This window comes from Athene noctua, chromosome 2 (genome assembly GCF_965140245.1).
Source record: "Athene noctua chromosome 2, bAthNoc1.hap1.1, whole genome shotgun sequence".
NCBI lineage: Eukaryota > Metazoa > Chordata > Aves > Strigiformes > Strigidae > Athene > Athene noctua.
The window spans coordinates 35,555,824-35,777,811 of NC_134038.1; the positions used below are offsets into that span (position 1 = coordinate 35,555,824).

The following is a 221,988-nucleotide window of genomic DNA, read 5'->3' on the forward strand; positions in this document are numbered from 1 at the left end:
CTGTTACTTTGATAGCGTATAGTAAGGACTATTAAATGAAACTTCTACTGCCTCATATCAATAATTGCTTTCAGTTTTGTACAATTCTTTATTCAAGAGGTGGTGGCTTCAGTTTTGGAAAAAGTAGCTGTGGAAAAGGCACTTTCTACATACCTAAAATCTTTTTTTGGTGAAAAATTAAGTTTTTAAATTTAAAATTTGAAGTATTATAAATACTGTTCTGGATGTTTGAGTTTTAATTATTGTTTATTTGAAAGTCTGACAAAATATAGTTGCCATCTCAGGTTTTAAAGTTACTGTCTAAGGAGACCATAAAATTCCCATGTCAGTAATTAAATTTTAAAGAACAGATTAAACAAATGTCTGTCAGGAAAGGTTTAAATATAATTGATAATAAGACTTTCCAGTCCTGTTCTTGGTGAGTGTTTTTTTGTTTGTTTAAATACATATTGAAAAGTGATGTTTTACAAACGTATGGGGAAAAAACCCCACCTGTGGCACTCGCATTTCTTACAACATGTCCTGTTGATACTAAAAGCTTTGCACTAGTGCAGGTACATAACTTCTAGCTTTGTTGGGGGAAGCCGGTATAGTTTTTGCCTCTGGTAAAGCAATTCAGCATTATGTTATGCTTGCACACTCACAAATTCTGATTGTTCTAAAAAAATAGGTTTGAATGAACTTTCATTTAAAACCAGTTACTTTTAATCCACTTAATACAGCTTTGGATTTCGTCTCAGGATTGGTACCTGAACAGTTGAGTGTTGAACTGGGTAAGGGGAATTAAACTGCCTTAGTGATACTCCATCTTCAGCTGCAGCTACACAGCAGGGTAGAAAGAGAGACTTGGGGTTTGGGTTGTGTGCCAGGTGCTTGCTGGCCTGTTGTTTCCAGGACTTCTATGAACTTTCCAAACCGTCAGGTTTTAAAATACCTTAATAACATTGAAAGAGTAGAAATATGATGAGCCTTCTTTTACTATATTAAAATATAATTCAGAAATACAAATTTGAAAATAGTTAGCCACTGCTTTTATTTCATTTTACTGATAGTAGCAGTACAGGATATTCTGTTCACTTACCATAATTTTTTTCTTCCAGATTTTAAGTACTTTTGTAAGTAGTCTTTGAGGGGGTTTGAGCCATTGAATCAACTTAAGAAATTCTCTCTGGAGCTACTTGAAGCAAGAGGTTTTTACATTACAAAGTAAGCACATTTTCAGCAACTTCGCAGTTCCATGAAGTGGCTTCCTTAGAAACCTGTATGGGTTTCATTCAGATAATTTTGTATTTAAACCACAAAAACTAAATACAAAATCAATTGATCATACAGTGTATGATATCAGCATAGAGATCAGATTTATAAGCCTCTGTCCACAATCTAATTAGTGTAATACTCCACTGGAGCTCTTGAGGTGTGTGTCAGTGTTAGTAGGTTAGATTGTATTTAACACACTTCAGTTTACATACATGCTATCTGCAAATGCAACTTTATCTTTTGAAGTGTCCTGTTTCTCTTGATTTTTGGTGAAAGAGCTGCTTACAAGAGACTCTACTTTTCTGGAATAGGAATCCAGTGAAGAACTGAAAACCATAATGATAACCTTGCAGAAAGATGTTACAATCTGAAATCCTGTAACAATGACCACAGTTGCTTCCCTCATGCTGGTCTGTCTTTTGGTATTTAAAGTCTTCATGATAAGACCTTAAAAGTTGACTCTTGTGTTCAGGTGGGAACCTATTCTCTTGGAGCCTTTTGGAGTGCTTTCAGCCAAATAGGTCGGGGTTAAATCTGTTCAGATGGATGTTCTGGGCCCTTTCTCTGGACAATTATCTGGATGGTGATAATGCAGTTCTCCAGGGCATTTTTATCCTTAAAGACAAAATCAAGTAGGGTTCCTGCTATTCAGTGTCTTCTCTTGGTTTACAGCCTATGAAAAGGAAGAATTTATGCTCCTCCTTCCTTTCCAGCTCCATGATTTACATTCCTACCTTTCGGCTAGCTGTATTTGTCCGAGTCTGCACTGAGATGATTTAGCATGTTAAACCGGTAGGAAACTGACTTGAGAAGAAAAAATGAAAATCTTTTTAATTAGCAAATTGAATCAGCTTGCTGCATAATCTATAGAGTTTCAGAGCTAGTGCAAGAAATGGAAAGGATTGCGCAGCTGGGGCTTGGGAGGTGATGGCTGAAACCTGATTTGTATCTTTAGACTTTTCAGCATAAAGTACTAGAAACCTTGTTTTATGCAGAAGCTGAGTTATGAGAAGCCTGAGAGCTGGAGGTCTCGTCTGCCTATGACAATTTATGGCAAGGGTTCTCCTATTTGTAGTAACTGTTTGCCATTAAAAATTCTGAAGTTGTTCCAAAGCCTCTGAGTAATCTGACCTCTCCATTTAAATGCCTTGAGTTTCTGCACCCCAGATTTTTTTTGATTAGTTTCTCATTTGTTCATTGGTGGTTTTGAAATAGCAAGCCTGCTAGCATTGCTCTGGGTATTTTTGGTTAAGTTTTTATCAGACCGACCTTGTCAAACCTTAATTCAGTACAGAGTTACAGATTCAGTGAAGCTGCTCAGAAAATGCACAGTTATTTTCTGAAAGGAAGGCAATCATTATACTACAAATCAAATGTTCTTGAGATTAGATAGCAAGCCAAATGTGGTACAGTCATCTTCTAATACAGAAAACACTTGAGATTGATGTCTCAGATACAGATCTCATTTGTCTATTGTGTGCTTAAAGAACAGAACTCTTGCACTGTGGTAGGAGGTTTTCAAGACAAAACCTTGCTGTTCCTCATCTCACCCATTCCTCTGAAGGTTGTTCAAAACATGGATGAAATTTGATGGTTTGGTCTCAATTTATGGTTTGCACTGGGTCAGTAAAGTGTGTAACAGCTGTCATTCTGACTGGTGATGAAGGATGAATAGCTCTTGGCTATTTCTCTCTTACTCTCTAAACTGTTCATACGTCTGCAGAAAACATTGATAGCTATATTGCACATGCACAAAATAAAGTACGCCTTTATTTGGTGTAGACAATTTGTTGAAGATTAGTACTGTGAAAGCAGCAGTATAGGAAGTATACATCACAAAGTAATGAAGTCACAAAGACTGATAAAGCACCCAATCTCCCGGTGGTTTACAGTATATTGAATCTGAAGTCTTGATTCGCATAAGGATTTGAGTTTATGGGGGGGAAAAGTAAATTGGGGCATCACCTTGCACTAATACATGTTTTATCACACTGAGTTTTGTACTAAACTCTTTTAATCCCTCGTGTATCTGTGCGCTGTCGTGTGCCCCAAGCAGTTACTTCTGTCTTAAGCATCATGCTGGAGTAACAGGTGACTTTGGCTTCCTTAAGCAAGTAACAGTCCAGACAATACTGTGTGGGGAATGATCTTCCAAATTTTACTCCTGCAGATTGTTTTGACTAACAATGAGGATGTCATACAGACATAAACTATCCTCACAATCCTGGGGAGGATGTCATACAGACATAAACTATCCTGGGGTGGGAGGGAGAAATGGGGCAACAACCAGTTCTTGAAGGTTAAATTTGGTATATTTCTGAAGATTCTGGTAGAATTGGTGGCTGGTGGTGTGCTGTGTTAGTTATTTTGGGTTTATTTTAAGAGGACATTAGTAATTGCACCAAGCTGTAATTCTTAAATGACAGAGTTCTTCAAAAGTGGAAGAGGGCAAAGGCAATGCAGCTATGGTCATGATGCAGCTGGAAGATCAAAGTCTTGTATGAAAAAACAGTATCAGAGTTTGTTGGGATATGCTATACTAAGAAAAACTGCTGGTCCAATCAAACTTTACAACTCAGAGGATTGATAATCCACCTCATGAACGGAGGTAATAGGTTTCTTTTGGCCTTTGCAATAATTTTTCCAGAAACCCTAGTAAACTAAGCAAAGTAGACCTCATACAGCACCTGACAAGAGATTCTGAAGTCTTGCAGGTGAAGAATACACCTGGTATGGTACTTCACTATGTGTGTTTGTAATTCTGAAAGTTCCTTCTGTTAGCTTCCTTTCTTTAGGAACAGACTAAATAATATGTGGACATTACTAATGTATTCCAGTATCCCAGGTACTACTAGTGAATGCTGTATAGAAAAGTTTGTGATTCTTTTCCATAAAAACTGCTTTGAATAGTTTGTATGCTCATCTAAACATGTCATCTGCTTCTGTACTTTCCTCATCAGCTACTTTTTTTTACGTTGGGGTTTTTTTAAAACTCATTTCTGTGCAACACTTTTTGAAAGTGAACATTAAAAGGCTTACCATTTGGATGTTGATATGAATTCTCATTTCATCCAGAAGTGTCCTTACTTTAGTGACTGTAGCATGCAACATAGTAAGCTTAGGTCTCCCTGAATGGTTTCTGAAATGTGAATCCATCTGAAGTTTTTATCCAGTGTTGGATGTACCTGTGTGAATATGGCAAGAGTTGTCATGCCAGCCCAGTCTGGAGCATCCCTCCCTGCACCTCATGTTTAATATCTCAGAGCTTTCTTTGGAGTAAACCCCAAATTTTCCAGTTAGATCTTTGGTGATGTTTGCATAAGCCAATTCCATACTGGTTTTGTGGTCAGATGGCTTTCTGTATGTTTCAGGGCAGCTATTAATTCACCTCGCTTGATTTTGAGTAAAAGGTCCTGTCACTGTTAGGAGTTTGTCACAAGATAAAGCATTTACTTAATTCTTATATTTACAAAGTATTATTGCAAGATTTGGTCTCTGGAAAGGAGTCCTGCTGAATGGTCAGCTTATTTTTGTCATAGAGCTTTATTTCTTGGTTTTGGTCACCACAGTACTCTTACATGTAGAGACATACTAAAGATGGTTAATGAATCTTTCTTAGATCATGCATTAATCTGTCTTGATATGTATGCTATATTTTACCTATCTTGATAGAGTATCAAGGATCTTATATAGCTATAAGATCCTTATAGCTTGTATGTAGCTTTTCATTTAAAAGTGCAGGTTTACATCAGCTTCTACATTTTCATTCTTTGTTTTCTTAAAAGTAAAGATAATGCATTAAAATTAATCTGGAGAAACATGAGAATTTGCTAGCTTGTGTCTTGAAATACAAACTTACAGGCTGCCTCCCTCCAAATTTGGATTTTTTAATCTGATTTTTTTGTGTTTTTTTCTTTTATCAAATATATATATAAAACAATATACTGAGTTCCATAGTGAACTGTAGGTGTAGTGAGAAAACTGATATAAAAATATTGGGATGGTTTTAATCTGTCTCTGACGATGCAGTGCCTTGTAGATTGCTTATGTTTGGTCTTAATATGTCTTTGAAGGATCAAAACATTTTCAGACATGGGGATGTTTTGCTAACTTCTGTGAAGACATGTAGATACTGTACTTGTTTAAACTTTAAGAGAAATTGAAAAAGTTACATATCTGTCCTAGATATTCCCTTTTAAAGCATTTTTAATTGCAGTTCAGGTAGTAGACTGGTACTATTCTCTCATTAAATGGTCACTGAACTTCTCAAATTATGTGGGGGTTTACACATGCTTAAATTGTCAAATTCAGCAACATTCAACCATCACAAAACTAATGCTTTTAGTAGATTATTGGATGGGCAAGAAAGGTCTGGTTCAATGAAGTGCTCTATAACAACATTTTAATAGAAACAACCAGTTAGTGTCAATTCTCAGAATATCCTATGACTCCTATAACCCCCAACTCCCATTGCTCTGGCATAGCTAGAACATAATTGCAAAACTGGTGATTTGGTGACTGTACAGGATAAGGTTATTTTGGGGGTTGTTTTCTATTAATGGGAGAATATTGTGCTGACCATTTAAACAAAATTATAAAGTTTGAACTGCTCCAAAGTTTACTGTCAATTGTATTACACCTTCATACAGTAACACAAGGTAGTCCAGTGATTTTTTTGTCAGGTTACATGCATGACAATATTTGCGCTTCATTACGGCCCATAATTTTTAAATTCTATTAGCAGTCCCCCCAAAAAACTTTACTAAGGGTTGGAGACTTAATTCTGAAAGGATTGTGAAATGATCTGAAGCCAAACAACTTTAACTTCATCTAACATAAATATGATTTGTCTCCCAGAATACTGTTATACTATTAATTCACTATTGTCTGGTGAAAAAGTTACAGTGCTAGTTGCTGCAACATGTATAATATACAGCAAACTTCTTGTGTGGTAAACTGACTTAGAAATGGCTACTTTGTAGGTGAAACTGAGTAGTTAAATTGCACTTGATGTAGGTGTAAAACGCCTAGATTCTGTATTTTCAACTGATGTAATACCTACTGTTTATTCCATAACACTTCATATGTTTTGAAGCTGTATTTTGCTGCCATCCCTAGAAGTAGCGTGCATCTAGTTACTTGAAGAGCTGTCACTTAAAAAATTGGGCAAACTGAAACTGAAGCTAGTGATAGTACTAGCAGCAAATTAGAGGTTTCGGTAACCCTCTAAAAACAAACATAATTTGAGTGACAATGCTGCTGTGTTTCCATCTGCTTTTAGTGTTTCCATTCATGAGATTCTATGCTTATGAACACGTGCAGGCAATGCTTTAGTGTTGTTCCTATTGACTACAATAAGCCCTTTATGTCCTTTACTGATTCAGGTTTACAATTCTAGTAACTTCTGAAGCTTGTTTTTCCCTGGTGGGGGCAGAAACCCTTTTTCTGTATGAAGTCTTCATAATGCTGTCTACAGATAATTTCTTTCTCTTTTCTGCTTGTTGTTTGACTCCATGTATGTCTAAAATAGTCCTTGTTCCAAAAGAATAATAATTTAAAAACTTACTAATTTAATTTACTGTATAACTTTATAATCTTGCCCGATTGCCTTAGTTTTTTTTTTTACTTCTACACAATGGTAAAAATACAAGTCCTTTTCAACTTGTTGCAGAGTTTTTTCACAGTCCTTCAATAAAAGTACTCAAGAAGGGTTAGGCTTTCTTTGCCTTAACTACCCTGGTGTGGTAGAGAATATAAGGTTGTTAGTGAAGTACACAAAGTGTTTTGTAGCAGTGTAACTTACATAGCTGGGTGGGAAAGCAAATGAACTGTGCAAAATAGAAAGCACCTTTCTACTGATTCAGTTCTCTCCAGACTAGTTGTATCCTTTTACATCTACTTAACTGTATTGGGTAAATTTAATGCCAGTACGAGAAAGTGTTTGGAAAAGAGTGAAATATTTCATTTTCATGTCTAACACTGGCCTTAACTTCAAGACTTAAAGGGCCTGATCCCCGCTTTCTCTGTGACCTAGTTTATTAGAGTCTGCTACTTGTCAAGTTGTCAGTAGTTATGATTAGGTACAGACAGACAGGTGCTGTTACTGGTTTAGCTTCGGTTGTGTTTGAAGTGTGCTGCTGTAATCTGTGTCTGCGGTGAGAGACGCTAATTGGAATCCAGAGCACTTCAAGATGAGTGCGATGCTCTTGTACAACACTGACAATTGAAATTGCGTCATGTCTGGACTTGCTTGAAGGCCTCTCTGTAGTTAGAATGCTATCAGTAAAGCAAACCCCAAACAACAACAAAAAGCCCTACCAGGCTTGTAAACAGGAATTTAATTTTATAGATTCTGTTTCTGCTTTGGCCTGTAATTACACTTTGGCTTTCCCATACTTGTCTCCTGAGCAAAGCCCAGTGATGCAGAAGTGGGCCATTCCTAAATGTCTGACTGTGTGCTTTGTAGTGGCAAACTGATATGCCATGATCTTCAGGTCGGTAGTTCTGGTATTATTCTTGCTAATTCATCAAACTGTAGTTGTATTTGTCTTCACTGCCTGTAGTCATGAGATGTGACCTGAATTATCTGTGATCTCTGTTTTACAGGAACAATCCAAACCTAGGTTTTTCTAAATCTGGAAAACACATAGGAAAATTGAGAAGTTCCCTGCATTCAACATAGATGGTGAACTTGCATGTGTTAACTAATTGTGCACATACACACACACACAAGTTTGTAGTTACCATGCGTGCTAGCTAGATAGGCATAAATATGCATAATAACATTTTCTTTAGTTGCAAGAAGGCAGGATGACTGTACTGAAAGTGCTTGCAGTTCCTTGTGATGAAAATTGATGGAAAACGATGGAAATGTCTGAGACAAAACCAGTCATGTCATTATAACCCAAATTAGAAATTTTGGCTTAGCTTTCATGCAGCTTTGCATACATGAACAAAGGTACTGAATAATGTGAAGTTTTCTGAATAATATAACCCCTCCTATGTACTGTGAAATAATTTGCCAGCATTTTTTTAAATTTCACTATCATTATGAAAAGGGTAAAGCTTTTATTTGGGTAAGGCTTTACTTCAAGCACTGATGTATGAGAGCAAATAATGACAAGCAAATACAATTCTACCTGCAGAGCAATCTGAATTTGGGTCACTGGGCCAACGGATGAAGAACTGGATTTGATACCTTGATGACAAGAGACCTAGATGTAAGCTGGTAGTTGCAAAATCAGCACATCATTTTTCTTGGATTCACTTTGGTGTGTGCTAAAAAAAGGATACTTGCTAAAGGAGATAAGGACCATGAGGCTGCACAATGTCCTTAGTACTAACAGTAATTTGAAGTGATGGGAAAAGTTGAATATATGCTGATAAGCACAAGTTCTAGTTCATTTCGATTATTTAAGTGACTGTGTGATTCATCTGATCTAGGGAACTCTCATTTTAGATGTGAATCATGAAGGATGATGTGTTATGAGTTAAAAGTTTGGTGCTCATGAGCCTTCACTGGAGCATAAAGAATAAACCACTTCCATTAGCTGAGAAATACTCTGTATAGTACTTACTTGTAAGTTTGTCGTATCTTGATTTGTTTGTGCCTCTTATTCTATGTACTACATAAGATGATAAATAACTTTAGTCACTTGTATGACATATACTGTAGTCAACAATCTACTTAGTCACAGTTCTGCACCTGTAATGGGGGAGAACAGTGGTCTGATTAGACAGATATATTAGTAATACTGGGTTTTAATCAAACTCCTGGCTTTTGCTTTTCTAGTAGCCTTTAGTTGTCAAAAATATTATTAAAAAAAATTGTGACCCATTCTTCTAGTATTAGGCTATTAGAGGCATTCATTTAGCTGAATGACTATGACTAATATAAGTAATGCATTATCCACTTCCTGTTGGTATGAGCACTCTGTATTAGCTTAATTACTTTGTCAACTTTAATATCAAAATATCATATAAGTTCTTTAATGTACATTTTAAAATTACAGCTAAAAAGAAACTTTATCAAACCCTGGGACAGATTGCTGGAAGAGGTTGTAAAATCTCCATCCTTGGAGATTTTCAAAACTGAACTGAGGAACCTGCTAACTCCAAAGTCAGATCCAGCCTTAAATTTGGTCCTACTTTGAGGCGCAGGGAGGGTAGTGGAGCACATGACCATCTTCAGAGGTCCTTTCCAAGAGAGTTTTATGTTTCTAATATATCGATTAGAAGAAGGCTGCTTCTTCTTTGGTTCCATCAATCTCTTCCTTGTTAAATACATCACTGTGCATTTTCTTTGGGGATTTTTTTCTTTTGTTTGTTTTGTTGCACCAGTGTGTACTGAGCGGTGGAAACTCATTTCTTGATGACTTTTTTTCTAAAATTATAATTCCAATAATAAAATTTATCAGTAAAAATGTTTTGATTTTTTTATTTTTATTTTTTGCAAGCCAGCTCGAAAGTGCTTTTTATAAATCCGAGGTTAAAAATTACAAGGCCATGTGTATTTGAGTGTTCTGCACTCATGTATACAGACCAAATGGAATTACTTTGTACCCTTTTCCCCAGTTAGGCATTTGTGCAGGCATTTAGGCATTAGTGTGGCTTTTTTTTTCTTCCTCTTGTTTTCAAACTGCATACTGAATTAATCACCCCTATTAACAACTTACCTACTGAAATTAAATGGTTGGGCAAGTCATGACACTCCCATTGTGTACTAATGCAGTGGAGTGAATGGATATATACAAACTGTGCATCTCATTTTCAAAAATGAAGTTTTTAGGTTCTGCTTTTTTTGGAGGTACTGAGTTGCCTTTATCCCATATCTCAACAGCAGGAAGGAAAAAAAAGCCCATAAAGGTACAGTAAATCTAAAGAGAGTCTAGTAATGCAACTTAGTTGTCCATACATGTAAAGTCACATAGGAAACAGTAAAAAGCAAAACACCCTCATGGACTTAAAATGATTATAAAATATTTGCTCCTTTGTTTTACACCTGGACAATTATATCCAGAAGTCATCAGTGTATTTAAAATAACAGAGAAAGTTTTCAGATAAAATTTGCTATTTTATATTCAGTTTTTCTTTCAGCTGTATGTCATTTGTGGCACAGGATGTATATTAAGATATGAGACTTCTGAGCTGATACATCTATTTCAAGGTATGTTTTTAAACTAAGCTTTTAGCTGTGTAGTAATAGCAACATTGAAATGTTAACTATTGAAATAAGAGCATAGACTAGAGATTTCAGAGGCTTGTTGGAATTTCATCTATCTGTTGCAGAAAGTTCAGAAAACCTCCCTTGTAACCTGATGCTGACATTCATTGAATACATCTTTCTGCTGGGTACACTGATACTAAGTATATGCTATACTATAGGGTGGTTCTTCAAACTGCTAGCAGTAAGATTAAAAAGTAAAATTGGACATGAATTTTAAAAAATCAACAAACTTAAAAAGCCTACAAACTTTCATAGACATCATCATGATTCAGCATCTGAATGAACTTTACTTATGCAAAAACTTGTAGTAGCCTTATGAAAGGTACTTGTGTTATTTTTCCATTGCTAAATTATATCAGAAGAATACATGAGAAATTGTATTATACTGTGTACTTCTGTGCTCAGTTCTTAAATGAAATGAAACAAGGGGTAAGGAATCGCAGAAACAGAAAACCAAATGGCGGAGGAATGAGAACGGGAGGATGGATGACAAGCTACCACAGCTGAATACAGGGTATGTATAAAACTGTCTTAGTAAATGCTGAGTTCCCAAAGTGTGTTTAAACAAGTTGTAAATGCCATTAGTGTTCTGTTAATATGAATAAAAGCTGGCCATCACCTAGGTACTTGTAATACAGCCCTGCCACCGTCATTACATGCATTTGGTGTGTAGATTGTCTACAATATACAAGTTCACTACCAAAATTCACCTGGGCTATTAGTGTGTCTATACCATGAGTACTTGGACATCCTGTCAGGCTACATCTTTCTCTTTTTTGCTCAGTTTTCATATTGATCCACCACTTGGTTTCAAGTCATGATTAAAAAAAAATAAAAATAACTCATGGAATAATGAGGAAATAGGAACTCTGGATTAATTCTGATCCTGACTCTTAAGTATCTGTGGTTTTTTAAATTACATTTGCCACATCTAATGTTCTAACTCCCATAGCTATCATTAAAATCCAGGTGCCTAATGAAAAAGATCTAAGAATCTTTCCCCTCCAAAAAAATCTGGTTTTGTTTCTAAGCATGAAGAGTTTTGTTACTGCAGTCTTGCAAATCAGGTAGGAAAGCCATTGCTTCAAGTTTTGATGCTTCTACCTGGCTTTGTTGTGAATTTAAAAATTCTGTGTTTGTCTTGGCAAATAATTACTTGAGCCAATCACGAAAGCAAATTTTTAGGTGGATTGTGGATTAAACTTGGAAGCCTTTTTTTAAAAATGAATAAACTTTTGATTACTTTGAGATAAAGAATTTGATACCTTTTTAGTGCTAAAGGAGGCCAGAAGTTAATTTCTTTGATTTCCCCACCCCCTGTAACTCTACTATTAATTTCTAATATAAAGGAAGGCTTCAAGAAAGTAGTTAATCTCACTTCTGCATATCCCCAAATCTGACGGCGAGGTGCTTGACGTTTTATATTTCTTCTGCCCCGCTTTGCCTTCTGTAGGGGACATGCAAAAACCTGAAAGATGGCAACAAGATGAATATTTCATGAGGGCAACACCCTAGGACTGGTGTTAGTTGGAAGGGCACGCGAAGAGGGCTGTCCAAAAAAAAAAAAAAAAAAAAAAAGGCACTGAGCGAGTCATGGCTTTCTCTAGCTGAGCCTTGGCAACGTGTGAGGAGGGAGGTTTTGCAGCCACCCTGGGACCCTGCGCTACTGCCGCCTCCAGCGCCGACAGCGGCTTTCAGGAAGCAGCCCGAAACCTGACAGAGAGGTAAAAACCTTGCAAGGCTATTTACAAAATTAAATACCCGCCCCCACCCCCTTCCCCTCCACCTCGTAGCACCCAGCTACCACCAGCGCCCAGGCCCGGGGAGCGGGGCCGCTCCGCTCCGCCTGGCCTACGCGGTGCCCGCCGGGTGGGGAAGCTGCGGCCCGGCGCGGCGGGGGAAGGGGAGCGCGGGTAGCCGCGGGCCCCGCCGGGGCTGAGGGCGCGCGGTCGCCGCCTCGCCGAGGGGAGCGCAGCCCCGCGCGGCCGCCAGGGGCGCTGCGCGGCGCCGGGCCGGGGAAGGGACGCGGACGGGGCCATTCGTGCCGCGGGAGCGGGGGGGGAGCGAGGCCCGGGCGCGGCGCGGGGAGCCCCCCGCGGGCGGCGGGACGCGGAGGGGGCAGCGGCGGGAGGGCGGTGGGGAGGGCGGCGCGGGGGGGCGGGCGGCGCTGGGGCGGCGAGGCGGGGAGGCGGCGGCGGGAGGGCGAGGGGGGGGGGGGGCGGAGTGGTTGGAGCCGGCGGCGGCCGCCGCGGCGGCGGGGTCAGTTCTCTTTAGTGTTTGCCGATGTTGGAGGCGTCTCCAAAGTGTCCCCGGGAAGCAGGTAACCGGGCCCGCGGCGGCGGCCCCGCGCCCCGCCGGCGGGCGGGGAGGCCGGGGGCGCGCCGCGCCGGGGCAGGCCGGAGGGGAGGGGGCTGCTTCAGCCATGATGTCCGAGTCTCCGTCCCGTCTCCCCCCTCCTCCCGCCGGCGCAGCGGCTCCCGGGGCGAGGGCTTGCCCGGCCCCTCGGCGCCCCCCATCTCCCCGGGGCCGGGCGGGCGCCTCTGCGCCACGGCGCTGCCGGCCCGCTCCTCTCCGGCGGGGGGCGGCGGCGGCACCAACCCCGCCATCCGCCCCGGGGCCCCCGCCCGCCTCCAGCCACCCGCGGAGGGGCGGGGGAAGCGGGCGGGGGGCACAGGTGGGCCGCCCGGGCGCCGCCGCCTCCGGGGGCCGCGGAGCAGCCCCCGCCGCAGCTCCCCCGCCGCCCGCCTCCCCCCGCCGCCTCCAGCCGCGTCCGGCTGCTGGCGACGGCCGTTGCGCCAAGGCCGGGCCGCGGCCGGCGGGGCCGGGCCGGGCCGTGCGGTGGGGCTGGGCTCGGCGGGCACCGCGCCGGGCCCGGCCTGCCCTGCCCCAAACCTCGGGAAGTAGTTGGGTGCCACCTGAACTCGCCCCTGATCCTCTGGCCCGCCCCGGCCCGGCGTGCCCTCTTCGGGCCCGGCGGCGGCGGGCGGAGGTGCGCGGCCTCGGGGGCGCTGGGTGGCGGCTTGGCCGCCGGCGGGGCGAGGGGCGCCGGGCACGCCTCGCCCGGTCAGCGGCGCGGACCCGGCAGCTCGGCCGCCGTGTTTCTCTACGCCCTCGCTTTGCACCTCTTGCGCTGCCCCCGAACTTCGGACACGGCCCGAAACTTTGCCGGTGGGACTGGGCTCTCCCACTCCCAAAATGGATGTCGGCGTGTCTGCCCACGAAGCGATGGGCAGCCGGGCGGCTTCACCAGGGCTTCAGGGCTGTCGTGGAGGTGGGGCTGGGACCCGGGGAGACGCTGCTATTAAACGGCCTAGCCCAGGCCGCTCAGGCGGCATTTTCCTGGTGTTCAGGTCTCTCTGGTGGGAGAAAGTTCATTTCGATCGCAGGCAGGCCTGGAAGTCCCCGCCGTGCCCTCCTGGGGAAGCGTGGGCTGCTCGGGGTCGCGCTGGGAGGGCGCATCCCGCAGCAGAGCTGTTTGCCTTGTAGTGCTCTGGGTCCCACCCGCCATGCCAGTGATACCCAAGTGAAAAATTTCCCCACAGTGCATCTGCCGGTGTTGCCTTACGGCCAGCAAGCTGTTTCTGTGGATACCAAGACGTAAGCTGCTCAGGCCGTGCTTGGAATGCTCCCTGTGCAACTATCATGGTACTAAAAAAAAGTTTATGTTATATAAAGGAGTAGATGAAGTGTTGCCGTTGTAGCTCCTCTCTTTGCATGAAATACTGTCTTGAACAGCACTGAGGAACATGCATGAATAACCACGACGTTCCAAGACGCAAGCAAGACTGATTGCTTAGGTGTAGTTGCATGGTGCTTCTGTGAAGCGAGTGAGCCTACGTTGCTGTATCTCACTAACGTTACTGGAGGTATCAGGCTGCACAGGGGTAAGGTCTTCCTGAGCCGTGTGGCAATTCCAGGTCAGCAGTCTACACCAGTGTAGTAATATTAATGTGTTTAAGCCGTTTGCTAAATACAGGGAGGTTCTGTACAGGCTTTGTTGTGACATTGCTGCCTATATAAACAGTGCCAGGCTGACAGATTTCTGAATGAAATCTTTTTTCTAGAAAGCCAGCAGCACTGTAAGATTTCCAGTACTGATTTCCAGCCACTGAGCCTTAGCTTTGCCCTAGTAAAACTCCTGGAGAGAGAGATTTCTGTTCTTGCCCATTTTTGCTAAGGTTCCTATCACTGACAACAAGAACAGGATTAGAGACCACCTGCTTGTATTTTTTGAGGGGAAGGGGCAATTCAGATTTTCTTTGCTTTGTGAAGAGCTTTTCAGCAGTATTGCTCAGCTTTAGCAGAAGTCATCCAGTTTGAGTTCAGTTCAGGCTGTAGTGTGGAGGCCAAAGTCTTTATATATCTTGCCAGTTTAAGCTACCTCATCCCCCAAGAATTATGTCAACATAATAATAAATTTGAATAATCTCACATCTTGAATTATTAAAGTAGATAGTAAAGGAACTTCCTTATTTTATTTGCAGGCGAACCTCATCAGAGGTGTTTTAATGACTTGACCAAGTTTAAATAAGCACTAAGCTTAATCAGCCCCTTCCTTGGGGGCACGTATCAGGCTTGATTTTTCCTGCACAGGTTTATAAACATAACTCCATTGTAATCCTGATTTACATTGGTGTGGATGTGGGAAGTGAATAAAATACTATGCATTTTATTTGTAAAGTGTCATGAAACGTGACCTTGGGAAGGTTAGGCAACAGGCTGTAGTGAAGCAGATCGTCTGATTCCAAGACTGCTTCTCCAACCATTAGGAAAGCTGCACCTGTCATGCTCTATCTAGACAGTTTGTTCTGACCTGCCTGAAATACGCGGTTATTGATTTGTCAGTCTTTGAAAAGACTGGAAAAAATTCTCATCAATTATGTCCAGTCCTTCAGCCCAAAATATATCTACTTATACCACTGGAGGGTGGGCCTTATAAAGTGTGCAGGTTTTAGTGCCAATGTTTTCTAGTGTATACATAAATACATGCATACACATGCACAGATTTTCTCCCATTGGGGAGTCAAGTATCTGCTTCCTCATATGGGTCACACTGGTGTGGGGGAAGGATGTAACTCTGCATGTTTTCAGGATAACAGTAACAGTTGTAACTTCTGTTAATAAGCCACCAAAGCTTCACTTTTCTTTCCCTGCTTATATTGATTTCCTATCAGCAAGAGCAAGATCTATAAGATAAGAGTTAGTTAGGCCTGTCTTTTGCCAGAGCCGATTATTTTGCATTTCTAATCTTCAGGTCATGCAGAGCCTGTGTTTTTCACAATAGTTCTTGAGTTTTCTCTCTTTCCGAAAAAGAGGAAGAGAAACAGAGGCTGAGGATGGCTCTCTTAAAGTTGTTGTGGGTACTCTTGTCAAGATCCATGTGGGAAACCAGGAATCTGTGTTACCCCTTTCTGCCTTCACACTTCTCAGCCGTTCCTATTGCTGGTTTCACCACGTTAAGGCTTGCAAATACACCCATGTAATGGTCTGTGCTGCTGGAGGCTCTGCCAGTGGCTCTAACCCCACCACCCCTCTTTCGTTTGCTTGCTCTTTGCTGAGGGCTACCGAATACGTGGTCTCTGAAACCAGCAGGTCAGAAGAATAAGGCATTAGGTTGAGGGACATATAAAGCACAAGGCTGGAGTCCTGTGAAGGCAGATCAGGGAACGGGGCTGACAGTTTTGCTTAGGGAGGAGAGGATATATGGCGCGAGGCGGGGAATAGAGTTGGTGGGAGCACATGGCAAACTCTGCAAAGAGAGGAAGTGGAACCTGTGTATAACACTATCTATCTATCTATCTATCTATCTATCTATCTATCTATCTATCTATCTATCTAGTGAAGGGCTCTGCATTTAGGGGGTCTGCTCATTGTCAGCGACCAGTCATGATCAACATTATCCAAAGTATGTTTGCATTAAGAGATCAAGAGTTCAGTAAAAATCTGAGAGATGTCTTGTCAGGCGTTGTTCTGAAAACTATTTAGAATAAAAAAATTGCTTGTCACAACTCCTAATCTAAAAATGAATTTTGAAAAACCATCTGTGGTAGTGTAATACTGAAGTCACATGCATGTCTATAGCTGCTAAAGTTTGTTCATACTTCATCTCAACAGCAACTGTTTTGTGTTTTGGGTTTTTTTTTGTTTGTTTGTTTTATTTTAAAGCTGGTAGTATTTGGAAAGTTTCCCAGTAGTGAAATCTATACTCCAGGGTCACAGTGTGCTTACCTGTGTTGTACCACATCTTTTCTTTTGCTTTAGTTAAGTTTGCTTCTGTACAGTACATCACTAGTATGTTACAAATTTATTGATACTTAAGCAAATAAAATCGATTTATGATTTTTTTCCTAATAAATAACACCTTTTTTTACATACTAAATTATTTAATTTTGTGACTCCAGTATATTTTTGTATCCTCACAATCTTCTAAGTTAGTCACCATTAGAATAATTAGGGCAGGCGCTCTTTTTATACTAATTAGAAATCGGTGTTTGAGCACAGATTCTTGTTGGTGTGGGGGGAGTACCCGGTGATAGCCAGTGGCTAAGTATTATGGTGAGTATGGGTTAACCTGCTATCCTTAGTTTCTGGGAAAAGATGGCTTGCTAAGATGTTTTTCATAGTATCACGCACTTAAAGGGTTTGTTTACAGTCTCATCTTCTCCTGAAAACTTGTGAAGGATTGTACCGGCAGTGGTCACACTTCCAGTTTTGCCTCTTGCCAGCTTTGAGGAGGCTGTTTGCTGGAGGCTGAAGGAAACATTTTTGAGTGTAGGAGACCAGATTTTCTGGGGAATTTTCTTGCAATGGAAATGGTCACCTACTGGAACAAGAAAAGTTCTTGAAGAGTCAGGGAACCTAATTTTTATTGCTATTCTTAGTTTCTCCTTTTTGGCAGCTGTTATGTATTTGTAGCTTCCAGTTTCTCATACAGTAACCCCAGTTAAAAAAAGTAGTGTTATACGAATGTGAGGACACTTCAGTATACTAAATGTGCAGATTGATATCAGTAACTCAAGTTGTAACTGGCTGTAAGTGACAGAGGACTTCCATCTCACCCAGACTACACATCCATACAACTGATACATTTTGAAGAGTAGAAATCAAGACAAACTGTTGCCAAGGTGAAAGTGCAGTTTTGGGTCAATTTGTAGCATATCCAGTTGTATTGATACAAATAACAAAATGAAATTGTAAAAAGTGTGTAGGAGCTTTGACTTTGTTAGACAAGATAAAAAACCGTAAAATTTCCAGTTAAGAAGTAATGTGTTCTCTTTTTGTTTGTTTTATATTTCCCCCCACCCCTTCTGGGCCTTCTGTCCTGGACACTAGGTTGCAGGGCTTTTTCCTTTCCACGGTTCTAGACTGTGGAAAACATTTTCTCTGCTTTTCATTCCAGTCTTGTATATCTGATAGTGCTTAAACCTGCCTGCTTTGAACTGTGTTCCGTCTGTGGTGGCAAGGTCCCTCGCATGGACATTGCCAGTGGGTATTTTGTTTAAGAGTGTACACCCAAGAGACATTTCTTTTGTACCTGTGTAAGGCCTGGGAATCTTAATGAATGACATCTTGTTTGTTGGAGTCCAGTGTTAGTGGTCCGAGGTCACCACTGTCTACATATAATCTGTCCACTTCCTTAATTTTTGGACTCTTTGTTTTTTACTGTTGTGAAGCCATGCTTGTGTCATCAATTTTGCAACAGTTCATGACCTTGCCCCCAAACATAGCATCTCTGAACTGTTAATTTTCTCCAGTTGAAATCTTAGATTTTGTGCTTTTCTTCAGTCAGAGAACTAGGTATGCCCAGTCCAGTGCTCAGTAATTGTTTTGTGTTTATTCATTAACTGAGGGAGGAGGCTCTTTGAACTCACTGCAGAACTCCTCATCTGACAGGGTACTCTATGGTAGGAGCAGAGGTCCCCTGTGTCCCCCAGTGAGCAGGGAGCTAGTCTTGTGAGCTGTATGTTGATCTTATGTCCAAGCATTACAAAATGTGTCTATGGGATAGCTGAGAGAAGGGGGAACTCCAGGAGTGATTTGTGAACAGGAGATGGCACTTTGACCCCAGCTGTGTCTGGGAGCTGCAGCTTCTTGGAAGCTGTATGAGTCTTCAAGGTGGGCATTCATCAGTCTAGCTGTGGAATACTGTTCTTGTTTAAATATGGTCATAGAGAACCAAAAATTCACACAAACCAGAATTTTATCTATTTTCAACAATAGAGCACAACACCTGCCACTTTGTCCACTGAAACCACCTTCTCTGAGAATCCTGGAGCAGTTCGTGATAGGGGAGTGATTACAGTATTAGGAGGGCTGGTAGCTGGAGCTGTAACTTTTTACAAAGAAAAAGGCATGTTTCTGCTGCTTCACTAGAAATTATATGAGAAGGCAGTCAAGGAAAAACCAAGATAATTTTCTGAATTCCATTAATAGTATGAAATTTCTGGTTTGGGAATGAACTTTCAGTCAGAAAGTAATTTTTTGCCTGCTTTAGAACAAAATAACAATTGGAGGGATGTTTTACTCAGAATAAGAGTATTTTGTAATTTAAAATCAGTCAAAGCTTATTTGAGATCTTAGGAATATAACTACTAGTTGCTAGCACAATGTGAAAAAAATATAACTTTTAGAAATATATATGAGAGAAATTTAAAAATATTAATTAAATAAGAAACTGGACTCTTGGAAGGAGCTCTGATTAGACTTCAGTATCACAAATAAAGAACCAATTATAGCTTTGAGGCAGACAGGTCTGTTAGCGACTGTGTCAAGTCTGAGTCATGGTTTTTTCATTTACTTACTTAAAAGTGCAGAAGGGGATTAAGCTGATGATCAATTGTTAAACTAGTGGTTTAGGCTCCCCTTCTTTTCCGTTATTTTCCTTCATGAAAACGCTTAGTAACTCATTTCTGTTTAACCTAAGGCAAATGTGGTTTACCTGCCCATCATCTGCAGTAAGATGTTATGATGACTGTTGTATATGATGGCAACCAATAACTCTTTCAGTATAACACGGAGTCTCAGTGGAATATTTAAATGGTTGCACTTAAATTACTTATCCCAGAAAGTAAAAAATTAAAAAAAAAAAAATTAATCCAGTAATCCATTCTGTATTTTTCTAACTTCAGCTTCTGTGTTCACAGTTTCTGGAGTCACTAAATTAATTAGTTTTCTCCTTGAACCTTTTTGTTATGTTTTGCATGGGTAGATTTTGAGGTAGCCCTGGAAATTCAGCTTAATTTGTGTCAGTGTTGCCTAGTGTCTTTCCTGATTGTTCTGTTCTCCCTTCTCCAGGGACTCTGGGGCCAGGTGAGGTACTATTTTCAAAAATGTTGCAGATGTGACTATGTATCAGAGGGTGTCTGGGGAGATACAAGTTTTCAGTTTTCAAGAAGTCATAGGTGGTTTACAGTCATGGCAAGGAATAGATCTAAAGAGTTACAATACTGGACAGCCAGCTTTTGTCCTTCGGATTAATGGTTGCTCCCCATTGCAGCAGAGGAATACAAAGAAGGATGTTATCCTCTAGTGTTGGGGGGTGTGTGTGATGTTCTGCCTCTAATCTGTAAGACTGTATAGGCATCTATAAGGTTGTTTTTTGTATATACCTCAAACAGTAATGGGTTTTGGATGTGGAAGGCCTTCCACAAATAGGCTCTGATGGCCACCTTGCTGTTTCACAGAGGAGTTTCACATTTTCTTCTCTGTAATAATTCATGGTATTCTCACTGGGTCAAACTGATGGCTGTGTCTGAACCAATGATATGGCTGGATGGTTCAGCATCTTTTCTGGGCATAAAATTTGTGGTGACATGAGAACTGGGTTAGCTCATACTGGCTGTTGGAAATTTCCATGGCTTTTTTACAATCTCTGTTTTCTGGACAGCAACAGTAAATCAAGACTAACTTTCTGATGAGTTTATCTTTGTAAGGTAGCAAACATTTATATAAACCAGCCTGATTTTTCTCCCTTGGGCTTTGGGTTATAAACAGATTGAAAAGTGTGAGGTGGACGACTGTCTCAGTTTCTGATGCAACAGATTGGCTTTCCTTATCATTTAGTTTTCTTCTGGCGTTGAAAACTTCGAGTTGATAATCTGATTGATCTCCCTTGTCATTTCAAGTGGGAGGTTTGTAGTTAAGCTCCTGAACTGCCCTGGTGCCAAGCAGCTGTCTCCATGAAGTGTTTGCTCTGATTGCAGACTGTCTTCTCTAAGGGATTTCTGAATGTTTGGGGTTTTTTGTTTTGTTTCAGCTTTTGCTTCGGTGATCTTTGGTATCGGTGAGGTTGTTTTGTGGGAACAGCAATCCTTTTTCTCCATCATGGTTCAAAATGAATATTAATAAAGTTTCTCTACTTAGGAGCTCTGTTTTGTATCTGCCTGTAGAGTCTCCACTTGAGACTTTGAGTGGCTGTCCGGTATACACAGGACTTGGCTGTAGTTTCTCTGTTAGAAAAGAAAATTAGCCTTGTGTACAGACTGGGATCGTTCAGGTTTGTTGTATGCAGCAAGATACGCCATGGCCTGAGTTGCTCCTTTCTCAGCTTTTTTATGTCAGCCTCACTGTTGCCAGGGAAGCAAGGGAAGGGTTGCATTCCTGCCTGTCAAACGCTCCACTTTCGGTTAAGTTTCTCTTGTTACAAGATTTTAGGCTTTTGCACATGCAGATATGCACAGTGCCCTAATCCCTGCGTTTTCCATCATTTCTTACAAAAAGACTCATTTTGGGCAAATATGTTAGGTGGGGAACCTCTCTGCAAGGGAGCTTATTTGCTTCTGTAATTGTGTCTGTTAGTTTTCATAAGGTCCATGATTGCTTATTCATCGAAGACAGAATTGGCAGTAGACTTTGTATGGGCTTCAGTTGCCTGTTTTTTGGCATCTAGTGCCATCTGAGACACTAAGTTATCCTGTCTAGTCTTCAGCTGCCAGTCAGCTGCATGGGTTAGCTAATCCTAAATTAGAAGCTTACTTGTTGATCACTGAATAACTCCCTGGGTCTGCTGGCTGTATTGACTAGTGGCGTAATACATTTGTTTAAACACATATTGCCATTTCATTGACATTTCATGTTGGGGTTTATCTGAACCATCTGGCACATGCAGTGTCAGATGTGTCATGGGTCTTCTGAGAGAGGACTTCTGCTTGTTGAAGCAGCAGTTGCTGGAGTACACAGGTATCTATATAGACGTGAAATCTTAGGACATATCAAATGGCACTGGTAAACCATGGGTGGACTACTGAGTTACATACTGTATTTCCTTTGACTCCAGTAGGAGCTGAGACACCTTGTTTATATTTGGAAACCTAAATTATACATGTCTTTAATCCTTAACTGAATCCTCATATCTTGCTGTACAACAGCACCATATGGTATGGGTAACTGTTCTGGTGTGAGATACACTGTGCATGTAGATGGCCTTGTAGATCACACACACTTTTCTTATTAAATACTTGTCTTTTGCTATAGTGGTTTAAGCAATTTACTTGATCCAAAATATTTGCTTACTATATTTGCTCTGTGACACATACTGTGTATTCGAAGTTGTATGAATCTTATCTTGATTGCAGGGTAAGCCTTTTCTGTTCTAGCCCTCTTGCTAATACATTTCAATTAAATGGCAACAAAAATCCCCACCTTTGGCAATTTTGATTGAGAAAAATCTTAATTTTTAGTCTTTGATACTGTAATTATTTACCTTATTTGTCTGGTTTGGTTTTGTTTGGAAAATTTCCTTTCTTTTCAAAATTACACAAAGCTATTGTAAAGATAGTTGTTAGAGAAGATTGAATCAGTGACAGATGTAAATAATATGTAATTCCCAGTAACAGTAATCTGGTCATTGAGATTTAGACTCATGCTTCATGTAGCATATTGGATCAAAATACTATTGGACATTAGGGAACCAATATTGTTTCATGATGAAAGAAGTCTGTGAGGTGGAGCAGTTTCTGTCTCAGCCTTCTGTGTCTTAAGCCTTTTTTTTTGGTTTGTTTTAATGTGCTTGTCCTGTGTAGTAATTCAAAAGCGAATTTAAGCTGACTGCTGTTTGAAAAAGTGGCTGAAAAGTATTGCAGGTGCAGATTTTTAATCTGTTCAATTTCCTACTTGATTTTTCTTTTTTCAAAAATACCTTCCTGCCTCTCCTCAGAAAGCTTCTTACTGATCATATATAGGACACTGCAAAGGATATTCCTCTGTGGATGATAATACCCTTACAAAACTTTTGTTTTCTGAAAGCGCAATGGGATTTAATGTTCTGACCTGGAGTTCACTGCAGCCGCCTGGCCCTGCCTTGCCTTCCCAAGGGTTTATCTGCAATACTCTTCTGCTCCAGTCCAAGAGCACAGGAAGCTGCTTGTAAGGAACTGTAGTAGTTAGTCAGTCCTCAGGGACTGGGTTTAGTGCTGAGCAAGTAGGGGAACTTTCCCGTAAGCCTTGCAGCTCCTTGGATTTTGAGTATTAGTCCCTAATATTCTGTGTCAATTCGTTTTTCTTTCTGTGTGCATTTTTTTCTCTTTGGTTGTAAATTATTTTATCAAAATAACAAAAATAAGAGAGTTAGTGATTTCCCTGTCCCTTACACTTCTGGAAAGTAAAATGCTTTTAAGGCCTAACTTAACTTGCTGTCATGTATTACTTAGTTGTTAACTAGCTGGTGACTATGTCTAGATTTCCACTGAAATTAAGATTCTTTAGTGTAAGGCACTGTAAAAAAAAAAAAAAAAAAAAAACCACAAAAAAACCCAGCAAAAAACAGGTCACAGGTTTATGAAGATGAAGTCATTGGGGATGAGATTGTAGGTTTTGTGTGGAACAGTGTGAAGGAGCTGAACTTTAGTATATGGTTTGACAGCAAAGCTAAGCTGATTAGCAGGAGCTTAAAGGGCTAATTCCTTGTACCCACTCCAGGTCAGGAGTTTATGGCCCTCTCTGTACAGACATGGACACTCCTCTCTTCCTCCTCACCCACATATGAGCTGGTTCAGTGAGGTAAACGGACAGAAAAGTAAATATTAGCTTTTTGCTCTAGGGGAGAGAGGACACAGGATTGTCCCCTGCTGTGATAGCAAGTCATTAGATCAGTTTGGCTGTTGACAAACCCACCCCTAGTAAAGGAAAAAGCAACAAATTGATGGAGGAGCAAATGGGGAGGAAAACCAGTGGGGACCAGCAGTAATATAGAATACATATATATAGAGACCCTGTCCAATTTCATGCATAGTTTGTCAATTTTGCCTATTTAAAATGCATAAATAAGATAAATTATATTAGTAATTATAGATAGCCATCTGCTGACTGTTGCTTTAAGTCATGCTCTTGCTAAACTGCGACTGTGTGGCTCATTATTTGATTTTATAGAATGGACAAGATTGAATTAACAACTGCTCTGAAGGTAATGCAGAGCTGTGTGTTTTCTGTCATCCTCAAATAAGCTGCTAGATATAACACAGTAAAAAGAAATTACATAAACCTTAGGACTTCAGTAGTACTTTTTGCATTAATGTACATATATGTATAAATATTTACTGTAAATGTGAGAAATGGCACACAAGAAATACATTTTACCTTTTCACAGTTTTGTATACCTTTGTGTAACTGAGTGAAGTAATACCAGGAGACTGGAAGGAGAATAGGGAGTTTAATGGAATTTTAAGGTTAAAACCAAAGCCAAACCCTCCTTAGTTAAGAAGCTGTTAACTCTGTTAGTGTTCTGTGACTTGGGACTTTTACAGAAGAATTGCATTAACAAGCTGCTGACCAAAGCAGGGGTTGGTCTGGAAAAAAAGCTTTGAGATACTGCCTGCTTAGACACTGCCCCCAGTCTGTTGTAATGCTGTTCCTGTACCTTTCAGTGTTTTCATTAATGATGTGGATGAAACAGTGCACTTATTATTTTTGTAGATGCTATAAAGCAGGCTTAGAGAAGACTGCAGACATTTTAGAACTAGAATTAGAATTCAGTGTGACTTTGAAAAATTGAAATAATTGTCTTTTTTGCTTGCTTTTCTTTTATAGTGTAATTCAAGGAAGCAAAGAGCAAAGTCTCATTAGCTGCAGAACAGTCATATTCACAAACTGAGCACGGGTTAGAACTTGCTGGGTAGCAGTTCTGAAGAAAAGGACCTGGGATCATTAATGTGACACTGTTGTGAAAAATAGGCACCAATTAGAATGTATAAGCAGAAGTATTTGGTATATGAGATACAAGATACGTTAAGTAATTCTTACTCAGCAGTGGCTGGCCCTCAGTTGTTACCTTTGTAAAGCACTTTGCAGATACATAGTATGTGGTGTGTGCTACATACTTGTACACAGATCAGATTTGGTATGTTGGGTTGTATGACAGAGCAGTGTGAAAGTGTGGTAACACCCTACTGCATATATTGCATTTTCATTTTCTGTATAGATGAAGTCCAGTCTTCTGTTTTGACTCTTCAGGTCATTGGTTTCTCTGACTGCTGTTTTTTTATATGACAACTTGTATTTCAAGTCAAGTATTGCTTTTTCATTTTTTCCACATTGTGAAAGAGCATTTAACTTGGAAGTTTACTGTTTGTCTTTTCCACCTTCTGTGCTGTCTTATCTCCTTTGTCTTTATTCAATTAGTGTGATATATTCTAAGAATCTTTTCACCTGAGCATTTAATTCCTATCTTATGTCATAAAATCTAAGGATATAGTCATTCATGTTTCAGAAAAGTACAAGAAGTTCTAATAATCAAAAAAAAATGTAAGTAATTTATGTTGTGTGGTGCTTTTTAGAATGGCAGAAGTGTATTCACAGTTGTTAAAAATATTCTGTATCTCTGAATATAACCAAATTACTTGTGTTTCCTAGCTTACAAGAAAAATTAATGGAATATTTGATAGCAATATTTTAATTTTAAAAGGTGAGGCAGTTTTGTTGTTTTAATGTGAGTTTGTTTTGTTTTGGTTATTTTTAGCTAGAGCAGAAAATTCACAGTTTAATGAGAAAGTTAATAACAACTGTTTAATGAAACCTCTGTAACTGCCTGTGTACAAAGTGATTTCAAAAGCAGAAGTGAAGTAAAACAAAGTTATTGTATTTTTACATCCCTTTAAATGCCCGCTGTAGCATTTCTAGTACAGCTGTGCAGGTTAGAGTAAAAGAGGGAAAACCATTGCAGCATTTCAGAAGGCACCATAACCTCTGGAATTTAATTTTATAAAAATGGCAACACTGCAACTTACGGACTTCAACTGTGTAGACATGTATGTGATTGAGACTGCAAGGAATATCATTGCTGTGGAGTCTCAGTGTGGCAGGTGGTGGCTCAATAAAGACACAAAGCTGGCAGTCACAGCTGCTCAGTCCAGCTTTCTCAGAGAGATCCAAGCGTCTGTAACCACTGCCTAGCATCGAGGGAAACTCCTCTGCAGACACTTGGGTGTAGCAGTTTCCTAGTTGTGAGTTGAGTTAGCCACCTGAAATGAGGTGTGGGGGCTTTTCTAGTCATATTCATAATATCCTAAGTAAACTATCCCTTATGTATATGCCAGATTTTTCAAAAATATCCACCTAGAAGATTTTAAAATATTTTGATTATGTAACTGCATTTCTTCTCTGACCAGCTTAGTGAAATCTCTTTCCTCCAAATCCTACATTTTGTTGTGTAGTAGCAAACCAGTTTGTGCTTGTGACTTGAACTTGAAGGCCCTGAAATGTTTTTGCTTCAACTGTTTATGAAATATTACAGCACTGTAAATGTAATGTAAATATAAAAGTATTTGTAGTACAACAATATAAGGAAAAGATGGAGCATATAGGTTTTATCCCCTTTTTTGTCATGACATCAAAGATTATTTGCCTGGTAGCGTGTAAATTATATGACAACACTATATCGAATATATTCTCTGTTGTCTCTCTCTACTAGTGGATTTTTAGAACTGATTGCAAATTTATTATCTCCATATCTCACGTACTTAAGAGTTAGTCCTATAATTATATTTACCTCCTGGGCATCTTTGTTTATACAGATCAATTTACAAAATAGTTACAGTTTCTTGTAGGAGTTCTGCAGCTTTAGATATACAAGGAAACCCCAGTACCCAACGTGTTACGTTTTTATTCTGATTTCACAGTTTAATTTCCTATGTACTTTACTGTAGGACAAAGAGTGTCTTTTTTCTCCTAAACTTTATCTTGTTCTTTTTTTGACAGTCCCTTGATACTATTACCCAACTGATTTTTTTATCCTTAATAGGAAAGGATCAATCCTACAATTTCCTCCCTTTAGAACAGCAATACCATAGAACACATTATTTTATTTGGTTATTAGTAAGTTCTGCTTTCTTAAAAAGTAGAATAAACTTTCAAAATACTGAGCTGAAAGGATAATTCACAACTGGTAAGGCCCGAGAATAAGTGTTCAGTAGTATCTCATATAGTACTATATGAGTGATGGCTTTCTTATACCCACATTTATAAGCTAAAATGCTGTAAATACTCTAAGGAGTTTCTTAAACTTGAATTATTGTCATTATCTTTCATATTATGTTGGTTTCATTTGAAAGATGTTTAAAAATATGGCCTGATTCTGCCATCATTGACTTTGATGTTTACAATTAAGAAAGTTTTTTAATTCATTCTGATCTATAGTAATATATTTAAAATCAGAATTAAACACATAGTATACCAAATAATTCTACAGTTATATACATTCTCAGTCTTTAAGTTAGGCCTTTCTAACACTGATGCTGTATTGTATGACATTTGCTGTTAAGTGACAGTAGGATTTTTGCAGTCTGAATTTATTCCATGTTTTTGAACACATGAAGTGTTTGAATACATCTCAGCTGTGACTGCATATGTATTTTTTAAATCTGTCACTGTTAGCATTTTATTTACAATATTTATGAAAAGGACAAGTGATTGCATCAGTTTAATTTTTAATTTTTTTGCTTTTGCCTTTCCAGAGATTTACATCAGTTGTCTGTCTTTCCTCAGGAATAAAAATGGCATTCCAGTCTGAACCTCTTCTCCAAAGCACAGAGTCATAGCAGTAGGATTTATTATTTTCATTATACTAGTGCAACTGTGTAAAGTAGTTTCACTCTATGGTGTATCGAGTGATTTGGGATCTTAATCCAACTACACTGTCCCTCTGAGTAGAGATACTTGAATATTTTTTAATGGATTGGGGGAGGGTGGAAGTGCTGATGCAATCAGAATTTTTATATAGTTGTACTTGTTTCAATAAGACTGTCTTTTTAGTTAGAAAGTTTTTCAGGTGTTGGATAGGATTTTTGCTTAGGAAGAGACAATTACCCCAGCAGAAGTAACAGATAGCTTAGTGGTGTGATGGAGGAGAGCTGGGCTCCTGTCCTTCTCTGCCTCAGCAAGAGGGACCAGAGCTGCAGTCAGAGGAGGTCTTAGGTCCATAGGCTTTTTGTTAGCTGTTACTAGTTTCATCTCTCTGTCTGCTCTGTAAAGGTCGTATCACGTGTACGAACCCTAAAAAAATACAGTCTATGTCCATGCTACTGAATGAATTACATCATCGTGTTTGCTCCTGATGCCAAAAGGAGAAGCCCAAGATTTTTCCCTGGAGGACTGAGAATGGTTGCCTCCTTGCTTATTTGAGTGGACTGCCTGGGGTGCCTGCTCACCTCTGAACTGCTCCAGTGTGGTTTTTGCAAGTTTTTTGTCAGTAGTCAGAATTTTGCCAAGGAGGGTACTCAGTGAATAGTAGGAAGGAACTGTGCCCTGACCCTGGTTTGTTGACAGGTGTAGACTTAGCCAGGTAACAGGTATTGGTAATAAACTAATTTGTGCAGATGGAGAGAGATAATTAGTGCTTGGCATATTCCAGGTAAATGCTTTAGGCACTGGATTAAAGGTGAGTTTAGGAAATCCTGGTACCTGCGCTGTTAATTTATACAAGAATTGAAGTGCTTCTTCACCCCTTGACTGAATAAGCAGCAGTTTTTCAGAACTTGCTGCTTTGGTGGTTGATTGTTTTCTTATTTTTTCTCTTTTCTAGTTTGGTAACAGGCAGAAAAAATAGGGAGTTTTCTCTTGTTGTCTTATTTTGTATTTCGTGTGCATTTTACTGGAAAAAGTATGGCAAAAGATTGCTATGGCAAGTTTGTTGCAAAGACATCCTCTCTTGGAGAAATTGTCAGGTGCTAATCTCATGCACAGAATAATTGTATGGATTTTTATTCTAGAATAATTGTTCTTCCTGCTGTCTTTCAGGCAGGGTCACCCCACAGCTGTGCAACAGAACCTGGAGTCAGGGCGTGTGGGTTCTGCTCTGGTGATTTTCTTTGGCTGTGAGCTTCGTGTTCATCAGTTTGAAATTCATGTGTGCAGAGGCATGACTTTTGTGGATAGTTTTGTGACCCAGATCCAGAACAAAAAAGAAGTGTTAATATCACTACTGTCATTAGAGATTCAAAATACAAAGTGCCCTGCTCATAATAATTTATTTATTGCAGTGATAGGCAATGGCACAAGTTAAGATGCAGACTACAGCAAACCTGTCCGGACCTACCATGACCCCTATGGTGCTACCCCTACCAGTTACAACTACAAATACACTGGGTCTGCCATCTTCAATGAATGGATCCATTTCTGAATCAGCTGCCAGCTGTAGCAGTCCTACTGCCAGCCTTGTGGATCCTGCGCCTTCTAGCAACTCACCAGGTAAGTTGGTCCAGGTATATATTTTTTGATATTCAAATTAATCTTTTTGATGACTTGTTACTTTAAAAAAAAAAAAAAAAGCATCTAAGTCTTAAAGAGGTTTAAAATAAAGAAAAAAATCCTGTAGCAAAATATTTTGGCTAAATAGACTGTTTACTGTTAAGTTTCTTTAACTGAGCTCAGACTTACAGTGAAGTGTTGACCAGTCATATAAAAGTTCAGAAAAGAACATGTCTATTTTGTCAAATTGGGAGCGTATCTTTTATAGAGAAGTTTTAGTGGTGCAGGAACATCTCCAAGTGTATTTCTCTTCCCTAGAACAGAATGTCTTCAGGCTGCTTGGCAGTATTCAGTGTTTCCTTTGTAGCCTAATAAATGCTGTAGTTCCTATGCTGAACTGATTATAAAACCCAGAAATATTATCCTAAAAAATTAAGCAAGAAATGACAGTGTGTCTTAGGGATAAATATAAGTAAGTTGAAAATGAAGTAGGAGAAAGTTAAAAAATAATAAGGCAGTGTATGTGAAGTAAGTAGTCTAAGAAAAGCAGAACAAAGTCCTTAGAGGTGGAGAAAAGGTGTTCTTTGGGATTGCTCTGAGAGTGAATTCATTATTGTGAGAAAAGTCTAAAACTCTTGGAAGAAGCAAGAAACAAGTGGGGACCACAGTGTTTCATCTGCTGTATTTATTTTGCAACTCTTATGCTATCTACTTCTGCTCAAAGAAACTGTTCTGAAAGAGTAGTCAGTTCCTTGACAATAAACTTTGGTGACGTAGAAAATGTAGCATATGTATATGTCCTCCTACACTGTCATCATTTATAAAGACATTTGGGAAAGAAATACTTGTACGTTTTTAAATAGCATGTAATCAAACCAGTTATTGTAAAATGCATATTCTCATATGATTAATATGTAAATGGTATTTAAACATTTTGTTTAGCATATGTGAAAAAATTTTTAGCCACAGCTTGCTGCTGCTTTTGCAAAGCTTTGCGAAGTTGTGAAGAATACATTTCTCCACAAAAACTTTACAGACTCTTTAATTTACAGCTCCTCTCCAAGATAACATGGCAAACCCCAAAGAGAAAACTCCAATGTGTCTGGTAAATGAGTTAGCCCGTTTCAATAGAATTCAACCCCAGTATAAGCTTCTGAATGAAAGAGGGCCTGCTCATGCCAAGGTAAGGTCACAGTTCCAGGTGATGAGCCATACCTTAAATGCTGAACAGATAATGTCATGGTCTGGATGAGTGCACTTGTCAAACACAGCCATGCTTCTAGTGTAAGGGGTTTCTTACTGTTCTTTACTTTGCTTTTTTTTTTTTTTTTTACGCTTTCAGAAAGTATGTCTGTATTTTTGTTGAAGTCCTGTAGATTGTTTTGTACTTTACTTGGACTTTCACCTTTGAATTTATATTTGTTGGTCTCTGTAAAGATCTTGTGAAGGTCTTTCCAGGGTATCACAACCCTTTCTTAATCATTATGGAACATTTGCTTTTCAAGCTGCATGAATCTTTCTCCCCAGTTGGTGTGCCTCTGATAACTGCCTCTACATTTGTTCCATGGTAGTTGAGATGACACAAACTAGTTTTGTCATAATTTTTTACAGTGTTTATTGATATGATTCTGTGGTCATAAAGTTGATTGCATTGATACTGTATCTTTGGATCTTGCATTATTGGGCACAAATTTTATTACTGTTCTTTCCCTTAAATTCTGTGCAACTTTAAGATTTACACTGGTATTAAGACTCTTAATATGATTGTAACATTAAAGTTTCTAGTGAACTGACAGTTAATTCTGGTCAGTTCTCTTATCAATTTGGATATCCAGCTTCATTTCATAAGTACAAATTAGGATGCTTTCAGATGATGGGGAACACAGAAAGACATTCTCATGATAATAATGTTCAGATGTAATTTTGCATTTCCTCCCTAGTTAGGAGCAATCTCAGTGAGGACAAAAAAAGCCTGAAAAACTCTTGAGAGTGACAGTGGCATAATTAGTAGTGGCTTTGTACTCCATATTTCTAGAGTGGCAAAACTGCATAGTGGAGTCACACTGCAGATCAGTAACAGTTTCAGCTAGCCGTGGGCTCTCTCTCTGCTGTGGCCCCTTGTTTCTCAGTTGCACGGTATGTTGTCAGCTAGCGCACAGTTGATGCAAATCACTAACCTTCTGGTCTGGCTGGTGTTCATGCAGCTTTTATGCTGCTGGAAATGATGTCAGCAGGTGCAGGGCTGCAAGGAATCAGCAAGCTTTTAGGGTCCCTCATTGTGACTGGAAATTGATGTGCTTTTCCGCTTCCTGGAGGTGTTTGGCACCACAGGATACGCTGGTTCATTGGTTTGGGGTTGTGACATGTTAAAACTGTTGCACTTTCTGTAACTTTTCACTGTTGTGCTGTATTATTTATTTTGTTAGATTTTGTCAATTATCGTGAAATAAGAAGTGCTTTGGTAATACCAAAAGGTATGGTTCTGATTGTTCATATTCCTCAGCAGTAAAGAGATTTGTTACATTACATTCATACTATACTTTAAATTTTAGCAGGTTAAGAAATAGTTCACATATATTTGTTATTAATTTTAAAGGAACTAATATCATTGAAATGACTTGTGCCTGCATTAGCCGCATTTTTGAAAGCCCGATTTTCAATGGATTTCTTTATTTTTCAGTTTTTCAATTTACCTCTTACTATTTTTAATTACACTCATAGTGGTCAAAAAAAAGATACATGCTCTGTAGACTCAAGAGAATATTAAGTCTGATTTTGACCTGTGCAGCAAATGAGAAAAACAAAGGAAGGAAGGTGATGAAGCACAAGGATGATATTAATAAGATTGTGCAGGCTTGTGTACCTTTGACATACGAAAAGCAGAGACATAGAAATTATTATGACTGTGTTAGTAGTTTAGTATAATGTCTGGCTAGTAATGTGATGATATACTTGATAGAATATGTGAAACGGAGCTGAGTTTGTCCTAGAAGGCATGACCTGAAGGATGTCATGCTGCTGCTGCTGTTTGCCATTTAAGGAGCGTCTAACGTTGCTTTCCTCCTGCACATATTCTGTTCCTGTCCACTAGTGGTTTTTGTGATTTTTCAGAGACACGCTCTACAAGACAGCTGTCTTTGTTGTGACCACAAATGCTAGTAAATTTTTATATCCTTTTTTCTAGTTGTCTCTGGAAAGTAGGTTGTCACAATTGGGGTGAAAGGGGAAACTAGAAACAGTGAAAGGTGGGAGAGAAGTGGTGATTCCTGACAGTGCAGTTAGGGTTTGTAGGAGTCTGCCTCCCAGGCGGATTCTTCATCATAAGAAAAATCAGAAAATCTTGATTGGCATAAACAATATTTTTGAGCACATCAGTCAGATTGATAATTTCTTCTGTGCTGTCAATGGCATCTCAGGAGACAAATTTAAAAGAAACATTGACAAAAGAAAGTGGATGGTGGAACAGGGAAGTGGGAAAGTGGTAAGGGACGTGGCACTTGAGCAGGCCTGGAAGGAGGGGAGAAAGTTCTACATGCAGAAAAAGGGAGGAGAAAAGAATTGCCAGAGCTATGGGAGATTGACCTTACAAACACAGCAGAGTGAAAACAAAGCGTGGTGGCCTTTGCATATCTGCTCTCTGGCCATCAGGTAAATTAGGTTGGATGCAAGGAATACAAACTTCCTCAGAAAACTGGTGAGAAATGCCTCTCAATCCATAGCAGAATTGTCATGTCAGATCTTGCAGAACTTGAGTATTTCATTGGCTGCTCCAGATTTTGGTTTTAGACAGTTTTATTCCTTTAATTAAATTCCCACCTACTATTGGGTGTGGTGTTTTGCCGTAGCTTTTTTGTCAGATGGGTTAAGTGAGAAGGCTAGAGCTCTGGCTATAGAAATTTACTGAGCAAGCCCTTTATTATCTTGAGTTCCTGTTTATTACTCTAAGCACTAAGAGGAGAGTTGTAAGTAGATAAGTAGCCATTATTCATCATATTTTTATTGAAATTCAAGATTATTCTCCTCCTATAAAAATATTACATTGATACTTGCAAAATATAAAATATCTAAACTCCAGATCCAGAAATCAAATTTCAGTTCTTTTAGTAATAAGGATGTGTGTTTATAGATAATTTATATAAATATTTAGTTCTAATACCCGTCTTAGCTTTCAGGTGGGAGTAGTGTTTGACCGAGTTCAAAATTAAGAGACTATTTCTCTCTTCCTCCTTGTCTGTGAGGAAATTGTCAAGACTGCTGTGGAAAAAAACAACATGGCAATAGGAACTATGATACGGGGACTTGCAGTGTGCTTTTGAAAATTACAGTAGGCCAAAACTCAAGCCTGTAATTAAGTCACAGTTATGTATTTATAGGACTCAGTTCATATGCACTGTGTGCATGTCTATAGGATATAGTTGTGAGGCACATACGTACTCGTGTTCAAATGCTTGTTTGCAAGTAAATCCTAAATGAAAATATATGTAAAGGCAAATTTAAAGGTTGCCCATCATGCCTATCTCTAGATTCCTGGTCCTGGATCTAGCAAGTTTAAATAAATTTTAAAATTATAGAGCAAATAACTATCAAAATGAAAATTTTACTTTATATATACTGCTCACACTAATATGTAGATTTCTTGATGTTGCCTCAAGTAAGTTAGTCTGTTCTCTGAGGTAGGTATATCTGAGTTTACTGTGTGTATTTGACTGTTAAATCATGCCTTATATGTATGGAATTGATATGGAAAAGACATTGAATTCTTACCCTTTCTCCTCTTGTTCTTAGATGCTCAAATTTGAACAGAACATGTACATATCGTACAGAAGATAGACTCTTAATATATTAAATATCCATTGAGTTTTATCTTTGCAACTTGCATGGCATAGATACTGCTTGAAATAATCCTTTATTACAGATTTTGAAATATATATGTTTTTTTATCAGTAGTCCATTTCTGAACTCTGAATTTTTACAGTTCCTGTCTTCACTATAGAGTCCACATTAAAGAACTGCATTTTCACGCAAAAAGATAATACTTCTTTTCTTACTTTATATTTTTGAACATATTTGAGTTGTGACTCTGCCCTAACAATTCACGTTATTTTCAGAAATCAGAATGTGTGAGAAATTCTTTCACTGGGTAAAAATATTCAGGCCAGATTCTCCACTGCAGTCATTTATATCCTTTCAGAATTATTACAAAATTACTTTTTTTTTTTTTTTGTATCATTCTTTACCTGTTTTCTACAGGTAAAGTAACTAAATGCATTCAGATGTGTGAAGAAATGTGGTCTAAACTGACTTGTATATAGTCTTCCAAGAACAGAGGATCAGTTTGCAGTTGTTATTACTTGGTTTAAATATTATTATGTTCTTTGATAGTTGACATTAACATTACATTATTTTAGTTCGTAATTTGAAAGGCCAGATGTTGCCCACTGATATGGACTCACTGATCTTTGTAAGAATCAGATGTGTTATCTGGGAGTTCAGCTCTGGAAGTTTTTATACAGATTGGTCTAATCCACAGTGATAATCTTGCCAGTCTTTAACTGTTCTTTGTCTTTGAAGATGTTCACAGTGCAGCTGACTCTCGGAGAACAGACATGGGAAGCTGAAGGAAGCAGTATTAAAAAGGCCCAACATGCTGCTGCTAGCAAAGCATTGAATGAAACTACCCTTCCCAAACCAACGCCTAGACCACCCAAAAATAATGTTAACAATAACCCAGGTATGATGTCTTCCACTGTGTGTTAAATCTTGTTGAAGTGTTGGAATATTATACCACTATTAAGTAGGTTTAACAAGATATAAATTAAGCAGTAGGATGAGAATCAACATAGCTGTCTCGTAGGTACAATAGTGTAATAAAGAACCTCTAGTGAGGTTGCAAATGAGAATTTTTAATGCACATACCTAAATGGTTGAACTGTAAGTGAATTTATTATTTAGATAAGGCTCAGATGTATACAAAGTTATTGTATATGATCAACAGTAGACAGACAGATCAGAACCAGATTGAGCTGACCATTATTACCATAGTAAAACATTTTTCCCAAAGGGTTGGAAATTTTATCCATCCAGCCCTGTGAAATTGCACCTGTGGTGTAAATAAAAGGACAGGCTTTGGCATGTGAACTTTGGGTAGTTTCCTGCATTGTGAGTTTTCCTTCATAACAACCCGTGCTTTTGAAAAGTTTTCAGATGGCTTTAGGAACTGTTGTCTGAATAATAGAAAGAATGTATATTGGTGTCTTGCATCCTTCGTTTCAAGGTGTTACCTGTGAGTTGCCTTCTATGCATGCAACACCTCTCGAGGTACACATCTCAGCCACATGCTCAGTGACCTGTTCAGTCTTGTTCGATAAAATAAATAAAAAAAATATTCCTAACTTCTTTTCAAACTAATATAAAAGAAAGCAAATGGTGAGAAAATGTAATGTTTTCCCTTTTTTTTTCTTTTTTACACTCCTTTTCCTCCCTTTTTCTCCATTTCCCTTCTTCCCATTTTACTTCTCTTTGCCCCTCCCCTCCTTTTAAAAAAAAGTCTTCTTCAGCCACTTTCTTAAAATGGAATAATTTTGAAGTTTATCTTCTGTATGTTGGAAAAAAAGCAGGAGTAAGTTTCCTTTACAGCTTGTGAGTATTATCCTGAGCATTAGCCATTATGGATTGTTTGAGAGGGGTGTGACAGGATTCTCTTGCTCCTTTAGTGGTCAGTTCATTGCATCTCCAGACCCAGGGCACTGGTTTTGCCCCATGTCCTTCACAGTCACTGGGACTTTGGCTGTTTAGAAAGCAGGAGGCTCAGACCTCTATAGAAAAGGTTCCTGGGTTTTATTCTTGACATTGCAGAGTATTACTCAGCTTCTAGGATTTTTTGGCTTTGAGCATATTCTTAAAGGGAAAAGATGATAACAAAAGAAATAGGCTTTAAGAGAACTCATTAAAAATTGCATCACTTAACACTGTACTTTTGCTCTAAGAGAGGAGTATTGTATATGCATGCTCAGGTATCTTCTCATCAAAATGACATTTTGCATTTTTATGATATAGTTGAATTAATTGTATAAAAATTTTCATAATTTGACATATAATACTTCAGTGGCAAACTGGCAAATTCATCATAGCTGTTAGCTCAACTTAGCTCAGTTAAGTTTTTCTTACAACAGTGCAAGTGGGGAATACTGTAGCTGAACATTTTATTAAAAAAAAATAAATGAAGTCACAATGTAGCTTTTTATTTGGCATTTTGGAGACCATGCAACTGGACAAGTGCTGGCTGCTTTCTATGTTTGTATTCTGTCACCAGTAGATGGCTCTAGTGACACTGATTTCCACTAGATGTATTTTTAGTTTGCTAGATCATTAGTTTTTAGTCATAGTCTTATGTTTTCAAGTTTTGCAAATAAATCATTTTTTCTAACTTGTAAGATTACCAAATGTCTGCAGTAATGCCTATTACTGCTTGCTTGTTTCAGTGCTTCTTTGCTCTAGTTGTGGTTTTATTTAATGGTATTCAGTGGAAAGAGGCGTTATTCTTTTACCTTTATAGTTTCAGAAAGTGTCATAATGTATTATAAGCACTCTGGAAAGATGAATAACTAGCTTGATTATAGCACTGACTTTCTCATCCAGATGTGAAGGTTAGTCTACTGAAACTGCATAGAGAATGCACTGAGATAAATGTTTAAATGTTCTTTTTCGTTGCCCATGATTAAGTTGGCATCTGTATTCCTATCTTTTAGAGAAACTGAAATGTCATTGTAGTTGCTTCTTTTTTTAATTTAAGAGAAAAAAAAATCATGCACCTCTCTCTTTGCTGCTCACCTCAGTCCTGCCCTGTATATTTTGCAGTATTTGTGGTTTAAGCACCTTAAATGTATTATTTGTTTTTTTCAGGCAGTATAACTCCAACAGTGGAGCTGAATGGTCTGGCCATGAAAAGAGGAGAGCCTGCCATCTACAGGCCATTAGATCCCAAGCCAATTCCCAATTATAGAGCAAATTATAATTTCCGGGGCATGTACAATCAGAGGTTTGTATTTTTTCTATTATTTGATGTTTTTTATCCTTTACTTATCAATGTGTTCTAAATCTTTATGAACTTCTTAGGTTATTTCAGAGGAAAATAAACCTGAGATTTTTACTTAGAAGAGTCTCTGCAGCCTTATTTAGAAACACGCATAATCTCTTTCTGAAAGACAGGTGCCTTAAGCATGTCACAAGGAATAAAGTACATGTAAACCAACTGTTTCTATTTTTTTAATGTGCATACTGGAGTTACAGTCTACAGCCATGGTAGTGAGGAGACAGAGCATTAATTCAGAGAGAGATTTTGCTTTTCTTTGCTGTTGTCATGTGATTACAATCTGTATAATTTAAATGAAGCACTCTTTTCTTAGAAATTGAATATAAAATTAGGAGGTCTGCATTTTGAAAATAAGCTTGAAACCATTCTCACGTTTCCATTTTTTTTAACCATTCTGCCTGGTCAACTATCTCACTTCCTTAATCCTCAGTGTTTGGTTAGGAAAAATCCTTTATTTCACAGTTTAGAAACCTATATTTAGAGTCCTCCATCAATGCTGTCATTAGTGTAGCAAGTTGGAGTAATTGTTGAGAAGGCAGTATTCAAAATTTGATTTTTAAGCTATGAAATTCTTAAAGATTTGAATAATTTGAAATTGCAGTTTTCTTAACTAACCATCCAAATATTTCATTCTTCACTTGTTCTAAATTTTAGAAGCATCTTCGTCTTTGGTATTTATACAGTTTTAGTACAGATCAAAAAACTGGTCTATTTCATCCTGACTGAAATGTAATTTGTATCTAATGTAACAGTCTGAGGGAAACTTAAGGTAATGTATGTATTAATTTGCAATCTCAAGAACTTCTTTCTTTTTTTTTTCTCTGAGATAGGTTTTTTCCCATTTTTCTTATTTTTCCACAGAGGAACTATATTAGATCAGGTGTTTTGGACCTTCAAAAGTGATACCAAGTCTAATCTGTAAAATAAGAAAAAAACCAAAACAAAGCAGGTCAGGAATTTCTAACAGCATGTTTTATCAGTGAAAAATGTGGCCTTTCTTATGAAGGTTCGCTTAATGGATTTCCTGTTAATTTTTATGCATGTCATAATTATTAAAACGAATGAGGTTATGAACTCTGAAAAAATGTTTTGGTTCAAAATTACTCCTATTAGAAATGGAATTTATGGCAGTGTTTAAAAATTAAGGAGTTTGAAAAGAAAATGCAGCATTTCAGAATTTTCTAAAGAAAATACTTCAGTTGACTTAATATTGTTTTACTTTTCCCCAGATTTTTAAATCATGATAACTTTAGGGTTTTAACATTTCAGTCTGACTTTTTTTTTTTTTTTTTAATAGCAACAATACCTAGAACTGAACAAACAAAAATAACCTGGAAGAAAACTCTTTCATTACTCTACAGAACAGTGCCTGATTATTGCATTACTTGTGTTGTATTTCTAGTCATTGCTGACCTGAGTCTCTGCTTACATATGTCATGGTTTAAAAAGCTAACTATGGTAACTGAGATGGGTTTTGTTAATATTTAGAAATTCTACATTTATTTGAATTGCTTTTATAATGAGATTACTTTGACTAACAGATAAAAACTTTAGGCTGGAAAAAATGCAAGCTAGTAAAAAACATAAAATGGGGAATTCTGAAATCTGAACTTAGAGAAACATATTTGTAGAAGCAGAACCCCAAAACGCATAGCAGTTGCTAACTTTTAAGATATTTTTTTTTTCATAGGAAATGATTAGTATGTGTAGTGCAAAGTTTGCTTCTTTGGGAACTTTTTTAATGGGAACTGTGTTCCCATGTTAGGCTAAAATGGTACATGAACTTTATTTCTCTGGGTGGTTAGGTAGCCGAGGGCATTTGATTTTTCTGATAACAACAGGCAAGGTGGGAGAGAAGGCCAGGATCTATGCTTGCCTGCTTCATCATGCTTATTTTGCGTGCAGTTGCCCACGCAGGATGGCTAATAATACTGTGGCTAGTAAACTGATAAATAACTAAAGCTCAGTAGTAAATAACTAGATATGCCTGTCAGTCTGCATAAACACATACCTCCTGTACATACACGAGCTCACACATGAATACCAGAGTAAAGAGGAAACAGAAGAATGATGCCATATAGTACTGATTTGGGACTACTTCTGTGTTAGAAATTGTTGTTCATTGCCTTGTTTTGCATTGGGAGTTGCTGGTCTGTTATGATCCCAGTAAGAAAGGCACTTAGACTCCATAAGGTATAATTTAAAATGCTATTTATTAGAGCTGGCAGTATAAGAAGTGAATAGTGCAGATAATCTTGCGCCCCTTCAGATGCTAGGAGTGCTGAGCAGTGTAACATCGAGCAGGACTGCAACCCACGTGCAGTGTGCCATGCAGACCTCGGCCACAGCACAGGTTGTCCCCTTCATGGTCATTCACATGCTTACAGGATTTTCTTATGAGCTGATAACTGTCATTGCTCTAGTCAAAACAGGAATGATGTTTTTACATGAGAACTTCTTGCTGCATTGTTAATAGATAAAGGCAAGGCCACGCAGGTGGTACCGAGGGGGAGCTGCCTGCAGGCCCCTCTCTTGCAGCAAGTCTGTCCAGCGGCCGAGGGCCTTGTGCAGCGCAGCCCCATCCCGCAGGCCGTGCTGGTGTGGGTTCTGCAGCACGGCGCAGCCCGCGCCCGCTCAGGCTGGCTGTGGCGTGGGTCCCTGGCTCCTCAGTGCTCAGGATCACCGTGCACCTCCTACCCACCCTCACCAGAGGGAAGTCTGGGGACAGATTCTGGATCTATTATAATAGCAAGAGAAGTCCCAAATATGAAGCACATGCTGTAGTACTGTATTATGTTCCGGTGATATGATATATCCTGCATTTATTGTCCTGTACTGCCATGTTGTATTTAGCATTTGTTTGGTGATTTTTAGCAGTTGGGTAGTAGAATATAAGTGTTGTTGGAGTTCCCAAGTAAATGCAGACCATATAGACTGTTTAACAGTAAGATTTGAAAAATAAGGTAGATAATATGCTGAAATCAGTATTTTTAATTTTCATTAGTTTCTGACTGTAGATTATTATCTGTTATTAAAACAGATAGAAAATACATTAAGTTAATTGGAAGCTGGTTTTGTTTTTTACTGTGACCAAATTCCCTTTACTGATCTCTGTTTAAAAAAAAAAGTGCTTTTCAAATAGGTGAAGATACAGATTAAGATTAAGAGATTGTGTTAGGGAACTTGGATTCTGGCAAAATGAATGGCTTGAGGGAAAAATAAAGTATTAAATTAATCTCAGGGCATATCTTTAGACCAGTTAGGTCTAGTGTTTCAAGTGACACAAAAGATCCTTTTTAGTAACTCATGGAAACGTGGTCTAAGAGTTGCTATTTGTATGCTTAGTTGGAGGCTAGCTTCCATGTTAGGTTTAAATGATTTATGTTGAGGTAGCAGTGATTCTTCCTTGGTCCTTTGTCCCCAGCCTTTGTGTCCCAGCAAGTTTTCTGGCTCCAGCACTGAGAGTTGAGCTCCTTGGTAATGAATCGGTTTTGGTGGGGACAGGAGGGGAGAAGTTACTCCTAGATTTACAACTGTACTTAAACACCTCCTCACCTAGTCACACAAGATCTTGTGCCCTCACTGGAGAGGGGGAAGGAATGTGTGTTTGGAAGTTAAGGGCAGCTCAGGTTGATTTAAGCATGTGAAGAACTACACTCTCACGTGCTGTAGAGCATATTTATATGGGCAGTGTGGTGCACAGAGGATGTTGAAACAGGTGCAAGTAAAGATCCATTTGCAAGGTCTGCAGCTGATGGTGTAAATTGATACTGAAGGTGAAAGTTACTTTCACAGAAAAAAGTAAAGCAAGTAAGTGAGAGAAAAAAAAAGGAAAGGGGAAATTTTCCCCAGTAGCCAGCTTGGAAGGGAAGTGGTGGAGTCTCCCAGATGAGCATCATCCTCTGGGCGTCCTTTCTTATGCAGCAAGTGTTCCCCCAGGACACTTTCTCATAGTAATTCTGTGGTTTTCATCAGGACTTGCTCAAGATCCCTGTTGCTTGTTCCTGCTTACAATGCTGGTAGTGCTCCATCAGGGCAGGTGTTGAACACTGACTGCTTATTGAGCTTTGTGCATGCATGTTATTGGGCTCTGTAATGTACACCAAAAGCTACTGCTGGGGGATAGGAAAAAAGCAGAGGAAAGAAGGGCTACGTACAGTATAGATACAACACTGTCAACATGTTGGTATTTGTGGGTGAATGGCCTTGAGGATAACAGCATGGGGAAAACAACAAGGGAAAAATATAGCTAGAAAAATTCTGGAAAACACTGGCCAGGCAGCTTAGGGTGAAGTCTTACAGAGCTGCAACTGGAAGGCTGGCTACAGAACTGCAAATGCAAAACTCAGCACAGCAGAGGGTAAGGCATTTAAGGCAGTGTGTGATCTCTTCCTCTGCTAAGTTAAAAGTGCAGGGCAAGTCTGCTCCCCTCTTAGGGGTAGTTAAGTAGATAAAATACAGTCCATCCTGGGATTGGATGAAGTATGACTGTGTTAACCTGGCTCTTCACTCTAGCTAGTGAATGCAATACTCACCAGATTGTTAACAGCACTGGGTCATTGCTATTACATTGCATCTGGGCCCAAGTGTGTGTGGTGCTGAGCTGAATCACGTGATGTTACCAGCCTAGATCTTTGGTAGGTTGGGTATCTGTATACTGCAGTTCCTTCCACAATATAGATAAGAACTTAAAACTTTTTTCATCTGATTCTGATGAGACAGCTTGGGAATCCTCTCTGTTAGGTTAATGGTTGAACTAGATGATCATCAAGGTCTTTTCCAACCTGGATGATTCTGTGATCTTGAATTTTCTTTCTTCAAGTAAAATCCATGTAAGTTTGGTGCTAGGAAGGTTGATGGCCTCTGATAAGGCAGAGCTTTTAAAAAAGTTGTCAGCCCTGAATCCAGCCATGTTAGACAACTTTTTATTTAACAAAGGTTTCTAGATTACTAACAGAGATTATAATAAAGGAAAAAACTGTTTTGTCACTCAAAATTTACTAGTTGTATACTATCTGTTTTAAATTGTCACAAGTTGGAGTTTTGAGCAATTTTGCCACAAAGGAACATAAGAACCATTCAGTTCATACATTACAGAAAAGCTAAAAACGGTGAACACTGCATTTTGTATGGCTTCTTTTATCTAAGAGCTTTACAGACTGACTGTAGGAGAGGAGGTGCTGGTGCTGTCAGGGGCTGTTTGCTAACTGATTTAGGTTGAGTGTTCGTCAGCACGCTATTTGGCATGATTCAGTAGAACTGACATGCTACTCAGAAGAGGCCAAGCCTTGAAACGGCAGGTCAGGTTTGAGAAATATTGGCAGATCTGAGGATGAAACTTGTGCATACTACTCATATCTGTAGACAGTGTTAGAACCCGTACTCTCTCGCATCCCTGAGTATGCAGTTGGCTTAAATCCTGTAAAAATAATTAAAACAATGGCTGTTCAAATTAGAACAATTAAAACAATAAAATGAGATATTGATTCTGACTACAAGGTCATCCAGCTTGCTTTGTCACCATTGAATGCTGCTTTGTTTTATTCTAAGTTATTTTTTATTCAATTAGCATTGAAGAGAGTCATTCCTGAAGTGCAATTGTCCTGCAGTATTTTCAATTATAGAATGTCTGTAAGTGATAAAACAGAAATGATATCTTACAGACTTAACTAAACTAAGTGTTTGCAGCCAAGAAATAAAGCCCCTAGAAACTGAACAGCAGCTTTTGATGTTTTAGCGTGGAAAGTAGTGTTAGAGATCACAAAACTCAGACCTCGTTTTTTGTGAGAATTCAGAAGTTATTTGCTTATTATATAAAATTCTTTAAAATGTGTCTTGCAACAGTCTAGAGAGCTTGAAAACCTTTATTTTAAAAAAAGCTTTCAAAATTAAAACCACTTGTGAAGTATAGGAACAAAGAAAATACAAAACAATGACAATTACTTTATTTCCATTCTTTAGCTTAAAGCAGTTTCTTGCTTGGTTTTGAGGAATTTGCATGGTGTGATAGTTCTAGAAGCATGTCACGCAAAGTGGTAGTGTCCCTGGGATAAACTACAGCTTCTGTGAACTTTGACAGTTTCTGCTGCACTGAGCCTTCAGGATAATTTTTTATATTGTTGCTTCTTCCTGCATAAATATTGTACTACTGACTAAGGAGAAGACTATCACCTTTCTCCTTAGTGTATGGCGGAGAGTGCACAACCATTCCTCCTTTTCTTTTTCTTCACAGCCCTGTCATTCTGAGCACATACTTTTTTGATTTATTGAATGCTTCTTTATAGTGATGTTTGCAAGACCAAACTCAGAGAACAATCATATTCTCGCCTCTTCTGGAGCCAGCCAAGCTGCCTGGGCACAGAGGACAGGGCATCACCCTATGTGGGCATGTAGTTCCTCCCTACTGGATAGGTAGCTCCCCTGCTTGGTACTGAGTTGCTGCATGGAACTTGTTTGTTTAGGTTTAGTGACTCCTGAAATTAGCCCAGTGGACCAGCACCCTAAATACTGAATTGGCTTTTTAAAAATAAGATATAGTACAAAGCAAGTTTGAGGACCAGTCTTTGGCCAACTACATCTGCAACTGCTAGCTTCATAGTTATCCATACATAACATGTTCTCCAATCTAATGATGAAAAAGAAAATAGACTCTATGATTATTGGATAAGTTACTAAAATTGTCAGATCAGATTAATAAAAGGTTACATGGTGGAAGAATGGAATAGATTGAAAAGTTTGTTTCTTCTATGAATGCTGAGTTAAAGATTAAATGCATGCATCAAAGGGAACAGGTTTGAGGCTTGTGTTACTTGACAGGAGTGCTTAACAATGCAGTCTAAATCCTCACCCAACTTCATTTGTTTCACAAAAGTTTCATAAACCTATGGGGGAAAAAACGGAAAATCTAGCCAGAACAGCTGTGAAAACCAAATTTCTAAGTGTGTTGCACTGCAGGAGACAGAGCAAAATCTGTTGAGACTCTCTCCAGAAGTACACCTACAATTATACAATCGAGTTATCTATTTTACAGAAAGAGAATGAAATCTGTCATTCTCCTGGCCTTTAGAAGTCCTTCTGTGCTGCCTGAGCACCCTGTTTACCTTCTAGCAGGAAACCTCTCTCTGCATGGAGAGCCTCATCCATTTGAGGCACAAATAGTCTACTGCATAATGTAAAGGGTTGTTGGATCTGAAAATCTTTTACTAGTATTGATTAGATCAGCCAGTAACCTGGAAAAGGTAAAGTTCAGATTACTCCGTGGAGTCTTTTAATGACTCTGGGCACACAATTAGCCTATTATCTGTTGCTGAATTCCAGTTATTGAGGCTTTCTGTTGAGGCCTTCTGCAACAGAGGAGGATTTTATGGACAGCTGTGTACAAAGCAGGGTTTTTTTCCAAAGCATATGTACTGTGGCAGATGTGAGGACACTAAGTTGCCTAAACATAGGCCTCTAGTGCCGCTTGAGACACTGTAGGGTGTTTGAGTCATTCACATGGGACCAGTGGATTTGACAGAAAACCTAGAGGAGACCTTGACTAAAGTGTCAGCTGAAGACCATCAAGATACACATTTTCAAATGGCCCTGTGTAGCTAAGTTTAGGCAATTGAAGGCACCCCTAAAAGAGGGGTTCAGTCATCATACCACTTCATATAATTCACCAGGAGTCCAGCTGTTTGTGGGAAACTTGTGCTTTTCATGGATCAGTCCTGTGTCACATCATGCAGATGTCTTAGGTACACAACTGTATCTCAAGTGGTACTGTGTGCTTGTGTTTAGGCAGCTAGATGTTGTTCTTTACAGTGCTGGTGGGATTCAGATCCAAGGTTAGATGCCTCTCAAATAGCCTTTGCCTGCGCACTAGAAACCTAGTCTCCCGTTATAACGAGTGGAAGGTCTAGTCAGAGCAGTCACGATGCTAGAATGCTGTTTGTCTTGCCATAAACTAGGATGTCTACATTTCGTATGGACCTCTCCAGAGCTTCACTGTAATAGTTTCTACAGATCAACTAAATACCTAAATTTAGGCATCTGAATCTAGAGCTGAATCCTACTCTGATAAATAATCCTAAGAATGTTGATTTGTAACAATTTTATGAGTGCTATAGTGGAGTCATCTGGCTGTCACAGTGGAAGGACTGGAAAAAAAAAAATCTCTGCAGAGAGAAGAGGGAAAGAAAAGTGTCAGAAGAACAAACTCTTTAGAAACATATCTGGGTAATAACGTTCTGAGGAGAGGCAGGCATGCAAGTACTGAAATGCTTTCGGTTGAACAAAGTAGTATTTTGCTGCAAAAAGCTGTTAGGCTGTGGACACCAATGCTCTTGCTCTCCAGGTGAAGTGGACACTTGGTTTTGAAGCATGTTGTGTTAAGATGAGTTAGTCACAGGAGAATAAACCCCTTGGTCAGGAGCAGTGTGGGGTGGCACTGGGACCTTTACCTTGCTACACTTTTTGGCTTCAGACTTCAGCCATAGCATACAACATCCCTCTCCTAAAAAGGCCTGACAGAATTGGAGGTCCTTTGCCTGCACTTCCAGACAGTGTTTCAAAGATTTGCCCTTTGCATTTGCATTTTATGGATTAAGAGGTGTGATTATAAAGATGTTTACTGACTGACTTTGTGAAAACTCCTTTCTACGTTCTTTGCTCTTCTCCCAACCTTTCAGACAAATGGACAAAAGACCTTTTGGAAGAAATATTAAAAACTACTTGGAAATATAAACTAAGAGTTTGGTCAGAATAGTTTGCATCTCCTTAAATACACTGTAATTTCATTCTGAAGAATAGATACGGATTTCAAAGAGTTAAAATTTAGCGAAAGAAAGAATAGTCCTAAGAGTAACGCAAGTGATCAGATAAGCGATTTAATTGTTCAGGTGGAAACAGCTGATTTAGACCATTAGATGGCAGCACAAGTTTGTGTTTTGGTTCAAGAATTTCACAGCAGAAGCACTCTTTCAAAAGTTGCCTTTTCCTTTTCTGAAGCTTTTCATTACTTTAAAATGTCGTAATTCCAGCATAAATCAATTAAAACCAGGTTTGCTGCAATGTTTTGTCTCATCATTTTCTTCAAGTTTTCTTCTCCTGTGATGATTTAGGCTAGAATGTAATGACTTCAATGGCATTTTTCCTTTTTTATGTGAATTTAGTGCAAGTAAAAGGTGCCAGTTTGTCAGCAGTGAAAATTGAACTGTTTGGTTTATCCATACAAAGACAGCAAGAATTGTGCATTTCACCATATTATTTCATTTCTCAGGCTTGACCTAAAGACATTTTCTTAAAGATAAAGCTGCAACTCAGCCATCAAACCTGCAGTCTGTTCATATAATGAAGCTTTCTGATGATTTGAACATTTATTTACTTGGAAGGGTTTGAGACTGCCAACAGATAATTGATTCTGTTTTGTACATTACTGGTTGAGATAGGATTCAGATCATACCTTAAAGCAGAGTCTTGTACATCACACTGTTATTACCCTGCTAGCATATCAACATTATGGTGTAATAATCTGCTCACAGACTTTTAAATGAATTCTTTGTGTTCATCTTCTTGCATGCTACATTTCCCTTCCCCTGGCCTGTTTGTTCCCACTCATTGCCTGCCTCCCACACAGACATATTGTTATAAGGAAAGTGTTGACTACAGCTGTGCTAGGATTTTTCTTTGCTAGTATTTGTTTCTAGGAAAGGAAAAGAGAGAAAGTCCATTTCCTGTTGGTTTAAAACAGCAGAAACATCTGTTTGTCTTAAGATAGTTTTCCCAAAAGAACAGTGGCAAGGGAGCTTGCAGGTGATGAGCTTTGCCATTGCCAGTAGCTATCAGTTTAGACAATAGTGATCAGTATGATTGTCTTTAAAAAAAATAAAATTCCTTAAACAACAGAGTATATTTATTCCTGCAATAAAATTGTTGACAGCTAATGTTTAATTCTACAGTGCTTTAAATCATAAAAGTACGTAGAGTATCTGGGATCAGAAAATCCAGATTCTGCTGTGGAATCTATAGACTCCATTAAATTCTGCCTGAAAGCAATTTTTTCTGAAGTCACCTTGTTACGGTGAATTTCCACAGTGTTCACAAAATGGTGTTAGGTGACATGTCCTGGCACAGTCTGCATGTAATCATTCCGACAAATGCATCCTTTCACTACCATCCACTGCATTAGTGGGCACAGTTAACCTATCAGGGATCAATAAAATATATACTCTTAAGTGTATTTACAGTATTAAATTGACAGCTGTTAAAAGAATGTAATGTAGACTAAAAATCAAGCTGACAGAACAGAGAGCAAACTTTCTGGGTGTTCTTCCCAGTACAGTGTCTCTTCGTTCTCCAAGTCAATGCACTTACCTGGTATCATTAAAAACTTTTTAACTTTAGCTGCAGAGTGTCTAGATGCATCATCACCGTTCATGCCTAAAATGTGGTACGTATGGCATGACGTTTTACACTGTTGCAGCATTCTAAACTGTCTTCACTCAAGATTAAGTAGTTTTGTCACTGACCTCTTGCCCTTATTTATAGAGGAGCTCCTAAGCTATAATACTTTATTCTTCTCTTAATATTTTCTTCATTTTCTTTTAGGATATAGTGACTTGCTCTATCTGCTTAGAGGACTGCCCTTTCCTTTTGTGGTCCTTGGATCATGTTTTGGCTATTTCTCCTGAAGTTTCCTTCAGTGGACAGGGTTCTTTCCTTAGGGTTTTCACCTTCCTCAGATCTTTCTCTGCTCTGGAGAAGGTACATCTGGCTCCAGATCTGTCTCTCCAAGTTTCAGCCATTACTTTACTTCTTTTCACTAGGGCTGAAAGCATAAAGAGGTGAAATACAGATCCTTCTCATCTTTAGTTTCTTAGTGTCTGTCTTTCAACTCTGCTCTTCCACTTGGAAGAGTTCCTGTATATTTCTGAAATACCTTTCTGATTTAAAGATCGTCAGAGCCATCAGCCTGCCCTAGTACCTTGTGAATATCTTCAGTCTGTTGGCTTTGCAACTCACTGGGTGTCCTTTCTTTAAGACCTGATTGTTTTAAGGCAGCTTTACTTTCAGGATATGGACAGAAGACTAGCATTATTGGTGTGTATAAAAATAAGCACTGATTCAGAATGCTCTTCCAGGAGCAGAAATGTTTTGGGTGTGTTTGTTTCTTTCCACGGTTAGCTTTTTATTCACCTGTATCTTTTTCCTTTTTCTGCTGAACTGTGGATATTGCAGTTGAGAGACCTATGAGATAGTGGGTTCAATGGAAACAAGCTTAGGTGACCTCCTTTCCTGTTATGGCCTTTCTGCTGTGTCCAGAACCTGAACATTGGTTACTAGTAAATACATTTTCTTTCCTTTGCCTGCTTTTTTGGTAATGACACAGATAAACTGCTGTTAGAGCTCAAATGTTAGTTTGAGAGGCTGTCATAATTTTCCTGAGGGAAACAAGCAGAAAGAAGGTTAGTGGGTAATTTTTAACAGATCATAAGTCAGTAAGATCTGACTGGAATTGTACTCTCTCCTAGTCCAAGGTCTTTGTCCCTTTTGAACTGAAAGATTGAGGAGGTATTAAATTTTCTCAAAAAAGGTTTTCAAGATTCTTTTAGTACAGAATATATGGTGTTTGAACACGGAACTTTTCACCAGCAGCCACTGTGTTACAGTTTCTTTTCAGGTCTTGTCTACAAGTGGTGATTTTGGTGGCTGCTTGTGTTCTGTGAAAAGTACAGTTAGTATCTTTTCTGAAATACTAATTCCCAGGATCTTCTGAAGATCTGCTTGTCTTTTTTAGGATATTTTAAAGAGAAATGCCAGTTTAAGTTGTTCACAGAAAGGATAGCTGCACTCAGAGCATCAGGTACTTTGGCACCATGATTTGTTTGGATGATTTGTTTCACTGAAATGGGGCTGAATCTCCCAGTGTTGTGATCAAAAGGAAATAATCTCTGGAAAAAAAAACAACTCAAAACTCTCTTAGCTTTGAGGCTCTTTTCCATGACAAAAGAGGAGGAAGTGGAGCCTAATCACCTTACTGATTTAGGTTCAAGTGTCAGTGAAACAAATGTGAATTCTTAAGAAGGTGGACATCAATTAACAGCTGAGCCTTAGTTCCGTTCAGTAAAGATAATCTCTATACTGACCTTGTTTACTAATTCAAGGTATAATAACCATTTCAGATACACATATGATCAACAGAAGGACATTAAACTCTTCAGAAGGGATAGACAAGAAAGTAGAAGTGGTGGGGTAGCCCTGTGTGTTAGGGAGTGTTTTGACTGTGTAGAACTTAATGATGGTGATGATAGGGTTGAGTATGGGTAAGAATTAGGGGGAAGGTGAACATGGCAGATAGCATGGTGGGAGTCTGTTACAGACCACCCAACCGGGACGAAAAGGCAGACAAAATAGTCTGTAAGCAGCTGGGAGAAGTCTTACAATCGCTAGTCCTTGTTCTCATGGGGAACTTCAACTTACCAGATGTCTGCTGGAAATACAATACAGCAGAGAGGAAACAGTTTAGGAGGTTCCTGGAGTGTGTGGAAGATAACTTCCTGACACAGCTGGTGAGTGAGCCAGCTAGGGAAGACACCCCATTAGACCTGTTGTTTACGAACAGATAAAGAATTGTGGGTGATGTGATGGAGGCCATGTTGAGCATACCAGTCATGAAATGATAGTGGTTTTGATTATTGGAGAGGTAAGGAGGGGGGTTAGCAGAACTGCCACCTTGGACTTCCAGAGGACAGACTTTGACCTGTTTAGGAAACCGGTTGACAGAGTCCCTTGTGAGGCAGTCCTGAAGGGCAAAGTAGTCCAGGAAGGCTGGACACTCTTCAAGAAAGAAATCCTAAAGGTGCAGGAGCAGACTGTCCCCGTGTGCTGAAAGATGAGCTGATGGGGAAGAAGTCTGGCCTGGCTGAACAGAGAGCTTTGGCTGGAACTCAGGGGAAAAAAGGAGAGTTTATGACCTTTGGAAGAAGGGGCAGGCAACTCAGGAGGACTACAAGGATGTCGTGAGTTTATGCAGGGAAGAAATTAGAAGGGCCAAAGCCCAGCTAGAACTTAATCTGTCTACTGACATGAAAGACAGTAAAAAATGTTTCTATAAACACATTAGTAACATAAGGAGAGCTAAGGGGAATCTCCATCCTTTTTTGTGTATGGAGGGAAGCATAGTGACAAAGGATGAGGAAAGGGCTGAGGTACTTCATGCCATCTTTGCCTCAGTTTTTAATAGTAAGATCTGTTGTTCCTGGTGTATCTGGTACCTTGAGGTGGACAGGGATGGGAAGCAGAATGAAGCCCTCATAATAAAGGGGGAATGGTCAGCAACCTGCTACACCACAAGTCTATGAGGCTGGATGGGATCTACCCAAGGGTCCTGAGAGAGCTGGTGGAAGTGCTCATCAAGCCACTTTCCATCATTTATCAGCAGTCCTGGCTAACTGGGGAGGTCCCAGTTGACTGGAAGTTAGCAAATGTGACACCTGTCTACAAGAAGGGCCAGAAGTAGGGTCCAGAGAACTAAAGACCTGTCAACCTGACCTCAGTGCTGGGAAACTTTATGGAGCAGATCATCTTGAGTGCCATCATGTGGCACATACAGGACAGCCAGTGATCAGGCCCAGTCAGCATGGGTTTACAAAAGGCAGGTCCTGCTTGACTAATCTGATCTCATTCTATGACAAGGTGACCTGCTTAGTGGGTGAGGGAAAGGCTGTGGATGTTGTCTACCTAGGCTTTAGTAAAGCCTTTAACACCATTGCCCACAGCATTCTCCTGGAGAAACCGGCTACCCATGGCTTGGACAGGCGTACTTTTCACTGGGTAAAAACTGGCTGGATGGTCAAATCCAAAGAGTTGTGGTGAATGGAATTAAATTCAGTTGGTGGCTGGTCACAAGTGGTGTCCCCCAAGGCTCGGTGTTGGGGCCACTCCTGTTTGACATCTTTATTGATGATCTAGACAAGGGGATCGAGTGCACCCTCAGTCAGTTTGCAAATGACACCAAATTGGGTGGGAGTGTTGATCTGCTCAAGGGTCGGGAGGCTCTGCAGAGAGACCTGGACAGGCTGGAGCCATGGGCTGAGGCCAATTGTATGAGATTGAACACAGCTGAGTGCCAGGTGCTGCACTTGGGCCACAACAATCCCATGCAATGCTACAGTCTTGGGGAAGAGTGTCTGGGAAGCTGCCCAGTGGAAAAAGACCTGGGAGTGTTGGTTAATGGCTGGCTGAACAGGAGCCAGCAGTGTGCCCAGGGGGCCAAGAAGGCCAATGGCATCCTGGCTTGTGTCAGCACTAGCGTGGCCAGCAGGGACAGGGAAGGGATCTCACCCCTGTACTCGGCACTGGTGAGGCTGCCCCTCGATTCCTGTGTTCAGTTTTGGGCCCCTCACTACCAAAAGGACATTGAATGACTCGAGCGTGTCCAGAGAAGGGCAACGAAGCTGGTGCAGGCTCTGGAGCACAGGTCGTACGGGGAGCGGCTGAGGGAACTGGGGGTGTTTAGTCTGGAGAAGAGGAGGCTGAGAGGAGACCTTATAACTCTCTACAACTACATGGTAGTGAGCTGGGTGTCAGTCTCTTTTCCCAAGTAACAAGTGATAGGACAAGAGGAAATAGCCTCAGGTTGTGCCAGAGGAGGTTTGGCTTGGATATTAGGAAAAATTTCTTCACCAAAAGTGTTCTCAAGCTCTGGAATAGACTGCCCAGGGAAGTGATTGAGTCACCATCCCTGGAGGCATTTAAAAGACATATGGATGTGGTGCTTAAGGACATGGTTTAGTGGTGGACTTGGCCGGGTTAGGTTTATGGTTTGACTCAATGATCTTAAAGGTCTTTTCCAACATAATTCCATTCTAACAGTCCTTGGTATCTCTATCTTCCAAGTCTTTTTGGAGTCCCTGCTTTCTAGAATATTGTAACAACTTAAAAACATTTTCTACATTTCCTACCTATTTGCAAGTCTGCAACCTTTTATTTTAGTATGTTGTTGTAACATGATGTAGCTTTTTTTGTGTATTAGTATTCAGTACTTAAGTGTATGCTGTGGATGAACTGAGGCAAGTCACTGTGCACTGGTGACCACTACTACTGCACCTTCATTGCATCACTTATACATTTTTATTAGCAATGAATTTATATTTACTTCTTAGTCATTGATGTAAATTATACCCATTAAAGTTTAGAAAATGAAAGACTATTATGTCTGCTATTCATGAATAAGCTTCCTTAGGACATGTGTTCTTTTTATGCCTTTAAGTAGAAAGGAATCAAAGCACTGAAAGACTTCATCACTCATCTTTTTGGTTTCTGACCTTTTTTGCCCCTTCCAAACTTCACCATGATGGATTAACAGACCCCTTCCCTTCCCAGGTGTAGACAAAGCTTCCTTCATAAGGCTATCCACCTTGTTTTCCGTATCCTGAATAGGATCAGTGCAAGGCAACACAAAATGCATTACCTTTCCAATTGACCAAGCTCTCTCTCACATTTCATTTCTTTGCAAGTCTGATGGCACAGGAAGGATTGTTTCTGGACAGAAACTATAGCTAGCCATGGTAGTACGTTTTCAGAGATGATAGCTTACAAGGTAGGAGGTGTACATCCTTAGTTAACTGCACTCAGCTGCTGAGAGGTGGCTCATTAAGCCAGAATTGTGTGGGTTTTCAGTTTTTTCTTATTTTCAATCCTTTAATTGCCAAGTTTAAAATGATAGGTTAAATTTTTTTCTCTGGATAATGCCATTTAATGTTTGAATGTTTACATTCCTCTAAGTGGGAACAGAATGTAGCCCAATATATACTGGTTATTTCAATTAAGTTAATCTGGATGGTGAGAATCTCTCTGTGAGCTTTCTTGGGCCTTCTTCCTTTGCAGAATTTTAGTTTAATTAATTCCTATGAATTCCGAGGCCTGAGATGATTTTGTTAGTAACGTTTTCGTTAGTAACGTTTTCATTAGTATTATATTACCAGCATAAATATATGATAAAATTAAATGAATGAGGTACTTCATTCCCTCATTTGCTTAGTCTCTAGCCTGGCAAGTGACATGAAATTTTTTTTTTTTACATGAGTTTCTTTTGTAGAAAGAAAATGATATTGTAGTCAGATATGCAACATTGTTTATGTTCTTTTACTGTAATGGGTATTTGGACAGCATTCTCAGTAACCACTCTGCATGCTTGTAAAGATTAGTGAGTAATACAGTTCATGGGAAATTTTATGAGCTGAAGTAGATAAGAGTTTGAGATGTTTGTCTTCTGGATGTCTGCTTTAACCTCTAAGTATACAGTGTACATCACAGCTTCATTATGTTTTTCCTTTTATTCTTATTGTACTTGTTTTTATGTCACGGAAAGAACATTTTATTTTCCTTGTATTTATCTTTTCCTTCTCCCAGCCCCCATCTCCATTTCAACGTTGCCCACTTGACATTTTCCAATGCCTTAAACTCTGGAGGCAGTATTCTTATTATGTTCTTATATTATTTATGCTATTTTTGCTGTTAAGAATAAGTTGAAGTTGTGTTGACCATTTTCATTACTTAGTTATTCAGCTGGTAGAGAAAAATACTTCTTCAGAGGCACATAACATTTTGTTCTGTGCTCTCTTCTTGATTTTAATTGTTGTTTTTCCCTTGTTTTTTCTACCTTAGTCTCCAGTGTATGGTACTTTGGAAGGTTCATTTCATGATCCTGTTTTCCCCTAGCTTTTTTTCTTTTACTTCTTCTTAGCCTTTTTCTTTTTTTTCCTCTCATAACTCTTGCACTAGTTGCTCGTTGTTATAAGAAAATGGTATACAGGCTGGTTTTGGGACCCTTCTAGCACTCTGAAAAGTGCTTCTTCTAGACTTTTAGGCTTTAGACTGAAGGAGAAAGAAGTAAAAGTGGAAACAGAGATCTGAACTTGTTGTGCATGGAAGCATCTCTCTATAACTAGTGCTACATAGCTGGCTCAACATGTTTGCTGTTACCTTAATCTGTGACTCTTAGAGTATTTAATTTATGTCTGTAGCTTTCCGCTGGTTTCTTTTAATTACTTTTGATAAGCAACTGTTTTTTACTTGTTGATGTACATATTTACTGCAAATGGTAAACGAAGTCGTGGTAGGTGCAGAGAGTAAATATTGAAATACTTATTTCAGTCAAATGTCTGTATTGAGCAACTTGGAATTCAGAAATACAGTGATGTGGCAATATTATTGTGTTGTCATCACAAATTCTCCTGGGAAGATTCCACATTAGATAATGTTATGTTAAACTGAATCCCCCTCCCTTTTGTTTTTTACTCAGGAATGTTTCGATATTGTGATCATGAAAATATGAGTGATTTTTTAAATTAAGTTAGTCATACTGCTTGAAGGAACTGCATAGTCTCTAGCTCAGGAAAAGGTAAAAAAAAAAAGAAAATGGAATTGTCGTTATGAAAAATTTGTAGACTTAACACAAAGTTTAAAAGAAAGTATACAGAAAGACATGGAAGTAAAAAAGAATAAAACACAAATTTGCTGTATACTAAAGGTAGATTGTGTCTGACTAAAGTGCTAAAGTGTTAACTTTGCATGTTATGTGTCAACTCATTTTTTTAGATAAAGTAAACCTTACTTTTGTGGGATTCACTTAAGCATTTTATATCATTAGATAAGGATACTGTTTTCATTAAACTAAAGGAGATGGGGATTTGTATAAGAAATGAAAGATGGGAAAGGAGAAGAAAAATAATCAGCAGTATTAAAAGACAGACTTGGAGGAAAATTAAGTGCAGTTCTCCCAGTTTTGGAATCAACCTTTTAAATTATTTTTGTTAAAGGTGTTTGCACAAAAAGTAGGAAAATGTTCATGAGATGTAGAAGTCATCACTGCACAAGAGGATCAAGATATGCAAGAAGAGTTGGATGATTGTGCGGACTGACATATTAGAAATGGGATGAGACTAGACATTCCAGTATCGAATGTAAGATTAAGACCACAGTAGTACTAACTCTGTTGTTACCTGAGGGTTATTCAGTTGGAAATCATGGAACAGGAGTGTTATCCACTATTACTAATTATTTGCAAGATAAACTAAGAACAACGTATGTGGTTGAACCAGAGGAGAGGCAAATGTGATATTTAAGATGTGTTGAGCAAGGTATTTCTGGTAAAGCTAAATAAATGTTGCTCTTACACAGAACACTGTTAGCCTTTTATATGGTATGTTGTCTACTGTTCTGACTTGTATATTCAAGAACAGGAACAAGTATAGGGAAGGGCTGTGAAGAATTATCAGGATAGTGGGTAGCCTTTTATACAGAAGACTTCTAAAATACCTTGTCTTGTTCCCTTGCAAAACAAAGGCTGTGAGTGAATGGGAAAGCTCACCTTGGAGGGTGAACATTACAAAAAAGTAAATGAGCTATATAAGTTAAAGGATAGTATTGACACAAAACGAAAAGTAAAAGTATAGCCAAGCTGAACCCTAGGAGATTCCTAAGTATCAACTCACCTTCTAGATCGTCCTCCCAGCACTGGAAACAAGTAACCTAATTTGTTTTCTAATAGACCTTAACAGTTAAAACCCACTACATTACACAGTTGCCTGCAACTCATGAGTCTTGTCTGTTTAATGCAGGATTTTCTTACATTCTTCCATTTGAAATAGAGAAGGTTTGAGGTCTCTGTGTCTTAAAATGGGAAGCATCTTTGTTATGTTTTCTGATTAAAAAAAATACATTAACGAATGTTTTTGAATCTCTTTCTGTTAATATATTTCCATCACATAGTTATTCTTTACAGTTCTTGCTTAGTCAATTAAACATTCTATTGCTTAGGGGTTTTCTACAACTAGGTCAAAATTGGTTTCGTGAACTGACTACACCAAATATTATATAGAGGAAAAAATAGTGAATCATTCAGAATTAATTAGAGTTTTAAAGATTTGGATTATAGTTTAAAACCATCTTTCGAATCAAGGATAAGCTGGGACAAGTATACGTGTTTTTCTGTTTTGCTTTTTTTTAATCTTATATGTAACCGAGGAGAGGTCAACAGAAAGGTGAAACCAGTAATAGGCTGTATAAATTAATCAGCTGAATAGAAATTTCAGAAAAATATATTTTCATCTCATAAGGGATGTCTGTGGCTGAAACCGACACATAGTGCCTTGTCTTGTTTGCTTTACGTTAAGAATGTTTTTGGAGTATGTGGAAGTAATCTAGAAGAGGAGAGCCAGACTGATTCAGGGATAACAGACTGCAGTTCTTAAAAGGAGTACTTGGAAAGAGAGCCTCTTTGTTCCCAGGTGTTGTTGTGGACCTGCTGAAAGAACCAGAAGGTGGACTGTATGAAGACAAAAGTGGCTGTACTGGATGTTTCCTTCTTCAAAACATAGAACTCACATCTGTAAGAAATGCACGTGGCTAATGGACTGCTTAGAAAAATAGGGCATGGCCAAGGAACAGCTGCACTAAGCAACTTGCTCCCCTAGAGAAATTTCAGATGTTATGGAGAAAAAGTTGTTCACAGCAAATGCTGTTTCCTACTCCCCTGCATGGTCTGTGGCTCTCTATCCCTCCACTCACAAAGCTCACAGCATTTTCCTGGTTAAGCAGTGCCAGCAGGGCTGCCAGCTTGATTGAGTTGGTATGGAAAAGAAGCCAGAGGGATAAAGTGCAGAGAATGACCCTTTCAGCATGGAGCTGGCATCTGAAGAATTACTTTCCCGTACCATGATATGTCTTGTATTTTAGTGGTACTCATCTTGGACAAAATGGTCCCTTTTCCTCTTCACTTTGCAGTATGAAATGGGAATAGGCTAATACTTCCTATAACACTTGCAGGAAGTAATTGGGTTTATTTGTTCTTTTTTACATAGGTGAAGAATACTTTGGCCATTAGAATTTAGACACTCATTGGAATTTTTAACAGTGAAAAGGATGCTAAATCCAAATAAACTTCCTGGTTTCTGTGCACTGGAGCTTGCACTTGTTTTTTTTTCCCCTTCTAAGGATAAAGTAACTATATTTATCAGAAACATTTATGCCATTGAGGAATCCAGAGAAATGCAGGAAATGCAGTATGAACACATAACGTATGTACTAATACTTTATTTGTCTTTGTGTGTGTGGATTTGATGGCCAAAAAGGAAGAGGCCCCAAGGGCTCCTTAGTATGCAATTAATATTTTGGCTAGAAAAGCAGCAGATTGTTTCAGTATGCTTACATATTATGACATCATATTCCAGTAAAATTATAATGAACAGAATTTTTGTTTGTCTCTGTGGCAAACCAAAATGAGTTTTCTAATTGTCAACAGACCTTGGTGATTTATTTAATTACAGTGGCGCCCGCTCACACCAACTTAGTTAAGGTCTGTCAGCATTTCTGTTATGAACCCCTATTTTTAGGGGTTTATAACTAGTTGTAAATATTTGCTCATTGCTGAAACTTGGCATTCAAGGTCACAGTCATAGAGCAAATACCCTTTTTCAGGTTGACTATTCTAAAGTGATACCAATGGCATTCTGATGCTATGAAACTTAGAGGGAATAAAGAGAACCTGCTTTCCGGACCTCTTATTTGAGGGATCATCTGAAGAATCTCAAATGTCCAGAAGAGCCAGATGAAAACTCACTTGTTTTAATAGGTTGTATGTGACTGGTTGTTAAAGTATTATTCTTTATCACATCTTTTTTTTTTTTTTTTTCTTCCAATTGAATGCATCATTTCACATATCCTTTTGTTGTTTTCTAGTCTTGTAATCTTCTGTCATTTGGCTGTGTCTGTCAGCTTATGTTCTGAGGAGTGTGTCAGTATCACCTGGGAATCTTTTACAGGAAGAATTTTCTCTAAAGTGAATTCCTAGTCTTTGTAGCTGCCATGTAGAATACAAGGAGATGCATATTCTTTAAATGTAGGTAGTTTTAAAACTTTGAGAAACCTAATGAATCTGTATGTGAAGCATTGCATTTGCAAATTCTGACTTTTATTTCTGTGGATGAACAGAGCTACAGAGGGCTATGGAGTGTAGGACTGATGTGTAGGTGTTCTTGTGATGGAAAATATCATGCCAATATGTTATTGCATAATAATCAGCAAATTCCATATAAATATTCCCTAGACTGTTAATGTTTTCAGTCTTTTTTAGTAACTCAGATTGGGAAGGTTTGTTAATGATCAGTGGCACATATGTGATCTTAACTTTGCATGGAGTTGTTCCTTACATGAGTGTGCATCTTCAGGATGCAGAATCATTATGTGTTAAAATTCAGTTTAATCATTGCACTGTACTTTCAGACTGTAATATTATGATTACTCTTAAGACTTTTGTTAATACTATCTCTGTCATCACCACTGAAAAGAGGATGTTTTGTCTCCATTTGACACGCTCCATGTTGTAGCGAAGCCAATATCCTCACAGATTTAGTCCCTTTTCTAAGGATTTCAGGTGCTCCTTTTCACTTTCCTGGCAATGTTTGTCTTATCAGTCCTCTGTTAACTCTGCTTGAGGCCAAACAGAGCAAGAAAAGTTTAATCAAAACCACGTAAAAGCCTAATCATTCTGCCAGTGCCAAAGAGCTGCATGAGGCTTTAGAGCCACAGGCTGAATATCATTTTTCCATATTATCACATAAATAGCTCCCTAAACACTCTTTAAAAGAAAAGGTGGGGAGAGGGGAGGGAAAAAGAGAGGGCCTGTTGTGGGATCTGAGTTTATAAAGTGGATTAAGGTTCATGTGCTTTCCTCCTTTGCATATAAGTGAGAGAAAAGTAGGTCTAGTAACTAAAACAAGAAACAGAAACTTCTGATGGATCTTGGATTTCCCTAAGTCTAGGCAGTTGCTAACAGCACTACTACATTTCTTTTTTTATTTTTATTTAAAGATGATTGTGAAGTAATGAGATGGGATGTGCTATCAAGATGTCTACTGCTTTTGTGTGACAAGCTTATACTATGCTAAGCTGCAGCTAACAGAGGCAGTCAACGGATGCAGTGGTTTCCAGGCTCTAGTTCTAGATCCTCCAAGAACAACTACTGGGACAGTGGGAGTATTCCTGGGAACTCTGAGGAACTTGAGGGTGCCTGTTGCTGCAGAGAAAGGATAGCTACAGGAGGCTGTGACTTCTAGCAAGCTCTAGCAGCTGCCAGCAAGCTGTCAGATATTCCTGATCAAAAGCTGCATTGAGCTTTTATTCCAGCTGTCTCCTGATTAGAGAGGGTCAAGCACCCTTTCAGCAGGTACCTGGGAGAAACAGGGCCTAGAGCACTGCTCCCAGAGTCAGCCAGCAGATGCAGCAGTTTTCACAACAATTCACACAGAAGGGAGCCAGAAACTCTGCTGAGGACGGTGTGTGTGTGCTAAGCAATGGTGGTGATGTGCCACATGACAGTTCCTAGCACCATCTGGAGCAGCTATTCTTGGTACGTCAGAGTCAGAGACTTTGAGTCAGCTCTAGCTCCAGAGCTCTAGCTGGGATGGAGAGAGAGTAGTCTTGTCTGCAGGAGGTGTGCACTGTCAAAGGATCTGCGTTACCAAGTAAAGAAGATGCAGGAGGATGTCAGCAAGCTGCTGACATCACTAGAGCTGATGAGTAAGAGATCACAGAATCATCTAGGTTGGAAAAAGATCACCTAGTCCAACCATTAACACTGACAGTTCCCAACTACACCATATCGCTAAGCACTATGTTGACCCAACTCTTAACCACCTCCAGGGATGGGGACTCCACCACCTCCCTGGGCAGCCCATTCCAATGCCTAACAACCCATTCTGTAAATAAATGCTTCCTAATATCCAGTCTAAACCTTCCCTGGAGCAACTTGAGGCCATTCCCTCTAACCAAGTAACAAGTGATAGGACAAAAGAGACTCATCCTCAGCTCTCTGCACCCTCCTTTCAGGGAGCTGTAGAGGGTGATGAGGTCTCCCCTCAGCCTCCTCTTCTCCAGACTAAACACCCCCAGTACCCTCAGCCGCTCCTTGTATGACCTGTGCTCCAGAGCCTGCACCAGCTTCGTTGCCCTTCTCTGGACACGCTCGAGTCATTCAATGTCCTTTTTGTAGTGAGGAGCCCAAAACTGAACACAGGAATCGAGGTGCGGCCTCACCAGTGCCGAGTACAGGGGTGAGATCCCTTCCCTGTCCCTGCTGGCCACGCTATTGCTGACACAAGCCAGGATGCCATTGGCCGCCTTGGCCACCTGGGCACACTGCTGGCTCCTGTTCAGCCGGCTGTCAATCAACACCCCCAGGTCCCTCTCTGACTGGCAGCTCTCCAGCCACTCCTCCCCAAGCCTGTAGCGCTGCTGGGGGTTGTTGTGGCCCAAGGGCAGCCCCCGGCATTTGCCCTTAGTGAAACTCCTCCAGTTGGCCTCAGCCCATGGCTCCAGCCTGTCCAGGTCTCTCTGCAGAGCCTCCCTACCCTCGAGCAGATCAACACTCCCACCCAACAGGGTGTCATCTGCAAACTGACTGAGGGTGCACTCGATCCCCTCGTCTAGATCATCAATAAAGATGTTAAACAAGAGTGGCCCCAACACCGAGCCCTGGGGGACACCACTTGTGACTGGCCGCCAACTGGATTTAATTCCATTCACCACAACTCTTTGGATTTGACCATTTAGCCAGTTTTTCACCCAGAGAAGCATGTGCCCATCCAAGCCATGAACAAACAGTTTCACCAGGAGAATGCTGTGAGAAACGGTGTCAAAGGCCTTGCTAAAGTCAAGGTAAACAACATCCACAGCCTTTCCCTCATCCAATAAGCAGGTCGTCCTGTCATAGAAGGAGATCAGGTTTGTCAAGCAGATCAATTGGATCTTCTCTGAGGCCCTGCAGGTGCAAGAGCCTGAATCCCCCAACCATACAAAAGAAAGAGTGGGGAGAATAAGTACTTATTGGGCTGGGAAATGGGGAGTTCTGTAATTGTGAAGGCTGGAAGCTTGTAATTTTTGGCACCTGGAGGAAGGCTTCTGCTCCACCTGCATGTCTGTAACTACAATTTCTATACCGTGGCATCAGATGAGGGCCTGGGATCTCTCCAAGCATCCGATCCAGGCAAATTTGAGCTTTTCAGCAGCAGCAGAAGGAAGAGATAATAGTGGTCATCTGCCTAGTGCGGGGAATGGAGATCACCATCTGTGAACCTGACCTGCTGTGCAAGGAGGTTTGCGTCTCACCGAGGGCTTGGATTGGGACATTGTGGATAGACTGCCAAGGGTTGTCTGTTTCTCAAACTATTACCCACCTCTACTCTTCATTGTGGGCACCAGTGACACTGTAAGGGGACACGTGAAGCATAGCAAGCATGACTATAGAGATTTGATTTTTACAACTTTAGCACCCTCTTCAAGCATCAATGCTTGGAAGAGACAGGATCCACCTGACCAAGTGGAGCAAGCATCTTTATCAACAGGTTGGCCAGTCTGGTCAAGAGAGCTTTAAAGTGACAGATACTGATGGGACTATAACCAAGTGAGGGTTGATCAAGTTAGTAGGCAAAGACTTAAGGGCAATGTTGACGAGAGAGACTCTAAAACCAACAAAACAGGGCCGAAGGGGTCTCACCCCAAGTGTATGCACACAAATAAGGACAAGCCCACAGAACAGCATGATGGGGGAAGCCCTTATACTCTTTCTGGGAAACCAGTACACTTGGGTTCATATCTGAAGTGCTGGCACACTAACACACTTAGCACAGAGAATAAACTGGAGGAGTGAGAGGTCTGTGTGCAGCTGCTGCAGGGCTACAACCTCACTGGAATCACAGAGGTGTGGTGGTACAGCTCGCACAAATGGAATGCTGCCAATAATGCGTGCAGGGTCTTTAGGAATGATGGCCCAGGATGGCAAGGACCGAGTGTTGTCCTTTATGCGAGAGGGCAGTGGGAATGCGTGGAGCTCTGTTTCAAGTGAGCGATGAGACAGCTGGTAGGACTGGAGGGCATGCCAATGCAGATGATATTGTGGTGGGTGTCTCCTACAGACTGAATGATCAAGAAGTAGATGAGGTCTTTTTCAGATAACTGGAAGAAGGTTCATGGCCACAGCCCTGGTCCTAACTGGGGGGCTTTAACCACTCCATTATGTGCTGGAGGGACATCATAGCAGGGCACAAGCAATCCAGGAGGTTTCTGCAGTGCATCAATGACAACCATCCGACATAAGCGATTGAGGAATCAGTGAGGATGGGCACTCCTGCCAGAGCTCACACTTTCAAACAAAGGACTGGTCAGAGATGTGAAGGATGGAGTCAGTGCAGTGATCATGAGATAGTGGCAGGATTTTGAGAGGAGATAACAAAGCAAGTAACATAGATCACAAATTGGATTTCAGGAAAGCAAACTTCAATCTCTTCAGAAACCTGTTTCAAAGAATCTCAGGGGATACAGTCCTGAAGAGAGGAGGAGTACAGGAGAACTTGTCAAGGTTCATTTCCTCTGGACTCAAGAATGGTGTAACTGTCCATCCTGACATGCAGGTAGTCAAGCAAAGGCAGCAGGAAGCCTGCAGGGAAGAACAAGGAACTTCTGACTAAACTCAAACAGTGTTTGTTTTCCAGATTGACAAGACCCAAGGATGAATGTAGACACTGTACAAGTGTGCAGGTATGGGGCTAGGAAAACTGAAGTCCATCTGGAGTTGAATCTGGAAAGGGATGTGAAGGACAACAAGGTGGGCTTCTACAGCAGCAAAAGGAAGACTAGGGACCCTCTGTTGAGTGGGGCAGGGGACCCTGATATCATGGAAAAGATGGAGGTACTCAAAATACCCTCATCTCAGTCTTTACCAATAAGACTGGCTTTCAGAAGTCCCAGGTCCCTGAGATCAGCGGGAAAGTCTGGAGCAGTTAAGACTTACCCTCGATGGAGGAGGATCAGGTTGGGGAACATTTAAACAGATAGGATAGGTCCATGAGGCCTGATGGGATGCATCCATGAGTGCTGAGGGAGCTGAATAATGTCATAGTGATGCCAATCTTGATTATTTTTGAAAGATGGCTCTGATTGGGGAGGTTTGTGAGGACTGGAAGAAGGCAAAGTTCACTCCTATTTTCTTGAAGGGCAAGAAGAATGATCTGGGAAGATAGTAAGTCAGTCAGCCTCACTTCAATCTCTGGGAAGATGATGGGGGAAATAATCTTGAAAACTATTTCTGATTATATTTAGAATGACAGGTGACTGTAAGTAGTCAGCATGGATTTAAGATGGTAAGATTGTGCCTGACCAATCTGATAATCTTATACAATGAGGTGACTAGCTCAGTGGATGAGAGCAGAGGAGCAGATGTTATTTACCTTGACTTTATCAAGGCTTCTGACACTGTCTCTTACAACATAATTGACAAACTTGTGAAGGATGGCTTGGATAAATGGACAGTGAGGCAGTTTGAAAACTGTCTGAAGTACCAGGATCAAAGGATTGTGATCAGTGGCACAAAGTGTAGCTTCAGGCCACTTACTAGTGGTGTACACCGGTGGTCAATACTGGGGCCAGTACTGTTTGATATCTTCATTAATGATCTGGATGATGTGGCAGAGTGTACCCTCAGCAAGTTTGCAGATGATACAAACCTGGGAGGAGTGGCTGATGCGCCAGAGGGTTCCTCTGCCATCCAGAGGGACCTTGACAGGCAGGAGAAGTGAGCAGACAGAAGCTTCATGAAGTTCAACAAAGGGAAATGCAAATCCCTGCACCTGGGCAGGAATGACCCCATACATCACTACACAGTGGAGGCCAACTGGTTGGAAAGCAGCTTTGAAGAAAAGGACCTGGGGGTCCTGGTGGACACCAAGTTAAACATGAGATACTAATGCAACAGCATCCTGGGCTGCGTTTAGAAGAGCGTTGTCAACAGATTGAGGAATGTCATCCTTCCTCTCTGCTCATCCCTGATGAGGGGTTACATCAGGAGTTCTGGATCCAATTTTTGGGTCCCCAGTACAACAGAGGCAGGGACATACTAGCACAAATTTGGTGAAGGGCCACTAGGGTGTTTAAGGGACTGGAGCATCTCTCATCTGAGGAGAGAGTGAGGGAGCTGGAACTGGCTAGCCAGGAGATAAGAGGGCTCAGGGTGATCTTATCAATGTGTATAAAATATGTGAAGGGAATTATTAAAGAAGGTGGTATCCTGTGAAAAAGAGGCACAAACTGAAATACAGGAAATTCTATTTAATCATAAGAAAAGACATTTTTACTGTGAGGGAAGTCAAACACCAGAGCAGATTGCCAGACAGGTTACTGAATCAACTACCCTTGGAGGTACTCAAAACCCAACGTGAAGTGGCCCTGAGCAGTCTGTTCTGCTTGGAGCAGGGCAGATTGGACTAGGGGTTCTCCAGAGGTCACTTGCTACCTCAGCTCTTCTGTGTTACTGTGATAAACTCAGGAAAGACTTTCAGAGGAATCATGTTAGCAGTGTAGAGGAGACAGTGACAGACAACTCTAAGTCAGCCGTGGAAGAAGTGGAGTTGATGGTGACTGTACTGATGAATCTTTTAATTATTTTTCCCTTGATTTTAAATGTGTGATATTTTTCACTTTGGAAATACAGTTTGACCTATGTTCGGCATCAAAGGCCTGTTCCTGATTCTTAGATTTAAATTCTTTCAAGGTATTATTTACATCTGTTGCCTGCATATTCACTAAATTTATTTTTAATATTCCCTAAAACAATATTGCAAACCAAATAAAACTAATAAATCAAAGGAAAACCTTGATATGGGAAGCATTTTATGTGAACTCATTAAGTGAAGGGAAAGGGTGAAATTCTGCTTTCCACTTGAAAAAATACCATTCTTCTTGAGGTAGATCTCAATCTGAAGCCGCTGCACTTTTTTAGTGTAGATTTTGTCACGTTGATAGTGTCTTGGTATTGCACTTGTACCTTTTAGAAGTAGAGGGAGGCAGAAGTTGAATGCTGTATGTCAGAAGTGGAGTGGGATAGAAGCTAACATTCTTGAACTGTTTCTTTGTTTTGACAGCTGCTTTGTTAACAAATGGTACTGTGGTGTTTGATTGTCATTATGCATGTAGGACCTTTGCAATGTTCTTCCTGAAGGAGTGGTCAGACACTAAAATGGGTTCCCTGTAGATGTTGTGGAATCCTCCTCCTTGAGGATATCCACAGTACCCTGACCAATGCCTGAACAAGACAGCGTGCCTTCGGAGCCTGACCCTGGTTTGGGTGCTGCATTGGACCAGATAACCTCCAGCAGCCTTCCAACTGAGTTATTCTATAATTTTATGAAAATGTTACATAAGCAAATGCATTTCCAGGCCTTAATAATTCCCTGTTAAACTGCAAACAGGAAAGCAAATACCCACTTCTTGCATGTCATAAAGGCAACTTAGCTCACCCCTCCAAGGCCCTATAGCCAGAGGCTTGTTGGAGCCAGTGTTACGGTTTTGCTCTTTCCACATAAACGTGTTTTTAGAATTAGGCACAAAGTTCAGGGACACTGTGACTGGAGTGCTTGTTCACACTTATTTGGGTTTCAAGTGTTCTGCTATTGAAAAACTTTCTATTTTGTTTTATAGCTGAAACAAGTCAGTTAAAGTTATTAATGAAAAGTCAGAAAGTCTTCATACAAAAAAATCACCATCCATGTCAACAGATGAACACTGCGAGAGCATGCTTTAATAAGGATCCTTTAAGAGGAAGAAGGAAAATGTAGTACTTTGTTGTGGTTTTGAGTGTATTAGTTTTGTTGTGATGGACCTAGCTTTTGGCCACACTTTTGGAATCCTGGGGGTTTTTTACATTGCCGTAAAATATGTACAAGTTATTTGTCATAAATGAGAAACCATTTCTGATACATATGTGTTTTTCCAAGGAACTAAATCTCCAGTGTGTTAGAAAAGCCTTTGAGGTGGGAGCACCACCAGACTAGACCCCAGAGTGAAGAATATGAAGCAAACTCCCTCACCTGTGTAGAATATAATTAGAGGACTTTTTGCAAATGTTCTCTTAAAAGATTATTATTTTAACAGTGATTAGAACTAATTATTTGTGCTGAATTGCTTTTTCTGAGTCTGGGGGTGAGGTGTATGTGGAATGCTTCTTTTCTGTAGAAATTGCTTATGTGGACAAGCTTTTACGATTTTCTTTTAGTTGTCACAGTGCTGTGACAGGACCTCCCAAAGCCAAGAATGGCATTACATCCCTTTCTCCATTCGCTGCTAAGTGAGAGAGCTTTCAAAGTAGAGAGTATGGACTGAGTTAGCTGTTTTTACTGCTGAAAATAGAGATGTGGAGTTGATATGAATGAAGATACTGCTTTCTTTGAGGAATAATACCGGTGCCACTTCATAGGAAAACATTCAAATTTTTGCTTTATCTTTCTTTCAGTGCCTTTCAGACATACTCGGGAAAACAAACCCTACCATTATATTTGGAAATTTTTCTGTAGAAGGAAAAAAAAGGAAGGCAATGTGGTGGTGATTGCTGTTTTTCTTTCAGTGCTTGGAAAATGTTTCGTTATTACAGTGTTGGAGGAGAGCTTCTCTCTACCCTCTGTTATGCTTTTGGAAGAAAACTCCTTATCCTCTACAACAATTTCAATACTTGAGCTTTAAAAAGAGGCTAGAAGTACATTGTCCAGGTCCCTCACTCTCTGTTGTCTGAGTTTTTTGTTGTCCCCAAGAACGGCGCTATGCTGGCAGGTTTCAGATGAGAGACCTCACAACCTTTTTTCCTCTGTGCCCCTTTCCTGTGGGACAGGAGTTGTCTCCCAGGCGTAGCTTCCACTGGAGCGTCTCAGACTCAAACCAAGAAGAGAGCAGAGCTGGGCTGTTGGGCTGAAGTACAGTAGAGCTTGTTGCAGAGCCCTGCAAATGTGGGTGAAGAGTTGGTTTGCACGTAGGAGCTTCTATCAGAGTTACTGATGACCTTGCTGAGGAACAGTCCATGTAATTGAGTGTTAGGGCTTACTCTGTGACAAAAGATAATGTTCTGTCCCTATCTACTGCTTGATATTACATAAAACTGATGGTTAAAATTCATAACTTGTAGTGTTGTTTTCTCTTCATGACTTTGCAGGTATCACTGCCCAGTGCCTAAAATTTTCTATGTCCAGTTAACTGTTGGCAACAGTGAGTTTTTTGGTGAAGGAAAGACTCGTCAAGCTGCTAGACATAATGCTGCAATGAAGGCCCTTCAAGCTCTCCAGAATGAGCCTATTCCAGAAAAATTACCTCAGGTTTGTGTTTCAGAAAACTATTCCTAACCTTCATGTTAAGATACCAAACTGAACAATTTAACTGCCAGTTTTTCAATGTTTAATTTTTAGTGGGTTTTTTCATATTAGCCTCAGTAATTAGAGAAGTAATATTAACAAATTGTTGCTGTTATTTCTTTATAACACCACACCTAACTAGAACTAGACTGGAACTAGACTTAAATAACAAAAATAAGTAGGAATTTTAAAGATGGGTTTGGCAAAAGTCATTAAATAAAAAATAAAATCAAAATAAAATACTTGAGATTATATCAGAAGTGAAGAAAATGCCCATTTAATCAGTGGCTTCATGGAGAATGAATTATTAGCTTAAATGTGTGTTGTGCCATGAATGTGATCTTTACAGTTGAAATGACTTGTCCCCAGCATACCTAAGAACCTGAGGGAGCTCACTGACAGCTACTGATCACCTGTTTAATGGTTTTAGGCTTTTAGTCACCTATTACCTTTTTAAAGAACTAGCTTTCTCACTGCTGTGTTTGTAAGTAAGTAGTGTATATTGCTACTTACAAATGAAAATGTGTCATATTTTAAAAAATATTTAACAGAAATTTTTTTCTCAGAATAATATTTTCAAATTGAAAGGACAAATATAATAAGAATGCCTAGTCAAATAAGCCAAAATAAATGCATGAGGAGACAATCTCTTTAATTTGTACACTCTTTCTGATGATTCTTGTTGGACTCCTGTGTACAGTACAAAACATCACTTAATAGTACCTTCAGTTTCTTGTGTGGTAGTTTTGAGCTGCTTTTTAAGAATGGAAATAATTTTCTGTATTAAAAAAAATCTTTGTTCTTTCTGCCTCACCCTGTGTCTACATCTTCCTTTTGATCCAAAGAGAGTTTGACTCACCCTTTTGTTTTGCTGTATTATTTTTCTGCATCAGGAAATTACATTCAAATCAATTAATATTAATTTTTTTAAAAACAGGAACACTATTAGAAAAGAATATGTAAAGTCTTAGGAGAAATCCCTGTTTCCTTTCCCATTGTTAATTCCCTTTTATCTTTGGGTTTCCGGTCAAATGTATCGTTTGATAATGAATCCTTAACACAAACCTGAGTGGGAATTTCATATTACTGAAACCATATTTTTAAGTCAGCATATTCTTAGTTTTTGAAAATTATATGTTTAATATTATTGAAAGAAGCTTTGAATTCAAGATATCCATTAATCAAAATGGAAATTAAACCACTAAGTGCCTAGGATAATAAGTAGTAGACAGAAATAAATAATATATATAAGTAACATTGATATGTACCTGGTTTATATACTGAGTTTTCATAGCCCATGTACATATGTAATTTACCTAGCAAACGTGATAAAATCTGTAATTAACGTTCTTGCCTAATAAGGTCTATTTAGTGCCTATTTGTGCCAGTGTCTGTTAGGATGTGCAGGTTTTTAGAAGATGTAGTCATGGCAAATAGAGTTTCCTAAATTCTTGTGGCATGCTGTAGTGTTGCCTCTCATGAGCTAACGAGATAACTTCATTCTTGTCTTCACCACCGTAAGTTATATATGTAAACTGAATCAAATCCACAGTTCGCTATGAGAGAAATAGAGAGGACATGTCAAGAGACAGTACCATAGATTAGCTGAGACATTCACAAAGTACTTGCAAGACCTGTGGGAGCACTGTGAGTTTCTGGTGCAGCAGTTGAAGACCCTTTGGGATACTGTAGGATCTCAGTATCAAGTGTCTGTGGGTAGGAGACTAAATTGAATCCTCAGTTAGGAAAAACTCTGTGTCTTGGTTATGCTGAGGGTAAAAGGAGCTGGTTGTGGGCTAGTCATGAAAAAACACCTCTGTCGCTTCATGGGTTAGAGTTGTAGGTGTCTGGAGAAGACTGGAGGTAACACTATGCCTAGGTCATGGTGGAGTACAAAGAGCTGCATTTTCTGGAGCTGAGTGTAGCACTTCAGAGAACTGGAGGTTGGTTGAAGTAGAGTTTGAGGGCTTCATGGTGCCAGGGTTCAGGTTCTCTCTGCTGCTGGTCATCTAAAGTTGCACGCAGGGCTGCTGCACAGGGGTGGGATGTGCCCTCACCATAGGACATGGTCCAGCTCAGTACAACTCTGATTCTTTCAGCAGAACTGACCTGCCTGGGTCAGCCATGGAAGATGATTGATTCATCATTCCTCAAACATCGTACATGGATCAGAGCCAGTGCACATTAGAGTTTGGCTGGCCTCAACTGCATAACTAGTTTGAGCTTCTTTCTTCCCCAGTCATTGCCACTGTACTTCCAAGGAGAGCAGAGAGGAGAGCAAAGACAGAGCTGCTGGTACCGATCTAGCCCTGCATCCCTTTAGTAACTCAGTGAATTTCACTGCAGTGGGATCCACGGAATATAGCACAGTAAATACATGAGTTTACCTTTTGGCCTTCATAACCATGGTTGTTTAATGCAGCCTTCTATATATTGTTCTTTCATTTTGAGATACCCTTTGTTTTGTTTTTTTGTTTAAGTATAAAATTTTTATTCATATTAAATCACTGAAGAGGAGTATTGCCATCTTAATACTTCACTGCGCAAACATGTAGGAGAGCATAAGGTGAGCAGAAACAAGAAGCAATCAGCAAACAGGGCAGGGTTACAGGTGAATGTGAACCTGCTTTCATAAAAGAGCTATTGTGTGTCTGCCAAAGCACCTCTGCTGTCTCATAGATGTGAGGCTAAGAAAGGCATTACAATTAAAGCGTCAGTTGTGGAATGAGGATCAAATTTAAACCCAAAGTACTCGAGACACTCCTGAACATATTTTTTCTTCCTTAGGGAAGTCATATGACTAAGGCTTGAAATTATTGTTCAGTACTAAGGTCTAAACCTTGAAGTCTATGATCCTCCCTGTTCTCCACTCTTGATTAGGCTCTCTACTGTGTTTGGTGGAAAAATATGCAAGGAATTAAATTTTAAGGGCAGAAGGGACAAGCAGGGTTTTTCTGGACCGATGTGTTTGTTTTAATCATGAAATTTTGAACAGTAATTTCTACATTAGACTATGTATCTGGTTAAGCTAGAGTATAGCTAGAAAACCTAAACTCTTGATTTAAAGGCTTGGTGGCAATCCAGTAGGATACATATTATTTTATGTAAATTATGCCAGTGAGTGATTATTCCCCATTTCAAAGATAATCTGTGAGGTATTTATTCTGAAGTCATTTAGCTTCATTTTCTATCTAATTTGTATTTTCTTATCTTTGCTAAATGTGACAAACATATAAAAAATCTCTCCCCCATATACAATTACAGATTATGCTTAAGTAATTTTGAATCTTTTTATAGAACTAATTATTTCCATAGTGTCTCAGTGTAAAGTTGTTTTTTCTAATCAGTAGTTCATACTTGTGGGTTTTTTTGTAAGATTTTCAGCTTATGTCCTTTATTAAACACGAACTTAATTGAATACCATACTAAGTCAGATTCTCACTAAGGTTTTTTACAGAATAGTAGTACCCCACTCTTTATGTATGATACTCTTTATATCCCCAGAATGTATTTTTACTTTTCAGTATTGTCCTTTTAACTCTGTTCAGCTGATATTTCTCGGTGAACCGAATGCTTTGCCTGTCCTGTGAATAACGAACTACATTCTTGATTTCAGTGGTACTTTACATTTCATTATATGAAATGAGCTAGAGGTCCTGCATAATTTCATTCTAAGTACTCTTGTTACTGTTTTGTACTGCACCCTTTTTTTTCAGCAAGTTCTATAAACTTTATAAATGTTTGTTTTGTATTTAGTTCCAGATCAATATCAGGGATGTAAATTGCTTTTTCGGACTCCAACTTTTGCAACCATTTTTAATGATACAGAAAGTGCTCCAAGTCTGTATGCTGTCGCTGACTGCTGGATTTTTAGTCCTGCATTATTATATTAAGAGTTAACAAGTGGTAGATAAAAGATTAATAAATTTAATTGTTAATGTGAAGAACCTAATGCTTTTTTAGTGTTATTTTATAACTTTGGTATCTGCATTTTTTAGCTATGCTGGTGACTGAAGATTTAGATCAGACTTTGTTATGTAAGATGGGAACTCTGCAGGAATCCACCTAATTCAGCCCAAATTTCTTTGATGTTTACCTCCACTAATAAAAAATTAGGAGCCTGGCCAAGGTTACATGGTTGTTGAGAGATCCCAGTTTGAAACATTCAGAGCGTTGCACTTTGAAAGTAGCTGACAGTGAAACCTCTGAGAACTAAGGAAGATGTGGCCTGGGGGACAAACAGTGAAAAGTAGCCGTTGCAGAAGGTGATAACTCTTTGATCCCCATGCTGATGGTTGTCTGAGAAAAAGAAGACTTACCTAAAGTGTAAAGCAAAGCTGAATTTTAGGCAGGATAATGTCTGCATGTGCTTTTTGTTGTTTTATCTCTTAGACTCTCTGTTTGTTATGTTCCTATGGATAAATAAATAATGTTCTGTGTTAGTCAAGCTGTTCTCTGTCACTACCTTTTCATACTGGTCGTAACTCCCAGAGGGAAGTCGATGGAGGGGCCATTAGCCAGCTGGACCTGCTGAGGACACCTGTAACCTGGTGACCCAGTCAAAGTGTGGGGGTGATTCACTGAATTTCTTCTGAGAGAAGTACAGTCTTATGTATTTTCTAAGTAGTACAGAAGACTTCTTCCTCGCTTGGAAGGGGTGCCCACAGAGAGACTGAGAAGCAGGTCAAAGGATCTGTTTGATTCTTATGTTTGACACAAGAAGTGTGTATTCAGATAATTATTATCCATGTCATTAGTAAGACTAAAATTTGTAGAAATTATTTTGTCATCAATCATTAATTTATAAATCAATGTGTATATGTTCCTTTATTATGAAGCATAAGTACATTATATATGGTTTCATGGTTGGCGGGTGTCTGATAATATTGATTATCAGAATCAATATTATCTCATCAGAAGTGATGAGATAGATGTAGAAATGCTGATGTACAGCAAGACATGAGAACTCAAAAGTCTTTGAGAAATCGAGGGAGAAGCATATGGGATTTTATCTTCTAAAAATTGTAATATGACTATGTATTCTTCATTTTCAGAATGGAGAAACAGGAAAAGAATCGGAAGAAGATAAAGATGCAAACAAGTCTGAAATCAGTGTAGTGTTTGAAATTGCTTTGAAGCGCAATATACCTGTCAGTTTTGAGGTATGTGTTACATATTCATCTGTTTGATAAGGAAGTATTTTTAAGAAGTGCCACTAAAGCTCAACACAGTTAATGATTTTAATACATTTTTAATATGATATTTAAATTCATGCAAATTATAAATAAAAAAGTGTTAGTGTATCAGAGTCTAAGACACTGAGTTTTTACTCTTAAATTAGATGATCTTTCAGAAGTATTAGAGACCTAATATTTTATTGCAGACAGGTGGATGGCAGATAACTTCTGCATGGTTCTGTGGGACTCAGATCAGTAGCCACAGCCAATCTGATTTGAAATAATCTTCAAAACAGTCAGCCAAAGTCTTTGCTTTAACTGTAGACATTCATACTCTAGTAAAGTCCCCACTGAGACATTTTGCATCTGATGTGCTGTTTTCAGGAAGTCATGAGTATCTTTTTATCTTCCACACTGTTTGACTCCTTATTATCTCCACTTAAGCCTTCATGGTTTTTGTTTTCCTCATTTCATATGATTTTATCTATGAACCTGCTTCTGACATTTTTGTTTACCTTAAGTAATAAAGAATACTTGGAATAACTCCAATGCTATCAGTGAACTAACTACAGGAGAATGAGTGATAGTAACAGGAAAATTTTTCCGATGAGAAATTTCTTACACAAACGAGTTGTAAAAATCTAGTCTTGTTGTGGTAGGAACCACCAGACCGTCAAGCTGGTTTTTTGGTTTGGTTTGGTTTTGGTTTGGTTTGGGTTTTTTTTTATGCAGAAAATGCTAATGTAAGTGGCTCTTTAAAGTTTTATTTTTCTGCTTTTTATTTTACATTTAAACTGAGTATATATGAAGGATGTGGATAGTGTCTATACTGGTGATGGTTATTTTCTCCATTGCTTTTTCCTTTTGAAGTATAGGCACATATTTGTATGCCAAAACCCCAAATTATTCTGTGGTATGCCTTACAGTGTGCTGTATGCAGTTTACTGACATGTTTGGCCCATATTAATTAATTGACCAATGTCAAATGAGCTGTTGGGACCAGAAAATGGGTAAGAGAGACAAAGACAAAGAATATTGTTTTTGACTAAGGAATTCATCAGTATAGCAAATGCTTATGTGCCTTGTATATATGGTCTGGAAAGTTAAGAGAATGTAAATCTCGAGGATAAAACTGGGGTGTCTGAGGGTGTTGTTATATCGATTTGCAACTACATGGAAAGACCATAACTCTTATGGAAGATCAGACATAATGGAAACACATGCCTGTGTTTCAAAGAGGAAGTTCATAATTAATGTTTCAGTTTTCACACATCATTTTCTACTTGTAAGTATTTTAAAGTATTTGGAATTGTTCCATACAAATTAATACACTAAGATACAAGGAGATGTATGGTCACAATTCACAAAATAGCTTGCCATTTGGAAAGAAAAGAAGGATAGTGCTTTGAATGCCTTCTTAACATCATTCTTGTGTTTCGGCTTATTTAAGGGAGAGCATTTGGTAAGGAGAGAATGAAGGCAGAGATATATAGTACAGGAAAAGTCTTATGTGTCAGTTGCCAAAGAATGTTAACAACATTGAAAAAAAGACAGTTTCTTGCTCTTCTGACAGGTTTTGTGTTATTTCCTGCCTTTAAGTATAGGTGACATTCTTAAATAGATTTTTGAGTGTACTTAGTACTGGCTTGTATTTCAGTAAAACTGCTAAGCAATTATGGGTAATCCCCGGGATCTGATGTTTCTAATAAGGTTTTATTTACAAATGGTTTTGTGTTATTCCAGGCAGGCATCAAAGCTTTATCTAGCTTTTTTTTGTGTGCGATAGCTATAAAATGACCTGCCTTTTCTTCATCTGACGAATCTTTAGCCAATGTTCCAACAGTGCTGTGTTATGCAACGAAGTAATGGTCATAAAGATACGTAAAGTTCTATGTAAACATGGCCTCAGGATTGCACGAGGGGTGGGAAATAAGAGCGGCGCACAGAACCCCATGGGGTTCTTCTGTCTATACTGTTTCATGTAATATGGCTAGTTTTAATTGCATAGGAATTTTAGGACAAGCTTTAAGGAATTTATTAAATTGTTAACTGAAATAAAAGCATGCAATTCTAACAAAGAAGAAGCTTTAGTCCGTACTTATCACTGGTGCATCCTTAGCTAACCTTTATTGATCAACTTTTAAGTCAAAATGCAACTCCTCTAAGGCATTTGCGGGACTGTCAATGAACAATTTTTAAGGAGAGATACAAAACTGATTGCTGTAGGAATTGTTAGAATAGCTGTAAAATGATCATTTTGCTTCTCATTCCCTCCTTGACAGCAGGCTAAAATCTTGCTTTTTTTGGTTCTTTTGCAACTTAAAAGTTTTTTATTTCCAACTTGTCAGTTAGGAGTTGGGTGAGCCTCGAAGATGTAACTGGTGTCAACAGCTTCAGGTATTAGAACATGTTGGGATGTTTCAGATTGTAATTTCATTTTCAGTATTCTTTTTTTTGGATTGAAATATTCTTTCTTTAGAATACAATAAATACAATAAAATATTTTTTTGATTCTCATATCAGGAGTTAGGGGATAAAGTGCCTGAACAGGCAAATTTTCTGCCCCTTCATCCCTGTCCAGGGTTCTACTGGGAAAAAGAGTTGTAGTTTCTTGTTTCCCAGTCTTTCCCAGTTTTATCAGAGTGAGGCAGAGATTCTGTATTTTGAACGAGGAACAAACCAAATTGCTGACTCTGGGAGACTGAGCAAGTTGTCAGCAGGAGGTTTCACACCTGTCTGGCTCCTGCTGTCCTGGGGATTAAGGCTTCAGATTGGATGATTGACATACTGAGTAGCTCTCATTTGGGTGTTGCATGATGGTCACTCTTCCTCACTCCAGTTTTAATAAAAAAGCCAGATTTTATATATATATATATATATATTTTTTTTTTTTTTTTTCTTTTTAACTGGGAAAATCTGGTATGTCTGCCTGCACAAACTCATGGAAATATATTGGTATTTTAAAGCTTAAAAATAATCACGGATGTAGGTGAGATGTTTTTGTTGACCTGCTTTTTGTCTCTTTTTTTTTTTTTTAACGTCCATTTAATCTTGTCATAATCTTTTTAATTTTCTACCTGGAGTCTCATTAATAATTAAAGCAGTGTTGCTCTTTCATTGTAATCGTACTGCTGTTTTTCATTTGTCAGCATGATTCATTAAGTTGAGCCAAATTCACTCTTGATGTAATTTGACCTTAGATGTGTTTTGGCCCCATGTGTTTTCTCTTGCTGGAGTTATTCTTTAAATCAGTGGAACAGAAAAAGAAAAGTGTATTGAACTGTCACCCTTAATCAAATTCTCAGCTTTAAATTAGCCATGATTTGGTCCACGGGTCGTATCTTTCAACTGAGGAAATAGTTTAATGTACTAATGCGTATAGTGTTCTTGGATAGCAAAGGCTGAATTTCTTTGTAGTGTTTCTGTCCCTAGGCTTATTGCACAACTGTTTGAAATCATGTGGAGTAAAAAGATATAAAATCTGGGGTTAACCAAAAATGTTGTTAGGTAAATATTTTTTTTTTGCTAAATTACCAAATTTGGATGTTTAGCTTGATCCGGATCCCATCTGAATCCTATGGGGTTCATTCCATTGACAACACAGACTTTTTTTCATTTACACACTAACAAAGTAACAGTTTTGAATGTTTTCCAGGCAATTATTTACCTTGTGTCTCATACTTAAAAGTTTAAAAGATCTAAAACACCCTGGAATACATTAGTTTTATATTAAGAAATATAATATTCATGTATATGAAAATATAATCTGGTTTTGTATTAACATTCTTTTTCATATATATATATATTTGTGTGCACTTACATATATGTGAGAGAACTTATATAAAACTAGTATTTTAGGAACTCAGCAATTATATTGCTTAAGCCAGTTATTTTGTCCTTTTTCATCTGGTCAGTATAGACATTCTTGTATATTTTATTATTAAATTATATTGCTTGTAAGTAGAAACACCTATATAATGGTATTAGTAAGACCACAAAAACATTAAGGACCTTAGTAAGGTTAATTTAGCCATCTTTTATGGCCAACATGTTGTAATACATGGATAGCAATGTACAGGGATGGATTAAGATGTGCCTTTGAAAGCGGGAAACACTGCAGCACGATGAAGGTGTTCAGCACTGATACGAAGCCTAACTGTGTCTGAGAGCAGGGGATTCTGGCGCTGAGCTCGTCCCAGTGGGCCCTCGTGGGCAGTGCGGCTTCCCATGGTTCAGCGAGGGTCACTGCCTCGAAAGCACCGCTGCCTTTTCACGTGGTGAAGCACTAGTGGGCAACTTTCAAGTGAGGCAACCTTGAAAACACTCCTGAAATTATTACCTGGAATCTTAGAGTGGGAACACTCCTGAACCACAACAGAAAAATCCCATGCTGGCACAGATGTTGTCTTATTCTGGGAAAATGCAGACAAAATTGTCTGTTAATTCTCATTTTGTGTCTTTTTATCGATATATGCTGTGATAATTGTATTTGCTGGGTGAAGTTGCCACGAAAGAGAGCTTAAAAAAGATATACAAGCCTAAGGAGACCTCATTACAGTGTAACAGCAAAACTAAATAATGCAAGGGACGTGACCTTGATAAAAAGAACTTTAATACAAAACATGTTGTAATAATATTAAGGTTGAAGTTTTCAGCCCATTAAAAATATAGTTATTACACCAAGAAGGCCCTAGCACCTTTACCGTGGTTCCCTTGCACTCAGGCATTACACTTCTTCAAAAAATGTTTTGATGTAATTGCACCTACTGAAAAAATATGTATTTTTATTGATTTTAAAGATAACACAAAGAGATGCCTGTCAGATGCTCTAATGTCTCCTTATACACATTAAATGTAACAAAGATTAAATTAGGTAACTGCTTCCGCCCATCAAACAAAATAACTGAGCCTTTTCCCAGATGAGGTCTCTAATTCCTGATAGACATTGTCCAGACCAGTAAATGGTGCATACATGAAGAGATGTTATCTTAGCACTTGTAGTGCTCTGATTTGCTGATGAATGCCTCCTAAAAGGAGATGTGTGTGTGTGTGTGTGTAAAAATGAAGACAAAAAAAGACCTAAAGGAAGGTACAGCATTCAGAACTTCTTTTTTTTCCATATTATTTTAAGTTTTAATAGTAGAGAAGTACTTCAAATGGATTTTCTCATTGTCATCTTGAATATATTTGGAAGGGAATGAATGAATAAATGAAACATTTCAGAACTAATTGACTTTTGCGTGAGTTATAGTGGCTGTTTTGCTAATTCCTTTTGGTATTGTTGGGAGGGACAGCTGAGAATGGTGGGGGCAAGACTGAGGCAGCCTTTTGAATACATGGGATATCGCTCTGAGTTGTCTACTCTGGCAAGGTGAGAGTTGAGATCAGGCATATTGCCTGCAGCTAGAACATCATAAAAATACAGACCTTTAAGACTAAAGTTTCGGAACATGCGTGAACGTGCTACGATTTAATGACAACAGAAAAAAATTACGAACAGCTCGAAGTGATGCCGTTTAAATATAGTTTGAATATGTTTTATGTAAAGAAATAGACAAAGCCTGATGGACTGTCCTGAATTGAGTTTCTTTTAGTACGTGAAGCACCTTGTAATAAAAAACTAGCAGTCTTGGTTTAATTACACATTGTTCTTATTTACTGTGTTATTGTATAAATCTTTTTAAAAATATGGTTATACTGTGTTTTCTGTGAAACGCTGAATATGATTATTAGATTTGCTTTATATAATCAGCTGTAATTTTCTGTCCTCAAACTGGAACTGTCATTAATACTTGTCCAGATTTTATGAAAACTCATCTAATGCCTTCAGTTAGCAGGAAAACTGTGTTTGTAGTAAGCATGTTGCTGAGATAAAAACGTTAAGTTATATTCTTGTAGGGTGGTTTTACTCAATGTTACTTTCTCTTAAAAGGTGATTAAAGAAAGTGGACCTCCTCACATGAAGAGTTTTGTTACACGAGTCACGGTAGGAGAATTCACTGCAGAAGGAGAAGGCAACAGTAAGAAACTCTCAAAGAAACGTGCTGCAATGGCTGTCCTACAAGAACTTAAGAAACTTCCTCCTCTTCCTGTGATTGAAAAGCCAAAACTTTACTTTAAAAAGCGTCCAAAAACAATATTGAAGGTATGTGTCCACCCTGGACAGAATAAAGAATGTTTGTTCAAAATGTCAGAGAATTACTCAGATTTAAAATCAGTAAATGCTTATTTATCACTTTCTGTCAATATTGTTACTTGTTTGCCTGTGCTAATATGCCTGTGCTTTTTTAAATTCTGAGAATGCTGTGAAATTCTCAAGCATAAAGGCTTAAGAACTGAGCTCACATCACTGAATTCTTCAGGGGTTTGGTTCAAGTCTAGTGGAGGATTGCACTCTCCAAGCAGCTCTGTACAGCCATGTGAATTTTTAGCATCATCTCTTCTGGGAGGCCCTATTAGCTTATGTGGGGGTTTTCTTCCTGATCTTTTCCCCACTTCCCAGTTTGAAGAGGGAAAGAGATATATGAAATAGTAGGTATGAGGGGAAATGGTGCACAGTCCAGCTTCCTCCCCATGTGGAGCTAGGTTTTGGGAGTTTTGTGGCTTCAGCTTCAATGTGATTTTTGAAAAATTTGAAAGAAGGCCAGGAGTATGTTGAAATCTCAGCCTAGTGTGTCACTTGTCAGGCGCCAAAGGTCTACACTTTTTTTGTTTCATGTGCCTGTGTTAGGTTTAGTGTGTGTTTGATAATGCTCTTTAGCTCTCAAATACAGATAGAAAATTGACTGAACAGCCTGTGAAGCACTTGCAGACTTTGAACCATCCTTCCATTAAAACATGCCCTGTCTCAGAGGATATTAATAGGCTTCTTGCTACACTGATGAGGCTTCCTTTAGAGGTTCTAGATTCTTGTGAGCTCAAGCTTTGTAAATGATGCTTTTCTTCTTGGTGGCAGTAGATTCATTGCTACTTCTGCAATTCAGTCTGTGGTGACTAGCCCTGGTTTGTCTAATCCTAAATTCATACAAAACCAAAGGGTCATCTGAAGTAATTAGTCTTCCAAATGTTCTAAGAAAAGCAGCCACATAGTGTCCATATACTTATTACTTGTCATCTGTTCAGTGCAGAAGACAGGCTTTGGAAGTAGACAAAATCTGCTACATTTTATTTTATTTTAGGAAGTATTATTTTGTGATGAAGTGGTTCAACTCTTTGTATATGATTTTCTATATTCTGGCATGTTGAATAGTCATTTAGGTATACGTAAGGGCACATTAATAGCCCTTTCATGCTCATTTTAGGTTGGTGTTAATAATGTTGGAGAGTTGCTGACTTTCTCTCCGATGTTAAGAGTCTATGCAGGTCAGGACCTTTGAGACTAGAATTGCAGGAAAATACAGGAAACCTCCACATCCAAACCATCAGAATATAGTTTTAGGACCTAAATTTAATTTAATTTTCTGTATTTGCCTCTTGTTATTTAAAAAAATATCCTCAATTTTTCTGGATTATTTTATGTCCACAGCTTGCATTATGTTATGCTGAACAGCATTATACCATTATGGCTTGAACTCAGTCCTCATCTAGTGTTACACTGATAAACTATAAAACTAAGTAAATCGTACTTACTTTACTAAAAGTATGGCCATTAGAAATCTCTACACTCAGTACACCAAGTGCAGAGTTCTGTAGGAGCAACCAAGAGAAAAGCCATTTAAACTAAGAAAATACTTTGGAGAGTGCAAAACTGAGTTTGGAAAATGTACAAAGGACTGACTTCATCATCTTTCTCTTTTCATTTGCCTTCAAAACAGAATGAATGATTTAAAAAAAAAACCCTAGGTTAATTAGATACCTATCTCCTACTGAAATTCTAGGGATCAAACTCTCAAAAACTTCTAGGAAAAAATTAATGTTAAAAAAGTATTTAATGGAAAACCATCAGCATCAATGCAGCTTTAAAGCTGCAAGATCTGAAAAAGATACTGACTCTGACCATCTCATTTTGGAAAGTTTTTCTCAGGAAAGATGCTAAAGGGTATAATAATGTAAAAATCTGTTATAATACCATATACCATTACAGTCTTACGTTGAATTATCCAAAGTTGGCCATGTTAGAAAGAGACGTTAATAGTAAAAATAACCTGGATATGTTTTTATTTTTAATTTTTTTAATATCTAAACTTCTGAAATGCTTTCAGTGTGCCCATTTCTTTCAATTTAACCCGCATGTTTTGAGCATCAAAAAAGTGACAACAATAACTTCTTTTTATTTGTATATATATTTATGGGGCTATATCTTATGGCCTGCACTTCATTTAGCCTGCTCTGCATTTTGTCTCTGCCTGGCTTCTTGCCCACACAGGTGCCTTCGTGCATGACATTGTCTTTAATTCTTTCACCTACATCTTCTCTAACAACTTAAGCAGTTACACTATATAGGATTCACTGCACAGCTTTCTTAATACAGTATCACTCTCTGGTCTTTGCCTTCAGTTGCTGATCATCTCTTTATGTTCTGGACCACTTGTTCTTATTTGAGGAGGTCAAATGAGCATGAGTGCTCATCTTCTCCTATCCTGCAAGTGGCTGCATGAAAAGGAAATAGCTCAATAACATAAAAAAATTCTACATTCAAATGCCATTTACATTTGCACGTTCATTCTTTGTGCTGTGGTATATAAATCAGTTAAACGTGACTTCAGATTAATTTTTTTTTGGTCTTAATTTCTTCTCCTTAAGATCTGCAAACAAGTGTTTTCATAGCTATTTGCTTTGAGAGAGCATTTGCCATATGAGTAATACCATATTAAAGTATTTCAGAACTAGATAGTTTGTAAGGACTGTAGTTTTTCACTTGTCTTTGTAATCTTGGACAGACCAGTCTCTCAGTCCTTTTGTTTTCCCCCCATCAGATCAATTCCCCCACCAACCATAAATTTTGACATTTTATTGTGAGGATTATTGTCTGCAAAGCATTTGAAATACTTTGTGGATGGCTTACAATATACAACATTTGTAGCCATTGGAGATATTCCTCTCTAGCTTCACTACATAAAAGTATTTTGAGGGTGTACTCCCATGACACACGGAGTAAACCTAGACCCTTAGTTGCATTGTAGGATGAAAGGCAGGAGTGAGAAGGAAGGCAGGAAGGCTGAGAGAGGCAGCTTCCTTGTTATATGGCAAATCTGGTTTGTCCTATGTAAATCCCACTTCTTCTTAGCATACTGCAATTCTATCATTGTAGCAACCTATTTTAAGGGGTTAGGGGGAAGCGTCATAGAAATAGGGCAATGAGATATAATTGACTGATGGATCTGCTAATTTTCATCCATCCCCATAGGACCTTCATAGATAGATGAGGGTGCTATTAGTAGCTTACAGATACTACGTATCCACCCTACCTGCAACAAGTGGCAGACAATAGATGTATATTTTGTGTGACAGTTTTGAGCTTGAGGATTCTTATCTTCTGTCTCAGGATCGGAAGATGTGAAGAAATTTGCTTCTTACTCTCTCAAAGGGAGTATTAAAGAAGGGGTAACCCTAGTAAATTATTTATTGAAGCAGCATAATAGATGTTGTATGGATGTATGCTGAAAAATTTTTTTTTTTTCTTTTAAACGTTTTTTAGACTGGACCAGAATATGGTCAAGGAATGAATCCCATCAGTCGACTGGCTCAGATCCAACAGGCCAAGAAGGAGAAGGAGCCAGAGTATGTTCTTCTGTCAGAGAGAGGAATGCCTCGCCGTCGAGAGTTTGTTATGCAGGTATCATCTGCTGTCACGTTAGAGATAATGCCCTTGCTATATTATGTTCAAACTCAAGCAAAATGGTGGCATAATATGAAGTGGATCCCTCTGTGTTTAGCTCTTTGCTTTACAGTCTGTTATGAAAGAAGGGTATGAAATAAATTATCAGAAAGCCTATTTGAACTTTCTTCTTTCTCTTGATGAAACAATTGGCAATCGGGTTATGTACCTTCTGGATGCTTTTCTTGTATTGATTTTGCGCTTTTTTAACCTATTCTTATTTTTATTTCACCCGATGGTTTCTGTCTTTATCCCTGATGGTTCATGATTTGTTTTTTTAAAAAAAATTTTTGTGTGTGTTGTTGATCAGAGGATTGCAATACAAACAAGTATTCTGAAATACGGATATGAATATCTCCATATTACCAAGCATTTTGATTTTTTAAAAATGTAAATATTTTCAGATTATTAGTTTCTTTGTGTCTTTATTCATATCTGAAATACCACAAAAAAAGCATTCCATCACATATTTTAGCCTGTCCGGTTAAAGCCTCTGTACCTAATACAGACACAGTAGATCATTAATGTTTCTTTAATTTTTAAATTAAAAACTTTTACAAAGATTTGATATATCCATGATATTTTGTTAGGTAGCACAACAGCAGTTTGAGAAAGATTAGGAACAGGAAAGAATTATTTTCTCTCGTGTTTTCACTCAGAGGTAATTTTGTCGCCGGACAGTTCAGAATGGCATAGCTCAACATGTTTTGACTTGTTATCTACAAACCACACCAAAATGTCACTTCTGATCACAAGCAGAATTTATGATGTTCTAGCACCTCCTTCTCCAGAAAATTGATTATGTTTTCACTTAAACCTTTAAGTCCCTCCTTCATGTCTATCAAGATAGGTAGGCAATCTTAATTTCCTTGGACCTCAGTGGTCTTTCTTGATGATTTATTATTTTTCTCTCTGAAGCAGAAGAAGATATTGGGTTCTTTTAGTTGCAGAATCTGATTTATAAATATAAACTTGGATTTCCAGCTTTTTATGGTGCCTGAAAGTATCTGAAGAAGAGTGATGGTATCACAGACAATCCCTTTTCCCATGCTCAGACCCCCATGGGAGTGTCCACAGTTAGAGATGGTTGTGTAAGGTGTCAGAAGAGGACTGCGTAATGCAGTCCAGTATTAGAAAGATGGACTGAGAATCTGGTTTTCCATTGGAGGAATCTCAATAATAACAAAATATTTGGTTTGAATTAAAAAAAGAATCTTATAGCAGTAAATACATAGAAGAGTCCCTTATCTAAGAAGACTTGTAAAAGAAAGAGTCAAAGAAATTCCATAGAACAGTTGCTTTGTTTTGAATACTTTTAAACACTGTAGCTCCATTTTCCCCCTTTTGTAATATTTTCACACTAAAATCGTATTGCTGTTTCTCCTGCTTTTTGGAAGTCTTAGTGGATTCATTATGACATACAAAAACCTTATCAGAATAAAAAGCCTTTGTATAAACAACTTAAACAATGTTTTCATTTAATTTAATTGAATGTGGAAGTAAAATATCCAGAGATAATATGTTCATTTTTATCTGTCACACAAAGAGCAAGTTTAGATGTGATGAAATGGATCCAATTACTTGTCCTGACTACTAGATAAACAGAAGAAAACCTCTGATGACATTAGTTGGTGTTCTGTTCCCAAAGTTAATTTCAGAAAGCTCTTTCTCTTTGTAGTCAGACCTTTAATCCTTGATAGAGGTTATAATAATAGCTAAACCAGTTTTACAGGTCTGAGAAATAGCAGCACATTGATTTATTGTGAGCTATGTTATAAATTATCATTTTGTCTTGTCCCATTAAAGTCCCTCAATTTTATTGCTTATAAACTTGTAGCAGATTGGCTATTTTCTAATTGTGATTGTAGCACTGCACAGAAGATAAGGTTTATATTTCAAGATTATGAATATTTCTGGTTTAGGTAGCTGAATCTTTTTCCTTAATTTTATATATATATATATATATATATATATACACATACTTTGCAGGGATATTCATCATCATTATTATTTATATACATCCACTTCTTTGTATTTAGAATTAATAAGTATTTGAGTAAAGAAAAATTAAAACTTTTAAGAAAATATATACATGATATTTCAAGGAAGGTAGATAAATATTGACAACATAAATTACTAAATAACATTTGTTACTTATTTAACAATTGTATGCCTGTTTTTACAATTTTTTTTAGAGCTTCTTCCAGACTGTTTCAGGTCTTTCACCTCTAAGGTTTCTCTTATTCAGATCACCTTGGCTAATTTTTTTTGTTTCCCTTTTTTAAGACACTTTTGAAACTATACACTATTTTAAGAGAAAAATTTTGGCAAATAAAATGGCTTAATGGACAGAGTGAAATATACCTATCAAAGAGCTATGAATATTGCATAAGTGAATATCAATGACAGTGCTAATATCACAAACCAGACACATACAGCTTCAGGAGTTTAAGAATGGTACCAAAGCCAAGGAACAAGTTAGAGCCTCACTCTTTGTGGATATCCATTGTCTATAATTTGTCGTTATTTTGAGGTCTTAATTTTTCCTAGTTTTCTGAAAGGCATCTTGTTTGTCAGAAATCCCTTGTGCAGTACAGACCACAGGTCCAACAAGGAGCCTTCTTTCCAAAGACTATTTTGATAAAAGCTTCTCAGGTGTAAGTGCAGAAAAAGAAAGCAGCCCCAGCCCTCATGTTCCTTGCAGTGCAACAAAGTGGGAGGAATGTAAATGTGGTTTTCTTCTTTCTTTAGAAACCGCTCTCATTTAAATCTCCTGGTCATTATTTCTTCATTGTTCTGGATACTGTCCTGATGATGCTGGGGAAGCTGCTGCAGGCAACACTCCTACAAGAAAGAGGAAGTTCAGATCCTGTAGCACTCCCCGCATTAAGAAGGAGTGAGGGAGATGTTCAGCAAGGAAAGTGGTGTTGACACAGTGGCAGGTGGAAGAAAGAGACAACTGTGTGTGCACTGAGATAGAAAAAAATGTAGCTCTTTAGTTCGAATTTGGGGACTTTCTGTAAAATCTAAACAAGCTCCTCTGTGTGAAGCAGTATTGTAGTGCCCTTTTGCACTATTCTTACTTTTTTAGGTTGCATCTTCATCAAAAGAGCTGACAGTTGTTGGTAGGGCAGCAAGATTATTACATGGGGATATCAGAGAGTCTTGTATTTATTGTGTTTATGATCGATTTTTTCTTTTTAAGGTAAAAGTAGGCAATGAGATTACTACTGGGACAGGCCCAAACAAGAAAATAGCTAAAAGAAATGCAGCAGAAGCAATGTTGCTACAGTTGGGTTACAAAGCCTCTACTCCTCTTCAAGACCAGCCAGAAAAGGTGAGAATTAATTTTTATGATGCCCAGATTTTACCCTTGTCTAGATTTTTATCTGTATCAGCTAATTACTTAGTAAGAACAGAAGCTTAAACTTGTGCACCCCCTGTTTTAGGGGGTTGCTTGTCAGATGTTAGACTTCGTTTAGCTACAGTTCCATAGCTACAGATAGTAGTAAGTGCAGCCTCTCATTCTGTAAAAGTAATTAAGAACAGAAATGTAGTTCCACAGGATAGCGTGTGTGCAAAAGTGTACATGTGATGTGTGCCCCTATTTCTCCTTACAAATGAAGGTGAACATGCCTATTGCTTTTATTCCATTTTGGGCATCCCTCAGAGCTCCGAGAGGAATATGTTAGTAATTTTCACACATGAAGTAGCCGTAGTAGTCAATGTTTGTCTTCCTGTTGCATATGCACTAAAAGCATTCCAGAAAAATAATGGCCTTTTCAGGTTTGATGACTGAGAAAGAAAATGTGTGTTGTTTTCGTTTGTGGAGAAGGAATTACATTTTAAATTCATACGTGTTGCAGGTATGTATTTCTATGTTAGTGATGTGAAACTTAGCACCCCTCTCCTGTCTTGAGTATATTGATGGGAGGTTTTGTAACCAAAATTAGGTGTTAAGACTTTGCTTTTTGTATCCTGAAAAGATATTTGGTAAAGTATTTAGCTAAGCTGTGAACTCTGAACAGCTTCTCTCATATGCAGAGTCAGTGCATATATTTTTTTAGATATATATATATATTTTTTTTTTAGCATGGCTTAAATATTTGCTGTGGTCAACAGAATGTTCTGCTGGGCTTTTCTAGGGACATGATAAATCTGAAGATAGTATATATATGTGTATATATATAATCTGAAACACCCTCTCTTTTTCTGTAAAGAAACCCCAAACCACCATATATGGGAAGATACTCTGTTCTGTATGTTCTATACTCCTAGCCAGAAAAATGCCATACTTGGCTTCACCTCCTTCTGTTTCCCTCTCCTTTGAGAGGAGCAGCAATATGTATGCTATTCACACTCACCTTCACTATGTTCTTCACTATATATCTTAGTCATATACAAGTTTGCAATACTCTGAACAAGTTCCTAGTGATAACACACTGTGCAGTCATAGCCATTTTAAAAAAAGCTTATGACAGAATCAAATTATAATTAATTTTTATCAGAATGCTGAGACTTTTCTTCTGTGGAAGATACTTTTTACCAGTTACAACTTTTTCTTGACTGCCAGTTTGGCCATAGGGTTTTCTGAAAAACAAAGCAAAATGGAAAAGTCAACTTTTTTTTCTAATAGGAAAACATAGGTTTTCATTCTTGGATTTCAAATTGGTTGAACTATTTTTGCTCAGTAATTTTCAGAGACAAAGCCTGAAAAAATTTAGCCCACAACATAGCTGCTTTAGAGAGCTTTACACAGTGGAAACTTGTGGCTACATTGAAATCCTTAAAAAAACTGAGTGGCTAAAAAGGGGAGCTGCTGCTTCATTTCCCTACTTTAAACTATTGATTACAAGTGCATTGTCTAAGAAAACAGGTTCAATTACATACTTGCAGACATAGATATCTTAGAATTGATAGAGTACCATACAGTGGTCTGATATTATTCTGAACACAATGAGTAAACATGGCACTGTATCCCAAAAATGTGAACTGCTCAAATTTTATGTAGTGGCAGTATTCAAGATCATAGAACAAATTTTTATAGCTTAGTTGGGGTTAAGGACATAAAATATCTAGAACATCTGGCTTTATCTTCTGTATATAACTGACTGAACATATTTTCAGATACGGAGTTAGTTTGTGTAGATGAAAGCATTTTAATTCTTAAAATAAACTGTGCTGGAGAAGGCGGAAAATAACCCTTAGATCTCTACCAATTTGAGCATTGCAAAATTCCTTCCATATAAATTGCACAATAAAAGTGTACCATTAGAAGATACTCGTTTCTGTCTTTGAATCCAAAATGGGGCCCAATGTAGGTTAGCTGATGTATCAGTCTGGCATCTAAATGGACAATTTTCACTTGTGTTGTTATTGATTCTTTTTTTAAAAAGGCAACTTCTCTTTCCCCTGCTCCCAATTTCCCCAAGTCCTTTCATTCCCTTCCTCCTCCCTTAAAAAAACCATAAAACCGAAGTCAGTATTTTTTTCCTTAACCCTGGTGCATAAAATGTGACTGTATTCATTGTTCTAATGAAGACCTAAGAGTGTTTCAAGAGCCATGCATGGTGCTGATGGCAGCACAGGTAAACAGGTAATTCAGGTAATGTAAAAAAGTAAGGGCTCTGCTCTTGTCTGAGGTATTCCAATTCCGGGAAGAAATCAGTAATGGTTGTGCAGAGCCCTGAGAAGAGCAATTTAAAAGTGCCCTGGGAGAATTCTTATGGCTATCAGAATTTTAGCTCTATGGATGAGAATGGAGAGTTGTAATGCCTTCATTTTTTCATGTTTCCATCTTTTTGTTTCTTCTTGCCATTTTTATTCTCCTAGAGAGAAGAAAACCAGACTAGATTGCGTTCATGTGTGACAGCAGCACCAAGGATAACTTACTGATAACTTACTGATTCTTGTTAAATTCCTCATCATCATCGAGTTAATAAACAGTAAAAAGAGAGAAATGAGGAGAGTTGGAAATGTTCTTCTCATATTGTAGCATGCTCGTGCTGATCTTTCTGTGATGTTACAGATGCATATTATGGATTCATGACAAAACCATGCTGTTGTAACAGACAGCAGTAAATAAAAACTTATTTATAGTGGAGGTGGGTGACCAGTTGGAGAGCCAGCTCTAATACCTATCCTCCCATTCTACTAAATATCTCCAATTTTTGTTACACATTGCCTAGGCTGTAAGCCCATTGGGGTGTACATGATGAGGAAAGGCAGAGAAACCATCAATGGATCAGCTGCTTTGCATAGTGTGCTCTTCCCTCCTCTTTCTCAAGGAAAACATATCATCTAGTAGTCCGAATTACAACATGATAGTAATCCAAGGAGCCTCAATGCAACCTCTGAGATGGAGAGGCAGATTTCAGTTGACTGATCCTCCTTCGCATGCCTTCTGCTTTCCGATCGACCCCATCTTCCAGAGCAATTGATTACAGCTTTGTTATGTTACATAGACTGTTTTGCTGTGAGGTCTTCTGTTTGCATATAAAATCTCAGTGAAATCTGAAAAGGATCATTTGTTTCGTAGAGCTGGTTGTCAATAGCTCCTAGTTCATGAGGAAGCTTGGACTTGTTCATCCACATTTTCACGTAAATCTAGAACAGTGCCATCCTATTTATTGTGTAGACTTCAGGAATGGCCTCATTTTGAACTTCTGTGTTAATTGCTCCCCTTTTCTGTGTCAGAGTAATACCTGGTGTTAAACATAATAAAATTAATTTGAAGATAATTAGCTCCCTCAAAAAAGACTATATATTACATTAATAGAAAATTGCAATCTTGTTTTGCTTCCACTTCAGTATCTAAATGGATTCCTAGCAAGTAAATATTTTAAAATTACACCCAAAGTACTTTGTAGTGTTTATGCATTCTTTCATAGGCAGATATTACAATCCTCTTGTTTTAGAATGTAATTTCTCTGTTGTCTGTGTATGTTTTCAGTTGAGAGCTACTTAAAACATTTGATTTTAAGTCTGATTTGGTAACACACTGAGTTGAGCCTAATCCTTGGGGAAACATTTATATTTCAGTGTTAGGCAATAGTTGTTAATGTTTATTCATGAAGGGTACATTCCTCAAATAACCTATTTGAGACAAAAATTAAGATGTGTTAGCAAAGTTTTGTGAGCAGATGTGGCAATCCCAAGTCATGCTTTTTAGACTCTTTCTACTAAATTTATAAACATGGATGTTCTGTTTAAGGAGTAGTTTGCTCTTTACTTATTTGTCTTTTTCTACCTGTTTCAGCTTGGAGAAAACAAGAGTTGGAACAGCCAGAATGTTGGGTTTCCTGAGCCAACAAGTAACAGTAAGTATTGCTTTCTAAATTTATATTTATACTTACTTCTCTTTGTCTCTGTCGGATTTGGATTATTTGAGACCCTTGAAATGCTTTTGGTAAATATTTTAGGGGATTTATTGCAATTAGATCAATTAACTTTTGAGTGTCCTCTGTGTAAGTGTAGATGTGAATGAATGCAAGAACAAGGAGATTTTTATTTACTTATTGATTCATTGAATCCTTCAGGTTGTAAGGGATTTTAGGAGATCATCTAAACTGTCTGTTCAAACAGGGTCAGTACAGAGTTCAGACAAGGTTGCTTATGACTTTTTTCTAGTTCTCCAAGAGAGATACCTTCCATAGCTTTTCTGGACAGCCTGTTCCAATTCTGAATTATCTTCATATTGATTTTTTTTTCCTTTTATCCCAGACAGAACATCTCCTGTTTGTTTATGACTATCATCTCCTGTTCTTCTGCTACATAGCTCAGTAGTGTGCCTGGTTCCGTCTTTTTGGCAAACTCTTCTTATGTATTGGAAGGCTGCTATTAGGTCCCCAAAGCATACCACTGTCCTCTAAGTCTCATCATCCAAACAGATTTTCATCATCTGGTAATCCATCTACCCAGACTCTAATGTCACAGCTTGGATACAAAGCTGCTGTGGGAGACATGATGTCGAAAGCCTTGCTAAAGCCAAGGTGAATGACATCCACTGCTCTCCATTCATAAATCTAGTCATTTTATCATAAAAGGCAATCAGGTTATTGAGGCTGGTTATTATCCTTTGTAAATTCAGGCTGATTGTTCCCAATGTCTTTTTTCTCTTTTGTGTGCCCACAAATGGCTTTAAGAGGACTTAATCCATGATTTTCCCAGGGACTAAAGGGAGACTGACCAGCCTGCCTTTTATGATGATGATGATGCCTTTCTCCAGGCATTGGTGATCTTTCCTGATCTCCGCGACTTTTTGAAGATAATAGAGAATGACCTCACAGTGACATAAGCCAGCTGACTTAGACTATATCCCATTTGGTCCAATGGACTTGTATGGGCTGAAAATTTGTGAAGAGCTCCCTGGCTCTGATCAGGTTCTACTACTGGTAGTTTCTCTCTTCTTTGAACTCTTCCTTGAACACAAAGGCCTAAGAGATCTTGGCCGTGAAAACCGACTTCAGTTTCACTGCAACCTGTAACGAATAAGACAGCCCTTTGTGACTTTAACTAGATTTTTGATGTTTAGAGTGGTAAAGATAATGTAAATATTACTTGCTTCCCTTTTTCATGAGTCCTGGATTCTTCTCTAGAACTATGTTGAGTTTTGAACTTCTTAGGAGTCCCAAATACTATCTCCTTCAACTAAGAACTGTACTACAACAGACACACATGAGCTACATTCTGTTTTTTGCATATGTACATCTGAAGGACGTGGTCCTTAAAAGCAGCTTTTAAGGGGGTTCAGGAGTGTTTCAGGTTATATATGGTCTTCCCAGTCGTTAGACCTGGGGAATAATTTGTGCTTCAACTTACACAAAAGTTTGCTAGTATTTAAAGTGATCTTGGATTCAGCGCACACCACTGTGTTTCCCTGAAAGGAAGGATTCTACAGGATCTAAAACTTCTTGTTAATTGCTTCATTCCAGGCCTATCATCAGTCCCCATCAATACTTCTAGAATTATTTCTGTTTGCATTGTCAAAATCTCTAACATCATTATTAAATATTAACATATTGGAGTTTGGGACAGCAGAATAAGACCTCCAGTTTTTCTCCCCTATCCTTGTAGTGTCTTGTAGCAAAGGTATTTATAGATGGCATCACAACCATCTATCTGCTACACCAATAAGAAAAAAAAGTTTCACCTGGCAAGAAAACTTTGGCAGTTACACATGTAAATCCAAATCTAGGAGGAGAGCACAAAGGCAAACTCACTTGTCAAAGGAGACAAGATCAACAAAATTGTATTTTAAACCTGTGCTGACCAAATAACTTGTTTTTCACAGATTGACCTGCTCACAGACCTTTTTGCAGCCACCACAGGCCACAGTACAGAAACAGATCTTCATTCTGGGATGGTTTTCTAGTGAAAGACATTTCTAGTTGACTTCATTTCCATTCTTCTGATCTCCATGTAAACTGGAAATCAGAGACGTAGCTATCATGTCAATAGACACAGAGCATTTATTTCTGACAGTGCTGTTCAGAGACCACTGTGCATAATCCCTTTTTTGAGGGTTCCAATCCAGAGACAACATTAATAATAATCAGTTGATTAAAGTATCATGTTTTATTTCAGAGGGACTGTGCTATCCTTTTTCTAAACAGGAAGGGTTTGAACCCAAAATGTTATTAGCAGGCATATATTTTTTTACTGATTTTCTAACTCTTCCCTCAGAAAGAGCCTTTTGGGCTATTTTCTCTAAAATTTACAGCTGAACTGTTATTTCCATATAAAGGCATAAGAGGGAAGTGAACATGTTGCAGTTATATAGAGGAGAAAGCAGTCCTACTTCACTTTACAGTCTTATCCAGGATTCATGGAAGACCTAGAAATGCATTTTTCTTCTATAAATGTGTTAATGTGATATCACCCCTGGCTGAATAAATTGATAATAGGTCTTCTTTTTGAGTTTCTCATTGAAACTTCTCTTGGTATTTCTAAACTAAATGACCATTCTGATAGAATTATTAATCTGCTATATCGATTAGCAGTCTATTAAAGTACATTTTTTATACAGAAAATGGCTGTAGTAATTTCTATACTGTGGATCTTTCACACCATTTTTTTTGTAATGTATAGGAAGGAGCCACAGATTCTGGATAGAAAATATACAGAACATTTTTGTACGTTATTTAGGTAACCAGTAAGTTCAGTTGATACCTTCCTACTGAATGGCTCTATGAAGAGGCCTGTTTTTCAGGACATGACTGTGGTCAGGGGATTGCCGCATTTGGAGAAGATCTGTGCAGCATCACATGATATTTCTCACCAGTTCTCCATATGCCTGATTACTTGTTGAAATGCTGTGCTGATATTTAGTAGGGGGATGGTCTGCCAGTACGTGTTTACCTATGAGCACGTTGCCTGCTCTGCTTCTCGTAGAATACTGTGTCTTAGTTTCCCACACAGAGAATGCATAAAAAATCCCGAAGATCTAGTATTATTAAGAGTTTCTGCTGCACACACTCGTTGCATCTTCCCCTAAGCCCCAGAGTCCAAGATAACTTCAGAGCTTTGTAGTCAAGGAGAACTGAGGAAATTTTCCTTCTGAATAAAAGAAATCACTTGCATGCATGATCTCTCATGCACCTGTGAAGTGCAGAGCTTTTTAAGACAGCTCCAAACAAGTTCCACTGTTTGAGATCAAAAATGTCCCATCCTTTCATGTATGAATATGCTAGTTTATATTTAAGAGCAACAGTTGTTGCTAGGTGAATCTACTCTTGCAGTGTCATCATTATTGTAGGAGGTTTTAGAGGGGACAAATGAACAGCTTCCTCCCTTCTATATCCTTGCTTATAAGAGAAATGTAGAGTTTGCATTTGTTGTTATCCTAAAACCTAACTTTCAGAGGTCTTGAAAATCCAGTGTTTTGAGATTGCTACATCTACCATTTGGCAGCTCTTAGTCAGATTTCCAGTAATTTTATTTTGGGAAAACAAGTATATCCTGCTAGGACAATGTATTGTGCATCAGTTTCCTTTTGAAGGCAGATACACTTTCTTTCTGTGCATAATGCAGTGTGTTTCCATCTGAAACTGTGTGAAATAAAACTGGAATAGCAAAGTGAAGTTGTATATGTCAGTACAGCAAAACCAAAAATCATAACAGTTATATATTTTAGTACAGTTAAAGAACCGATTTTGTTATACCCTTATTATTTAGTATAGTTTTGTTGAGAAATACCCTACAGTCCATATCCTCCTACATACTCATTCAATGCATTTTTAGTATTCCCTATTAAATATCCGTGAAAATTAACTTCTCCTGTTCTGCTCTATCATGTTACTTTTGCAGCTATCCTTGTGGCAAACTTCACTGCTGTTCCTCCTGCTTACTGGCAGAGCTCCTTCCCACAGGTTTATTTCTTTACCTTTCCTCTTCATTTCACAATCTTAATTAAACAAGAAGCTATAGACATTTTTCACACGTGAAATAACAAGAATGTTGAGTGAGGTTTTTTTCCCTGATGCTTCTGGAAGAGATTTTGAGACACTGTGGGCAGACCACGAGCATTTACAGCCCATACAGGAGATGATTACTGTCAACAGAATGCTTATTTATCTCTCTGGATTTAACTTTAGTGATTATCAACAAAATCAAAGCTTGAAACAAATAACCAATCCTAATGCAAAGTGCATTTTCTTGGGAACATGTTTTGATTTTATATTTCTGGATGGGGTAATCACAAACATCATACAATACATGTTCTAGGGGAAACTGTAGATGAGTTACAAAGAACGAAGTAACAGTGAAGTAACAGTGTTTTTATATATTATAATTCTAACAAGGAAAAAATGACCCTAACTAGTTTTCTACGTTCCCCACCCTCAGTTTTCCATAGTATAGTTTTCCTTTATCGTGTTTCCAGCAATTTTGGGAGTCACTAAGTAGGTATTGAAAAAAAATACATTCAGAGCAATTCTACCTCTCTGTAAAGGACAGGCTCTTTGTTTTTCTTGCCTAACATTTTATTACTAGGGATTCGTGCATGACGTTACAGTCTTTGTTCTTCAGAGTACATCTGCTCCTGCTGTTTGTTCACCACCTGAAATCATAATCATTTGTTTGTGACATCACAATTAGTTACTGTGAAGATGATTAGATTGTCACCAACAGATGATTATGATTTCAGATGGTAGATGAGCAGCAGGAGCAGATGATCTCCTAAGGAACAAAGATACTTGATCTCATGCAATTGTTCTCAGTAAAAAAAAAAAAAAGGAGGCAGTGAGAAAAAAGCAAATAGATACTCAGGAGAGTTTCTTAAATCTGTGATGAAGAAATTTGAGCATTTTTCGTAATACATTATTATTAATTATACATTATTAATATTATATACTATTAATTATTTTCATAAATGTATTTTAGTATTTTAAAAAGCTACTTAAATAAAAGAGATTAAGAATATAAGAAATATAAAAAAATATGAAAATATTTGGTGTTACTGTAATCCCTAACTGAATGGTTACATTCAAATTCTTACTTAGATGTTTCTTTAACAGGGTTTTTTTTTAACAAAATAAATGCAAAATAAATCATGTATTTATGAATTTTGCATTCTAATACATCTTCACTTTGTAGGAAACAAAATTGATGTGAACTTTATAGTTCTGACCCTCACCGGTTTTATAAAGACTTTTTTGTAGTCCTCTACATGTTTATTCTACAGCTGGGAATTTTGGTGAAGACTTTCAGTAGATAATTTAATACCCTTATATTTCCATGAGTAGTAACTGAAATCTACAGTTTGAGAATAAAGTTTTTTGTTTTGTATTTCAGACATTTTTCATTGGAATTTTTTGGGGTGCATTTGAAAGGTGATTTGCAGGGGATTGTATGCCTTGTTGCTCACTAAGTACTGCTGTTTCATTGGACTTCACTTATGAATTGCTTCCAAACTTACTAAACTTCGTCAATTATAATACACTCTTGCTAGGAGCTAGAGTGATACATCACTAAACATTTGTGAAATATTTGTCATTCTGAATAGAAACCACAGTAAGGAGGTTTGACAACACCACTTATTTGATGAAGCACAGGCTTCAGAACAGTAGTTTTCCATCTGTTTGGTTTGGGGCTTTTTGTTTTGTTTTGTGGATTTTTTTAGCAAACATACTGTCAGGTGAACATTATACTATCACTGTGTGTTTCAGGGAGCAGTTCCACACTCTTTATGTCTCACTCCCTTAGCCAGAGTAATTTATAGCAGTTGTTTATGTTTAAATAACACCTTGCCTCTGTAGCTGCTGAGTTGATATGTATACTAATTTCAAAAAAGAAAAGGATTCATTCCATCTTCTAGCAACGGTCTGAGATAACTAGTTTTCTTTGTAATCGAAGACATAGGAAAATTAAATTTAGAAGCAGAGGAGATTTGTCCAATTTTCTTTCTTCCTTGAGTTAGTGAAGCTTGGAAATATATGCTATATTTGGCATTATTAATAATTGTATTATTTTTCAGTTTCATCTAGCAATGAGGAGATAATAATTTATCCAGAATAATGCCAATTAAATTTGCATATATTTTTTGAAATAGTTGGAAAAAAACCTTCTAAAACACCTAATGTGCAAAAACACCTCTTATTAACAAAACAGGGAAGGGAGTGTGATTATTTTTCCTTGCTGTTTTGAGAACTAGTGGCAAGATGCAAATTAGAATTTTTGTGTGTAGGTGGGGTTTGGGCACAACTCAGGTGTGTTAAGACCACAACTGCAATTGGTCCTTCTCCTTTCCTTTTGAGGTGCTCAGTTAAGTGCTTAATGTACTGCAGGTTTCACATCTTCAGATGCAATGCTTTCTTTGCTGAGTTTAAAGTACAGTGTGTATCTAAAGTAACTAGTGTTTTAAAGACATGCCCAGAAAATTACTTAGATTTAGTTTCCTTCTTTACCAGGAGACTGACTACTCATGGGGTACAGAGTAATCTGGGTAATGACAGTTGCCTTTTGGAGATAATGTATCTAATATCATTATGATTAGCAGATAGAAAATACAAAATCAGATGCTGTCAAAATGCAGGAAATCCACAGAGGAGTGATCTAAAGGAATTGTGACATTGTAGTCTGTCAAGCTTTGTAGCTTCTTGATTAAAGTACTTGTGAGTGAAGGTGCAGATATGTATTCTGATGTTCCCTGGCTGGTTTACAGACATTATATTCTGCATATTTTAGATACAGTTTTTTTTTTAAAAAAAAAAAAAAGTTGCAAACAACCTGCTGCCTGGTTTTTGAGTAGTATTTATTGTGCATATGTAAGAAATATACACTTAGACTGTGAGGCCTGTGGTTTGGATGCCCTCAGGCTGAGAAGGACCCCAAGTCAGCTTTCTAGGAGACTGCTTAACCATTAAGCTCTTGATGTGCAAAATGTATAAAGAGGGAACAGCCATCATAACAGTAGATAGCCAGCTCTGTGGATAGAGATATTTTCAGAGAAATTATCCTCTTGCTTTTCCCAGTCTCCTAAAATTCCTATGTGAATTACATTTGTTCAAGGTTGCTAGTCTGTTCCTTTGTAAAAATCTCATGTGAAATAGCAATGCAGAGCTCTTTTTTGATGTTAACACTCAAATTCAGATTTAATAATGTAATAAAATTATCTGCATTTGGATTTCTGTCTTGAGCCATGCAAACAGAGCAGTATCACACAATTAACCTCAATACTGTCTTTCTCTAAATACTACCACTTTTCTGAAGTATTTTCTAGGTTTCCTACTCCCTTCCCCCCAACCTGGAACCCACCATGTACCTCACCCTTAGTCTAGGATAACAATGTCCTTGAAGAATTGTATCGCTTGAACTGAGGCTTTTTTGCTGCCAGAACCAAGACTTAATTCTCATTCTCTCTTCCATCCCCTTTCCTTTACATCAAACATCTTATCCCTATGACTTCCACTCCCCCACCGCTTTCTCCTCCTCTGATTTCATCTTCACTCATACCTATGCTGTGGTTGTTGATGTCCCCCTTGACCTTCTTAGCTTCAGCAACCTCTCTGTCCTTGTCTAGTAGACTTGCTCATTCTTTCATCTCTTCTATGTGTGGGTCATGCCTTTGTTTTCATCATCACAATTCTCATTCCCCTCTTAATCTGTTAATGAATAGTCTCGCCTGCACAGGTCACCTCCGGTTGCACTTAGGCACTCTCCTAATTGCTGTACCCCCTCAAAAATCACTTTCTTGCAGCTTTTACGAGCACCTTGATCTGCCAGCTCACTAGCTTGATTTGCTCCTGCTCCAATTTGCTGATCTTCTTTATTGATAAGAATACTGTTCGTTCTTCTGCACTTAGGTTGGTTCTTTTCAGACCCTGCTTCATCTTAATCTTAGGTTATCTAGTACACTGATATATTTTTGGAAATTTATGATGCAGAAATTATAATGTCAAAATAATGGTGTAGGTGTTTCATTTGTCTATTGTAATATACCGTAGAATATCCAGTAGGAACTCCCCACTGCAAACACAGTCTTATTTTTAACAAAATCTTATGTTCCCAAGTAGCAGTAAAGCTGCAGAAGATTTCAAAGGACTTTCTTGACATGAGTTAAACACCAAATGTTACAGAAGTGTATACAATTTAAGTCTCCTGTGATAATGTAATTCCTTTTTTGGTGGTACAGAAAATGTTCCAGTGAAATTAAGAATATCAAGACCTGACTTTGTGAAAAACTAAATAGTATTTACTTCAGCATCTTGGTTATTTTAAGGTTAAATAAGCTAGTATTTTAATGAGTGACTTTATATAACATCAGTTTGTTTAAGGTCATGTAGATGAGATCTTTTGATTGAAGGACATTGTGTAATGACAAAACATTTTTTAATGTCTGAATATTGCAGTAGCTGGTGACTTAGAAATACCACAGATAGCTGTGTTAAGTAGGTAATGGTTGCATCTTGGTATTTCAAGCCAAGATTGTGTGTGTAGACAATTACTGAGAATGTAATGGCTATACTATTTGCCTATTGAATTGTTTGACTGACGTTTTCTGAGTTCCTACTGAGGTAATAAAACAAAATTTGAAAATATTCTAGTATATAAATAGGCTTTTACATTGAGTGAAGTATAAAATTATAATTTCTTTTTATTATAATATTTACATTTTTAGTCTTGTTACTGAAATAGTTATTTGGTTTTGTAAATTCACTTTTTTTGCTTTCAGTGGATTTGTAATGGTCCATATTCTAGGGCATGTTGAGAACTTGCCAGTACTATGGAGGAATTATGAGGAATTATCACGTGTGAAAGTCCTCTATGCCTCTTAAGGTTTTGTCCATTTTAACTACAAAATAGTGAAGTCAGGACTGGATCTGGCTCTAACTTTTCCTGCTTAATGCCTTACTACAAGATTTTGCCACATACTTTAAGCAGCACAATATAAGAATTTATTCAATGTGAATATAGGCAGCATAATCTGAAAGAAAGCTTTTTGATGATTATCTGTCAATTACTTTATTCAGTTCAGAAAATACTGATTATCTCTTTATGGACAATCTTCATTCAGTGATGGATTATTTCAAATATTAGGATGATAATATTAAATTATATGTCATATACAGAATTATATCATGGCTTACTTTGCATCATTACACAAGACATGAAAGCACTCCTTCATGCTGGTGCCCCATATCACAGCTTGTAGTGCAGGGAAGAGCATGTGCTTTTCAGGGGTGTTGAGGGAAGTCATACACCAGCTGACACTGCTTCCAACACACCGACAGGTATAGCTTTCCTGTAAGACAGGTGAGAGCCTAGGGAGAAAATTGTAGTTCTCTGGGATAGAATAAAGCTGTCATTTAGACCAAGTATACTGAGTGTCCATAAAAATGACAAGTCAGTGAGTGACCTCAAACCAGAAGAAGTCATTGAGTGAAGGCAGAGGAAGAGTATCTCTACAGTGTTGATCAAGGAGAAAAGAGATAAAATTAGCATTGATATATATATGCAGATTGACAATAAAAGCCTGATTCTGTAGGTCATCTTCTGCAGTTGAATGATAAAATCGAAATTTCAGCTTTTCATGTTTTGTGATCTTCCTGACAGAAATAGAAAATTGAAAATGGGACACCAGTGGTACTAGTGTAGACACTAATACCTGTGAGTGTGCAGGCAATACTGTCATCACTCTGAACTTAACTTAGTATCCCACTGCTGTGGGGTAACTTGTCACTGTCCCTGTATGAGCAAATTCCATTTTTGTGGAGTCTTACTACACTGAGGCTCATTTGGTGATATTGCCAGTTTTCCTTCCTCACCCCATTTCCCTATGCAGAAAGTCCCTTCGATGCTTAGTTCTGTTTTCCACGCACTCCAGAAGGGAGTGAAGGTCCAAACAGAAGTTCCCAGCCAAGGGGACCCTAAAGAGAAATAGGTAGGTATAAAAATAACACCACTCCAACAGGTCTATTGGAGATTGCTTCTGCTACTACTGCTATGAAAAGAATCAGAATCAAATCACTGAGATTGCACTTCAAGGGGAAGGCTTGTGAAGGATAGCTGGGCCATTTTGTATCTTAATAGTACACTTGCCTTGGAGTCCAAACTGTTTCACAGTTGTCTAGTACATGACAGCAAAAGTAGACAATGACAGATCAAGAAATTTCTTCTTAGGTAAGAGAGGTTTTTGGTGTAGAGTTTTCGGAGACTTCAGAAGATTGTGAGAGACTGCTAACAATTACTGCCAAGGATGAATAAGACATGTTTTTCAAATGTTAGTGATTACATTGCATAGCTAGCCTGCATATTTTCATAGCACATTTACCCACAGGTTTAAATAATATAAATGGAAATTATTTTAACATGTTTCATGAATGTACCTTTAAGTTAATGTCCAGCAGAAGGTGCAATGTTATAGGGGTAAAAGGTAGTATTATAGGTCCTGTGACTCCTAACAATTACAGTGCTACCTTTGGAGTATGGTGAAGTTAGTATGGAATAAATATTTACTGGACACGTAAATCCACATTTTTTTAGCTGAAAGACTAACAAAAATATGAACATATTCACCTAGAGATGTTCTCCTGCAATACATAAAGGTGTTAGAGGGATAGTAGTATTTCTTTCTCCCATGTTTTTAATTGAAGTGCTTGTTTGAAGACTAAAGATAATCTCTGAAGAGTTCTTTTGTTCTTACACTTACTCCTCTGTTGATGTCATACTCCTTGTGATAGCAGCTTTATTCTGTAACTAAACTGTTATATATATATATACATTCTTCTGCAGTTCAACAGAGTTGAAGTAAGCAGACAACAGTGAGGAATTATATTTAAAAAATCCTCAATAATGTATTAAAATAATTAATTACAATTAATATATGCTTGGAAGTTTTTGACGGCACCAAGTTTTTATTGGCTTTTTAAAACAAACTTGTAAGAAGCTTCATGAAACATAGGCCCTGAATATAAAAAGTTAATAGCTTGCAACTATATTAATGTAATGTCTTAAATATTACATTACTTTGTTTCCAGAGATAATCAATGATGGTAATATAATATCTGCCTCTCAGAGCCAATGTGTGATTTAAATTAATTATTGCTTATAAAGCACTTTGAAGTCTTTATCAGAAAGGTGTTGCATAAGTGTAAAAGTACTATTATTAATTTAACATCACCATTAGAGTAAAGTCGGTACTTTAGGAGCATTTGCTATGCTTTGCTCAATATCTTTTTATTCATCATATGCTGCATATTAGTTATTTTAACATTTAGAAAGCCTAGTAATCTGGAAGTATTCCAAACCATTGTTCCAGACAGCAGTTAGATATTTGGGTGGATCATGTAAAAACAGTGAAATGGCTGAGAAAGCATGTAAAATGTTTGTTTTAAGTAATATTACATCAATGGAAGAGACATCTGCAGCACTGGACTTGATTTTAAACTTCTTTAAACTTTTTTAATTTAACGTTGTACTATGTTTTTCTAAAATTTATTGGGGGGGCAATGTATTATTTATAAACAAGTATACTGTTTTGCCTTTTGTTCAATTTTCATTTCTGTTTTTCAAATATTTATAGGAAATCAAATTTACAGTGGTCAGGTTTTCAGAGATGGTGGACACTGCCACTCAATATGATTGTTGCTGTTTGGTTTTGTAACCTAACGTCAGCTATCAATATCTGTATTATCTATTTTAATTTTCATTCACGTTATCTTTTGTATAAGTTTATTTAAAAATATGAGCAGTGGTAGGCCTTGGAGTTTATAGCCTCAGAAAAAGGGTATAAAATCACCCTATCATGTAGTGATTATGCACTGTAAAATAATGCTGCATGTTTACACAGTTGTTATCTATAAGGTTATATTCTAAATTGTCCCAAATGGAGAAAAAGAAATTTTAGGGACCCTGTTCTCCATCCTTGCCGGTAGCATTGTCCTGAATTTGTGCTTATCTTTAGAGTTCAGTGCAGGGTCCATGGGCTTTGGAGCCAGTTGTAAGACTGGGTAAAACACCTTTAAATTTCAGGGCCCAACCAGGCTCCCCAGCCCCATGAAGGTAGGTGGGGAGAGCAATCAGATGAATAACATACATCTTTGTGAATGGTATACGGTGATATTCCAGCTTTCTTAAAGCAATATTAATTTAAAAGCCAGAAGTAAATCAATTAAAAGATTCACCTGTAAGCAGTTCGCTGAGTCAGCAGTGAGGAAGTTCAATTTTCACCATGTAGTTGAAAATGAGGACATTAATTACTGGTAATATTTTTTGAGTCTTCTCCATGTGGTAGACATTTTATTTAAAAATACTACTTGCACTACTAGGATTAGAGGAATTCTTTCTAGAAATTAATTTTCTTCTCTTCTTTGAATTTATTTTACATTCTGAGATGAATTCAATATGTACTGCAAATGAATTAAGCATTGAACTCTTTGATTTGTCTTGGGATTACTAAATCAGTTAACAAACAGGTTTGTCATCCCTAGAATGAAATGCCATATGGCTAGGTTCACCCATGTTATTTTCAAATATATGCTAGAAGATTAAAGTATGTTATTAATATGAAATTACACATTTAGAGCTCATTTTTCAATTTATTTATAATAAGAAAGAGGTTTTCCTCTTGTATCAGCAAACTGGATACTCATGTTTCCCATAAATGCTTCATTGTATATGAAAACTTAAACTCATATGCAAATTTAAACATACTTTAAATTATTTGTGAAATAACAGCCTAAATTATTGTATCAGGTAGGAGTCAGAAGATTCTAGTCAAATAACAATTGTGCTACTATTTTGAAGTAGCAACTGTTCCTCGTGGTTTGTAGATCTCCAAATGTTATTTATTCATGTTGCATATTCTTGCTACCCACAGTTTTAAAGTCCAGGTTTATACCCTCTTAAAAAGAGTGGGGGAAGAGGAAGAAGAGGGGCCCTTCAAATCTGCTTTGTGTCTAAACAAATTATGCAATTTCATTTACAGTTACTATAGAAAAAAAGATACTGCTTCAAAGTGCTTACTTTGTTTTCCACTGCAAAATCTGTTAATGAAAATTGTCTACACATCAAACCCATTCTAGAATAATGAGAATGATCTTTGGTTTTATTTTCAGCACCAAAGGGAATACTCCATCTCTCTCCTGATGTTTATCAAGAGATGGAAGCAAGCCGCAACAAATCAGCCCCTGGTACCACTGTAAGCTATTTGTCATCTAAAGAAATGAGCCAGACTTCCAGCTCTTTCTTCAGCATATCTCCTACAACAAATAGCACAGCTACGATTGCCAGGGAACTTCTCATGAATGGAACATCCCCAACTGCTGAAGCCATAGGTCTAAAAGGAATATCTCCTGCTTCCCCCTGTTCTGCAGTGCAGCCTTCAAAACAGCTGGAGTATTTGGCAAGGATTCAAGGCTTTCAGGTATGGGAGGGGGAAAATGAAGCTCTTCAGCCAGAATCATAGCATTGCCATCAAGGTTTCACTCTTGCCCTCTTGAATGTGGGCATGCATGTAACTTATCTTGTAAAATTAGCTGGTGTCCAAGGCAGTTTCTGGGTCCAGGAGATACAACCCTGCACCAATACACATGTCTCTCCTCCTCTTCTTTGTTCCTTTCTTCCATTCACCTTACTGCAGGCCATCTTTTTCTCCTTTGTTTATTCTCCTTAAATAATTACAGGCTTAAATTATGCTTCTTACTTGCACTTCTTTGAGAGTCTTCACCTCTTGGCATTAGAAGCTTTACATACTGCTCTGGCATTGGTTTCTCTCTTCGACTCTGATCCAGAAAGTACTGACGCACCACCTTAACTTTGCGTTTGTCTTCTGGGCCTGGTCATTAAAGCTGTTACTCTGCTTCCCACCTTGCACCTCTTAGTTGTAACCTGTATAAAAACGTTTTGATCAGAAGGTGCAGCCTAGGAGCAGACCTGGTGTCAGAGCAATGCAGAATGTTTTTGACATTGCAGTCAGTACCAGAGAATGTAAGATGAACCGCGCTGGGTCAGCACATGAGTCCTTCAGCACTGATAACCTGTATCCAGCAATGGCAAATATCCTACATTTCATAGGACAGTGGCAGCCTCTGTAGTACATCCAGTCATTTCTGCAGTGTGGAAGATGGGAAAAGGAAGCCTCTTCCTGATCACCATTACATGCAAAATTACACACATATATGGATAGTAGTTCATTTTACTGTGTTGCATCATCAGAGAATAGGACCAGCTATGTAGAAATATTCTTTTTCTTTGTCATAGGTTTTTGTTTGGGTTCGGTTTTGGGTTTTTTTCCTTTCAAAGTTGTGAATTTGTTTCATTTGAAAAGTTGGTTTCATATGTTCTAGCATATGTGATTTGATCATGTAACCAAATTCTGGAAATTGGAGGTTTCTGTTAGAATTTTTGCATGCCTGATAATGATTTTTTTCATCAAAGCCCGTGTAATTTATGAAGTATGCAGTTGTTGGAAGTGATTTAAAAGAGGCTGCTAGAATCCAAGAAATAGTGTTGGATGTTCTGTTGGCATAAGCATCATAGTTCAATTACATTTGGGTACATCAGATATCACCAGTTGTGGATTTGACTTAACGCTGTTTCTGTCTAAAATGTACATTCAGCTTTCTTTTGGCCTTCATTTTTAAAATGTCATTTTTGATTCATTAGTTTGATTGTCTCTTAATATAAGAAACGGTAAAAGCCTAAGCCTCACCATAGTAGAGTTAAGCTGCTAATAGGAATCCAGTTTTCCTGAGTTCCATTTGTTACCTGCCTGCAGTAGAAACAGATTAATTCTGATGAAAAGAAATTCAATCCATGAAGTTTTCACTGCTCACTTTCACATCTTGTCAGATTGCTTGTGTCTACTAGTAACACTTTATTTTCATAAAACCGATGCACAATTTATGTTACTGTTTTGATTCCTACTTGCCTACAGTATGTGCTTACTGTAAAATGATTAGTTGTGTTTGTCCTTTTTTTTTTCATGCTTTGATTCTAGATGCTTATGTAGAAATTGTTTTTAAAGGGTCTTACCTTGAGCCAAAAAATATAATCCGTTTCATCCATAAACTAGACTACTACTTTTTACTTGGCCCTGATACAAACCAAGGAGTTTGGTAGAGAATCTCAATTATTAACATCTATCCGCTGTGTATGTAACCGACGGTTTTACAGCATCTTAGCATGCTTTTTAACACCTCGCTTGAATAAGCCTGGTATTGATGTGAAACTCTGCCACTGCTGGGTGGCTGAGCCAAGGTGGAGCAGTGAACAGAATCTCTGTGGGAAATGGCTCAGTGGCCTGTCAGGTGCATATCACAGGTCTCTTCACCATTTCAGCCTAGAAAGCTCTTTGTGTTTAAGAGTTTAAAAGCTGATTTCTTTACAGGTTAACTTTCTCAGGCATATTTACTAAGTAGAAAACTACTGCATTTGCAAACAGCTAGCTTGTTTCATGTTTCCTGAATGACCCAAAATGATTTTAAATTGTTAGCATGTATTTGTATTCTGGTCCAGATGATAACCATAGTTTTGTCTTTCATTGAAGAACGTATACATTCTGTTCTGTTACAATGTATTTTTGAATTTTTAAAAAAATCAATAAATACTCATATGATGTTTCATTTGTAAATGTAAAAAAATGTTATTTGCTTATTTGAATGGTTTTTTCGAACTTCTTTAGCTTCAGGGGACACGTCTTTAAAATGTGGTTATTTAATTTAAATTCTTCTAAACTGTTTGTGTATGATCTCAGCCATGTTCTATTGTAAGCCCTTAATATTAAGAATTTTTGGGACCAATGTATGGAAAAGTACTAAAAAATTACATTTTAATGTTTTATGGCTTATTATTCTAAAGATACATGTAATTGATAAGCAGCAGCTTGGTGTCACTGAAAAACAGGTGTTCAGTTTGGACGCTTTCAAGACTCAGGCTTCAAATTACCAGCAATAATTAAACACAAATACTTGAAGCAAGCCTTTACAAACTCTGAATAAAGCATTTTTAGTGCTTGCTTCATATTTATGAATACGATCTACCAATTAATTCTTTTGCAGACTTTGCCCGGGGATTGTTTAAAGGAAAATTCAGCTTTGGTAAAATTGTTATTTTTAAGTGACTGTGTGGTATTTTGGTCATTGTTTTGTAACTAGATTAGGAAAGTTACAGTTATTTTTGCTGACCATGTAAGCGCAGTAAATTATTCAGAGGGTTTATTTAAATGGAAACATTTAGAGAAGCTGTTTACACATGAATAATCTGAGCCTCCAGTTTTTACTGGGGTAAAACATAAGTTGCAGGTAGTCCAGTAGGAAATTCCCCTGGGAGTTTCAATGAAGCAAAAATCGTAAAATGTAAAAAGCCATGATTGAGTGCCCACAGTCAGTCCCAGTGCGTGGCTGCTGCCATACTTGGCTTGCTGCATTGGCAGCATTTAGCAATCTTAACTTCTTCTCCGTAGTGGCTACATAATAAAAGCTCACACAGGATATAGTTTCTCTGTGATGTATTCCTTTGATTGCAATGGTTACACAATTTATATCTGCCCCCCCCGCCCCCCCCCCTCTGCATTTGTTTAGTGGTTAACCATTCCATTTTATACATTGAAGGATTTAAGTGTTGTTGGGCATTTCTAAATGTTTCTCATTTCTCCAAACAGTAGCAAAATCATACATTTCTGAGTGGCTGCACACACAGAAAAGTCCTGCTGGACACTCTTGTGTCAGGTTTACATATATTTCAGTGCATGGTTTTTAATTTTGGCAGAGGTGAGCCTAAACTAAATTTTGACACTTGTGTTAGTGTTGACACTGAGCTCAAATCTGTCCTTGCGGTGTCTTTAAACAAAACAAACACTCGTATTGCTTTGTTGGAGGTTGGATTTGGAACTCAGTCTAGGATTGCTTGAATCTCACTACTGAGATAGGCATGTGCGGAAAATTTCAGGGAAATTCAACCCTCAGTGAATGTCAAGGAAAGAGCCATAGTTTTGGTCCGATCTGTATGTAATTGCAAATGTCTTGGAGCAGGTAAAATTTTAAAGACCTCCTAAATACCATTTTCACAATTGACATAGGCACTATGGATGCTTATAGCAAGTAATTTAAAGTTGTAAAATCATCTAAAAAGGTAGATGCTTCTTGGGATTTTCATGAACACCTCTGCAGATTAGATACCTGTCTTCCGGTTCAGTTGTAAACCTGGGCAACCTCCATAGTTCTGTGAATTTGGGCTCCTGCCCCACACTGTGAACTCATTGCCTGAAGTCAGTCATACCTTTGAGACCTGTGCCCTGTACTGTGTTGTCTGATGCAGACATGTCCTCCCATGCTGCAGGTTGTCATTCTGGTGTGATTGATAATGGTACTTTCCTCTGTGTCTGCTCAAAGCTTTCACTGAAGGATGTAGCCACTGACAAGAAAGAACAAAAAGGGACAAGTCTGGCTTCTGCAGACTCAGTATAATATGTGAAACTCGGTCATAGCTTAGGCCATGTTGTGACCATTTCATGGTCTCTCTCAGGTTTAGCTGTGGCTGCTGGAGAATGTAGCGCCACAGAACTGGCACCTGGCTTCCCAAGTAAAAGGTGATGGGTGACCTTCGCATCTATCCTGTTTTTACCCAAGATCTCTTTCTCTTTGACCAATATTAAATTTGCTGCCAGAACTTGTTAATAATCTTCATGGTTCCTGGTCTTTTTGATAATGAAGGGTTTGGACCTGAAACTCTTTCTCAAGCGAATATAGACACATTCATGAAAATCAAGTTTGAGTTCAGTGGGAATTTCTGATACAAAAGGAATGAACAAGGAATTCAGGATTAAGCCTGAAGGAAATAATTGGGATATAAATTATCATCCCATCACAACTTTTGTATCAAAATTTTATACAATTGCTTTTAGCTTCCTTCATTAACATTTTGTGTGCAAGTACACTGATTCATTGATGATGGCTGAAATAACAATTTCAATTCAGAAGTTCTTTTCCAAAGCAGGTCACAATTAGTAAATGTTGCTTTCATAGTTAAATGAAAATTCATTGAACTTCACTAGATGGAAACAGCTTTCCTTGCATTAGTTCTTGTTCATTACGTGACCCAACAAATTATGCATATTTAATTTGCAAGAGCTCCCTGAGTGTCTTGACATTAGCTTCTTTCTTACCTCTGAAGCTGTTTTTTACCTCAGTAAAAACAACATCTTATCCCTTTTCAGTCTTTTTCTCTCCCCACAGCAAGCAGGATTTTTTTCCATTGAAGTTTCATCAGTCTTTGCCAGCACATCAGGATATTTCTTTTTTATGATCTTCAGTATAACTTTGGACTGGAAAACTAAGGCCAGATCATTTACTTGTACAAGTTGTTATATCTCTGAAGGCAACAGATTAACATACCAGTTGTGGCAACAGGACTGCACTTTGAAATTTTCCATAAACTTGTCATATTCACAAAAAAAAAGTCAAATAAGAAGGAGAAGTCTACAGGAAGACGTTTACCAGTCTCTTGAGCTCTTGAAGAACACAGATCTCTGAATTAACTTTGAAAACTGCAAGAACTCATTGGTATGGATTACAAGGCTAAGGAGAAAAACAAACATGAAAAAACCCCATGCGTTCTCCATTGGTTCAAGTAGCTACATTAAAGGGGATTATGAGACCTTTTTTTATTGTTTGGTGAATAGAAGTAAAGTGGAAGCATTCTGGGAAATGCTCAGTATCACATCTCATTCTAAGCAGAATCTTCCTGCTAAAGAGGCCAATGGGAAGAAATTAAAACAGGCTAAGAAGAATGCTGCGATGGAGGTGAAAGCTTCAATAGAGGGCTTTGAAACAGAATGTTAAAATGAAGCTTCTGTGTTTTCCCAGAAAATCAGTGGGCATTTCCTGCCTCTGGGTCTCTGATGGGCTATAGACTACCTTCCCATCCCGAATGTCCACAATAGACAATCTTATTTTTTTTTCTTCTTGTTTTCATTTCCATTCTTCTTTCAGGATAAAAAGCAGCAACTTCTCTTTGCCTTTTTCAGCCGTTCTCATGGCTTACTGCTTTACATAAAGTGGCTTCTCACTATGCCATTCACCTCCAGTCTTCCTCAGTAGTTATCTACTGAACTTATGCTACAAAAGTTGTAGTTCAAAGTTTAATAATTTTTGTGGTGATTGTATTCAAGTGGTCATTTATTTAGGGGTAAAATGGTTCTGCAGTGTCCTAAACTGAACAAAACCCAAATTATGAGTCATGAATAGTTGATAGGATTTTCCTCAGATTCCCCCAAATCACTTTTGAGAAGAAAAAAAAAAAAAAAAAAGTGTTTTGGGGGGAAGGGTTCTACGTACTGAATCTATTATAATGAATATAGTTGTAATTAACAATATTAGTTGTCAGAGAGAGTGTATTTTCAAAGTTCCCCACAGATGAATGAATCAAAGGTGTGTTTTAGCAAGTCTCCAGCCAAAGCCAATGAGGGAGAGTGTAGCAAGCGCTAAAAACTATAATGTGAATCCAGACAATAGTGTTCTGTCCTCAAATGTGTAGGCTGTGGAAAGGTTTGTGGCAATTGTCAGTTTGGGACTGGAATCCCAGCAAGTGGGCTAGTTCTGTGGAGTACAAAAGTTTCATCACTCATTCAAATTAGAAAAATTGAACAACAATTAAAGGAAGTTTTTGAAATTACAACATCAGGCTTCCTGGTACCATTTATGTAGAATGGATTTGAAGGCTATGTCAGCAAGCTGTGTTTATATAAATGCTTCTTTGAAGAAGATCTTATCTCCAAAAATCAGGGGAAATTAGGAGATTAAAAAATTATAATGTTTGTAGATTAACATTAGAGAATACGTTTGAAATAAGGCTGTTAAATCAAATATTGCTTCATCCACATTTTGGGTCAACTCCCTCTATAATTCTATGTATGTAACTGTGCCTCTAGCCACCCCACCCACCCTGCCCAAGGCACTGGAGAATTCTTTCCCAGCAGCATTGACCAGACTGTGAATATTAGTGAAATTGTTCTAAAATAATAGTGTACAGTCAGGACCAGAGGGAACTGTGATCAACTGATTCACCTTAATGTTAGAACTCAAAGAGCAGTGGGAATTTATATTTTAAAATATTCATGAAACCTCTTGAGGTAGCTCAAGAGTGACTGTGTTGCCATGTATTATCAATACCTGCTTCTGCAAAACAACCTGTGGAGTAGGGCTTTTGGCTCCTGTCCTGGTGCCTTGGGTCATAGTCCAGTTCACTCATACTGTACCTGCTCATTGGTTACATTGGTTTCTGTAAAATGATGTGTGGAATGATGTGCTCTGTCATCACTGAAAGTATTGAAATCTGGCCTTTTGCATCATCTTCCTGTGCGTTTGTACTGTGACAGGCTCAGTGGCCAGTACAATAATTTCAACAACAATATTTGTCTTTTACCCACAGGGAGTATTCACACCTGTAGAAATGGTTGACAAAGTCCTCGTTATCTCAGTTTATGTCTCTTCTGAATCCTTTTTTTTTTTTTTCCCTAATGTGAAGTTTGCACTTTCACCCATTACCAAAATATTGCTTGATGTTCAAATTACTACAGACTTTTGTCGTGGTTTAACCCCAGCAGGCAGCATAAACCCCACACAACTGCTCGCTCACTTGACTCCAGTGGGATGAGAGAAAGAATCAGAAGAGCAAGAGTGAGAAAACTCATGGATTGAGATAAAGACAAAAGCTGCATGTGCAGGCAAGGAAAAACAAGGGATTCATTTACTGCTTCCCATCGGCAGGCAGGTGTTCATCCATCTTCAGGAAAGCGAGGCTTCATCACACATAATGGTTACTTGGGAAGACAGACACTATCACTCTGAACATCCCCCCTTCTTCCTTCTTTTCCCCTGCTTTTACAGATGAGCAGGATGTCATATGGTGTGGGATGTCCCTTTGGTCCATTGGGGTCAGCTGTCCCTGCTGTGTCCCCTCCCAACTTCTTGCCCACCCCCAGCCTGCTTGCTGGCAGGGCAGCCTGGGAAGCAGAAAAGGCCTTGATGCTGTGTGGGCACTGCTCAGCAATAGCTAAAACATGGATGTGCTAACAGTGCTGTCTTGGTCACAAATCCAAAACATATCACCATACAAGCTGCTCTGAAGAAAATTAACTCCCAGCCAAAACCAGTATATTCTCCACCCCTTATTCCATCACATTTACATCACGCGCAGGTCCCACACTATTCAGTAGGTCCACCCTACCCTTGCCATCCTTTGATATATACACAGATATCATTCCCTATGGCCATATGGGTGGTCTATGGGCCACCCCTTTAAAAAGTCCACAAATGTCCATTGAGTTCATTTAGTCCATGACTTTGGCTCCATCTGTTATGGTAGTTGCTCAGGACATGAGAGGTGGTGTGCTGTGTGGGGTTATTTAGCACCAAAGTCAGCTCAGATTGGGTCACTCCTGCGCTTTCATTACTTCGTCTGAGGCTTGTCCTCGGTTGGTTTAGGTGGTTCCTGCCTATAAAATGCAACTCGAATCATGAGTTACATTAAGAGGTATATCCATTACAATCTCCCTTCCTTGTCCTTTTGAACTAGGCCATAGGGTTTAACATTACCATGAACTCCTTCCCTTGCACCTTCTTAAGAATGGGCTTATCCACAGACCACTGTCCCTTAGGAGAGTACCTGTTCCAGTGTGACCTTACCCATGGGCCACAGTTCCTTCGGGGGTGTACCTGCTCCAGCATGGCCTACTCCATGGCCACATATGTTTCAGGATGTGCTTGCTCCAGCGTGGTTTTATCCATAGTCACAGTCCCCTGGACTTGGGTTCTAGCCTGCCCAGTACAGCAGCACAGGAGTAGCAGCAGTGCCCTGGCCATCTGCCAGCCTATTGCTGTTATCAGTATGTTCCAAGGCAAAACAGAATAGCATGATAAGGAGTACAGGAAACTGCAGAAGCAAAAATGCAGCCACTAACAAGTACTAGACTTTTATATATAGCATTGGAGGCAAGGTCCATGGTGAGCACGGGAGCCTGACAATTAGCACCTAAACAGCTATAGATTGGGTCTTGCATACTCTGATCAAATTTGTCGTTATTTTGAACCTCTCGTGTCCCATATTGGGTGCCAGAAAGGACTGTTATGGGTTATCCCCAGCAGGCAGCTCAGCCCCACCCAGCTGCCTGCTCACCCTGCGTGGTGGGATGGGGGAAAAGACAGGAAGGGTAAAAGTAAGAAAACTCACGGGTTGAGATAAAGACAGTTTAATAGCTAAAGCAAAGCTGTACCCACAAGCAAAGCAAAATAAGGAATTCACTCACCACTTCCCATTGGCAGGCAGGTGTTCAGCCATTTGCAGGAAAGCAGGGCTTCGTCATGTGTAATGGTTACCTGGGAAGACAAAAGCCGTAACTCCAAACCTCCCCCTTCCTCCAGCTTTTATTGCCGAGCATGGTGTCATATGGTGTGGGATATCCTTTTGGTCAGCTGGGATCAGCTGTCCTGGCTGTGTTCCCTCCTAGCTTCTGCTTACCCCCAGCTTACTTGCTGGTAGAGCAGTTTAAGAAGCAGAAAAGACCTTGACTTTGTGTGAGCATTGCTAACAACACTGTTTTGATCAAAAATCCAAAACATAGCATCATAAAGCTGCTATGAAGAAAATTAGTTCTATCCCAGCCAAAACCAGTACAGCTTTCTACGCTTCACTGGCATATTTACAGTTGTGTACCACTGGGCAGAAGTCAGGAAATAGGAGAACTTTTATCTGTGTGAACTCACTTTGTGCTCTGAAGAAAACTTACACTTTTTTATCAGGTTATTTGCTACAAGACTTCCCCATTTATTCAAGACAGTTGCTATTTTTGTTGTAAAGGTAACACAGATTAACAGGGAAAGAAGTTTCCTCCAAGCAAGGCAGCATGTCAGTCAGGATTTTATTGATAATTTTAGTGGCATCTATGATTTGCACAGCATCAGGCAACCTGTTAACTGAGAGTCCTTGTCTGTCTTTCAGAAACTTGCAGGTGTCAAGGTGAAAATCAACTTGAAATCAGATGGCTATGTTATGTAGGTAAGGGCTTTCAGGGCCTCCAAACCCTGATTTATACATGGCTAGCCAAAAAAACCATGTTGGGAATGTGAAATAGAGGGAGAGATAAAACAGAACAAGCTGATAGCAAGAATTGTTTTTGAGAGCACTTCATATAAAAATCAAATCACCTGGACTTCATTGCATTCTGTTTTATAAGGGTTTCTAACTCAACTAACTTCAGAGACAAAGTAGGCAGTACCACAACTGATGGCAGTGACCCAGTGTAAATATACGAGAAGTGGTTTTATTAGTTTCCATTTATTTCAGAAATGTTTCTGCTAACTGTAAACCATCTAGTACATATTACCCCATTTTTGATCTTGAAGGAAGTCAAAATAATGGTAGTCATTCTACAGAACAATAACCATAAGAATTATATCAGTTTCTATAACAAAAGATATGTAAGTTTGGAACCTAGCATATTCATTCACAGAGAATACTGCAGGAGGTAATATTTGCTGCATAATTTCAGAATTAATTTAAGAATATGCAGAATTAGGAAAAAATACAAATCTAGTTTGATGGGCAGTAAATTTTCTGACATGAGGTCTCCAACTATGTGGATTGTGGCCAGAAATCTGTCTAAACTAGCTTTCTTCTGTTCTGGCCTTTGTTACCTCTCTCCCTCTTACAGGGAAGAAGGCCCTTTATTCAAGTGCTGCTAAAGTTTTGCTCTTCTTGCCTCCAGAAACATCCAGGTGCTTCTTTTTTGTTTCAGTTTCTAAAAGGAAAGAAGGTAAATGGAGAATAACTGTCTAATGGCGTGGCATGTGTCCCCAGGTGTGGTGTGGATGTCACCTTGGTAACATTTTAGCTTTTATCCTCAGCATCTTGCAAATAACCATTAAAATCCTCCCACATATCCCTGCACATAACTTGGTTCATGGAAAAAATGTGAATTATATTTGCATAACCAATTTTATAATTTAGGGGGTTTACATATGAGAAAGTTTAAAAGCTGTCAGGATCTCTCCAAGCACTGCAGCCAGCACTAAATGCACCAGGCTCTGTTCCCTGCCAGAATCTTTCTAAGTAAATCCTAACGTGACTTGATAACTTAGCTATGGACCTTGGCTTGGAATACAGCCAAAACTTTGAAAGACTGGAAGTTTCAGCTGGCAAAAATGTGAAGGTGCAATGGTGAATTCATAGCAGACTGGAGTTTAGCTTTAATTATAATAAGGGAACTCAACTCTCAAGCAAAAACCCTTAAAAAGAGAAGCAGCAAGAAAAGGTGAAGAAGGAAAAAAGAGACGAGTTACAGTTTATTCCTCTCACTGTGACTTGAAGCTGAGGCTTTCGGAGGTTTTTTTGGCTGCTGTCTCCTTCAGTCTCATTCAGAATTGGGAGCACAGTGAAGCAGGATAATTTTCAGAAGTGAAATGATTGTTTTTTGTTTTAGTTAGAGTGGTTCTTTTTGTATACTGCCCTATATCTAGGTTAGTTCACAAAACCACTGCTTCAGACTTTTGAGCAAACTCAGGCAGCCAGTTTTGTACTCTCAGCTTCACAGCCATCCTGTTCCCTCTTCATTAATGCAGTATTTGGGGCTTTCACATGCAGTTTGTAAACAGAGAATAGAATGCTTGCTTCACTCTTCACTCCAGTGACAACCTTCATAATGAAAAAGAGGGTATATGAAAATGTATTTTCACTGATGCTTCTTATAGAAAGTGATTTTAAACCTGAACTATTTTCTCTCTTCCAACTAAACAAGTTTCCCTTTAGTCAGTTTTTCAGGATGATGCCCGAGACACAGGCTCCTCCATGAATGCTCCATACTGTGTTCATCCTCTGTGTACTTTATTAGCAGAACACAAAATCCCTCACCTCCCTTCTTTTTTTAGGCTACGTGATGAAAATGAGAGATCTCAGAGTTGCCAGTTTTTTAGATTTCCTTTGACTGTGAATTATAAAACTAATTTCAACTCCTTTCCCTGAAAATATAGTATTTACCTGAATAATTATGTGTGAATGGATCAGAGACAGACAAGTTTTTTCTGCAAAAAGCATGTCAGGTATAACTTACATTATTTTGCAGTGCTTGTCAGTGTTTTAATTTATGAATAATTAATTTATCATTTTTTATCAAGTTTTCCTTATTCATTTTTGGGGGGGGGAGATTGTATTCGGTATTTTAGATCAGTGTAGTTAAACTACTCTTTACTGTGTCTATAAGTTAATACGTATCTTAGTAATAGAATAAAATGAGCAGTGTACCAAGGTACTTGTCAATGTGTAATTTTTTATAGAAAGCCATGTCCCACCTCCTGATTTCAGTGTCCCTATCAGACAAACAGGTCTCTTTGCACTGTTGAATGCCAGCCATTGAAAATATAGTGCTCACTTTGCACGTGCTCCACAGGAACTCTGTCTTTATAAATACATTGCTGGGTTAAGGTTTAACAGATTGAAGGTAAACAGCAAGCACAGTACTGATTATCCTGTATGCTGCTGCAACAGCAGCAGTGTTAGATAATTTTCTCTTAATTAGAGCAAACCATCACATCCAGAGGTAGGATGGAGCTGGGTCTCCTTTGCTTGACTGAGCAAAATATATGGCCAAACTTTCCAGATCTCCTGCATCACTGAAATGGGAGCTCTGAGTTCAGAGGATATCCAAGTAGCATGGAAGAAAGGATGTACAAGCTTCTTTGTGGCTCAGATGATAAACTTGTTTTGCATTTAGCAGATATTTTATATATTCTCTTTGGGAACTGTATCAAGTAAGTTTTTTCACTCTTATTTGTACTTCACATGTTTTTATAGGTGTCAAGCGTCTGCCTTACTATAGCCAGGAACATAAAATACTGTTGCAGTAACCTGTGACAATGCCTTTAGTCAGCTTGTTGTTACCTATTTATGGTACAGTAAAGGTTTATTTCTTAGTCTAAATGCTAGGAGTGTATTTTAATGAAGATTTAAGACTACACTACAGCTGCTATTCAAACTCTGTAAGAGGGGAGCATGTTGGAATAGCTCAAGATTTACTGCTGAACTGTCAGTCTTTAAGCTACTGAGTGTCTTTACCCTTCCGTGCAGTAGCTACGGTGGAAACTTTGCCCACTGCTGTGAAGCAGACACAGCGATTAATGAACCTGAGGCGCGCTAATCAAACATATGTTTTCTTGACACAATGATTGTGTTATATATCACATCCGAATGTACAAGCCTTTATCTTTCCTTAATGATCTAGCAAGGGGGCTTTTAAAAATGTGGGTGTTTTTCATGCACTACTTAGATTTGTTCCACAGGGGGTGACCATTAAAAACATCTGACGGGCATGCAGTTAGCCAGGTCCCTGCTGAGATTAGTAAAATACTATATTTAGTAATCGCACTACATCAAGGAACTCCAGCATTGCAGGAAACAGTTTGATTCAACGCTTTTTTTTTTTCTGATTTTTAAAAATTTTTTTTAATTGTATGTCTTATTTCTTCATCTGGGACAATTTTTTTCCTCTTGGTCTTGGTTTTTGTATTTATGCTTCAACTTTTTGTAAAAGACTTTGTTCATACCACGGGATTTTTCCCCCAATTTTATTTTTCTGTTTTTACTGTACTCCTGTTCTACAAATAAAATATATGGAATTGTAAAGCAGGTAGTAAGAATGCAAAGTGGCATTAGGAATCTCTCTCGTGCTATTCCGTGACCGAAAAGAATAATCTATTATTTTTTAGGTAGGCTCTATGGATAATACAAGGATTCACACTTTTAAGCACTAGAATACTATACTGTGAGAGCCGCTAAAGTTGGCTTTGAGAAAATGGTTCAAATGAGCAAGTATATTTAATTTACTTTTGTGCCAAGAGTATTCCTTCACCAATAAATATTCATGAAACATAGTCTGAGCTCAAACAAACAGGATTGCTTCATTTTTTTTAGTAGATGGCATGACTAACAGCAGATGAGCAACAGAAAGAGAAAGGTAAAAGCATTTCACTGGAAAGCTAAAGGAAGAAAAATGTTTCATGAGATTCTTGTCCTATTCAAAATTACTATTTTAACACCTGATTTTTGAGCCCATTTTGTCTTGCTTGTTGCTGTAAATCCAAAGCAACCTATGTAAAATCTTGGAAATTATTCTGTAAATTCAGAAGTAAATTGGGTGCTTTCCCTTTAAGGGTCAGATTTAAAGGAATACCATCCTTTGTTCTAACAAAATAGTCCGGGTTTGTCAATCCAGAAGATTTGTGCATTGCTCAACATAATGGCATTTTATTACCTAGTTTATTTCTGTCTAGCATTCTAAGACTCCTGCTGATGCTTTGACTCAGAGTAGTTTTTGGTTTGGAAACATGAACTCCAGTGTCACAGATTACTTCTTTCTTTTGGTAATTCATATTATTTTTTTAAGTTATTAAATGTTCAAGAAAGAAAGTGTTTGGCCAGACAGAAGTTGTGTTTCAAACTGTGAACATCTAAGCAGCAGTGTGTGAAAATAGTAGCCTTTATTTTTGCTCCCCTCAGTCTCTTGCTAATGCACAGTTAGCTCGTTTCTAGCAGTAGTTTAGTATGTTATAGTTAAGCTTAACTACTACTACATGGTATAGCACATCTCTCACCTTCCCCAGTTGTGAATCAGTAAACCATAGCCCTTGTTCATGCAAAAAGACGGATGTTCACATTCAGAAGTGCCCGCTGAAAACCAGAAGACTATCCTGTTCTTGAAGTTAGGGACATTGTATTTACAGAATAATTTATGCAGATTAACTATGGCCATTATCTGAAATTGCATATTGATCCAGTATGTTAAAGTATCTTATTGCAAGACAAATTCTGCAATATTTTTACAGTTTCTATTAGAACATTTGCACATAGGGAAAGGTATTATAGGAAAGCTAGATTCAAGAGACATCTTTATGTATGAAATAAACAGGAAATATGAAATAAATTGGAAATGTCCTGCTTTTGCAGCAGCATTATGATGAGAGTATCCTTAAATGTAATTTCTTATGCAGTATAATTTAGTCTTTCCTTTATAAAATAACATATAAGGTTAAGAATTTTGGCTATGCCATTCCACATTCAGTTGTAACATTGTAAACATTCATCTTATGTTTTCCTTTATGTGAAGCTATAAATGTCCATCAAAATATTTGTATCTCTTCAGTAATTTAAAATATTAAAAACAAGGGCCAAATTTCAACATAGTTGTCAAATGGTTTCAGACCTTCACATACATTTCTATACACATACGCCGGTTAGTAGTATCCCTCCATACATACTCATACCATGCAGCATGTTCCTGACTGAAGCAGTCTGTGAAGAGGATATAGTGTTGCATCTTATGTGAATACTGAACATGAAAGCATACATGCATTAGTAAATCCATGGCATGTACTTGTGGAAAAAATTATTTCTAGAATTTATTTCATTATTTTGATGCCCAGGATGCACTCTGTTTTACACACAGAGGTTTATTACCCTGCCCACACAGCACAACAGAGTGCTGTGTTTGGGATTCCTGAGGTGTTTATAGGTTATTTATCTCAGGTACTCCACGTATGTGGTTACCCAGAAGAAAAGCTAGCATTGTCGTATGCTTTTTCCAATATTTGAGTTATTGCCAGGATCTTGTTGTTGTGGCACTAATTTGTGCTGCGTAGACATACCTTAGAGGAGAATTACATGTAAATTACTCGTAGTCTGAGGCTGGAGACTTGCATTTTACTCAGAAACTTGCACAATCCTTACTACAGACATCTGTATGTGGGCCATTATTTTCTAACAAGATCCTAATGCTGTTCTATAAAATATCTGCTTATATGTTATCCAAATAAAACATTCTGAATTTTAATGAGTAGAATTTCATTGCTGTTTAATCCTCAAAATGCATTGAGCTAATTTGTGAGTGTCCCTGTATTACAAATAATTGAAGCCTGAAAATTAGTTCCTGGACATAGATAGTAATTATTTTCATAACTCTTTTATTTTTACCTCTGTAATATATGGAAAGGGAAAATGACCAATTGTGGTTAGGCCAGAGGCCTTAATGGTGGGTTATAGTCCCAGTACTGCCATTCACTCCTGCCAGATCAGAGTGAATTTGGATGAGTCATTTAACGTCTGTCCACAAAGCGTGCTTACCTGTCTAACAGAGCTACTGCAGAGATGAGCTGTAGTTAAGCACTCTTGACTCTTAAGGCACCAAGAAACTTTTAGAAAAGTATTATTGTAGTCATGAATTCCAAGAATGGCCACATAATCATGGTTGGAGCACTTGGCCAGCCTTCACTCAGCGCTCCTTGATAGCAGATGCTGAATCAAGCATTTTCTGTGCCTTCATGTTCCCCCGTTCCCCTGCCTTACAAGATACGATATTCTTAAACCAGTTTTATAGACATGCACGTTCCTCCTATACTTAGTCATAATAGCATGGACATATAAACTGAAATATTTGCAACATACTGCTAGCTGAAACCTAGAAGCATGTGCTGCTATTCAGACTATTTGATAACTATTTGACTACTACCATTTCTTTCTGAGTGCCTATTTTGGACACTCTCTTCAAATACCTAGCACTCTTGGTTGACAAAAACCCCCAAACTTTGGATCATAGATCACATTTGAAGAAGAAAGGAATAAAATAGAGCATTTAAGAATGTAGCAGCTGGATTGATAAATAACAAAACAGGATTACTGGGAAATTGCACATACGCATGCCAAATGCAGAAGAAATCTGAATATTTCTGCTGACTGCACAATTCTCCAGACTAGAGGGATTTGATAAAAGGACAAAGTTTTATTCTGTCCCCCATTCAAAGTCCAGTCTTTTGTTTTTTATATCACTATTCATATTATTAACATAGAAAGTGTTTATTTTGGTTCAACTGAAGAGCTTCAACAGGGCAAGAGATAATTAGAGGACTGATGTCTAAGAAATTACAAAGTAATGGCCTTGATACATTCGGATGAGGCTAAAAGTGCATCATGAAATTTCTTTGGGAAAGTTAAGCCTAGAAAGATACCAAAATTCTAAATTTGTTGCAGTTTCGATGTGGGACTCTAAAGGGGACGTGAATCAAATAGGCTATTGCAGATAATAGTGTCATGTAATACTAATCACAATTTTTCCTCTGGATATCTCCTGTTCTTTCAGCTTGTTAGCCTTACGTTATTCCAGTGAACATTAGTGAAGTGCAACCTTACTCTTCTTATTCTAATTAAAAACAAGCCTACAAAAGTGCTATACAGTTCAGAAAGTGCCATTTTTCCATTCCTGCATATGTGCTCTAAGACATGTACTTTTCTTGCTCACTAGATTTTGCCCCTTTTGCTATGTCATATTTGCAGTACAGAATCATCCTCTCGAGCTTTTCTGCCACATTTCTCCACATCACATTCTCACAACATGTACTCAGCAGAATATCTAGCTTGCAACCAGATACCACAGTTGTGGAAGCTTGATAAGTCTGTCATGACAGTAGTCCCTGACATTTAAAGAACTTCAGTTTATATTTGCAAGCCAAATTTCATACCTTCATACCTCTTTCGATTAATCAAAGTTAAACCGTTGTATATGTGAAGGGGCCTCCTGTGGTTTCTAAGTAAGTAGTATGGCTTTTCTGGCAGAGAGCCACAAGCAATTTAGTAGGCACATATTGTGGGGGTTGAGAGGAAGAGAGACAAGGATAATCCAGAAAGCTTTGAGAAGGGCTGAGTGAAATCAATATTTCTATACACACTGCAAGAATTTTGCATTCTGTATCTTACTTTTGGCTACAGCAAAACTGTTTTGATGTGTTGTCAACAAAGTAATTCTGAATTATAGCACCAACTTGTTTTTTCTCTCACTCAGCCAGTTTTGCACTGGTTTTACTTCAGCTGAAGTATTCCCGTTTTGCACCTGTGGCAGAGTTGAGTTAGGCACAGAGGATTTAATACACACAGTGTACAATTAGAATCATATATGTCACTAAATCATTTCCACAGGAATAATTCTATATGGTTCCTAGTTGTCTTCAGAAATAATAAAGTTTAATTTTGTAGCCTAAATGTCAAGATGAGGCTTTATCATGTAACTTTTGCCTGAGAGCTATACAGCTGTAAATAGATACTAACATAAAAGGTCTGTCTCCAGCAGAGCTGATCTCTCTTTCCATTTCTGACAGGGGTCACATAGCCAATGTAAATTACCACCATAAACTAAATTCCACCTCTCCTGTAGAACAAAGTGCTTGATCTGCCTGTCTAGAAGCCAGGAGCTATGTAGAGAACTGTAATATTTCAACAATTCAGCATGAGTAGCAACCTGTTCTTAATAATGAAACACTGGCAACATTTAATTTAATTTTGTCTCAACATATTAAAATCCATCCTTTCTTTAGGGGATTTAAGAACTGTCTGAAGGGAACCTGAAGACAAGGAGAATAATTCAAGTAGAAGCATTATCTTCCTCTGTAATTCATGCAAAATTCAGGTTCAACATGCACTTTTTGACATCAGTAGGGAACGAGTTACTCTTAGAAAAGTATAGCCTAGACATCTCAAGAAGAATGTGAATTCTTCTCCATTTTATCTGCCATTTTGATTGATAATTAGAAAATCAAATTCAAATATACAGTATTAGCCATGACAAAAGAACTAGTGGATTTTTAGTAGAAATGGAATTACAGTTGAAAAAATTAAACTATTATTACCAAGTTTTTGGAGGTATAATGATTTACGTGGACGTTTTATAACTAAGCTACAAAATGCTGTTAAAAATGACATCTAGGCTGGAAACTCTAATTAGATTCTTATATAGATACAATATCTTGAATTCAGTCTCAAAGGTCTCAGAAACTGCAGAATGCAGCCCTTAAAAAAACGATCCAACAGACATATCACAGAAAATTTGGCCCCAGTTCAGTATGGGACTGCCTAGAATATTTTACACACTCCTTGTTTTATATTAAAGATGAATTCAATGTAAATGTTTGGAATTCTTCTTACAAACTTGTTGAAAAGGGACAGTATTTTAGCATGACTCCCTTGTACAAACCTGGTGTTTAGCAGATTACGTATGTTATTCTGTTATAGGTACACTACAGTGATAGACAAAATGGCAAAGAGTGTATGACCTGTTTGACACTGTCTCCTGTGCAGATGACTTTCCAAGGTATCGGAAGCTCCATTGAAGCCAGCCATGACCAGGTATAATACCTTCACCCCACACTCTTATAATTTTATTAATATCTAGTAAGGCCAGAATGTCAGCTTTAGTAAATTTTAAATTTCAACACACTTTGTGCTTTGCATATGGCATGTTCTTGTCACTGGGATTTGCCTATCTTGCCATAGTGAAGTCCTGATTAGATCTAAAGAGTGACCCGAAAAGGAGACAAAGCTATATTGCCTTTATGTATTTTTAAGACATATTAGGAAAGCTTGAACAGCTTGCTTTGGTTTTAGTCAGATGTAAGGTTTCTGCAAAGGTTTTGTTTGATTTTATGTATGTATCAGGTCTTGTCTATCCTATTTTTACTAGAAGATTATGGGTAGCTGGAAAAGCAGAGAGATGAAGCCATCATCTCTAGCCATCACCTGTCACAAGAAACTGGCATTTGAGAGGGGAGAGGGATTTTTAATCAGACTGTGTAAAACTCCCATTTTGTTTGGCTGTTCTTAAAATGTTTAATTCAAGCTTCTGGCAAAAATCCAGGAGAAGAAAAAATCTCAATGGTAATCACCCATCACCCTGCTGCGTCAAATGAGAACTGAGGGGGACTTCCATTCTAGTCTTCTTGTCCTCCAGCACTCTTATGTATAAAGCAAGACAAGACTTCGATACTCTAAGAGCTTTAAAAGCAAAAATGAAGCAAGAAATCTTTAAACCAAACCTTGCGCTTTTCAAATCTTCAGTAGATTGGAAAAAGTACCATTTTTGTTTGCCTTTGCAGGCCTCTTTAAATTGTACTGTGTTCACATTTATCATACATTTTATCAGACTCTTATGTAAGATTCTCTAAGGAAAAAGGAAAAGTCACCTTAAGAATTATCAGAATTAGTTACTTTTGGGGAAAAGTTTCAGACACTCATAGCCATATTTTTGATTGATGTTTTTTTTTTTTTTTATTGGAAGTTTCTAAGTTAGTTGTTAACATAAACTAAGCCCATTAGTTATTTACATGGTAACATGAGGATACTTCCTGTCCTTAAGTATTTGGTGTTTTACAGTAATGGAGAGCTGTGGTAAGTCAGACCATACTTCAACATACAATTCTCATTTCATCCAGCAACTTGTTTATGCTGTTGTAAAGTCACTCCGTTTTTCTTTCAGTAAAGACCGCCTTTTAAAAGTTAGTTATAAGTCAAATACAATATTTAGACATTTCAATGAATTTAAGGTGGTCCCTGTCAATTTGGTAACAACTACATTCTGGGCTACCAGCCAGGTTGGCCTTTGTCTTAGCATTTATTTAGGCTTGAGTATGATATGTAAACAGAAAAAAGACTTTGTAAGCAAAAAGCACATTTAAGCCATCTGAATAATTATATATTTAAGACATCTAAATGAAAAAGTGTTATTGAGCCTGCAAAGTCAAGCACCTAGAAAATAGGGAATTCTGGATTATGAGCAGCATTAGTTTGATCCCAGGTGCACCCATTCAGTGCTCTAGACAGGACATTTTCCTGGGAGGGTAAAAAACCCCATAAAATCACATCGATAAAGATTGTATCATAGTATGTGCACAAATAGGTAGAATTAAGTTTGCTTGGGCTATTACGTAGCTAGAATTTCCTAATCTTTCTTCATTTGAAGTTTAAAAAACATTCATCACTGGTTTTAGTTATGTGATTTTCCACAGGGTTCTTAAAAAGCAAAGAAAAATGTTTTGTCATTGCATGATGGAGTGGTTGTTGCATTACTGAACTCACATCACTTGTGCAAAGAATTCATCTGAGCTGAGAGCAAAAGAAAATAATCATCTAAAAGCCAAGTGGCAACCAGTGAGTCACAAAATAGACCCACATACTGGACAGGATTCACAATTTTCTGCTCATTCCCTTCTTAAATATCAAAGGAATTCCACTTTCTGAGGAACAGGGGTGCTACTGACTGGTTGTGTTTGATAAGGGAGGTGGCAGAACTGGATCGAAGCATTTGCCATCACCTGAATAAATAGAGAAAAATGAATCATTAGTAAACAAACAGAAAGCACATCGAGTGTTTGTCAGGCACCGGAATTAATTAATGACAAAATTAGACCTTTTAATGGACCAACTAAAAAAAAAATAATTCCCTTTTCTTTCTTGTTTCTGTGTGATTGGTATGATTTTGCTTGTTTTTCTATAATTCCCCTCACAGCAGGTTTATCTGATATGGTTATTCTTCTTATAAAAAACAGGAGACAGAATTTGTTAAGCTGAAGTATCCACATTTGAAAGTTTCAAATGAAATAAGTGCAAGATAGCCATATGCTATAAAACTTAAATTCTAGAAGCGCTTCTTTAGCTAATGTTGTTACTTTTAAATCATCTCTTTTGTATTGTATGGTAATTAGGATGGATTAGTCACCTGAAAGCCTGTGATTTCAATGAAGACATGTTGGTTTGTGTCAGCTATGAGCCCTGGCACAGTTTGACTTCAGGATCTATCCACTCCTCTGTTTGTGAAGCTAATTTTTCTCATGTTCATTCTAAAATATAGATTTTATAAGTTCTAGGGTTTTTTAATGGAAAACTGTCTGAATGAGACTGAATACTTTATTTCTGGGAAAGTGTTGGAATCTGTTTATGTCTAATAAAAAAAAGCTGTATAACAAATTTGTCACTGTATTGTGACAGAAGAAACATATCTGACCAAATACCTTGATCAAAAAAAGAAAGAAATGAAAAAAAAAAAAACCAACAAACCACAACAAAACCCAACAGGTTCCTAGTGGCATCTCCAGCACTATAGCCTACCTTTTAGATTGGAATTATCTTTTGTAATATATCTCTCTACTCACATCCAGTGGGAGATTTGTTACCCAGCAGATACCAGTGTGGTTACAATCCTTCATAAGTATATTATCTCGCTTTTTCAAATATGACAAGACTTGACACAGCAGTTTTTCAAGTCACCTGCTCTTTTCCTATACTCTGTAGGGAGTTTTCATTCTTTAGATTGGTTTAGCTCGTGATTTTAAGGAGTTTAAATTTTTCCCCACATACTTCATTTGAGCAATTTCAGATTAAAATAAACATTTCATACTGGTACACTAATTAGTGTGTATTTGAAATGTCTGATTGACAGGGCATATCTCATTTGGACATGAAGCAGTATTGTGGAAGCAATTGCGGGTCTTTCAGGGTTTTTTTAGCAAACAGTAAAAAAGGGAAACATTCCTAAAGTACCACTGCAGTCTAACCTGCCACGTGTTTTGTTGGGTCTTGCATTAAGGTATGCCTACCTCTTTAGTAGAAATGTAATGAAGTAGAAAATTTAATGCTATCAGAGCAAACTAATGAAGGAAATAGAGATTTCTGTTTTCCCTAAAGAATTCTATTCAATACCATAAAGTTGTTAGAGATGTACTTCACTCAGCACAAATTATTGGACTCCCTATAATGGTAGCTAGGTTAAATTTGATGTCCTGTGTCATACAAGATGGCCCGTGACATAGTTTCAGTCTAAGATGTAACACTTATTTTTCTGCTGTGTCTTGAACAAGCCAGTGTAGAACTCAGCTTCCTCGTTTGAATGTATATTTGGAAAGTTGCAATATTAGGATCTTCGGCAACTGTGTAATAATTACTCTTTTTCTGAATGCTTTAGCTCTAAGTGACTTTAGAGCTCTACTTCAGGAGTATCATACCCCTGTGCTTGTCACAGCTGTGAAGAAAACCTTGGGAAAAACATCTTGGGTGCATTCTTAAGGCTTGCTGAGCAGCAAGCAAATTGAAAAAATGAACATTCATGTTTTAATAAAATTATTTTGAAATCAGTCCTGGTGATGAGGAAGAACAGATTGGACCCATTTTGAGATTTTTGAGTGCTTGCCATGGATTACTCTGCCTGTACAACTGAATTTTTGACCCCCAGTAACTTGATGTTCTTTGAGGGGTGACCAATTCTCCACTCAAATTTCAGTAGATAGATCAAAGACCAGACTCATCACTTTAATACTTTTTGGTGATTTTGAAGGTATTAACATATGTGTGGTTTCTGGAGCTGGCAATATTCTTTATTTGTTTATTACTGACTTCTGCTGTTTACTTCACCCAGTAGTCCCAATGAGATGTGCTGTTAAAGTGATGATAATGAATCTTTTATGCTTATTTTTAGTCCATGCTTTCTTAATCCCATCTATCATATTTGTGTTGTGTATTATACCATGTTTTTAGAACTCTCCTACACTTTAAAATGCATAAAATACAATACTTATATTTTCTAGGACAGATAACAATTGTGTAATGTTATATGTAATCTACCACTACTACCACTTTTATTTTAAAATATAAAAATAGCTGGAAAGAGAATAAGCAGGGACAGAAATTGTAGAAGTGGAAGAGCTACTGATGAGATAGACTTGATAGAATTCCAACAGGGAGGGGCTGTACTGAAAGATGACATGCTCAGCAGTTTCAGAAATCACTGATGGAAAGCTTGACAGGCAGCAGTGACAAGCAAACTGAAATGTGATATGTAGCAAACCATCATGGTTGGCCCACATTTCTGAGCAGGGTTAACAGATTGTAGTGATGCCCAGAGGTGAGCAGCTCCTGATGTCACTGGAATACAGCAAAGTTGGAAGTAGTTCTCTAGGGACAAAAGACCTTGGAGGTGGGTGACACTCTAGGGAAGGTGCTTGGAGCACTGAAGTTTCATTGAGGTTTCAGAACTATACCTTGTAAGAGCAAATACATAATACATATGAAGGTCCACATGTCTTTGTTATGTTCTGAGAATTATTTGTAGAGCATGCTTGGGATGCAGCATCTAGAGAATTTATGCCAGCCGGAGTCACCGACTGACTGTAAGAAAAGCAAACCCCCCAAAAACTTAATGGTGTAGTCAGTGAGCATGCAGCGGGTGGGAATTTGTCCAATGCTGGAACCAAAAAAGATGAAAGAGATTGGGGTTTTTTGTTAAGATACCTTTCCACATCAGAAAAAAAGATTTTTTTGTTGGACACTACATTAATTCCTGCTTAGAAATAATTTTGTTCTAATGCAAAATTAGTATTTTCTGGAGGTTCAGATTTACTTCACAGTGGGTGTTTGTGTCCTAGACATAGCCAAAAAATGAGAAAATGTTAGGATTTTCTTTAAAAAATACATTTATTCCTTTTTTCTGGTTGGTGTTATGCGTTTCACTTATCAGCTCATTTCTACTTGATTTATGGTAAATGCAGTTCTCATTTCTTTGTGGTGACATCTTCAATAAAAGAGATAACTGTAGTTTGACTCAGTAAAAATTATCTAGCGGTTTTCCCCAAACTTGTCGATTCCATCACAGCCCTTTCAGGACTCCTACCTGACCTTGTGAAAACATCTCATGCAACTAGGTCTCCTTCTTCTGCCGGTGTGGTCTGGCTGACTGCTGCCTTCTCCTTGATGACTCCGTAACCTTCAGGGTGGGTCAGGCATGGCTACAGCTGAGTGCCTCGTGCTCCAAAAGAGACAGGTCACATGGGACAGAGAAATATAAACTGCTTTTGATATATAGCACAATGCTTCAATCTTCTCCTGTTGTGTTGGGAAAGTTGTATCTCTTAGGTTGACATTGCAGTCAGGAGTCATCCCATCAGGTTTCAGTTAGGCTCACTAGGTTGTTGTCTGCTATTTGGTACTTTTTCCTGGTCTGCTGTGCTCTCCACAACTGTGTGGAAGCATTGGTACATTCTCTCTGTATTCATCTTCTGTTTCGCATTATCTCAGTCTGGATGTACGTGACAGAACATTTGCTTTTCCCTGGCAGCTGCTGAAGGAAAACCTTGATGAGCCTGAGATCAAACATTGGTATTTGTTCAGGATGTATAATCTTTCATTTTCAAAAAGTGAGTTGCTAATTAACTGCCGAATGGGAACAGAATGTAAACCAAAGCACAGCTATCTCCCTGCAAACCCTTTCAGAGCTCTCATTCAGGGCTTCCTGAGTAGCTTCCCAATGTGGCTGTCTCTTGCTGAAGATGCAGAATAGAATTTTTCAGTGCTCTGTTTATTTACACAGTAATGTCAGCAGGGTATGAAATGCTACTGTTGCAGTCTCTGGGCATCTTACATGCTTGGCATGTAAATGATGACAAACAAAGACCATGTATGTTTTGGGGACTGTTTCCTCCTCAGCTGGAAAAAAAAAAAAAAAAAGTGAAATAGCCTGGTGACAATTATCAGTGAGGTTCAACAAGAGTGGTGAGGTTCACAGAACCACAGAATGGTTGAAGTGGGAAGGGACCTCCAAAGGTCATCTGGTCCAACTCCCCTGCTCAAGCAGGGCCACCAAGAACAGGCTGCCCAGGCCTGTGTCCAGACAACTTTTGAATGTCTTCAAGGTGGGAGACTCTACGTTGGTTGTTCCTTCCCATTGACTTCAATCCTGGATGCTTCCTAAACCACTGAGCTAGCAGAAACTAACGCAATTTTTGAGCCAGCTAAGTGAGTTGAACTGATCCACTGGGGCTTAGGTGAGTACTAGAACCGAAACATGGGAGACATCAGGACTGCCCAGCCAAGAGAAGAGGAGGGGGAGCCTCCACACAACAAACTATTAGATCAGATCACCCATGTTGTAAAATGTCACTTGAAGAGGCTGAGGCAAAAATAAACTGTACAGAAAACTGATTTTCTTACAGAAATGTTTGTCTTGTTTTGTACCTTTAAACCTGTTCACTGTTGCAGTAGCATGATCTGGCATAAAGAAGAGAACAGGAATGAACACAGAAGGATGGAGGAAGAGCAGAATCATAGCAGCCCTGACCTAGAGAGGTTTAGCTGTTTTGGAACTGCACCCTTAGCAGTTGCTTGCATTAAAATACCTTAGCAGACTTTCAGTGCAGTGTAGCATGTGGAAGTGAAAAGAAAGGCATTAACAACATGGAATGAGTCAACCTTCCACAGACCACAGGCCAGCTGTTCGCTATCCTTAGTTTGCAATCTGTTTCTGGTTTGGTTTGTTTTGCTGTTACTGTAGCCTCAGTTGGCCAATGATGAAATGCAAAAATCTTGAATTTTCTTGCTGCTGTGGCTGTTAGGGAAGGGAAGAAGCTTAAAAGGGAAAGGTACTGGAGAAGTCAGGAAAAGCTAAATGTGTCAGTTAGTTTTCTGCCTTGTCACACTGCAGCAGGAGATTCAGCCCACTTGCAGTATCAAGAAATCTAACAGCTTTTTCCCTGGCAGGAAAAAACAGAGGGAAGACAACAGAGGTAGGTTCTTCTCCTACTCAACAGTTAAAAATGGATAGACATACACCTACTAGACAAAAGTTGGTGACAGAGATGGAGGCAAAAATGAAGTGGAAGGAGACCCCCTAGGAGCTTGGGATTTACAAGGATCTGGATTTTTCATCTTGACCCCCAGACAGATAGCATTTGCATTTTAATAGATATGTTCATTTCTAGGAGTGGTAAAGCCTTTCAAACCTTATGAGTTAAAACTAACACTCAGTCAAAACCCAGTTGCCTGTTTTGTAGGCATCTCCATTTTAGACTAAGAAAGGTATTAGCAAAACGTACCCTCAACTTTGCTGCCCACCCTGTACTTACCAGAGTTACTCTGTATCATTTTCCACACACTAATCAAAGTAGTGCTATGTCTGTTAGTTGATATTTGTTTAATCACTTGTCATTCAATGAAGTTGCTTAACACACTAATTACATAATTGCCATTTCAAAATGCATTTCCTTAACCATTCTACAAGACAAAATAATGATTTGCACATGTTGCATCTGAAGAACTGTGCTTTTGCCAAAATTGTGTTTGCCACCTAATTTTTCCACTTCTCTTGAAATAATATCACATGGCTGGGATTATGCATTTGCCTAGTACAAATGAAGATTCATAGTTTTTTGCTAGCATAATCATCATACAACCCCTGGATCTACATAGTGCAAGTAGAAAATGAATTTGACATCCTACACCTCTTCATTTCAAGAAGCCAGGATCTCATAATAAATGTTCTGACAATAGACTTAAAGGGAAATGAAGGAGATCAGGTTTTATAATTAATTACAGGGGAACAGCCAAGCTTATGTACTGTGAAATACAGTGGGATAACAAAACCAAACACTCCTCCTCACCACTTTCGTTTCACCAAACTGGTACAATTTTCCTCTGACTATCTGCTCAGAGTTTAAACAACTTCTCCTTCCTCTTTCTGAGATAGCTCTACACAGCATCACCAGCCTCGATGGTGAGCTAGTCTAAGTACTCATGTCTGTAAACTTGGACTGTCTTCCACCACCATGTTCCCACAGCAAACTCCTGTCATCTGCTGTGTCTACATAACTTACTCATCTGTATGTGGTTTGGCCCATGTTTTTAGTGCTGAAGCACTTCTCTCAGTCTGTTATAGGCAAACTCGTGTCTATTCTGGGCAGAGGTAGGGTTACCGGAGGAACAAAGGAATAGTTTTGTCGAGTAATGGGAGGAGCAAAAAAGTACTCATGCATGCATGCTCAGTGCAGAGTGTGGCAAGTTCCTGCCCAATTTAAAGTTCAGTTCTAGAGTTACTGTCTTAGCTATGCTACCTGTAACATGGATCAGTACATAAAAGGTCTGGATCTCTGCTGAGCATGAGGAAGTTGTGGAGCTATGTTTAGGAGCACTAAGTTTAAACTTAGTTTCTAGACATCCTTAGTGCAACAACATCCTGCTTTCTTCATTGGATGTTTTTGTAAATAGCCCATCAAGAAGGAGCTGAAGACTTACTCTAACTTGATCACTAATAGTTTACCTGAGAAAATTATTTCACTTTTTTACGTGATTGCCATTGATGACCTGATGGAAAGTGTCAGACATCTCCAGCATAAAAGGTGTTTATATTCTTTCCTATACCTCATTTAACATAGCATCTGAATCCCTCTCTTGTCTCCCAAACTCATTTCACATACAGGTTTTTGTAGTCACACTGAGTTTCTCAGATCATTGAGTCAGAACATCCCACTGTTTAAGACAGGAAGGAGTCACAAACCGACCTTCTTTTCAAAGCATCAAATGTGCAATATCCTCGCTTGATACAGGAGTTCCTGCATCCCCAGAAACTCTGTATGTACTTGTGTCCTCCATTTCATGGCCCCTACACACTATCTGTGTTCCAATATTCATGCTTCATTCCAGCAAGATCCTTCACATATGCTAAATATAAGAGTGTTTCCAAGTAATTTACTCTCTGAAGGATCCAGGACTTGAGATAATAAACACTAAAATGGAGGTATCAAGCAAAACCAAAACAGTGAACTCGTAAGTTAAACTTTAAATTGTATAAGTATTTCTTCATATTCATTCTGTCTCTTTCCCATCATTAGAGAGACTGAGAGACTAGTTTTCCACAGATCCTTACGGCTGTACAAATAATTGATTTTACAGTCCAAAATCTCCTCTCTCATCCTTCATCCCCTCAAAAAAACAGATCAAATTGGTCCAAAATAAAGGAAAAAATATTCTAGCCAAAAAAAATAATTCATTTTGTACTTGGGCATTTGTAGTGAGATTCACAAAACTGGTGGGAAAGATGATGAATTATTTTACCTGCAAACTCAGAGGTTCACACACTCACACAAGATGCTAAGATGTAAATTTTATTCTATGCCTGTCTCCACAGGAGCATGAATCCTCTGTAGGAACACTCCTTGTGCTACAGAGCAGCACAGCTGGGTAGCCACAGGAACACATAGTGGTAACTACAGAACAGTCATCTTCTTTGACTCACTAAGCAGTGTGCTCAGTAGAGGTGTGTGAGCAGAAGAATTTTGGGGAATTCTCATTTTGTAGTACCCCACAAGACAGCAGTTAGGGTACTATTCTGAAAGGTGAAAAGAAGGATTTGGATCCTCCTGGGAATCAATGAGCCTTAAGATATTAATTTCCACAGTCCAGTATCAACAATCCAGTGAATCTTGCCTTTTGGTTTTCTCTACAAATGGCCAAAACTAAGCAAATTATTACAGATATCTTCAAAGTTTCTAACGTTATTTACAGCTGAAATTGCAGAATACCTGTCCCAAGTCTGGGAGCAGATTTAGCCAATACAAAACTGTTTTTTCCAATGGATATATATTTTTTTAGGAAGAAGAATATGCTTACCTTGCTCTACTGCCAACCTCAACCCTGCCACTGGTACGTATCCAGCTGGTGGCGGCATTGTTCAAACCTCCCAGCCATGTGCTCCTCATGGTTGGAAGTTGCCACATGGACCCCAAGCAGGGACTGCTAGGTCAGGCTACAAAGGCAATTTAAGGTAGTAGGACTTGTTGAGAGAGTCGTCGTCTTCCCTTGTGCAATTCTTCTAAGCATAACCTGCAGGGATAGCAAGAGGTTCCCTTCCTCAACATTCAGCTGTCTATAAAAAACTTTACATTTGCTTCAGGATTTTAAAAACTTGGTTACATGGCATGGATTCATAAAGGACATCTTGGCAAACATTTATACTGCTGCTGTTGCTGAATCTCTTATATTGCCAACTTGATGAAGTAGGACAAGCGCCAAAGACTCAATTCTCTGTATGCTGATAACAGTGGGGCCCCAAGCAGTCCCTGTACTTGTCATGCCTCAGCTATTTACATAAAAAGCACACCTTTTACTGATACATCCTACGAGGCTCATCCCAGTCACATGAAGATTTTATCTGGTTTGTGAGACTGGAGAAAGCCTGTTTAGCCATTACTTCAAAATGTTAAGCAGTTCAGCAAGTCATTCCAATTTCAGACTACTCCCTAAATATTTCATATTTTAACAGTGTTTTGAATAATTGGGGTAATTTTTTCTGGCACAGCATGCTGAATGAAATTATGAATTGAGGAGATTTTTATGTTGTTGTATTTGGTTCAATACCCCATTGTCATTTATGCGAAGTGGTGCAATAATATACTGTCAGTCATTTAGGGGACAGCTGGGCATACATGAAGCTTTGTTCATGTGCTTTGGGCTTCCCAGGGTGCCTCAGTTCATCAGTGCTGACAATACTGCAGGACCCAGGGTTTGATTTTGGAGTGTGCCAAAAAACAGGATCGTTCTTTCAAATTAAATAAAAAATAAACAAGGATCAGTGTGTAGAACCGTTTTTTGTCATCATATATCTGCTCGTGCTTGTGAGGAAAATAATAGGAATTGAAAAAAATTGGAAAGGAATGTTTGCTATAATTTTCTAAGCTGCAAAATAGTTAAGCAAGAACATACGGGTTTGAGAAGGAGTTAAGGAAATTAAAAGAAGGCATCAAACGTTGGCTTGACCCAAAAATGTTTAAAACCTCATTTGCCCTTGCAGAACAAAAATATTAGCACAGAAGCAGTCTGACATGATGGCAAATACACAATTTAGACATATCAAGCTGCTTTGAGAAAAATTTGCAAGTTTTTTGGCCCTCATTTACATAAACTGGATATTGTGGAGTTCTTTTGGAACTCTTCTGATAAATAACGCTTAAAACCCTTTTGATCAAATACCCATTCTCAGGCAATTATATGTTCTTAATTTAGAGGCCAGCTCAAAAAATTGCTTGTTACCTTCATTTAGCAAAGGTTCAACTGCTGCAGTTTTCTGATCCTTTTAAAAAAGGCAAACAGGGAGAGTTTACACAATAAAAGTTCTTTTTTTATTCTCAAATTAATTATTTTGAAATATCTCACAGATTACATCAGTTTCTTACTTGCATTCATGTTGCAAGATGTCAACTATTGTATATTGCTAGTGATGCATTAAATTAGTTGTTTACGTTATAAAATCTAAACATATTAGAATCTTTTGTATTTGTCTTCAAAGATTCCTATTCTAATAAAGCTTTCTGAAACAAGTAAGGTTGTCTTTTTTGTTTAGTTTATGCATCAGTGGAGAACCTAAAGATTTGTAGCCTCTAGCCATCCCTGTCTGTGTTTAGTAGAGTGTAAGGAAATTATGTTTAGGACAATATATATTTTCATTTGAAAGGGAAAGTTATACTTTTAAATGAATCATTTTGCATCTAGAGAAGGTAACGACTGAGACAAATGTAGATGGAGTTGAAATTCATCCCCTTTTCTCAAAGACTGTTCTGCTGCAACTTTTAATTAGAGAAAAAGTATGTATAGCGTACTGAAAAATAAAAATTTTGTCTGCATCCTTCCTATTTCTGATGGCTTTCTGTCTTCAGGTTAAAGTGTTTCTGAGGGTTAAGTGATACAAGACCAACATTCAGTAAAGAACAGTATTTAGTATTTTAAAGAAACTTTGCAGTTTGGACTCCCAGTTTTACTCTTTAATAAATGTTTTAACAGAGGTGTAATGAAATGTGAAAAATAAAAGCAAAAGCTGTCAGCTTCAATACGACTGCTCTGTGAAAACAACTTTCACTGTTGAGGGAAGTTCATTAATTTTTTAGCAGCAAAGGAGCTTCTCGAAGAGTCAGCTGAGCAGCGTGGCAATGAATGTCCACAGTTTCAACACACTCCTTTTAAGTGTAATATGTCTTAGTTCTTCAGCTAGAGTCTATCTTCTAAAGCAGATAAACTGCTTTAATACACTTTCTAGGTCATATTGCATCTGCCTAATCTGTGTTTTATTATGTTTAGACATGCATCTTCCTATTTTAACAGTGTTGGCAAGTCATGAGTAAACAGCAGGATTTTATTTACCGGTCAAAACCTAAAATAACCTACATTAAGCCAATGACCAAATAAAATTGTCACAGTTACACTTTATATCAATGGATGACGCTGAAAGGAAGAGTAGCAAGCTAAGTGTTAACTTCAGAAGCAGATTATTTTCTGTGTACAAGATATGTCTTTTTGGGTAACAAGCCAAGAGTGCTTCATATCTAAATAGCCTCTAGAACATACGGCAATATAACAAGCACTTACTTATAGTAAGGCTTGGGAAATGTGACAAAATAAGCAGTGGAATGAAGAGGACAGTACTGAAACCAGTTGGAAAAACAGGAAGTATAGAATTTGGTGGAATTATGAAATATCTTAAGGAACATCTTGTTTCTGATCATGACTAAACAGTGAGAAAAGCGATAACGAGTAAACTGGTTATTTTCAATAAACCTTAAACTTCAGACAAAAAAGCTAGGTAATTAAACATACTGAAGACTGTTTTGATTAAATAAAAAAGTGTAGCATTTTAAAGTGTAAAATTTTAAAAAAAGAATATGTTCTTATTTGCTTGAAATATTTCTTTAATGAAAGAAAGCATGAGAAGGTATGAAATAGTTTGATGTAATGGCCCACCAGAAGTTGTTTCAAAGGTTATCACTTACTGAGATATTTAGGCAAGATGTGTTCCATCAACAGATTAAGGACAGTGCTGTGTGTAACAGGATAGTGGCACTCATGATATCTGAACACTTTTAGTAAAGTTAAAGGTTAATAATGAAGCTTCAAAAATAATATGGACTTTGATCCAAAGTCTGAAGTACAAATTAAAGCCTTGAGAGAAAAACTAAAGGCTTCATTTCAAAAATACCCTCTAATTCTGGACTTCTGATTTGTGATCTTACACTACAGTATTCAGAAAAAAATAGTACCCACAGCTTTATAAACAGATGCATGCTTTATCTTTTGCAGGAGCTTTACCCATTCAATTCATAATGATACCAGATGAGTATCCACACCACTAGTTCATTAAGAAATTCTGACCAAATGTCCTGATCCTGTAAACATTTTCATGCTCATATAAGTCTGCATATGAGTTGTCCCATTAGATTACCTGTTGTACAAATGTACAGACATTCAGAAATGCAAGTCCAACTGATGTGAATGGAAGTTGATCTGAGGTGAAATACCAAACACAGGCATGTTGCCTGGGTTTAGTATTCCATCTTTGTTTTGGCTGGGATCTTGTCTAAATGCATAAGCATAAATCATAGCATCTCTGAACACAGTCATACTAAGAACTGACATTCCTACAGTTGGTTTTTAACATCCAAACTGCATAAAAGCTGCAGTTTCCAGCCATATCACAATTTTTGTACTGAAAATCTGTATTTTGTACAAAATCTGTATTTTGAACTCCCTTTTGCTCCTTCTAATTTCTTTTACAAGTCATTGTAATTGGTACTTGCATGCCCATTGCCTCCTGCTGGCCAGAAGTGACTGAAGGGGAAAATTTTGTTCATGGTTTTAGAAAAAGAGGTAGAGGGACATATAGAAAAGTAAAGGCTCATTGCTGGAATCACAGGAATTCACAGCCCTTATCCTGAGAACAGATACGTGTGCAGGGTTGTATCTTGAAGAGTCACAGTGTCTCATAGGTCTCCCTTTGGGTAAATGCCCTTTACTTCTCCCCTAGACCTCCCTTCTGAAACCTTGTTCCAGATCACAAATCAGTTCACAATTGAGAGAGCAGCAGCCCAGAGTATCAAAGACTGGTATTTGACTGATGGTTTGAGCACAAGTGCAATTTTGACAGGGATGGTCGTTATCAGATGGAACAAGACCTTAGGCTGTATGTTATGTACTTTTGTGTTCCTGATCATGTTCTCCATTTCAAGTAGGCATTTGAAGGCAGACAAGCCAAATTGCCATCTAAGAGTGGTATAAACAGGTGACATGCTTTGGTTTCTATTATACAAAGAAGTCAGAAAAGTCCTTTCAGGTCTTGAAATGGACAGTGCAAGTACATGGATGTAGTGTATTGGTGCTAGAAACCTGTGAAAGACAGTGTTTCAGAGTTTGCATTACGTGCCTTGTCTGGCAGAAGAAAAGGCTCAATATCACTCTCACCCTACTGTAGTCTGAGAGAAGTTGTGCGGCGCCTTTATTCTTGTCTGATCTTCCTCTACCTTTTACAAAATCTTGTTTTTGTCTTTGTTCCTTTTGAGACATCTTCCTGCAAACCTCTCTCATTGTAGGTCCTCCAAGTCCACTCTTAGCTCACCCACACCATTTCCCATAGGAAGAATAACTTAAGCTTCTTTAGTCTTGAAATATGGGAAAGATTTTTACATAACTTATTCTACTAACTTTTTCAGAACCGTCTAATCTGTCAATGTATCTTTTAAACTCTGAAGCTTAGAGCTAAGCATGGTCAAGTTCTAGAATATCAATGCTGTCTCTACTGGTAATAACTTTCCCGTTTCTTGATACGATTCTGACTATGTGTCTGAGGGTTTGCTGTTGTAGCCTTTGCATTACTTTTGCTAGTGTAGTTTGTTCCATTTTTTAATTTTGTCCTTTTTTCTGGAATAAATGAGCTTCATCTGAATGAGATGGAACTTGCATCGTTGCAGATTACCTGTTCAAAATTCCATTTTTAAAATGATTACATGCCAACATTAGGAGTTTGCTCCCAAATAGCCGCTTTTTTATCAGTTCTTGCTTTTTGCTGGGGAGAAAACAGAGAATGCAGCAAGAATGCATTATCTGTGTGGAAAGCAGATCTTTACATATAGAAAACAAGATTCAGTTTGCCCTAGATTTCATTATTTCATGACTTGCATTCCTTGCGTACTGGGAGTAAAGTTCAAAATGTTAATATGCTGGTATGATTAGGATGCTTTTGATTAATGTGGTCTGTATGAGGCTGGGCTCCTGTTCAGAATCAATTAATCAGTGCCCAGCCAGTTTTGTAAGTAAATGTCATTAAAGGTTGCATTTCCTGAGGATATAGTTGTGTTCTCTAAATAATCATCTGGCATATTCTCCGCATAATATCCTTACATAGTGTCAAAAATTGCAGAGAAAATTAATCTTAAAAAATGCAAGTCTTCTGTCTACAAATGCAGAGAAAGCAGCGTACATCTGAGCAGTCCTGTTGAAAGCAATTGATTAATCCAGTCTTATGTCAAAATACTTACACAGTGTTGAATAAAATAAAATTAAGGCTATGAGTAGGAACAAAATTTTTTACTAATTACCTCAGAGCAAGAAAAATATGCTGACGTGCCCTCTACACAACATAGGAAGTAACCTATATATTTTATGTTCATTCTGAACAGAAACGAAAATTTATATGTCAAATTACAAAGCAGTTATGTGAGTAGTTAAAATTAATTCATAGGGATTACTTGTACGTAAAACCACTCAGTTGCATAGCATTTTTACAATCTGTCCCAGACTATATGCATCTATCAACATACTTAAAACAACTTGTCGCTATGGTATATCCTGTATAAATTAATAATCTGTGTATACATCAGATACACAATCAAATTATATTCACATTTGAAATATATTTAAAATATTTTCTTTTGATATAAATTTCTTCAGTGCAATGTTTTTTCTGCTGAAATCTGAGATGATCTCTTTAATTGTGTAGTGTTGTGTTTCAGTAATTCAAGTCACAGTGCAGGTGGTACATGCAGTTTACTGATGTTAGAGATAGTATTTAAACAACTCCATGCTCAGAGGTAGTATATCAAAAGTTTTTAAATTGAGGGTGACAGGAACTGGTGCTGCACTTTCATGTTATCCAACAATGTGGAAGAATTTTGACATACAGCTGGAATGATCAAACTGCACCAGCTTTACTGTCTAACTTAATTTGACATCAATTTCAAAGGTATTTGGAAATTATTAAATTGTATGCTATATTTGGAGAGTTTACCTTCCTTAGGGAACTTTTCTATAAAGTCTGATATGAGGGAGTTTATGATCTCAAAACATTGCATAAAGCTGATACATTTTTTAGTAAATCTTTTACATTCAATTTGCGAGTCATGCAGAAGTTTCTACAGGAGCTGTTACTATGAAAGTGAAGCATGTTGCTACTAACCTGCCCACATTATTTTACAAACGTACTTCTTCCACTGATACAGGAAGAGACCGGCCTGAAAATACAAAAGATTACTTCAGATCATCAGTATTTTGTGTACATAGAAAAGGTAACAACCGGGAGCCCAGAGCAGTTTGGTGATACAAAGTTGGTTCTAATTCCCATCTTAAATGATGTCATCTGTGCAAGCTTAATAAATGCTGGAGAATATTTCCTGGTTTGTTGCTTTTTGACAGAAAAGCTGAGAGAAATGTCTCTAAATCTTTTTGTTGTGTTTCTTAATTCTGATGTGGCTCAAAGAGCATAGCTGTAAGCATAGAGATAAACACTTTTTAATAGGGTAAAAACTATATGCAGTTTAAAATTTTCTGTGAATACTTGTATTTCTGCAGGATTCTGACAGCTGTGATCCACAGGACTTAATTAACTTTTGTAGTTACATGTATGTATGAGTCATAGAAAGAAATGAAGATTTCAAAACTTAGCAAAATTAATTTAATTACAAAAAATGCTGTAAATACTCATGATTGAAATAGTTATAAAAAAATATTTTTTAAGATGGCTTCCTGGGTTTTCAATTTAAACTTTTTTTTTTTTTTTATTTCGTTAATGTGAAACATTTCCTTACATTTTTATTTGCAGTAAGATCTTTTATGTCAGTGATGCCTTTTTCTGTGTGAGTATCAAGTGATTACTGCCTAGTGATTCACACAGGGTACCTCAATATAATAGCATTTCATAATTACCTGACAAAACAGCAGACAATCATTTGGTGTTTGCTGTGCTTATCTGTAGCAATAACAAAGGATTATATGCTTCCTCACTCCCGTGTTACAGTTCTCATACTTTCCCTCCTAGCTCACATAGGTGAGAGAGACATGTTTTACCAAGCATGGAGTTCAGTAGGGACTGTAGGAGGGAGTTGGTTATTAAGAAATCGATATATGTCTCATATAAGCAATACCAGTGTCCTGTGCGATAGCAGTTTCTGTTAAACAGAAGCCTATGGGGGGAAGGATTATGGCGTGCGATTGAGACACCTGTTGAGAAAATAGGCAACTATTGACAAGTCTGATTCATGACTGAGTGACTGCTCTGCTAGTCTTCACATGATCCCCACCGAGAGCGAGCCTCGACCGCCTGCTAAACAAGGGTTGTTTGAAGTTTCTTTTTAACATTTCCAAGACGTTAATTCAGCAGGACATCTCCACTGGGGTTCTCGATGTCACCAAATCAGCAGCTGTTGAAATCCATTCACTTCAGCATGAAATGTTTGCATAAGTTTTTTTCTTTTTTTCTTTTATTTGTGACAACAGCAAAATAAATAAAACCCTAAAAATCCTGCACTACTCAACTCATATATGTGTGAGAGCAGCTTCTGGTTGCAATTGTAGCCGCTAAGGCAAAATGTTTATTTGTAGAGAACAATGGCAATCGGAGTAGTTTATTATGATACACAAAAAATACTGATTTTAATAGACATTTCTGTGACATTTTTCCAGTGTAAATATTCAGTTAATTTTTGTGCCAGCTGTTGAACTTGTGTGAAAAGCATTTTGAAATGGAATTGTCTTTGGTTTCAATTCCAAAAAGATCTTAAAAGTCTAAAAGAAAATGTTTCCTATTTTTTCCAGTTAGTAAATGGAACGCTGTTTCTTGCATAGGAAAACATTTCTATCTGACTCACATTTCCCTGAGAAAACAGCTTGTATCATAGAATTTAGTTTAGTTTGAAGGGGAAACAGAACAAGGCAAGACATGTAAACATATTACAAAGCTTACTTTGATATTTAAATGCTTTTTTTTCTTTTCCTGGCCATCTGAAAAAAGGTGTGGTGAATGTAGTCAATTGTAAATAGAAACTCTGTATTTTCAGTCAGCTTCATTGTTAAACCCGAGAACTGCTGACCACATATGAAGACTCCCGGTTTGAGCTGTCCCTCCTCTGTTTATTAAATCTGTTAAGACTTAAGTGTATTTTTACAAGTTCATTAATGTATTCCATTCTCTCTGATGTGTTTTTTTCCCACTATTATCAGATTTCATTATATGGGAGGAATTATCAGATCAACCCATTATACAGCCGAGCAGCGTTAAGTCTGATTGGAATTTGGGCTTCCCTCCGTTTACAGGGGGAATATTGTGTAAATCAGACTCTCGGGTTTCAGTGGGAGGCACAGGGCTGCACAGCATCCATTTGTCAAGTTGATTGCACCTCAGCGAGGTTGCATTAGCTTGTCTTTGAACAGAAGTGAAATCCTATGCGAAGCTCCCCTTTCTGTCATTTACACTAACATCCATCCTCTTAAACCAAGGCCTCAGAGAAAAAACAAAGTGATGGCACAATATAATCAGTCACTCACGTTGTCTGTCATCTGTTTTCTTAAGGAAATGACTTTTAAGTTAGTGGAGCAGAAAATTGAAGAAAATTAGCAGAAGGTTGTTGTAGAAGCAGGAGGAATTTTTAAAAATTACAGATGTATATAGAGAAGCTCTGTTGCGTACAGCAAATAGAAATGCAGTTGATTCTGGTTTTTAGTTTAGTGTTAATGTAATGCCAGTGTACCCAATATGCAATAATTCAACTTTTAATGAAACTTTATTCATAAACTTGAATTGGGCTGTAAACGCACAATAAAAAGCTGGTATGCACATTTTCGGCTTTTATATCGGTCGCTGTGTTTTATGATGCTGAATACTCAAGTAATTTGCACTCTTTCCCATGTGTCAGGAAAGCTGCCTACGTACCCCAGAAATGTTAAGCTGGAAAGGCCATTGTAAACAGCTCTGTGAGGAGCCTTGTAAGTTTTTTGAAAATCAGAGAACTGTTTTTTTACTCTGATACGAATGGCAGCAGTAAATAACATTACTTGTTTAAACCAATGAAGAATGAAACTTGTACAGTACAGATGCAACAGTTGCTACAGGGTTAATGGTGTAAATGAAGAGAAGATAAAGATGTACATTTTGCACAAGGTAAAAAGCACCACATTTCAATATACTTCTTTTTCTTCCATCTGCCTGAACTCTTCTTTTATCCACTCTGAAAGTAAATTTTTAGTTAGATACTTTGGTTTAACTTCAATCAGTAAGAGAATCAGTTTTGTCTTGTGTATCTTAAGGGAACATTTTTCAGTGTGTTATTTTTTTAAAGGAAGCTTGTGCATGCCTATTTTAAGTTAGAGCAAAATAGCACGTTCCTAGTTTAAAATAAAAACTGTGAGCTCTTGCAACAAACTGGTGTGAATTTTGAATTTATTTAGTTATTTTGGAACAGATACGCCTTCTAAGGGCTTTCCAGACATGCAGTAAGTGATGTGACTAGCATCTGTCAAATGTGCTTCTTTCTTTTCTTTCTTTTCTTCCTTTTTCATTCTGCCCAAGTGAAAATTGCATGTGGTCTTTATTTGTTTATATGATGCAAATATAGTAGTCTACATCTTACAGTGCCGTAATAGAAATATTCCTGATCTTTGGTGAGAAACCCCTTTTCTTATATTCCTTCTTCCCCATTTTTATCTGCTAGAAATAAAGACATAAAACCTCACAAAATAAGTCGGGTTATTAAATTGATGCATCTTAATATGCCTTGGAAACCTTGGCTGGAATGTGATATGACAATACAAAATTCTGATATTGATTTATACCAATGTACTACCACATTGCCACTTGAAAAGACTAAGGAAATGTTGCAAAAAGGTTACTATTTTAAATACTATGCAAAGCATATTTTTATAATTTTCATGGACAACTGTAGTTTGCAGCTAATTTGATTCTTCAGTCAGTAAATATCAGATTTTTCTTGTGTCCCTTGAAGAAATCTTAAATTGGCTTCACAATCTTGAATACACTTAAATTTGAATATCTTTACTCAACAGAGGCGTTATATATACTGAAGTCAGATACGTAAGGATCTGCAGGATCAGAGCATAAGTGAATCCGTCTTTCTCCACAAAAATAATTCTTAAAAGATTTCAGAAAGAAAGTATTTTTAAACACAGCATGTAAAATTATATAAAAAGTTGCAGATTATAGAAATACCAAGTACACTGCTCATGCAACTCATGTTTCATTAAGCTATGTATTACTCGAAGTTGTGATATGAAAATGATAATGGCTACATTTTACACTTTTTTTCCCTTTTATAACCTAGGAATCTGGGAACTTGAGAGCCCTAGTAGATTAATCTTGATTAGTTTATTTTTCTTTGTAAAGATTTTGATAGCCTGGTAATGCTTTTGTTTGAAAGAGTATTCTTTACTTCCTCTTGTGAGGGATGAAATATTGTTACACCCAGCTCTTCCTCTGAAATAGTGAAAAACAATTTAGGTAACTGAATCTTTGATGAGGAGACCTTAGATTGAAAAGTCTGGCATTTAATTGCCCTTTTACTCATAATTCTTCTACATTTAACCTCAAAGGTGATTTAAAAAGTTACATCGTAATTGCATAGCCTCATTCAATCATTAGTACTTTGCCTTGCAGCAATTTATTACAACTTTATTTCCCTGAACCATCAATGAAGATGATGCTGAATTTTCTATTAGCCAAATGTCCTTTTGAGATTAATGTGGTAATATAGATTTTATGCACCCTTTTTCCACTTTAATATTTGTGTTATAGATTGAGGTTATAGGTATAGCACAACTGCTTAAGTAGTTTAGAGAATGCTGCATGTATTACCTCAAGAATTGATGCTGGAGATTTATTTGAAAATGTGCATCTGCAAGAGGAAATAATAGCAGGGCATTCTCTAATGTGCTTCTCTAGCTATTTTTACAGCTTACTCACACAGAGTTTTCCCCTTTGAAGATAATAGTTGAACTCCTGTTGTGAGGAAAGCACTGAGATCAGATGGGCTAGGAGATGGAGATATGGGCATGAGGGTGCTTGCCACACATGGCTGGGCAGCTCTCTGTAAATTGTACTTCTCTTTCACAGTGGTCTTTTGGAGGTTCCTACATTCTTAAAATTTTTAAGGGTTCTAGCTGCTAAGGCTAGAAAATACCAAAATCCCCTTGTGTCAGTGCAGGATCAAGGTAGAATTCATTATGAGCATGTTTCCTGTTATAATACATTCTCTAATTCATTTGGATAGATATTTAAATATGGCAGGTTGAAAGCGTTGAGACCCTTTATGCTAGTCTACTGTAACTGCAATAATTTTAAAAATCATAGCTTTTCTCTACCATTCCTATCCAAACTCTCAGATTAGAACTGGCAGCTACTGGTGTCTATCATACTATACAAGCATTTCTGCTTGCACAAAGCTCAGGGAGATTTCAATGGATGAGGCTAGTTTGATGAATACTTCAAGCTAGGTGTGCTGACACCAATGCCAAAAGTGCTGTCCTGCCTTTCCCCTATTCCTGGCTTCTCATTCCTGACCCTCTAGCACACTTTCTGTTGAGCTATTGCAGCTGTTTATCCTGCAAGCAGTGGGGGAGACAAGGCTGGGCGAGGACAGGACTGCTGCCTTTGCTCACACCATTGGCACAACCAGCAGAAGTGTTGGTTTGGCTGCAGACTCTGGAGGCAGCCGAGTAGGGTATGTAGGCAAACCAGAAGGGTCTCCAGAGCATTCCGAAAATGTGAACGTGTGGCATGCATCTTTGGGTGAAATACCATGGAACTTGGTGAATGTTACATCCTTCATTTAAGGAACAGCTCAATTCATGCTAGCAGCAGTTCAAACAATAGCAGTCTCCACCCTAGTCTCAGGCACATTTCACCTCCCAAAACAAAAGCGTATGTGGGGACACTCAGGCATTTGAACTAGGTGGAAGAAGGGCATGACTGGATATTAAATTTATCTCTATGGAAATTGGGTATATCTGGAAGAGAAGGACAAAAACAAAAGTAAAAAAAAAAAAACAGATAAAGCAGGAGAAAAAACACAGCAAAAGACTCAGATGAGGAAAAGAAAGTGAAATTAAGAATAAAAGAATTAGATTAACACTATGACAGTCCCATAAAGGTCTGAGTGATGGCTGAAAAGGCTTCAAGAAGGCATGGCAGAGATTTTTTTGTTGTTGTGTATTTATCTCCTGCATTCAAGGAAACAGGAGTGAAGTTGGGGGAAAGTGACTTTGGAGGTGGTTTTTTAAGTAGATATGCCTAAAAGATGCTTGACTTCATAATTTTCTCCTCCTAATAGAAAGAGCCCTCAGGGCCTCAAACTCTGGCTAATCATTTAGGTCAAAAGGGTAATAATAATGTAGAAGACCATGAATTAGAAGTGTACCCTGGGGAAAGCTTGACCCAATGCAGAAGTAGAAAATAACCATACAAAACTCGGTAATGGGATCCTCTGAAGCTGAGTGGGAAAATGAGGGCTCATACAAATATACTCACCATCTAATATGAAACATAACTCCATAAGTATGTATTTTTATTCCCTGTTACAAGAGTGAAACCACAGTGGAGTTACTGTAACACTGAGGTTGAACTAATCCCATCACAGGATCAGATCTTGGTAATAAATAGTTCCAGGTGTGATCCAAGGATTAGGAATGTTTAGATTTGTTTAAACTGAAAGGTGTGGAGTTTTTTTCAGTCTTTCCACTGACAGGGGAGGGTTGTATGAGGTGTGTAATTCCTGTCTCTCAAGAGAGACTCGCTTACTGCATATCCCTTTTTACTGGTATATCTCTCAAATACTTTACCAAGAGAGCTGATATGATTCTGTTTATGTTACAGATAGGGAAATGAGGGATGAGGATGCTCAGCATCTTGCTAAAAGTCATCTGCCATGCCAGTGGAAAACCCGGAAGTATAAACACTGTACAGTGCTCTGGTTAGTGAGCTCTGCTGCTTTCCAGGGCATCCTTACAATTTCTTTATCATGAAACTCTGGGTTGGTGATGGGACAAGTTTGGAAAGAGCTACTCTTGTGAATATGCCCTTCTTGTGAGTGGCATTAGACAGGAATGAAATAAGCATATATTTAAAAATTGTGCCATACACCACAGACATAAAGGGCCATACTTAGGCTGAGTAGGCAGTCTTATAGCTAATGCCTCCATGTTTTCCAGTCTTCGGTTTTACAGTTTCAGGGACTATGTCTTATTAAGTGCTTGAAGCTCTGTGAAATAGGCTATACTTGTATATTGGCCTCAGTTCTCAGTTCCTTTCCACAGGCTACAGCTGTAGATGGAATAGCAGCAGATAGAGTTAGTTATCTCAGACACTTAATTCAGATAAGTTTGTAGCTGAAAAAGGAGCTGCCCAGAGCTGGCTCCAAGGTCACACTAAGCATTTGTATCTGTTTCTGTCCAATAGTCACTGTTCAGAATTTATCCAACAGTATCAGAGCAACAGGTAGGTGGTGACTTCCACTTATAACCTAGAATTTTCCATGTGTGCATCCCACTTATGGACAGGAACAAAACAGTCTGTGGCCTGGAGTGTTTGCCCTTTCTGCCTAATCCATATGTCCAGAGAGATGAGAATGGAAAGAGAGATCTTGGCAAAAGAGATGGATGTGAAGAAGACCGCTCCTCTGCACCTACGCTGTCATTTACAGGAAGAAAGTGAGCAGGTGCTGGAGATCTGTGAAAAGAAGATAATCAGTAGGCACCAACTATAGGGCCTCAGACTATGCTTTCCTTTAGTCTGTGCTGCTGAGCGGAGGCTCTGAGCCAGGGACAAAGTGTTCTGGGACACGTCCTCAGTAATACTTCTATAATTTCTTGAATAATTCACAAAGCTTTTAGACCCCTTATCCCCAAACACACACAAAGCCAATTGTGCTGTAGAAGAGAGTTTGAGAAACTCTGTGAGGAAAGACGCTTACTACATTAGCCTTTACATAGGCATTTTAAAGCAGCTTTTATTATTCCCTATTTTCAGGGAATGACAAAGCTGACCACTTACTTCTTGCAGAGTTAATAATACACTGTAGTGATTTACTTTTTATCTCTTTATTAGTGTTTTACTGCCTTACTTACATTGTAATAGCAATAGTGATGTTTTGCATATAGTCATATTGCCTTTGATTGGGAACAATACCAAGAAAACTGAGTGTGTCATGATTTAATTATTTGTGTTCTTTACAAGAATAATTAAAGGATCATACCAAAATCTTATCAGAGCATGAAAATTTAGCATGCCAAGAATGAAGCTATTTAAGTGGCATACCAATGATTTATTTGCTGACAAGATTCACTTCTAGAAACTCTCGCTTCGCTGTTTCACTATTGGTAGTTAGAAGTGTGAAAAGTGTAGTTATCAAAAAGCATTAGTAACAAGAGAGAACAGATTTTCAAGTGCCTTCTGATTGTAGATGCTTCAGTTTAAAAAAAAAGTCATCAGAGAAACTGTTTTTCAGAACTGAGCAAATGTTTTCTGAAAGATCAGGCCATGGACAGGTATTTGAAAGTCAACCAGCATTGACACAGCTATGCGTAGTAATCCTTTTCTAAATCTTCACTATAAAGTTTTTGGACTCTAGTTACTCATCTGGAACACCACTTTAATCTGTAAGTATTAACTTGTTTCAGAAGTATTTCGGATGAATAGGAAAAACTGGTGATTACATTGTTCTGAATAATGAAACAATCTAAGACATTGTAAAATGACTATTGTCTATACGTGCCTTATGAAATAGATCCTTTCTTCAGCGTTAGATCTTCTTAAGCCACAAATGTCTACCTAGTTATTTTTTTCATAAGTATTTTCTCTATAAAATTAATTAAGCCATTCCCAAACAATAGATTTAACTGTCTCCAGTAAAATGCACTTTTGCATGGAACATATACCTTGACCTACGAAGTTAATCCACGGCTTGTCTTGAAAAAATTTTACATACTTACAAACACTCGTCTGTTATAGGAGGGACTTAAAAGGATTTATCTGTAGATGCTTGAAGGAACAATCATTTACTAAAGCAGTACTCAGATCTGCAGATCATGTTTAACATTTGAAATTCATCAGTAGCACTAAGTCAGTTTGGGTGTCTCAGCAACTAACTGGTCCCAGAAAGAATACCGGTGGTATCCCACAAAGTGCTGATCTTCCAACATTTTTAGTGCTTTGCAGAATTGATTTCTCAGTCCCAAGGCAATTGTCCATATCATGCAAGTGCTGCGTACTATTATAGTCAGAAGCCTCTGTTTGAGAGTAATCCAAGAAAAAATACCAGTACTTTGTTTCCAAGTTCTTTTTGTGAAATATTTGGCTCCAATGCATAGCTAATTTTCATAAGGCTCTTTGAAAGTCTCTCTTTAGAAAAAGATGTATTTTTTCTATGTGCATAGTTCATTTTTAAACCAAATCTGGCTAAAAATTGCCACATAAGCTGTTTTTTCAACAGAGGGCAAATAGCCATAGTTTTGCCTCCCCACAGAAGGATTACATTTATGTTTTTACAATATATGTATTTGAGTAGTCGTATAAAATAAGCAACATGAAGGTGCCATATTGAATTCATTAAGATTTCTCTCTCATATGTAATCCCAAGTATCCTTATAATTTTATTGTCAGAGGGAGCAAGTACATGACTTATCAGCTGGGCTATGAATATCTAAATGTTAACACACTTCTGAGCTCATGTTTTGGTTTGGGTTTCTGCCTTCAGTACTGATTAAGAAGTGCCCACTGATGATGCCATCTCCAAACCATATTTAGCAGACAGATTTTGCCTGTCCCGTTATCACCCCTCATAAGCTGAGAGATGGAGTGTCCTTTGCTCCCTGGTTCCCTTGGCTGTTCAATGCTCAGCTTTCTTGCTACTCTTTGTTCACTAGAGCATAACCACAGGCAAAGTGAGACAGCACATTTTATGGGCTGTGGAGCTGCCAGATCCTAGAGAGCCGGGATTCCCATGGCTATTGCTGTCCTGAGAAACAGAGGACTCAGAGAAGGCTAAAGGCAAAAGACGGGTCACCGATTCAGTTTTCTTTAATATAAATAATTATTAGGAAGCAAAATTTAACTTTTGCCTCATAGCAAGAAATTAGTACCATTTTTGTTTGACATCTTATGTTGTTAGAGAGAGCCCTTGATGCCTACTAAGGATTAGTAGGAGAAAAAATTTCACTTGCAGGTCACCTGCATACATCTGGCCCAGGGCATGTGTGATTGACAGCTGTTCACATGTGATGTCTGTAGGAGGCCTCAGTGAAGGAAGCTGCAAGTTTCAGTCTGGGTAGGCAGGTGTTAGTGCTAGAGACCTGCACTGCTGTAGTTAGGGATGTCTGCTGGCAGTGCTGTGCCCGGTGCCAGAGCGGGGACAGCGTGGGGACTCAGCCTCAGGGTGGTGGCTGAGGACATCGGTGGAACATGGGGGCTTTCTGCTGCCACTGCTGTGCTTGCACAGGGGAAGTGCCACTAAATCTGCACCCCATGCAAGCTCTCTCCTGAGGTAAGGTCGTGCAACTGAAGCAGGAGCCTGTCCCGAACTGCTCTGTGCAGGCTATTCTCTTCAAGCATAAGCATTACTGTGTGGTATAGCCTGGAGAAAGCAAATGCCAAAGGAAAGGGTTTAATGCCCTTCATTTTTTCTGTCCCAGATTCCTTTCCGCAAACCTGCATTTCACCGGCCTTTTCTCATACCACTTCAGCTCCTTGCTACATTTTCCCATGCAAGGTTTTTTTCCTTGTAAATGATGTGAAGCAAATACCTAATGTTATCTTTAGTGCTGACGCAAGAAAATTGGAGGAGGTATATTACAGTTCTGTTCAGTATTCTTTCCAGAGAAAACTGCTGGTTAGGTCAATTTACTTGGCACCATACGCTGCTTTAATCTTAACTTGAGGCCTGCTGTAGATATACAGCAGCTGGATCTAATGTCTTCATGCATGGTTGCAAGCAAGCTAGTTAATTTCTGTTTGTTGAGAGGTAGGAATCAAGCAAATTTTTCTCTGTTGAATGAAAACATTGTGGGGCTGGTAACAGGTGAATAAGCAATACTGGATAAGAAAACAACCTGGAATTACTGCCTGAACTTTGAAGGGCTGGATTCCACAACAGAGAAGTCACAGTTTCATCCTATTTATAATGGCAGTGGTTTAGTCCCAAATCTTCGATTAGAGGAATTAAAAAGAAAAACTGGCTTGGCGGACCTTGTTTGGGAGAATCCATGTCACCAGTGAGGAAGCACTTCATTTCGAGTCCACTTGCAGTGCTGTAAGCTGCTAATTGGAGTGGTTGTTGTATTCTTAAACCCATGTGCAGGCTACAATGCCAAACAAATTGCTCCCACTATCACACTCAGGTCTGCTCAGCCTCTTGATGACCTCTCAGGTTATATCAATCAAGTTTGTTGCTGTATGTCCGTAGAGGTAGCACTAGGCTATGAGAGTGTTACCCATGGGTGGGTCAAGCTCCTGCAACGTTCTGTGGAGTCCTCAAAGATTGGGACTAAATTCACTTGATCTTTTGAGTTTAAACGGGTCTCCAGAATTATAGCCAGTCAAAGAGTTAACTGCTTAAAAATAGGTGGTAATGAAACATCCAATGTTCTGATTAAATGTAAAATGCAAAAAGTGTATCTCCATTGTTAGTTAAAAAGACAGCTAAGATACAAACTTTAGTCTGATGTTTCCTCTCAAGCTTGATTGCTTACAGCACTTTCCTGCAAAATTCTGTTTACCTAAGCCCCTAGGCGAAAAGCCACCTTCCCCTCCCCTACATCTAGTGTAGCTAATGAGCCATGCCTGTTATTCTCCCAAAACTCTCAGCTCAGCAGAAATTAATCCACTTTCTTTGCCCAGTTCTAACACATACCACCACGTTAAGCCAGGAGAATGAACCTTCCTACTCTTTTGTGCTCACTGGAGGACTGACTGACAGACAGGTAGTACTTCTTTGTGTTTCTTTAGTCATTATGTAGTTTAACACTAAAGTTAAACCACTTTAATAGCTAGCTGCTACCTAAAGAGATGGTCTCATCCTTTTCCTGCCATGTTGCTCCCAACTGCATGGTCACCCTGGCTCCTTTATGCAGGCACCTGCCCCCACAGGGGCTAGACCTAATAAAAATGAACCCTGTGAAAATACATTAATAGATTTATGGGTCCCCTTGGTGACAATGGCTGTGGAAGCCTGGGGGCAGGAGCATGTTCCTGGGGTGGGAAGGGAGAGATTGGACAGCTGATGTGACTGACAGTAACATGGTGTTAGATCAACTTAGCTGTCTTGCCAAACTGCCCTTGGTATTCTGTAGAGAATAGCATAATTGCATTATTTCACAATAAACCTGTGATTCCTGTTGTGGGTCAGCCTGTAGAACTGAATTAACTTTCCCAATGAATCATGTTTCTAATGTAGTTCATTGGGCATGGTGGCACACACCATCTGTTCATGGTGACACTAACATATATGCCTGACACACCACCCCTTGTCTTGGTGCAACTGCCTGTAGGATGAATGGGATGGGAAAACTGACCAACATTAAGTATAACTTCTTTTCACCTGGCAAATTAGTTGTAGGCTGATCACTGCTAAGTCCCGAGAGACAGTTGGAGTAGCATTATTAATGGAGCAACACAAGGGCTGGAATGGCGATGGCAAGTGGAGAGAAAGGAATGGTGAAGAACTGCTTAAGCAGATATTGGCACCAAAACAAATCTGTATACCCATTGCGGTAGTAAGGGTTTAGCAAAGCCTTTTCGTTATCGAAAGTGTAAGGGACAGTTGCTTTTGGAGCAGAAGGTCTGAGTTTAACCATACTGCCAACATACCACACTGTGAATTGTTGTTACAATCTCAAAGATTAACAGGGTAATGCAATTTGCTTCTTCTTGTCAGTCAAAGTGGGTGCGACTCTGAGTATAGGGCAAGATAAGGCAGCTGTCTGACCAAAACTGGCCATAAATCAGTCCTAGAAAGAGCTTCTAGGATTAGATAGCATATTTGGGGCTGGTTGTTCACACAGGATGAACCGGGCAGAAAAGGGCTGGGGACAAGAGGGGAATTTCGCAGGTGTCATATCACCTGTTTGGGAGCATGCTGATCTTACTGAAACTGCTAAGCTGGGGCAGATGGACTGAGTAGATTGCAGATCTTAACGTGCAAAATATTGTAATTGTATACATACCTTCATTAGCGTCTGAAGGAGTTATACTTACTTACATCAGCATCTTCTAACTACAGCTCCATGTTTTTTCTGCTGGTATTTTTCACTAAGTGCCATCACATGAAGAGCTGCAGGGCCAAGGGACTCTCAGATTCTCAGCAGAGAGTTACTGAAGCGGAAGGAGAATGACAGCAGGATCAGTCCCACAGCATGATAGTGATATTTTACAAACATCTTCAAAGCATTTGGATATGTAATATTTTGCAGTTGCATGTAAAGTTCTGATGTCTTTCGGAGCAATTAAAAATCTTGCCATATGCTCCAGCCTTCTTTTTGTGTGGCCGTGGGTTATGTGCAAATTTTTGGGATGATTGCTAGAACTGTGGTGAGCATATTGGATGCTTGCACAATTTGGGGCGCAACTTGAAATGTGCTCAGCATCCCACGCTGACTGCAACCCATTGAACTGGAGTGCTCTCAACACCTTGCCACAGCAGGCTCTTCACAAGTGGACTGCATTTTGTTAGCTTCCTTGGAAGGAAATCAAGTACTGCTCTCTTAAAATTGTTTGTGCCTTTCTTTCTGCCCAAATTTGTAGGGGTTGACAAACTTTCTCTCAAGTAATTCCTTAGTGCTACTTTGCTCCGCAGTGTGTGAAGGAGTAGGTTGTCACGCAGAGCAGCCTGTGAGTCAGACCTGTAGGGCATGTCACTGGCACGTCAGGTTCTTAAGCGGAGGCTAAAAACAGTTTGTGTCAATGCTCCCCATTAGCCGCCCTAATTTTCAGATGGAAACTTGACTGTCACTTTGACTTAACTGCATCATTTCTTAATGTACGATGATGTGTATGTTTTGTTTTCCTAACTGTATCTTGTGTAAAGGCTTTATAACAAAAACTAAAATGTTGGTTGGTTTGTAAATGAGAGCTGGTATCACACATTCATCCTCTTTCTCATGGCCCTTCAAAACAGAGGCAGAGCTATATATATATACAATTTTGTTCTCCCTAGTAAAAAAACCCATTCATTTAATGATATCTGTGGGTAACCTCTTAGTCAGAACAGGATCATCTGAAGTACTTTTAAAATGTCTACAGCATATAGCTGCATACTGCGTAACATGTTAAAAACTTTGAATATTTCACATGTGTACGTATGCTTTATTACTAAAAGCTTACTTTATGTACTGTGAGCTCTGATTTTTATTTGAGGACTTTGTTTTACTTCTAGCTGTCTCTATTACTAAATATGAGGTATACAGCTCCAATTCGCAGCTCAGTCACCTTCTATCTAAAAAATATGTTTCACTTGTTTCCCCTGAAAAATTCTGAATTTCTAATTATGAAAGGGAGCTGTTTATCGTTGTTTGAGGTGTTTGTTTGACAAGCAGTCATGCAGAAATAGTGCAATGTGTAGGCTCCCAGTATAAATAGAAGCAATCATGATCCAAACTGTGGATAAGTAATTAGTATAATAAGTAGAAATAAAGAAGCTTTGTCAGTTTGAATTCCTTTTTCTGAAGCAGCTAAGGGCAAGTGTAGATACTGATCCTTATCTTTAGTTTTTCCCCCAAAATAAGGATAAAATTGGATTTAAGAATAAGAGTTTACCATATGAATTTAGGTTTATGGAGGATGTACTCTAGACTTTAAAAAACAATATGCCTAAGGCAGATTTGCTTCTAAAGAGAAGAATGCAATAAAGCTTAGGGTTATACTGAAACTGAACTGCAATATATTATGAAATAGTTTGGTTCAGTAATTCCTGGATTGTTGCATTCAGATTTTCAGCCACTATGGTTCTTCGTTGATTAAAAAAATCTTCTGATAAATGCCAAGGACTAGTGATGTTAAGGGTCTAACTTTTCTTTCTGTCTTAACCTTTCAGAGCATGAAAGAGATAATAATGTACGCTTACCAAAAACTGAATAATGATCTGAAACTATTAATTGTATTTCAAAGAGGTGATTGAGAATAGTGACAAATGAAACTAGCCTCAGTGAAAAGCAACCATCACGCCTATGTAATAGACCATATCTGACCAAGAAAGCTCTGAAAAGTTGTTCCTCTTGCAGATGTTTTTCACCCTCTGAGCTAGGATCTAGAGGATGAGGCCAAAGAAGACTGCTCATCTTGTATGGTCTGTACAGTCTCTAGCATGACTTAATCAGCCTCAGTGCTGCTCTAAATTATAGCAGAACAAACTAGTTTTCTGATACTTTGTTGTATAATCTACAGAACACGGCAGTCTTTTTGGATTATTCTTTGCTACAGGTTTGTAAATGTTCTGGAACTAAAAAATAAGCAGATGAAACCCATTTTTTTCTGGTACTGACAGTTCTTGTTTGTAGACTAGTTGTATAAATAACTCCAGGACATCTGACATCTTATTCATATAAAATGTGTTGGCAAAATTTGGCATGAATTGGTTCCATTTCATCAACTTTCTTTTTGGTTCTCTCTCTTTTTTTTTTTTTTTTTTTTTTTTTCTTTTCTGTGGGAGTATTTCTATTTTTTTAATCATTTTGGAATTTGGAAGTTTATTCATATCTCCTTAAGCATATAATAGTTCAAGGAACACATAATCCCTTTTAGGCAGCGGCTTTTACAACATGTGGTGGGTGCCTCTGAATCAGCATCAAATGTTGGCATCTTCACTTCCTCCTTCATCAGAAGTAGTGAAGTTTCATCAGAACTGGTGAGAAAAAAATATTTCAAGAGAACGTAAAGAAGTGGTGCTTCTTTCCTCAGGAAAAAAAACCCAAACAGATTTAATGGAAGAATACAAAGCCACTTTTCAAAACCATGCCGTGTACTTCCTTCAAACTTAACAAGGAATTAAAAATTTCTCACTGAGGATGGACACTATTGATAAATAATTATGAGAATTTAATATGACTTGTCATAAGACAGAGCTCCTTTGCCTGAATATTTGTGATGTGATTTGGTGTTTTTTCATGAGTGGAAACCTTGAATTCAGGATATCCTCCTTCTGGCAGGTCTAGAAAAGAGTAAAATTCAGAATAATGTAATTTTCAATCTGTACTGTCAGATTAATGACATGGCCTACAACCTACTTTCTTCAACTTTCTGATCTATTTGATATAACTACTGGCAAAAATATTTGAGCTCATTATTTAGAAAATCACTTCTGAGCTTTTGAGCTCCTGAGGCTGGTATACACTCTGGCTGTCTTCCAGCCTCATATGGAGACAAGAAGCAGGTGCCCAGCAGCCCTCCTTCCTGCCTTCTCTCCACCCTGATTTTCCCTGGACGTAATCCAAGCACATGGGTGGGGGAAGGCATTGCAGCGAGGTCCCTGAAGTAGTCCACGGGTGCCTGCTCCTGCAGCATTCAGTGTATGCACCCTGGGGAACTGATCCGATGCAGACCCTGGGAGTCATCACCAAGGTGAGTGAAATATGCTGGGTCTGGCCCTGAAGAGTGCTGAAAGTCACGTGGACCATGACCATTCTCCTGCCTGATGTTCACATCTCAAATAATTCCACTGTATCCAAATCTTCCTCCTCCAAACTTCAAATCCCATTGTTCAGTGCTGAACTCTGCAAGAAATAATTCAAGGAAACGCTTCAGGCAATGGAATGTAAAACTTAGAAAGGTCCAAAGGTTTCTGCTCATAATGGGATCCCAGTATCACTTAAATTAATGGATTACCTGATGCTTTTTTCTTCTTAAATTGGATATTTATAAGATAGAAATTCCACAGTGTTTCTGCTTTCAGGAGCTTAGTGGGAAGAGCCTGTTATACTGTAGGTAGATATAAACCTCATGTCTCTTGCCAGCTTCCCCGGTTGGAATAACAGCCTGAGAACAGGTCACTTTATATAAAATAACAACTTTGGGGGATTCGTGGCTTTGCTCTTCCCAGATTATGAGCCCAGACACAAAAGTCTGACCAAAGCAATGGAGCCTTTAGAAAACCTTTCCAGAGGAAGGGCTGGATGTCTAAGCTGTTTTCCCATCCCAACTCAGAGAATGACTTTTCTGGGATCATATATCAACAAATAAACTTTTAGCTAAGCTATGGGAACAAAACCAAGTGGTTTTGGCCAATAATAACACCACAGTTGAGTGAGGATGATGCAGAAACCTGAATTTTCAGAACTTGTCTCATATTTCTAATACTCTATTTGAAATTAATAGATGACATTTTATTTTTATTTTAACTTTATTTCACAATTAAATTTTTCATCAAAGCCACAACATTTCTCAATGTTGAAATCAATATCCTCTGATAACTTAATTCCATTTCTGGATGCAAGAGACCTAGATTGCTTTCTACACTAAATGGAAACAGAGTACAGGTTATTTAATATCCTGTCATTGAGACAGTGCAGGCTGCTACTATACAGTGAGTAGCATATAAGTACATGAGTTTTGAGAATTAAAATGAGCTGTTAAGCTAATAAAAGAGTAAGATGTAAGGGTAGTAATTGTTTTTACATCTAAGTAAGGCCACCCTAAATAATTTCAAGCAGTTTGAATGTTTTGAACGATCTTTTTTAGGGTAATCTGTGGAACTATTCATAACATTAATACTTTGAAATAATTGATTTTCATATACTGAAGCAAGCAGAGCATGAAGTTTAAGACGGCAAGGCAATAAAGACAAATCGGTTTCATATAAAAACCTATTTTTAAAAAAAGCAGTACAAGTTCAGTGAAGCACAACTGAGGCTTTAAGAAAGCCTTTGCTTGTCTCATGTGGAAGGAGCCCCATCATTTATTATACAGATATCTTCTATTTTCTTGAAAGAAACGCAGTATTGTTTAGAGGAGGTAGGCATTTTTAGCTCTGTTAGTTATCACAATCTACAGTCTCAGGCTGTTGAATTCAGGATATACAGCTGTTTAGAACCTTATATACTCCGTAGCCAAAAAAGGTAAACACCCACTTGGGCTAGAGCAGAGCTGTTAGCAATCTGATCCCTTGCTTTCATAATCTGAATTTACTATCTGTTATCACTCCATTGTTGCCCAGTAGTATACTGGGTCTGGCTGGGATAGAGTTAATTTTCTTCATAGCAGCCCGTATGATGCTTCAGTTTAGATTTGTGACAAAATCAGTTTTGATAACACACCACTGTTTTAGCTGTTGCTGAATAACACTTGCATGGGGTCAAGGACTTCTCTGTTTCTCACTCTGCCCTAATACAAGCAGGCTGGCGTGGTCAGGAGGTTATGAGGGGACGCAGCTGGGACACCTGACCCTAACTGGCCAAGGAGATATTCCATGCCATATAACATCATGTTCCACAATAAAGCAGGGGAAGAGTTTTTCCAGGGTAACCATCACTTGGGGGAGTGGCTGAGCATTGGTTTGCGGGTGGGAGGTGGTGAGTGATTGCCTTTGCATCACTTTGTTCTATCTCCTTTTTCTTCACTTATTAAACTGTCTTTATCAACCCATGAATTTTTCTCACTTTTGCCATTCCAGTTCTCTCCCCCATCTCACTGGGGGGAAGTGAGCGAGCAGCTGGGTGGGGGCTTATCTGCCAGCCAGAGTCAACCCACCACAAGTAGGCAAGATCTCTATGGACGCTTTCAAACATTTTCATTCCACAGGATACAGTATTCTGTGTTAAGAAGGTGTATAGTACTGAAAGCTTCCAGCTTCAAATCTGATAGTTTACATTGTGGTAATATTCAACTTTATTCTCACATTATAACAAAGGTGTGGGCTAGGTATCTCTTTTTTTTCTTTTATCCTTTGTTAACTCTGTTGAGAATGCAGCAGACATACACAGAGTTCAAGACTTTGATCTCATATGTATTCCTTAAGTCTAATCTGCTAAAGAAGTGTGAGAAGGCCATGGATTTTGAGCGTGCCACGTACTAGGCTCAAAAAGGAGGATCCACATACCTAATCTGCACAGAAATCAGACAGCTTAACCTGCAGTGTCTTCTTGGCACATATAAATTATCTCAATTTCAATCCTATCATTAGTTTACACAAAACTGGAGATAAGGGCAGAAAATGTGACCTGACCTTTTATTTTTATTATATATACAGCATTTCCTGAGTTATCCTGAGAAATTTGTTCCAGTACATGATAGACTCTATTGCTCTTTCTCTACACTATACAGAAATAAACACTTCAAAATTCAGTTTTAATTTTCAGTCTTGGGTTATATGCAGTGTGTTCATCAGTGGTCTGAAAGTAAGCATGAAATCATCTCTCAGTAATGTTTGCTGATAGCACAAAGACCAGCAGAGTGTTAAATGGTGGCAAGTTGTAGAATACAATGCAGTAAGCATAGCTGACTCAACAAACTCCATCCTGACACAGCTAACTACACAATTATTCATCAAGGAACAAGGGATCAAAGCCATACTGACAGAATGGAGAATTTTAGCCTAAAAGTAAGTAATCACAGTTCATATCAGATGTGCAACAGAATAAGAATTCCCATTACAGTATTTGCCCATGAATGTCATGGGTAATAGTAAGTATGAGTTACAAGGTATATCTTTATATATGGCATTGGTCAAGCTGATGCTGGAAGAATTCATCTAGTCCTGATGTCAGCATTTTTAAAGGGGTATGGAAACACTGAGGTAAGTTCAGAGAATAGCCACAAAAAAGTATTTGCTGGAGGAAGTGGTGGGAAATGCCGTCTGGTGAGAGACTTGGAAGCTTGTTTGGTGTAATGTCTAAAGGAAAAAACTGGGAGCTGACTTGACTCTGTCAAAGTACTTACGAAGAAAAAATTGTTGGTTCCTAAGGGACTCTTTAATCTAGCTGAGAAGCACGTAATGAGAACCAATAGCAAAAATCTGAAGGTACACAAATTCAGATGGCAAAGAATGAGTTCCAAGAAGGAAAATGCTTCCCATGGAAAGAAGCTGCTAAATGTCTCTAACATTCTGTGGAGCGGGATATGATTTCTCTGGTCAACACACAAGGATGGCACTATCATACATAGTAGAACATACAGGGGGACAGACTAGACCAATTCAGATTCCCTTCTGGCTCTATGAAGCTTGTCCGGGTAGCACAGACCAGGGAAATCAATGCACATTTTCAGGGAGGGAGAGGAGCTAAACTGAAGGAAGTGTACTGGGGTGTGGTGCCAACTTGCTTTCATAACGAGGTCTCAGATGAAATCCAAGGAATGAATTCTGTCAACTGAGGGTGCTTCTTTTTGAAACTGATGATTCAGTCAGGTCTCTTTTTCACTTCTCCTTGGGGTTTTGAGCTGTGAATTCATTGTGTTTGCATTGTGTTTTAGGCCTGTCTGTCCATCTCCTGTAGAAGCAGTTTCTAGCTATGATGAATTTCTCAAAATAGGAAAGGAAGCCTGGCATCCGGTCTCTAGTTAATACAGGCTCAACTCAGATCTGCAGTTTTGCAAATGGTTTAAATCAACACAACCAGGCTCATTATTTGGCTTATTTGTTGTTGTTTTCTGAGGGGAAGGCCAGAAGGGTTGCTTTTCAAATTCTTATGTGTAACTACGTCTATTCTTACCTCTCCTATTCAATGCTGGGCTTGAAGAACAGACCTCTGAGTGTCAAACACTGTGGGTCACTCTGGAGTTCTTTATCCATCTAATAAGTTACATTTACACTGCTACTACTTTTTCAACATTGGGTAGTTTTCCCTTTTTTCAGTAAAAAATGATTAATACTTTCCTGTGGATACTGTGCCTTACCACAGTGTATGTTTCTTTCCACAATATTTTTCTGTTTGTAGAGTGAGCCTATTTTTGCCCGTGTTTTATGACTGTATGAAAGCTTGAAAACTACAGAAAAAAGTTAAATAAAAGCTCTCAAAAACATATGGTGACTTAACTTGGGCTCTGAAGCTGTGGGTTCAAAGCCCATCTTGGATCTCGAACTGGCAGCAGTAACAGTTTGAATATTCCCTGATGGATGCATCATTCAAATGAAAACAGAGCCATGGTCTGTTTTTTTATCTACGGGAGGAGTTCTCTCTTTCTAAAGATCTCCTTGTTCTCTACAAAAAGATATATTATTTTCTACTGAAATCTTAAAGAGGTGAATTTAGGGTAGGGACTTCCCCTGCATCGTAGAGGAATTTCTCAAACCACAGAGTGTTTTTCAGTGGCCCCACCACAGGCTTTTCTTTCTTTTCTTTTCTTTTCTTTTCTTTTCTTTTCTTTTCTTTTCTTTTCTTTTCTTTTCTTTTCTTTTCTTTTCTTTTCTTTTCTTTTCTTTTCTTTTCTTTTCTTTTCTTTTCTTTTCTTTTCTTTTCTTTTCTTTTCTTTTCTTTTCTTTTCTTGTCTTGTCTTGTCTTGTCTTGTCTTGTCTTGTCTTGTCTTGTCTTGTCTTTTCTTTTCTTTTCTTTTCTTTTCTTTTCTTTTCTTTTCTTTTCTTTTCTTTTCTTTTCTTTTCTTTTCTTTTCTTTTCTTTTCTTTTCTTTTCTTTTCTTTTCTTTTCTTTTCTTTTCTTTTCTTTTCTTTTCTTTTCTTTTCTTTTCTTTTCTTTCTTTCCTTTCCTTTCCTTTCCTTTCCTTTCCTTTCCTTTCCTTTCCTTTCCTTTCCTTTCCTTTCCTTTCCTTTCCTTTCCTTTCCTTTCCTTTCCTTTCCTTTCCTTTCCTTTCCTTTCCTTTCCTTTCCTTTCCTTTCCTTTCCTTTCCTTTCCTTTCCTTTCCTTTCCTTTCCTTTCCTTTCCTTTCCTTTCCTTTCCTTTCCTTTCCTTTCCTTTCCTTTCCTTTCTTTTCTTTTCTTTTCTTTTCTTTTCTTTCCTTTCCTTTTCTTTTCTTTCTTTTCTCTTCTTTTCTTTTCTTTTCTTCCCCACTTAATAATCAAAACCCATTAGCAAGGCTTAGCATATCCAGATAGATCTTGCTCAAGCTATTATCTCTGTCTCATTCCCTTAGTGCAAAACAAGGCTTTGCAGTGTACGGGGGCACCCCACTCTTCTCTAGCACAATTTACCCCCTCCCCAAATTCTGTTTTTTTTTGTTCCATATACACTAAAGAACCCAGCAAGCTGATTTTAAGACACCTCAGGCCACTCTGCAGAAATGGGCAGAAATTTTCACAACATGGACAGGTAATATTGTTCCATGATTTATAACTACTATGATTTATAACTACTATGCTGGAGTTCTAATACCCAAAGCTTGCTCATAAACTATATAGTCACTAAAACATCTTGCATACCTTTCAGATGCCTACAATGCTTCTAGGTTGAGCTAGTTTTATGAGTTTCTCTATAGTGAAAGTACAGAGAGAAGCATTTCCAGAGGTGCATTCCTCCCACCTATCTGGTCAGGATAGGATAAATCATGCTCCACAGATACCTGTCTCATTCTGCACATAATAGACAACAAACTTTGGCTATGTCCTTGGCTGGTTCAGGGTTAAGTGAGAAAGGATCCATCCATGAATTACTAGCCTGCCATTTCCTCTTCAATCAATAATTTATAAGGGATTTTATTAAAATAAAAGAGACTAATGGTTATGAAACAATTAGCTTCATAAATAGGGATAGTTCAAAGTTTTGTAAGAACATCACATGTAGTGATGCACTCTGGCATTTGCAGACATTTTGCAAAAAATATTTATAGGAGAAAACACCTTTTCAGATAAGATACATCTAGACTAGGGTAAGTGGCACGTGGTATTGGGAGCTTGCAGGATCAGTTTTAGGAGTGAAGTTCTTGTTCCAAGCAGTCCAGTTCCCAGTAGTTACTAATCTCCAAAGAAAGTCAGAGTTTTGTTTTCTTGAAGCTGGGCATGGAAATCTAGCCATATTTAGCTCTAAGAGAATATGTATTTCACTGGTAGAAGAGACGGTTATGAGAGGATGGCTTTAAGCTAGAGAAAAATGTTTCAGAGTGGAGGGACAATTTAAATTCTTTAACCTCTGCTTGTATTAGCTACTTCTTGGCTTCTAGTGTATGAAAGCTTCTTGGCATGTGCCCTGCCTGGGGTCGAGTAGGACGTGGGAGAGACTGTGCTTGGATGTCTGGAGTACTACCACTTGGGGGGGAAAATGTGTAGCATTCCAAAAGATATAATTAATGACAAGTGTTGTTGTCTTTCTCCTGTGCCATCCACCCACTGGCTGCCTGGTGCTGACCCCTTGCTGTCCTGCTGACCTCTCCAAAGTTTATTTTAAAAAGGCATCCTTGCTTTCCCAAACTTTTCAGCGAGGCTTCCCTTGGGCTTCTCGTTCAGTGCATGCCCAAGACTATGCCTGTGTCCACTGCTCAGTGATCAGACACAAGTGTTTCCATTAGAAGGATGATTAATGGAACCTTCCTTGGGAATGGGAAAGAGAGAAGTGGGTAATACAAGTCAAGAAATGTGTTAAAACTGAACAAAGGAACTTTGTTTCTTTATTTCAAAATTAACTTATTTTTCAAGTGTGCCACAAATTGCCCTTACTCACTTGGGTCCTGCCCACATCAGTAGAATGCTACAGTTGTTTCTGCAGTGGTGGGCTTGAGACAAGTTTGTGCTTTCGACCCATTTTGTAGTGTGTGACCACATCAAATAATTCCACCGACTGCACTGGCTTCTGTGTTGGCAGATTCAGTAGATACAGGGTTTAATGCTGTGTAGTGCAGGTGCTTGGAGTTTTCTACATCTAAATGCAAAGTAATAAAACAATGTACAGGCGTGAAGAGTATACAGGAATCCAAACTGGCTATTATGAGAGAGCAGCTGTCAAGTTACTCCTGCCTGGTAGCATTCTCCGAAGAGAAAACTGCATGACTAAGTCCTTTATTTGCATGATGAGGATCACAGATCAGTTTCTGTCTGATCTCAAGCCTCACCTCACCCTCTGCTTACCCTTGTCTTTTTATGGGATGTTAGAGGCAAAAACCTCTTTCTTCCATTTCCGTTAGACCCCATGCCTAACAATTTGGATGCCCAGGGATAGCATCCACCCTGGCAGCCGAGGCAACCTGCAGACTGAAACAGTGCAACAGTGGAATGGGCATGATGACTAATTTTTCACTGCTGAAGAGAACTGGTGAGAAACGCGAATGAGGGACAGAGAGAGTAATAATCCTGGGAGAAGACTAGGAGCTCTCTGCTGCCAGTTCCCTGGAGGAGAGCTGGAGTTTCTAGCTCTACCAGGTAGGATCTTCCACAATGCTTCACAAAGAAGAAGCTTCACTGTTTTCCAGGAGAAATCAATGCTTTTGTTGCTTGCTCATTTTAGTCTGACTGTATTAGGAGCTTTGTAGAGAAAACAAATGTTGCCTTCCCGCAAACCAGACAGTGCAGGCAGCTCCTCTGCCTGCCAAATTTTGCCATTCATCAGAAACAATCAACTCTGACTACTTGGTAAGCTGTTACACGGCATGTGCACATCATATTCTTTATGGAGTCAATTTTTCAAGGCTAGAGCTTGATCCTGTTGCCAAATCGGGAAAACTGAGCAGTTGCACTGTAGTGCAACAGGGAGACTGAGGCACGAGGCTGGAGCTGCGGTTTTCCCCTCAGCAAACCAGGTCTGAAACTCCTTTGCCATCTGTACAACAACAAATAAATCGATTCCATGTTTTATTCATTAAACCAGCTCTGCACATGCTCCTGCCCTCTTCCATGGCCAAACCTCACCAGGCATGATGTGTCTGCGAAGGGCTGTCGCTGGCAGGGACCTCCACGTGCCAGCACAAAGGGACGGCCTGCCCCTCCCCTGCATAGCAAAGGCATTCTGCTTTTGTGACATCTGGGCCACTGCAGCTGTTATAAGGAGGGGTTTGCTCTTTTTAGAAATTATTAGGAAAGTAAGCATGTTGTTTATTAAAATATGTAGTGTACATTGTGAACCTGTAACTGCTATACAAAAAATATCAGCATATCATTCTGACTATTTATTAAAAATTCCTTCCAGCCCCTACCCCAGTGAAGGGTGGGAATTACATTTTGATTGAACATGCAACTTAAAGAATACAGGGTTTTGTCTTTAGAATTCATAATAATTTATATTCAGTTATAAGCTTTATAAGTTAAAATTGCATATTGGAAATCATATCAAAATATTGCAGAAAATTATTTGACTTTTAGCTTTTCATATACAACCAGTTTTGATGAAATCACTGTAATAGTTAAAACACAGAAGAGCTAGTGATCACAAAGAGCAGCTAGAAACTTTTCTTCTTATGTTTCCTGAAAAGCTCTGTTCACGTACAAGTGCATTGTCAACTCAACGTGCAACCACTGGTAATGCTGATGCTGGCAGCACAGCTTTTAGCCAGGCATAGTGGCTAAAATAAGACCTAGAAAATATCGAATGTTAGCAATATAGCAATATAAGAACCATATATGACTATATGAGGGAACAAACTTTGTGTAAATACTGCAGAAAATACATTCTTAAGAATGACAGTTTTTTTTCCTTTTAGTACGTTTTTTTACCATCTTCTTAATAAAGTGTTCTTTCACAGAAAGTTAAGTATAGTAATGATCAGACTTTTTTTTCCTCCAAGACTGTCGATTTTTTGTCAGCCACCATTCTTCATTTCTTTTATTTATATAGAGAGATTTTTTACTGCATTTGAACGATTTATATTCATTCACTGTATTGTTAATTGTTGCACTCTTACTGGAGGAGACTAACAAGCTTTGTCAGTTCATTACTGCTCCTTTTGTTTTCTTTTGTATGATTAATACCCATTGTTGGTACCAAGTTACAGTTCAGTCAATTGTGGCTTGAAGACAAGAATGAGATTAATGATAGGGAAATATAAATTATTAACCAATTTGCAGGAGTGGTTGATTTTAATGAAATGAGTTTCTTTACTAAATACATGTTTGAATGATCAAATTCCTCTCTGGCATAGCTAGAAAGAAAGAAATGCCACCACTTTTCACAACATTTTCAAAAGGGAATGTGCTTATATCATTAACTTCTTATATGAGTAAAACATTTTTCAGCCTTAAAGGGTCTTAAATTGAGTAGAAACAGGTCAATCATAGATCCCACCTTCAGAGCAACTGGGTTAGTCCACTGCTTTAGCAGCCTTAATATTGAGTGTCTTGCATCTTCTGAAGCCTCACCTAAGAAGTACACAGAGGTTTACACTTTCAAGGCAATATCTATAGACAGAGAACTGGCCATACTCTTTCACATCTCTTCTAGAGAGGCACATGTTTTTTCAGATCTAGAATAATTTGCTTCTGGTTACCAGGCAAGGAGAAAAATTTCAGTTCCGAGGTAAATGTATGGTCTACAGCAACACTGTTTTCCTGAGAGAACTGAAAATTTTTCATCATTTAATCTTCTCTTTTTGTGTGTAGTTCATAGGAGAAAGACGTATGCTGTTTGGCGTATATGTTTCTAAAAAAGGGTGAATATTCTCATCTAACGAATAATGAGGACAAAATTGGTTTCATAGAGGATCAAGTTGAAATGCAATAGGCCCTGGGGTGCATTAGGAAGCCTTCTTTTTTACTGTTGATCCCAGGCTCATTTTTGTTTAGTTGCATGTGTGTTGCAGTTTACTAAAGACACACATGAGAGATATTATCCTCAGTATGTGGAATAAGTTGTCTTCTTTCTCTAAATTTAAAAAAAAAAAGTATTCCTCATTTGTGGGGAAAATGGTTAGATAAACATGAATGTATTCCTTGCTGATGGCTGTTAAAGGCACTTTATTTTTTGTTAGAACCATTGTAGTACTATCATTTGCAGACTGACATTGGTTTACATCACAGTTTGGATGATCTTCTCCAGTTGTATAATCACAGACCAGCATGCAGAGTCTGTGGGTGGTTTTATGAGATTTTCTAGGTTTCTTTGTTTCAGGACTTTGGTGTCCAAACATTGTAAGATTGTTTGTACTGATTTCATTGTGAAGGAAAGAATAAGTCTGATCTCCTCTTTATTGTTACTTGATAGCATGACAGTTATCTAAAACATGGTTTTGGTTAGGTCTTATTTGTGCTTGAGGAGTATTACTGTGTAATATGCATGGTCTTGAGTGCATTTTCTCCACTTCTGGTAGGATCCTTAAAAAGCTAGTGTTTCCTTCATGCTATGATTTTATTGTTTATGTGACAGCTAAAAGTATTAAATTCTTAGAGCTAACTGAGATTGGGCATAATGTTTTAATCTCTACCACCATTTAAATTAGTATTTCTGCTTTTATTGTGTTAAGTAACTTAATTTTACTCTATCATGGTAGATTAAAACTGCTTGTATCTTGATTCTGGAAACCCTCTCATAGGGTTTGCATACATGAGCAGGCTTATTGGAATCATTTGCAAAAAGAGAAATTGAGTAGTGAAGGATTATTATTTATCTTAATAGCATCTTTTATTAAGATAGAACTGTATATTAATTAACATGCCTCATATGGAAAAATATTAGCTAAAACAGCGTCCCGAAGGCTGTTCTTCTTACCTGTTGTTGGAGCAGTTGCTAGTGGTTTCCGTGCTTTACACAACAACATAGACTTACTCAGGAGACATGAACTTGGACTCTGTTCCTTCCATGGTCTTAAGGTAGTCATAATATCATGTCACAGGAGACTGTCTAAATGCAAGTACAGCTATTTATTTACCTTCCCAGATAACTGAAGCCACTGTATAACAAAAATTTAAAATATTCAGGATTGCACAAAGAAAGCATGAGAAGGAATATTATTGCATCCTACCCCTTAAAGAAGCCACTGAAAAGCAGAAGTGCTGGATTGCAGTTCCTGCTTTCACCACTTATGAATTTAGTGTTAAAATATCAATTAGATAAAGAACAGAAATTATCTAGGGATCATGGGAGGATCCTCAGGATAGCTCAGTAACTGCTGTGATCATTAGCCTATGGATTCAGGCTCTGCCTTTCACTATCTTTCCTTTGACCCATGGATGTTAAGTTATTTTTAATGCAACAGCTGAATCTTCCCTATAACTGATCCTGGAGGCCAGATTGTCACCTAGGAGGTGGGATGTGTGGTTTGTTGACCTAAAGCTAAGAAATCTAAAATCTGTATCTCTTGCACTCTGGACGAGTCTTACCTCCACCCGCTTCTCCAGTGGTCGTCATCTTAGTGAAAACAGTGAGCTCTGCTCAGGCCTGTTGAAGAGCTGGAAAAGCCAGCTGTCTTGAGGAGAGGATTGTGCATCTGTAGACACTAGCTGACCAAGCTGCCAGATCCTCTGCATAAGGTCCTGGCTTTGCAACTGAACTCCAGAGCGGAACAGGAGTTCACCTCTGGGCTCATTACCTGCAGGTAGCTCCATACTCATCATGTAGCTTTCTCAGGATGTTCTTCAGAGAAATCTGGCACTCTCTTAAGACCAGATAAAGAAACTGAGTACTTAACTTTAGACCTCTGATTTGATTCCAGGGATGTGCTTTTAAAACTTTGCTCTTACAGTGCCTAATTTGTAAGTACCTTAATTCTTTATTGAATATGACCCTGCGATGCTATTTTGTAACTAGCAAGATTTTGGATAAGAACTTTTTGACAGATGTAGTTAATGGATTTTGATAATAGATGCTAGGATGAAATTATAAAATAGCCGCTAGCAGATCTTCCAGACTAAAAGCCAGCTGTTCAGTAAAGTTGTTGGACATATATCTATATTTCTGACTGTAACTGTAAATGGAGGAAAAGCAGGTCCATAGTTGCAGAGCTCAGTTAATCAGAGTCAAGGAGTGTCTAATCTGCATCGCTGAGCTGCCAGTTGGAGAGGTTCCTGAATTTAAGAAGTCAGAGTTCTTGAGGAAATCTGGTTCCTGCTTGTTAATGTCTCTCTTGAAGCACTTTTTGAGCTGCATAGTACCAGATGTATACCATTCTTACCAGAGTATCATGTAGGACAGCATTCACGGAGATCACTGAAAGTGTCTGATCTGTCCCACATTGTTAGTACTCTTTTTATCTTTCTAGCTGTGTTGCAGTAGCAGCCAGAAGTAGGAGTTCATGACTGTAGAGCAAATCCAGGTGCACACAGCCAATTCCTACTTAAATCAAAATAAAAATGACAGTAGAATCTGAATCTGAGGGTAGATTTGGCCCTTCCATTAAAAGGGAAGCTACAAGCAGTAGAAACATAAAATAATCCAATAAAAAGTACATCTGCCACTTCACAAAATTAATAGGAATGTAGTTCTTGCTGATCTAAATGAAGACTAATCCTTTACCTCAAGACACATTTGCTGAAGAAATGGTAGAATTTGTGTGTAACATAGCAGCCCTGGACTAGGCAGGGAAAGATATGTATTATGAGAGTTTTCTGCAATGCTCTCATTTAACTTGATCACTGGAGTGATGAGTCACTGAAGGCAGATTAGTTTTTCATTTCACCTTTAGGGAATACCCATATATTCTCACAGGATTTTGAGGTAAAAGGAGAAGCAACGAAGTCATGATACTGCTCCTGTATTGCAAAAAGGCAGATTAAAATATTTTACTTTAAAACAAAATGTTAAAAATATAAATATAAGCTTGAAAATAAGTAGGGGGGACAGAAATAGTATATCTTTGTTTTGTTGCTAGAAAACCAGGGGTTTTTCTTTCCTCCTTGCTGTGTAATAAAGGAAACTTTGGGGCACTTGAAGAGTATTCTCATACCTGAGATAGAAAGCTGAGTCCAAGCATAAGGTTCAACCTCTCCTCTCCTGTACTAAGGGGAGTAAAGTACAGCTTGCATTTTATCCACCAGATTCAGCAGCATCTTCCAGGTTTTCCAGGTGTTGTCAGAATCCTCAGATCCAAATGGTAAATTGGAATTTATACATCTAATCTAAAATGTAAAAAAAATCTGTGGAAGAAGTCCTCTTTTTTAAAATTAACCTTTTCAGCTGCTGCCTTCTGTCAGAATACGTGGCACTCACCATATACTAGCTCTCCCTAAAAAGTGGTTTTATTTTGCAGTTCACCTCTAATGCTGAGAGCTGAGATTGCTGGATGCTACATGCTAGTAAGGAATGTATAGGAGCTTAACAGCAGGAGCAACAGACCCAGGTTAAAAATTCAATGACCAGGAACAAATGTGCCCTTTACTTCATCTCCCAGCTAAAATCCTAGATACAGTTTATTGGCTTTAAACTTTTTTCATTTAGCAGAAAAATCTAAACTTAGTGTTTCTTCTTAATCACAGCCACTTTAAATGAGACATATATGGCTCTATAAATTAAGCTAGCACAGAAGTATTCTTTGTTTAAAAGACTTGGAAATTGTTCGACAGTTAACTATTAAAATAGCATCTAAAATACCTGGAATTTCCTCTGAAGAAGTGTATGCCTTTACTGAAAACGAAAAATCAAATTTACACTACAAGCGATGGAAATGTACTGCCTGATGATCTCCAAGTCAGGAGTTAAGTATATGTCTGGAAAATTCTGAGCAGAAGTGGTTCCCCAAGGTCACACAGCAGAGTAGTGGCAGTCACTGTCTTTTGAATGAAATGGATTTTTCATCCCACAAAACACATTAAGAGTTCAAGTATTTTCATTCACTTTGAAATGAACTATAGACCTCTTGACATTTTTTCACATAGAACCAACAAGTATATGAATGTGCCCCACCAAGAATAGTCATTAGCCCAGTGGTTATGTATGGAGCTTGTCTGTGATATTTTGAGTGGAGAGCCTATCCTGAGCCTAGAAAACCTTTTTTCAGAACTGACATATTCTCATAAAAAGGTTTGTTTCTTGATTTAGCGTTTTTCTGAGAAAGAATTTTGACCAGCTGTCCTACTGACTCCTCGTTCAGTATCCTATCCAGGTCACATATCCCACCCAGCAAATATGTACGAGTCCCCTCTTTGAGGACTAGCAAGATCTGCAGCTTTTTCATAATATTTCTGATGTTCTTTTCTTCTCAAATTTTGGGTCTTGACATAAAAAGGCTGGAATGAAGGATATGGTGTTGTGCATACCCAAGTGAAGGCAAGGAGCCAACAAAATGCTGTTGTAATTGCAAATGAACATTCTTGTATCATAAAACTGCAAAGAAACAGCTATAAATCAGAGCCAGGCTGGTGGTCCCTGGCAGCAAAGCACAGATTTGAGTTTATTCCCTGAGCTAGCCAAGAGTGGGATCCTTGCAGATGCAGCAGCTCATTCCAAGGGAAGGGCATTCCTCGTGTCTCCTGAGTGATGGTCATGAAGCAGTGATTTTGGTGGGAGTCAGATCCAGCCTTTAGCCCTGCAGGAGTGATAGTCTGAAAAGTGCTGGCCATTGTGGAAAATAAAACAAGTTGGGAACTGGAGGAGTTTTATCTTCAAGATCTCTTGTGTGTGTGTGTTTTTAGGACTCTACCTCTTTCAGTATTAGTTCTGCACTATTGTCCAGATTCCATATTTGACCACTTATTGTTGTACTTGAGTATGTAAAATTGTCCTTTAATTCAGGTATCTAGTTTCATGTTTCCATACACTCACTTATGACACCAAACTGTGCTAAAACATCTCTATGGGCATTGGAAAAATGCAATGAAATTAAGAGCTACTATCCAAAATGTCTCTACTGAAATTCCTATCACTAATGAACATGGACTCAAACTTAATCCTCATTTAGAAATAGGGTTTTCTTCTATCCTGAAACATTTTTTTCTTTTTTTCTTTCTGGTGTCTCATGAGGATGTAGCTCTCTAAAAGTCATTGATTTGTCTGGATAATTTACCAGTTTCAAAAATAAGTAGAAGGAGTGTAGAAAATTATTAAAGCTGTTAGCATTGGGTGGCTTCCTAGAGATTTCTTTATTACAAGCTGGGGAGGGCTGTTATTTCCTGTCCCTCTGAAAGATGTGGCATGAGCTGAGCCAACATTTACAGTTAAGGAGGGGCAAAATAAGATGATCTACTATTGTTAAAATAAAAAATAAAGAAATCCTGAGAGTGTGCAAATGATTACAGCAAAACAAACCCAAATTGACAGCTGCACAAACAGCACTTGCCCAGCAGTGGTAGTCAGCTACTAGGAATGCCCAGTTTCCCATCAGATTGGTAAGAATTTATAATTAATAGCACATTTGGGGACTCTCCTGTAATGAAACCACAATTTAATCTGCTAAACTGACTATGGAGGAGGTAAAGGAGAGAGGGCAAAAATTCAGAGTCTCGCTTTGCCGAGTACATTATCTCCCTGTTGATAGCAGTACGAGATCAAGACAGTCAGTGTTTTCCAGAATCAGTCCCTACACTGGTTTAAGAGTTGAAATCCTGAAAGGTGAAGGGCTTTTTCCTGAACAGATGTGACCCCCTTCAACTCTGATAAACTTCCCGAAAAGATGAGGGAAATCTGTACTGCACAGGATGTGCTCAGCACATTGAGGGATTGAGTTAGTAATGTCCCTGATAATTGTGGATACCTCATTGTAGGAGTCAGTTTTTATTTAAATTTTTTTAATAGGAGTATACACATCTGTCTTTATACCCAGCAGCTTTTCTGGCCCACAAGAAGTCCTCTGTGAGTTTCCCCAACTGAGCTCAGTGGGATCTCTGTCAGCTGCAAGATTTATGTCATCTTTTTCAGTCCTGAGAACTGTTCCTTAAGCTTTTCACATCTGGATTTAATTGGAAAGACATTAAAAGACATTAAGTGTGCTGGAAAAGCATATTTTAGAGACGATCTTTATAGACACTTCCATTAAAGGAGCTGATGGTTGTAGGTTAAAATGGGATGAGGACAGCCATCAACAGTTAGCAAGGACAAAATTACATTACAAACTACTTCAGATGAGAAGTTCAGCCTGTAGCTCTTGGGTCTGACTCTGATCTCACTTAAATCAACTTCAACTAGGAGAGAAATACCAGTTAATGCAGTGTAAAAGTACTCTGAAACCAGAATCAAAAACTTTGCCTTTTGGAAACACTCAGATTTCTAATTACATGCCATATATGCTAAATATAATGCTTTTAGCTGTCAATCTAGATTTGGTGCTTTGTTGGATGTACACACATGCTTGTAAAATGAGACTTGTAGAATGAAGAGAGGGATTGGTCGTTAAGGCTCTGAGGCTGGAAGTATCCTTCTCCAAATGCCGATATGTGGGCCACAGGAGTAGAATTACACAGAAGCAGAGATACAATACAATTTAGTATGTGGGCTTCATTACAGATGTTGTAATGCAACAATCTACAGCCTAAACTCCCCCATTGTTCCAGCTATAATGTGCTGCTTGAAGAAGCCAATGGGCAGTCCTTTGTATTAAATGTAATCTATTGCTTTTGTCTTCAAATCAAAGTTTCTAGTCATGTTTAGACTGACACGCACTTAACATCTAAGGTAATGGTCTTGGTATGAGAGAACAAACATTCTTTAATTTCAAAATTGCTAAAACTGAGGAATCTGATATTTAGGAAATTACTCCCATGTCTAAAACAAAATGTATGGTCTTTAGAAACAGAAACATGTCAAACTTCAAAGAAAAGAAAAATTGTAAAACATTGGGGGAAAATTAGTACTCTTCAGAATATTTCAGCAAAACAAATTTGTTAGAGACTCTTACCTGTCCTCTTCTCTTAAAAGGGAGTCTTTTTCTCAACTATGTCATGGAAAGTGTTTAGCATTAATGGGAAGATTATAGCTTGATGGGTGATAGTGACAGAAAAGAGGCATTTGAATTAAAATTGTGGCCTCAGTGTAGATTGTTCTTTTTTTTTTTTTTTTTTTTTTTTTTTTTTTAAACATTAAATAGCTTTTTTCAGAATCTCTCTCCGTCTATCTTGGGCCATAATAAAATACATGTAAACTAGTAAAGCTTATTCTTACTTTTATTGCCCGACCTTGGGCCAGCCCTTTATGTGCTCATGCACTCTCTCTTCACTTCGGTTTCCTTCTCTTTAAAAACAGGAATACAACCTCTAGCCCTTAGTGCCATTTTATCTCATGAAGAAGCGGGTATTTGGAAGGGGAGGTAAAAGTATTTAAACACTAGTGAGTGTGTTTTACGAGTTCAGTTTACTAAGTGGAAGAATAACCATGTTGAAGTAAGCACTGAGTAATACTTGATAGTTGGAACTTTGTTGTATACTAATTTTGGTGTAGATCTTTGAGAATTCATAAAAATCTTTTAATAGCAAATTTTTTTACCTCTCTACATGAGCAGTTGCCTAAGAAAAGCACTTAAATAACAGAATAAATGCTTATATCTTATTTAAATACAGCTCAGTTTAGAGCTCATACATTTTGTTAAAACAGTTCTGGCTACATCTACACTACTAATCTGGGTCAGGGCCCATTCCCTGGTGGGGAATGATGTGGTCTTTGCCTCATTTATGTATTGCTAGCTATGTAGTGAAGGCTGTGGTAGTCATGTTAAAAACAGCATGGAACTGTGGAGGTCACACAGATGAATATGAATGTCCACTGTAGTATATTTTAGAAGTCATTGTGAATTCTTACACAGCTGAGAACCTCAATCCACTCATTTAAAATCAAGAGGTCAAAATTTCCTGCAATACAAATAGAGTTAATAACAGTGGACTTGCAAATCTATGGCAGTGATGTGGAGAAATGCCTATAAATAAATAAATAAACCAAATTGTTCTGAGAACACAGCTGACAAGGATATTTTCCAGCTATCAATGATGAAAGAGACAGTGATTCATGGCCTTTCTTCCCTGCTGGTGCAGGATTTTGCCTGAGGATATACGTTCTGCTGTTTTCAGTTTTAGGTTTAAAGCCACGTTTCTTAAAAGCTCCTATAATTTTTACCTGGAGCTTCTCAACCATGCATGGCTTAAATCTCTTCCTACACATACAATAACTGGTCATCTAAATGCTCTCATATGAAATCCACTAATTATTGAAAGCACCTATATTACCTACCTCCTTCCTCCTTCTGAAAGTTAGTGTTTAAGTAACCTCTGTCTGAGGATACAAAATTAGAAACAAGATTAATTTAATATTAATTGTTGTCTGGTTAATTTCTGTTATATATATGTAGTGTATATGCTTGGAAATTAAAAATATTTTGCTTCATGTTCATAAGTAAGCTGTGATGATGCATGATTCTTTTGGTCTTTGTTCTTTCAATGGTAACAATTGAAGAAAAAATACAAAGTTTTGAATTTAGAAATAAATTTACTTTAGAAGAACTTCAGATTTCTATACCAGACCTGAGAATATATACTGAAAAAGTACCCAAATTATCTGACAAAAGAGACTTGATTAGAATTTATTTTAACTGCTGATACTGGGACTGAACTTTCACATCTCACTTCACTGTTAGAGGATGTAGAGCTACCTCAGAGGATACTGGCATTGAACCTGAAAGCCCTTCTGAGACATTAATGAAGAAGTGGCAATTTACTGGTTCTCAACATAGATTGCCACAGGGGCAGAAGTTAGCCTTTTGGTAGCACCTGAAAATGTTGCTCCTCACAGTTGAGAGTATGTGAAGAGGGAGAAGTCTGAGAAGATACAGATTTCAGAACAGTCCTGTACAGATCTTTTATCAATCCTTTTCTCTCTTATTTCCACCCACAAGTAAGAACGCAACCTAAATTTGGCAACCAGACTAGCCTCTCCATTGCTGGATTAACCTCTCACATTACTGTTAAGTTTGACCTTCAGTATTATTTGTGCTCTTCATACAAAAGCATAACTTTTCATTATCTTTAAAAATAAGTGTTTTCCAGCATGGTTTTCTCTCTTTATGACTAGAAAATCTTGTATCACCATTAAAGCAATAGAACTTTCTCACTCCAGATGATTGTGTAGCTTTTTCTTGGGCTTTGAAAGAATGCTTTTCCATTCATTACTCCTGGAATTATTGCATAGTCCCAAGAATGGCAGTCAGATTTCTAGTCTGTTGGTTTACATGTGAAAATTTGCCATGCCTAATTTACTCTCTCTATTGTTAACTCAACAAGTCCCTTTACCTAAGTAGATTGTTGAAGATGAAAGCCTATGGAAATAAAATTCCATGTTGAATAGTGTCTTTCACCCTATCCACTTCTTGGAATATTGAGAGGCGTGGAGGAATGAGTACACACGTCTGATAAAACTAGGTGGAAGAAGGTGACGTGCATGGTGTTGTTGATAGAAGCTCTGCTTAATACATTGGAAAAAATGTTCAAGAACAGTTAATCCTTACTTTAGGATTACCTCCAAAAATCTGGCAAGGTCAGGCTGTATGTGGATTCTGTGTCATTTAATTTCTGGCTGCATGAGCTGCCTGGGGGTAGCATTAACTACTACATGGGACTTGTTCTAAGCTACATCTGTGAATCATCATCCTTTGTTTGAAGATAGTGGACTCCTATCCTCCAAGGTCCTTCTCTTGACAGGTGCAATCTGTAGCCTTAATTGTAGTGCCTATCAGGTAACTATGCCTTTGTGCAGAGATTAATCAGTTTGGAAAATGTTATTTCCATGTAAACTACATGAGTTAATCGGATTATAACCCTGTGTTTTTCATGCATATCATAAACTGTGTGGGGAAAGGGCTTAAAGTCATTTAATTAAGGTTTACATTGTGTAGTATTAAAAGCCTTTCTGAATTTAATTTTTAAACAGATGTTAACATTGGTTCACGTGTAAATCTAATCAACTGGGAAAAACGGCACATTGTGAGGAAAGTGACGAAAACTCCTAGCAGAAGTTATCGCTTGTGATATAGTGAATTAATTTACAACAGAAGCTGTGAGAAAAAGAGGTTTGGTTGTAGTACCCATCACCTAGTTTTTATTTATCTTTTATGTAGCCAACCTGGTAAATTCAAGAGAGTTAAGGAGTCAAATTTTAGCTACTTTTTGTGTATGTATATAAGTCTACACAAGCAAATATATCTTCCCTTTGTGCTTTTCTGTAAGCATGCAATTTTGAGTGTGGACAAGTTAAAGCTAGGTAGAAGTTTGATTAAGAATTTCTTCTTCAAGAGAAAGCAAAAAATCACCAAGAACAATAATTTTGAATACCTACAAATTTAAATAGTTGCTCAACTTTGGGACACTAAGTCCCCGAACTCACCTCTACAGCTGTGATATTTTTGGGTTTTTTTCAATAGCCTTTAATGGGAAATTTAAATCCACATATTAAAAAGTCATGACGTGCATCCCATTACTGATGCAGACAGCTTTGCTGCAATGTTCTTGCACAGATGATGTCACCTTTTGAGGCCTCAGTTGTCAGGGAGAGGAGAAGAACCTCCCTGATTTGGGGGACGTTTTTTCTCTTGTCTCAGAAAACAGATTAACATTAATTGTTTGTAAATACGCTTGCTGCCAGTTTTATTCATGCATTAACTCTGCTGTTTTCTAGGCTTCTGGCTTGCAAGTGAAATTGAGGACTAGAGGTAGATCTGTCTATCATTTTAACCTGGCATGCAAGCTTTTTCTGAAGCCCAAATGAGATTTGTTGATGTATATGGCATGTGGCTACAGGCAGCATGACCACAGTAAGTCATGTGACTCTTCAAACTCAACCTTGAACTAAGACCCAGCTACTAAAGACATTAAAATCTTGTCCTTAATGACCTACTTTGGACCCTGACTTCATTTAGTTTTGCAGTGTAACTATTTCTGCTTCTAATTTTATGTCTTCAGAAAACACTGATTAAGGCCAAGATGAATATGGGGTTTTATATACTTAGAAAACTGATGTAAGGAGACATATCACCAGTAAACTAACAGTATCAAGCAGTGGGTTTATTAGGATTGTCTCAGACCTCCTTGGTAAAGTCAACCGGAAGGCCCACAGAGAACAACAAACTTTTACAGTTTTAAGCTTCATGGAATAATCTGAAATGTAATATAGATTTAAGAGAAAAAACACAACCCACATACTGTGCTAAAACAAACGTGCAAATTTTATCATGAGGATGTGGTCTTAAATGCATATGGGCTAGTGTAGTGCCTGTCTGCTGTTCTTGCTAAAAGAATGATCTAATGTTACTAGATTGTCATTATAAGACGCTTAATCCCCAGAGTGAGAAACAGGAAGAATATTCACAAGTTTCAATGCTATTTACTAATTGCCAATTGACTTGAGGAAAGCTAAAAAATGACTGGAAACATCCATCCCCATCCTGATACACACACATACTAATAATGGAAATGGCAGCCAAGACAAACAGCTAGCAGTGCGGTGCATCCTGTTGGCATCGTATTTTTGGCACTGTTGTAGCTACACAGAAAACAAGTGATACAAGAAATGTGTAAGGACATCTGTTCTGTAACCTATGGGGCTTCACTCACAAAACAGTTGTAAAATCTTCTGGGGGAGAGAAGAATTTCTCTATATCTGTGCAGATGCTCTATTGTAAGAAAAATATCAATGGAAGGAAGTGTTGAGCCTTTAAAAGAGGAAATTGTTCACCAGATTCACTGTCAAATGTTCCATTCTTTTCTTTCCTTTTCATTTAACCTAAATTATCTGCCATTCACAAATTATATTTAAGCCAAGTTGTGTAAATCTGTTGGGACTAATAGAATTGAATCATAGATTAAATTAGCCCAGTGTCTCCTTGTAACTCTTCTTTGCTGAAGATTACTTGGGCTCTGTGTCACTCTGCTGACTATTCAGGTCACAACCTCCCAGCTACCAGCTTCCTTCCTGAATCCAGCATCTTCATGTCTGTCTAGGGGCACAATGGGGAGAGGAGAAACATTAAAGATATCAATTAAGATTCTTTACCAGCTTCTCTTAGCTTTGCTGATCCTTCCAAACATAAGCAGGTTATGTGAGAAAGAAAAGGGGGAGTTTTTAAGACACTGCAAGGCTCTCTCTACCATTCACCTACTGCCCTTTAGTCACATCTCATGAATAGACATTTTAAAAATGAAATAAACTTTCCCAAAATTCACATGTTGTTTCAAAAGTTGGGATAGAAGTAGTTAGGCTTCCCCTAAAGGTCTCTTATGGAGAGAAAGACATGGCTCCATGAAAAAAAAATAAAAATCAGATCTTATATAAACCTGGAACACATTATGAAACTGTAAGATACAGAGGGACTGTGGGGTGTAGGAGGTTGGGAGGACTTGGGGAAGGAAAGTTTAGCTCCAGGAGCTGGGAGCAGCTGAGGGTCCTGAGTGGGACAGCATTTAGGAGCAGGAAAAATTAGGTGCCTGGGTAGGAGGAGATTTGTGAAGAAATAGAGGTGTTCACCTCTGCTATAAAATAAGTCAGAGCTCTGGGGTGGATAGAAGGGAGGGGAAGCCCAGAGGTACTGACTTGAGAAAGATGTGGGACAGAGGCAGATGTGGGGAGTGGGGACTTGGTAGTGAGAAGCATGAGCTTTGGAAGAGATTGTCGACTCCCAGAGCAGCAAAGGTGAGAAGCCTAGCAGTGAGGGACAGTGTAGAGGGCTGGCTCTTCCATAGTGCTCACAGAAACACCCTGACACCTCTGCTTGGAAGATCAAGGATACAAGTACGGGACTGCTTTCCTCTAGCTTCCCCCCTCTGATATTTTATTTCAGAAATGCAATAGATCTGAGATCTTATCTTTTATATCACATTTCAGTTTGGGAAAGGCATGGCTTGAAGAAGCGTGAGATGGAGAAATAAGACCGTGCCACATTACAAACATTAGGATTTGGATGTTGTGTTGGTATTAAACATGCTTATCATTAAACACATTGAATCATGCCTTAATTTTATGTTTCCTCTAATTGTTCCATATTTACTTCCCTGACACCCACGTAATGATCCATGCTTGCAGGCAAAGATTTCATTATTTTATGTTGTAGTACTTCTTATCTTGCTGTTAGAAGCGAATAGATGCAATTGTGATCTGTTTCTATTGAGATAGCAGCTAATACTCCTCCAGGAAGTTCCAAAGCAGTTTTTCTGGAAAGCAACACGGAAAGCTGTTCTGTAATTTATGTGGTATGCCTTGCAATAGCCAGTTCTGTGATTAAAACAGTAGTAAGTAACAGATGTGCTCATATTCGGAGCATTTCCAGAAAGGAATTAGGAAGTTTGAGTTGGTCTAATTAATCTCTTGATGATTTGGGGATTTCAGTGACCACTGACCAAGATCAGACTGTGCTGCATATCATATGATCAACCTGTGATCTAATCTTGAATGAAACATTACTTGGCTCTACTTCTTACCAGCTATGATCAGGGCCTTTTTGTCCAAGCCACTGTGCAAACAAATAACCTAAACAAACAGATCTTCCACAACAAGTTTACAATTCACACATCAGACCCGGAAGCTAAGAATGGATGTAAAAAAGTAAACAAGGTGGGTTCAAAAACAGATGAGGTAGCAGTTAAACTGTGTAGGAGGAGCAGATGTGTCAGCTTCCTCCTCTCCTTGCAGTGCTACCTCATAATGGCTTTTGGTTTACCATACACAAGAAAGAAGATCCTGATTGTTTTGCTAATATGCATCAGGACAACTGGTTATGAGAAGACAAGAGATTCTTGTGTGCCAGTCCCTACCCATTGAATTGTTTGGTTCTCATAGTTGCTAACACATGACCAACTAACATACAATAGGGAAGCAGTCCTGTGCCAGGAAGCACAGGTGCCCAAATCACTTCCCTTCCTCACATGATGAGTAGTGCTTGCATAGTGATGAAAAGGACCCCAGGGAGAGGAGGAGAGAAAGAAATGGGGATGAAGAATTGTGTCAGGTTACTGGCAGAAACAGAGAAGTTGAGAGGAGAATAGATGAAAACTTGTTGCCACTGGGAGAAATTATTTGGGTTGAACAAACTGATGCAGTCAAGACTGAGGATGCAAAGGCAGATGGTGATTAGAGTTTATAGGAGTTGAGTATGCACATCTAGAACTACAAGGGACATGATGAAGCAGAAGAGAAAGCTGTCATAAAAAAATACAAATATATCAAAATATCAAGAAATCCAGAAGAAATGAGGAAAGGGAGAATTCATTCACTGGGGAACTCAATGGGTGATAAAAGTGAAAGATCCTGTATTGGGAGAAGCTGTTATTGAGGTGAAGCTGAGGCTCAGCCCTTAGCCATAGCATAGATAAAGGATACAAAGATGTGGCTAGTGGAGATTTTAAGATGAAGGGCAAAATTATGCCGATGGATGGGAAGAAGGAGCAAATAGAGAGCAGGTTAGCTATCAGATACAGTGGGCCCAGAACACATCGTAAAGGTAGAGTGGATGGCTAAGTAACGGTGATGATCTGAGGTTTACCAAGACACTTCATAAAATGTTTAGCTTTTTGTTTGCTAGGGCAAAACCCATAAAACTTCACAGACTAGAAAGATTCCACCTTTATGCATTATGGGTGAGAGTACCTTGTACAGCCTTCTGAAGCTGTAGCAGCTAGTCGTTGCTATAGACACATCTGGAATATATGGTCTTTTACTTTAGGGCAGCCTGGCAATTTTTGTGCTGTGAGTCAAATCACCAAAATACACATTGTTTAATAATATATAAGTTGTATAAACATACCTTTCAAGGGAAGGAGCTGTTGAGAGAATCCAGGCAAAGAATTAGTACAAAAGCAAACCTAGTACTTCACTACAATGGCAGCTCCTGTTCCGGACAGAGTCCCTGCTCTCCAAGAGGAATGGGAAAAGAAGATAGAGAGATGGATTCTTCCTGTCCCAACAATGAAGAAGAGAGAGCAGTTGTTGCCTCACTGTGAAGAACAGTGCCGTAGGGCCTGCAGTCAGTTTCAGTGTTTGAGATGTTACCTTGGATGACAATGTCTGTGAAAAGTTACCTTTTATTTCCCCTGTGATTAGTTCTGAATGCATCTTAGTGATTAAAGAGAAAAATCAGTTTTTCAGTTCTGCTTTACATTTCACCTTCAAGATAGAACTGACCTCAACTGTTTTATTGTGCTGTGTATGTTTTCAAAGTCAGCCACGTGGTGTCTGAGAGTTCATAATCAACCCGTGCTAAATTAATTACAAAAAAGTAATTTGTCTTTTACCAAAGTAATTTGGGGGGGGGGGGGGAGAAGAACAATTCTGAGTCCTAAAGCAGGACTCATTAAGCTGAGAGAGATGCTGGTCAATAAAGAATGCACTTGTACAAAAAATGTCAGCTGAAAACTGATCATTCTTCTATTGCTGATGCTTCATAATCATCCCATATTGGCTCACCCTGACAGCACACTTCACTACCTATGTATAAGACATCAGTCTGCTGCGTTGTTTGAGATCCAGCCTTGGACTGTCAGTAGTGTCCTGCTGACCCTATTCCTGTTGCTCATACCTTCTGCAATCATCTGCAAGACAAGAGTTTGTCCATAGGAGCTCCAGAAAGCATGGGGAAGCTGGAGAGACTTTACAGGCCAGAGAGGCAAGAATCCTAAAAGTATATCATGTTCTTCATGAAGGTGATGAAGCTTGCATTAACACAAATGGAAGTCATTCATATATCCAGGAAGAAGATATCCTCAGACCTGTGCACAACCACAGCTGTTTATCATGGAGCTGTTATGTACCCACCCATTAGCTCTGTAGCCTAAACGGCTTCAATATACAGGAAAATATTTAAATCTAGAATATCAGAAATACACACCTTCCTTCATTTGGCGTTAATACAGTTGTGTCAGTGGGTTTTTTGACAACTCATTTTTTCTTTAGGCAGCGTTAAGTGCCTTGAAACAGTTTTCAGAACAAGGACTGGATCCAGTGGAAGGGGCTATGAAAGTTGAGAATGCATCACATGAAAAGTAAGTACCATGTAAATCCTCTGCATTTTAATGCCTGTGTGTCGTGGTAGATAAGAAATGTTAATTAAGGGCTTAGCTGCCCTTTTAAACCTGTTCAAAACTATTTCCTCTGGAATTTCCATAGAGTTTGTGATAATTTGAGAGGATAAACAAGATTTCAGGTTTAGTGTTACTGATAATGTTTACTAATGAGCTATGAGACAGTCAGTCCTCCTATGGAAATCCTAAAGAAAAGGATTTTCTTTTCATTGTATGGATTCTGTGTAAGTAGCATAACATGATTTTTGTTAAATATGTTGTATCACATGATATTGCCTGTAAAGTAAGGATAGCTGTCTGACAATAAGTCCTTGTGTCTGCAAGATGTATTTTACCCTAGAGAGTTTAAAAGTGAAAATTTCTGTCAGATCTTCAAAAGCTCTTATATGGAATATTAGCTTTAAGTAGTAGACAATAGAACCAGGTTTCTTACTGGATTTTCAGTTTAAGAAACTGAGATTTTCTGTCCAGTATAGATTTTTTTCCAGCTGCTAGTCTGTTTATGTAAGAAGGTAGTCTTATGTTCCTAAATAAATTAGGAATTAATAGAATAAAAGAAAGAAGACTAAAAGTGACATTTGGAATTTTCAATAGATATATTGTGGCTGTTTATAAACTAATCTAATCAAAACCATTTTTCCATATGATCTCATCAGCATAGTATTTGAACATAAATATTGTTGTTTCACTTTAAAATGTTACCTTCCACAGTGACCTTTGAATCTCATGTGCCATCTGGTAATAAACATGTCTTAAAGATGTGCAACCCTGGACCTTACCACTCTTGTTAATGTATTAATCTTTCAGACAAGTCAAGCATCTGGGAGAGAAAGCAGACAATAAACAGACTAACTCAGGCACCATTGCTCAGGACTGCAAGGATTCAAAGGCTGTCGTCTAGGAGCTTCCCAGCACCCACGGCTGCCACTGCATCCTTATAAACCTGTCAACACGCAATAGGGTGTATGTGTACAAGGAAATGAATGACTAATACCATTATTTGAGTCTTATGTGAAGACAACACTATTCTAACACAAGAGATAGTATACATGGTACTGTTTATTCAACTGTGGAAAAAAATAAAATTGAACATTTCCCTCAGAACTCAAGATCAGAGCATAACTCAATTGCCCAGAGGCAGAAGAAGTCTGATCATGTTACTGGAGGTTAAAATAACAACTAATAAACAAAAAGTGTTAGGAAAAAAAAAAAAAAAAGGGAAACTTTAAAATTGATTAATATTGAGGAAAACAAGTCAGCATTGGTTCAGTTATACAATTTTTTCGTAGTGTAGTTTTAAGTTCAGCTTACTGTTTTTTAAATAATGCTTGAATATTTTAAAATTAACCAATGACAGTGCTGTGAGAATTGTAGTTGTTGTCTTCATATATAGTCATACAGCTTATCTTTTTATGCAGACATTATGCATTTTTCATTCTATATGAATATGTATGACTTTAAGATGCACTACTCAAGAGTTGTATGCAAACAGAAGTTTAAATCATGACAAGTATTTGCTTAACATGAACAGATGTTAGTTATGATCAGTCTCGATATACTCCAGGAAAAAAAACAGATATGGTATTTGATTTTCCTTGCCATAATCAATTAAAGAGGCGTCTTGCCTCCAAGCAACATTTTCCCCTTCAATTCTGCTCTCTGTTGTGTGAAGCACATCTACACCCCATTCTGTGTGTTGTATCAACCCACCGTTTGCATCAACTGAGTGTTTTTAATCTCTGCATTCGGACCAAGAGCAAAAGGTAGGACTGAAACGTTATCAAGCCAAGGATGGAAAACTGTTGATGTAAAGATCATTCTCTTGTGAAAGGAGTGGCAGCAGAGATAAGACCTGTGGCTGCTCTGTACCAGCATATTTCTTTCCAGTGTGTGGCCAAATGCAGTAAAACCACATCAGTTCATGTGTACAGTGACGGTGTCGTCTCTTTCTTTATCATTCACAGGTAGACAGCTAAGAGAACAAAGTGAAAAAAAGCTAGTTACAAACTAACCAATGACTGGCTATAACGCCCACCTTTCCCCATGTCACCACCTTCTACACACTTACTGTGTTAGACCAATCATCCTGACATTTAAGTAATTTATTAGTCCAAAATACAGATAGTTTATTTTCCATGGAACTAATGCAATAAGCACATACTGCATAACAGTCATGACAATGTCACACAAGATTTTAGAAGCATATAAACGAGGGATCACAACCCAAGTGACTCACACAGGAAAGCACAGAAACAGCAACGTAAGGAAATGGTGCAAGGTATGGTGGCATTGATTCACCTCAGGGAAAGGCTTTCAGGCTAGCATGCATCATGCTCTTACAGAATCAGTGGTTACTAAAAATTCGGAGTCCTTTTTTCTACTTAATGATTCCCATGGGTATGATTCACTCTCCCCTCAGCAGATGAGGAGCCTTTGTGCTAAAAGTTTGCAGTTTTCTAGTGTCTGACTCCACAAAGGAGTCAGGAACATGCTGAACCTTTGAGTTCCCACTGAACTGGGAGATTTCCAGAGGCATTTGGCACCTGGCAGACTCAAGTTATTCAGGCAGCAGCATACAAAATTAAGTAGCTCTTGCACACTATCTTTCTCAGGGGTATGTTACCTGCCTAATTGGCAACTGCAGCAGAAATTCTACTTCTCCACCTCGGCAGCCAGCTCAGAGAGCTCAGAAACAGGGTCAGTCCGTGCTTTAGCAGTGCCTCCCATTATGCAGAATACAAATGGCATTACTGTCCCCTCCCATGGAGAACAAGAACAAAAGGAAGAGGCAAACCCATTCCTTGACAACTCTGTCCTAAGGGCAAGAGGCTGAGCTTGCTGGAGAGAATGTGACAAGGAGACCAGCAGTATGATCTCCCTGGCATTGACAGGTCCCTGTCCTGTCACTACAGACAAACCCTTTGTACTAGTTTGCTCAGAAGCTCAAGGTACATTTTGATACTTGGTGCCATTCTCTAGGCACAGCCACAAAAATGTGCCCAGTAAACTTCAGATTAGTTGCTTTGTTGCAGGTGGCCTCTTCATTGAGTGCAAGGCTTGCTCCAGTACACGTGGAGAACAGCACAGTGATTGCCTCAGTCTAAACAAGCAAATTGCAACCGAAAGCACAAAACTGGCTCTCTAGGCATAAGATGACTCATTCAGCCCCTCAATCAAAACATCAGTATAAAAAGATTGTCTCTGTGAAACTTACCATCGCAGGTGCTCTTGCTGGTCAGAAGCATGCTTGATTCAGACTGACAAAAAACAAAGCTCACTCTTTTTTCTCAAAACTGTAGAAACATGGAGTAGACTGGGGGAGAAGGATCATATAGTAGCAGGATTTCTAACTATTTTCCAAGTGCAGTGTTGACTAATAATTGTCGTACTCACAAGTTAGAAAGTTCTGTGCAGCCTAAGGTAAAGTGCACACAGGTCATGGTTTTAAAGCACCTCCCGAGCCACAGGTTAAAAGCCTCACCAAAGAGGCTCCAATGAAGGTTAATACAAAGCTTTTCCTGGCATAAATCTGAACAAAGAGTTCCTGCTCCCTACAGGTATGGATGGTTGGACTGGATGATCTTCAAGGTCTTTTCCAACCTAGATGATTCTGAGATTCTGGGATTTTTGGATCACAGAGACCTCAGTATGGAGCTCATCAAGGTATCGCACCTGAACCCTGGGATGTCATTTTGGTGTCACTAAGGCAGTCCAAGGCTCCTGTCTCAATGAAGAGATTTCAATCTGTCCACCTGCATATCATACATGAGAAGTTTCTCAAAGACAATCCTGCCATATTCACACACACATATGCAGAAATGCACTTTAAATGTAGTTGGCGTTATCACTAGCAACCTCCCAAGAGCCTGAGGAAAATTCTTGAACCAGAGATGTTGCAGCAGCCAGTGGACTTTTCTCTGATCATCAGCCTTGTTGGTTCACAGCTGTTCCTCTTAGTTCCTGAGCTGGCAACATCTGAAAGCTGCTGGGGAGGGCTTAAGTCCCATGAGCTAAAACCCATTTTCCTTCAGTAACCTGATCTTTTTTTTTTCTGATTTTGCTTCCTAAAATAAGGTAAGAGTTTGTAAATAGGAGCATGTGGAACACAGCAAACTTTATATTTAGTTTTGTTTAATAATTAGCTAGTGATGGACACTGGAAGAATATCAATATGTTTGAATGTTGTTTTTAGTTATAAGATGGTTGAGTTTACTTTTATGACAGCAGTTATTTTTTTATTTTTATTTTTATTTTTTAGATTATACCTTCTTCGTGCTAGAGACCTTGTCAAACTTTTGTTTGCAAAGCACTGTGAATAGTTTAATTCCCTGTTTATCACACATAAACACCTCTCATCCTGGTTCTCAGAGCACTTTCAAAGATGAGCAAATGCCATATTTTACTGATGTGGCTTTGAGGTGCAAACTGATGCTTGGGAATAAGGCAGGAATAAGGAACAAGGCTTAGGATAGGCAGACTGCCTATCTAGCAGACTGCTGAGGACACTGTGGTGAACACCGTGTTCAAGTTTTGAAGGACTCAGAACCCAAATTGTCGTCAGTTCTGGACCTATGACACTCGTTAATGGGGAGGAATTATGCTAAAGAGAAAACAGGACCGTCAGGTATCCTCTCTGAAAATCTTAATACCTTCAGGAGGTCAGTGAACTAAGAACTTGCACAGGAAAAGGCTCATCACTGAGTGAATGGGCATATCTGATACGATTTGAAGGATGAGAACTCACATGGTTAATATTATATCTGAGTTATCATCTCCAATTGCACACTGGCCTGTCAACAACTCAACATGCTCTGGAAGTTTCTGTTCTCGTGTTGAGACATGTAGCACTGATTTCCAAAGGGACAAGGTGCTGCTTTCAACTAATGCATCATCGGGGCCGTAGAGCTGGAGAAGAGGGTGCAGATTTCTGTTCCCAGCCATCCCAGCATTCACTTTCCATCTACAGTGGATTTACCCCTCAGCTAGAGTCCCCACTGGATTCAAGAGAGAATAATGCCAGCATATAATTTCCCCTGATTGAAGTCATAGGATTTAAAAGATTTAGCACTCAGCAGCAGCATTTTTAAAGGGTCTTTGGATTACAAGTAGAGAGGAACCTCAGGAGCTCTTTTCCCGCTGCCATCTCTCCCCTCTGAAGCATGAGGAAAAGGCTGAGCCACAACAGATTTTAAAAATCAATAGGGGAGTAGTTGGGATGAATGACTGCGGGAATATGGAATCTCCTCCTCCTTGGCCTAAAGTGACAATGAAATTGAATCCTTCCTAAATTGTATGCAAAACCCTTGATCTCTCTGACAGTACTTTACTACATGATTTTATTGGTGGGTGGCTGCTTGTTGTTCTCATCTCTCTGGCCTTCTTTAATTCCCTACGAAACAGCAGAAAGTTTCCCATACCCTGCAGTGACAGTTAAAAAAAAAAATAAATTTAAGCTTTATTTATAACTGGGTTTATTTTCCAGTTAATAGGCAGAGGGCTTTTTTTTTAATTTGTTTCAAAACACTTTGTAAAAATTATGCTTGGTAAAATCTCTTTATCATGTCCCAGAAACACCCAGCACTTCCCCACTCTCAGTTGCACCCCATAAGCAGGTAATACTTTCTTTGCTCATATAAGAATGGCCTTTTCAACCCTTGAGAAAAATCAGCAGAGTGGAAAGTTATTTTTAATGATGGTGAAGGCAGGGACTAGATCAGAGCCCTGAATACAACACTGCATGATGAATTTGAGTGCTTCGGAAAAACATGGTTCTGTGACCGGTGGGAACAGATAGCGACTCTCCTTCACCAGCCTTTCAGCTCAAACATGGCAAGTTATCTGCACTGAGCAATAGTGTTCGTCACATATGTTCAACGTAGCTCCCTGAGGACATCTTCAGAAGAGCTGGAAGGAGAGACGTATGTCCTGAGTAAGAGCTTGCTCTGTCTTTCCTTCCCCACAGCCGATGAACCTCAGGCTGAAGGGGTAAGATACCATCGGGATGAGGCACAGGGAAATGTGGCTTCCCCTCTGGGTATTTACCTCTCCTGCAGGTCCCTTTCTGTTTGTAACTGCATTCCTGAGGTGTGATATGAGCTAAGCAAGTGTGTACGTCGGTAGATGAGATGTGTATGAAGTGTTTTGGTGGTATGATTTCTATTATTCCACATGAACAGCACTGGCTTTCGTTTTTGATCATACGGCTTGTTATTTGCTTTATGCGGTTAGTCATGGTTGGCTGTGCACTTTTGTGCTTGGTGTTTTAACTCCATAGCACTTCAGTACAAAGGAAATCTAAAAAACAACAATGAAAATGTTTCTAATCTGTTCTTAATTAAATAGACCTCAATAATTGATTTATGAGAAGAAGGAAAGCAAAACAGAGTGGTTGCTAACCTGAAAATATAACTTATTTAAAGGCCAAACTTTCCTTTATTTATAATAGCTAGAATCTAGGGGAGCCTGAACACCCATGAATTTTCATCCAACAGTGCACAATAAATGAGAGGAAAATTAACCTGGATGAAACAGTTTATTCCTTTCACTACAATATATTAAAAATATCTTTATGTATTAAAACAGATCACCTAAGCCTGCTTATTTGCTTTTGTTTGTGATTATATGTGCAACATAGATTTTTCTTTTTTAGAAGTCACTGTCACCTGTTAAAAATGTTCAAGGACAATATAACAAAGTCAATGTAGTCTAATTCCCCATTTTATAATGGCCTGTTTCCACCACCCACCCCCAATTCACTGTAGTTGAAAAGGGCTGGAGATTAGATTTGGGTTTTTTAAATTTATTTAGGCTTAAAGATAGAAGGTTTTCACATGTGGTTCAAAGCAAAGAAAATATATTTAAATATGGTAGAGAAAAAGAAATCAAGATGTGACATCCATCTGTGGTGCAAAAATTGAATTACCTATTGCCTAAAATATACCTGATTTTTTTGAAACTGAAAGACTGCACTCCATCCTGACTCTGCTGAAGGCAGTAGATGTTTGTCCATTGACTTCAGTAGAATCTGAATTGAATTCAATATTGTTCCCCCAAGCGATGTAACAAGCAAGATCAAATATAACTTGATAACCCAAGTACTTAAACTGAACTTTCTTGCCTTGTTTTACCATAAAATGACAATTTATTGCAAACCAAACGTGGGTTCCTCCTATGCAGAAACACAATATAAAGTAAAAGATGTGCAGAAATGTTTTTTGTCAAGGAAGATGTACCAGTCCAGAGTGCAGCACAGTAACTATAGTTCAATCAGCTTTTACACACAGCCTCATTAACCAAGTCCCCAGTTGTCGTATCACTAGGGTTACTGCGATTGAAAGTTCAACTCCAATAACTCATCAAGTTGGGAATTGTTTACAGATGTACTAGAAATAGTGTAGATAGGTATCTGGTAAGCAGAGACTACAGTTACCATTTACAATTCATGGTAGGAATAAACAATTAAATGAACACAGAAAAGAAATAGTTCTTTACAAAAGAAAAGTCACAAGACCTAAGGCTGTGGAGCCAATTTATGCAGCTCATTTCAACAAAGCTACTCTTATTATTGTGAAATATTTGTTGCATGTGATCAACACAGCACAGAGAAAGATGTTGCTACTATTTCAATGTTTCTTCTAACTCATAGACAAAATAACCCAAGGCCAGAATGCTAATAGCACTGACCTAGCTAAAATATACCAGAGAGGATAAGATTTTCTGATGTCTTCTGAAAATCTGGTCCCAACTGGGCACAGTTATCTTGAATATCACCTCTGGAGCAATTTTGAAATTGCCTTTGAAATACCAGCAGATCTGTCAGCCTATTGTGAAGATCTGCAAAAGTAAGTGTCTTGTTGAGGAGGAAGGAAACCATCAAGGCCTTGACACCCTTATGTACAAAATTTTGCAGAAGATTTTGCAGGCATCTGAAGGTAAGTGCAAGTGTCCCTTCCCTCTGCATCCGTTGTACTCCTACCTGTTGCATTTACACAAGAACTGATGCAAAAGTTTCCACACAGATTTCAAAAATATTGTGAAAATATTTTCATGAAAAAAAAGTTTGTGAGGAATTGGAGACATAATAACTTCTATGATTTTTTTTTTTTCTATTTTAAATTTTGAGTTACCAAAAAACCCTAACAAATCCTTCCCAAATAAATAATGGTTTGCTTTCTTTCTACAAACAGAAGTCCTTCACATTTTGTTTCAGCTGAAGAATAAACACAAAGGAGCAATTTTGCAAAATCTGGAAAAAGGGACAGTACTGGAGTTTCTGAATGGAGTTAAATATTTATATATATATATATTATATATTGACTATATTATATCATTTAATATGCATACTACGCTTAAATATTATATATACTTGTGTGTTACTCTGTGTGAATCGATTCAAACTACATATATTTGTGTGTGTATGTCTGTGTCCTTTTAAACATATATACAAATAATCTATCTGCTAATTTGAAAACAGAATGCTATTTTAAGAAGCACCTACACTCTAGATACACAAATGTTTAAGTGCCTTACTTGGAGGCAAATGAGGTATGCAAAAATATCTGTGCACCCCAGATCTAACACGAAATGTCTTAAAGTCCACAGACAGTCAACTTCTCAAAGCAGAAAATTGCCCATGTAAATCTCCATTTCTGGGCAAGTTCAGAAGCATTTTGATCTTAGCCATGTGAACTATTTCCTAGTCCTGACACTCTGGGGCTCTGAAGCTGGATGCTCCTTTTCTCTGAAGGACAGGATAACCTATCCTGTAGAAGTTCAGGTATTCTTACCAGTTTGGGCAAGATACAAAGCACTGGTAAGGAGGAACTCCTGTTGACAAAAAAATCTGCTTTTTACTCAGTAGTTAAGACTGGAGACTAACTTCTTTTTCTGCACCTTGCTTCAGAGAATGCCCTGAGCCACCAGGCTGTAGTCTGCTGAAGCAAGGTGTCATCCATCTCTCCAGCTGATCCTCTTTGGACAGATCTATTCAGGATTCCCTGACTTAGTCAGAAAGGAAAAGCATTCCTATTACCTGGTGCTTAGGGTACTTGCAGAGTAAGACAGAAGGAACCTGAGATTCCAAGTTTTTTCCTTAAAATAGTGAAATACCAATATTAGCTAACCAAGAAGCAGTTATTCATGTTCACTTTTATACTTTCTGAACCTCTGAATATTAAACTATTCTGTAAAAAATGGAATGGTTTCCATGGAGATGGAAAGTAGCCGAGTGACTTCCATGTTTTGGTGGCTAAAACATTCTTTGAAGGTGGAAAAGTATATTCTACCTGCTAATCAAAGACATTATCAGCGCAACAAAAATTCGTAGTAATCTCACCCTGTGCATTTTACAACTCAGTTTGGTCTGCAAAAGCATGTGGAAAGTACAGCAGTTGAATATGACATATATATGCCACCTTCCCCATAAGGAAACAGAAGTCTTTTTACTGAGAAGGAAACAACCTTCCGTCATGATTACTGCACTTGAGTGATGACCTTCCCTTTGAGCAACAGGTGATGTAAGTCTGAGAAACGTATGACCACAACATATTCAGTATCCTTACAGAAAGGCTTATTCTTGTGGATTATTGGAATCAGAAACCATCTATAGCATCTGAAGTAAAGAGTGACCTATGTTCTAACAAGTACCTGAGGCTTATTTTCCTTCTTAATCATATTTTTAAAAACTGAGTTTTTTTCTTTTCTGTTTAATCCAGAAGTTGTTTTATAACATCACATAGAGCTCCAAGCTTCGGTGGCTTCTCGGCTCTATTTTTCCTTGCATTATTTTCTTTCCCTGGTTTAATCCTTTATTTTCCTTTGATAGCCTGGATCCATTCATATTTCAGAGAGAAAAGGGTACAACAAAACTTGAGAACAAAAAGAGTGCATTGGAAATAACATTAGCAGGTTTATTTTATTGCTTAAGACCTTCACCAAGGAACAATTTGTGTAACATCACTGAAAGCCAAAGAAATCTTAACACAAAAAGAGTCAATAATTTGATAAAATCCAGACCTCCTGTGTTATGCAATTAAAGGTTAGACAGGGTGATAAGAGCTTTAATTTACCTTTGGGAGATACTCATCAGATTTTGGATTAACTTAAAATATGCTTCCTGTGCATTTCTTGCCAGGTGAAGGTCCTTCAATATTTCCTCTGGTGCAGAGGAAAACACTTTCCAAAAGTGAGGTGAACTCCACAAACCGAGATATGAGGCTTTCTCCAAACTCCATAATTCTGTGATTTTCTAGCGGCCCGGAAAGCCAGCGGTATGAATTCCCATATGTGCTAGTTTGCTGTGAGTTCTGTTATTATTAATTATTTATACAGCACCATGCGTGTGCATGATTCTTTATAGACAGAAGATAATATCCCCCAAGAGCTTGCAAAACAAATGGCCCAGTGGTACAAACACTTCTTTAGCTTTCCTACGACGTACTACCTGGAATAATCCACCAATGTCAGTGGGCTACTTAGGCGCTGGTAAGTGCTCTGCTGGGTAGGAAGTGTTCACAGGATTAGGCTGTAGTTAAACCATGAAGTGATCATGGGTGATGAGGGAAGGGAGGGCAAGCGTTCCAGCAATAAGATCATGCTGTTGCTTTGGTTATAACAAAGGTGTCAAGGGGTTAGGGCATTTTTAATGTTTGATGTTATTAGTGATCCTGTTACCAAGAAGGAACTTTATAGGCCACACGGAAGAAGCGAGCTGCTGAGGAGGAAGACTCGCTTCAAGCTGGGGGAGAGGCACAGCTCATTACGTGAGGAAGAGGACTCCAGAGGTAAGGAGGAATGCACAAGAAGAGACTCTGACCATATGCTCAGACACCCTCCATCCTCTGCTGCAGCTAGCACGTGTCCTTGAGAGCTTTTTTTTTTTTTTTAATTGAGGGCATTTTCAGAAGTTTCCCAGTACATTTCCAACTCTTGGCAAGACCCAGACACATCTGTGACATTTAGCCGATAGCCTCCTTAGTGAAGGGAAGGTTGCCAATGAATCCTTGTGCAACTGTTTATGCTACAAACCAAAGCATACAACTGCCAGTTTCACTCTTACAACACAGAGAGCATTTTTCCTCCTTAATTGAAAGTGTGGAATACAACAGAGCCTTTAAATACCAAGAAAACAACCAGCTGAAACAAGTAGTAAGAGAGACATCAAGGATGACAGGCAATAGGCCCTCTGCCCAGTGAGACACGCAGCCAGGGCATGCTCTATTTTTAAAAGCAACCTACAGACTTTGGGAAGAATATAGGATTTGGGGGGCAGGGGAGGGCTTGTTCCAGAATTGCAAGGCACTTCAGAGAAATACATCTATGGGGAAGAGATGCTGCCTTCAGAGTAAAGGCACAGACTAGCTGTGGGGTTGGGATGAGGCCCCAAAGAAAACCAACGGTAGCAGAGAGAGTGAAGCTTTTTCAGGTGAAGACTGTTGCATGGAAGACTGTCGCTCTGCAGGCACAAGCCTGCAGCAGAAATGGGGCGAGCAGCAGACCAGAGCATCAGCACCTCCACCCCAGCAAGGGCTGTACAAATGGACCAACTGGCTGGAGAAGAACGCTGCCTTTGTGAGGGTAGTGTAGGAGCCTGTAAACTCACTGCAGTTTTGCTTTTCTGACAGCTCCAAGAGTTAAAATCTGGGAGAAATTAATGTTAATTATGGAAGTAACAAAATGACAGAAAATATCAGAGAAAGTCAAACAGGAGATTAGCTTTCACCCACTTTCTGCAGCATGAATATTTTGAGTTTTCAGCATTTTGAGGGAATTGAATGGGTGCCACAATGGTTAAATGAACTGAGAGACACCTCGCCCCTACACTTGGAGGGTGAGGGTGGCACTTGAACAGAAACAGACGTCACCAACCCTCACTTTTCTGAATCCCCCCCAACTTAATCCCTCCGTGATTTGTGAGACTCTTCTCTTTCCTGAGTTAGTCTGTGATACGTGACTAAATTTGTTTCCATACATTTTTTAAAGTTTTTAAATAATTCTGACAGATCACAAAGAGCACTTGAAGCAAACAGATACGTGTAGGCAGATCCATAGATTATGGAACTTGGATACTCTAAATTTTCTCTACCTTTTTTGGTGTTTAACCTGTTCCAGACAGTATTACTGTTTTCTCTTAAAACTGTCACATTTTTTAACCTGAATTTTAATACTTTATTAGTAATATGCTTTGAATTCTACATAAAAAGAGCCAGTGATGTAAACAGCCAGATCTTCCTGACTGACAAATCTTTTACATATGACAAATATAAAACTAATCAAGAGATGGTCTGGTTCTGAGCCTGTTTTCCTTACTGTACAGACAGCTTTTGATGTAAGAACCCTGTATATATTTACTCAGTGCATCTGACACTTGAGATCGGGCTTTTATTGGTACAAGGTACTCCAGACTGTCAATCACAGTGAAATGAGCCATTGTCCTCACAGATAATTAGCATGCCTCTCCCCTCATAGAGGCATGTTTTCAAAGTTACTTCTGACCTCCAGCATGAATGGCATCATACATACTTTAGCTGTAACGCATGCTAAATAGCATTAGATGCACTACCAAGAAGCACCCCAGCTCTCTCCTGCTTGCAGTCAAATATAGGGCTGATGCTTCACAGGTCTAAGTGGTGGCTCCTATTACTCGCTGACCCACAACAGGCAGCTCTCAGTAGTATGTAGGTGCTTGACATGCTTGAATCAGTGCTGACCTGGTCTAGTATTTCATCAGTTGCGACCAGTCCTCTGTAGTGAAGTGGAGGGTCCAGACAGATTAAAAGAGACGCAGTTAGTGAGGAAGGAAACAGTCCTTCCAACTCAGCAGGTGGTTGTGTTCTTCCTGCCAACAGTCCTAGGAGCATCACGGCCCCATGACACAGCCAGCAACCAAGGGGAAAATTCACAGGGAATGGCTGTCCTCACTTTCTTCCTTCTGACCTTTAAGAACAAATGTGACGTGGGACATCTCCTTAGACCAGGCATATGCCACCTCTGAATGCATTTCAGCTTATCTTAATATCACTTCCAGACTGCAGCTACAGAATTTTACATTAGTTTTCCTACTGAGTTGCCAATAGAAATCCCAGGAGATTTGGTCTCAAGAGTATGCTTAAAGAGGGAATATTGTCTGGATGTAATTTAGCTGCCATTGACCAGCAATTCCACAGATCCTTTTGACTTGTGAAATTAAATATATGGAAGAAGCACATGAATGGATCAACATACACAGTCCTATAATTAGCTATGTTATTAAATTTGATAAGTAGTTGGGGGGAAAGGGGCTTGTTTGCCATCTGTTTAAAAAGTATCTATCTTTCCACTGAAATCTGGATATAAAAAACCCCAGACATGTGGGCATGACTGCCTTACATACATTACTGAGATTATTTCCCTTGAGTTAACCAAAGACAAGCATGATTCATATATCAGTAGAATGTTGTGCAAAAATGTGCATAGCATTTTTTCACATAATGTTTCTTTTCCTTCCCATTGTAAATTATGAATCATGTAAACATCATGAATTACAGAGTTTTGTTGATCTGGGGTTTTTATTTTTTCACCATGACCCTAAAAGCTATGTAATGGAGGAGTAATTATACCAGGAAGTATGGTAAATTCTTCCATGAAAATCATTTTTTAATCCTACTCTTGCAGCTATGTAACCACATAGTCATTTACTTCGATTTCCCTAGAAAACTTGCAATAACCAAACTGATTTTACAACCCAGATACACACACACGTACACATTCCCACTGACTTTGAATAGAAAGTATGTTTGTATCAGAAGAAGGAAAAATTGGCACCGGTTAGAAAAGAGATCCATATTAAATATTTAATGATTAGCCTCAGTTATGTGGAAATTGTCTTAAAAATGTGAAAACAAGCTGCTTTCTAAATAAACTAGAGTAAGACTTTAATTCACAAACTCTTCGGTAGAGCTCTGTCACTCACTTAGGAGTCCCATGAAATCTTGTGCTACGAGAGCACAAGAAAAAAACATAAAAGAAAAAAACCACCCCAAACTGAAAGATTCCAGAGTGTGGGAAACCCTCCAATACGGTAACTGAGCAGTACTGTAAGTTGAGCCTTACTTTTAATGCCACATTTCTTTAGAGTGATGAGCAAGCATTTGTGATTTCCAATCAACCACTTAGCAACAGTTCCTGCAACATGCAGACCAAGTGTTTTAATAACTTTTTTTTTTTTTTTTTTCAAAAAGTGCATATGATAGCAGGACAAAAGTGTAGTTGAAAACAAAGGAACTTGGATCTGAGCGGTTTTTACATTTGTCTCAGGCTACCTGAAAGGATGTTCAGTCAAGTTAGAGGCAGAGACACCCACTCCTATATTACACTTATGAGTTGGGGTTCATTCTCACATCTGCAAGGATTACATTTAAAAGTGACAATAAAGCAATGGAGAAGGCACAGCATAAACCAACAGGAGAACATAAAGGGAAGGGAGCAGTTAGGTACATTGACACAGGCAGTTTAACTTCAGGCTTCCCGTACAGTTATTGGAGAGTGTTAAGCTTTCAGTGTGGGTGCTCTGAGTCACTGCCCAGAGGAGCTCTAGGGGTGATTATTTATACAGCACATTAACCGCACAGGAGTATATAGGAGGTCTAAAGTTCAGGAGCTGAACATGAATACTCCCCAGAAGGTATGGAGTTTGCATTTCTTTCTGCTTGCCACTATCCCCATGGTCCCCATGAGCTCCTCCAACCACATTATAGAAGACCAAGAAACTCTCTAATTTACATCAGCCAGAAACAGCTGCTATCAGTGATCCAGACTAAAGTTTCTCTGGCTATGACCTCCTCTCTGGCAGTGGTAAAAAAGACATTCTACGTTGGCTGTTTGTCCCTGCACAGAACAAAGTGGCCAAGACAAACTAGCTGGGTATTCTTTGCATGCAAAAAATAAAAGAAAATGAAAGCCAAAAAAGAAACTCCCTACTAAAGACCCTCATTGATCTGTTTTTCTTTAAGGATGCTTTAACATTAGCTAAATATCACTTATTTACACCTGAAGAAGTTAAATGATCTTGTTCCCATGAACTCTCTTACAAATGCTGTCCTGGTCTGTGATTTATATAAAAGTAGCTGTTCCCTTAATTTTATTCACAATAGCTTCATTCTTACCGTATGAACCTGCTTTGTCAGTATTCGCTTTGATTTATGGAAGATTTCAAACTACCAAAATAACTATCCCTTTTCTTTTCATTAAAGCTAATCCCCACAAAGACACTTTCATCTGCTGATTAGTCATGCTTCAGCGATCCTTGCTAACCAGAGGCTAAGTTATTGATGTGTTAAAGATGTAATCTCAGAGATTCAAGACCACTGAAGAAAATTCAACGTGTTGTTTGACAGTGTCAGAATTTAACGGTGTCTTGCCTTATTGAACCAGCCTGTATAGCACATACTCAGCAGTGTGGTCAAAACTCTTTGGTTAGGTTACAGGCAAGAAAGGCTGTGTTAGAAACTGGTTCAAGTCTACATTGGCATGCTGCATTACAGATCATGAAGAGCATGGTTAGGGATTACCAAAATACTCCAGGAAATCGGGACCCCCCACCTCATTCAGCAGGAAAAAAACAAACTCCGATGTTTCTCTAAATTGCACCCAGTCTTCTGAGCCAAAGGGGCAACACATTTTCCATTATAACTTATACATGTATTTCTGAAAAATTCACCAACATGATTTATATTTCCCAGGTCCTGTCTCATTTGAATGGTTGTTTAGAATGTTTGTTTCTAAACAAATCCTTCTTGCACCTTTTCATGCTTAGACAATTCTGACCACTGTGAAACAAACTTTCTTCCTGGCCATCACTATCTCTAAGTGGTTTTACATTTAGACAATGACAAGATATGATGACAAGCTCGGGTACTAGCAGCAGTTTCCCATGAATTCACAAAGCTGATCATCCCAAATGTTTAAGAGATGTGCTAAGGAGAATAAGGACTCATGGAGCTCTACACCTTGGCTTAGAGCTAACGGAAATCTTCAAGACTAAGCCACCACCCAGCAGGGCAACCACCTCAGAAAAGAAAACATGACAAGCCTGAACCTCCACTTCCATCAGTCAACACCTCTGACACAGCAATGATTAGCATGTTTAAGTTCATCAGAATACATCCTTGTCTCAGGTATATCACAACTTCTTCGGCGTATTCATGTCTGATGCTTCACTATCTTGACTCTTAATAGCTTTATGCTGTTTAAGAAATTAAACATGAGTGAAACCTTCTCTAAATCCCAAATGGCTTTACAACTGGCATGTAGAGGTCTCCAAGTAATAATCGGCTTAAATCTTGTGTAATCACTTTTTAGGGCATAAACGTATATTTAGCTGATACTACCAATAATTATCCAGCTGAAATAAGACACACTTCACTCAGGTCTTCTCCATTCTTGATGGACAATTGTAGATTAGTGACAGCAGGAGGCCATTATGGTTTAAAATGGGTTTTTTGCATAGCATGGAGTCTGAACGGATGTGTCCTGCTGAGCCGGAGCTGGCTGCCATCAGGGCTAGGCCAGATGTCACTGCATCATGTCCCCAGATTGAAGGAGATGACATCATGGAGACCCCTACACAGAGGGTCAATAGGGTCCCAACCCAGCTGACACCATTGCACCTGGACGGGAGCTGGACTGGCTCTGTGCACCCTCCAAAGCATCTCTACAGGAGTCTTTCTTGAAGCCACCTTGTGCTGCTCCTTCCCCCTCGGCCCTGTTACACAAATAGCCAGGCACTGACTGCACTCAGATTCCCGCTTTGTCTCATTTTCAAAACTGCCATGCAGATGAGGGCACACTCCCTCATCACTCTCTCTCTTGGATGAGATACAGGCTGTACCAGGTTTGGACACCTGTTCCATAATCTTAACATTACTTATGTTTGACCTGGCTCAGTATAGCCATATGTCTTTCCTGTCTTCTGTCATTCAGTCTCAAGTGCTGTTCACTGATAGACATGATCTCTCATTTCCAGGCTTTAGCCCTTCCTTTCATGTCCTGTGCTAGAAGACACTGATGGTGCTCCTTCTGCTGCATCCAGCCTTGTACTCATAGCACTCCTTTGTATCACTGAGTTTTTTCCACACAGTTGACCTTTCTCCCATATTATGTCAGTGTCCCCTGTTTTGCAGCATAAACTCATCATCTGTCCTTACTGTTTAGTAAATCCGTGAGCCAGATCAGAATCCCCCTTTCCTCACGGATATTAGACACAGAGCAGTATGTACAGGGTTCATGGCAGTCAGCTTTCTGTCTCCTTTCTAGCAGCTGCTTCTTCATCTGGTGTATTTCTGGACGGATGGCGTCCAGTTCCAGGGCAAATACTGCTCCTCTAGGAATGTTCTTGGAATCCTCTGGCTGAGCTTAGTCTGTGAGCCCAAGTCCACTGAGCACATATAAATTGGTCCATTGCTAATTTGTGCTGGAAAGCCCCACTGAATACAGGAATATGCCAGGAACACAAATCTCTGAGATCCTCTTTTTGTCTGAAATGGTTTCTTCTCACCACACTTTGCTTACCTTTTGGCTTTGTCCTGGCCAGCTAAGACTGATGACTGCTCCACGCACCATATCAAAGATTTGCTCCATCTAGGCACAAATTATGCTTGGGAGGGGAGTTGAACTCTCTACCACAATTGGAGTTGGTCCTGCAGATTGCATACTGGATGATGCCCTCTGAGTCCCATGTCAGCCATTTGTCTGGTATTGTCATTATAGTGAATAAGCCAAATGACCCTATCAAAGTTTTACCCCTTATACATAGTAGGGGTTTGTATTATCTGCAGTTGGGACAGTCTGACCTTAAGCTGCATGGCAAATCAAAAACAAAAGTTCTTTTAATGCCCAGGCTAGATCAAGTCTGCTCTGACTTGTGTCAGGTCCACTACTTACTTGTATCTGGTCTGTGATTGCACATTTAAGGCAAGGGTTTAGTGCCTATATTTTGTGCAGCCTAAACAGAAGATTTAAGAATTGGACTTCCATTTTGAAATACCTTTATTTCTTCACTTTTGGAAAATGATAAATTACTGTGAGCAATTGATCAGATTAAAATGTACAAAATCACTCATAACCTGTATATGTCAAATTCCAAGGCAATTAGGCTAGTGAAGAAAGACAGCACAGAGGAAAAACATGTTTTCACTGTGACCTGGCAGTTCACTGACTCAGAGACAGCCTATCTGTACCAGATCTGTGAAGCAATCCAGAATATTTCAACCAGCTGGGATGGATAAGGCTGACACACATGAGACAGAGCCAATAGTTGTATCTGAGAGGCAGTAACAGCACTCGCTGTAACTAACAGGTGTTGTGTTGTTCCAGAGGCTTTGAATGATCCCACCCTAGTTTTATTCTAATGAAAACCAGCTTAGTTTGCATCCTCATTGGCTGTCTTTAGTCCTCTGATTGATGTGAGTAGGTAGGTACTGATTACACAGGTAATCAGTTTGTATGGGTCTTTCAGTGATACTTCATCTCTGGACAAATATGCATGGATTGTTCACTCTGATACTGAGGTGAGCACCCAGCTCCTTCAATGCTACTTTGCAGATCTCCTTGAGAAGGATCAATTGCTTTTTTTCTCAAAGGATATCACATTAATCGGATTGTGAATGCTGATGTATATCCCTTTGCCAATGGCTTACCAACCCTTTCTCTTCTTGTTACCCAAAATATTTTTACAGACGTCCTGATAAGATCCCATTTCTTGATGACAGTATGACCAGAAAGGTACCCATTAGATGGCCTTCTGAGTCTTCCTCTCTTCTTCTCTCAGGTATCTACCCGTTATAGAGAGTTACCTTGGAGCAGGAGGAGCCTTATCCTGTGGCAAAGGTGTCACTAGCAACAGTCAAACCTCTTCAAAGTGGTACACAAATACAGCCTGAACAGCTGAATGCTTCTGCCTCCACGTGGCCTGGCACACGGCTAGCAGCTTCTCCATGGTGACACCTGAGAAAGCGTGCCTGCGGACCCTCAGGCTCAGAGTGACCTTTGCCCATCCCAAGCTGGCTACTTTCTCTGTTCAGTGCTTGGGCATGCTCTTTGTCCCCCTTCCTTGGTTCTTTTCCCCAGAAAGCGTGGAGTTTGTCTCCAGTGGTTTCCTGGTATGTCTCCTGTGGCCTTCCAAAGCATGCTGTTTGTATGACTAATGAAGTGGGAGAGGCATTAGCAAAAATCATTTCACTTTTTCTGTCACCAGTAGCTATATCTATACTGGCAGCTCAAACTCTGCCAAGTCTGAGACCTAGAGGCATGTTCTAGATACATCCATACTCCTGAACTTTCTTGGCCACCAAAGCAAGGGCTAGGCACATGCACTCTACCTAATGGAGCTGACACATAGCCTGTGCCATCTCCTGACAATCTCTGAGAAAATTTTAGGAGAATGCTACTTGGCATTAGCCAGAACTGTGACAGGGACCCCAACAACAATTTAACAACATAAACATGTTTTGGTGCCTGGAAATGTTCTGTGGTACTGTTTAATTTACTAACATAGGAATAACCAGCATGTCCTGAACAGATCTCATTTTATTCTTTCTGTTATATCACTCAAAGGAACTTGAACACTTTTTAACCCCTTTCCAGTCTAAGAACTCCTAGATTCAAGATGCAATTACTCAAGGGCAGTATTTCCTGGCTGGTAAAAAAAATGCTTCTGGACAGCACTTTTGTAGGTGTTTATGTTACCAGCACTTGGTCTCACACACACGCACAGAAAGCAACCATATGGGAGAAAGAATTTGCAGAGAATCTGCATGACAGCACAGAGATTTTTGATTGTGTTTCAGGGCACATCCAGCACTTGGTGATATGGCTGGAAGCCGTGACATTCTGCTCATGTTTAGAAGTCTATCGGACGGGAATTACTGGTCTCACCTCTTGTTCATGCTCTTTGGCTATTCACAGTATAGAAATTGTGGCTGGCTCTTATGCAGACTTATGGAGAATGTAGGGTGAATCATACTTGTAGCATGAATGTGTCTTTTATTCCAGGTTGTTCTTTCACTGTTGAAGTTCATAGCAACTCGTTCTGTCTAGGGAACATGAATCTCTTGTCATACCAGCTATATAATTTCTGCTGTAACATATGAGTTCACTGATGAATTTATCTCTTTCACATGCCTTGAAGAAGAAAAACAGCTTAAAAGATTTCAAGTAGGAATGTTGAGACCTTGCTGGTGTGCTACAGGGTAGGATAAGCCACCTCATTCTTTGGCAGTGGCGGAAGATCCTTAGAGCTAATACGATTCCATGAACGGTAGCAGAAGGTTTGCCTGGTGCCTCTTCTTTATTAAAGTTAGTAGGATAGCTACAAGGAGGTGTTTCTACCTCCTCCACTCCACTTATTGCTTAGAATCAAGTGCCAGAATAATTAGTTTGTTGCTGAAGAACTTATTTTTTCTTAGCAGATCTCATAACCCATACAAGGCAACAATTCAGAGCTCTGAGTCCAAGTGCAATAGGGCATTCCAGCTGGGACTTGGAAAGAAAAAAGCATTAACATTAGATTACTTCAAACCAGTTCATGTAGTGCATTTCCTCTACTAGTGCTCCACCACCCACCACCCCAGCTGGCTTCAGATTCATCTGATGAACACCCAACTGAATGAACAAGACACACAACACTCACAGTGCACATAAATGTGATAAAATTCAGTTCTTATCTCATGTCAAAGGGCCCCAGGCTGTGGATAACAAATGTAAATGACTGCAGCTGAATGCTTTTCCATTTTCACTTTTGTTTTTACCATGGGGTTTGAAGTGTAACATTCTGTAATATAACTTCCCTTTTCTAGTCACAAACAAATGACATCTGGCCACTTTCAATAATAAACTTGAAGAGAGGGGACATTTCCTTTCAGCTTGTTAGGCCCCTTCTTAACCTTCAAATTCCTATGAGATCTGGGGAGAAGGAAAACTTTAAAAAAATAATCCCCTAATGATTAAACTCACCAATGAAAAAAATTTTCCTTAGAGCCTCTGAGTACTGTTTGCTTCACACAGTCTCAAACATCCCAACACAGTTAATGTTTGAGGAGCTGTTTGCTGCTCCCACTCTTGTTCTTACATCATACAGGAAACCCTTGCAGGAAATGAATGTTCAGTCAGCCTTCTCCCTCAACACCTTGGGCTTACAAGTTTAAGACAGAAAGCATACAGGGAAGAATTAAGGTGGGGTAGGAGCACTGGAGAGGCAGGCCAGATACCAATAAATCATACACCTTGATTTTTCTGTTTGGCATAACATTCAATTTCCTTTCCAGAGATGCTTCTGTCAAATAATCTGGATTTCACTGAGGAGGAACGTTTCACTACCTATCCCACACAGGGCCTTGGCATTCAGGGTTGTGTAGGCTGAGTCTGATTTGTGCCTCAGTGGGCATTTGCAAAGGAACACAAAGAAATAAATACCTGTCTTCCATTTCAAATGAAAGAATGGCCTCACAGCCCTTGATATCTCCCCAGCCCGAATGTTCTCATCACTGTAACGATATGGTGCACTTCTTTGTCCAGGCAGAAGGGGTGCGGATTCAGCAAGACCCGCCCAACTCTTTTTCACCTGGGAGCAGAGAATGGCTGAGGTTATCAAGATGAATAAAAATTGGGGGAGGCACTGTGAGCAGGGGTAATGAAAAGCTTTTTTCTTCTTCAGTTCTTAGTCACCAGAAATACCAGACACATCATTTTAAAGATTAGATTGTTCAGATCAAACCACTGCCAATGGTTCAACATGTTAGTAAGTCCGGAAGATGTGATTTAGTGACTGTATAAGCAACTGCACAGCCTCCTTCTGATGATCTGCAAAAGCTTCTTTCAGAGCAGATTCAGAACAAGGAAAAGATTTCCTATGTTTCCTATGGCCTGGAGAGTGGCACCATCCCTGCCACCACAGCTAGTTAAAGCTTTTCTAAATAAATGAGTTTTTTCTTTCCGCTGAAAACACAAATATATTGAAACTGTTTTCTTTTGAAAATATTAAAATGCTAAATGGAAATGTGGCAGTTCTGACTCTGTTTCTGCCTGCCTGCCTGCCCAGCCAGCTACCTGCTCAGCTCCTTTCTAGCTCCCTTGGCAGGTGCAGGACTTCTGGCTTGCAAAGTGCTTGGAAAAGCACCTTTTGGTTTCAGAACAGTATGAAGTGCCACATCAAGAGTCAAACTTCTGGACTGTCATCATCACTATTTGAAACAAGAAATTTAATTTAAAAAAAGGTATTACACTTCTCCATGAACCCACAGAACAGTAGAAGGCCCTCAAATTTCTGTGGAGTAAGAGACTGGTTTGTGATTTTCCTACCAAGGGGTACTGACAGGCCACACCAGCCCAGATGAATTGACCAACAAGCGTCTGCTTCATCCCCAGGCTGTTGCAGGCATAACAGTTTTGTTGTGCCATTGTGGGGTGCAGTATCTTCCAGATCTCTTTAAATGCAGTTCTCTCTTTTGGAGGTAAGTCACATTCACCCCCGGGACTCACTAGGGGGGTAGGTTGGAGGTGGGGTGGGAAATGCAAGTGAACCTCTTGTGGTGAACAAAGGAAATTCTCTGCATTAATCCTGTCGTGTCCAACAGAGATGGCGAGCTTTTACCGTTTTGCCAGTGTGTGGTCACTGGGGCCATACAAGGTTTGAAAGCTGTTACAGGCTCTCCTGTGATTAGCAGTGTGGCTATGCTGGTTCGGGAAGTCCTTAAAAAATCTGAAACACCCACTGTAGAAGGCAGTGAGCTGGCAGGTCTGCTGATGCTAACATCACCAGGTTACACTGCAACCCTCATCCACACCGATCCTTATCTTTCAATGGTCCATGAGGAAGGGAAACTCACCCTTTAAAAAAAAGGCAACAAAACCAAATAGCTAGAGTAACAGAGTCATATGCTGCAACAGCCAGGGAGTTTAAAGAACACAACCACAGTCTCATGGATCACAGCAGTATTGCAGGGATCGTAACACTGGGGACAAGTTTATACACAGCTCAGCATTCTGGAAGCACTTCACTCTCCGAAGTGGGGGTGAAATGTCAGTGCCATTGTGCAGTCTGCAAGATTTTGGAATATTACCTGGCAATAGGTGAGAGGAAAAATCTAACGTGGGGGTTGTTGCTCCCTGGCTGTCCTCTCTTAGAAGGTTTGTCTCTCACTGTGTAACAGCCACCCAACACTCTGCCAAAGAGCGGCCAGACTGTCTCAGCACCAGCACCCCAAATGCCATTGCCATACTGTGAGGGCATATGGGTGACATTTGGAAATGAGAAAGTAAGCTGTTTGTTAATATCCATGTCCATCTACAGAAAAATCCACCACAGAAACAAGCAACAGGGCCAGTGAGCCTACTGCCATTGAGAGACTCACAAAATCACACTTCAAAAACCCCCCTGAGATTTAAATTACTTTTATAATGGACTGGTATCTTCCTCTGTTGCCTTCTAAGGCTGTGATCCCCCAGGGCTTATGTTTCTCACAGGTCTCTGCTGCAAAGCCTTCTAGGAAAAACAGTACAAGATCTGCCAGGACGAGCCACAGCACATGGCCACACTGAGTTCTATGGTGAGACAAAGAACAACACAGCAAGGCTGGTTAGAGACAGCTAACTCTAACCCCCCACCTCTGCCTGGGGACACAGGAGCTCAGGCCATGTCACTGAACATCGGTCACTGACTTCAGAGCCTGCGGTTGCATACTGTTCCCATCTCCAGTTCAGAGGGGATGGTCTGGAAGTCAGCTTAGTCCATGAGAAGTCCACTCATAGTTTATATTTTCCAATATTTTCATGGTGACTAACAGTGTTATTGAACTCTGAGGAGAACAATCTTTCTGGCCCTGGGTGACCAGCTTGTTTTACAGGTCTCAGCCTCATCACTGGCTCTCCCCACTTGCAGCCTGTTGTCCAAGCACTTCCTTTGTCTCTGAAACCCTGTGGTCCAGTGCTCTACAGCCTCTCCCACATCTCCCTGACCTGCTATAAAAATCTCCTTCCAAAAGTTATCATTCATCAGTTTCTTCCTGATGAGAGTAGTTGGTCAAAACAAAAATGTGTACTTGACAGTATCAGAGAACCCCACAGCATATCTGATGGGAACACCCATCTTCATGGCAGCTGAGCTAACAGGAATCATGATTAGCTGCACACTGTCTCCAAAGAAAGGGCTTGGCTCCAGCTAGCAAGTTAGCTGGGGTCCCTATGGAGGAAAAAGACTGACCTTGTGTGGAGAGTGAATTATATCAGAGCTGACCCCAGCACTTCCAAAGACTTTGAGAACTGCCCAGAGCAGAGAACACGCGGGCATGCATGTGGTGCTCCATCCAATCCTCTTACAGGCAACAGAAATATTGCCTGGCTTGGAAAGTCACAGTGCTAGTGCATTGCCTGAATGGCACAGAAAAGTTTCTGTGTTTATGGTAAAATGACCAAAAACTAGACCTGAGAGGATTCTTTTATAATCAAGATCATTTTCTATCCCACAAACAGGAAAGCAGAGGGGCATTGCAAGAGAGGGAGATTTTGTTAAGCGGATTAACATATTAACTAAAAATAAAGATTGGACATATTTGGAATTCTAGGATAATCTTGCTTTTCTGGTGACAATAGGAACCACTCAAGCCTCTCTCCTCTGCTTTCTGTAGCACTCAAATTCTTACTAGACAGTTAATTAATGAGTTTATCTATATTGTACACAAAAAAGAGATGTCTATGCCTAGAGCACATGATGACGTTTGGGTCTCGATGATCTAGTGATTGGCGTGCTTTGATTCAGCAGCTACATGCTGAATAGTTTACCAGAAGATTTATTTTTTAAATATAAAATTGGTCCTTTTTGACTTAAGTCACTTTTTTTTTCCCATACGGTATCTCCCTTTCATTTTGTCCATCCAAACTTGTGAACATGCTCAGGGAGAGGATTTTTTAAAACCTTATACAGTCTCCACTTAGCCTGAAATGTCACATATACCTGTCCTCCTGACAGCAGTCCTGGTGCTGTGCCTGAGCCCTGTCAGAGCTCGGAGCAGTTTGAGTGATGGGGCCATCCCTTGGGGATAACGGTGTCCACCCTGAGCTGTACTGTCTTGGCTTGGTCAGTTCCAGTCCTGGAAGAAACAAATTTCAGCTGGCTTGGGTACCTACTGATGTGCCATGACTTGCATGATGTTCACCATATGATGTGCAGGCACATGTAGACTTTTGCCTTTACTCACGATCATGGCTCCTGTTAGACTTCTTCTTTTGCAAATATATGTTTGGCTAAGCAAGCTGATACATGGACCTCCAGTAGCTCTGGGCTCCTTAGTGTGGCCCCCTCCCTCACATGAAAGCAGAATGGTCTCACAGGTGGCCAAAGGATCACACCAGGACCTTGCCCCAGGAAATTATCTATGGTGTCCTCTTAGGAGAGCGCCCAGAAAGCTGACTGCTCCACAGGACTTGGTGTCTCTGCTGCCTGTGTTATCTCCAAGTTGTGTTAATGAAAGTAACTAATGTATTTCCCTGCCTGTCAGCCCCAAGGGGAGCCTCTTGGTGCATACATTCAATGCAGACTTGGTGACCGGTTTTACCACTGCAGCTCAAAGTCATGGGGGTTTCAGACCCCTCTGCCCCCAATCCATTAGAAAGCACAAGGACCCCCATGGGGGATTATTTTGGCTACCCACCAGTGGCACAACCTGGGCGCAGCATGTCTGCTAGCCAGCGAGCAACTGTTTACTTTCATACTGGGGCAGATCTATTCCATGACTCTTATCTACCCTTCCCTCTTGCAAGTTAAAATTATTTTTTCTTTTGAGCTGCAAAGACAGCTGAAACCTCTCGAGAATGAATGAAAAATAAATGCCATAGCATTCTTCTGTAGGAACCTTCCAATGGGTTTATATGCATGTATGTGTGTGTGTGTTTATGTACATACACATACACACACAGGCTGCACCGTTTCAGCAGGGGACTTTCTATTTTACATTCTACTTGGGCTAACACTTGCAGTTTAATACCAGATATCACTACGAGACATAATGAGGGTCATTAAATGTATTTATTAGCTTATTAAACTGAACTGCCTTCACTGTTGCAGCTGGCCTGTGTTTTATAGAAACCCCAGCAAATCCCCAAAGTCACACAACAGGAGCCCAACACACTTTAGCTGATGACAGTGTAAATATCAAATTTACTAGGGCTAGCAAGTGGCAAACACAGTTCTGGTATGTTATTTAAAAACCTGCCATAAGGCAGAGTACGTAATTCTCAACTCATGTTGCTTTGGAAGGAAATACGAGAACAATTTGATAGGCTTTAGTGATATTTTCAGGAATACAGTTTAATAATAAGAGTCGGGAAGCTCTTAGATACTAGCTGCAGGTCTGATCCAGTGACCACTGAAGTGAGAGGAAAGACTTAAGCTGGTTATATGGGTTGATCTAACATGGGGTTTAATCATAATACATGACATAGATAGACTTGAAGTGCCTACATCTTTATCAAAGTCTATATGGAAAATAAGCTTATATTTTTAGTTAAATTCAGTCAGGAAGAGGGAAAGCCCAGTGGGTGCTGGTTGTCTAAATGTGGTGTAGCTGTATGTGTGCAGGTAAATCCATTTTATGGTTTTTAACCAGGCAACATGCCTTCCTCACAGGCTGTTGTCTGCAATGCAGCTTTTTCTCTGATTTTTAAGACACGAATGCTGCTTCTTTCGCACTGGGTTCATCATCCTTCATTTCAAATATTTGGGGGACTGCAATAATAGGATCCTCTCAGCGCCCTACGCGCGAGTGAAGGCAAGCGTGGTGCTAACGTGGGATGGGCTTCAGCTGCTCACCTCCTCCTCCCAGGGGCTTGGCTGGAGGGAAACACTGCTAAGGAGCCCGGCTGCAGCCAAGGCCCCCGGCTGTGGGGACGGGCAGACTGAGCAGGGAGCTCTGCCCCCCCAGCAAACCCCCAGGAGGGCTGTGCTCAGTCTCTCAGCCCCATGGATGTCGCAAGGGTTGGGATCCTGGAATTGCGCCAGGGTCGAGCTGCCCTTTAACTCTCGCTTTCCTGTAGCCCCGCATGTGCGGGGATGATGGGAAAGGCTCCAAGGTCTCAGACATTTCTTGGGCTGTTCCTCCAGGGCAAAGACAAATGGGCAACTCCCTGGAGCAATAGATAGATACAGTATCAGCCACGCTTTCGGATGGAGATGGCTCTGTACCACAAAAAAGAAATCAGAAAAGGATTAGTTCCAAGGAAGTACACTTTGTTTTTAAAAGCTCTTCTCATCCAAACAGTCCCCTCAAACCTGGTCCAAAGGAAAGTCTCCCAGTGCACTGGTTGAGCACTGCAGCCAGGTGAAGAGAGAAAAACTGCTTAGCTGCCTTGAGATAGCTGTGACTAAGAATGATGACCTCGCAAAACCGCTGTCTCCCTGAATTAAAAAAAAAGAAAAAAAAAATCCTGTGTCCGTTTTCACTCCCATTACAAGGAACTCACTGATGGTTTTGCATCATTTTCCATAAAGCAAAAGGAAAACCCCTGCTGAGGTATTTTTACTCTCACTCTGTCTCACTGTCCTGCTCTAACACCCACAGTTCTCCTGAAGATACAGTCACTGCTTATTCAAAGTTCAAGTGTAGGGGGACCTTGAGCTGTTCTGCTGAAAGCTTTCCCCTTCCCCCACCACCCCCGCCTGAATCACTGGCAGCAAACATAATGGCAAAGGGTGTCACATTCTTCTTACTGTAATTCTGTAAAGCAGACTGGGATATTTTCCGAGATTTCTTGTAAAGCTGGATGCAGGCAACTCTGTGTGTGTGTGTGTGTGTATATGTTTGCACACCCAATTGCCAGTAAATCATCTTAACCTCGTTTGTTTGGGAAATTAATGGTTGATTTGGCTATTTTCTCATAATTAAGAGTGTGTATTCAAATTATAATTGAAGATTTACTTCTTCAGGCTTTCTTCCAAGCTCTTTGTTAAATTTCATACACGAACAACACAAAAGTGTATCTGAGAGAGCTGAGAGGCATGAATTATAAGTACCCACACCCCTATACACACATTTTTACAATGACTTTGACTGACATGAGCCAGGAAATTCAGAGATTAGGCTCACGTGGCCTTAATTCATACCTTTGAAAACACAAACTCTTCTCACTATAGAACTATATTTTTAAAATAGCCAGTGGTTCATAGCCCCATATTTCTGCACAGCCCTGGTTGTATTGGCTCTTCCTTTCCAACTTTATCTTTTACAGCTTTTCTTGCTCATTTTTCAAAAGATAACACTTAGAAAGAGGATTGCAAAAGGATTAATTACTTTTCTATAAGATCAATGTTATTTTTGAAGTGCTGGGATGTTTTTTTCATTTTAGTAGATCTTTAATATGTGTATGTTTTATGTGTTCTTATCAAGAGTGAAAAATATCATAATTAAGTGATCCAAGGACTCAACAGTTAAGAAATGCTAGAATAAATCGCTTGCACAAGCCCATTCACTTCTCTTACTATGTAAAAGGAGACGGCTTTTACATAGGGTCCATTCCTGTTCACTCTGGCACTTGCCCTTGTCAGGTTCCTCTGCCCTCCCTGTCCTCCTGGGTCCCTGTCACCTTGGCCAGCCAGGCCCAGTCCTCCAAAGCCCTCCTCACATCATGGCCTCTAACCTCTCTTACCCTGCTTTTCCACCCTGCTCTTAAGCTCCTGGTCCACAAAAGTCAGAGCCATCTACCCAGCTCTCCTATCAAAGTTTGATTTTCTCTAAAGACTCTGGCATATCACGGTGGAGGGAAATTGCCTGTAGATCATGCAATTATTTTGCACATACACAAATACACTTTCTATCAGCAGGTCTCCCACATGCTTCACCTGCTGTCTGCCTAGGTCAGTAGAGGATACAAATAGTCCCAGTTTGCAGGTCAGTAGAGGATACAAATAGTCCCAGTTTGCAGGGTTCAAGGCTTGAAGAGTTTAAAGCCAACCTTACAGTATAGGACATTTGCTTGAGCTGAGCAGCCTGGACACATAGGACACCCTATGCCTGCACAGACAAGACTGTTCATGTGCAGCAAGTGGGGATGATGCATTGCAGCAGCAATTTGTCAGGGGGCTGTGGACATCTGGTTGCCTGAGCATTTGGAAACGGGAAGATCTCTGGTCACATGGAGGAAAAGGCTTACAGGTCTGGCAGGCTGACTTAGGCAAAAAAGCAAAAAATCAAAATTACAAGCTGTTTTCCCCTGCCACTTTTTTTCCTCAGGCACTTGTGCCCTTCCAGCTTGCTTTGAATGTTCAGTTGACTCTTAGGCCAAGAAAAGAAAGAAGAAAACTGGGACCCTGGCAAAGAGTGGGTCTTCTAGGAGACAAACCTGAAACGTTTTGACTGAAGAAGGAAGCAGTAGTCAAAGCTATGACACCCCTACATGTGAAAGCGCCTTTCTCACCAGCTTCCCAGAGCCTTCTTTAGCTGAAGGTGGGCCAGAGCAAGCAAGACAGCACAAACAGGTCTGTGGCTCCACAGCTGAATGTTGTGTGACTTATCTGGAAAGCAGCTGAATTCTGGTCTCGTCTGTATTTTTTTTTTTTTTAACTCAGTGATCAGCCAGTTTAAAAAAATGCATTACCAAGGCTCCCCAAAAATGGGCTGCTGTGTCATGCCCCTTCCTATGCTGCCTGGGTGGTTCCTGAATTGCTAAATTTATCCAGAATTGTAATTCAGAAAAAAGCCAAGGGAGAGGCAGTATCCCAGAGCACTGTCTGACAGTGACATGAAACAGGGAGCAAAAGGACTGTCACCTACAGCTTCAGACCTCCAGGGAAAGCATAGTTTCTGATTAGTAAGTAAACAAGATTGTCTCAGTTGACTCCATCTTCAGTTTCCCATGCAACACCTGCAGCTCCACACATTTGGCTAAAGTTTGGGTCAAAAAAAGAGTAACATTAATATAGTCATGATTAATATAATGAATTTAGTTGAGTTAATGGTTAAACAGACCATAAAACAGACCAATAAACAGACCATTAAACAGACCAAGATCTTTTGGACTGCTGGGATTCTGGACCTGAAACTTGTCAGTCTTTTCCAGAAATGCCAGCGGGCATTAGAAAGGATATTAAGTATATCCTCACTGACAGCTTGGTTGACCCTGTGTTCCTAGGGAGCCTAGAAAGGCTTCTACCCACATGGAGACATCTCCTGTGTCCTCAAAAGCTGTGCTTTAGGGCTTCAGCTCTCGTTCCCTCCCTCTCCCCCATTTCCCACAGCGGAGAATGGGACCAGTGCTGATGACCACAGTCCTGACATTGCCCACAGCTGAATATGAAGAGCATGCAGGATTCACATCCTGAAAAGAAACATCTTTGAATCATACCCTGAGTATTCTTCTAATTCTGTATCATCCTACTTACTTTGTCCAGTTCCTTAAGATGCATTTTTATTCCCAGTTTTGCTCATGGCATCTTCCAGAGTTCTGGCTGTTCCTCTCCATCGGTCTGTTCCTTAGTTTACATCTCTCAGTACAGATGTCCTCCATGGCTGAAAGGATGTCCCCTCACCCCCAAAACCTTTCTCATAAATCTTTGAAAAACCCCTTGTTGATTATTGTCACTGCATTGGCAGGTAAATCAACCTGGAGGAACAAGGAGCTTGCACCAGTGGAGGAACAGCCTCCACTCCACTGCTGCCAGCAGCCTCCAAGAGTACATAATAACAAAACAAGTCCCTCTAAAAAGCCTAGAAAGCGAGACACTCTGTGTAAATTCAGGTAAAATGTTTCTTTACACTAGTTGCTTTGTACAGTCAGGAACACCAATGAGGTAGAGAAGCCATGGAAGCTGTTTTCTTGCCTTTCGGCAGAGGCAGCATCAATTGGCTGGGTTTAATATAACACCACTTATGACAAATATATGCAAGACTGCTGCGAGCAGTAGAAAATTGCGTGCCATGTGGACAGATTTTATACAGAATAAGCCATGTGGTTTGGATGCAGATTCAGAGTATTGAATGAGAGGAAGGGAGGGAGGATGACAGTTTTGTGGCGTGCTGGTGTGTCCATACCCAGTAGCTCTGTCTGCAAACTCCACACTACAAGCTGTGCCATTTAAAACTGAGGAAACCCAAGAAAATATTATCAGAAGCAACAGTATGTGCAGGAAATAACAGATTTAAAACCTAAAATCTCTTTTTCATTATTTACTTCTAGTCCACTCAAGTTTCAGTTGTTTCAAAGGACTTTCCTAAAAGAAAAAAAATAACCCCAAAACAACAAAAAAAACCTGAGCAGCAATTTGAGTTTATGCATTGTGTAGAAGTCTCAGCTTAAGCTTGTGATAATATTTTTTAATTTTTGATTTAAGACACAAACACAGCTCAGACCCTACAAGTTATCACATGGTTTACTCCTGTAACCCAGGCGTTAGCTGAAGGGTCCATCCCACTGAGCTATTTTTATTATCCTGGTTTTTTGTTTATCTCCCAGTAGAAGAGCATTTTTAAACTCATTGATACACTTTTTGGCTATTAGCCATTGGGACACTGAGTGCACAGGTGCTCTGAAAGATGTGCAGTGTTAGGTTACAGAATAGCTCCGTTGTGATCTTTTGACTTTTGGGTCTGATTGTTTGAAAAGAAAAAAGAAGAAAAAGCAACAATTGACTACATTTCATTAGAGCTTTCCATCTCGCAAACAGGCCAGAAGAATTTCTTAATCCTATATGTTTCATTTTGGGACCTTATGTGTAATATCAAACAGATTAAATGAATTGCATCACTCTCTGATTCAGCATATGCAGACCCTTGCCATTGAAGTTTCCCAGTCAATCCATCCTCTTCCCCCCAGACATAAATAAAATCAGGAGTGGAAGATTCCCTTCAAGGAAATTTATCTCTTTGACAGTCAAACAGGTGGCGAAGTTAATGCGAAGTCTCAAGAGAACTTGGTTGGTAAGAATGGTCCTGCAATAACTAACCACAATGATTTACAAGGGACTAAATTGCCAGATTAGGCCTTGATAATTTTTCAACTCTTGACTTCATTATTACCTTGTGGATCTGGATCTTACATCACCTCTAGGAATGCCTGGGATCAAATTAAAGTGGAAACACCTGGTTGAAAGTCAGTTCAAAATACAGATTTAAGAACTGGGGGGCTATTTTTGTGTGCTGGATCTGCTTTTCATGCATGGTAGACAGCTATAAAATTCTGTTTCTCTGTGTTTGAGCCTTGTTTTCAAGTGCCAGTTTGCTTTGCGTGTCCACTTGCTAATAACCACTGATCTTTGCAAGCACACTCACTGCTTAGATGTCTACAGATCTGGCATGTGAAGCAAATTTAGTAGTTAAATGAAGTGTCCAAGTGAAGTAAACTGCAAACTCAAAGACTTATACCAGGATGAAAATCTGAGGTTTGATCTAACACAGCATGACTATCTAGGGAAGAAGGCAGAGGTACTCATGCAGCAAGGATTTGCAAGGAAGTGAGATAATCCAGTAGTTAAGATGACATGCAAACCACTTTTTTTTAGTAATATGTGACATGCAAATAACAATTTATACCAGGAATTTTTAGCCTGAACAATCCAGTGGAATGTTCAGAGGCACAGCAAGCCATGATTTCATGACTGGAGACACAGTACAGCTACACAGCGCTGGCTGAGGAGGGTCTCCTGCAAACCTCTATACTTTCCTCCCCTTTGCATATGAATTGTCCTTCTCCAACTCTTCTGCTCAGCTGGGGAGCTGCAGCCTGAATTCACAGCTGGGTTACCATGTGTCAGGGACTTCAGCACTGGCACAGGACGGGTGAAACCATACAACAGAACAAGCAGCAGGACCCTTTCACAGGATACCAGGTGGAAAGTCAACAATTTGTCTAGTTCAGACTACTGCCAGGCCGTTTAATGAGAAGACAGCTATTTATAGAGTAAAAGAGAAATCCTTTGGGTTTGTTCTGCTGCTGCTGGCACACAAGCAATGGCTGTTTGAACAGACAAAGCCTCCACTTCCCAACGAGTCCCACTAATTTAACTGGAGCCTGCCTGGATGGCTTCAAGTGACAGATCTGGCCTAACAACCTTGATCCTTGAAAAGTGAGCATTTCAACCACATGTGAAATGGCTTAACTTGATTTGGAGCCATTCCTCAAGGGTACCGCTGCACATGGTTGATAGCACCAGCCTGCACGACAGATCAGGGTACTGGCAAGGCTGGGCAGAGCTTGCGTCCATGTTTCAGCAACCATTGCATTGGGTGAGGTTCTCTCATGTGTGGTGCTTTTCTGTTTAAAAAAGCTGCATATGCAACTGGCTCCTACCTGGAGAGAAGTCAAAGATGATTGATAGAAAACGACTGCCCACGGGGGGGGGGGGGGGGGGGGGGTGTGTGGGAAATGGAGCTACCTGCAGACACTGTTCTGCCTGAGGCATCAGAGATTCCTAACCTTCTATGTACACTCCTGTTCACACACCTATATTTTCACACTCTGCCAGGTTAAATACACACTAGGTTATGTGCTCTCTGCATATGGCCTTGTGTTTTATTTTTCCAGGGCTAGAGAAGCTTTCATAGGGCTGTAGGTGGACAGTGCAGCACAACAGTTCAAGGGGCAACTTCTCCAGCCCAGGAAGTTGGGCTAGAAAAATAACCCTCATGTGTGGGCCAACCTGCAAGTGGTAATTATCTCTCCCATTTCATCGTGGGCACTTGAAACTTCCCAGTGTAGGCTGGGAGAGAAGCAAAAGCATGAAGATGATGGTAAATAACTTCCCTTTTCCACTTGTGAGAATGACACAACATATAGGGAGCTCTTGCATTGCCCATGGGGTTTGGTTCCTGACCCCCCTGGGTCAGACCCATCACCCCCAGCAGGGAGGAGGTGAGGATGCAGCACCTCAGCAGGTAAGAAACCTCAGAGTCCTGACCATGACACTGGAATTGTCTTCAGGGAGTGGGACTCGAGGAAAAACTCCAGACAGTGACAGAACAGGAAGTTACAGCAGCTGTAGGAGCTGCAGTTAATGAATTTCCCGATGGGGCTTTAGCTTTTGCTCTGCCTTGCTCCCTCTGGCCCAGAGTGCAGTATTAGTTTCTGCGCTTCCCAGCCATCCCGGTCCCACAAGCTGTTTTGTGTAAGAATTTTCAAGGCAGCAGATTGTGTTATGAGTCCCCAGTGAGAGAATAATTTTAGGTCCAATTCCAAATATTTAGTAACGAAGGCTTGGCTTCCCAAGGTGAATCCCAGGAACACTGACAGCATCTCCACATCTGATCATTCAAGCATCAGGAGGAAGGCAAAAATGAAAATATGCATTTTTTTAGAAAACAAGAAACTTTGGGTCCCACAAGCTCAAGGGTTGTGGAATTTCATGTGCAGTTTTGCCCCTTTAATAGAAAGGGGGTACCATGGCTGACCAGACTGCTCTTACTAGATGCTCTAGGTCTTCAGAGAAGAATCATTACAGGGGACTGAAAATATTTATAATACCAGAAAGCCAGAGAAAGTTAAAAGCTGTTTGTTGGAGACTCTGGGAACACCTACCTCCAAGTCTATTTTACTTGCTAATTTCAGCTAAAATCTTGTGTCTTTTATAGTAATGGAGAACTTAGGCACAACTTTTCTTCCAGTCCCTGTCCCAGTCCCAGCCCTGAGTCAGACAGTATCTTGGTGAAAGTTAACTACTGTTCTCTTTTAGTAAAGGAGAAATGAGTTATTTCCTTGAGGAAACACCATCTCACCAACAGCTGTGGCTCAAAAGTACTCTGCCTATAAATAAAGATTCCATATTAAAATACAGTTCAAATTATTTTTAAAAACTTACTCCCAAAGCTTATAACTTCTTCATAGACCTGGAATTAGTGCAGAGAGCTTAGTTTGTTCCCCCATCTAGTAAGGACAATTACACATGTTCTAATTGCTTCATTTGTTCCAGTTTGCTACACAAAATAAAGATGTGAAAGACTGAACTACCAGTTGAACAACCTGCATTTTCAGAACCACCCTAGTATTCCTCAGAAATTCCTCATTTAGCCCTGGGACTAAGAAAGTGCCTTATTTTGCACATGCTAACAGATGATGTATTATGTGAGTCACATGTTATTTTTAAATGTCAAAATTGTTAGTTAAACAACCAGAGAAGTGGTCACTTCTGTAAGTTCAGAAATAAAATATAGAGAGCAATTGTTTAAATTATTTTTATTTTGAGTCACTGCAAGCATAGAAAAGCTGGCATTTCTTATCAGGTTGTTTGGATTGTGGATACAAGTGAGAGATGAGAAAATCCATTTATCAATGTTTTTGCTGGACTGTTCTAGTTTATGATTCCTCCACTGGAGGCCTTGGTCTCATCTGCCTCACGTTTATTTCCCACCACTGTGAGCACTTGCTGGACAAGAAGCTGGCAATCCTCAGCATTTCAAGCACTGAAGTTCACAGGCAAGCCCTGGGAAAGTGGAGGCCTTGAGGAACCACTGGTCCCTTGGAGCCATATCTGCATTAGGGCTCCCGCTGTTGCTATCAGAAGCAAGGCTAAATTAGTAGGAGTAACAAGACAATAACTGATGATGAAACCTCTGTGCAGACACCCATAAAATAAAGAGCACTGATGCTAACTTGATCTAGGGACATTTGGGAGACCTTAATTCCACTCTTTCCTCTGATCCTGCTGTTGACATGAAGCTCCTCAGCTTACACGCCAGAGGTTTAATTAGCCAGGAGCTCCTTCCTAAAACAGCTGTAAAGATCACTATTCCTGGCTTTCACCATGGTAGGAAAACCTAACATCCTAATCACCTTGGCACACTTCCGCCTGACCATTAACTACTGATGTATGTAAAGACGTAACTTCTATCAAGTAAGGTTTGTTCTAAACAGTGGATCAAAATGTTCTTGCCTGTTAAAAAAATAGAACAAGTTTAAGCTCACTTTGCTTATCTGTTGCTTAAGTGGATGCGTCCCAATGAAAGTTTGTAATTATCTTCTAAGGGCTTGTTTAGACATGGCAGTTGATGTAGATGAGAGTATGACAGGCATTCAAAACGCACTGACTAGTCCTGAATAAGTCCCAGATCACAGAACTACTTACTCCAGAGCATCGTTCTTGTTTAAGTTAGGCTGAAATAGTTTATGCTTATTACATAAGGGTACACACACACACGCAAACACAGGCACACACTTAAGTGTAGTTATTCCAGAATAATTTCTGAGCAGGGATGTGTGAGGACGAGCCCTAGTAGATGAGCTCAGGACTATGGCTGCCTGCAGCTGTGATGAGAAGGGAGGGCTGGATGTCAGCACACAAGCGGGACGCTGTGCATGCACACATTCTGCAACAGAAGCTGCTAGCGTGGGGTATGGAGGGGAGATCCCTAGAGCCATCTTAGCACCCCATTCTTACTCTCCTGCTAAAAACCTGCCCCTGGATACAGCTACTAGATTTTCTAATGGCTCAGTTCTAGCTATTCCCTACGTCTCACTGACACAGCAGCTTTTATCGGTAATTGGATTAGGAAAAAAAGGCTCCAGTTATCCCTGTGCCATAGACACTGTCCCAAGCACACTGTTTTCCAAAATCATTTCAATCAGAACAAGATAGTATTTTGAAGGCAGTTTGGTTACACTGCACAGACAAAGATGTGTTTAAAGGTTTCATTTTTTCAAAATACATTGCAGCTCCTTGGCTAAGAACTACAATTGCCTTGCTTAGGAAGAGGGAAACAAACATCCTGCCGATTTAATTTACGCACACACACACACAAAACCTTGATCCTGACTTCTGCACATTCATCATTTAGCTCAAAAGCTGGTTTTTGTGGAAGAAATTAATTGTTTGTGTATTGTCAGCGGATCATAAGTATGTAAGCTGGAATGTTATTTCTAAAGTTATTTTAAATATTTGTGTTGTCCACTTAAACTATGTTTAAATAAAGTTGGTATTAATTTCTTGATTTCTTTGATGGCATGTCAAAGCCAAACTTTCTGTCATTACATACATCAGCATTTAATGGCCAGGCTGAAACATGACAGGCTAATCAGGATACCGGGTTTGGGGATTTTATGTAACTACATTTCTAACTTTGTCAGGGACTGACCCTAGACTTCACAGCTTTTTCTGAAGGGAAGGGGGCAGCTGTGTGACTAAACACCTGGAATTTAGGGTTAGGAACTTCATGACAAAGTAAGCCTTAAATCAGGCGCCCTCGTCAACCAGTTTTGCCAAACCTGCTGTTTCGAGGGTTGTTGGAAGATCTTACCTCTGTGATAGGCAGTTTTATTTCCTGTTTGTGGGGAATGAACTTTGCAGCAATAGAAAACTGAGCCAAGGCCTAAAGCTTCTGTACTTGGAAAACTTGGGTTTAAAACATTAATGGACAGAAGCAGACTCTGAGGTTAAATACCTACTGGATTACCATTTGCATTATGATCATCTGGTTTCATTGAACAGATGCTTAGGACTTGTCTATTCAGAGGCATGGAGAAAAGTTAGGACTCAAATTCAGAGGTTAAGTTAATGCTTTTATATGAATTAAACCCTTGCACAGATGCACACTTTCAGAACCATAGTGGTCTGTAACTTAATCCTTTAATTTATGTGTGTTCACAGCTTTGATTCCTCTGGGTTTTCCCAAGTTACTCCTGAAGACAAGGCTCATCAGAGTTTGTCAATGCACATAAGTTATGACAGACTATGATGGTGTTTAAATGTAAAGAACAATGCTTACTCCTGAATTATTTATCCATTATGAAGAAAGGGGTATTTTTCATGATTAGTTCACCTCTTGTACAGGTCTTCTGCATGGGTCATTATGATGTACGCATTTATTGTGTGTTAACAACTCTACATACACCACCCAAATAGGCCTAACGGGGTGTGAGGGAAAGAACAATTTATACCATATTCAGCATTTACCTTAGGTGCTTCAAGCTGCAACTACATTTATACATAAAATAACCAAGTACATGGTAGAGGAAACTATTAACACCAAAAGCAGAGATACTTGAAGCCTAAACTTGTCTTATTGCTCTCCAATTACTTAATGAATATATTCAGTTTAGAAACCTGGCAACCCCAGATTCCTTTTAAAGATTAGGGAATGGAAGAGAAGGAAGACTTTCTCTGAGAACAGCTTAGAATTTACAGAGATAATTTTGTTCCCCCAGACACCTCTGTTATATGGCACAGAGTCTAGGTTTACAAGCTCCTATTTAGCTATATAAAGTTAATGAGATTAATCCAGGCTCTACTACCTGTTGGGACTGTCCATATAGGAGGTTGGTATAGGAGATGTGAATTCAGATTGCTCTACATTTCCTTCCTACACAGTCAAGATTTTAAGAGATGCTAATTCACTTTCATAGCATGCCTACTAACCAGAAACCAGACTTCTTTTTTTCTTAAAGAATCACACAGTCACAGAATGGCTGAGGTGGGAAGGGACTGCTGGAGGTCATCTGGTTCAAAGCCCCTGCTCAAGCAGAGCCACCAAGAGCCAGTTGCTCCACAACCTCCCTGGCAACCTGTGCCAGTCATCCTCACAGTGAAAAAGTGTTTCCTCATGTTCAGAGGGAACCTCCTGTGTTTCAGTGTGTGCCCACTGCCTCTGGTCTTGTCACAGAGCACCTGTGGAAAAAGCCTGGCTCTAAGAAAATGTTTGTGTAGACATTTACTTGGGAACTACAGAGACAGACTGTCAGAGTGTAAGCCCATGAGTAAGCTACCACAAGATAAGCCCGGTTGTGAGCAAACTTCCGATACACCAGTTATATTGCAGCAACTGTCTGTGCACATATACTTACCACACAGCAAATGTGAGGAATTTAATTCCTGAGAAGAAGAAGTTCTCACACCTTCTGAGTTCTTATTTAAACAGAACACATGTAAACTCTTAAGGTACCATTCCTCTGTCCAAGCAGAAACGATAATGTCTAAACTAGTCATCCAGACTCTTCTGTAGTGAGGATGCAGCCAGCCCCTGTGTTGTGAAAGTATCTTATCATCAGATAGGAATACAACTAAAACTTGGGCTAAACACCCCCCAAGCCCATACGTAAATCAGGTGGTGCCTATTTCTCTCCACTGACTGTTAACACTAGAGCACCACTGTAGATGCATCAAGGGTGTGATTTGTCCTGCTTACTAGGAAATACAGTGCTATAGAATGATCTTCAATCACCTTGTTTACATGACTATAAACTGAGCACCATTAAGATAGAAGCTTTCTGAGAAAACTTTCATCAGCTGCTCATCCCACCTGGTTGTTACAGCAAGACAAAGACAGGAAAATACCAATAGGTGCACCCATACTGCCTTATCTGGGTTTAACAGTACACTTTTGTGGCTTTGTACTACAGAATGAAGGAAAACATTCCTACACCAACTCACTAGTTTAAAGTATTAATTTTAAACCTGAGCTACACTGGCTTTTGTTGAAATAATGCAGTCTACCAGTTAGCCACAACACCTAAAAGACACAGTAATTCTCATAGTTTCTGATCACAGTGTTAAAGAAAAAGAGAACACTCAGCATCACATAGTATTTGCAGCAGTTTTAAGGCAATCTAAAGAGGGGAAAACCCGGTTCCTGTGTCATCCTCAGTCACAAGTCTTCTCCTCCTGCTTCATAGGAATCACCCATGCAACTTGGAAGCCATCAAGTCAACAGAAAATGCTCTTAGACAGGTGACCAGCTTCTTTATGTGCCATTTTTTTAAGGTATGACTAGAGGTGACAGAAGTTTCAGGATTGTTTCTAAACCAGCTAGTCTGTATCAGGAAGAACTAACTTTGAATTTGTTTCTCTGGAGGCTTGAACTGAATTGAAGCTCAGTTTCCCATTCTGCAAGACAAGCACTAACCATTTGTTAAGTTTGGAGCCATGGCTGTCTCCAGGGATGTTGCATGCAATAACTCTGATATTACTTGATAAACTAGAATAATATAAAATGAGCCTCAAAGATCCTTCCCACAAGCACTTAAGCACTTCTCACCAGCTCTACAGGTGATACCTGGCATCCCCTTTCTCTATATGTATCTAATTAACCTTTGAATAGGAGATTAAAAGTTAAGGGTCTGAAAAAGTTTTAGAAACATGCTCACAGAGTGCACTAGTTATGAGCAACCCCAAGAACTGAGATGGATCATGGTATTTCTGGAATGGTAGTAAGTTCAGAGAAATCAGGATGACAATTTATTCAATAATTAAAGTAGAACTCTACAAGTCCTGAAGCTTCTTTTTTAAGGAAGTCTGTAACCATTGTAAATTGGTGTATGCTTTATAGAAACTTGATACTACTGGTCAGCTGCTTATTTTTCCTTTTCTGCCAGGCTAGTGTCTTGAGTATCAATATATCAAACTTTAAAAGTTGCTTGTTAATTTGAGACAGTAGATTAAGACATCTTACAAAAACAAGTGTGCATTATGATGCTATGTAGTAGAATGAAATTTGCTGCACTTGGTCTTGGTGACTCTGCTGGAAGAACATGGGAGGTAATTTGGCTCTGGGGAAGTTAAGACACATTTTCAAAAGCGCATGGAATTTGGAATAAGGGTTGATGTAAACAGTTTCTTCTAGTGTAGATTAATTTCTTAACAGGTTTAGTTAACACTTCACACATACCTTTTTATATGTATGCTATATATATGCAGTAATAA

General features: G+C 38.8%; 1 protein-coding gene across 2 annotated transcripts; it reads left to right on the forward strand.

Annotated features, from left to right (window-relative positions):
- The first annotated feature begins 12,700 nt into the window (after positions 1 to 12,700).
- On the forward strand, positions 12,701 to 183,281 carry STAU2 (staufen double-stranded RNA binding protein 2). 2 transcript variants are annotated; one of them, XM_074898838.1, is made up of 15 exons: positions 12,701 to 12,803; positions 28,951 to 29,158; positions 30,211 to 30,341; positions 34,730 to 34,889; positions 37,061 to 37,196; positions 67,261 to 67,420; positions 72,511 to 72,618; positions 78,566 to 78,778; positions 82,271 to 82,408; positions 85,656 to 85,787; positions 89,709 to 89,769; positions 103,006 to 103,313; positions 121,988 to 122,101; positions 181,228 to 181,316; positions 182,163 to 183,281. In XM_074898838.1, the coding sequence occupies exons 2-15, from the start codon at positions 28,960 to 28,962 to the stop codon at positions 182,254 to 182,256; spliced, it is 2,043 nt and encodes a 680-aa protein (XP_074754939.1). In that variant the 5' UTR covers positions 12,701 to 12,803; positions 28,951 to 28,959; the 3' UTR covers positions 182,257 to 183,281. The 2 variants fall into 2 exon arrangements, with proteins under 2 accessions (XP_074754939.1, XP_074754940.1); XM_074898839.1 differs by lacking the exon at positions 121,988 to 122,101.
- Positions 183,282 to 221,988: the final 38,707 nt, after the last annotated feature.

Coding starts and splice junctions, on each gene's coding strand:
- STAU2 (XM_074898838.1), top strand. CDS start 28,960: ATGGCACAAGTTAAGATGCAGACTACAGCAAACCTGTCCGGACCTACC. Junction 67,421..72,510: donor TTCCAGAAAAATTACCTCAG/GTTTGTGTTTCA, acceptor CTTCATTTTCAG/AATGGAGAAACAGGAAAAGA. Junction 72,619..78,565: donor ATATACCTGTCAGTTTTGAG/GTATGTGTTACA, acceptor TTCTCTTAAAAG/GTGATTAAAGAAAGTGGACC.